Source organism: Pituophis catenifer, unplaced genomic scaffold (assembly GCF_029215685.1).
Source record: "Pituophis catenifer annectens isolate HBS135680 unplaced genomic scaffold, rPitCat1.0.hap2 SCAF_1, whole genome shotgun sequence".
NCBI classification, from domain to species: Eukaryota; Metazoa; Chordata; class Lepidosauria; order Squamata; family Colubridae; genus Pituophis; species Pituophis catenifer.
Window position 1 is genome coordinate 72,478,619 of NW_027256881.1, and position 275,263 is coordinate 72,753,881.

General features: G+C 37.7%; 5 protein-coding genes across 8 annotated transcripts; 3 read left to right on the forward strand and 2 right to left on the reverse strand.

Moving 5' to 3' along the window:
* Positions 1–42,653: 42,653 nt before the first annotated feature.
* Positions 42,654–64,927, reverse strand: ERMARD (ER membrane associated RNA degradation). Its single transcript, XM_070951120.1, has 15 exons — positions 64,874–64,927; positions 63,493–63,582; positions 63,092–63,189; positions 62,366–62,502; positions 60,531–60,645; positions 58,143–58,245; positions 56,004–56,033; positions 54,773–54,841; positions 53,633–53,803; positions 52,026–52,109; positions 51,146–51,219; positions 47,361–47,483; positions 46,484–46,693; positions 45,788–45,901; positions 42,654–43,217 (listed from the first exon to the last, which is right to left on the reverse strand). Exons 1-15 carry the CDS (start codon positions 64,910–64,912, stop codon positions 43,013–43,015), a joined length of 1,662 nt encoding a protein of 553 aa, XP_070807221.1. The 5' UTR covers positions 64,913–64,927; the 3' UTR covers positions 42,654–43,012.
* Positions 64,928–69,576: 4,649 nt separating this feature from the next.
* Positions 69,577–74,966, forward strand: DYNLT2 (dynein light chain Tctex-type 2). Its single transcript, XM_070951130.1, has 4 exons — positions 69,577–69,810; positions 71,558–71,767; positions 73,533–73,691; positions 74,792–74,966. The coding sequence occupies exons 1-4, from the start codon at positions 69,712–69,714 to the stop codon at positions 74,900–74,902; spliced, it is 579 nt and encodes a 192-aa protein (XP_070807231.1). The 5' UTR covers positions 69,577–69,711; the 3' UTR covers positions 74,903–74,966.
* Positions 74,967–77,180: 2,214 nt separating this feature from the next.
* On the forward strand, positions 77,181–92,609 carry PHF10 (PHD finger protein 10). 4 transcript variants are annotated; one of them, XM_070951143.1, is made up of 12 exons: positions 77,181–77,258; positions 80,437–80,543; positions 81,031–81,161; positions 82,188–82,271; positions 82,856–82,989; positions 83,092–83,241; positions 84,564–84,673; positions 85,016–85,178; positions 85,503–85,655; positions 91,460–91,568; positions 91,773–91,961; positions 92,409–92,609. In XM_070951143.1, the coding sequence occupies exons 1-12, from the start codon at positions 77,190–77,192 to the stop codon at positions 92,492–92,494; spliced, it is 1,485 nt and encodes a 494-aa protein (XP_070807244.1). In that variant the 5' UTR covers positions 77,181–77,189; the 3' UTR covers positions 92,495–92,609. The 4 variants fall into 4 exon arrangements, with proteins under 4 accessions (XP_070807244.1, XP_070807262.1, XP_070807253.1 ...); XM_070951161.1 differs by having other exon boundaries at positions 85,016–85,166; XM_070951152.1 differs by having other exon boundaries at positions 82,194–82,271.
* Positions 92,610–93,844: 1,235 nt separating this feature from the next.
* On the reverse strand, positions 93,845–96,800 carry CUNH6orf120 (chromosome unknown C6orf120 homolog). The gene is made up of 2 exons (XM_070951183.1): positions 96,719–96,800; positions 93,845–94,639 (listed from the first exon to the last, which is right to left on the reverse strand). Exon 2 carries the CDS (start codon positions 94,632–94,634, stop codon positions 94,074–94,076), a length of 561 nt encoding a protein of 186 aa, XP_070807284.1. The 5' UTR covers positions 94,635–94,639; positions 96,719–96,800; the 3' UTR covers positions 93,845–94,073.
* Positions 96,801–97,576: 776 nt separating this feature from the next.
* Positions 97,577–166,266, forward strand: WDR27 (WD repeat domain 27). The gene is made up of 25 exons (XM_070931418.1): positions 97,577–97,584; positions 100,597–100,798; positions 101,998–102,139; positions 102,477–102,601; positions 104,529–104,642; positions 105,310–105,361; positions 106,093–106,163; positions 106,800–106,911; positions 107,791–107,923; positions 114,717–114,820; positions 115,153–115,220; positions 116,488–116,621; positions 120,562–120,629; positions 122,555–122,633; positions 125,415–125,489; positions 125,734–125,837; positions 126,033–126,122; positions 128,069–128,190; positions 129,840–129,973; positions 131,947–132,044; positions 132,850–132,971; positions 140,549–140,646; positions 148,475–148,577; positions 153,193–153,291; positions 166,093–166,266. The coding sequence occupies exons 1-25, from the start codon at positions 97,577–97,579 to the stop codon at positions 166,264–166,266; spliced, it is 2,631 nt and encodes an 876-aa protein (XP_070787519.1).
* The last annotated feature ends 108,997 nt before the right edge of the window (positions 166,267–275,263 follow it).

Consider the following 275,263-nt stretch of genomic DNA (forward strand, 5'->3'; position numbering starts at 1 on the left):
CAAAAACTAACTTAACAACTGCAGTGATTCACTTAACAACTGTGGCAAGAAAGGACATAAAATGGGGCAAAATGCACTTAATAACTGTCTTGCTTAGCAATGGAAATTTGGGACTCAATTGCGGTTGTAAGTCAAGGACTACATGTATGGGTGGGAAAATTAATTTATTAATGTGAGAAAAATCCCCCATGTAGTATTAAAGTGTGTGCGTAGAGGGAAGATGCCACACATAACACATGTAATAGGATATAGTTGTTTGGTATTGTTGCAATATATCCCACACATCAATATCTTTATTTACAGAAACACTTTAAAGTAATCTGTCACAGTGGATCAGTTTTATCCCCACTAATATATATATTTGCTTCTCCGGAGACTCAGGGCAGCTTACAATGCGTTAAGCAATAGCCTTCATATTTTTGTATATTTATACAAAGTCAACTTATTGCCCCCACAATCTGGGTCCTCATTTCATCTACCTTTGAAAGGATGGAAGGCTGAGTCAACCTTGAGCCTGGTGAGATTCAAACTTACAGTAATTGCAAGCAGCAGATGTTAATAACAGAGCTTAGTCCACTGTACTACAAATATAATTATTACACAATAAACTTTTCTATATTCTATTCTATTCTATTCTATTCTATTCTATTCTATTCTATTCTATTCTATTCTATTCTATTCTATTCTATTCTATTCTATTCTATTCTATTGCAATCCCCACCAATTTCCATTTAAACCTCAACATGACCTTTTTAGCTTTTTGGAGAATAGGGGGGAAGCAGTTACTTACTATCATTGCTTTTTCTCAGGAAAAGACAACAGCATGCATCTAATCATAAATGCTCCATTGCTACATATGTTTATTAAATTGCTACATTTGTTAGGGAAATACTTGGCACTGTTTGTCTGGGATCTAAATATTTTAAGTGACTTTTGGTAACGAAGGCTTGTAATGTGTACCGAACTATCCAGCTTAAGAAGACAAACGGATGCAAATTGTCCAAACAATTTTCAGCTGATTTGATTGCTATTATTAATATCCTGCCCTCCTGTTTTCTCCTTTTGTAAATGTTCCCGGCTAAAACAGACTGCAGTGATACTGTACGTGAGGGTGTTGAACTGAGTTGCCCAAATTATGAAGCTGATTTGAGATGAGCTTCAAAAAATAAAATATCTTGAGAAATAGCCTACAATGGTAATAGGGGTAGATAAAGCTATATAATTGCACAAAGCACAGGTGCAAAATCATATATTTGAATGCTATTCTGCATAAAGAGAAAAAAAGGTGTAAGCAAGAGAAACAAACAAACAACAACACCAAAAACCAAAGCAAAGCAAAGCACCAGGTCTTTCTCCTGGAATTTGTAGAAAACTTTACTTATAAGATCTATGACTACTTGTAGTTTGAAGTAGCTCAGAATACAATCTAAGAATTCTGCTTGCATGTAGATAATCTATATGTTTTCATAGACAAACACCATCAGAAAGGAAGTGTTTGAAGATGGGATGAAGATTGCTGACCCGTAACAATAGATTAGCTCATAATTATAAAAGAGCAAGGGAATCAACAAAGAGTAATTTTCTACCCTCCTAGCTTCTTCTTGCTAGTTTTCCACATTAGGTTCCCCATTTATCTCTACTATTGTGGGGGATGATTCTTCTTCTTCTTGTGCCATAACTGTCATCGGACATTGGCAATCATGTTGGTGATCCTATTTTTATTGACAGCTGCACGAAAAAGTGCTGCTGAGTTTTGTCCAAACCAGTCCCTTAGATTTTGAAGCCATCATGTTCTTCTTCTACCTGGACCTCATTTGCCTTCAATCTTTCCCTGGAGGATTAAGTGGGGGGATGATACTGTACCATTTTATCAACATAACTCCCTTATTTCCTTGCTGAAATTACCTTCTCTTCCTTCTCTTCTCTTACCTCCTGGCTGGACTACTGTAATGCTCTCTACATGGGGCTCCCCTTGAAGAGCACTCGGAGGCTCCAACTGGTCCAGAATGCGGCCGCACGGGTGGTTATGGGTGCGACTCGTTGTGCCCATGTGACACCTCTCCTGTGCGAGCTGCACTGGCTCCCAGTGGTCTTCCGGGTGCGATTCAAGGTGTTGGTTACTACCTTTAAAGTGCTTTTTTTTTTTTTAATTTGATTTATATGCCGCCCTTCTCCGAAGACTCAGGGCGGCTTACAATGTGCTCAGCAATAGCCTTCATCCTTTTGTGTATTTATACAAAGTCAGCTTATTGCCCCCACAACTGGGTCCTCATTTCACCTACCTTAGAAAGGATGGAAGGCTGAGTCAACCTTAAGCCTTGGCGAGATTCGAACCCTGCAGTAATTGCAGGCAGCTGGTCTTAATAACCAGCTTAATAACAGGGTGCCTTAAACCCCTGTACTACCAAGGCTCATGGCTTAGGACCTGGGTACCTTCGAGACTGACTTCTGCCACCAGTAGCCTCCCACCGGCCAGTCCGCTCCCACAGAGAGGGGCTCCTCAGGGTACCATCGGCCAAGGTATGTCGGCTGGCGATACCCAGGGGGAGGGCCTTCTCTGTGGGAGCTCCTGCCCTGTGGAATGAACTGCCCCCGGAATTGCACAAGATCTCTGACCTCTGTGTATTTCGCTTTGCCCTCAAGACCTTGCTGTTCCGCCAGGCCAGGCTATCAAAGTAAATGATTTTAAATTGGGTGTTTTAAATTTTTGGGTTTTAATTTGGGCCGAAATTATTTAATAATTTTAATTATTTTTAATTGATGTCTGTATATTTTTGTGTTTTTAATAGGCTGTACACCGCTCTGAGTCCTTCGGGAGAAGGGCGGTATAGAAATAAAATAATAATAATAATAATAATAATAATAATAATAATAATAATAATAATAATAATAATTATTATTATTATTATTATTATTATTATTATTATTATTAAGAAGCAACCTCCAATGTTTGTTTTTTGTCAACAGCACTTCTAACAACTGAGAAAAGATTGACATGGTGACATACATGACAATTTCTTAAAATAAAATTTTAACATTTCTTTTCTCAGGTTGTAATAAGAGGATGGCATTTCGTCAGAATCCAGCTACCTGAATTCGTGGATATCCTGCCATAGGTTTTTGGATTTTGGAAATAGAATGATGGTAGGAGTGACTCACATAGCAAGTTGCATAAGACTGAAGTATCCTCAATCTTATGCTTGACTGAGTCTTTAAACCCCAATTGGATGCTATGTAGATTCTGGTCATCAGTTCAGCTGCAATGAATCATTGATATGTATGGGAGGTTGGGTTGAACTCTTTGATTTTCTTTTGGTTGAATTTCACACCATTCAGCTTCAATTGATCATACTGGATTCTAGTATTATAAAGGAAAATGGCAAAAATTACCCTGTCCAATTTCTGTAGGCTGTGCTTGATTTCATATACATTTATCAGTTGCCTGAGCACTTAGTTTTAACTTATGTCAAAAAAGAACTTGCCTTCAAATCTTGTACATTGTTTTCATGTTACATTGCCCTAGTCAACAAATCTCAGATTTTGGGGTGGGGTGGGACAACTGGTCCCTATTAGTATTTTTTAGAGCATATGCAGACTAATAGCCATGAAAAGGGACTTGGTCATGACACAGAATACTCATTATTATTATAAGAAAATAAGCTAATATCAGTTCTCCAGGGTACTACTTACAGCTTCCCATTTTGTATTTTTCTTTAAAAAGAACGGGGATTAATTAATTAATTAATTAACTAATTAATCTTGTCTAGGTTCTTTAATTTTTTTAAAAGCCCACATGTATGCCTGTAACAACACACTTATCATTTTTCCTACAATGATTGTGGGTCAGATCATCAATGCAACACAGGAATAATACAATCCTGGATCAATCAGTTCAGTTCAGTTTATTACAGGCATAGACCAGAGACCAGAACAAATAAAAACACTCAGTAAATATACAACTAAAAATTCTAGTATAAAATAATAAATAACAACTAAAATCTATGATAAAATCCAGTCTGTCAATTATATATGGTCTAACTATATTAAAATTACAATCCATTAACTGTGTGGCCTGTTGTCAGTTTAATACTAAAAGGGAAAGGAATAAGCAGAACTGAACTGAACTGAATCCTGAGTCAATACTACAGTTTGTTTTAATATCCATACCCCTAGTCTGCTGGGGTGGCGTGGTGGCTCAGAGGTTAAGATACTAGGCTTGTTGACTAGAAAGCTGGCAGCCCATGTTTGAGACCTGAGCGCTGTGTGATAGAGTGAGCTCCCGTCTTCATCCCAGCTCCTGCCAACCTACCAGTTCAAAAGTATGCAAATGCGAATACATAAATAGGTACCACTTCATTGAGAAGGTAGCGCTCCACAATGTCATGCTGGCCATATGACCACGGAAATGTCTTTGGACGGCATTGTCTCAATGGCCTTGAAAGGGAGATGAGCATCACTCCCTATAGTCAGCAATGCAACCCTCCTTATAGTATAATCTGCAGGGATTCCTTTGCCTTTACCTTACCCCGAATCTGCAGAAATATGTGAAACCTTTACTAGCCTCTTTTATCCTGGGCATCATAAATAATGTCATTTCAGTTCTCAGCCATAATTCCCATTCATTTATGGATATGTCTATATAATTTTCCTTTGGGTTTTTTTCCCCCTCCTGGCACACCAATGTAAATGAATGTCAAATTTGCAATCTTCTAAGTGACTGGAAGTAAGTAAGTATGGGAATGACCATAGAGACTTTCCCAGACAAATCAGATGTCTAATGCTTTGGGCGTTCCTGTGACTTCCTACTTCAGCAAGCCCGAAGGACCTCTTCAAACCTGGAGCCTTCCTTGCACACCCTTGGCCAAATGATTTTTGTCAGCTGCCCTGCTTTCATTCATAATGTCCTAATGCCTCTCTGCAGGCATTCAGTTTAACACCTGTCAGCTCAAAAATTCAGCCACCGGGAATGGTTGCAACACACAGGGACTCTCTGGCCAGGCCTGGGGAATTATATTTGGGGCATTCTTTAAAATAAGAGATAACCTGACAGCTGCCTTTGTTTTCATTTCACCATAGGAGCTTACTGAACAATCTTTATAACATAATCCACATGCAGCAAATAAATTAGCAAGGCTTTGTGCATAAAGATATCTCCAAGAAGCAGTAAATGTCAGCTCACAGGCTCATACAATATCTGTACACACATGTATATACTTTCTTGCTGACAGCCTAATCCTAAACCCATGCATTTAATAGGAAACGACCCAATTCTGCTCAGTTTCTGAGGGAAGAAAAGGATCAGCTTGAGCTGTCAGTTGTTTATTTCAGGGCAGTTCTGCAAAACAGGCGTAGTTTCTAAATGAAAGTTTCCAGGATTATTATTTACATTCTCCGCTTTGGCCCAAAATAACTTCGCCTTTCCAAACAGATTTTACATGCACAATCAGAGATATATACTGTGTATATTAGTTCAGGGGTGGTATTCACGGTTCGCAAATGTGTGTGCGTGCGTGCCTCACATGTGCCATCTCTGTGCATGCACAGAGCGTCAAAAACGGGACGTGATGTCTACAGCCGGGTGGGTAGAGCCTCCCGAAGCCCGAACCGCATAGAACCAGCTGAATATCACCACTGTATTAGTTGCATTGGGTTTTTACTTTTTTGAAAGAATACAAGTAGCCTTCTCTTGGGCAAAAAGCACAGAATAATTGATGGATTCTGTTTGGCTCCTTTTCTGGAAGATTTTTAAATAGAAGGATTCGTAGCTAAAGGTAAAAAAGGAGAGAGGAATGAGAGAGAAAGGAAGGGTCTCATTCCTAGCACCAACTTTCAAAGTTAAAACAATTGTCATTTGACATCACCAAGTGGCAAACTTATGGAAGCAATGGGTCATGAGAAAGGTCCCATTAGATCAGTGGGAGTACACACTAAACAAATACAGCCACATGAATCCCCCATTTGAATATTGCCCTGGGGAATATGTAGACATATGTTCAATGTAGCTGACAGAAGAAGGCATGGGGCCTCAAGAAAGTAGTTTCTGATGATGATGATCACGATGGCAATTTTAAAAAAATCTATCCATCAAACTCTGGGTTTTTGAAGTACCATGATGAAAACTGATAAAGAAACATGTGTTACACTCCCTTTAACTGCTCTCCCATTAAGTGTCACCATTTTGGGGATGCTGCTATTTCAATTCCAGAGCATTTAAGTGCACGAGGAAAGACAGTGGGGGAGACGTCCAGCAAGCACCATGATGAGCTGAAATCCTGCAAGTGGCAGGAATGTGTTTACGAGATGAATTGCTGTTGGATGCTGGATCAGCAAAATGTCTCTAGAGAAGGAGAGATCAGTGAGTCAATCTACAGTATGTGACTCTGGACAGTATTTGTGAATAGACTGCAGGAAATGTTGCTTTGTGGTCAGCTTATGAGACGAGTGGCTGGGAGTTCGAGGATTACATCAAGTTCATACCCTTTACTGACATAAAGTTTGACCAAACTTAATTTCTTAATCACATTTTGGATTTTTTAAAAAACTGTACTGTGACAATTAAGTTTCACTGAATACATTGGATGAGTTGTCTTCTGCTTGGAGAAAAATGGTTTGGAGGGCACCAGGTTAGGGGAAGCATTTCTAAGAGTAGAGCTGTGATTTTTTTGCTTATTCCTCAGTCCCAACATGCTATAAAAAGGCATTTTTGCTTCCCATCTAAACCTATGGTTAGTGCAAACACTGAGCTACGGCAAAACCCTGGCAGAGTTCATGCCAGATTTATTTGGGGCCTCAGTTTACCATGCTTTGTTACTACATCCTATGTCTTCTTTCGTAAACTGTCAGTTGGCAGCTGTATAAATGCTCCCGAACCTAAGGTGACCAACTTTTTTACATGAGAAAGAGGACACAAATAAATTGAAGAAAAAAATCATAAATAAGTAAACAAAGCCACTTGCGCATGGTGCATTCTTGCGCATGGCACACTCTCTCAAAACAATTCTGTGCAGAGCACATGCGTCTCATAATCGCATCTCGCCGCACTGTACTGAGCCTTGACGAATCGTCATGTCAAATACAAATACATCACATCACATGCAACGGATCGGATCGGCATCGATCGAATACGGAGATTTACAGATTAGTCTTCAACTATCGAAAAGGAGGACATGTAGGAGGACACTTTTCAAGAGAGGACAGAACTTACAAAAGAAGGACTGTCCTCCCTAAAGGAGGATGATTGGTCACCTTACAGAACCTGGAGTTCTTGTGCTGGTGTCTTGGTGGCTCCAGGTATAGTGTCTTGGTGGCTCCATCCAGCCAAGGCTCCTTACTCACCCTGAACTGCAGACCACAGCTGTCAGGAAGAAAGCAACCCTCCGCTGAGTAACTATAGAAACTCTCACCATAATTACAGAGGCAAGGCAGGGTGGTACAAAAATAGATGGCAAACCGCACTGAAGAGAACTTGATAATAAGCATCCCAGAATGGGATTTGAGGGAGGAACACACCACAAGCAGACAGCAAGAGGTGATAATCTCCTCCCTCCTTGGTAAGTGGGGTGTTTGTTGAAAACTACTGGCAGCTGCGGTTTTACTGGGTCCACCACAGAGGATAAAAATCACTGTGCTTAAATGGTCTCATTCATTCCTCTTATTCTTGCGCTATTCTTGCAGAAGATTGGGAGGAGAGAAGAGAAGAAAAGGAAGGAAGGAGAAGGTGTCCAAACACCTTTGGGAAACACTATATTTAAGAAGGGAACTTTTGTCTGTCCGTTTTACTCCTCTGTTTATCCTTACTTTTTCACAGATTTTTGCCAGTGAAGCTTCATCTCTCCCCTTTTCCCCCTCTTCCTTAATGATGGTTTCTTCAGCCACTATACATGTTTCATTCCTCCACCCCCCACCTCTTTAAATTCTAATTCTGCTTTTCTTCTATTGCTGTGGCAGCTGATTCATTCTTTTCTATCTGTTGCTCCTATTCTCCTTGGTTCTATTTATCAGTACCTTTCAATGCCTTTAAAAAAAAATGAACTGAAGTATATTGGAAACATTTTCAGATAAAGACTCATTGCCATTTCTTTCAGAAATTGCAGATACCCAAAAAGAGTGCATCTTTTGAAGAGCAAATCTGCTCACATCTTTACTCCAACTTGAGGATGGGCCTCTAACTCTTCCAAACATACATCTGCAAGCCTCTACCTGCATCTCAGTGTCCTCCTGCAACTGAGTCAGCCCAAGGATAGCTTAAGTTCTACATTCTGGAAGTGGTTCTTGCCTAACAGATGCTGTGTGCAGGTAACGTAAGGTGCATTGATGGGGATCTGGGAGGTGGCTTAAAATGGCAGTCTGTGTGCCAGCAAGCTTAAGGCCAACTGGTTCTTCTGGTTTTGTGTTGGACCATTGCCTTCACTCTGGTTTCAGAGTTTCCTGCTCTTCAGTCATTCTTTGACTGCAAGGGAGATTGGAACTCTGGCTTTCACAGCTATTCTCCTTTCTTAATGGGGGAAGTCATCTCTGCGAGAGCAAAACTTTAAATCTGATCAGGTTCTTCCTGGCTTAATGCAAATATCCAGTGTGTTGTAGACCAGACTAAGAAACCAACGCCCCAATAAAATGACTTTTATTAGAACATCTATTGTAAGAGGATCTTGCAAGTCTGAATGTGCTTCCCTTGTTTTATTTCATGTGGATTAGACAGGGCCCATTTGAGGCATTTTCTCAAGCCCTTTTCTTGGAATGGATTTAAGCCTCCCTTGTTTGATAGTTGCCTTAGTGATGAATCTTCCCACTGTCCTTCAAGGCCATTCCCTATGCTCTCTACAGCAAGTGCAGATAGTCCTCAACGTACAACCACAATTGAGCTCAAAAGCTCAATTGTGTTGAGCTTTCTGTTGCTAAATAAGATAGTTGTTAAGTGAGTTTTGCCCCGTTTTATGACCTTTCTTATCACGCTTGTTAAGTGAAACCCTGCAGTTGTAAGTTAATAACACAGTTGTTAAGCAAATCTGGCTTCCCCGTTGACTTTGCTTGTCAGAAGGTTGCAAAAGGGGATGACATGACCCTGGGACACGTCATAAATATGAGTCAGTTGCCAAGTACCTGAATTTTGATCCCATGACCATGGGGATGCTGCAATGGTCAAAAGTGTGAAAACTGGTCATGTCACTTTTTTCAGGGCTGAGTAATATCGAACGGTCACTAAATGAACTGTTGTAAGTCAAGGAGTACCTGTACTTAGTTTGGAAGTAAAATTTGAGAGAACGTGGCCCTTGAACTTTGTTGCTTTGTTGAGGGGGGAACTTCATTCCCAGTTGTTGCTGCTTCCAGGAAAAAGGCTTCCTACTTCCTGACGTCACATAATGTTCTAAGGGTAGTTTGCACTTTCGATGCTGACTGACATAGCAAGATCCATGTTTCAGACTCCTGAACTTCAACAACTCTTGTCCAAAGACAAACCTAGCTGACCACTAGATGACAGCCAAGGCAGTAAAAAAAAGAAAAAAGAACGTCTTTAACTCTTTGCTGCTACCTGGTGGTTGAACAATCATTCTATACCTAAAAGGAGTAAAAAAAAAAAGTTTTTTATGAGTAATAAGCTTTTGTCATATATTGGTATTTTGAAGATGGGATTATGCACAAAAGAATGTTAACCGATCGACACACTGTCTGTAATTGTTTGGAATGATGATGGTTTTATGTTTTGTTGTTGTTTTAAAATAAAAAAAAATTCAAAAAAAAAAGTAAATCATCGGAGTGCATATCCATTCCCAGTGCATGGTAAAGGGACACAATGATGCAGCCAGATTTTAGGACCACATCACTCCCTGCTGGGTTCAGGATGGGAGAACTCACCAGGTGTGTGGGTGTGGTGTGGGATGCAATTTTCTCAGCAACAATGCCAAAGTGTCTTCTTCCTGGATGCATTTTTGACTTCCAGCCTGGCTTAAACTTTGGAATTTTCTAGTGGTTTCTATTCAAGTGTTATCCGGGTCTAATTCTGCTTAGCTTGTTCAGTTCACCCAGGGGCAGTTAGCTGTTGCCACTTGTTATGACTTTTCTCCTATTTACTTTAATTCAGAGCTTCTGATTAAATTGATGCTTTAAAAAAAGAGGGGGACACGGTGGCTCAAGGCTAAAATGCTGAGCTTGTCGATTGAAAGGTCGGCAGTTCAGCGGTTCGAATCTCTAGGGCCACGTAACAGGGTGAGCTCCCGTTACTTGTCCCAGTTTCTGCCAACCTAGCAGTTCGAAAGCATGTAAAAAAAAATGCAAGTAGAAAAATAGGAACCACCTTTGGTGGGAAGGTAACAGCGTTCCGTGCGCCTTTGGTGTTTAGTCATGCCGGCCACATGACCACGGAGACGTCTTCAGACAGCGTTGGCTCTTTGGCTTTGAAATGGAGATGAGCACCGCCCCCTAGAGTCGGGAACGACTAGCACATATGTGCGAGGGGAACCTTTACCTTTACTGGCTTAAACTTTGGGATTTTCTAGTGGTTTCTATTCAAGTGTTAGCTGGTCTGACTCTGCTTAGTTTGTCTAGATCACCCAGGGACAGTTAGCTGTTGCCACTTGTTATGATATTTCCCCTATTTATTTAATTCAGAGCTTCTGATTAAATTGATCCTTACAGAATCCCATTAATGAAGGAACGTCTATGATTTCTCTTCTAAGGCAATTTGCAGAGGAGCGATTGAAGAGAAGTTAAACTGAAAGAAAAACAGATGGGACATTAGTAAGGGTGAGTCGAGGGCTGAAGCAACTACCTGCTTTTGTAAATTTGCCTTTGGCTGTCCTTTCCGTTTTAATGCCCCCTCCCCAAATGCAAGCACTTAAATATAAATGGAGGTGCATATTTTTCCAAGCTAACTATAATTTTCTTAGTGCCTCAATTTTCAATCTGAAAATCTCTTTTCAGTGTTTCAATATGATATGTGTCTTCAATTGCTTAATGACAGTGCCTACTTTAGGCCTTTTGACTAAATTCAAAACCTTTTTATATTCTTCTGCATTTTGGTCTTCCTTGCATCTCTTTATGAATGAGTCTATCTTCTCTTTCATAACCACCCCATTGTCATAATGGAAATCCATCACAATCAACTATACATATTCATTTTCTCTCTTTGCATTATCTTTTTATTTATTTGTGCTAGATTTATACTCTGCTTTTCTTTTAGGGTTAGGGTTAGGGTTAGGGAGTTGCATGAGACATACAAGTCGGGACAAGAAGAAATTTGGACTGTACAAGTTCTAGTGGGAAAAGACAAATGGGAGAAGTGACCCAGGTTGGCTTCAGTATTTAATTGCTAACAATGTTAATAGCTTGCCTTCAAATAATCTGAAAGCTCTGGGTACAGAATGATCAACAATTAAGTCTTAAAATAGTTAAGTCTGGAAATGAACCCCTCTGTGCATTTTCACCTTTGTGGTCCTCTATTCCTGACAGAAGGAAGGACTACTCCCAAGTATTTGAAACAGAAAACCTGCTCAATCTTGAGGCCATCTATGCTGCAGAAATGATTCTTGGCCCTATTGGCAAATCCCATGACTTCAATTTTCTAATACCGTGTTTCCCCGAAAATAAGACCCTGTCTTATATTTTTTTGAACTCTGAAATAAGCGCTTGGCCTTATTTTTGGGGAGGTCTTATTATTTTGGGGCACATGGAGCAAGATGAGGCTCCTCTTGCCATCTTACCTGATTTCCAGCTCTGCATTTAAATATTTTCAGGGAGGGCTTATTTTCGGGGGAAGGCTTATTTTAGCGTGTGTGCTCAAAAGCCCGATTGGGCTTATTATCAGGGGATGTCTTATTTTCGGGAAAACAGGGTATTTGAGCTCCAGACAGTCTTCCTTGCAATACTGGGCTAGGACTTTCTTTGTTGAAAATCTGTCAAAGTCATCTCTCCATAGAAGGTTGAAAACACCATGGTGTCAGCTGTGGCCACATGATCAAAGACCTTTTTTTTTTTACATGTGTATATAAAAAAAGGAGTGTGGTTTCAATTCCTTTGCCACAAAACCCATTTTGACTTTTTGACATTCCCTCTCACAGATGCTGGAGCAGATGTCCAGCTTTGCTAACAGTGACAAAGCACATCTGGACAGTTATATGAAGGTTCTTAAAGAAGATTCTGTTCTAAGTCATCTGTAAATAACAATTGCAAGTTCTTTGCTAAACAAGAATTGACTGGATACCAATACCCTGGACTGCTTTAACTAGTATTTTTTTAAAAAAAACAATATTTACTATAGTTTACTTTTGGTCTTCTCCAAAATAGTTGGGCAACTCTTAAGATTTACCTCTATTCTAATCTTTATTCAGATAACAGCAGCCTTGACTGCTATGCTGAGTGATTTGCAAAGTCAGAGGCTTAAACCATAATGCCCATGTCCATGGGGAGGAAAGTGGGGGAGACAAGGGGCAAAACATACATTGCAATGTTGTAACACAGGACACTGCCTCTTACATAATCTTGTGAGATGTTGTGATGCAAATAAGAAACAGGTCATGATGAAATCACACCACATGTTTCATCATCTTGGCATCATTATAGTAAGGACAAATGCCTATGGCTTAGATACTTTATTTAATTTCCCGCTAAAGCTTGTAAGAAAAGCATTGCATCTCCATTTGGTGATTTGCCACTGAATTTCACTGTGGGAGGAGGCATCTGGAATCAGGGAAAAGTAAAACAAAAAAACCTCACAGAAGTCCAGGTATGCTGTATAGTTTGTGAACTATACAAACTCAAACAATGAGAAGATATCAGCGAAGTAGCATTTTCTTCATCTCCTTCCTGCCACTTAGCAGTTGCCTAGATTTTTTTTTCACAGCCCAGGTTTAATAGCCCAGCCAAATTTCCCAAGTAGCATAAGAGCCATAGGTTGCTTCCCCCTGTTTTAAACATGCTTAAAATCTATCATTTTGTGGGATCTTGGATGGCCTCTGCTTGAGGAATGTTCATATTTTTATAGAATTGAATGTTTTGATTTAGCTTTTATTTTCTACTATTTAAAGAAAGAAACTAACTGCGTTACACTGAAGCTGCCAGTAGGCAGAAACAAGTAAGTCTCTGCAGCAGAACTTGGAGAAAGAAACGTGGGTTTAGCTGCATCAAACTTAAGACACGAATTGAGAACTGCTAGATACAAGAAGAATCCCAGGTACATATTCACCTTTACAGACAAACTGGAAAACATATTCCCCTTTCACAAAGCTATAAACTTACAGCTCTTTTGTCTCTGCTTTGTGTCTTGAGTTAGGCTGTCTTCATCACTCATATCAATCTCTGTGCAAATAGGCAAACAAACAGAAATTTGTCCTGTTGTAAATATCTCTGGCACTGGAGGGGAGCAGAAAAGAAGTCTCTGTGTATATCTGAGAAAACCGAGCTGGACAGACACCGCTCCCCCATCCCTCCCCCTCAAAAAAATCATCCTACCAACAACCCAAGTTTTGTCTTCAAATAGCAGCACTTAAATGCTAAGCTGCAACCATGGCAGGTGTTTGCAATCCTCAATGAGCAGGTGCAGTCCACAGGCCATGGGGGCTGGAGATGCCCTGCAGCCAGATTAGTGCCTTCATTCAGGGAAAGAAAAGGCATGTGCAAAGCCATTGGGGAGCTGGCCAAACACCGGTGACTCTTATGAAGAAGGCCAGTGCCTGTAATGAGCCCCAAGGCCAGAATAATTGGAGCCTCCACTTTGGGTCCCTGCTTTGCATCTGTCACACTATCTCTCACAAAGAGTCCGGGCATTCAAGCTGTGCACATGGAGAAGAAAAAGAAGAAGAAAGAAAGAAAGAAAAGACTGGGAAGTGCAGGGGGATGGGGATGGGGTGGGGGAGGCGAGGCAAGGCGAGGCAAAGCAAAGCATCCTTGCAGGGTACTCTAAGGGCTTTCCGTACAGCAGATCAGCATCCTCTAAACTGGTGTTTCTCAACCTTAGCAACATTAAGGTGGGTGGACTTCAACTCCCAGAATTCACCAGCCAGCAATTCTGAGAGTTGACATCCACTCATCTTAAAGTTGCTGAAGTTGAGAAACAACTAAACCTTATAAACACCCTTCTTCCCTTCTCGGCTTTGCTTGTCACCAGAAACAGGATGCAGGTATTTGGGATGGGGCCCAATGCAGGGTGCCAAGTATTCATCTCAGTCTGGTGGCTATGCTGCATGATGGATGGATACTAGCAGCTGACGATGCTTATGCTGTGCTTTGAAAAGCTTTGCCTGGCCATTTTGTTGCGGTTGGGCCAAATCAAGCACTGGGTTCTTCGCACGTATTAGTTTCCGATAGCATCTCAAGGGCTGCAACAAAATTCAGGCAAGGTTCAAAAACTCCTCAGAAATGTGACTTTCTGCCCAAATTCCCTCTTGCTTTGTGATCTCCTTAGGACCTCCTGCCCAGACGTAAACCTTTTAAGCTGAAGAGATTGTCACCTATTCCAGTGCTGGGCATTGTTTTTAAGACATTGCATCAAATTATATTTTGTGCATAGTGTCACTGGACTTAATTTTTTAAGGAGGCTTTCAAAGGCTAACTTTCTGTCTACAATTCCACCACATCATAGTGAAACAGACATGCAATTAAAAGGCTGCTTGAGTGCCAGCCTTATAGAAGCCAATTATAAGCTTTGGAAAAAATAGGGATATGGTACAGAATGTTCTTTTATTTCAATCCATAACTAGTGCACAAACTTAATTGACCATTTATAATATTAGTATAGTAATGGGTCGTATAGTAGTATGACTTCTCAGAAGCATAGGCACAGAGGATCAGTCACAAACCAAGACTCCTACAAAATGTCACTACAGGTAGTCTTCAACTTACAACCATTTGGTTAGTGATCATTCAAAGTTACGACGTCACTGAAAAAAATGACTTATGACCATTTTGCACGCTTACAACCATTGCAGCATCCCCGCGGTCACATGATCAGAATTTGGATGCTTAGCAACTAGTATGCATTTATGATGGTTGCAGTGTTCTGGAGTCATGTGATCACTTTTTTTGCAACCTTCTGACCAGCAAATGGGGAAGTCAGAGTCACTTAATAACTGTATTACTAATTTAACAACTGAGTGATTCGCTTAACAATTGTGGCAAGAAAGGGCATAAAACGGAGCAAAACTTGCTTAACAACTGTCTTGCTCAGCAGAGGAAATATTGGGCTCAATTGTGGTCGTAACTCGAGAAATACCCATACTTTACTCACCCTGCCCCCATATGTACTGTGTTATCCATTTTCAGTTTACAAACGCTGAGCTTGTCGATTGAAAGATCGGCAGTTCAGCAGTTTGAATCCCTAGTGCTGCGTAACGGGGTGAGCTCCTGTTACTTGTCCCAGCTTCTGCCAACCTAGCAGTTCGAAAGCACATAAAAAATGCAAGTAGAAAAATAGGGATCACTTTTGGTGGGAAGATAACAGTGTTCCGTGTGCCTTTGGCGTTTAGTCATGCCGCCCACATGACCACGGAGACGTCTTGAGACAGCGCTGGCTCTTCGGCTTTGAAACGGAGTTGAGCACCGCCCCCTAGAGTCAGGAACGACTAGCACATATGTGCGAAGGGAACCTTTACCTTTATGTGAAATTTAGAGTGGATGTAGGATATGATCAGGCTGAGCCCAAAGGAGGGGTCTAATACATCATAAATCCCGAGTCCCTGCACACCCCCAAAAGACCTAAGTCTAGCCCACCTTGAATGCTTCTCTTATCCCCCATTCATTTCCCTTGACCGCTAGTTGGTCAGATTCTTGTAGAGAATCTGCTTGCAATAAATCTTTATACTCATTTGAACTGCCTGGGTCTCCTGATTTCCCTAGAGCTTGACACTGAACAGCCCTTAAAAGAGAGAATGACTTCAGATAGAGGATTTCCTCCTACCCCAATCTTTTCAAAGAGATTTTTTTTTTCTGGCAAGAGTCCCAGTGGCATCCTTAACAAACCTTGATGATATGTAAAACAGGACAGATGTGCGTTTATATGCCATCATGCAAATGCCAGTCTTAGCATTTGCATCCTGACATTCAATACGAGTGTGCAAGTCATGGCATTTACAGATGATGTCACACACAGGTCAGCGTTTATAGACCGTCCCATAGCCATTCTCAGTGGTGATCCAGTGCCATCATCTGCTTCTGCAGCATACCAAAGGACAGACTCCATTCCCGAGCACCTCCAGAGCATCCCCAAAGATGACAGGATATGAATCCTTCGTTTAACCACCTTCCAGGAAAACTGGCTTTACCCCATCTCTTTCATGATACAGCAGCAGAACAATGATACAGAGGGCACCACGGTTGAAATCCCATTAAAAATAGTGAACCCACTGAAATAAGCAGTCAGTGCAGTAGTGATAAAAAGGCCATCTGGCCTGAGCATTCCAGAGCAGGATGTTTACTTCCCAGATCAAAGCAACAGTTGATATAGAACAGTTGATTCATCTCTTCCAGTGGTGAAATCCAAATTTTTCTTACTACCGGTTCTGTGGGTGTGGCTTGGTGGGGGTGGTGTAGCATGGTGGGCGTGGCAGGGGAAGGATACTGCGAAATCTCATTCCCACCCCACTCCAGGGGAAGGATACTGTAAAATCCCCATTCCCTCCCCACTCCTGGGGGAAGGATATTGCAAAATCTCCATTCCCACCCCATTCTGGGGCCAGCCAGAGGTGGTATTTGCCGGTTCTCTGAACTACTCAAAATTTCCATTACCGGTTCTCCGAACTGCTCAAACTTTCTGCTACCGGTTCTCCAGAACCTGTCAGAACCTGCTGGATTTCACCCCTGATCTCTTCCCTGTTCTACCTTCTTATTATGATTTATCTTATGCATCTTATTACAATTACAATACATTGCGGCGACCAAAACTTATTATCCAGTTTTGGTCACCACAATGTAAAAAAGATGTTGAGACTCTAGAAAGAGTGCAGAGAAGAACAACAAAGATGATTAGGGGACTGGAGGCTAAAACATATGAAGATGGGTTGCTGGAATTGGGTATGTCTAGTTTAGTGAAAAGAAGGACTAGAGGAGACAGTGTTGGCAGTGTTCCGATATCTCAGGGGCTGCCACAAAGAAGAGGGAGTCAGGCTATTCTCCAAAGTAATTGAGGGCAGGACAAGAAACAATGGGTGGAAACTAATCAAGCAACCTAGAACTAAGGAGAAATGTACTGACAGTTAGAACAATTAAACGGTGGAACAACTTGCCTTCAGAAGTTGTGAATGCTGCAACACTGGACATTTTAAAGAAGAGATTGGACAACCATTTGTCTGAAATGATATAGGCTTCCTGCCTGAGCAGGGAGTTGGACTAGAAGACCTCCAAGGTCCCTTCCAACTCTGTTACTCTTTACGATCAACCATCAGTGCCACCTTTCCATCTCTTCTCCATTATGTTCCTTGCAAAGAACTTGTACCGACCTTCCACTCGCCCCCCAAAAAGATTTTAAGGCAGCGGCTAATGTCATAGGCAAACTTTTTGTTTTGCTTTTGCTCTGCTTTTGGTCTGCATCCATCTAATTGTACAAATAGTGCTCTGAAAAAATAAATCCCTTGGCAAATGAATGGGAACTCTGCATGCTGGGCCTGCCACTGCCATTCAGGTTAATGGAGTAGACATCAACATTCACCCCCTTTGGTGAAGGTCAGAAAATCACGGGCAGAGAAGTAATAAACAGATGCCCTGTCGCTACATCAGGGTAGCACTGCTGCAAAATATTTTCTTCCAGTTTTATCTTAGCCTGATTTTAATAGCAAAGAAATTTATTTTCTTGGGCTTCTGGGCTCTGCCACTAATCACACCTGTTGCTCCTTTTCTATCTCTATCTATCATTTCCTAATTTGAGATAACCAAAAATATCCTGAATAGTTCCGAGGCAAATTTTCTGTAGAAGAAATATATCTGGATATTCAGATCTAAATCTCAGGCTATAACTCATGAATTCCAAGTTAGAGTATTCAAAAATAATTAATCGTGTACTCTCGGCATGTTGATTCGGTAACAAGAATCACAACCTCAATTAGACATTTCCCCATATATACCGTATGTGCCTAAGTTTTCCCACTACCTATATTAATAAAGTGCCAAAAACAACACAAAAAGACTGATTTCATATACAGGTGGTCCTCAATTTACAACAGTTTTTTTTTAGTGACCGTTCAAAGTTACAATGACACTGAAAAAAAAATGACTATTTTTCACACTTATGACCTTTGTAGCATCCCCATGATCATGTGATTAAAATTCAGGTGTTTGGCAACTGGTTCATACTTATGGCCGTTGCTGTGTCCCGAGGTCATGTGATCATCTTTTGCAAACTTTTGACAAGCAAAATCAGTGGGGAAGCCAGATTCACTTAATTACTGTGTTACTAACTTAACAACTGCAGTGATTCATTTAACAACAGTAGCAAGAAAGATTGTAAAATGGGGCAAAACTCACTGAACAAATGTCTCACTTAACAACAGAAATTTTGGGCTGAATTGTGGTCGTAAGTCAAGGGCTACCTATATTGTGTTAAGATTTGGATTATTCTACTGTGGTTTGTGGAATGTTAAACTTTTGTCATTTGCAAATTACTCTCTATAGCTTGGTGTATGTAATGTGTGAATGAGACTATCAGGACTCCTTTAGTCAATAAACTCTTATGTAATATCATTAGTTACCTCGATGATGGAGTATTCTGTACAGTTCTCATGCAGAAAATCCAGGCTGATTTTGAAGATGGGTAGAGAAAGAGTTCTGCCTGATAGTTTGGAAAAGCATTGCCTGTCAATTTAGACAATACCGTGTTAGATCAATTGTTGGTCTATGACTCAGGATAAGGCAGTTTCATATTGCAGCCTAAATATTTAATTTTTACAAATAATTTCAAAGAAGGTAAGGCAAATTAATGAAGGCTGGTTATGCAGTCACACATTGTACCAAGCAAGCACAAAGGTAATAGTAGCAACAAGAATTGGGCAATACTGTTTGCTCCTATCTAGTATTTATCAGAAGTTTTGCATCCATATTTGGTAGCCCTATTCTCAGGGGTGGGCTTCAAAAGTTTTAGCAAGGGGTTCTATGCCCGGTTGCTGGGTTGCTAGTCGGCCTCTTGTACCATGGTGGGAGGGGGTTTTTGCCCTCCCCAGGCTCCAGAGGCTTTCCTCGAGCTCCTGGGAGGGCAAAAATTGTCTCCCCAGGCTCCGGAGGCCCTCTGGAGGCTGTCGAGACCCCATGCTCGACAATCTGACGATGGGATCTTTCCTGTAGAAGCGGAAGTACCGAGCAGGGGGGGGGGTGGGGTGTGATTCGGGATGTCAGTTCTGAGCACGATCTGGTGACGGTGGGTGTGAGAAGGAGTAGGCGGGTGGTCACAATGCGGCCGAGATAGGATGCTGAACAGCTGCTGCGCGTTGCCGTTCCTAATTGCTGGGGCGCGCCGGCAGAGAGGAGCCCGGAAATACGGCTAATGGGCGTGCTTATTTAACCTGCGCTAAGTGGCGGTGACGCCCAACGCCGACTTTGTATTATCTTTACCTGAACTCAGCAAGCGTTTGCAGCACCTCCGGACGCTGAATAAACTGTTTCCTGCCTTAACGAGCCTTGACTGCAGCGTGGTTTATTACCGACCTCAGGTGTGAAGCGAGAGAGCTGAGAGAAAGTCGGCGTTTCCCCCCCTTTTTCACTGTGAGTAACGCCGAGAGCGAAGGGATGGCGGAGGGAGCGGATGCCGGGGCGGCGATTCCCGAGGGACTGGAGGACGACAACGCCGTGTTGCAGGCGGAGGAACCGAGCCCCAAAGACCTTCCAGTGGTTAGAGCGAAGGAGAGGAAGCTTCAACCCGCCGAAGGTGCCGTTGAGACCCAGGACTCGACCGAGACGCAGCGGCTGAAGAGCTCGGCAGGAGAGTGGTGGCAGAGCTCCGCTCTCGTGGGCTCTGGCACCTATAAAGCCCCAACCCCCGGGGGTTACTCGGGGGAGTCTTCCTTCCGTGGCTGGAGGGAGAGGAAATGGCTAGAAGACGAAGAATGGGATGAGAGTCAGTCTACTGGCCTTGGAGCATCCACTCTGGATATCTCAAGGGAAAAATTCGGGGAAGGGAGTTTCAGAGATGCAGCGTCCTGGCAGCCCTGGATGGGAACGGAAGTCCCTGACTCGTGGCAGAGAGGAGGAGGGGGTCGGGAGTCCCGCTTCCATTTAGCAAGCCCAAAGTTGCGGGTAGAGCGGAGGGAAGGCAGCAGAGGCCAGCCAATGGGACAGTCCCGACCCAGGGGTTCTTCAGTAAGCGAGCCGCCCCGCGACACTACCCACGAACGGCAGCCAAGGGTGGCAAGGAGGGGGATGGACCAGAGTGGTGCTGGAGGACAGCCTCGGTCAGGGGCACCGGTGCAGGACAGTGGAGCCAGCAGCCATCTCCCCCCCATGATGTTGCCACCCGGAATGTGGCCTCAGCAACTCCCCGCTGTGTGGGGTCCTCCCCCTATACAGGCTACGTTTGACGGGAGCCCTGATAGGGTCTCTATCTTCCTAAGCCAGGTGCTCAGTCACACGGATCTCTATGGCCATCTGTATCCCTCTCAGTGGGCTGTAATTATGGCCATAACCGCAGTTCTCCAGGGGGAGGCTGCTAATTGGGTTGCAGACTTACATAGCGAACATGCTAGGGAACTGGCCGACGTGGGGCTGTTTTTAGAGGCGCTGCGGGGACGTTTTGAAGACAGCGCCAGAGTCCAGGTCACCGAGGGGGAATTATTGGCGCTGCGACAGAGAGGCCGGCCAGCCAAAGAATACGTGAAGGACTTCCGGACGCTGGCAGGAAGACTTAGGTCTTGGCCCGAACGGTTACTAGTACACCAGTTTCGATCTGGCCTGGACAGGGAGGTGAAACAAGCCTGCGTATACCGTGGGTTACCCCCAAAACTGTCCGAATGGTTTAAGGCCGCAGTGGAGTTAGAGGTTGGACTACGGGAGTTTCGGGGGCGCGTGGGCCAACAACCCCAACGATTTGTACCAACCGGACCGAAACCAAAGGAGTGTGGGGTGAGCCCCGCGCCCGGCAGACCAACAGCAGGCGGAGGACGAGGGGCTTTCCGTTGCTTCCGGTGCAACCAACTAGGACACCGGGCTGCTGAGTGTCCCATACCCCCCTTGCAAGCTTCACCAGCACGCACCCCGCCGTCTGGAGCCAAGGTGCGGGAAAGGGCACGGTCAACATCAGAGCGAACATCCACGTCCACACCGATGCCCGCTAGCTGTTCCCGATCCACGTTAACCGGTGTGCATAGCCCTTCGGGGGAAGGGGCTTTGCCAACGGTAACGGATGGCAGCGATGACAGTGGACCAGAGGACCCTATGGTAAGCGGTCCTATACGTCCGTTTGTAATACCAGTGGTGCTACGCAATATACGCACTCTAAAGGGGGTTCCACAGGGAGCGCTCATAGATTCGGGGTGTACTCGTTGTCTTATCCGCAGTACAGTTGCGGATCGTTTGGGACTACAACGGGTGAAACTAAAGACCCCTATCCGTTTTGAACAGATGGATGGGTCATTGTTAGGAGGTTTACCGGCCTCTCACGTTACAGAGGCCGTCTACTTGGAGATCGGGGAACACACGGAGCGGATCCGGTTTATTGTAGTCGACCGGATGGTCGAGTCGATTATCCTGGGCCTTGCATGGTTGGATAAGTGGCGTCCCACTATATGGTGGGAGGGAGGTTACCGGAAGCTGCAGATCAGTTTAGGGCCAGACCCAATTCCCGAACCCCAATCACAGGTCCAGCAGTGTCATGGCTTAGGACATGCTGGGTCAGGATATCCGGATGTATATAAAGATTTAGCAGCTGTATTCGACGAATGTGAGTGTGAGACGCTGCCGCCTCACAGAGTGACAGACTGTGCCATAGAGCTGATACCGGGGGCGAAGTTTCCTAAACCGCGTATGTACGCCATGACAAAACCAGAGTTAGAAGAGCTGCGGCGTTACATTGATAAAAACCTAGCTAGGGGGTTTATCCAGCCCAGTCGGGCGCGTATGGCAGCCCCGGTTCTGTTTCGCGAAAAGAAAGACGGTGGTCTCCGTCTCTGTGTTGACTTCAGGGGCCTGAATGCTGTTTGTGTCGAACACCTTTACCCTTTGCCGTTGATGAAGGATTTATTAGCCACACTGGCGACTGGGAAGGTGTTCACGAAACTGGATTTACGGGAAGCTTACTACAGAATAAGAATAAGAGCAGGAGATGAGTGGAAAACAACTTTCAATTGCCCGTTAGGAAGCTATAAGTTCCGTGTCATGCCTTTTGGGTTGCAAGGCGCACCTGCCGTGTTTATGCAGGTTATAAACGAGGTGTTGCATGAGCATCTATATCGGGGCGTTCTTGTGTACCTGGACGACATTTTGATATACTCCGATACGATGGAGGAACATGTCCAGCTAGTGAGGAAAGTGCTGTCTAAATTACTGGACGCAAAACTCTTTGTCAAATTGTCGAAGTGCGAATTCCACTGCACTACGTTAGACTATCTTGGGTATCGTATTTCAGCACGAGGGGTGGAGATGGATCCGAAAAAAGTGTCAACAGTACTGGAGTGGCAAGCACCCAAAACTCGGAAGCAATTACAAAGCTTTCTTGGTTTTGCCAATTTCTATCGGCAATTTATCCCATCGTTCGCACAGGTAGCCCTCCCATTGACAAACTTGTTAAAGACGAAGCATCTAGGAGGGGGTAAGGTAAAACCAGGACAACTGTTACCATGGACCATGGAATGTCAACAATCGTTCGAGCGGTTGAAAAGTCTGTTCGCTAGGGAACCTGTATTAAAACATCCAGATCCCTCGTTGGAGTTTGTAGTACAGGCAGATGCTAGTGACGTAGCGGTGGGGGCTGTGCTGTTGCAGCGGACATTAGATGGAACCCTGTGTCCGTGTGCGTACACATCCCGCAAATTGACACCCACAGAGCGGGGTTGGGCTGTTTGGGAGAAGGAGGCCTTTGCGGTGCGATGGGCTTTAATGACCTGGCGACATTTGTTGGAAGGAACGGACAGAAGGTTCGAGGTCTGGACAGACCATAAGAACCTAGAGGCCTTGCAAACCCCTAGGAAACTGTCGCCAAAACAGGTTCGTTGGGCACAGTACTTTCAGCGATTTAATTTCGAGTTAAAATATGTCCCAGGGGGCAGGAACTTCCTAGCCGATGCATTGTCCCGGATGCCTCAATTCGATAGTAAACGGGAAGATGTGGTGCAAGCGATAATCCCACAACCCCAACCGATAGCAGGGGTGGGCGATAAATCAACCCGATTCGAGTGGAAGGTAGAATTGGAAAAGGCAGTGCAGTGCGACCCTTGGTTGGTTGAGCACAGAACAATGGTAACCATGCGTGAGGGCTTAGCGTGGATGGGATCCAAGATATATATACCACAATCCATGCGGACAACAGTGTTGAATAAATGTCATGATTCCAAAACCGCTGGACATTTTGGGTTTCTGAAAACACTCCATCTCGTTCGGCGACAGTTCTGGTGGCCTCGTATGCGGAAGGAGGTAGAAAAATATGTGAAAGAGTGTCACGTATGTGCTGTAATGAAAACAAAGCCCGGTAAACCACTCGGTTTGTTACAACCGGTCGCTAGGCCCAGTAGACCATGGGAAGAAATAGGGATGGATTTCGTGGTAGACCTGCCTGATAGTAAAGGCCACACGGTTATATGGACTGTGGTTGATCTTTTTTCTAAGCAGGCTCATTTCATCCCCTGTAAAGGCCTGCCAACTGCAAGACAATTGGCTCGGTTGTTCATACGACACATATACCGGTTGCATGGGACGCCCCAACGAATCATATCGGACAGGGGGGTACAATTTACAGCGCGCTTTTGGCGTGAGTTTATTGGTTTGATCGGTTCGTCCCAAGGGTTAAGCTCCGCTTACCACCCTAGTACCAATGGGGCTGCAGAAAGGGCGAACGCTATGATAGAGAGATATCTACGTTGTTATGTATCATATCAGCAGTCCGATTGGTCAGAGCTCATACCACTCGCTGAGGTAGCCTACAACAACGCGGTACACCGAAGTACTGGTGCTACTCCATTCCAAATCGTGTATGGACGAGACTTTATTGCAATCCCCGAACTTGACGTAGGTGAGCTGGAGAAGGTATCTCCTAAGGAGTGGGGAATACGGATTGGAGTCCAATGGCCGAAAATCAAAGAGGCGTTACAAAAAGCGGCACAAGAGTATAAAACATTCGCAGACAGGAAACGGAAAGACCACAAACCGTTTCAGGTTGGAGATCAAGTATATGTATCCACTAAATACATTAGGTTACAGATACCCAGTAAAAAGCTAGGTCCCAAATACCTCGGGCCTTTTACTGTTGTAAAGCTTATAAATCCAGTAACAGTTGAACTTCGGTTACCACCATTACTGGGAAAGATCCATCCGGTGTTTCATAGCAGCCTGTTAAAGCCCGCAACTGGTATGCGTAACCCTCCACAACGTCCAGGGCCTTTAGTCGGCTCCCATTACGAAATTATAGAAATCTTGGATTCCAAATTAAGTAGAGGGACATTAAAATATCTAGTGAGGTGGAAGGGCTATCCTCTGGAAGATGCCTCATGGGTACCAGTTGAAAATCTTCGGGCTGAAAAGTTGCTTAAACGGTATCACAAGAAATACCCCCACAAGCCTGGGAATAGTGTACAAGCAACTGCATAATTACATGTTAATCTCTTATCTTATCTCTTACAGGTGGACCCCTGGTAGGGGGAGCCGCCTGTCGAGACCCCATGCTCGACAATCTGACGATGGGATCTTTCCTGTAGAAGCGGAAGTACCGAGCAGGGGGGGTGGTGGGGTGTGATTCGGGATGTCAGTTCTGAGCACGATCTGGTGACGGTGGGTGTGAGAAGGAGTAGGCGGGCGGTCACAATGCGGCCGAGATAGGATGCTGAACAGCTGCTGCGCGTTGCCGTTCCTAATTGCTGGGGCGCGCCGGCAGAGAGGAGCCCGGAAATACGGCTAATGGGCGTGCTTATTTAACCTGCGCTGAGTGGCGGTGACGCCCAACGCCGACTTTGTATTATCTTTACCTGAACTCAGCAAGCGTTTGCAGCACCTCCGGACGCTGAATAAACTGTTTCCTGCCTTAACGAGCCTTGACTGCAGCGTGGTTTATTACCGACCTCAGGTGTGAAGCGAGAGAGCTGAGAGAGGCTGGAATGAGGCCCATTTCTGGCCTTCCCAAACTTCCAATAGGCCCATTTTTCACTCTCCCCGAGCCTCCACGCGCACCCTGCACTTACCTGCATCCAAAACGGGCCACGTGGGGACTCCTGGGAGGGGCGGGGCAGGGTGGGCAGGGCAAGCCAGGAGTGGGATTTGGGGGTTCTCCGAACTGCACAGAATCTTAGCTAGAGGTTCTCCAGAACCCCTGCAAACCCCCAGCAGCCCACCCCGCCTATTCTGCATATTGTTCAGGATTCAGGAAGACTCAAATTGAAGATATACTTCCCCTGAAATCTTGGTGAATCCTGACAGAAAACAAGTCCAGGTGTTCCTTTTGCTCTTTCTATGTGATGTATGGACAATGTATCTAATACTTCACTTGATTCTTCTTTGTAACCTCAGAAGTCGCACTGAGCATCATTTAGGGCAGTCAATGTCTTTCCCGTTTGGAAATTGTTTTTAATTTGCTATTTCAGAAGATGGTCAGAGCTTCTTCTTCTTATTTCCATGTTATGACTTAAAATTCTGCCTTCCCACTAATGTGGTTTGACTAGCAACTTATCCCTATGCCTCCTATTCATGTATAATACCTACATTCTTTGTTAATGATGCAGTGGGTGGAGAGTGGAACCAGAGATGTAAAGAGATCTTCTGACCTATTTTATGGCTGGCATGTTAGATTAGTCAGAAAAAAAGAAAGGAAGAGGAATCAACTGAGTCCAAGGTCAACTTTACTCAAAATATAACATTGTGCCTTTGTAGGGATCAAATATGCCCTAAATTTAGAAAACTACAGAAAAGCAGTTTCAGAGGTTGTCACCTTGCATTCTAATGTTTTGTTATTCAGAAAAATGTTCGAATTAAGAGTTGGTGTATTTCTAAGTTCTGTTATAGGATAAAGCTTTCTGCCAGGAAATAATTCATTTTTTCTTCCCTTATTTGTCTGGTTTCTTCAATCAAGTGGTGGAAACTGAACTAGCCCAAGCTGAAATGATGAAAAGGAACTAAAAATAGTTAGTAGTTGACAGGATTTCCATAAGAACACATATGGTTAATAATGCAACAGCAAATTACCAAAGGTGATAATTTGAAAATTATGTGTGCTTTGATGATGGAGAATAAACAATAAATTAGATTCTAAAGTACTTATTGTGCTTCGGTAAAGCTGACCATGTTTTATTTTCCCAGTTAAATCCACCTTGCCAGTATAAATCCTGTTAACTTGTAATTAATTTACAAGTCTTAAATTGCAAATTAACCAAGAGCGCCTCTTTAGGAGCAGAAATTGGATAAATTGCTGTATGTAGTGCCTTAAAATCTGTCTTTTGAGTCAAGCTCAACTCTTGATGATTTCATGGATGCATTCATATAACATTCTTGGCAGCAATATGCTAGTGGTTTACCACTGCTTTCTCCTGGGGCATTTTTTCAATTTACCAATCTAGCTTAAGGCCACAGGATTTCCTGTGGTCTCCCTCCCAAGTACTAATCAAATCTAGCCCTCCTTAGCATTTTGAAATAATCCAAAGTCACCAAGGCAGTGCCATCTAGTTGGACATCTATTGATTTACAACACACACACACACACACACTCACTCACACACACACACAGAGTCCACAAGACCCTCACTAAATTTCTTTTCCTTTCTTGCACAGATAGTTTTACTTTTACGATACTACTGGAAGTTGAGGATGATGCCATGAACAGGGCACAAACTTGATAACAGGTTATCTTTAATCTCTTTCTTTGCAAGATAGAGCTAAGTTCCTCTTGTGAACAATCACAAGTCCTTTCTTTAAAATACATCAAAACAAATTTTCATTTTTTTTTAAAGACAGGAAACAGTTATTTTTACATTTCACTGTCACAGGTTTATTAACAAGCAATAACTGAGCTTAAAAGAGAATTACACGGAATTGAAAAAGACAACAGTGTCATTATGAATGAGCTTCTGAAACCTAGGCTGACATATAGTATAAGTATGGCGTAATTTATATGGAGAATCTAGTTCCTATGGGATTCTCTTCAACATTCGACTTAACTTATTTTTAAAAATGTACTCTTGTATTATTCAGTCTCTATGCAACAGAAAGAAAAACATATCTCTAGCAGGGTTCAGAGAGTTCTGTAATTGACACTTTCTTATTTTTTTCAAGAAAAACATGGCCAGATACATTGATTTACTTTTTCCTGGCAAGTCTTGTATGGAATTGGTCACTAAAGAATTCTTTTTCCCAGCCTTAATTCCCTGAGTTTCTTGAGAAAGATCTGAGATAGATCTGAAACCCTCTTGGTTCCTCAGACACCTTTATTTATTTTTTCCTCGCAATGTCAAAGAATTTTAAATTTTTAAAAAATATGAATTTCTACTGAAAAGGTAGAGGAATTGAGCCAGTGGTGAAATCCAATTTTTTTTACTACCGGTTCTGTGGGCGTGGCTTGGTGGGTGTGGTGTAGTTTGGTGGGAGTGGCTTGGTGGGCGTGCCAGGGGAAGGATACTGCAAAATCTCCATTCCCACCCCACTCCAGGGGAAGGATACTGCAAAATTCCTATTCCCACCCCACTGTGGGGGGCCAGCCAGAGGTGATATTTGCTGGTTCTCCAAACTACTCAAAATTTCCACTACCGGTTCTCCAGAACCCGTCAGAACCTGCTGAATTTCACCCCTGAATTGAGCACAGGGTGAAAGACTGACAATTGCCTCATAGTAGTCCAACTGTGATGAAGTCGACATGCCTCCCAGTTCCTCATTCTCACGTTTTAAGATTGATGATTATTCTTCCACAAGAAGTAATTTCCTGACATAATACTGCGCTTAAAGAAGCAGGTAGGTTCATGAAAGAATTAGGATTGTTTATACATTCAGAACTGCTCCCTCAAAAGCTAAATGGAAATGTAAAATTGTTTGAATTGTCATTAATGCTCATTTCCTGTTGCTTCAGTGACTCAAAGGTAATGTTTTTAAGACAAGAAAATCTACGGGACACATTTCTGCTACTTGTCTTTTTGAACTGCATGATTATTATGCATGGCTGTAGCTTTAGTTGTAGCTTCTAATCATCTTTGAAAATCATTCTGTCGTTAGAGTTCTTCGTCCTCTCTGAGCTTGGCTGTTTTCTTGCAGACGTTTCATTACCCAACTAGGTAACATCATCAGTGCTAGAAGAGGGTGGGGTTTGCACTCTGTTTATTACCAGGTCAAGTAAGGGAATGTCTGCAAGCAAACAACCAATCTTAGAGAGCACCAAAGACTCCACAGTTCAACTCTGAGCTACATATATTCTCTTCTATTGGTACCACTCTGTTGTTATTGTTTTTACTATTATTCCATAGTTGGTGGTGTCGTTCTTGTTGTTATTAGTCCATAGGTGCTATTTCCTTAACATATACTGTCCACCCCCCAACTCCCCCCCCCCCATCTTTCAATTAGCCAGTTTCTGAGTTTGTAGTTGAAGATCTCCTCCCTTTTCTGTCTGCATCCTTAACAGGAAAAAGCATCCCATTAAATGATCGGTGTTCCCTGCTCTCCTGACCACATATTCCAAGATGTTTCCTGCTGAATTTCAGGAGCTGCCTTGAGTGCTACAAACTGTGCTTCCCCCCTTTCCCCTCCATAGGGGCCATTCTGTCATTTAATTAGCTAATTACAACCTGCTGACATGAATAAACCAAATATGGTGTTCAGCGACGATTTTTTTTTTTTTTTTTTTTTGGTAGTTCATTTATTATTAACCCCCCAGTAAACACCTGATATGCTCTCCCCTTAGGGGACAGAGTGGTAATTGGTCCTACGAACACTAAGTTCTCTTACTAATCTGCCTGAGCTGGAACAGAGTGTCACCATCTGTCCGTATTTACACATACACCCCCACTGTGCATGTCACATGCTGGAAAAGAAAGAGAGGAGAAAGAAGTCCCAAAGAAATCCCAAAGAAATATTCTTAATGCAGTTGGGACCAATTGCCTTTGTGTAGCACGTTTTGGGCATATGTGTGCCTGCTCGGGAAAGGAGATATAGCAGCCAGGGAAGAGCGGGAGGAGACAGGAGCCTGTTGCCGCACAATGACCTGGCTCTGATTCTTCTTCTTCTTCTTCTTCTTCTTCTTCTTCTTCTTCTTCTTCTTCTTCTTCTTCTTCTTCTTCTTCTTCTTCTTCTTCTTCTTCCTCTTCCTCTTCCTCTTCCTCTTCCTCCTCCTCCTCCTCCTCCTCCTCCTCCTCCTCCTCCTCCTCCTCCTCCTCCTCCTCCTCTTCTTCTTCTTCTTCTTCTTCTTCTTCTTCTTCTTCTTCTCTTTCTCCTCCTCCTCCTCCTCCTCCTCCTCCTCCTCCTCCTCCTCCTCCTCCTCCTCCTCCTCCTCCTCCTCCTCCTCCTCCTCCTCCTCCTCTTCTTCTTCTTCTTCTTCTTCTTCTTCTCTTCTTCTTCTTCTTCTTCTTCTTCTTCTTCTTCTTCTTCTTCTTCTTCTTCTTCTCTTTCTCCTCCTCCTCCTCCTCCTCCTCCTCCTCCTCCTCCTCCTCCTCCTCCTCCTCCTCCTCTCCCCTCCCAGTCTTTGAAACAAATCTGTATGGGCATTAGAGTTTGCTCAACTCCTTTAGAATGTGCTGCCATCTAGTAGTCATCCAGATTTTTTTGCAGACTAGATCCGGTAGTCCTACATCTTGCAAATTGGTAGGTGCTCACACTTCCATGGCCCACTTTCCCTTTTGAAAATAGGATCATAAAGTTAATTATTATCACAGCAGTTATACTTAAAATTTCTATGCATGGCAAGGCAAATTCATGAAGGATGAGGTACATTCATGAGGAATGTACTTCATACAGTACATTCTGCTGTGGTAGACATAAGGTATCCCGGCTATAAAACTCCAGATGCCTGCTAGACGGCAGCAGTCAGACACAGAGAAATCTCTTGCTCTCATCTCAATGGCTGTAGGAATTTTTGGAGCTCAGATCTGGTAATTGTCTTCTTTGCACATTTCAGGAGGACTCAGTCTTGGTGAACCTGGATACAACACAGGTCTGCATTAAAATTTTGCTCCCCCTCTGCTCTTCTCAAAGCTAAGTATTTCCTGTTCCTTCCATTTACATTCACCGTACTTCATTTCTAATCTCTTGACGATCCCTGTGGTATTTCTCAAACACTTATTTTTCTGGATTTAGACAAAGGCTTACAACGTGGCCAATGTTTACTCCTATTTCCACTTTTCCTTTTAGTGCAGGGGTGTCAAACTCGATTTCACTGAGGGCCACATCAGGATTGTGTTTGATCTTGGGGGGCCAGAGTGGCTGTGGTCAGGGTGGGCATGGGTGGCTCGACATCACTGGTGTCAGCGGTGCCTGTGGTGGCCTGAGTGATCTGCCAGCGAAAACGGGCTCCCAAGCTCTGTTTCAGCTGCAACAGCCTCCTGCAACCCTCTGCCAGTGAAAATGGAGCTTGGGAGGGCTGCCTGACACCCTTGTTTTAGTGGAACGTTGCTAGGAAGGAAGTAATGTTGCTTGAAGGTACACTCTTGAAGGATAGCAGAACTTGGATTCCTGAGGAAAATTGATCCAGACCACTCTCATGAAAAACAACTGATCTGAGGCATAGACTTCCCCAAAGGACTTCCCTGTACTGATAATGATCCCATGTGCACAGTAAACAGAAACCAGGCCTTACAAGTTCTAATCACTCCAGAACCATCAACAAAGCAATCAGATCATGTCTGGTACATCTTAGTGTTCCTTTTTAGAGAGGTAAATGCATTGGTTCTGCTGTTCCCTGAAATATGGTAATATGTTGGGGTATGACCTGAAAGGTAGCAGCTGGTTGCCAGTTTGGATACTGATTTTCCTCTGGCTGTCAGGTAATGTGCTGGACAAATATTAAAATAAAGCTTCAAAACTGTTAGTGTTGTGAGTTAGACCAGACACGAAGCATACCCAGAAGCACTAGCTCTAACTTTAATACATCTTCCTCCTGTCTCCCAATATCATTCCTACATACCTTTACAAAAACTCCACTTGGCAGCTGTATTAGGTGATGTGCCTGCACTGTGAGAGAAGTTATTCAGCCACCGCTAGTCTAATATAGGCAGATGACATCTGAACAAGACAAATGTGGTTGCACTTGAACACCTTTTCCCATCGGTGGTCTTGCCTACATGCTTCATTCCAGGCAGGGGTGGGCTTCAAAAATTTTAGCAAGGGGTTCTCTGCCTGATTGCTGAGTGGACGTGGCCATGGTGGGCGTGGCCTAGTTGGCCTCCTGCACCACAGCCGGGGGGGTGTTTTTGCCCTCCCCAGACTCTGGAGGCTTTCCTCGAGCCTCCAAGAGTGCGAAAATGGCCTCCCCAGGCTCCAGAGGCCCTCTGGAGGCCTTCCAAAACCTTTTGCCCTCCCCAAGCCTCTGCGTATGCGCCCTGCATCCAAAACGGGCCACGTGGGGACTCCTGGGAGTGGCGAGGTGGGATGGGCGGAGCCAGCCAGGAGTGGGATTTAGTGGTTCTCCGAACTTCACAGAATCTTAGCTAGAAGTTCTCCTAAACCCCTGCGAACCCCCAGCAGCCCACCTCTGACTCCAGGCATCATCTAGAGTGCATGAAATGTTCTTCCCGAAGCTTTGCATAATAATACAAACTGTAGGAGCAGAGAAGGACAGGCAGGATGTACGTATAGGCAACCCTCTACATGCCTTGGCGGGGACATCTTTTCAGTGGAAAAAGTTGAGGTTTTTGGTCTGCCTGGGGGGCATTAAAGGGAATACTGTATGCCTGGAACCCTTAGATCTCTGAAGTCCAAAGACAGTTGGGTCAATCTCTGATGGAAACATTTCAAAACAAGCATCCTCTTTCTTGTGCATTGCCTTTCTGTTACATTCAGGAAGGCCAATTTCTGAAAGCTGAGCTTAAGAGCAGGTTGTTTTTGATACTGTCCCCCTTTTAAGGCATGAATTAGTTATTTTCTGCCATGCTTGGCTGTATCAATTACCAAGCTTTCAAAGAGAAGGCAGATCCATCCCTTTTGCCATGTGCCTGATAAACAGCTTGCTGCTCCTGGTCTCTTTTGATCAAGTCCAGGTGGATGACAAGCCTTCTACTTGTCTGTTGAAATAGGTGCACATTGTTGTCAGGGTGATTATATCTAATTACACCCTGGTTAATTATCAAACACAATTAAATTATAACAAAGCTACTTCAGTTTTGAGGGCGGTGTATCTTCCAGATGTCATGTTTGCTGCTTGCCGCTGTCCCGTTTCTAAAGGGCTTGTGTTTGCAGGGAGCCCACCAGAGCCCACTATGATAAAACATCTAACCTGGGGTTGCTTGTTTGTTGGGTTATTTTGGGGTGGGGGGCTTCTCTTTATCTTTCCTATCTCTTCAGGCCCCAAGGAAGTATGTTTTCTAAGACTGAAGTTTTATTAAGATCTTTAGCTATCACTAAGCATTAGGATATGTAGAAGTTTCCTCTACACAGAAGGCTTGTGTATGTAGATAAATGCCACATGAAGAATTCCACATGATTCAGGTTTTTTTTACAAGTATATATTTCGCTCAGTACAATTATCTGCCTTGTTTTATCACCCAAATCACCACATTTTATTGCCCTCCAGAAGCACCAGATTATACCTTCTAGTCTTTATATCCACTCTGGCTATGGGCCTTGTAAAGTAAGATAATTAGGATCTGTAATCCAATGTATCTGGAAAGTATGAAGGTGGGGATGGCAGCTCCACTATAACATTTTTAGACTGTTTATTTCCCACAAGTGGGAAAGTCCTTTTAAAGTACAATTTATAATCTTCAATACATTACCACATAACCGTATTGTCTATATTAGCTACTTATGCACAATTAAGTCATATTTTTAACTAATTTTGGACAAACCATAGTGGTCTGTTTCACACATAACAATCTGAATCACAGCTTGGGACCCACAAACAATCCACATTACAGCTTAGTGCTGTCTGTTATGAACCAGGCCGGTGTTTTAGACCTCAAAGAACCATGAAACAGGCATGAGGAAGGTTTTGTAGTATTGGTGATTGCATGGGCATCACTTAATATGGTCGGTGTGTATGCTCACTTTTTAACAGAATAACAGAGTTGGAAGCAGGGGTGAAATCCAGCAGGTTCTGACAGATTCTGGAGAACTGGTAGTGGAATTTTTGAGCAGTTCAGAGAACCGGCAAATATCACCTCTGGCTGCCCCAGAGTGGGATGGGAATGGAGATTTTGCGATATCCTTCCCCCAGGAGTGGGGAGGGAATGGGGATTTTGCAGTATCCTTCCCCTGCCATGCCCACCAAGCCACGCCTACCAAGCCACACCACGTCCACCAAGCCTCACCCACAGAACCGATAGTAAAAAAATTTGGATTTCACCACTGGTTGGAAGGAACCTTTGAGGTCATCTAGTCCAACCCTGCTCAAGCAGGAGACCCTATACCATTTCAGACAAACCTCCAGTAATGGGGCACCCACAACTTCAGGAGGGAAGCCATTCCACTGTTTTCACTGTCAGGAAATTTCTCCTTAGTTAGTTCTTATTTCTACATATTAACTGTTATTTATTAGAAGGTTCCAGTTAACTCCAGGTAATTGTTTCCAGGTAATTAACAATAAAAACATGAAATAATCATAAATGTAAATCCAGTCTCCTTGCCCCCTGCATAACACAACTAAAACAGTTAGTCAATCACCATTTGGAAAGTAAATGCCCCCTTTAAAAAGCTGTCTTCACAACTCACTGGGATGTCAAGAGAAAAGGAGCCCACCCATCCCCTTCTCTCTAGGACTATCTTGCCAAGCATTCTGAGTTACCTTCCTTATCTCTCACAATGATGGGATTCTGTGCAAACTCACCATCCATGCTCCTACAAGGTAGACAATTGTTTGGGTATGGCAATGCTCATTCAACCAGTGCTAGGAGTCAACCAGCACTTCAAATAGACTCCAGATGCTTATTAACGAAAGGTGCAAAAGTTCTGCATTAGTTCTCCTGCAAAAATACCCCAGGCCAGGGTGTTCATCCAGGAAAGGAGGGGTCTGCAACAGTGGTGGGTTGCCCCTGGTTCGCACCAGTTCTATAGAACCGGTAGTAAAACCAGCGGGAGGCTCCGTCCACCGACCCTGACATCATCAAAACGCTTCTGCGCATGTGCGGCCCCGCTGCGACCTGGTAGTAAAGGTAAGTAGAACCCACCCCTGGTCTGCAACAACCAGGTGAGGACTGTACATTATGCTACCTGTGAAAATGGCAATGAACTGGCAGGAGCCAACATTGATTTTTCATTGGTTTTGTGGGACGAGAGAGACAGCTTGCCTTTGCCCTTCAGATTCAAAACAGGGCAAGATATTGAGCGATGGGAAAGATGCCAGGCTCACATTAGCCTTGCATTTGGTTGGAACACAGATGTGTGTGTGTGTATGTGTGTGTTGTGTAGGGGAAGGACATAAAGAGTCTAGCTAGTGATGATGCTACAGAATTAATTTTCCCTCAAACGAAAATGGTCACCATAGAGAAAAGCCAAGGCAAATTACCAACGCTAATCACAGTCTCTTGCCTTTGCTTTCTTCCTCTCTCTCTTGTATGATAATTATGATAATTAGCAAGCTAACGAGCTCTGAGTAAAAACAGTTCCTGGTTCTCAATGTATAATTAATATTTACATTCATAACAAGCTTTCATTTACAGTATACTTAGGAGAGAAATCTCCTCAGAGATTAACACATTACAAATGCAGTTCACATTCCTGCAACATTTATTATTTGGGAAGGAGAGAAATTCCCCTGACAGGCTGATTTCCAGGACTTCATGGAAATTTTGATACATGCATAAATAAAAACCTTTAATATTATCATCCTTGCATCATTATCATAAGCTAAAGAAAAGGAGAATGTTATAGTTACAGATAGCCCTTGACTTACAATCATTCATTTAGCCATCTTTTGAAGTTATAACATGGAAAAAATGTGACCTATAACTGGTCCTTGCACTTATGACCATCACAATATCTTCACAGTCAAGGGATCAAAATTCGAACACTTGTTAACTGACATATAAAACAGAAGCAAAGTCAATAGTGGAAGCCAGATTTGCTTAACAACTCTATACTTCCTTTAAGAACTGCAGTGATTTACTTAACAAGGAAGGCAAAATAAATGATAAAAAGGGGCACAAATTACTTAACAACTGCCTTGGTTAGCAATGGAAATTCTGGTCCCAATGGTGCTCTTAAATTGAGTACTACCTATATTTTCTCTTGTACTTACTAATGGAGGATGGTACACATTTGAAACTGGCTCACCCACCCCCATAAATGTACCTACTTTTGAACCTACTATAGGTTCAAAAAGGTAAGGTAAAGGTAAAGGTTCCCCTCGCACATATGTGCTAGTCGTTCCCGACTCTAGGGGGCAGTGCTCATCTCCGTTTCAAACCCGAAGAGCCAGTGCTGTCCAAAGACGTCTCCATGGTCATGTGGCCAGCATGACTAAATGCCAAGGGCACATGGAATGCTGTTACCTTCCCACCAAAGGTAGTCCCTATTTTTCTACTTACATTTTTTACATGCTTTTGAACTGCTAGGTTGGCAGAAGCTGGGACAAGTAACGGGAGCTCACCCCATTACTCAAATAAGGTATGTTCCTCATCAATATTTATGTTAATGTAGTAATTTTTATAAACATCTAAATTTTAAGATTTTTGAAAATAAGTGGGCTGTATTTACAAAAATATAAAAAATAATCATGATACCTTAGATATAAAGCTTGCATTAAAAAAAAGTGTTTATTTGTGGGATTTCTAGTTATTTTGCCTTTCTTGCCAACAGTTGGTAAAACATATCCTCGCTAGAATGGATGAGAATGGATAATCAGAAATCAATGACTTCCCGTTTTTCTTCATGAGGACTACTGCATTATCCTTTTGAGGATCAACATGTAAATTAGGATGGACAGTATAGTGCCTGCCAGTATAGTACCATAGCACACACAATCTTGCCTCCTATAGCATCAGTGGATCCCCAAATTAAATACATTTTTAAAAGATTAAATGACTGAAATCTTGCAGGATTATTAAAGCTTGTATTTTCAGTCAGAAACCTCCCAGGTTTGGAGGCAAGGATGATCACTGATTATTGCATATTGTATAATGTTATGGGTGCCATTTTAAATGGTGATCTCTAGAGGAAAGGGATTGGCAGAAATTCTACTGTGATGCAGAAGGTCCCTAATATGCCACATCTCAGACATCTAGCAATGATATTGCTTGAATAGCACTGAACTGTAATTGGGGGTGGGGGTGGGGTGGGGGTGGGGAATATCCCATGTAGTGATGATTTCTCTGTGTAATACCTTGCTCTCATGTCATTCGATCTGCTTAAACCAGTGGCCAGATCAAATGAAGAATCACAAGATTTGCTTGAGAAATAAAATCTTCCTGTGTGTGCGTGTCCATGTTCTTGAATGACCTTCATTCCTAGCTTAACCTTTAAGTATGGGCTCCTTAATTGATAACTAATTCTCTTATGGCTCCAGTGAGTCAGGGGATTGGAACAAAAATGACCAGAAACCACATTCAATTGCACCGATTGCAAAAAAACCAAACAAACATAAAAATGACAAAATAAACATTAAGAAGTCCTAGATAAGAAGGAAAATAAGTTCAAGATTTACAACGTTGAAGACTGACACGTGAGTAGTATAGAAAAGAGCAGGAACCATAAATAAACCTTGAAGGGATAGAATGGAAGAAAAACTGGTATAGCACAAGGACCAGCTCTAGCTGGTATACCAACCACAACCATTCCTCCAATTGAAATTGACTCGTGCCCTTGTTTACCTTATCATAGTGTTCTGTACATTCTCAGGTTAAATTAGAGTTGGCTGTAAAAGATCAGGTATTGTATATAATGCTACTGTTTTTCGAACTGGACTGGTAACCCAGTTACTTACATCTCCTGGCTCTCATGTCATTCTGCTCAGACTGTAAGAATAGAATAGAATAGAGCTGGAAGGGACCCTGGAGGACTTCTAGTCCAGCCCCTTGCTCAAGCAGGAGACCCTATACCAGCGATGGCTAACCTTTTTGCCATCGCGTGCCAGGAAGGAGGGGGTGGGTAAGGTTTGTGTGTGCTCGTGCCCACACCCATAATTCTATGCGCCCCGACCCCAGCATGCGCATACAAGCCCCCTCCCCCCCCCACTCCTGGCACGCGATGGCCCAGTAGGCCCGTTTTTCTTTCTCACCTGGCTCCAGATCCTCTCTATGCATCTGGGGAGGGTGAAAACAGCCTTCCACACCCCGCTCGGAGGCCCTCCGGAGGCCTGAAACGGCCTGTTTTCCAACTTTCGGTTGGACAGGAAGTGACATTTTTTGCTGTCCCCAGCCTCCAGAGACTCCGAGAGCTGAGCTGGCGTGCCAGGCGACATGGCTCAGCATGCCACCTGTGGCACGCGTGCCATAGATTCGCCATCATGGCCTTATACCATTTCAGACAAGTGGCTGTCCAGTCTTTTTTTAAAAACCTCCAGTGAATCCTCTGGCTGAGGATTTCTATGAGTTGAATACCTCAAGTTGCTGAGTTTGAGAAACACTGGTCTAACTGATGCTCAACCTTTGGATGGATCAATAATTTAAATTTATATATTATGTTTCAGTTTCCTTCATGCTAGCCTTTTAGGTTGCTTTTTGAACAGAAAAATGGGAGCATTTTTTAAAAATATAAATCAATTCCTCCATTCATTTGACAATAATAGGTGGCTTTGGAAAAACAGATCACAAGAAAAACAATGCTCGAAACTTAAGAGTAAACCAAGGTAAAATAAGGAATTGTGTGTTGCCATAAAAGTGACTAAGGAGTCAGTAAAGAGATGGTCCAAAAGGAGAAACCACTAATGTTAGTTGCAGAGAGGTATAAAGGTTGAGATGAGATATATGAAAGAAGAAAGACAGTTTGTATCTAGAACTTTTGTTAGGATTTTTGGGGTGCTTTTTCTTCAATTCAGTAGTCCTTGATATGACCAGAAATACCTCAAATGAATGTTTTCAGTCTTCTCTGGAACTCTTGTGATCCTACATTTTTTTGCTCTTGCCAGATGTGTATGTTTGATCCATTCAAAAGCTGCACGTTATTTCCCATCCTTTCAATGGATTTTAAAAATAGAAGCGCACGAGAGTATGTGTTTTGTTGGCCACCCTAGTTACTTTTCCTTATATGACTTTATGACTGGTTATTGCTTGTCTTAAAGATATGACTGAAAGAAATGGGAGCCAAAACCTCTTTCAATTTTTGTGCAATGATTAAAGAGATGTTTAATTAAAGGCACCAGGTGATGATAATATCATACAAAACAGCACCATGCACAGTGTCCTACTGTTGTAGACAGTTTATCCAGTACGCTTCTGTGTACACAGCAGGCTGAAGAGGGAAATATTAACTAAATCACAAGAATTAGATTGTTTAGTCTTATCAGCAGATGTGGAAACAGGTTATCTTTCCAAGCAAGCACACCTGCTGGCCTTTGTAACACTGAAGCCATGGCATTAGAAAGTATATTGTTGCTCCTTGTTTAAACATTCCAGTGAAGGAATTGGGATATATGGCATCATGTCAGCATAGGACAGGGCACATGCTATTAGAGATGGGATACAAAGAAGAAAATCCTTCCACATAAAGATTAAATAGGGAAATAAATAAATCTCTCTGATGACCGTATATAACAGTTAGCAACATATTTATGGGAGAAGGAAGAAAATGAGTATTGAAACAACAGAATGATGGAGTGTGAATCTCACTACAGCTCTTTTTTTAAATATATCCATTTTAGTTCTGCTGTACAATATATATTGAGATGATACATTACCCAGATTTTTGAACATCAGTTCACATCAGATTCTACCAGCATGATAAAAATGATAACTGAAGAGATAAAATTCTCGGAGAGAATCCACATTGGGAAAGGGTTCCAGAAAGCACTCTGCAATGCATAGTTCCTAGATACAGGCACCCAATTGTTAACAGATACTTTGTTAAGTGCATTGAAGGAAATAATAGTCAGATATTGCCTGTAGCATTCAGTGTAAGGTTAGATCTGTCTCAGCTCTCTCTCTCTCTCTCTCTCTATATATATATATAGGTAGATAGATAGTACAAAACTTATAGTTTATTATATTGTTTTTTTTTACTGTAATCATCTATCTATTATCCAGCTATCTCACTTATATATCTCACTTATATCTCACAAATATGAAAAAGCTCTTGGAAAGCAGGATGAGAATGAATTCTGTTTGAGAAACAGACTTTTAAACAGTTATTTTGGGATCAATCTCCCATTCACCCAAGAAAGAAGCTAGAAAAATGGAGGCCAAATGAACCAAATAACCAGATAAAAATACAAAGATCTGTTTCTGAATTCTCCTAAGCTAGGAATCCTTTTATCCAGAAATGACTATTAGGTTGAATGGAAATTAACCTCAAATGCAGAAGGCTCTTCATGAAATCCTAGGTCTAGAACAAGAGTGGGTTCTGCTTACCTTTACCACCGGTTCGCAGCGGGATCGCGCGTGCACACTTGCGCACTCTTCTGCGCATGTGCAGATGACCAATGATGTCGTGCCAGGTGGGCGGAGCCTCCTTCCGGTTTTACTACCAATTCTATAGAACCGGAAAGAACCGGGAGCAACCCACCACTGGTCTAGAAAGGCAATTCAGAGCCACATCTGCATACTGTGCAATATTTATTCTTCACCCCACAAGCCATTATTCATCACTCGAAAGATACCCTATTTTTACAGCATAAAACTCTAGGGATGCTAGACATGTCATCAATTTAATGGCTATTGTATCTGTAATTGTAACTGTAATCTGTATCTGTAATCTGGTGCCTCCCCAGAGCTATGTTTATCATGAGATTCATTTTTTTAAAAAAGACCCACAAGTATTTCTTCACTTGTTCCGTAGCACCTTCATGCCATTTCTTGTGGGCACACCTAACATTACCCAATGCTATAGCATGATCCAGCTTTTCCAAGGATATCAAATATTCTCCTTCATTTACTTGCAGTCCTCTCAAGAACACCCATACATTTAAAAATGTGACGTCTTATTTTAAATCCTTCCCATGGCAAAGGAGAAAAGGGTTAAAATAGAAGTATTCTAATAATACTGGTTCCAGTTAAATAACTATTTGATGGGTCATAGCTGTAGTGATCAGGTCTGATAAAAAAAAAAAATAACCCAACCCGATACCATCTTTCAATCTCATATAGATAGTCTTTGGGTTACGACAGCAACCAGGAACCGAACTTCCATTGCTAAGTGATGCAGTCATGAAGTACAATGTCACGTAACCATATTGCTTAATGATGGCAATCGTGGCAGCTGTATTAACCCCAGGACCATGCAGGTCATTAAGCAGGATGAAATGGGAGCCTCAGGCAAGAAGCATAGGGGCCAGGAGAGTGCTACAAGAGGATGCATCTACAGTGTGGGCAAGCAAGGGGGTGCTGCAAGTGCACACATGCTACAGAACGTGGGCAAGTGCTATGAAGTATGCAAGTCCTGAGATATCATATCCTAAAGCACAGCTCCTCGGGAGAGAGTGATGGGAGTGACCTGCAATTTTCCCTGCAGCTTCCCTATGGATTTTGCCTGTGGGAAACTGGCAGGGAAGGTTGCAGATGGCCATCACTATGCTGTGAGACAGTTTCCAAGCATCTGAATTGCAATCATGTGACTCTGGAGATGTTGCAATGAACATCTTTGTTCATCAAAGGACTAATCAAAGAACTGTGATTAGTCACAAGTACCACTTATGGTACTTAAGTACCATCATAACTTTGTATGGTCACAGAATGAGTTGTCATAACTTCATGACTACTACTGTAAGTATTTGATTAGTTCATCTTTGATTAGTTCGTTTCCATTTTATATTAGTAGCTTTCAAGCAGGTGAGAAATCTACATTATAATATCCTGGTGAGTACACTTATATAAAGTAGATATAGTTCCACAATAATTAGATGAAAGAATAATGTAATGCCACGTAAGCTGAGTCTAACTTTTTATACAGTACAAAAATCCAAATGAAAACATTTCATAGATTATGTTTCCCAAAGTGAGAATCTTATGGTAGTCTCCAGTTGTCTCACTCCAATTGGATGTAGCGCCATCAATGTTCTTAGAGTATGTCAATCAAACCAACTATGCCCCCTATCCAGCCTACACTTAACTTGCTAATCAAAGCATCATATCAAAAGCTTTGTTGAAGTCAAGATATATTATATCCACAGCATTCCCACTATTAAAAAGTTACCTGATTAATCAATAAGATTAGAATGAAAACACTTGCTCTTAAAAAAGCCATACAACCTTTAATAAAATATAACAGCATTATTATTGTTAAGGAACAAGTCTTTATGATTAAATAAGTGACTCTATGGTTTCAGTCTCCTAAAAAACTTTATTAGAGTAGAATAACTTAGAACACGAATCAAAGTCATGCTGTAAGGACTCAATTTCTCTAAATGCACATGGACATGAACTATGATAAATATGATTTCATTAAACTTGCTCTTTGAGATTTGACCTTTAAGAGATCAACCCTCGAAGCTCATCGATTCCATCAACATGTATCTCTTGCTCACTCAAGTAGGAAAAAATGACAACACAAGGAACAGCTACACCTGAATCATCCTTGGATTTTGAAACAATTGAAGAATTTGTGGGCTCAGGTATATTTTCTAAACCAGGGAGAAAAAATGAAGAGGGAAAAAAAATTGCTGCAACCAGTTTTGAGGGTTGATGGAACGATTAATGGGAATGATTTGGTTTTTCGCAGAGAAAGAGTCTGTATTATTTGAATGATGGATTCCCAGCATATTTAAGACTAAGAAGAATACATTTGATAGGAGAATGTTTAGTCCTGCACTTTTAATATTCCCTTACTTAAAAAGCTACATTTTTCCCTGAGTCCAATGGAGGTAATATGGTTTCTAACTTTTTACTTTTGTGCTTTTATTTTCCTTTATGTTGTCCATCAGGTTGTAAAAAGGGAGTACATGTTGTCCTACACTGCCACCTTGTGTTTAGTTTCCCAGTAAGAAGTTAACTGACATGCTACTGTAGGCTTTTTTGTTTTTAATGCAGTACAGCTAGTCCTCAACTTACAAGGACATTGAGACCAGAATTTCCATCACTAAGCAATGCAGTCATAAAAGAAGGCTGTGCAAGAGGCACCAGTCAGGAAAGGAATTCCAAAGACTGGTGTAAAAGAATTGTGAGGTGTACTATATTCTATGCACATGCATAGTACGATTCTGACTAGTCAAAATATAATTTATATATTATATAAATGACAATTATATAATATAATGATAATTAAATATTAATTTGAATTCAGAATGAGTTTTGAGAAATAGACAATAATATTTTCAATCTATAATTATAACTCATGTCTCCCAGTTTATTCACCTTAATTGGAGAAAACTTTAAAAAATAATTTACAAATCAGTATATTTTACTAAAACATTTCTATAGTACCATATTTAATATACTTTACTAAAAAATAAAATTATATTTAATAGCAGCTATAATATCGATCTTATTAATGTGATCAAACCTATTCATTTATCCATCAATCCATCCATCAACCAATATACCCATCCACAACAGATAACAGTGGCTTTGCCATAAATTTTATTTTTTTGCTCAGAAAATCTCTTTCATACTCACATCCACACATCATTACTTTGAAGGACATATGCACATAGTTTTTGCAAATGTTGATCTGTATAAATTGGGGAGAAAGGATAACTACCTGTTTAGGTTAAGCCTATAGAATTCTGATGAGGACTAACTACATTCTTTGTTTCAGCCAACTGTACAAGCATCAATTCCCTTCCTAGAAAGGTTCTGATTTTTATCAATGATTTGTGTGTAAGCACTATGGTTTCATCCCATTTATTTTTTTCTGGACTTGTGTAAGTCACCAAGTTCTCAATATACTGCAAAATCAGTTTGAGAAACCTAGGAGGAAAAGCAAAATAAAATTATGTCAATATATTTGATTAAAATTATTTCTAAAACTAAGTCATTTGTAAATCATTTGAGAATGCCCTACCATTATAAAACCTTTATATCATAATAAATTTTTTGCAAGCTTTTAACTCATCTTTGCTTTTGCTGATAGAGTAATGGACATACCCAATGCAATTATTTTAGATATTAAATCAGAAGTCACCCTGATTCATTATGTATTTGATATATAAACCAGCTTTCTATTGAAATGAGTACTACTTACAAAATTAAAACACAATTAAAGTTAAAAAAACAAATTAAATTACTGTACATTAATTGTTAAATACACTGCAGAAGAAATACATCCAAGTAGATTTTATAAACTAGAGAAGTCCAATGCTACTCCACACCTTGGGAGCCATTCAAGAGAATGCTTCTCCTTTGCCAGATAAACCCAAGTTTGACAGACTGAAGAGCATTGTCTGTACAACTTCATTGTCAGATTTATAATGAAGAACTGATCCTTACATAAATCCTAAGCTGTTTGAACACTGAAGGTCAATACCAAAATCTTAAAACTTGCCTGGTAAAGCGACTCATCATCAGTTCAGATCTTTCAATATATATGATGCTTATACCAGAGGTCCCCAACTTGTGGACTGCAGCCCATTACTGGGCTGTAATCTTTTGGCCACTGGATCATGTGAGTGGCTGGCCAGGGCACACACGCATACAGGCGTCTGCCCCTCCCCCCTCCAGGCTGCCAACCCAGAAAGGTTGAGGAACTTTGGCTTATACCACTGCTGCATTTTGTATCACTTGCAAATTTCATTTTCCCAAAATAGCCTCACATCATGAATGTTGCAGTTCTCAAGAGATGTGACTGACTAAAGAACATTGGTAGCTAGGATAATATGCATAACTGACAAATGCGTTCCTTACCACAGGTACAACCTACAGATTCAGCCACAAGAGAACCTAAAGAACGCTCCAAGACTGTTTCTCCTATTTCCCAGACATAGTACATCTACTCAAGACAATTTGTATTCCTAACCCTAAATCAGAGGTGAAATCCAGCAGGTTCTGACAGGTTCTGGAGAACTGGTAGCGGAAATTTTGAGCAGTTCGGAAAACCGGTAGCGAAAATTTTGACTAGTTTGGAGAACCAGCAAATACCACCTCTGGCTGGCCCCAGAGTGGGGTGGGAATGGAGGTTTTGCAATATCTTCCCCCCAGGAGCGGGGAGGGAATGAGGATTTTGCAGTATCCTTTCCCTGGAGTGGGGTGGGAATGGAGATTTTGCAGTATCCTTCCCCTGCCATGCCCACCAAGCCACACCCACAGAACCGATAGTAAAAAAAATTGGATTTCACCACTGCCCTAGATCCAGTTTTTTATTTACTAACAACTCTCCTCATCTGGATTTGTTATTTTTCTTTAAAAAGTTCTTATTAATAGACAAGGCTGTTAACTGATTCCTTGGAGCTGTATGATAAATAACAATAGATCTCGGCATAGTAATGGCATCGTAAACCTCCCATAGAAGCTACATGTGGGTGTTGAAGTCCATGGTGGCGTAAGACAAAACCCTATGGAACCACAGATCAAAAAAATAAGCAACCTGTACTACACAGGCTGTATGCAAACATGAGACCAGATGATTAATTATAATAGGACCTTGATCACTATACAGAATGTGAAATCCTTAGTTACCCCTAACTGAACAAACTTTACATGGACAATGAAATCCTGTGGGACAAAAACCCTAAGATACTCCACCAACATCATGTCTTAGATCAACTCTATTACTTCAGGTAAGCAAAATATTACATCACCAGTATTCTTACATTGTCCCAGGCACCCTAATTCAGTAGCCTACACACAACAGACGCCATATCTGGTTGGCAGGAATGAATTCCTACATAGCATTAACACTCTGCTCCACTTCCCTGCTGTCTAACGTAAGTCTGCAGTGAATGAATGTTCCCTCTTCTTTCTGTTATCCAATCCTAAAAAGGAACAAATATTGGATGTTTCTCAATCTGGGCAACCTTGTGATATATGGACTTCAGCTCCCAGAATTCCCCATTCAACATAGTCAATGCTAAGCATGATGGGTGCTAAAGTCCCCTTATCTTACTATTGGCTAGATTGGAAAATGCTGACATATCTTGTAAAATAATTGACTTGGCAGTACGTTTAGCTAAAAGAACTATCGCTGCTTTCTTAATCTGCAAATGGAAAATGTGATCAATTAGCAGTTTGCACTCCTCCCTTTCAAATAGTCAATTTGCAGTTTCTCACTGTATCTTCCCCTGCTGATTAAAATATATGTCGGACTGCAGTTTTAAATAATAAGTGCCAAGTTCAAATACTACATAAAAAACTGTGACAGCATTGCATTTTTACCATTTTGTAGTTTTAAAAATACCATGATTGATGTTCAGAGACATAATTCTTTTAAACTATAATGATATAAGAATGCAAAGAATTGTAAATTACTGGGAATTATAGTTTAGATGATTATTGATGAAAAAAATCTAACTCTAGACTATTCTGCAAAAAAAGAATATACTCACTTTAAGTACTGTTGACATTCAAAAGTATTTTTTCTGCAAATCATATGAATGTTCACTAGCTCCATGGTAATCAAGATTAAAACTAGTTGCAAAACTGGGGACAGAAGTTTGATACTGGAAGGGAAAAAAGCAAGTAATTAAATATACATCTAAAAACATACACTAAAATAATATTACATGGACCCAAAATAATAAAGTGAGGAAGGGCATCTGGAAAACATATAGTATAAAAGAGGGAGAAGTTCAATGAATACTAATTAACTGGAATATCCCCTTATTTTTTAATAATATTTTAATTAGCTTCTCTTATTAAGCTTACATTCTGTTCCAAATTATCACAAACTTTACCATTTATTAAACCTATATCCCATTTTTCCTCCTAAGAATTTAAGGCATTATTCCTAAGAAAATCAGATTGAAATTTGTTTACCAGCTGAAGACCAGTCAGCATCAGCTGAGTGAACCCAAATTTCCCTAGCTCTATGCTGATATTCTAGCTACATTAACATACTGCTAAATCTCACTCATTTCAATGAGAACCTTTCATGACAACTAATGATATTAACTTTGGAAGGATCAGATCAGTATTATAAATATATGGTTCTGTACAATATTGAAATTACTTTCTTAGATAGTTTATTTTAAAACCACCTTCTATTAAAATTCTCATTCTCTTAAAAGTAAGATACTTCCCACCTTCTTCTCATGCGTAGAAAGTTAAGTCGTTGGCGCGACCTCAGTGACTTATTTATCCACTGTTCGTATCTGGTTTCACAAACTGAAATGACTTGACGTGACACATAATGGCAATGGGTGCTTATCTGGCGAAGCACCACAATTGTTTCCAGGATAATTCGTGGAGAGAAAAGGGTATGAATGTGCTTGCTACAAAGTTCAGTCAGCAACCTGAACAGAACAAATGGTTGCACTAAAATTAGTTATTACTTATGGGAAATATCATGCTTTCTATTAATGTACACAAAGTTATGATTACTTCCATATTAAGTAAATATTTTTCCGTATGTCTCTAGTGTAACTATAAGGAATTTGGAAGTTTATTTCCATTTTTGTTAAATGCAGCTTCTAATGTCATTCAAATCCAAACTGCATTAATTCGATTACAGGTAAGCCAACTCCAGGCACAGAGCTGATGAGAAGCAAAATGTCTTCAAAGAAAAACCAGAAAGTCCACTTGCCTCTTGAAAAAGCACCTTTGGGACCTGGATGAATGAGAATCTCCATAGACAACTCCAGGCACACTTTATAAAAAAATGCATGCTAAACAACATGATGGCTGCATTCATATATCACATTAATTTATCCGTGGTTTATTGAATAAGCCAGAACCGACTCAATTTCCACAACAGAATACGAAAGTTGACATTATGATTTAAAAACAAAATGGTTGGAATCATCTATCATGCAGAACTAAAATGTTATTTGGTCCAGTAAATATCCGAATGTTATATTATGATTTTTAACATAAATGAATCTCCAAAGGATGGTAAAGCATCAATAGAATAAAATGTGTTCTCATATTTGAAAAAGGCCCAGAATATCTTATAAAACTTACTTCTCGGTTAGCAGATTGTTTACAGGATCACCTAATAGTGTAACATTCACAGACAAATAGGGCTGCAGTTGAGACAAAATATCACTGATCATAAGAATACAGGGGGCAGTATCTTTTCCTGACCTAAAAACAAAAATAAGTTGTTACAATACAAACTCACCCAAGACTTAGTTTTCTGTAAGACACACATAAGTATTCATTTTACTACGATAAACACTTTACATTCCAACAATCCCCATTTCTTATACTGAAAACTGAGCAGAAATATTGCACTGTGAAGGCTGCACTGAGCCTTTGAACTGTACATAAAATACTTGAATGAAACTGAACAAAATTTAAATTAGAATAGAATAGAATAGAATAGAATAGAATAGAATAGAATAGAATAGAATTCTTTATTGGCCAAGTGTGATTGGACACAGAAGGAATTTGTCTTGGTGCATACGCTCTCACTGTACATAAAAGAAAAGATACATTCGTCAAGAATCATAAGGTACAACACTTAATGATAGTCATAGGGAAACAGTCAATATAAATCTTAAGGATACCAGCAACAAGGTTAGATTTAAATTAGATTTAAGTTTTGATTTACATTGAAAGAAAGAAAGCTCATTAATATAATTCCTCTCCAAATTTGCATTTAATCTTATTTATCTTTGGTCACAATAAAATCTACAGTTTGATAATATTTTCTTTCATGTGCTGTGGAATGCAGCCAAGGGTTTCAGTGCCTTATACACACCTCAGACTGTTCACCTACAACATGATAAAGTACTGGTCAGTCCCCGCCTGGGACAGTGCGGCCGCCGGGGCCTTGGACCGCGTCATGCCTTTGCGGCCTCTGACCAGGCACCGAACTCACCTAGCTCCTTGGTTCTCTGAGGAGCTGAGGGAGATGAAGTGCTGGAAAAGACGCCTGGAGAGCGGTTGGAGGACCAGCCGTTCCGAATCTGACCGAACACTGGTGAGGTCTCATATTAAGACCTACCTAGTGACGATAAAAGCGGCAAAATCTAGCTATTTTTCCGCTCTTATTGCGTCATCAGATAATCGCACAGCTGCCCTGTTTATGGTGACCCGCTCCCTCCTCCATCTGGGAGCGTAGGATGACCCCTTGCAGGGTCGAGCTGAGGATTTTGTGCAGTATCTGTAGGATAAAATCGCTCAGATTCGGGAAGGTCTGGCCTCTGACTGGGTAAGTCTGGACGGGATGATTGAGGCAAGTCTTGAGAGTGTTATCTGGGAGGAGTTTGATCCTGTGGCTCCCGAGGACGTGGACAGGATTCTTGGACGGCTGAACGTGACCACATGTTTATTGGACCCGTGTCCCTCCTGGTTGGTGCTGGTTTCCCGGGAGGTTACACGAGGCTGGCTCCAGAGAATTATTAACGCTTCTTTGAGTGAGGGTGTCCTGCCGGCCGCTTTGAAAGAAGCGGTGGTGAGGCCCCTCCTCGAGAAGCCCTCTCTGGATCCGGCTGTTTTGGCTAACTATCGTCCAGTGTCCAACCTTCGTTTTATTGCGAAGGTTGTTGAGAGTGTGGTGGCGCGGCAGCTGCCACAGTACCTGGATGAAGCTGTCTATCTAGATCCGCTCCAGTCTGGCTTCAGGCCTGGGCACAGCACGGAAACGGCATTGGTTGCGTTGGTGGATGATCTCTGGAGATCTCGGGATATTGCTCCTCTATCCTGGTCCTATTAGATCTCTCAGCGGCTTTTGATACCATCGACCACGGTATCATGTTGCGCCGATTGGAGGGGTTGGGGGTGGGGGGCACCGTTTTGCGGTGGTTCTCCTCCTACCCCTCTGACTGCTCGCAATCTGTGTTGACAGGGGGATAGCGGTCGACCCTGAGGCGCCTTGTTTGTGGGGTGCCGCAAGGGTCGGTCCTCTCGCCCCTTCTGTTCAACATTTATGTAAAGCCGCTGGGTGAGATCATCCGTGGCTTTGGGGTGGAGTTCCATCAGTACGCTGATGACACCCAGCTGTACATCTCCACCCCAGACCACCCTAACGATGCCCTTGAAGTGATGTCCTGGTGCCTGGAGGCCGTGTGGGCCTGGATGGGGAGAAACAGGCTCCGACTCAACCCTTCCAAGACCGAGTGGCTGTGGCTTCCGGCGTCCCAATATAGCCAGCTGGTACCATTGCTGGTTACTGGGGGCGAATCACTGGCCCCCACGGAGAGGGCTCGCAACTTGGGCATCCTCCTGGATGCACGGCTGTCTTTAGAAGAGCATATGACGGCCGTGGCCAGGGGGCTTTTTATCAGGTCCGCCTGATACGTCAGTTGCGTCCCTTTCTGGATCGGGACTCCCTACGCACGGTCACTCAGGCACTCGTCACTTCCCGCCTGGACTACTGCAATGCTCTCTACATGGGGCTCCCCTTGGGGTGCACCCGGAGGCTCCAGCTGGTCCAGAATGCGGCCGCCCGGGGGATTATGGGAGCGACGGGGCACTCCCATGTGACACCTCTCCTGCGCGAGCTGCACTGGCTCCCGGTGGTCTTCCGGTCTTCAAGGTGTTGGGGACCACCTTTAAAGCGCTCCATGGCTTAGGGCCGGGGTATCTACGAGACCGCCTTCTGCCACCAATAGCCTCCCACCAGCCAGTACGCTCGCACAGAGAGGGCCTCCTCAGGATGCCGTCTGCCAGACAATGTCGGCTGACGACCCCCAGGGGGAGAGCCTTCTCTGTGGCAGCACCCACCCTCTGGAACGACCTACCCCCAGAGATACGCATGATACCAGACCTCCGGACTTTTCGTCGGGCCCTGAAAACCCATTTATTCCATCTAGCCGGGCTGGCTTGATCCCATCCCTTCGGTTTTAATTTGAAATTGGTTTTAACTGGGTTGTTTTAATTTGTGGGCCGAAATTATTTAATTACCTTTTAAACTGTTTTTTAAATTTTGTATGCTCTGTTTTATCTCGGCTGTTCACCGCCCTGAGTCCTGCTGGAGAAGGGCGGTATAAAAATCAAATCAAATAAATAAAATAAATAAATAAATAAAGAGAAGAATTGTTCCCTTAAAAATGTTATTTCCAGAGAATTTGTCTGACCATTGGTATGTATCCCTTACAAAATAAAAGGGATTTAGTCCTTTAGTCCTCTCTCCTTCTGTGTATGTGCATTGTGCTTGGCATCTAACTGAAACGTGTATTTCTCCCAGGGTGATATTTATTGATTTTAAAATAGCCTTCAACTCAGTTTCTAGAGAATGACTGTAGTCCAAATTGGAGTTATCTAGTGGCAGACGCTTATAGCATTGATATTAACACCTACATCTGACAAAAATGCTAGCAAATGCCATTGTTCTGAAAGGCTCAGAACACTAATTTGTCCTTTCTTGAGGGGCGGAAATACTGATACAGAGGTCAATATGCTAGGGGAATGGATCTCAAATCCAATGCTCTACCTGCAACCTTCCCTGCTGGCTTTCCCATTGATTTTCTGGGGAAGAAGGCTGAGAAGATTGCAAATGGTGATCACATGAGTGAAGGGCACTTTGCAACCAGTCATAAATTTCAACAGGTTGCCAAAGCCCTAAATGTGGTCATATCATGGGGAGGTGGGGACGAGGACGACCGATAGGCACCATTTTACAATGGATGGAAGTGTTTTACAGGCCATAAAGACCTGTTTTGAGGATGTTGAGTCCATTGTGACTAGTGATGATCATTAATGCAATTATCAAAAAAAATAATAATAAAAAAAAATCATCATCTATTTCTTTCAATCCCGTGATTATGACTCCAAGAAGGGAAGAAGGAAAAAGGTATTACCCTGAAATTTCTTGCTCTTCAGACCCCATAGGAAAATCTGGCCAAGTGGTAATACTTTTTATGCAGTTCAGTATCTAAAAAGAAAAACAAAAATTATAGAAAAATCTAACTATTCTACTTTCATTAAACCAAATGATTCAAGATACTCCCATGGTCTCAAACATGTTGTGTTGCAGGGCCTCAAAATCAGCAAAGATGTAACCAAAGCCATATTTAGAATAAACTAGAAGCTTTTGTAATTGCTTGTTCTAACTTCTGTCTTCTCTCACTAAGAGTGTTCTCTGAGTGCAGATCAATAACCACCACAGCATTTTTCAGTGCTGGGTTTTGTTGCGTTTAATAGGACATGTGGGAAGGTTTTCCCAATAGTTTCCTATCTTTCATCACTGCAATCAAAATATTTCCTCTTGAATGTTCAGGATCCATGCCACTGCACAGCTTTGCTAATAATTTTTTAACACATCTTCTGAAATGAAACTCACAAACAATATAAATCTACACCTGATTAATTTCTGTGGCTGTCTATAATTTTCAATAAAACCTCAGGTGCTGTCAAACATTCACTTAACATGCTGGACTAGTACTGATGATGTCAACCTAGTTTGGATAATGAAACGTCTGCAAGAAAACAACCAAGGTCAGAGAGCACTAAGGACCATTCATGCTGGGCTTTTTTATATTTGCAAATCTCACACTTTCATCGACATGATTTAAAGCCAATATTAATTAATATGGCTATTCAATTTAATAATATTAAATTTATTTTAATTGAATATTAAATTTAATTCAATTTATAAATTTTATTATTTTATTCAATTTAAAGCTGCTGGTATAAATTCAATATACAACAGCAACAATGGGAAAAATGACTACTACATACCTGTTTCTTAAGCTGAGTTATTGGATGAAACTTGGTACAGTAATTATTTGCACAGGTCATTAACGGTTTTAAGGATTCGTGTTCCTGGTTTAAAGACATGTTAAAGTAAATGATAAAATACAAAGAGATTTCAATCTTATTTCAAGCATTTTCGCAAATAAATTTCTGCTGAAATTAAGGGCAATGCACTGAAATGATTTTACCTGTTTATTGCAAAATAAAAGTACCAAAATACCCCCACCCACCCCAGTTGTGCAATTGTTTGTTGAAACAATCCTTGAAAAGATAGAGATGAGAATTTTAAAAAATAAAAGACAATGTATTATGAACTAGTGAATGAATGTGATGGAAGCTGTAATGATTTGCAAGAATAGAAAGGTGTTTATTTTTTTTTTTTTTTTTTTTTTTTAATTTGATTTATATGCCGCCCTTCTCCGGAGACTCAGGGCGGCTTACAATGCTTTAAGCAATAGCCTTCATTCTTTTGTATATTTTATACAAAGTCAGCTTATTGCCCCCACAAACTGGGTCCTCATTTCACCTACCTTAGAAAGGATGGAAGGCTGAGTCAACCTTGAGCCTTGGAGAGATTCGAACCAGCAGAAATTGCAGGCAGCTGTGTTAATAACAGGGTGCACTAAACCCTTGTACTATCAAGGCTCTTTATATAGTGAATAGTGTTGATTTAAACTAGCTATGTTTACTTTTTTTATTTTTTGCCTTAAATTTCTTTTGAGTATTACTTTCTACTCTTTCTCTGAACTTTACACATCATTGCTCATTCTCAAATGTAACAGCAGAGTGGTATATGCATATAAAATCTTTCCTTTTCTTTTTCTTTTTTTTGGCTTATTATGTCATACTCCTTTTCTCACTTTGCATAACACTGCTAACCTTGAAAGAGAATAGTGTGATGAATATTAAATATTACATACATATGCATACCTGATCTGAGAACATCTCTGAATTCTAAAAAAATAAATAAATAAGCTAATAAGGATAATAGAAAACTAGGAAGGGGAACAAAGGTAGTCTCGTTGCCTCCCTCTTTAAAAATCCATATACAAAGACAAATAACTGAATTTCCTTCTGGCTTTATTCCTCTATTTTACATTAAATGATATCCAGGAGAGAAATTTCCCCTTCAGAAATAACTTTTCAGGGAATGTGACAAACACGCGGCCATCTAAAAAGTAGGACTAACAGGTAGGCCACTTGGTTGCTCTGTCTCCATAAAGAGAGATTTACAATGCTATGCCATATGGAACAGGGAGACAATATACTCTAAATACAAAAACATTTGAATTTGAAAGCTACAACAGCATAATTTTAATGTACAAGTAGTCCTCAATTTACGACCACAATTGAGCCCAAAATTTATGTTGGTCAGTGAGAAATTTATTAAGTGAGTTTTGTCGACTTTTCTTGCCACATGTTAAGTGAATCCCAATGTAAATCACGGGACCATGGGGATGCTGCAATTGTCATAAGTGTAAAAAATGGTCATAAGTCACTGTTTTCAGTGTCGTTGTAACTTTGAACAGTCACTAAATGAACTGTTGTAAGATGAGGACTACCTGTATTTTAAAATTTGGCATGTTCCTTACCTTAATGAAAGACAAGCCATCCCATGAAAATCTGCAGAGGAGTGTAATAGAAAACGAAAGCATGGAATTTGCTATTTCTCTTGGGAAGCCATTTAAGTTGATTTCTCCATGGCTCAGATGGTCTCTAACACGTGGGCCTTCTTGATGGTTCAAAAAATCCCAAAGAAATTCCTGCCAAAATGTGCCAAGAAGATTATTATTTTTTCTTATCATCACTTGATCTACTGCAAATATTCTGGTTGTTTACAATCATGCATCAAAGAAAACTTTGGGAGAAGTCAAAACCCAACCCAAGAAAGCAACCCTTATTTGCCATTTTTTGCAATAGCTGGAAAGAAACTATTTAAATCATTTTTCTTCTTTGATAATGAAAACTGAATGCCAAATTCCGTATATGTGTAGCATTCTCACATGGCCATTACTGGACTTTTTAAAAAAATGGTAGCCTAATAAGGTAATATTTAAAAGCCTGAATACTGCATATGAATACAGAAATCTACCGTATTTTTCGGAGTATAAGACGCACCAGAGTATAACACGCAGCTTAGTTTTTGGGGAGGAAAATAGGAAAAAAAAAAATCTGCCTACCAGATACCAGGTATTCATCTGGCTAGTGTCCTTAGTCTGGTCAGCTTCAGCACATTAGTTTGCTGGTTTTTTATCCACTGCTTGGGGATAAAAAACAGCTTCTAAGGCACAGCTGAGAGGAAGCAGCAATGAGAAAAGCAGGCAAAGCACGGGGAGATCGCTTCACTCGGCTAGCGCCTCATTAAAGCACGAGAAGAAGCAGGCAAAGCTGGGAAGATCACTTTACTCGCTAGCACCTTGTTAGGGCTGAAAAAAAGCTTCGAAAAAGCTACATTTGGAGTATAAGACGCACCCAAATTTTCAGTCTCTTTTAGGGAGGGGAAAGGTGCGAATTATACTCTGAAAAATACGGTATGTAGCTTCCCGTCTTCCAAGTAAGACTGACCAAAGATAACACTACATTATACACTGAAATTATAAAAATGCCTTTTTAGATCTATAAAGCCAACTAGGCTTATTGTCAGAAACATGTATAGAGCATGAATCTGTGAACCTAGAAGCATTCAGCATTCCCAACTGAAACAAGAAAACCCCAAAACTTAATTACGTTACCATTGCTGATTCACCAAGGACTATGGGGAGCTGATTTATTTCTTCATTATTCAACTGTTTTGCTAATATCTACATAGGAAAAATAAGGGATGTGAAATATATTTAAAAATTAATGAAGCAGGTTTTGATTTAATAAGAGCAGAGGCTTGTAATGGAACTCTAGGAACTTATTTAAGGAAAATCAGGCAGAATTGACAATGTTCTTGCCATTGCAACATTTGCTCGTATTTTTGCCATATCTTTCTTGCAAACATTAGACTCTTCTAGGACTTGACAATGCAAAATCATACATCCAAGTCTCATCCTAACAAAATGGTCAAGGGACAATGTATATGTTGATATTTCACTTTATAGTTGGCTTCTGCTTAGAACAATATGGTTTATAACATTTCAAGAGGCATATTCCAACATATGGAACAATACATGGCATGCATCTCCTTCTTGGTGGAATGTAGGTTGGAGCATGTTGGTTAAATAAGAACCTAGATTACACTGAAGAGGTTGAACAGATTTGCAGATAATGTGGGATGGGCAGCACATAAATTTAATAAATATATAGAAATTGGTCAAATTAATAGACTCTAAAGAAAATAGTAATCTAGTACAGCCTTTATATGGGACTACAAAAATATACTTCTCCAGCAAGCACTGCATTTCCTTCCAAGTTAAGATGAGCAAGGAGTAACATACTGCATTCTAGACCATAAATATTCAGTATCCAATCTTTAATTGGATATTAAACCTGATTATTCTAACTACTGAATATTATTGATTAGGAACAGTGGTGGGTTGCCCCCGGTTCGCACCGGTTCTATAGAACCGGTAGTAAAACTGGCGGGAGGCTCCGCCCACTGACCCCAACATCATCAAAATGCTTCTGCACTTGCGCACGAGCGAAGCGAGTGCGTGCGGCCCCATTGCAAACCGGTAGTAAAGGTAAGTAGAACCCACCCCTGATTAGGAACTAATTTGGGCCTATCAAAGAAGGGACACATTATTGTAATTGTTGTATGATTTTTCTCTCAATTTATGGAATGGTTTCTACCTTTCCTCTTATAAGAAACACAGACTGTTGTAGTAATATAAAGCTTAATAATCCCAGGAATATATTTAAAAAGTCTTCACTGAACATTCCATACTGTAATTTTAGCTAATTTTAGCATGCCAAGTTTAAAAGAATAATTAACTAGCACTTTATCAAATAGTTCAAAGAATTTTATAAGGAACTTACTTCATCAAAAGTGGTATACAGAGAAGATGACTAGAATATAATGAAAGAAAAATATTACTATTTGTAACATTTCATTTCCAGAATAAAACATACTTTATATATAATTGGAAATAATATTTGTACAAAGGCTAGAATGTGGTCACGCATTTCTATACAGCTTTCTGACATTAAGTAATAAAAAGAGTTTTGTTCACTACCTTGACTTACTTGTAAAAGTAATAAAGGCGGGATAAAAAACTAAATAATAATAATATAAGAGCCGTGCTGCATAGAAATACTGTACCAATAACAAATAAGTTTTTTTCTGGGAACAACGCAACAGTCTGCATAATATTGAAAGTAGTTGCTAGCTTCTCCTTTCTCTCTAAGACGATGCAGAGAAACAGAATCTATATTCACCAGGTCACTACTCCATCTCAAATATGCTAAAGCTGCAATGCTGTGGGTTCTTTAGGACTGTAAAACTGTTTGAAAATTTCTTCACCAAAGACAAAACTCTAAATTGGAGAAAAATGAAGATTGAGATTCCAACTCCCAGTTCTTATGGAATCTTTTCAGCCCTATTACTCTAGAACAGTATTTCTGAATCTTGGCAACTTCCTGATATGCAAACTTCCTTACCTAAAAATCCCAAGTCAACATGGTGATTGTGAAGTCCATGCCCTGAAAGTTTTCAAAGCTGGAAAACACTGCTGTAGAGTAATACATGGGTAGATCTGGGAATATTCTGTTTGTACATTGTCAGAGGTTGGAATCCTATACATCTTGAGGTTCTAAGACAGGGGTGTCAAACTTGTCACGTGACATATCTCAACTTCCCCCCTCTTCGTTAAACTAGGGGTAGGCGTGGCCAGTATGATGCATCTGGCCTGTGAGTTTGACACCCCTGTTCTAAGATGTCTACAGGATGGGAAGAAAGAGAATCATGCCACTCCACATGGATTTCTTTCATCCTGTTACTGGAGAGATGGAAGCAGTAGCAGCAATTAAAAAAGAGAGGGGATGTTTTAAAAATGCCTCCTTTGTTTTTATTATGACTTTTGGGCTTTATACTGGCTGAGTTTTTAATTTATTGTGGGGTCCAAAATTGTTTTCTGGACTGCGCTTATCTGCAGTGATGATTCTCCACCTATATTCTACCCTGAGTATAATAAATAAATACCGGTTATAATAAATAAAAAACCTATTGTATTATGAGCTTGGAACAAACAACCACATTCATTTTTAATGGATTGTATTCCAATTGACCAAAACTTGAAATGTTTTCAGCATTCTGCCCTAAGGAACAATATGAATGTGAAATAGTCTATGGACCCTCTTTTATTTGTCCATGATGGATTTTATACAAATCTCAACTTGCAGCAAGAAAGCAGCAAAGTTGATAATAAACTGTTTTAGGTATAAAGGCAAGGTGCATAAAGTACCTATTTATTTATTTGTGCCTTTGAGATGGTGCTTATTTTTGGCAACTGCCTGGATATGTCCTTGTAGTTTTCTTGGTAAGATTTCTGAAGTGGCTTGCCATTGCCTGCTTCATAGGCTTGAGAGAGAATGACTGGCCCAAGGTTCAGCTTTCAGCAAAACTTATGTTAAAATAGGATACTAAAGCCCTGCAGGGAGGCAGAATAATGTACTATAAATTATGATTTAAGATATTTGTTTGTAAATGAAGAGTAACTCAAAATTATTTCTTTTGCACATTGTGAGGCACTACACTAGAATTAGTGAGCTCAGAAAGACTGCAAAAAGGGGGAAACATGCAATTTCAACATTAATTTCTGTATGTTAAAATGTGTCTCAGCAATGAGCCACATTTTACACTTGACTGAGCAGTTAAGAAGAACAATAATTGAACAGATTCAAATTACATTCATGTACAGATTGATGAGAGAAAATGTCTCAAGTGCCAGTAGGCATATTTTTACTGGGTAAAAACACAATGTGTTACATAAATTCCTTTGTCAAAGGGGATTACAGAGCAAAGACCTATAGATAACTTAAGCAGTTTAAATAATGGTATCAATATAAAAGCATTCACTATAAAATAAAGACTAATCTGAAATATAGTGTACATAATTTTCAACAAATTCCACTGTTTTTAAAAAAACATATGGATAACAATAGATAAAAATTGATTACCTCAGCTGTCATTAGTCTGCTTGGACATTTATTAACTGCTGTGAAGAGTACTCTAAGCCCACCTTCCAGCTGAGGAAGTAGCAAAATGACACTATCTGCATACCTGAAAGAAATATTATTGCAAGACTCAGCTACAGTATACTTTGCTCTTACTTTATGCAGAAAAATGGTTTTAACTATTCAGATGCTATAACCTGTGAAAATAGGGAATCTTACTATGCTTGGAGCATACTGTTAGTTAGTCAGGCAATGGGGAAGTCCTTAGATTCTAATGTAAATTAAGGGTCAACAGACTTGCTGGTCATTTTATGGGAAAAGAACCATCTTCTTCAGTTGTTTCTATGGGTTGATACTTATATCCTTTCATTGTTCCTTTCATTCCAAGGAACAATACATACATGCATACATACACAAACAACAGTAGCTTATGGAATGCGGAATGGGACAACTTACCAATTGGCCATGGCTGAGTTGCCGTGGCTGATTCACCAAGGGGCAACTTGCTGCAGGACAAGTTCTGGCCCACTTGCTGTGGCTGACTATCCCAGGAAAATGCTATAATGGGTCTCGTCCCAGCTGACTCGCTATGGTCAACTTGCCATGGGATAAGCCCCAGTCAACTTGCCACAGCTGACTCACCCCAGGATAAGGGTATAATGGGTCTCGGCCCAGTCAACACAATGTGGCCAGCTCAATGCAGGACAACTTACTGCAGCCAACTCGCCTCAGGACTACTTCCTGTGGGAAAAGCCCCAGCCAACTTGCTGCAGCCAACTCGCCCCGGGACAACGATATAATGGGTATGCAACTCTGAACAAAAGCTCCAGCAGGCATCTCTTCTGAAAATAACTATGAATCTCCAACATACACTAATCACAGATCATTCAAGCTGCAAAAAAAAGAAGGTGGTTTTTACACAGATCAAAATATAAACAAATAGCCAAATTATCTGAAAATTAATAATATTTGGACTGGGGGCTGTGGGCCATTATACAGCTCTCTTAATTTGGTTTTCTTTTTGAAAATAACACTAGTGAATGAACACTGCAGTTATCCTATAAAAAGGAAGACATTGCCACTTCTTTTTTGCCTAATTAACAGTGCTAGCCATGATTATGCCTTTCGTTTTGATGTTCCATGGAACATTTTAATTATATTGATACAAACACTTTCGTTGTGATTGGGATATATACATTATGAAGATAAAAGGGCTGAACTTAATGAAGATGGATTGCCAATAAAGACTGAAAACAAGGAGAGAGAGAGGGGGGGGGGAATGAAAATATGGCCTAATGGAATATTGGTAAGGAAAAGCATTCAATAAATATTGAATATTTATTAATATTGGAAGTTAAATATTTCCAAACTACTGTTGATCAAATGCAGATAGTAGTAGCATGTATCAAACTGGACGGATTTCAGCAGAAGCATTTGTGATCTGAAGGAGGTTTAGAAGAAAGAGCTATAGTAGTAGGTTAGAAACACCCTATCCATTTTTCCTAATAAAAGCATTTTTATGGTCAATTAAAATGTATGTCAAATAACCACTCCTGGAGTGAAACTCAACTGCCAACTTAATTGGATTCCATGCATGAGGATAAAGTTGAGAAATCATTTTGCCTATCCCAACCAGAAACTAATTAAAGGAGGCCCTGTCGTGACTTGATAATCTCTACTCTCTTAATATCCAATCACTTTTTCTTTCCTTAATTTGATAAGTATCTTGAAGTCTGCTGGCTTTCATTCCAAGGAACAATACATACATGCATGCATACACAATGCACCGCAACCCGTATTGGACTAGTTCCTGGTGATGCATTACTTTGTTGTGATCAGAACTTCCTTTGTAGATGGGCAGAGAATATCCTCCCACTTTCATAAGCAAATTAGAAAATTGAACATTTATATTGTTTTGATACAGCATATTTTCAGGGAAATGCTCTCTCTCGTCATCACACTGATCCTCTTGCTTGATTATGGTTGCCTTTGTTACTTGTTGATTCAAATATACCTAATAGTGTTTTTAATATTTAGGGGAATGAATGTATCATCTCCTCTGCTGATATTCAACAAAAGATGCAGGGATGGGGGAATAAAAGCTTCCTCCTGTTGTGTTAAATAGGTAGTTATTCCACACTGAATTGTCCCACGGCAAGTTATCCCATGTTGAATTGACCGTGGAAAGTTGTCCTGCATCAAGTCAGCTAAGGAAAATTGGTCAGGACAAGTTGTCCTAGACCATATGGAAACTTTTGCCAAAGATTGCAAGAAATGACAACTTATGGGCAATACTTAAATGACCTCTAATAAATTATGCCCTGTACTTTAATTGCATTAAACCACTTTTCAACTACTTAAAAAAAGATTAAAATACATTAATGTTGTTACCTTGCCTCTTGGAACGAAGTTATTGCAGCAATCCAAAAAGGTATCATAATCTTTAATATAATATTGGATTTTGTTACTAGTTCTTCAGCCAATGACAAGAGTTCTTGATTCAGCTCTATAAACCAGAAGAGAGGAACTTGCATTGAAATTGAACTTTTGTTGCATTATTAAAAAAAAATTATTGTAGAGAAAAATTATAATCAAAATCTATTAAGACAATCTTCAAATAATGCTCAAATAATGCTTGTAAGATTTAACTGCCAAGTCTAGTGCATCTTTATTGATTTTTTACATTTTCCGAGAAGATTTTGCAAAGCATTCTACATTGTGAAGCTTTTTATCCTTATTTTACCCCTCTTCCTCACAAAAGATGTTCTCAGAGGCTGAACAGTATCCATTTTCAGATTTACAATCTAAAAAATATGACTCAAAAGCAAAATGGGCTGAAAGCAAGGATAAAAAGAAAATTTAGATACCAGTTACCGATAAAGATCACAGATACCAATTCTATTGTACTGATCATGAATAGCAACAATGAAGTGGTATTTTAATTATTCTTTATGCAACAGATTTAGGCAAGAGAACTAAACAAACACATTTAAGCCTCTCACACCCATTGTTTGGAAAAGCCTGACCTAAGATTGGAGTTTTTATTTTTCTAGCTCTTTTAGATAAACTTGTGGCTTCAAAAAGTTTGGGAACCTACAATAATGTCATTCCTGTGTCTGAAATGTCACTTGTTTTATTCTTCTTTTATGCATTTTATGTTACATTGTATATTTTTAATAATTCAAACAATTCTGAATTCAAAACAGCTCAGTCCAACTTGAAAATCTTCCAAACTGACTAATGCAGCCAGCTTTGCATTTGAAGCAATTGATACACATTTGATAGGGGTTACTTCGAATGCAAATTGTTCAACTCCAAATGCTTTACGTGCTTCTAAAATCTATTACATTTAAACATACCTCTAAAAAATGCTCTGTGAATACAGGTAGTCCTTGACTTACAACCATGACTGAGCCCAAAATTTATGCAGCTAATTGAGAAATTTGTTAAGTGAGTTTTGCCCCATTTTATGACTTTTCGTGTCACATTTGTTAAGCAAATCACTGCAGTTGTTAAGTTAGTAACACGGTTGTTAAGTGAATCTGGCTTCCCCATTGACTTTGCTTGTCAGAAGATCGCAAAAAGGGATCACAAGACTCCAGAACACGGCAATCGTTACATATATGAATCAGTTGTCAAGTACCTAAATGTAAATCATATGACTGTAGAGATGCTGCAATGGTCATAGTCACTTTTTTCAGTATTGTTGTAACTTCAAATGGTCACTAAACAGGCTGTTGCTAGTTGAGGACTACCTGTATATCAGCCATTTATTTTCAAATGCACAGACTCAACAGGTGTTGTAGCTTTTCTTCACAATTTAGTGTTATCCAGTAATTTCCAACTGGCCTGATCTACATGAGAAAACATTTGAGAACTCTTCAGTCCCCATTTGGAAGCAGATTTGGTAAGATGGCTGGCTATCTTCCTGTTGTATCTGTAAGTCCGACAAACCCATTCCTCACCTGAAGAACGTATAGAATTGGCCATAGATGATATCTATATGCACATACTCACCAGAACTAAATAAATTAACGCACTTTTTAATGTTCTTTGTACCTAGAACATAAGCTTTAACTCCAGGAAACTACATTTGCATAAATGTTCCAATTTCTAAGCCTAGCTAAAATTGAAACCGAAATAACTTCAATAAGTATATATATATATATATATTTCAAGATGGTAGCTATGCATCATCTTCAACAGTAAACCATTAAAACAAATACCTGGAAATATATGTAGCTCTTTCATGTGAGTAAAAGATACATAGGGTCGATGAATTAAAGCAGAGTGAGCCTGAAGGCAGTAATTATTAAGCAGTTGCCCCAATCCAGCTGTTAAAAAAAGTAGCATGGAGAAATATCTATGGAAAATAAGATATACAATGCAGTAGAAAATATAATATACATCAATCTTTCTCAAAGAATAAAATTCAAATAAATATTCAAATTTGAATATTTATGAGTATAGAAGAAAGTACTCATAAAAAATATGCAAAAGTATGAAGGCTATTGCTTAACGCATTGTAAGCCGCCCTGAGTCTTCGGAGAAGGGCGGCATATAAATCAAATAAAAAAAAAAATTCCATGTTTCTCAGAAAAGAAGACCCTGTCTTATATTTTTTTGAACCCTGAAATAAGTGCTTGGCCTTATTGCCATGTGCTCAAAGCCCGATTGGGCTTATTATCAGGGGATGTCTTATTTTGGGGGAAACAGGGTAAATTACAATTGGCAAAGAATAAAATTCAAATAAATATGCAAACATCTTGAAACAGAAGAAAGTATTCATAAAAATATAAATTACAATAATTCACAGTTAATTCCTGGCATGTCATTTAGATGTGAATAGTCTATCCCTTTCTAAATGAATACATCTTCCTTCAATTTTTGTTCAATTATGTTTCTAACTCTGTTGCAACTGGAACAAAAGAATCATAATTAATTTTACTTACTTGACAGAAATCTCTTTAGCTGATACAAATCCGTGCCACAAAATATTACGAAGATTTAGACTATCTGGAGAGCCAATGAACACCTTCAGAACATCCATCTAATTTGAACAAAAAGTAAACAGTGCAAAACAATATATTGTTCATATACTTTTCCATAAACAAATGAACCAAACAAATTTCCTATCCTGTAAAACCTCTATAAAACCTGACTCACTAGATGCCAACTTCCAATCTTTGTTTAAATATCCCCTATCCCATTCTTATTCAATATTTACTAATAGCCCTGTTGTATTAATATTGTTCAAAGTAAGCCATTGAGTAAAAAATAGTTTATTTAAATAAATGTAAATATACTTAATATTTAAACATTTTTAATCTGAAATTAAAAATCTAACACTCACCACTGGTTGCCCAACGATAGAAACAAGTTCCTGAGATGCGAGCAAATCTCTTAGAAGAAAAGGACAATCTTTCCCAATTAGTAAGAATACCTAGAATACAATATATTTCACTCTGAATATTTGTCCTTTGCAGTCAATGTATTTGTTAAAAGCATCATATCAAATTCCTCTTTTATGTTTAAAACAATTTGAAACAAAGCAACACAGAAACATAATGACATTGAAACTTTAATTATTTCATCCAAGCAAAGAAGTATGAAGCAATTTCATATTAGTTCTTGGATCATCAAAGCATTACAAAGTGTGTCTGTTTGGATTTTTGAAAGAGGACACATCCAAAGATAGCCCAAATCAGGAATCCATAAGCATGGATATAAGCTAAGTGATACTATTAATAAGTCTTTTTGGCTGAAATGATTTGAAGCAATTGGGGAAGTTGTCCAACAATCTTTATGAATTCACTTGGTTTATTGTCTTATGAATTCTAAATGCTCACGCTCCGTTCAGTCACTCCGACTCCACACGGATGCAAGGGATTACTGTTACTGGATTGTTAAATGGAGGGGGAGGGAATTGTTTTATGAATGCTATGACTGTCTTGCTGTCTTTACTTCCAAATGTATGTGAACTGAAGGACTGTAGAAAACTCATTCAGTTCATATTATAGGACATTGGGTTTATCATACACCAGAAAACTAAAATGGATTCTTCATTGTTATTACTGATATTAAAAATGCTCTAGCTAAAAACTGCCGCAAAAACAAAATTTGACAAATACAAAAATGATAGCTAAGTTAGTTGTAGAAACCCAGCAGAGGTTTAATTAAAAGATTTCTCCTTTTTGATTTCCCTGCTTAATGGCCTAAAGCTTCCACAGACACTGTAATGAATGTGCACTGTAATGTAAAACACACCTAGCCTAGGATAAGTCCCACTGAGATTAATGCAATTAGGTTGTCAAGTAAATATGTCTATGAACTGTTATTTATTAAAACCTGGCTGACTTTGCTTAGCTTTTCCATAAATGTATTGTAGGAGTATTTATGGGTGAATGTTGTATTAGTCATACAGAATACAGTGCTTTGGATCAAAATGTTAATATTAGAAGATTTATGACTCCAAGAGAGGTTTCAAATTCTACATATCCAACAGAGTGAGAAAATTCTCTAAAGCAAGTAATCAGCCTTTTTCTCAAGTCCAGTCTATCAGCAAACATGTATAAAGCCAACCATTCTCAGTGCTTGGGCAGAGAAACCAGCTGGTAATTATACTGAATCTGTGACCTTTTAATTAGTAAAGGAAGTGAAACACTTATTTCTTGAGTGTAAAAAAGAATCTCATTGACTTCAGGTTTGACATATTCCAAAATTTTAGCACTTACATCACCCAAGGCTCGTTCCAAACATGATGTAAGCTTCATTAAACTGAGTGCAACTGCTGCACCATGTGGATTCTTTATGGTATCAAACATTTCCAGAAATATCTGTAGTTTATACAAGATGGAAAAATGAAGTGTAACCATGTTATTTTTATCTGTGCATTTATATTAGGAAGAAATGGAGCTTAATAAGATTACATACACAACTCAATTAGAATAATTAAGTTTTTTTTTTAAATCACTGTTTGACAGATTATAAAAAGAATATCTTTACTTTTCTTTAACAAGTACTTAAATGTGAAAAATTACAAATTTAAAATGTTGATCTTCTTTTTGGAAATGTTAAAGGAGACAAGGCAATGGTTATTACTTGGTCTATTACCAAATTAATTCTTGTCTTTTTCACCAGCTGGACAGTACACAAAATTTCATATCTTTCACTTATAATCACTTATGATATTGAGTCATAAAAGTATTTGCTGCCCAGCTAATTTAGCATTTATATGTTTCTGCCACAGAATTGGAAATGACCAAAAAGTTATCAAAAGAAATTCGATCATCCACCAAATCCTGTCAGCTAACTTATACAATCCACAAGGTAGCTGCAAAATAAATTGCCCTACATTTACTTTATATACATGGGAGAGAAATCCTGCATGATTTGCTGGCTTTCTTTTTTTCTAACTGATTTCCATTTGGATGGACAATTTTATCACAGCTCTAAATCTGGGGTAACCATCTCTACATTGGAGCACAATTCTTCTGTGGAAAACCCATAGATCTATCAGGACAAATATCCTAGGGCTAGGCTCACTAGTATTTTGGAAGGCAAAACACATTTTTGAGGGAATATTGCCTGTTTGGAGAACTCTGTGCTGTTGTATTCTCAAAACCTAATTTCTCCTACCAAATGTATTTGTAACTGGCTATAGATTTCTAAATAGTCATACCAAGTAATTGATATCCTTACTTTCTGTTCTTTTACTCCCCATTGTGAAACTTACAACTCCCACATTACTTTATTTTTATTATATACAGTGATCCCTATTTTAGTATGTGTGAATATGGCTCTTTTTAACATTAATCTTTTATTATGTTTTTTTAAGCTAGGTGAAATATTAATATATATTGCAAGTTCATGTATGATATGCCATGCTCTAGCGGCCCCCAACCTTTTGGACACCAGGGACCAATTCAGTAGAGAGGGGTTTTTCCGTGGACTGGAGGGTGCATGGTTTTGTGTGCTACCTGCATCCCGTGGATGGAGCTTTGCTTGTTTGTGCGGCACGGTTTCTGGCATGCCGAAGAGCGATGCCGGTCTATGGACCGGGGGTTGGGGACCACTGCCATACGCTAAAGAAATGTGTGTGTATGTATGTGTGTACCCATCCATCCATCCATCAATTTGGGATGGGGATCCAATCCAATCCAACATTTTCTTACCTCTGGGCAGTTTGTCCATTGAAGCCATCCCACAAACTGGTTTTCAAATTGCTCCACTGTAAGTGATTTCAAATGCAAATGAATAGATTCACATAAAGGACCTAAAGATTTCACACTGTTGATATAATCCAATGTCGAGTCTAAAAAACAAAAATAACCAGTCGGGTTCAAGAATACTGTCAAGTACTGCTAAATATAAAAAACTTCGAAACTATTTTCTCCTGAAAGGGTTCCCCTAAACTCATTAAGGATTTTCTTTTTTTGTAAAAAATATTAAATAATGACCATTTAGTCATTGAAGCTAAGTAACTAAAATTAGGAATTCTAATTCTATTATTTTTAACGAATAGATTCCACCAAACAAGTAAAAGATCTCCACTGAATATGCAAATTCAGAAACATGTCTTACTGTCCTAAGTATAGCAATACACTACATTTAAAAGCAATAGAGACCTTGCTCTCCATATTGTACGTGTTTTGTGATGAATTCCCAATTTATTTCACCACTGTCGCGTATAAAACTACTGAGAGCACAGCTTGATTTCCTTTCAAATCCGGCTTCACAAATCATATAATACACTGTAGGGGAAAGGCAGGTAGATGGTGGATCAGTTAAGAACATCTGAAATGAAATAAAAAGGCAAATGGTGATATAAAGTAAGGGAACTCTTGCAGCCTCACTTATTTTGTTTGTAAACAGAATTAGTACTGTCAGAATTACTTTTACACATTTTACCAGTATTTCATATTGCTACATCCTATGGTTAAACCAGCGGCGAAAATGAAAATAAAATTACAATGCTGACAGTTATATTACCTGGAGATTTGACATTTTGATATTTCATCCCTGTAGGATGAAAGTTAATGTAATCCAGAGTAAAGAGAAAAATCATGGATATTCGGTAGGCACTGCAACAGCATTTTTCCTCCCTAATTGTCAGCCTAAAGATACCATAAATAATTCCTGCTTATGTTTATTAACATTTACAATATTTTAAAAACAACTCTGTATATGTAAGCAGTGGGCCATTTATTCTCATGTTTCAGGAACTGAAAGTATCTTGAAAACAATCCTACAATGAACTTTTTTCACACCCTGTTGTTATGTCCACATTCTACAAATAGGATGATTGAATAAAATTGCTTGACAATCCTTTCGTGTAAATAAGTATCACTACTGTAGATGAGAGATGTGCTGGGTCTAAGAAAATGCTTTTTTTATTGTGTCATTTATCAAATATTAATCATTACACAGTAAATATGTAATTTAGTTTACAACCAAAAATCTTTCTCTGTATTTTAGAGGATGTCTTAATATTTAGTAGCTGATAATAATCACGGGTTGCAAAAATAGTGAAAATCTCAACTCTTCCTGGCCACGTAGAAATCATCTGGATCTGGAACTCTAGGCTTAACTGGATAGTCTCTGGGGAACCCTCCAGTTCAACCTGGGAAGCCACAGGTCATCCTTGCCCAACTCATTTCACCAATTATGGGCCTCAACATATTAACATTTGCTGACTTCACTATGGTTGTAATAAATAAATTTGGGAGAAAACAGCCAACACTTGTAAAGAAGCTGTGACAGAACTGCATAAATGCATTCTTCATTGGCTAAGGATGATGCTTCTAATTCCTCTGGATAAAGAGAAGAGGTGTTTTTTTCCTTGTTCACATTAGGGAATGGTAGCTTCTGAGTAGGAGAAACAAAAAAATGTTATTGCTGCCTTTTAATGGTCATTGATAGCTTTATAGCCCAGACTGGTAACCCTAATGCAGACATCACATCAGAATCTTTTTTTAATAAAGCACCAACCCACAATGCAATTACTCTGTAATCCCAGAACAATACAGTGAAACAAAATGAAGGTCACAATTAAGCAAACGGTTCAACATTAATACTAATTATGCCAGGCAGTCATAGAACCTCTGCATTTAAGATGCATTTCTGTCTAGCTGACCGGGTGATACACATACAGGTAGTCCTCCACTTACAACCACAATTGAGCCAATTTCCATTGCTAAGCAAGACATTTGTTAAGTGAGTTTTGCCCCATTTTGTGACATCTGTTGCCACAGTTGTTCAGTGAATCACTACAGTTGTTAAATTGGAAACATGCTAAGTGAATCTGCTTCCCCATTGACTTGGCTTGGCCACAAAAGGTGATGACCCCAGGACACTGCAACAGTCATAAATCCATGCTAGTTGCCAAGCATCTGAATTTTGATCACATGACCATGGGAATCAGTGGTGGGTTTCAAACATTTTTACTACCAGTTCTGTGGGCATGGTTTGGTGGGCATGGCAGGGAAAGAATACTGTAAAATCTCCATTCCCTCCCCACTCCAGGGGAAGGTTACTGCAAAATCCCCATTTCCTCCCAATCAGCTGGGACTTGGGAGGCAGAGAATAGATGGGGGCAGGGCCAATCAGCATTTTTACTACAGGTTCTCCAGAACCAGTCAGAACCTGCTGAAACCCACCTCTGATGGGAATGCTGCAATAATCCTAAGTATGAGAACTGGTCATAATTCATTTTTTTCAGTGCCATTTTAACTTTGAACGGTCATTAAACAAATGGTTGTAAGTCAAGCACTAACCTGTAACTTGCGAAAAGTTACAACTCACAAGTGTTGCCAGCAAAATTAGAACTTCCTACCACTGCTGTAAAATAATATTTAGTTTCCATTACAATCATGATTTGTGTTCCTTTTTGTCTCCTTTGGACTGGAGCTTTAACAGCAGCAAACACATCGGTGGCATGGAAGATGTATACTCATGTCTCCAGGGAATGTCTTCCAAACTCTTTCCCAACTCAAATCCCCTAAGCCAGGTTCCCCAAACGGTGAGATGTGCCTCCCTTGGGGCGGAGCAAAGTCCAGAGGACCTCTGAAGAACTTTTTAATTACATTTTTAATAAACCCACCTTTCCTGCAGCTTCATTGTTCTCCTGTGTTCATTTTGGTGTTTGTATTTTTAGGGGAGGTGTGTACATTAAGATTACAACGTAGGAAGGTGTGATGGCAAAAAGTTTAGGAACCTTGCCTTAACCTGGCGTTTAGCAAAAGAAGGAAATAGCAAGCCAGGCAAAAACAACAGCAAACAGTCGACCTGAACCGATATGAGGCGCTCTCGCTCCTAGAGCCGCAATCATTGAACTACAATTCCCAGAATCCTCCAACTCCTCTTAGGCGACCGACCAGATTGTGGGAAGACTGATCCGCCGCATTTACCTCTGCTCGGTTCTGGTTCTGGGGTTGCTTAGCTCGCGCTTGCTGACGTCATGGGTAGAGAGCCCAGCCTCGCGCCTTTCAAAGGCTGCTCCTAACGGGTCCGCGTGTGGACGGTTGCTGCGCCCCCCGCCCCAAGCAGTTGCCTAAAAAGGGAGGAGTTCCCAATGGATAAAGCCAAAAAAAAGCTGGGCGTCACTCCTTCCCACGCTGGGCAGGCATGGGGAAGAAAACACAGCGGTTTAGACAGAGATCAGCTCGGTCGGGTAAGAAAGAGAAGGAGCGGCGCCATCTGCGCGTGCGCGGAGCGACATTGGGGGGCGGGCTTCGGGTTAACAGGCTTTCCACCGAGTGGGCGGGGCCGAACGGCAGAGAAACTCCTTGCACCCGTTTTGCTGAGGTGGTGCGCTTTGGAAAGCAGCCAGAGCCTATTTTTTTCCTCCCTCAGTTAAAACGGCTGTGTAGATATGGGCTCGGTCCAAAGTTGCGTTAAGCTACACGAGGAGTGCTTGCTGTTAACAACACTAAAGTTGTCTTTACCAGTTTTTCCTCAACCTTGGCAGTTTTAAGACGTGTGGGACTTCAACACCCAGAATTCCCTAAGTCAGCATGCTGTAGAATTCGAAGTCCGTACCTCTTAAAAGTTGTCAAGGTTGAGAAATATTGGTTTATGTCAGAGGTCTTCAAACTTGGCAGCTTTAAGACTGGTGGACTTCAATCCCCAGAATTCTCCAGCCAACTGGGAGTTGAAGTCCACAAGTCTTAAAGCTGCCAAGTTTGGGGACCCCTGGTTTATGTCAAGCATGTTGCAGATCTAAGGGGACCCTGTTCAAGAGGGTTAATTTTGGTTTCTACTATATTCTCATTATGTACTGTAAAGAAGTACATTTTTATTGCTTGTAATAAATGTATACCATTCTAGTTTCTCTATACGTGTATTATCTTCGCTTCTGTTTATTACCTAACACGCTATCAAAATTCAAATTGGAATGTTTCTGTTTCACAAATTCTTCAAGTACCCTATGCATGAATCACATAATAGAAACCTGTATTTGACTTTCCCTTGGAGAACCATTAGCAACCCTATCTGAGTCTTTGGTCAAGTATGCTGTACTACTTTATAATGAACCCTTCATCCACTGCAAGTTGAGCAGACGAGAGACATGCAGTCATTTACCAGGATTAGATTTCAGTCTTTTGTTTAAATGTTTTTTAAAAAATATTTGACAACTTTTAAGATGTTAAAGATATTAAGCATCTTAAAGTTTGAAAAACACTGGTTTAAATGAACATATAAAATGTACTGAATTAGATAAGACACTTTATTTGGAAAGTATTCCTAGGATTGCTACTTTTGATGCGCCAAAAATAAAAGACAAAATGATTTCTACTTTGAGTCTGTAAATACTGTTGAATGTCTTTGTCTTTGGGAGAAGCAATGTTTGTCCAAACTTTTGGGGACTATATAAAGTGCTGACTGAAATTTGTTCAGAAAAGCAACTGCAAGATCAAGAAAATATCAATATGGTTTAAAGGCAATGTTTATGTCCCAAATGGAAGTTTTGATGAAACAAAAATGTGTAGAAAATAAAAGCAATTTTGTTTTCCCTCATAAAACTATAACTCTGGGGTTCCATGTTAAGCAAAATGGAATATACAGAATGCAGAATTAATTTATATGGCTGCAAATCAGAACATTCCGTTGCATTCAATTAAAGAGCCGCTTTGGTATAGTAATGCTGGTTTACAAACCAGGATACTGTGAATTTTAGTCCTGCCTTGGACATGAAAAACTGGCTAGGTGACTTGGGACCAGTCACTCTCTTAGTCCAACCAACCTCACAGGGTTGTTGTTGTGGGGAAAAGGAAGAAGTATTGGTATTTTAACCACCTTGAATTGAAAAAAAAGGGCAGGATGAAAAAAAAAGCTAACCCCCTCTTACTATGTTTAAGTTTTGTCATTTTAATTTTGTGAGTGAAATAAAGATGTCTTTATGTATTGGGGGGGTTTAGCTTTCACAATCAGGAAAACACAGAGCTTCAAGCTATGACATATCAGGTATGGACCCAGATGATGAATCCATCACAGATTTTACAAAAAATGAGCTCTTAGTATTCAAGACTAGCTTTGCAAGACCGAAATATGCTAACACTTACAGGATGGAACCTTATAGAAAATGTGAGTCTCATATAGTAAGGAAGAGAACTGAAGAGATTCTAAAGGTAAAATATTTTCTAATAAGAATTAGGTTCTAAACCATAAATTATATTACTTAAACCTTTTGTTATATCTCCTATTAACAGCATAGCTCATTTAAAATGTAGCTTATGACAAATAACTTATTAAACTACAGTTAGTTCTTGAGTTATGACCACAATTGAGCCCAAAATTTATGTTGCTAAGTGAAACATTTGTTAAGTGAGTTTTGCCCCATTTTATGTCTTTATGCAGCTGTTAAGTGAATAATTGCATTTGTTAGGTTAGTAACTTGGTTGTTAAGTGAATCTGGCTTCTCCATTGACTTTGCTTGTCAGAAGGTTGCAAAAGCTGATCATGTAAACCCAGGACATTACAACCATCATAAAGATGAACTAGTTGCCATGCATCTGAATTTTGATCATGTGACCATGGGGATGTTACAACAATCGTGTGAAAAATAATCGTGTCACTTTTTTCAGTGCGTTGTAACTTCGAATAGTCACTAAATGAACTGTTGTAAATAGAAGATTACCTGTAAATGGAGCCTATTCATCATCCTCATACACTTCAGTCCCATTTATGCTGGAAGCACCTTTTAAGGCGCTTCCAGGTTGAAAGGATTAGCCACTGATATCACTGTTGCCTGGGGGATTCCCATGGGGGCTCCATTCATGTTCCCGTTGAGCTGGAGTGAATGAGGGCAGCTACCCTGCAACGCAGCAGCACTTGGGCCTCAAATGCAGGCTTGCTAACCTTCAACCCAGAATCCTAACCCTGTGAGTCACTGTGCTCCATATTATCAAACACTAATAGAAATATCAGCAGTATTGGAGAAGTGTGTGTGTATAATTAACTGATTTTAATTAAAATTTAAATTCCCATGAGTTCATTTGTAAGTGCCCAAATTGGGCACTTCTGCCTTGGCCACTAATAGCCTGTAATGGAGGCTCTTTCCTGGCTGCCTTGAGTGTTTTCTAGAAGAAAAGTGATTGATGACTGAAATATTGACATCCTACTTTCATCATCATCATCTTCATTTAACGACCCCAAAATCCCTTGTGGGGTAGAATCTGGGCAACTGAATGGAGCCAGCAGAGTGTTTTAATGAATTGAAGAAACAAGAAGTGAAAAGTATTGCACGTCAATGGTGGGCTTTTGAAAGGGAAAGGGCCTTCCTTCACTAAGATCTATCACCTGACATAATTTAGCTTTTAACGTTTGGTAACAAGTCCTACAGTATGGGCAATTCCAGCCTCTATGGACAAGCCAGAGATCTTGCAATTGAATTCTGAATATACCTCACAAATTAGTTCCCAGAATTCCTTGGGGAATATAATCTCTAAAATTAAAGTGATCTAAAACTAAAATAATAATAAGCACCAATATATTCTAACATCCTGTGAAGTTATATTTAATTTGTCATATAAAATTGTTCCTAAAATGGGCTTATTTTTAATAAGTTGCAATAGTGCTCTACTGCAGTCAAAAAACAGTTTGACTTTTTTTTCTAAAATCAGTGGGATAGTGAATAGCCTATTTAAAATTGAAGTTCCATGAAGCAAACCTTCAAACTGAGTACAGTCCTATTATATAGATTTGGTTAAATATACATAGTTACAAACTCTATTGAATACTATAAACTATTGAATACTATATTTACAGAAAAACAACATACCTACAGGATGTATCAAACATAGAATAGCTTTAAATGTTAAATGAGTGCTGTACGGACCATTTATAGAAAAAGTATTATTACAATTATTGGCAATTTTGTTTGATCCTTAATAGCAGAAACTTCAAGATTTCAAATATATTGGAATCAATGGTGCCCCCACTTGTACAGCTATCTCAGAAGATATATTAGCAGGTGTCAAGGAACTGGGGTTTGATCGTTACAAGTATATAGTTCAGCTATTTCTTGTGGAAAAGACTGGTCAGTCAATACATGTAAGTACATAAACTACCCTATTCTGTTCTCTGAAAAATGCCCACATTTGCCTGTTGCAGTTGTGCAGAATATTACTTTTGAAATGGGACCTATCAGATTACTAAAGTGGAATGAACTACCTTGTTAAATCATACTCAAGGCCTTATGTTCCAGCATTTTCAAGAACAGTCAGCATATGGAAAAATGCAAGCAAAGCATGTAAGTAATGGCCATCATAGCTGAAACGTTTTTTTTTCATTGGGTTCAAATTCATCTGCTGAAAATTAGCTCTGGTTGAAATTGGTAAGATTTAATAAATTGTTTTACATATATTATCACCAACTAGATCTACTGTATTCACTTGATGAAATAAAGCACTTTATTTCCCTAAATTAGTATGACTAAAGTTGTTGCAACTTTACCGGTTACTTCTTGATGTTCCATCAAGTGTGACAGAAAAGGCATGTTATGGAGGTCATGGTAAAAAATATTTGATGTACAAGGAATTTGCCCTAACTTTGCTTTCTGTATAATGCTAAATCTAATTTTCTTTTTATCTCTTCTTTAGTTATGGGGTTGGATTTTAATTTGAGTCTTTTTTTATATTGTAGGCTATGTTCATGAAGATACACTTTTAAAAAAATAATCTGGTGAATTCTAATACTAGTTTGGTACCTCTCCAATGTCGTATAGACATTTTAGGTAGAATTTTTTATTTGTAGCAGACTACTGCATTGCATTTTCTTCCAGATTTTTTTCTTAATTTGCAATTATTTTGCCATATTGTAAACTGGGCAATGCTATTATCTTTTTCCATATATGTTTGCTCTTATATTAAAAGTTTTTTTTAACATTTTTATTAAATCGAGTTTAATTAGCCATCATGCCATCGTGTAATATATTATGTGCTGACATAATAGAGTGTAGAAATTACTTCAATTTATGTAGTTTGACTTTAATTTTTGGCAATTTGTAGATAATTCTGTTAAACTGAACAGACAATACTAATCCAACAGTCCCAGCATAAGATATTGTTGCAATAGATTTGTTATGTGATTATGAATTATAATTTTAAAATATTAGCTACTTTGTTGCTACTTTGTTCTTTTCTTTTTCCCAGATTGCCAGCAGATGGGTCTGGGATGTTGCAAGAGACACTTGGGTTCAAGCTCAATATGAAACTGAGAACTATGTTATGGTGGCTCTTGTAGTTGCTTCCTATTTTGAGTAATTAATAAATTAATTAATTTATGGTCATTTATATAGCTGCCTACTCACTCAGCAGTGACTCTGGATGGCTTACAAACAGTAACAAAGAAACATTGTAGCAACATATTGAGATTTTCTTGTTCAATTTGCTCAAATAAATGTATTTGCTTTTTTTCAATCACACTACCACTGTGACATTTTTTGTGCAAAACATTGATGACAGTGATACTCCTTGCTGCCTGTTGAGTATTGATAACCAAACAACTGTGCATGCCTGTTACTCGTTCAGTGACCATTCAATGTTATGATGGTGCTGAAACAGTGTCGATTACAACTAGTCTTGAAGTTCTTGGTTGTCCAGCATCCCTATGATCACAATTGCAATCTTTTCAATCCTGCAGCATCTGGCAGTTATGTAATCACAATTAGTGATCTTCCCCGCCAGCTGAGTCCAGTTTAGGACTTTATACATATCCATATATGACTAAAACTCTTATATCTGTTTGATAATTTGTAATCTTCAATTTGGGCAAAACAGTGCATCATAGAGCAACAAGTTTTGGATTGAAAGGGCTAATTTACAGAATGCAACCAAAATCTAGGACCCTTTGCTCCCATGGGATTGAAAATTGTTAAAGTTAATCATGGTCACTTCAACACCACATCTTCTGACTACACTTCCCTGAAACCCATAGGTTGCTTGATACAAATCAGCCGGTGGCAGGACCCAACAGCCAAGTGTTTTGGAATAGAGGCTGAAATTTGAAATCTCTTAACAGCAGTGACTGGTTTGGGGAAGAAACAAGGGAATATTTCAGATGTCTCCTGACAAGATAGAGTTGATTGGGAGGCACTGATGGTTCCTTCCTGGTTTGTCCCCCTTGGGGACAAATGAGAATGGGGAATAGAAGTGCAGTTTTCCCCATGGTTCACTACTCTGTTCCGCCCACCTGCCTCCCCCCCAAGTGGCAGGGAGTTCCTCAGATCACCTAAGGTGGAGGAGGAGGACACAACTTCACTGGCTCTCCTGAGGTTGGTGAAAGGAGAGAAAATGGTACAAGCCTATCTTATATCCGGAAAGAAAAATGTCTCAATGGGTCATGGGCTCCCTAGTTTGGACTTTAAAACTCTAGGTGACCACTGGATGGCAGAAAAAGTTTCTATATTTTCTATCATCTTGCAATGATTTGAATATTTGCAGCCCAGATAAGGTGGTAATATTTTATGCAATACTTACTGTATTTGTTAGACATGTGATATTTGGTATCTTACCTTTCTTCCAGGCTTGCTTCTTGGGTTCTTCTCCCAACCACCATGGCTGACTGATTAAGGCTTCAAAACATTTGCACCCATACCACATAATTGAAATAGCATCTGTTTTATGAGTGGGCTTAACTGAGTCTCAGAGTTTGATTCAATTCCTTGCCTCCACACACACATATACTTCAGCAAAAATCTGGGAGGACACAGGTTACCTAGAATAAAAATAAAAACCAGGAAACTCTTGAGTTCTAGACTCGCCTCAGTATAAAAGCCAGCTGGGCAACTTTGGGCCAGTCACTTCTCTCTCAGCCTAACTCACCTCACAGGGTTGTCGTTGTGGAGAAAATAGAAGGAGAGGAAATATATTAGATCACAGACTTGAGTTATTAATAAAAAGTAATAGGCAAGATAAAACAATCTTAAAAACATTTATTTTTAAATATTGACTCAATACACTTGCTGACTTCACTGAGCTCATCGACCGGGCCAACTGGCTGCAGGATAAGTTACACAAAGAAACCGTGGAATAATAAGCGTTAAAGAAAGGATGCAAAATAAGGGACAAAATGAAATATAAATGACAAAATGTTAATTAAATTAGAATATTTCTTAAATTATTTTAAATACTTAAAGTGAATCGTTGAATTGTCCCGCAGCGAGTTCGCTGTGGGGAGTTGGCCGCACCAAGTTGTCCCATCATCCGCCTCCAGATGGGTGACATAAACCTCTTAAGAAAACAGCTGCCGCTCGTAATGAAACCGCGATCTGCCCCAGTAAAGGCATGCATTTATAGCGCAGGCTCTAAAATCACACGTTTCACGGCCGACTTCTGGACCAGTAAATTCAAGGCTAGAAGCTGCTAGCGAAGGCAAAGCTCGAGCCCTCCGCAGACAAGAAGAAAAAAAAACGATCCGGCGCCTGCATTGCCATCCCCGGGCCTGCAGATGGCGCCGGGCCTGAAGCGGGTGGTGGTGGTGGTGCTGGGTGCCTGGCGCGTGGGAGGAGAGGGCGAAGCGGTCTGTAGCCCAGCCCATCCGTGGCCGGTGATGGCGGCGGTGCTGTCCCCGCGGGTGTGCGACAGCGACCCAGCCACGCCCGGAGCCCAGTCTTTAAAGGTGAGGCGACGCGCAGGTAGAGCTTGGGGAAGTTATCTCCTTTCCGGCCTCGTTAAGTCTTCTCGGTACTCCTTTCCTTCCGTCGGTGCCTGTCATCCGATGCTCCCGGCGGCTTAACGCCATTTTCCTCCCTTCCCGAAGGGCGCCGGTCGGCTAAGCCGTTCGTTTCTCGGTGGAGGGCGGCGGCGAGACCCCTCGCGGGCTGGGATTTTAATCTTTCCGTGAAGAGGAGGAGCCTCCCGGGAAGGTCTCTGCCGGCTCCGCCTCATCGCCTGCTGGGACGGGGCATCTCCCGGATGGTTTCTTCCCTGGCGAAAAACAGCCTTGTTTTTCTTTCCCCCCCTAGGCTTATCCCGGGCTGGAGGGATTGGCTCTTTTGGCTTTGATTCTCAGTGTCCCCTCCCGCTCTTAGTATCTGCTCTCTAGAAGGCACCTGGAGGTCAAACCGGGTTTTGTTTTGTTTTTTGCCACCAGGTTTTATACGCTGTTGTTGTTGTTGGATTTCCTTGGATCCTCCCCCACTTAACTCTCCTTTTTGAAGGACTGAACAGAAGTCGAAGAATTTTAGCACATCCAAAGTTAAAGGAAGTTCACTTAAAGCAGTGTTTCTCAACCTTGGCAACTTATCTATCTATCTACCTACCTACCTACCTACCTACCTACCTACCTACCTACCTACCTACCTACCTATCTATCAAATTTCTATACCGCCCTACTCCCGAAGGACTCAGGGCGGTGAACAGCCAAGATAAAATACAGATAATACAAATATTAAAAATCCCTTAAAATTATTAAATATTTTGGCCGAAACACAGATTAAAACACCCAATTTATAAAATCACGAATTAAAAAATTTAAAAGAGGAGAGTTAGGCCAGGCCAGCCTGCTGAAATAGAAAAGTTTTGAGAGCACGGCGAAACGTGCGCAGGTCCGGGATCCTCCGTATCTCTGGGGGGAGCTCGTTCCAGATGGTAGGTGCCCCCACAGAGAAGGCTGTCCCCCTGGGGGCTGCCAGTCGACACTGTTTGGCCGACGGCACCCTGAGGAGCCCCTCTCTATGGGAGCGTACTGGTCGGTGAGAGGCTATTGGTAGCAGAAGGCGATCTCGTAAATACCCCGGTCCGATGCCATGGAGCGCTCTAAAGGTGGTAACCAAAACCTTGAAGCGCACCCGGAAGACCACTGGAGCCAGTGCAGCTCACGCAGGAGGGGGGTCACATGGGAGCTCCACGTCGCTGGCTGGGAAATTCTGGGAGTTGAAGTCCACTCATCTTCAAGTTGCCAAGGTTGAGAAACACTGACTTAAAAGGAAATAAAGAACATAGGCGCTAAGCTGAACAACTCACCATAAAAAGCGGGGCACCTGGGTTGAAGGAGTGGTGTTTTTTGTTTTTTTAAAAGAAGTCGGTATCACTTTAGATTCTGGGGAGGTTGATTTTCTTTTTTCTTCTTGCGGGTTGAATCCAGTGGTGAAATCCAATTTTTTTTACTACCGGTTCTGTAGGAGTGGCTTGGTGGGTGTGGCAAAATCTCCATTCTCACCCCACTCCAGGGGAAGGATACTGCAAAATATTAGAGCCGAGGTGGCACAGTGGTTAGAGTGTAGTATTGCAGCTACTTCAGCTGACTGCTAGTTCAGCAGATCAGCGGATTAAATATCACGGGCTCAGGGTTGACTCAGCCTTCCATCCTCCCGAGATGGATAAAATGAGGACCCAGATTGTTGGAGGCAATATGCTATTTAGTATACTGTCTTTGGTGTAAGCCTCCCAGAGTCCTCAGAGTGGGCGGCATAGAAATATGAATAATAAAAAAATAAATAATAAAAAAAATCCCCATTCCCTCTCCACTCTGGGGCCAGCCAGAGATGGTAAATACCAGTTCTTGGAACTACTCAAAATTTTTGCTACGGGTTCTCCGATCTGCTCAATACTTCCGCTTCTCCAGAACCTGTCAGAACCTGCTGGATTTCACCCCTGGTTGAATCGCAAGAATGTAGATCTTTGAGGTTGATCAAAAGAGAGTTTGCTTTGCGCTGTGTTTTCCCCCCTGAAAAATGCAGAAGGCCCACTTAATCTAAGAAAAAAGAGAACCCTGTGGTACATTTATAGCCTGATTATGGGGATGGGGCTTTTGATGGCTAGCCAAATTGCTACCTTCTGGCTTCCCATTTCTTTAGTGTAATGCTGGGAAAGGTATTGTAGCTAGCAACCATTTGCCCTACAGAATATTAAGGTCCCATGCTGATTGATATAATAAGAAAATAATGCTGTCATCCCCTACCTGGCCATCTGCATTCAAGCATCAAACATGCTTATTAAGAAGTAAGTTACATTGATTTCAGAGTTTCCAAGTTTACATTGCTTTCACGGTGATGGTACTATTTTATTTTTTTAAAGTGTGATTCTTAAGTATGTGTGAGCCAAGAACTGTACAGGTAGTCCTCAACTTACAACAGTTCATTTAGTGACTGTTCAAAGTTACAGCGGCACTGAAAGAAGTGACTTGTGACTTTTTCACACAATTGTTGCAGCATCCCCATGACAGCCAGCTTGGCTGTCTCAGGAATTCTGGAAGTTAAGTCCACAGGTTGTAAAAGGGCCACAGTTGCCCACCCCTGCCCATGATCATGTGATCAAAATTCAGATCCTTGCCAACCGGTTTGTATTTATGATGGTTGCAGTGTCCTGGCTCACGTGACCCCTTTTGCGACCTTCTGACAAGTCAATGGGGAAGCCAAATTAACTTTACAGCTATATTGCTAACAATTGCAGTGATTCACTTAACAACTATGGCAAGAAAGATTGTAAAATGGGGCAAAACTCTCTTAACAACTGCCTCGCTTAGCAATAGAAATTTTGGGCTCAATTGTGGTTGTAAATTGAAGGTTACCTGTACCCAATTCCAACATGCTGTATGTAGTATTATCAGATATTCTAGAGTACGGTATCTATACCTATTAGCTTTGTTGATTTCCCTATAGATATCATTGTCCTGTGCAACTCCTTGACTTATTTTTTAATTAAATGGATAAAGAGCAGTGAAAATTCCCAGAATGAGGTATAGATGTTCACAGTTTCTTTAAGGTTTTCAAATCCAAATACTTCATATTCTTGATAAGTGTGTTCTTGGTCTTGGTATTTTGTGCTCAACACTTGACATTATGGTATCCTTTCAGGATGACATAGAAGAAAATTCAAATGATAGCAGCCAACCATGTAAAAGACGCCGCATGGGCTCAGGAGACAGCTCACGAAGTTGTGAGACTTCAAGTCAAGATCTTAGGTATTGCCATTTTTTAAAAGTTTTGATATATTATTGTTTTTTCAACAAAAATAAATGCATGGTCTTTGTTGTCTTATTTACTAGGGTATACAGAAACCTCATGAATTAGAACTCTGAAATGTGCTACCAATATATAAAGATAGCCAGCAGAAGAATTTGGAAAGAGGAGATTGATACTTCTTGATAGTTCAAAATGGGGAACAGAAAGCATATTTTAGAGTAATTAAATCATCCTTATGTTGGGGAAAATAGGAGTAAGGTGTATTGTGTATATTCACCACTTTGAGTTACCTGCAAAGTAATAAAGGCGAAATATCTAATAATAAATGTGTCACTAGTTTTCCACTTGAGTGAGCTCCAAAGTTATTAAGAATATAGATGTATAAAAGTGTTATTACAGACAGAGCACATGGCACTGAATGTGGGTTCTGTTTGGACTGTGGAGTTAAATCCTCATAATTTTAATAATTTGATTTTCTGTGTTTAGTTTTAGTTATTTTCCAGCTGAAAATCTGATAGAATACAAATGGCCACCCGATGAAACTGGAGAATATTATATGCTTCAAGAACAAGTTAGTGAATACTTGGGGGTAACCTCCTTTAAGCGAAAATATCCAGGTATTCATGTTACACATACTTACATGAAATGTTAAAATTTACACACAGTGCAGGCAGGCTTGTTCACGTGTCTTAAAAGTGCTTCCAAACGTATAGATGATCAAATGTCTTGGTAGTTTATTGCTTTTGTTTGGAAATGCTTATAGGTGGGCCTCTTATATGTACCCATTGACTGCTATCTCCATAAGCTTTGGAACCCTTTCTGACATTTCACAGATTTGAATTAAATGGCTGCAAATCTGTTACATCTGATTAAAACAAGCCATTAGCACTGAAACAGATAATGTTGAAATAACATATCAGAGTTTCATATCTGTTCTGTGCTCAGATGTGAGAGTTTAGCATATGTTTGGAAGTTATATGTTTTGTGATATGGATAATGTACGAGTCAGTTTTATGTTTCAGAGAAAATGCAGTCAGTGTTAAGCCCCTCAGACTTATGCTATTGTTTCTTTAATTCTTTGAAATTATCCCTGATCTGAAATTGGAGCTTTCGTGCAACTCATTCTTATATACATGGATTTGCCTTTGTGCTTTAGTTTGTGGAGAAGAGCACCAGGACAAACAGCATTGTTTTATTTATTCTGACACAAAATGTTTCTCAGATTTGGCAGTTGCAATAAGTATGCTATTTCTGGCACTAATTTTTGGAGTATGGTGTTCCAATCTTAAGTGATCTTTAAAAGCTAAATAGAGTTGGACCTGGTTAGGACTTCATCCTTCCAAAAGGAAAAGCAAGAATTGTAAGCTAGACTGGGAAGTTAAAAAAGAACTTGGAAAAAGGCACATCAAACAACTTCTGTATTGTAGTCAGGAAAACTATATACCTATATAGATATATTTATACAATATATTTATGAAGAACTAAGCTCAATTCAAATGAAACATTATCCTTTTCCCACAGAAGCAGCATTAGCTTTTTAATTCAAGTTTTTGATGGAAATGCAATTTTAATATTACATATTTTGAAGAAATTGCAAAAATCCTTTATGCTTTCTTACTATTTTTCCCATTGTTTTCTTGGAGATTTAGAAAGACGAGATCTTTCTCACAAAGAGAAACTTTACCTCAGAGAACTAAATGTCATTACGGAAACACAGTGTACTTTAGGTAAGGACAAAAGAAAGGCATATCTGTTTTATCTACCTTCATATCTATTCATCATATTTATATAACACTACCCCCACCCCTCCCAATATCAGAATAAGTGACTCTGGGCAATGGTATGCAAGTATATATATAATTTTGGAGGTTATTCTAATAAAATTGTGAAGATTTGAAAAGTATCCTTCAAAAGATTGTTAAATTTAATTTGTTCTATGATTTAAAGAAAATGCAATTTTCTAAGCTCACTAAGAAAATTAATGAGGGAATTAGAGCTCACTAAGCTCTAATTCCTAGAATATCATGTGTTTGCTAAGATATTTAGCATGTTGTAAGATAGAAATGGGTTGGGAGGAGTTGGAAAAGATTCAATTTAGAAATGTCTCTCAACTTAATTCTTACATTGCAAGTTGAATTTAATTTCTTGAGTTGACATGCAGTTGCCTATTATATTGTGTCTTATTGATTTGAAAACTTTAGGTTGTTATAAGCCTCTATAAAGGCTAAATATAAAAGCAAAGATTTTAATTTTACCATCCTGTTTTTTTTTTTTTTTACAAAATCATTTAATTGTTTTTTATATACTTTAGGTCTAACTGCCTTGCGAAGTGATGAAGTAATTGATCTGATGATTAAGGAATACCCTGCCAAACATGCAGAGTACTCGGTTATACTTCAAGAGAAAGAACGTCAACGAATAACTGACCACTATAAAGAGTATTCTGTAAGTAACTATGATGAATGATTTTACAAATACAGAGCAATATAAATACAGGATATCAAATTTCTACAGCTTTTGTAAACTAATGGAAATTAATTGTTTCAGCAATTGCAGCAGCAGAATACCCAAAAAGTTGAAGCAAGTAAAGTTCCAGAATATATTAAGAAAGCTGCCAAGAAAGCTGCAGAATTCAACAGCAACTTAAACCGTGAACGAATGGAAGAAAGACGGGCCTACTTTGATTTACAAACACATGTAAGATACTTGCATTTTCTTGTTTCAGTTGCTGTAAAAGCATAGGCTTGCTTGTAATCTGGTTTCCTGAGAAATCTATGGTAATGGCAGACTGCAAAGAAAAAATGTAAAAAGTGCAAACATTGCATACACACTAAAGGAACAAGTAACACTAGGAACAACTAGTAAAGTTGAATTGTGTTATTTATGAATATCTACCCTGTATTGTGGATGTAAAGTAACATTGGGTTTGATATTTGTGCAACGGTGAAAATTTTCTTGGGGCAGGAGAATGCAGGGCTGTAGAAATCTTAAAAACTGCTTCGCTTTGACAAATGTTTGAGCAAACACCATTCCATCAAAACTGCTATGCTAAACCATGTGACCTCCTTGCTTCTAATTGCAAAGCAAGCATCTTGTTTTGCTTTGTTCTGCTTTACAGTCACAGTTCAGAGTTAATTTGTAAGATTTTATTTAGGGAGTGAAACAGCTTTTTTCAAATCAAATATACTACTCTCTAGACTACTAGTGTTTTTCCCATTTATGTACAATAATGAAATATTGTTCTCAGATTAGAATCACTGTGAACTCACAGATTATGGTCTTGCTTTCAGCCTGATTGCTAGGTTTCCTTATTTCTGTATAGTTTCATTCCCAATCCAGTTGTTCATCTTTTGCTTTCAAATGAGATGAAATTAACAGTTATGATCCAGGTTGCTAATGCATTTTTAACTATGATTATAGTTTTAGTGTTTTATTTTGTAAGCAGCTATGACAAGATTAAAAAAAATACATTTAAACATAGAAGCTCATAAAAATACCACATTCTATTAATATATGGTTCTGAATTGTTTATATGAGGGGGATATGTCACAATCTCTTTTCTTTCGCCTTCAAGCAAAATGTAATGTTACAAAATTATTATTTTGATTGTCTCCTTTTGGTATGATTATTTTTATAGCTTGATAGACAAAAATTACTATCCATACTTGTCAACCAGAAATTTTAGATATACAGTAGGATAGAATTTTACATTTATTAACTATATATTGTCCTATATGACACCATGTGCATTTGCTATATTATTTGATCCAGAAAATAAATGTAGACATCTGTGTTACAGATACTTTTGAATATACAGTTTTAAATCAGTGTGATCTAATATTTGAGGCATAATAGGATCATTCAAACGTGTACCTTAAGTTAATGATGTATTGTTAAAGGATGTATGTATGGCAAATCCATGGATGTGATATGTAAGAAATATTTCTTGATTATTTAGAAAAGCTAATTCGTTCAGAAATATGGGCAATGAGCTTCTTATTTTTGTATTAACAATGCAGATTATCCAGGTGCCTCAAGGAAAATATAAAATCTTACCTACAGAAAGGACAAAAGTTAGTCCTTATCCAGTGGCTCTCATACCAGGCCAGTTTCAGGAGTACTATAAAAGGTACTAGAAATTTGCTGTGATTAAGCTAATGATTTTTCTAAAAATGTAGTTTGTAATATTCTGTGAAGATTTCTGCATGCATGGATCATATTACCTATTATGGGCTGGATGCTAGTTCAAGTGTAACATTTGATTCTTAAAGACTTGATTAATTTATGTATTGTGTATACATATAACATATACCCACATATATGTATTAACATCCTTTATGCACTTCTTTCTAGTATATAGTTAAATGATTTGTAAATGATTGCTAAAATACTAAATTTGGTTTTCTTTTTCTGTATCGCCTCATCTCTTTCAATTTGAAATGCAACTTTGAAACTTTTTACTTAACTTTAGATACTCTCCAGATGAACTTCGATATTTGCCACTAAATACAGCTCTTTATGAGCCCCCCTTAGATCCAGATCTGCCTGCACTGGATAGTGATGGAGATTCAGATGATGCAGAAGAGCGAGCAGATGAAAAGCGGAAAATCAAAGGCAATTCGGTAAACCAAAATGTGTGTGCGCCAGATATATTTTTTAATATCAGCAATGAATTCTCGGTTTTCTGCTTTATACAGCAGTTTATTGGATTTTTAAATTACATTTTAGATCCTATTATACTTTTTATGGAGTTTATCATAATGTTTTCTAAATATTTATTTGTATATGCTGGACAGAATCATTGGGCTTTGTCAGAATATACTAAGAATATATATCAATACACTAAACTAAGGTTTAGAATGTGTTATTTTGCGTTTGCTCTAGAAAGTGTTATTTTGTCTGCTTGTCCCATATAAAGAAGCAAAAAAACGTTTTGTTTTGTTTTTTGCTTGTTACAGGACAACTCATCTGGCAATGTGTCTGAAGGTGAATGCGCAGCAGAAAACCAGGAAGAACCTTTGCAGGGAAAACAAAAAACAAGAGAGAGAAATTCTACTCCAAGAAAAGAGGGTTCCAAACGATCTGTATCCAAATCGGTTCCTGGGTACAAGGTAGAAGAAAAAAGCCCCTGACTCAGCTTCTTTACTGATCAGCTTCTCTCCCTGAAATATTTAACTTTGTTTTTCAAAATATGGAACGTCTGCTTACTATACTTGCCTAGCTGCTCTCTTGTTGTGCATTCCTGTTTGCTTCCTTACTTCCTGTTGCTTTATTTTACTTGGGGCCTTACTGTTTGTTACCCTGGCTGTGGAGTGGCTTCTATTTTCTGTACCTAAATGGTTCCTGAGCAATTGCAGCATGAGATCTCATTATTAAGATGGGTTTTCTCCCTCCTTTTGCCAGGGTGGAGGAAAATTGCTTTGTTTTCCGGGCTTCAAAAGGTTGATAGTTGCATATCAAATATAACATTGTGTTTTAGTTTAAAATAGCTTGCTGACCAGTATGACTGGAGTAGCACTGTAAAATGTAGCTAGAATATTGTACATATATATTTATATTTTCTTAACTTTTTCCAGATGAAAAGTATGTAATCTGTTTATAATATAATTTGGTGTTGGCAATCTTAAAACAATTCCCCTTGTGTATGTGTAGGAAGTTGGGAGGATGAGCTTTGGCTTGAGTAGCGTTTGCTTTTTAGGAAGAAATATTCAGATCAATATTCACTGTTAGATCCAGTGAAGTTCATAAGTTGGCCTTGGACTAGGTTCTTTTCCCTATTGCTCTCCTCATTTTATGAAAAATACCAGAATGAGAAGATAGATAAACTTATTTGAATGAAGGTTGTGCTAACCTTGTAGAATAGAACCGTGCTACAGGCCATCATTTCGCAGTTTAAAAAATAGTTGGGGACAGAAGGTTTGGAGAGATGGTGGACTCCAAGTAAGATATTCTGGTATAGTTTTGGTTTTGTACTTCTAAACAAATGACATAGAGGAAGTGGTTTAAGCTTACTAGGACTTAAAGAGTTATATTTTAAACAGTGATCATTATATAACATCTTTTAATTATCAGTATTACTGGTGAATTTCAGTTTTGAATTAACTGATTTTTTAGATTGAAATTTATATTGATGATAAAGAAAATAAGTTGGAAGCTATTTGTTTACCAATAAAATTTGCTTACCAGTAAATTTTGCTTACACAGAATAAGGCATATGTTTATATGTTTGAAGGGTTGTAAGAAAGAAAGTTAAGGAAATAGTCCTGTGATCCAAAAAGTGATTAGGTAGTTTGAAGCCTGAGAAGTTACATAGTGCAAGTAACATGATTTTGAAATATTATAAACCATTTCCAACTACGTAACTTATATATTGAATGTATTACAGAATCATACAAAGTACAGGACTCCAATCACTTTTCAGTTAGTGTTGAGTAGCTTTCTTTGGGGAGAAAAAAAAGATTCCGAATACAATTTAACTGCATAAATGCATGATTTCAGACACTCGTGCAAAAATATTACCGTAAATGCTAGGAACCATTTCTTTTAAGGAGTAGTTTTTAAAAATGATACAGAAAATGTTTAATTTTTTGTAGACATGTCTATTTTTACATAACAGCCTTGCAAAATGTTTTATTTCATTGCAGCTTCAAGTGTGTGCTAGTAATTTATATGATTAACTTATGAAATCCAAAGATGAAGCTTAGGAAGGCATTATAAAATTTTGAACTTGAGGTATTATGTGAGAAAAATCCATGCATACAGCAATGCCTGGCTAGTTTCTTGTGAAGGCACTGTAACAAAAACCAATATACAAATTTTTGATTGCTAAAGGTATTTATTTTTTTATACATATTCTTCAAAATTTAGGCTTAAAAATGAATCCAAATGGTTACTAGTCACTGGTTCAAACCCATCCATATATAGTTGATCTATGGAGAAGGACTGGGAATTTTTTAAAGTGAATCTTAATGAGGTTAGAATATGAGAATTATCAGATGCATTTTGGTCCCCCCCCCCCCCCAAAAAAAAGACTGATTAGAAAATAAAACAGTGCATTTTTTTCACTTTAGAGTAACTAACTCTATATAAGAGCTAGTTTTAAATATCTAATACAATGTGTGTTATGGAACTAATATGATATGAACACCTTTATCAGTTATTGACTGCATTTGATACATCATGTGCCTAAATAAGCCTACAAATGGGGATTTAATTATTCCCAGGAACCATTAATAGTTACAATGATTTTATTGCATAGTGTTCACCACATATATTAGATTATTTCTCTATTTACATTTTAAAACTAAAATTTAACTGTAAGAACTTTTAGGAAAGCTTAATACATATATTGCAAGTATTACACATGGATTTCTTATATTTACTTTTTTTCCAAAGAGGCAGATTGATTTTTATTAATTTGTTAAACCATCTGTCTTTTTTAAATGGGGGCATCATTCCTATTACCCTTCCTCAATAACTATTGTTCTAAAAGATGAAGGACTGATGATTATAATTGTCATGGCAGTATTCTCAGAGTAAGGGAGAGATCCATGTCTGCATATTTCAGTAAAAAATAGAAGATTGAAGTACAAGTCTGTTAACTGATTATCCCACTTTTTCTTTGTATTCCATAACTCTCTGGTTTACATTAATTTGCTTAGAAAAGAAGAAAGGCTTGTTTCCAGGCAGTGTAATTTCTAGAAATACAACATGCTTATGTATTTGAGGATAAACTACAGATTCCATTGGTGTGGTTCAGACATACCATTTCATATTCAATACTCAAAGCACAAAGCTTTATTGAAGTATGAAGATGGAACATGTTCTTCTGTTTACTGTTTCTCTTGCTTCAGAGTAGCTTTCTCTCTTTGTCCACTCTTTGCTTCTCCAGCTTTGGAGAAGACTCCTTGGTTTACTCAAGTCAGTTTATTGAAAACAAAAACCTTGGCTGAACAAGTCCTGAAGTCACTAAAGCCAAGACTTTATTTAGAACTGACAAGTGAATATGATTTTGGCCTGTATACAGGATTGCAGTTTTAATCTAAAATGAATTTTTGAAGCAGTAGGATTGAAAATCTTACTATTCTTTTGCTTGTTAACTTGAAGAGGACCAGAACGTTACTAAATCAGGCAGGTAATGTTTTCCAGTGATCCCCCAATGTCATTTTAATTTCTTTTTAGAATCGTTCCTAAATATGAATAGACTTTCCTTTTTCTTCATTTCTATAGGAGAGGCATCCATTTTTGGATGTTCTTTTAAATTGGTATGTTGTGACTATTTTATTCCTAGATTTATAGAATTGAGATTTGGGGAAAGAATTATTGTTAAATGCCTCTTTGCTGGTGCAGGTACTTAGACTGCACAGAAATATTAACTGCACTTAACTCAGTACAGGTATAGCAACGGAAAGGTAGTTTTGCATTGGGTGATTGAGAGGTAGCTTGCTGCTACATACTGTAGCAGTAGGTATGCATACAATAAAAGAAATAGCAAGTGTATTTTCTAATTGTTAACTTGATATAGTTTAAAACACAATGAACTTTATAGAATGTAGCAGTACAAAAGGTGAATGCTGCAGAATTGGGTTTATTCTTTTCTTTGGGAGGAGCAGGGTATAAAAAGGTATGCAAGTAGGATTAGAATAGCAAATAAAAATATATGTCTGTTTCCACCATGGTTATTTATTATTTTGTAGAGATATTTGTGAATGTTAGACTCCTTTATCATTTCATTATATTTATGTATAAAACAGGTGGACTATGATTTTTTTAAAAAAAATAAATAAGCAAAAATATTGAATGCCTCTGTCATCTTTTTAAAAAGAGCTATTTATAAATGCCTTGTGGGTGTTTAAACAAAACTGTGGAGGCCGAGCATACTTCATAAATAATTTCTGAAATTAGGCTAATACATAATAAACACATACTAACTCCTTCAGATTTTATATTTATTTAGTTAATAGTTGCAATTTTCTAGAACTAAAGTTATTTTTAATCAGAATAATTCAAATTTACTCTGCTTCTTTCTGCATTATTAAAGTATTCCTGATAGATGTGTATAGCAGAGTGATGCCTGCACACACTTTTCATTCTTTCATCAATAAATGTTTTCGTTCTTACTTTGATACACCTTTTTTCTGTTAAGAGCAAAACTGTTGTTACAATTATTACCTTGTAATTTGTAGCCATTTAGGTAAAGTAAGCAACTATCTACCCATGTTTCCATGTTGTCAATATGAGAAGAAATTGGTATCAGTTAGAGGTTGTGTTGGATTCATTTAGTGTCTCTTCTTGCAGGAAATGTACTGTTATAGCATGAACAATAGATGATTATTTAAGGCCTAACTCAGCTTAAAAAAGTGGTCTAGAATCTCCTCATCAGCATTGTTTCCTTCATGTTCTGATTCATCAATGTCAAACTTAAACATTGGTGCCCTCTTCCTCAATATCACATAAAGGCAGGACCTGTTGTCCTTGAACATAAATGCAGGGAAAACAAAAATGTGCAAACTATATCCAAGGAATAAGATTAAAATTTGTCACATTAAAATATATATATTACTGCACCTATTTTAGTTTTGTTTATAGCATTATAGAGTTTAATAATTTGTGGCTTTTTACAAATTCAGATATTTAAAGGGGAAAGTAATCATTAGGGTAGCATACATGTGGTTCCAGCTACATAGTTCAAATGTTATACAAATTAAATGTATATTGTTTTCTGTTTTATATTAAAGTTTAATATGGAAATGTATCTAAATTTGAAAGAAAAATTCTTCAAATAATTTCATCAATCTGTTTGATAATTTTAACAATTCTTATTATTGTAACAATTCAAACAAATTGAGAGTTACATATTTAAGGTTAGGGAGGCAATTTATTGAAAGATAATTTACAAAATGCTTTCGTTACAAGCCACATTAAAATGATATATTAAGTATATGGAGTACTTTTGATTATCCAATGTTACTTGATCAAAGGAATTTATATTTTTCTCCCTCCAATATTAATCTCAAATCTACACTTTAAGATTCTCCAAAGATGTTGATCAGGTAGTGGTGGTGGCAAGAGGGTTTTGGAATTGAAATGACATGATACATTATTTTCAAATGATAGTAGTTCTCTTACATGCAGAAAAAGCACTTGTTGACATGAATGGTATAATATTATGCTTAGAGAAGATACTTGAAATTCTAATAATGTTATTACTAAGAGACACTCCTTATAATTTTCACATTTTGTCAGGCACAGAGTAAAACAATTTGTTTGTACAAATTGAAGATATAGGTTGTTTAGGATGACAGAGTATAATGGATGCAATCCATGGAACAAATGTAGATGTATAAAATTTGTTTTCTGTGCAGATGTAAAAATTGCTTGCAATTGATAGTTGTTGGTCCTTATTCTCACAAAGTACCAATTTCAGCTTGTTTGCTTACATCTACATAAAATTTTATTTTGTTTACTGATGAAATAAACAGGTTTTAATCAGCCTGTGCATTAGACAAAAATATATTTAGAATTTTCAATATATAATTTCAATACTATACTGCATGGAGAGTTAAAATGATTAGCTTAAATCTACATTTGAAGAATTACGTGTTAGTGATTTCATACACATTCATCTTACATAAAGAGATTAAAAATTCAATTATCCTTTTAAAAATTCATTGATTTAATTAGTTGTGATTTATTATACATTATTATATTTCAATTTGCATGTGTTTAAAAGTCTCTATTCCAGTGTTTTTCATATAATCAATACCTATCAATTTTTAATCATATCCTGTGTTCTACACCACCCAGAAGGTTTGTTAATTTATAGAAATTTAAATAACACACATTTTTTTGAAAAAAAAAAAAACCTGTATCAATTCTTCCGGAATGAATTTATAGCCCTCTTCTACCCTTCCAGCCAAAGGTCATTCCAAATGCTATATGTGGAATTTGTCTGAAGGGTAAGGAGTCCAACAAGAAAGGGAAGTCTGAAGCACTTATAAACTGCTCCCAATGTGAAAACAGTGGTAAGTAACAAATCTGCTTTAAATGTGTCTATATATTTAAATTGAATCAAAAATAACAATCAAACTACATTTTTTGCAGTTACTAAAGTTTAATTAGCACATTTGATTCACTGATTTAAAGTAAATTTTATAAAATAAAATCATTTTAGTCTTGTCAGGATCCTTCATATAACCATTCTAGTAATGATACTGGTTTTGATCTAGGACATCCTTCCTGTTTGGATATGTCTGCAGAGCTTGTTGCAATAATTAAGACCTATCCTTGGCAATGTATGGAGTGTAAAACATGCATTATATGCGGGCAGCCTCACCATGAGGAAGAAATGATGTTCTGTGATGTGTGTGATCGTGGCTATCATACATTTTGTGTGGGGCTTGGTGCTATCCCTTCAGGTAATTATATCAGTTACACTTGTTCAGAGGCTGAACTAAAATTCAAGATTTGGATTGTTTTTTTCTTTTGAAAAGATTGTACATCTATTATGTGAAGTGAATCTTGTGTTAACTATCCATTCTACTGACATTCTGAGTGTAGCTAAATCTTTTATTACTTTATGCTTACAGCATCTTTATTTAGGGCATATTTATTTAGGGGAGTGAATATGAATGTATTATCTTAAATATGAGTACACTCATTACTGGAATATGACTATTGAGTCAATTTAGTGTAGTGTCTTTTTTAATAGGAGGGGCATAAAAACCTAAAGTTACAAATGTAATTTTATAACGAACATATGCTACATACTCATTAATATCCTCACTTCCCACATACAGCTGCAGTAGCCTTTTTAGACTACTTGGCAATTGGTCGTCTTTTAATTGACAGCTCTAATTTTGTAGGTCGCTGGATTTGTGACTGTTGTGAAAGACAACCCCCAATTCCCAGGGGCAGAGGAAGAAGAGGGAAGAGCAGCAAAGAAGGATAACTGCATATTAACTTCACAAAAACTAGTGCTAAATATGGTGCTACTCTATTTACCACTGTACAAGAAAAAACACCACTCAAAAACAGTTTCACCAAATAAAACTTTTTAATTTTAACATGGTGAGGAAGGTTATTCAGTATCTTTTGTTGCATTAAAGACACAGGTGAACATATCTGTATTCTGTATTTTTATAATTTGTCTTATAGATTCTGTTCTGCATAATAATCATTTTTATAAAAAACAATTGCAGAGTAATTACTTTTGTCCTCCATCCTATTCAAGGAAAATATTAAATTCAAGAGTATTAGTAGAGTAACAATTCTCTCTAAATCACAAAATAAAACATTTCACTAAGTATACAGATTTCTTGCATAATCAATTAGCATCTTATTTGTTTGAATATGATGCTATGATTGTGAAATTAAAGACTGTATTGTAGGAACCAAGCTTAATTTAATTCAAATGAACTCAAGTCAAGTGAATTCTTGAATAATTCTCATTTCTTTCCGTCTACAAGGAAACTGGCCATTCCAGCTGTCTAGATAGCTGTTACACACTTTGGAACAAAAACGCAGAATTGTCATTCTACTAATTTCTTATTGATACTCTTCTAATCTTTTATTTCTTCTGTATGCTAAGACCAGAAAATGAGTACGAATGCATGCCAAGGTCTTAAGAGAGCAAGTCAGTTTTGGAAACGTACTAGTGTTCCATACAGTGATAAGTGATTTAGTTTCCATGCAACCATGCAATGCATGGTTTGCTAAACAGTTTCTTGAAATTAATGTAGATATGGCAAAAATTTCAACTCCCAGTTCTTTTTCTCCCTTATTCCTTTCCTGGTAGTGCAATATTACTTTTTTCTAGTATTTTTCCTCTTCAAGGCATTTATTCAGAACATATTGTATTCATTTTCAAAACATTTCAGCTTCTACCTTTCCAGTGATCTCATAGAACTTGGAGGAATTCTGGAACAAGGAAGCTCAGGTATTGTTCCCTGAAGCTGCTAGTACGATGGTACTTCCTAGTAGGTGATAACTATGAATCTATAATTACATGATTTTTAAGTAGATATAGATGGGCTTGCACTGTGGAAAATGATTTGAAATTAGTGGGCTAAAACTTCTAACATCAACATTTCATGTTTGAAATCTTCATGCTTGCTTATAAGTAATTCTGTATTCAGGTTGCTTCAATTTAAAACAGATTTTAGTGGTGGTTGGAAAAGCAGATGAAGTCTTTTCCAGAATTCATTCTTCATTCATTCTTCAAATCTTTCTCATGTAAGTGTGTGTGTGTGTGTGTGTATTGTGAATATATTAACAAATGTGATGAAATACTGAGCATGAGTTCATATTTCTACAATTTTGAAGTTTTATTGAAAATCACAGTGAATTGTAGCATCCATTAGTATTCACCCTGATCAGTTAAGAGAAAACCATACAAATACTGTGCCTGCTACAATATAGCACTGGGAAAAGTTTACATTATAAAAATAATTATGGCTTTATTTTCCGATCCACAGCTTAAAACAGCATTCAATCATTTGTACAGATTGCTCACACCCAAAGCTATAAAACTAAAAGAGAATTTCAAGTATTAATTTTAGTATTCCAATCAATATAGTCCAAAAGACAGATTCCTCATCTTGATACTCATCTTCTGCTGAATGAAATTTCTTCTGGTTCATTTTCACTTCTTCTGGATTGTATGAACCACCACCAAATGGAGATTCTACAACTGTTTGATCATAGTACACTTTCATTTCAAATTCACTTTCCAAATGAGAGGGATGACCATAAATTCCAATTCCCACTGGGCGACGAAAGTGTGCTGGCACATAAACCACATCTTGACCACAAGTTACAGACTGTAATTCATAATCGTCAAAACTGGGATGAAGAGTTACATCAGATATATACAAGTCTGCATCACCTTTTAAACTCTGCATCTGAAGCACTATTTTCCCTTCATGATTTAGTCTCAAGTAGCTGTAATTTCCAGCACCAATCTGACCTTGAACTACATGCAGGAGAATCCATTCTTCAGGTACATCCCCATCCTCATTAAAAGCACTTGTTATAAGAAGTCCTTGAAAAGTAAACAGTATTACTAGTATCCTCTTGTAGTAAGGGGCCATCACACCTGTATTGGATATAAAATAAACCTGTGACTGAAGTAACCTCCAGATACCATGTTCTATCACTCTTGTAAAAAAGTAACAAAAAAACTAATAGTTTAAACAAACTATTAATATTGAATAAATATAGAAAGGTTATCCGCCTTGAAAATCGGTCAGATACTCTTCTGAAAAAGTTTATACACTGAGATGTCAGGACCAAGTTGATACCACAGATCGAAAGCATTGTCATTAATATTTTAGTAGTAAATGTGACCTTTGATAGAAGTAGGCTATTTTGCATGAACATGGCCTCAGAAATAAGCATCTGTGATTTATTTAAATTTCAACAAGAGCATATAGATTTGTTTTTCTGTAGAACAGTTTTTTTCTCCTTTAAATAATTACACAGCGGTTCTATACCACTATAGGAATATATGAAAATTAGGACTATTCCATACATTTCCTGTCATGCTTCAAATATAATTTTATGAACACACTAAACATAGATTGGATCTTAAGCATACACAGAGGCAGCATGTTTTCATAGAAATACCACAATGACTGCATATCTTAACCTATCTTAATCTATAGATTCTGAAGGCAGAAAGAGTCCCAGAGTCTTACAATACCCTGGAACAGCAATTCTCCCTCTGGGTCCTGAAATCGCAGGACAAGAGAGGAATACACACTGCTTTTCATCACTCAGAAGCAGGCGACTACAACCTAAAAGGTAACATTACTTCCTCATAATAATTTGATAAGCAGGGATTTTTTGGGGGGAAGCAGGAAAATAGAGAACAGACATAAAAGTGAAACCATAGAAACGCATCCCAAGCACAGGGCATGAGATGCCACAAATAATAGGCAGCTTCCTTTCTTAAGTTAAATCCTAATGGACAATCACTTAAATATGAGTCAGCAGTGTGCTGCAGCTGTCAAAAAAGCCAACACAGTTCTAGGCTGCATTAACAGAGGGATAGAACCAAGATCATGTGAAGTATTAATGTCACTTTATAATGCCTTGGTAAGGCCACACTTAGAATACGGCATCCAGTTCTGGTCGCCAGGATGTAAATAATATGTTGAGGCTCTAGAAAGAATGCAAAGAAGAGCAACAAAGATGATTAGGGGACTGGAGGCTAAAACATATAAAGAACGGTTGCAGGAACTGGGTATGTCTAGTTTAATGAAAAGAAGGACTAGGGGTGACATGATAGCAATGTTCCGATATCTCAGGGGCTGCCATAAAGAAAAGGGAGTCAAGCTATTCTCTAAAGCACCTGAAGAAGCAATGGGTGGAAATCAAGAAGAGAAGCAACCTAGAACTAAGGAGAAATTTCCTGACAGAACAATCAGTGGAACAACTTGCCTCCAGAAGTTGTGAATGCTCCAACACTGGAAGTTTTTAAGAAGCGATTGGACAGCCAATTTGTCTGAAATGGTATAGGGTTTCCTGTCTGAGTAGGGGGTTGGACTAGAGAGATCTCCAAGGTCCCTTCCAACTCCGTTATTCTATACTTTAAACCGAATTTAGCCTCAACGTAGGACGTTACCAGAGCTATAAAGTCACTCCCTTGCAGAATCGGACCCCGGTGCTTGCTCGTTTATTTATACCAAATTGAATCCACCCCCGCGAGGAGATTTGCGATCCTGACAACAGGAAAAAGAGAGAGGCAGAGAGGAGGGTGAGCGCGGTCTGAGGGGATGTCAGAGAAGGCCCACCACAGGGCAGTGGGTAAAGAAACTTAAGAAACCCGATCCGGAAGGAAATCTCCGCCTTTTCGGGAGCCACCCGCTTTCACTTCAATTCTCCCGCTTCTTCAGGGCTTCGTGAAGAGTCTGAGGGGGGGGGGAGGGGGAGAAGAGTCCCGCGCGCGCACAAAGTAAACGGGATCTGTCGCTTAACGCCGCCCGAGTCTTTTAACTCTTCAGCAGCGCCCTATAGACCCGCCAGGCAAGAGACGGGCCACTCCCCCCCAGCCTCGCGCGAGGGCTCGCGCAGCTCTCCTCGACTTTCCCCCCCCCCCCGCCCCACTTTCCCTCCTTCGGCTTGCCCCGGGCCCAATTTGTCCCGTTCCCCCACCCCACTCCCCTCAACTCACCCTATCGCGGAGCCACTTCGCTTGTTTTCCTAGCCACCATCGAGGAGGCCGCCAGAATCTTTTGACAGAACGGCAATCTATCTCACTACGAGACTACTCTGTAGCTTCGCGAGATTTCGACTCGAGCTTGCTCTACTGATTTTTGTTCTGCGAAACAAAAAAAAAAAAAAAAAAAAGGGCGGAGCGATGACTGGGAGGGATTATTCGGAAAAAATGGTCTCGTTCTATCACCGTGGCAACAGAAAACAGGTCGTGAGCCGAGGCTGAAGAGCGGTCAACCATTGGCTGAAAGGAACTTTGCGGGTGGTGCTGATGGAATATTGCCAGCAGCCATTGGCTGCTTCTTGTCGTGGTTGTTATTATTAGAAAAGTTTGAAATACATACATGCCTTGCCCATCGTTCGCTTACTTTGCTCAGAGCGTGAAAGTAATTCATAAAAATGAGATGTTTTTAATGGCAAGATAAGGAGAGCCTACTATTAAAAAAAATCATCTGTCGCAGCTAACTAACAAGAGTGTAAAATAAGCAATAATGACAATTATATGTATAATTGAACTGATTTGTAGGTAATGCTGCCAGTATGATTGATTTCCTATTAGCAATAATCATGATCAATTTCTTTCCTAATTTCTAAGGAGCCAGAAACCTGTTAATTGAGTAGTTTTCCTTTCTTATTGCTGTCTGGCCACATACATGAAATGCTGCCTTAGCCAAAGGAGTTCACAAAGAAAGCTGGGGGTAGTGAAGGAGATAGACATATAAAAAAAGTGTGTTGTGATGTCATAATGCAAGCTCTTTAAGTACTTGGTCTGATATCAGCACACAACTAAAGGAGGCTGCATATGAAGTGACAACTCATGGACATGTAAGAAATGGCCTACAAAAAATTATGCCAGAATGTATGTGTGTGTGTGTGTGTATTTAAATTACTATAAACTTTAATTAAAATACTTCATTCGGTAATTTCTGTTCCCAAAACATACATATTTAAGATTTTTTTTAAAAAAGATATTTTGAAATGTGTTAGGACAATACAATCATAATCAACTAGCAGTGGAATACATAAAATAAGTTTAAATAAGTCTGAAGTCCATATCTATGTGTATGTCCATATGCACACCATAAATACATTTTTGTATGTGGTTTGTGTGTCTTTGTTGTGTGTGTCCTTGAATGTATATGAATATGAAGTTTTGCATATATAACAGTATAGAAAATCAGCAACTTAGATTGCAGGAATTGTGTACAATATATGTAACCTAGGTGTATAGTATAAAGGGGTCAGGATCACTAAATAGCAGCCTATACAAAACTATACAAAACTGGGCACTAATTATTCAGACAGAACTGTATTGCACTCATAGAGAAAAATATGTTTTAATCTACTGTAATTTTTTGCTATGTAAACATAGTACAGTAACCCCCTTGATTAGTGTATGTTTAGCAACAATCATTTTGCTCTTGATTATTTGTTCTTTAAGAAGACAGTTATTTTTCTGGAACCATTCTGGACTTGCAGGCAAACTTTCAAAGATACAATTCTCTCCAGGAAAATGAGATAGATAAATCGCCCACACATCGGTTTTGAACTTGGCGTATTACTCCTAAAGACTGGTTGGAAAAAGAAGGAGAAAAGAATCTCCATCACATACAGAACAGCGCAATTCTTCCCGGCTCTTCGGAACCGCTTGAACGAAACCTACAGGAAGACGAAAGCAACGTCTAGAATTGGCTCCGTGGCTTTGCCGTAAGCATCGTTGCTGCCTAGGAAACCAGGCGGCCGTCACCTTCCAGCTGGGAAAGATTTACCTTCACCTCCTAATCTTGCATAACAGGAGACGGCAACCAACACTCGTGGCAGTCGCGCACGGTAAAGACAATAACGAGGATCTTTTTCCCGAGCAGGAGGCTGCTTTGGGATTGACGTCCTCGCGGGTTGACTTGCCGCCACGCTGAAAAAAGTGCGGCGGGCTGCATATTGCAGCTTACTCCGCTTCAGGGATCTGTACTGTACTCGGTCGTGATTCCGTCCCATCCCCGTCCTCCACGGTCGTGGATATTTCACGCCCCACTGTTACCGCGGAATCCTCGCGGGAAAAAGTCTGGACGAAGTTCAGTTCTTCCCCAGGATTCTTTCTCTCGTGGACCTCTCTCTCTCGCTGAAAAAACAAGGGTTCAGTCCAACGACGGGCTGCACCGTGGTTGGTTTCTCCGAGTTAGCAAAGCAGAACTGTCTGAGCTCAAAGCAGCTTGCAAAACAAAAATAAATAAATAAATAAATAAATAAATAAATAAATAAATAAATAAATAAATAAATAAATAAATAAATAAATAAATAAATAAATAAATAAATAAATAAATAAATAAATAAATAAATAAATAAATAAATAAGAAAGAAAGAAAGAAAGAAAGAAAGAAAGAAAGAAAGAAAAAGTATTTTAAAGGTACCTGATCTGACCGACCAAAATCCAGAGAACTACTGGATTGGCAACAATGATACATAAAAACAAGGGAGCTCTTTGTTGTTGTCCAGTGGTTGATCAGAAATTTGCAAGATCTGGAAGCATTCTATAAACCAATCTGGCTGGGTTCTCATAAGATAGCAAGCTTTAAAATAAGCTTACTTCATGGTGCTTCAAGAAAACGTGATTTTGCGAGGACTATAAGAACTGTAGTTGCAAGGCAACATTGACCCTGTTGAACTATCTCCTTGCCTAGTTTTAAAAGATCCATATGAATCCCAGCTCTTTGCTGCAGCATTTTTTGGTTATGTTTTCTTTCTGACCAGGAACAAATTAAAATAAGTAATATATATTCGTTTTCTACATCATAACTGATAATATCTGAAATGTTCAAATGGTATCTAAAGGATTATTATAAGTCTAGGTTTCCATATATAATTTCATTTATACTTTTATACTGAAATCCCATGCTGTAATTTATTTATTAATTTTAATTAAGGCACAGAATTTTATTCTACAGATTGCATAGTTTGATGTGCATCCAAGCAAAACTTTTATTGAGTAACTGCAGCATGTCATTCACAGAACTTCATCAAATTCCTTATTGCTGTTACCATCATTCTTTTTTAAAAAATCCACTGATGAAGACAGTTAGGGTATCTATCTGTGCAGTCTTTTTGAATAGTAACACTAGGAATTCACTAGTCCAGTGTCGCCCAAATGGTTGGGCTCTGGGGACTGGTTCCCTGGAGAGAGGTTTTTCTGTGGACAAAGGGGGCATGGTTTTGCTTGCTTCCTGCATCCTGTGGATGGGGCTTCGCTTGTTTGCACAGCCCAGTTTCTGGCATGCAGTGGTGGCCCAGTGCTAGTCCATAGACCAGGGGTTGGGGACTCCTGTTCTAATCTGCAAATGCCCAGATGAAAAAAAGAAAGTAAATTCTCAGGATGCTTCCAGATAGAGGCTCTTAAGTGTTGAGTGTTTCAATGTAAACCGCAAAAATAATTGCAAGTGACAACCGATCTTCTGGAGAAGCCAACTTTATTTTAAAGCAGCAAAGATTGTTTGACAGCAATCCCTATCATTGCTTGTATTTAATAGAATTGTTGGAATTTAGAGTTCAGAAATTCTAACTCTTGCCTCTATCTGCAGTCCCTCATACTTATCCAATGGAATTGCACATTTTAGTGTAATATTATTAATATAAATTCATATTTTAAATAGATTGCATCAATCACTTTATCTTAAAATGATTTAAATGAGGATTATTCAATTATTTTTATAACTTTGGGAGACTAAACTTGACTACTTTCACTAAGGATAAAGTACTGTACACAATATTTTGAATGGTATGTAAATATAAAATACCTCTAAATATAATGAGTGATATAATTATATCCAATTTGTTATGTCTCAGGTACACTATGGAAAACATCATGGATCTCTGCTCCACTGAAGATGGATATAACAGCAGCAGCATTGTTCTTGAAAAACAAGTATTTAGATCGAAAGTGCCAGAATCACATGTTCAGCTGGCTTGTAGCCTCCATTACTGTGCTTTTCCCTTAAATGGAAATGAACTTTGTATTTGGAATATGAGTGATGAGCCCAACCATCAGGTTAAATACAAGTTTCTTTGTGGGCATTAATGCTGAAAATAACATTTTAGGGAAAGCAATCCACAAGCACCACTTGTGCCAATCCTTTTGAAATGAATATAGAAGTGGTTAAAAGCATATGTCCAGGAACAGCAAATATGATACCAGTGATGACGTAAAGCACTTTTCATATTTAAAGGGATACTCTATCATCTATTTATTATGGCAAACATGCAACATAGTTTTGTATTTGCCTAATGTCAGATTTCTTAGTGCAATTCCAGATGAAATTTTCATCCTATGACTGCCCTGCCACATTCACAGAACGGGTTCAGCCAATCATTATCTTTTATTTGTGATATTCTCTCCATATTTCATTTCCTCCCGTTTTTATTTTTTATAATTCCCCCCTCCCCCCCCCAAATACAGAATGTTATGGGAAAAATATTTCCTTATTTTTTTTTCCTCTCGTTTCGGAACTTTGCCTGCTAAAGCTTAATCTAGAACTAGACTGAAGGCTTAGGTTAGTGTACAAGTAGTCCTCGACTTACAACCATTCATTTAGTGACCGTTTGAAGTTACAATGGCACTGAAAAAAGTGACGTATACTGTTTGTCACACAACTGTTGCCGCATCCCCATGGTCACCTGGTCAAAATTCAGATGTTGGGTGATGGCATGAGGGTTGCAATGTCCCAGGATCATATGATCACTTTTTTGCGACCTTCTGACAAGCAAAATCAATGGGGAAACCAGATTCACTTAACAAGTGTGTTACTAATTTTAAGAACTACAGTGATTCGCTTGACAACTGTGACAAGAAAGGTCACAAAATGAGGCAAAACTCACTTAAGTTAACATTTAACTATCTTGCACAGCAATGAAAATTTGGGACTCGGTGATGGTCGTAAGTTGAGAACTACCTATAGTTGTTTTTTAATTGTGCGTTGAATTCAGTAACCGCCAGATGCCGGGTAGAATATGCTTGCCTATCACATGATCCCCAATCTGCTGTGAAGGATCCACATTTTTCAGGGCAGTCTTAGAAAACTAATGTGAGGGTGGAACAATAAAGCAAACTGCTGTATCTAATATGATTTTATCTATACTGTATATTTTACCTTAAGGCCTATGAAGAACATTTCAGAAGAAATTTACACTTTTTGATTTTGTGTACTGCATCTGCCTTAAAATAACCCAAATGTTTTTGTTGTTGTTCAGCCATTGCGTTTAATAGGTCATCATCACTCAATTACTGCCCTGGCATTTGGGACCCAAGTTGATCCTCTCCTTATTTGCTCTGCTTCACAAGATTATGTGATAGTTTGGAATCTGGATGAATGTACAAAGAAGGTGCTAGAAGGTCTGCTTTTGTGGATATATTCAATATGCTTTGGACTTCTTTACAATGGAAAATAGATTAATTTGTTTTTGCATTATAATTTGAACAGAACACTTTGGCTGCTTTAGCTGTACCCCTCAATCCACTTACCTGGATACAGTATAAATTTACTGACCTCAGTGGGCCATACTTTAAGAAGACACATAGGATGTTGCGAGAAGTTCTTTAAGATATAACTATGTTATCTATCTTTTCAGAACATTTGTATGATATTAGGATATTTATTTACTTATCATTGTTGACCCTGCAGTTGATGGAATAATTTTAATAATTTAATGATTTGTTTCAATTATGGCAGGGTTAATGCCACAAGGTATTGTGATAGGAACACTTCTGGGGATGGTGCTTTATGTTCGCTTTAGTCCAGATGATCAGACTGTGGCAGTATGTGCTGGTAATCGAATCTACATGCTAAATGCAAAGGTAAAACCATATTAGAAACAACTTCCACTGGAATTCCCACTAGTGTAGCTGTTAATGCACACAGAGCTTTCAAATAGCCTTTGCAAAAGTTACATCCATATCCTCCAGCGGATTCCACTGCTTTAATGTAGTGGAAAAGATTGCAGTGGCATAATTGACAAAGCTTCCATTCCAAAAGCTTTTTACAGCTCTATGTAGATTCATTTTAAAATGCTTTGCAGAGTTCTATTGCATACTTCATTTATAAAATAAATACTTATTTACATATACTGTTTCATAGAATAAGCAAAAGTTGAAAGCTGTTTTTATCATTTTGTAAAAGAAGAGTATTTTTTTGCAAAGTAACAGACAATGTGGTAATAGTAGGAGGTATTTCCAATAACCTTTGCAACCCCATAGAACAATAAAACTGCCTGCTTGAAAATGCAATATTTTCTCACCTTATGTATAAGCAGGATCAAAGTGCCAGCTTCACAATATAAGCCAGACCCACTTGGTTATGTAATAACCTTTCTCAGTTGAACTACAAGTCAAATTATCTCTGATTATTTTTGCTTTATTCAAGAATAAAGATAATAAACTCATTCAGACTTCCACATATAGAGAGAGCAAGAAGACTCACACTATAACAATAACATTGACAAGAGCCTGTAGTACAGTGGACTAAAGCACTGTTATTAACAACTGCTGCTTGCAATTACTGCAAGTTCAAATCTCACCAGGCTCAGGGTTGACTCAGCCTTCCATCCTTTCAAAGGCAGGTGAAATGAGGACCCAGATTGTGGGGGCAATAAGATGACTTTGTATAAATATACAAAAGTATGAAGGCTATTGCTTAACGCATTGTAAGCCGCCCTGAGTCTCTGGAAAAGGGTGGCATATAAATTAAAGCAAAAAAAAAAAAAAAAAAACCATTGAGTAGGTTACAGATCATCCATGCCTTTGATTAGTTAATGCCGGTGTGTAATTTGCTTGTTATTTGTGCCTATGGCAAACTAAAGACTAAGGGAAATAATGCAAGATGACACTCTCTTCATCCTCATTTTGATTATTGTAAAATATTATTTAATTAGCCTATATACTACTCAGAATGTGATATAAACTATATAAGATCAGTGTCATCTTGGTTTTTGTGCTCTTGATTTTGCTTGCTGGAAGTTCATTATCATTGATCAAAAGCTATCAAGGAGAATAGCACATCCCCACCAACACTGACAGACTAAGCCAGGGATCTCCAACCTTGACAAGTTTACGACTTGTGGACGTCAACTCCCAGAATTCCTCAGCCAGCATGAGCTGGCTGAGGAATTCTGAAAGTTGACGTCCACAAGTCATAAACTTACCAAGGTTGGAACCCCTGGACTAAGCTATTGTATATAAACAGGGGGCAAATCCAAACTTGCTAGCACTGGTGGTGTTACATCTAGTTGGTACATGAAACATCTGCAGTCCAACAACTAAGTGTGAATTATTTTGATTTAATGTAAATGTGAATGGTACAAAACTTTTGTAAGTAGTTTGAAATTAATTAGCTATATAATGAAATTAGATCTAATATTAAAATAGATGGTAAAAGTAACACAAAAATCATGGAGGATCAGCCTAAAAGCAGCTATCAAATTTCATTTCATATTTAATGGAAGTGATAACTAAAACAGAACTGTGGTTTAGTGGCTTTGCTTAAGAGATATACTATACTATTAAGAGATATACTTATACTATACATATAAGGGATTTCCCCCTCCCTTATATGTAAGGTGGCTTTGAAATGTAATTAAATTTGATCAAGTCAGTCAAGGTTGTTAAATTTTCTGTGACCATATTAGCATCAGAATCTTTCACATCTATTAAAATGTTATAAATAATCAAATGCTGTCAAATTTAACATTTTAAATGTCATTTACATTTCCTCCTGTATTGATGGTAGGATGAAGCAATAATTGCTGAACTAGAAGGCCATCTGGCACCAGTAACTGCTGCTGAATTTTGTACTTGGGAGAAAAATATACTTATATCGATTTCAGAAGATAGAAGTTTTAAGGTAAGGCCATTGTTTCTCTTTTTTAAAAAACCTGTTTGATTGCAGACTTATAAAAGTAAAAACACTTAAATATTATAAAATGGAGATTTTTAAATCAGAGGAATAAGCATTATGAAAAACAATTCATATTAGGAAGAGTATTACGAACCTGAACTATGTAATGTTAACAGATATCATTAACTTTTGGTCATTCTGTATTGCTTGTTTTCTGTATTTCTGTGAAATCAGTTGAAAACTTATTGGATTTTAGGAGTGTAGAGCAAATCTACCCTGTTTTCCCCCAAATAAGACATCCCCTGATAATAAGCCCAATCGGGCTTTTGAGCGCATGGCAATAAGGCCAAGCATTTATTTCAGGGTTCAAAAAAATATAAGACGGGGTCTTATTTTCGGGGAAACATGGTAACCTCCTCTGAAAAAAAAATGTTTTATATTTGGTTGAATGATAATGATATTTTACACTCCTGAGAATTTAAACCTTTTAAGTGATTTGTAGGTGTGATTGTCTCTAAAACACCAGAAGCTATCTTTAATTCTATAGATTAGAAGCACTAGAAGCATAGTGAATAATTTATTGGGAATTTTGGCTTGTATATTGTTTACAGGGCATCACATTGGTTGTTTTCATGGTGCTATAAACTATTTAATCTCATGTGTTTTTCAAAAGGTCTGGGATTACTGTATTGGATTGCTAATATATCAGTCAGCAGTAATAACAGGTAGGATTTATGATTCATTACCAACCTATGTTCCTTTTATAAAACAATGTATGCTAGTATTATTCTTGGCAGAATAATAGCCATAAGAAATTCATTGCAATGATATGAAGCATAAAGATTCATTGCATGGGAATGAAGAGTCTCTGGGAATCAGATATCATACATATATTTAATAAATAATAAAAATAAAATAATAAAATAAATGAAATGAAATAATGAAATAAAATAATAAAATAAAATAAACAAAATATTGAAGCAAAAGGCCTCTGAAAATTTTTGAGAGGCAACTTCTGGAGAGAGAGTTTGAAATGGAGAAGCTGTGAGGTGGGGGAAGGCAGAAAACATAAGAAATTATGTTGTTAACACATGCTTTTGTCTGCAGCACCATTTTGCAATACAAGTGAGTTGCTATTAATATGAGTTTGAATAGTGTGATATTCAAACCTCTGAAGTTGCACATTCTTAATATACAGCTATTTTCAGCAATTCATGAAAACATTGTGCAGCATCAGCAGTGTGTTCACTTGAGGAAGAATAGCACCATCTGCCATTTTTAGACATAGGCAGTCTATTTGTATGCAAATTCAGGTTAAAGACAAATTTAGGAATGGAACTGGTTCTTAATCCAAGGGACTGCTTGTATATTATAGAACAGTTTTAAATGAACTATAGGTGGTGCTAGAGTTTCTGTTATAATACATTAATAACAAGGAGGACTTTTTTTTTAACAGCATTTCCTCTTTTAAGTCTCTTTATTGATGAAGCAAATAAACAGATTATTACTGGATGTGCAGATGGACAGGTAACAAGCGTATGCACAGTGTGACTGTAATTAATTGTTCTAATATTAGGTAGAAAATTCATATTTGATTTCTGATGAACCGGTTTAGATCATAGTTCAATAGTACATACACACCTTCTAGTGAAGTCTCAGATTAATCTATTTCCAAATGACAAGGTAGTTGACCATTGTCTTCTTCCATGATTTTTTTTTAAAATTGTATAATGTATAGCTTGGAATTCCCAAAATATAATTAAATATGGAAAATAGTTCACTGTTTTTCTCTTTTCAGTTTTTAAATACTGACTTCCAGGATAAATATATTAACCTTTTGCATACATAGTGAGTGCTTATTTTATGCTGTAATTGTAAAAGGCAAGTTGCAATGTCAGGAAAAGTGAATTTAAGTTATTCTTACTGCAATTTGTGTAGCCTAAATTAAACTTTGACTAGAAAAAGTTGATTGACAAAACATTGGTGACATTTAAGAAACTGAGAATTTTAATTGTAATTATTTTACTGAAAAGATGTGGCATAGCATCTCAATTCAGCGGTCACATGCTTACTACTAAACTGAGATAATAAAATTAAAAACATTTTTACAGTGATTATTGTGGAAAAGTAAGCTACAGTGATCGTATTTTTTTTTTCTTTCAGCTATGGATCTTCAGCTTGATTAGTGGACATAAGTATCGCTGTGTAATTCATATTAATGTAAAGAAAGAGAGAAAAAAGTTTTACAACAAAATAACAAAATTTGAGCATTTGGGTAATATTGCACAAACATTTTACAATATTGTTGTTGTTGTTAGTTGCGAAGTCGTGTCTGACACATTGCGACCCCTTGGACAACTTTTTTCCAGGCCTTCCTGTCCTCTACCATCCCCTGGAGACCATTTAAGCTCAATTTACAATATTACTGGTTAGCAAATAATTTAATTGAATAGGTGCTGTTCTAATTTACACTTTTTGATTGGAAGATATTAATTCTGTTGGTAAAATATGTAGTGCATTAATAAAGGATGCAAAAAAATTAAGGACAACTCAGAAATTAAGAAAAAAAATTGAAATATCCCTGCTGTAAATTAATTAAATTTGTTATACCAATGTTACCAAAGCATGAAGACAGTGAAGACGGCATGATAGGTGATAATGTTGTGCTTTGAGCCATTTTTTAAAAAAAATTGATTTATATGCCGCCCTTCTCCGGAGACTCAGGGCGGCTTACAATGCGTTAAGCAATAGCCTTCATACTTTTGTATATTTATACAAAGTCAGCTTATTGCCCCCACAAACTGGGTCCTCAATTTACCCATCTTAGAAAGGATGGAAGGCTGAGTCGACTTTGAGCCTGGTGAGAATTGAACTCGCAGTAATTGCAGGCAGCTGGATGTTAAATGCTGCCTTAGCAGGAGGCATTAGCCTCCTATGCCACTCAGTTTTTTGCTCCAAAGCTGAAGCTAAACCACACAATGCTCCAAAACTACAAATGTATTGTATCTCACTGTAAAATAATTGAAAATCTCACCACAGAAATCGTCCAATGAATCCACACTTAATAAAATTTATTAAGCTACACTTTATTATAGTTTTCACTGAACATCTTAGTAATCTATTTCTGATATAATCACATCTCTGCATTTTCCAGATCAGATTCAGAATATTTCTCAGGCATGTACTATAAGCAATATAGAAGAAGATGATGCTGTTGAAACTACCTTTCCAATCCTGAGAATGGAACACTGTGATAACCCAGCAAATTTTGGTGATAAAGAATCTAGGTGAGTGGATTCTTTTTTTTTTTTTTATTGAAAAAGTTTTAAAAACAAACATATTTTCCCCACAACCCCCCCCAACCCCCCCCAACCCCCCTCCCCCTCCCCGACTTCCCAGAGCAGAACACAAGGTATTTCTATTGATCTTTAACAATAATCTAAATTGCATAACCAATCAATAAACTAACACCCCTATAAAAAAAAATTTCTTAACCCCCCATATGTAAAATCCTATTTCTTAAACATAATACATCTAATATCACTTATATAACACTTATACAAATAAGAAAAATCATTCATAAGCTATTTGATATTTTTTGGTCTGGTACTTATTTTGTATATAATCAATCCATCTTCTCCAGTCCTGTATGTACCTTTCTTGTGTGTGATCCTTCAAATATGCTGAAATTTTAGCCATTTCAGCTAAATTAGTTACTTTCAATATCCAATCTTCAATAGTAGGCAAAAAGTCCCTCTTCCAATGTTGTGCTACCAGCAATCTTGCTGCTGTTATCAAGTTCAAAATCAATTTAGTCTCTGCAACTGTACAATCCATAGTTATACCCAGTAAGAACAACTGTGGAGTAAATTTCAATCTCTTTTTAAGAATATTCTGCATCACCCACCAAATCTTTATCCAAAATGCTTTGATTTTTCTACAAGTCCACCATATATGATAATAAGTTGCATCATCACAGTCACATCTCCAACATTTAGCTTGCACATTAGAATACATACATGATAATTTTTTAGGATCTAAGTGCCATCTATAAAACATTTTATAAAAATTTTCTCTTAAATTTTGTGCTTGTGTAAATTTCACATTTCTAATCCAAATCTTTTCCCAAGTTTCCATCATTACTGGCTCTTGAAAATTTTGTGCCCATTTAATCATACAGTCTTTAACCAATTCAGTCTCAGAATCTATTTCCAGTAAAACACTATACAACCTTTTAATATGCATTTGTTTTTGATCTCTAATTTGTTTAACCAAATTCTCCTCATTTTGCACAAAGCCAGTTTTTTGATCTTCCTTCCATCTAGCTTGAAGTTGACCATACTGAAACCATGTATAAATTATACCTTCTTCTCTCAGTGTATCTAAAGATTTCAAATACATTACCCCCCTTTCCATAATAAGAAGCTCTTTATAAGTAATCACCTCCTGTTTTTGTTCTATACTTATATTTTCTATTGCATGTCTAGGATTTGCCCATAAAGGTATCTTATAATTTAGCTTATATTGATATTTTTTCCAAACCCTTAACAAAGCATTTCTTAATATATGAACCTTAAATACTTTATCCACTTTTTTATCATATAACAAATAGGCATGCCATCCATATAACAAGTCATAACCTTCTAAATTCAAAATTCTCCCCTCAGTTAAGTTAAACCAATCACTGATTTGTGATAAAACCGCTGCTTCATAATATAATCTTAAATTAGGCATTTTAAGACCCCCTCTTTCCTGTGTATCTTGTATAATTTTCATTTTTATTCTTGGTTTTTTCCCAGCCCAAATAAAAGTATTAACACCTTTCTGCCATTCTCTCAAATTTTCATCTTTCTTAAGCACAGGTATCATTTGGAACAGAAATAAAAATCTTGGTAAAACATTCATTTTAATTACTGCAATTCTTCCCAATAAAGACAACTGTAATTTTTTCCAATTTTCCATATCCTTCTGTACCTTCTGCCAAAGTACCTCATAGTTGTTTTTGTATAATTTTGTATTTGAAGCTGCTATGTATACCCCAAGATATTTAACCTTTTTAACTATTTCAAAATCTGTTAATCTTGCTAGTTTGTCTCTTTCAAATGTAGTCATATTTTTAACTATCATCTTTGTCTTATGTGAATTAACTTTAAATCCTGATACTTTCCCATATTGATCAATTATATCCAATATGTATGGAGCCGACTCTATAGGTTGAGATAAAGTAATAACCAAATCATCTGCAAAGGCTCTTAATCTATAATCTTGTTGTCTAATTACAATACCCTTCAATTTTTCTGAATCACGTATCTTATTCAATAGTACCTCCAAAGTCAAAATAAATAATAGTGGGGACAGAGGACACCCCTGTCTTGTTCCTTTCTCAATTTTAAAAGCCTCTGTTAAACCTCCATTAACTATGATTTGTGCTGTTTGCTGCTGGTTTATCGCTCTAATTGATTGTGTAAAATATTCCCCAAAGTGCATTTTCTCTATTATTTTAAACAAAAATTGCCAGTTCAAACGATCAAATGCCTTCTCTGCATCCAAAAATATAAACGCTGCAGGGACTTGATTATTTTTTTCCAAATATTCCAGTAAGTTTACAATTTGTCTAACATTATATCTCATTTGTCTACCTTTTATAAACCCTGATTGATCATTGTGAATTATTTGTTGCATAACTGGCATTAGTCTATTAGCTAATATTTTAGCAAAAATCTTATAATCAGTATTCAGAAGTGAAATTGGCCTGAAATTCTCCGGTTTAATGGAATTTTGATCCTCCTTTGGAATTAGTGAAACAAAGGCTGTTTTCCAAGAAGGTGGTACTCCTCCTCCTAATTGTATTTTATTAAATAAAATTTTTAGTGGTTCTAACATTTCGGATTGTAAATGTTTATAATAAACAGCTGTTAGTCCATCTGTTCCCGGAGCCTTACCTATTTTTAATTGTTTAATTGCCCCAACAATTTCCTCAGAAGTTATTGGCTGATTCAATCTCTCTCTCTGTTCCAACGTTAATTCAGGAATCTCCATCTTTAAATATCTATCAATATCAACATCTTGAATTGCATCTTTAGCATATAATTTTGTATAAAACTCCAAAAAAGCCTTTTTTATTAAATTCTGTTGATAAATCTCTTTACCTCTAAATTCTATCTTGTCTATAATACGTGATTTCTGTTTTTTCCTCATCATGTAAGCCAACCATCTCCCAGGTTTATTAGCATTACAAAATGTGTTATGTCTGGCATATTGTATGCTGGTTGCTACTTGCCCCGCCATTAACATATTAAATTGCTCTCTTAAAATATTAATCATATCTTTTGCCTTTTTATCTCCCGGGTTAGTTATAAGCAATTGTTCTTTCTTTTTAATTTCCTCCTCTATCTCTTTCCGTCTATTTTGTTGTTTTAATCTATATTTATTATTCAAAAAGATTAATGTTCCTCTCATATAAGCCTTACACGCATCCCATACCATCTCCATCGAAGTTCCTTTGTTCATATTATTAATAAAAAATTCTTTCATTTGTTTTTTAAGCTCACACAAATTATCTTCATATCTAAATAAATTCTCATTTAACCTCCAAGACCTCCTTTCCCCTCTCTCCTGCTCTAGTTCCACCCAAACCGGGCTATGATCAGTTAAAGTTCTTGGACATATCTTCGTACTCTTCACCCTAGAAAAAAGATCGTTTGTAGTTAATATAAAATCAATCCTCGAAAAAGATTGGTGCCTATCTGAGAAAAAAGTAAAATCGCTCTCCAATACGTTCCTTTCTCTCCAAATGTCTCTAAGCTCCATATCCTCCAAAATATCAAAAAAAGATTTAGGCAACTTGGCACGCATGGAGATCTTGGAAAGACTTTTTTTATCTTTCTGGGTATCTAATACCCCATTCCAATCACCCATTAAAAATAAGGATCTATAGTCCCATTGTAATATTTTGGTATATAAAAGTTTGTAAAATTTATCTTGTTGTTGATTAGGTGCGTATACTCCAATTACAAGCAGCTTCCCACTCTGTGTTGTTAATTCAATTGCAATATATCTACCTTGAGTGTCAGCCTCAATTAAATTGGCCACTAAGCCTCTTTTAACGTATATTACTAGGCCATTTTTCTTTTCTGGTGCTGATGCCACAAAATGTGTACCTAATTTCGAATTTATCAAGTACTTTTGATCTGAAGATTTGATATGCGTTTCTTGCAAACAAATAACATCGTTCTGAAATTGCTTCAAATAATGAAATATTTTCTTTCTTTTTTGTGGAGAATTTAAACCGTTAACATTCCAAGATAGAAATTTATTTGCCATCTCTGGGCGTTCCAAGCTTTGAGAGCATCAGCTGAACCTCCTCCGCCATTTTAGACTTCGGCCTAGCTCCTCCCACTGCTTGTGTTTTTTGGGCTTGTTGAGTTGGATCTTGAGGCTGTTGTGCCAAATGTTGTTTATAGGCAGCTCTTGTCAGTCGTTGATCTTTTGGCAGCTGAATCATTGTTAATGACTCAAGGGTTGGTGGTGGACCCCCACTCAGTAATGGATCTTCTTCCAGAATAGCTCCTCCAGCTAGTGCTTGAGCATAGGTTTGTGGTTGCCCTCCATCTTTCTCTTGTTGAGTAATTTCCAATTGCTTTCTAGCACCCCCTGGTGAGGGTGGCCTTCCAGCCTTTAAAACATTGGCATAAAAATCTTTTGCCTTTCCAACTGTGTTTAAACGATGTCTTTGCCCAGCGTATGTCACTATTATCCCAAATGGGACATCCCATCTGTACTGGAGTTGCTGGTTTCTTAGTTCATTCACCAAAAAGCCAAACTGCTTTCTGTCTCTTAACATTTTAGGAGGGAGCTCTTTCAGGACCACCAGCTCTTGTCCTTCCACTTTAATCTTATTTCTATAAGACGCTTGCAAAATGTCATTTCTAACTCTCCTTGTTGTAAAATAGATCACCACATCTCTTAGTAGCTGCTTTTGTTTTGCCAGCCAGGAATTGACCCTGTAAATTTTGTCCATTTGAATTGCCACATCTTCTGGCCTTTCTGGAATCAGCTCTGCTAAAGCGTTGGAGCAAACATCTTTTAAATTTTCACCACTCTTTTCTTTCAAATCTCTCAGCCTCAGGGCAAATTCCATTGACCTGTATTGTAACATAACCATCTCGTCATCCACTTTCTCTGTCTGTATCATAACCTCTCCCAGTTTAGTTGCAATCTCCAAGTTGGCATCATCAATTTCCCGCACTCTCTCCTCAATCTTTAACATGTGAGTAGCCAATCCTGAAACTGCATAAACAATGTCATCTCTTATTTCATCATGTTTTTCCTCCACCACACTTGTAAGTTTCTTTAACTCCTCTGAAAATTCTTTCATCATTTCTGTCTGATTATTCAGGGCACCCATTATAAATTCTTTAAGGTCTTGTGACTGTGTGTCAGCCGGAAGTTGTTGTTTTTGAGTCACTACAGGGGAACCTCCTCCCCCTTTAGAAGTTGGTGGCTTTAGTTGTTTAGCAGCCATTTTATTTTAAAAAAAGTTTTCCTTTTACAGCCAGAAAATCTTGTAAACAGTCTTAGAAAGTATATTTCAAAGTTTTTCCAAAATAAACAATCCTCTCTTCAAACTATACTCAATACCCAGCAGTTTTCTCTTCAGGCAGAGGGCTATTAACAAGCAGTTTCCTTTTAACTTTCACTTTCCCTTCCGCCCATAACAAAGGCTTCCTCCCAGCCTCCAGCTCCAGAGAGCTCCGTTTGCAACAATGTATTCACAGAGTTAAGTTCTGTTTCTCTTAAAAAGCTTGCACTCTTGCTTCCGCTCTGTCTGCCTTGTTGAAAATCATTAAAACTCACTGTTTGCCGGCAGAATTGGATGCAGACGTCTTGCTCTGAAGACAGAGGCACCAGCGATCCGGAGCGATGGGAGGGGTGAACTGGGGAGCTCTCACCCTCCGAGTCCCTGGAATTAATCCAGTGACTTTCGGGGAGCTCTACCCACCCCCTCCGACTCTCCTCTCCTTCTTTGCCCGAAGGAGAGTTTTTTCAAACCGCCGGACAGCTGTTTAGCGCTGTCAGGGCGGTTTTAACAGATCGGGTGGCTGGCGGTCTATGGAGACCGTCCTCGACGTCTGCGGAGCCACCGGAAGTCGGTGAGTGGATTCTTCAGCTAAAGTGCAGGCAATATAACAAAATAACAGAGTTGGAAGGGACCTTACAGGTCTTCTAGTCCAACTCCGTGCTGAAGCAGAAAATCCTATACCATTTCAGACAAATGGTTGTCCAATCTCTTCTTGAAAACTTCCACTGTTGGAGCACCCACAACTTCTGGAGGCAAGTTGTTCCACTGATTAATTGTTTTCAATGTCAGGAAATGTTTCCTTAGTTCTAGGTTGCTTCTCTCCTTGGTTAGTTTCCATCCATTGCTTCTTGTCCTGCCCTCAGGTGCTTTGGAGAATAGCTTGACTCCCTCTTCTTTGTGGCAGCCCCTCAAATATTGGAACATTGCTATCATGTCACCTCTAGTTCTTTTCATTAAACTAGACATACACAATTCCTGCAACTGTTTTTTATATTTTAAAATACACTGTTTCTTTGTTACATTATAATTTGTAAAAATAATCAGATAGATGTATATAATATTCGTACCATAGTAGTTTAAATGTTACCTTAACTATTAAAGGTTATTGTATAGCTGGGATATTGTGATAATTAAATAATATAGAATTTTAATAGAAATATGCACTTTCTAAATCAGACAAATCAAAACAGAAAAGTCTCATCTTGCATCTTGCAATAAAGTAATACCATTGTTTGAATTGTATCTCATTTAAGCTTACAGCCTTCCTTTTCTGACCCTGCTGTGAACATTAATTCTGGGTAATTCCCTTGCTATGTTGAGCAGTTGTTAAAAAAAAGATTTAGATGTTTTTTGGAAGAAGACTACAGATCTTAAGTGTTAGAAATTCTATCTGTGTGTAATTTCCAGTTCAAAAAGCCATAACATGTAAAAGTACATTATTATATATGAAATGAAGATACTTGAGGATTTTTTAAAAAGTATACTTTGTTTTAATGCAGATTTCCTGATGTGGGTACCCAGTATTTGTGGATTGGAAGCTCTACTGGTTTATTCATAATTAACAATGCAAACTTTGAGTTGGAAGCTGCTTTACATTACAAAGGTGGTATATATTTACTTATTAAACATAATCCATATTCTTTTTCCTCTTTTAATAAATAAATATTACTTTAATTTCATATATGGAAGACTTTGATTTCTGTTTGCAGTGAGCGATAAAAAGCAATAAACAGTTCATTAACATTTATTTGTTTCTTAATTTAATGATTATTGCACTAGAAAAAAATTAATTTGTTTCCCTTTACAAAGATTGAAATTAAAATAATTTGTGTATTATTTCAAAACATATAAGAAATGAAATGAACTCAGGATTTCATTATTGTTTTAGTGAATTTTTAATTTTTTTGTTTTATTTATATATGGTTGCATGTGAAGATTTCACTGGTCTTAGTATTCAGATTGCTGGATCCTGTGCTTTAACAAGGAAGGCAGTCAATGATAAGGTGAGAAATTGATTTTAAAATATTCAATAAAAGACAATCCCTTTTAATTTAAAAACTGCAGATTAACTTTCTTTTATTTATAGTGTGATATATATTGCTTCAAATTCAAATGGTTTAGAAGTACACATAATAAAAATAATATATATATAATAAAATACATATTTTTACAATAAATAGATCATCCAACAGTACAATCTTCAATACACCTAAAGTTCTATAGCATCAGTGTGAGTCCAAGACTCTCAGTAATTCCATTACCTTGTTTGAGTTTGGAGACTGGAGGGCTAAAAGTAGAAATTGGCTGCAGACCAGGGGTGAAATGCTACCAGTTTGCACCGGTTTGGGGGAATCTGTAGCGGCGGCGGTGGGTTGTTCAGAGAACTGGTAGTGGCGGCAGTGCGAGGCTCCGCCCACCCATCCGGACTCTGTTACTTCCTGGTTTTAACGAGGAAGTAACCTGTTTTTTATCCTCTGCGCATGTGCAGAAGGCTTTGCACATGCGCAGAGGGTCCAAAATCACACATGATGCACGTGCACGTGCGGTGCACACATTTCCGAACTGGTAGGGAAGGTAAGTAGATTTCACCCCTGCTGCAGACTTTCCAACCTCTCTTCTCCTGTATTAATAAATTCTTGCCTCCCATCATGATATCTCTGTCCATCAGTGCTGTAATTCTTCTCTCCCAAATATGGTCCCTCTTGGCTGCGCCAGCTGCCTCATCCAGTCAAGCTGCATTTGAGACTCTCCATTGAGATATATCATCAATAAAGGAGAATGTTCAGGGTTGAGATGCGGGGTCCTTGGTGTTCTCTGAGCTTGGTTGTTTTCTTGAGCTTGGGGTTTCATTACCCCAACTAAGTAACATCATCAGTGCTAGAAGAGAGTGGGGTTAGAGATATCATCCTCTGACCAAAGCAATAACATACACCTTTAAAATAATTCCATACCCCCAGCCTTCAATTAATGTACCCATTCCCCTAATATGTTCATCAGCAACAAGTTCTCACTCAGACCCCTTTTACACACCTTTCACCAAGACTGAGATTTAGTCCTCCTCCCTATTTTCTCAGTACAAGAAAAGCCCGTTCCTTTTTGATCTGTGTCTCATATTCTTGGACTAAAGTTGTACCTTTTTAACTTTCAACCCATCTTCCTAGGTGGATCTTCAGTGAGTAGAATTTCATTCCTTGAAACAAATCTCTTTATCAGGAGGGATTTATTTGCCTTAAAAGAAAAAAAAAAGCCTTTATGACTGTCTTTCTGCAGGTTTTCTGTTTGCTAAGTTCTATGCTGGAGAACAAAATTGTTTTACTGGAAGTTAACGTTGCTGCTTTCTTGAGATGCCAACAGAATAGTCTCCTTTTAAGTGGAAGAGAGGAAGGCTTTTCTGCTGTTGCAAGGTAAAGGATCATTTCACTTAACCCTATTTAAAGTTCACTCCTTTTGTTTATTTATGTTATTTATTTATTTATTTTTATTTTTTTATATACTTTCTTTGTTTGAAAATGTTTTTGACAATTTGTAAACGTTCCAGAGTCACTGGAAGTCAGGCTGCATATAATTTAATAAATAATGTAATAAATAAATAATGATTAGTAATAATCATATAAGAGATTATCATATTATTAGAACTATTAGAATTAGAAGAATAGAGATAAAAGAACGTGAAGATGAATTTAGTAACAATCAAATCAAACAGAAATAATAGCGGAAATGGTTAAAAAATGAGTGAAAAGGATTAAAAACTGGATATCTCCTGGAAAATTATCAATTGGTTTGTTTCCTTTATCATTATTGACCTTGTATACCATTACATATTTTGTTTTTCAGCTGTGAATAAATATTTGAAATGAGACTTTAGGCTTATCTCATCCATATTTATGAAAATATATTGCTAGCAGAGAAGTAATTGTGTATCTAGATAACAAATTTAATTTAAAATATTGCAATAGAAAAACATCTTTTTCACAACTGTAGGATTGACAAATATGTCTTTTTTTTAATTAAAAAGTTTTAGAAAGTTTTACAAATATTTTCCCATTCCCCCCTCCCCCTCCCTCCCCAACCCTCCCCCCCTACTTCCCAGAGCATAATACAGGGTATAGCATTTAACAATCATATGCTAACATATGCTAGCTATCTATAGACTCCTATCTCCCTCTTGTACTTTAACTCCCCTTTTACATAACTAAAGTTAAATACTTTTCTAAAATCTCTTTGTTCATTTGTAAGCTATTTGGAACTTTTTAATCCGATATTTGCTTTGAATATAATCAATCCATCTTCTCCATTCCAAAATATATCTTTCATTTGAGTGGTCCTTCAAATATGCTGAAATTTTGGCCATCTCTGCTAAATTTGCTACTTTTAGTGTCCATTCTTCAATAGTAGGCAAGTCTTCCTTCTTCCAATACTGAGCCACCAAAAGTCTTGCTGCGGTTATTAAATTTAAAATCAGATTAGTCTCTATAACCGTACAATCTGTAATTATACCCAGCAAGAGCAGCTGTGGAGTAAACCTTATCTTCTTTTTAAGAATATTTTGCATGATCCACCATATTTTTATTCAAAATGTTTTGATTTTTTTGCATGTCCACCATATATGATAATACCTGGCATCATCACTCTCACATCTCCAACACTTAGATTGCAAACTTGGATACATACCAACTAACTTTTTAGGATCTAGATGCCATCTATAAAACATTTTATAAAAATTTTCTCTCAAGTTTTGAGCTTGCGTAAATTTTACATTTCTAACCCATATTTTTTCCCACATTTCCATCATTATTGGTTCCTCAATATTTTGTGCCCATTTTATCATACAGTCTTTAACTAGCTCCGTTTCTGAATCTATTTCTATCAATGTATTATTCAACCTTTTTATATGCATTTGACTCTGATCTCTGATTTGTTTTACCAAGTTTTTCTCATTTTGTGTGATACCAATTTTCTGATCCTCTTTCCATCTAGCTTGTAGCTGTCCGTACTGAAACCAAGTTTGAATTATCCTTTCTTCTTTTAGTACATTCAAAGACTTTAACTGTAATGTACCTCTTTCCATATTAAGAAGCTCTTTATATGTAATCACATTTTGTTTTTTTTCTATACTTATATTCTCTATCACATGTCTGGGTATTGCCCATATAGGTATCTTATCGTTTAATTTATATTACTACTTTTTCCAGACACACAATAAAGCATTCCTTAATATATGATTTTTAAAAGTCTTGTCCAGCTTCTTGTCATATACTAAATAAGCGTGCCAACCATATATCAAGTCATATCCCTCAATATTCAATATTCTTTCTTCTGTTAAATTGATCCAATCACTGATTGCTGATAGGGCAGCTGCTTCATAATACAGTCTTAAATTGGGCATTTTGAGACCTCCTCTTTCACGTATATCTTGCATTATTTTTAATTTTATTCTCGGTCTTTTCTCTGCCCAAAAAAAGTTATTAATACCCTTCTGCCATTTCCCCAAATTTGCATCCTTTTTGAGTATTGGTATCATTTGAAAAAGTAATAAAAACTTCATTTTTACTACTGCTATTCTTCCCAACAAAGACAATTGTATTTTTTTCCAGTTGTCCATCTCTTTCTGTATTTTTTGCCATAACAGTTCATAATTATACTTATATAATTTCACATTTGAAGTTGTAATATAAACCCCTAAGTATTTAACCTTTTTTACTATTTCAAATCCTGTTTCTAGTTCTTCTTTTTGATTTATAGTCATGTTTTTAGTTGTTATCTTTGTTTTCCATGTATTTATTTTGAATCCAGATACTTGTCCATATTGATTAATTATATCTATTAAACCTATAGCTGATTGCACTGGCTGGGTTAAAGTTACAACCAAGTTATCTGCAAATGCTCATAATCTGTAATCATAATGCCTGATTTTAATTCCCTTTATTTTATCTGACTCACGTATTTTATTCAGCAAAAATTCCAAAGTCAAAATAAACAGTAATGGGGACAGGGGACACCCCTGTCTTGTTCCTTTTTCAATTTTAAAGGTTTCTGTTAAGCTACTATTAATTATTATTTGTGCTGTTTGTTTCTGGTATATTGCCTTAATAGATTGTGTGAAATACTCTCCAAACTGCATCTTTTGTATTATTTTCAGTAAAAAATGCCAATTCATTCGATCAAATGCTTTCTCCACATCCAAAAATATAAGCACTGCAGGGACTTGGTTATTCTTCCCCAAATACTCCAATATATTAACAATTTGCCTTACATTGCTTTTCATTTGTCTCCCATTTATAAATCCAGATTGATCATTGTGAATCATTTGTTGCATAACTGACATTAACCTATTTGCTAATATTTTAGCAAAAATCTTGTAGTCTGTGTTAAGTAGCGATATAGGCCTATAGTTTTTTGGCTGACTATGATCTTGGTCCTCCTTCGGGATCAAAGAAATAAAGGCTGTTCTCCAAGATGGGGGTACATCTCCTCCGAATTGTATTTTACTAAATAATTCCTTAAGTGGTTCCACCATTTCTAACTGCAAATTTTTATAATAAACGGCTGTCAATCCATCTGTTCCGGGAGCCTTACCAACTTTTAACTGCTTAATTGCCGACAAATATGTCTTTTTATGAATAATGGATAGGTAGTCTTCATTTAGTGACTGCCTTGTTTAGCGAGTGTTTGCAGCATCAACAGTGATGAAAACACCTTTGCGACCAATCCGTGCATTTACATCATTCATAAATCTGTAAAGCAAAGCTGAAGTAAGATCACTTAATAACACTTTGCTTAATAACCGAGTTGCCACCCCCAGTTGTGATCTCAAAATAAGTACTACGTGTAACAGTATTCTTAGTGTTTGGTAGAAAACAACAGGTGGCTATTTATACAGCATTTTAAATCACTGGATATATTTAATGTAGGTTATCTTCCATTTAGGTTTTTTAAATATACAATTGTATTATTTAGATTGCAATATCCAAATAAGGTGAGTAACTGGTGGACAGGGATCTGAAGCCAAAAAAAGTGGCTTGCTTAAGATCACCTTGTCAATTTATGGCAGAAAGATTTTGTAATTTCATTGCTTATTCCTCAGCAAATAACCTGCACCAGTTTAGTATAGTTCTATCAAGTAAGATGTGGTTGCAAACATGTATCAAATGGGAAAATCCTTTATTCTGACTGTATTTTGAGCTGTTCATAGATCAGTAATATAGATGATTGCAGTAGCAGGGATCTATTATTATCTATAGTGAATTAACCATTTATCCTAAAAGTAATATCTCTAGTAGTGCTCTTCTGTCAATTGTTCTGAGTGTTAAATATATAATTATATCTTTTGATTTGTGGTTTCAGGTGTCCTCTTCTTGTGACCTCTCCCTTGTACGCAAAGAAGGAAAAAGCCAAACTTGTAAATAAAACAGGTAAATTTGTTAAATTCTACAGTGATTAAATCCTTTGACTAATACATTGGAAAGTAACATCTCAAAGCAAAGATTGAGTAAAGGAAGAAACTAATTGAGGGCTATATGTCAGATATATTTACTTTATTTTATTCATTATTTCATATTCTGAAGTATTTACTCCTTATCCATCTCAAGTCACCATATGCCATGGTATTTACCAGATAGGTCCATAAATATTGACCCCTGCTGGCAAACATGTATTTGATGAGTCAAAGCTTTCGCATAACAACTGTTTCTTGTAAGAAAAGTTATTTATGTTAATAGCCATAGTTGGTCCTATGCAGCATCCCCTACTAATATCAGCCAATTTTGGCATTATACCACAAGTGCAACCAAAGCCTCAATTTGCTCCAAGCTTGCTCATGATGTTCTATCCAAACTAATTACAGGCTTCCCTGGAAACCAACTTACTGTTGTTCATATCTCATCACCTTAAGGGTACATGCAGTATACTGACATACTCAGTACACTATTAGTACAAATGCTATAGCTCAGGGGTGTCAAACTCAATTTCATTGAGGGCCGTGTGAAGGTTGTGTTTGATCTCGGGGGGGGGCATGGCCAGCTCGACATCACTCATGTCAAGGGCGCCTGTGGTGGCCTAAGCGCTCTGCCAGCAAAAACGGGCTCCTGAGCTCTGTTTTTGGCTGTGATGGCCTCCTGCAACCCTCAGCCAGCAAAAATGGAGTTTGAGAGGGCCACGGGCAGCCCTTTCAAGCTCCATTTTTGTTGGCAGAAGGTTGCAGGAAACTGTCACAGCTGAAAAAGGAGCTCAGGAGTGCTGCAGGCAGCCCTCACAAACTCTTTTTGCTGGCAGAGGGTTGCAGGAGACTGTTGCAGCCAAAAACAGAACTCAGGAACCCGTTTTTACTGGCAGAGGGCTTGGAGCACTAGAAGCGCCCCCGACACAAGTGACATCGAGCTGGCCATGCCCACCCTGGTCATGTCCACCTCGGCCCTCTGAGCTCAAACAGAACCCTAATGTGGCCCTCAATGAAATCAAGTTTGATACTCCTGCTCTAGGGGCTACACTTAATTGTGGGTGTCAAAGAAGTATTTTACCAAAAGACCTAATTCCTTCTGCATGCATCAATTTCTAAAATATAGCAGAAAACTCTCAAGGCATAAACTTTCTCCTGCCGAATTTCTAACCCAGAGAAATAAGCAGAAATATATTTCAGAGGAAGCCAGCATAGCATCCATTACTCTGTATTTTGTTATCCTTTGCAGATATGGAATCACAGTTACTCAGATTGAGACCCCGGTTTCCCATATGAAATTTCCCATTCTTTTCAATGAAAATATATAAATTCAAATAGATTTGAATGTATTTTCTCCATTGTAATCATTGGAAAATACACAAGAAGTCCATGTGCCAATCCCCATGCCTTAGAATCATACAGCTGAAATAGGTTTTTAAACTACCAAGTCCGGCCGGCCATGTCACTATAAGGATCCAGGTTAAAGTACCTCTGGTGAACTGAAAGGAAACTCAGCTCATTATCAGCCATTGGTGAACTGCTCTTACACTAGAAAATCAGTTCTATTGTGTCTGATGTCTTTTGATGTTACATATTGTTTGTTTCTAAAACTCCATGGAAATACTTTTTTTGAAATAATTTAAGATTAGTTTAAAATGATGATTTAAAAGCAGAATTATTTAGTCTAACAGATGTAGTGGGAAGAAAGTTACATATCTTTTTGTGTCCATGTAACACTGGAATGGACAATATTAACAGATTAGATGCTGTTTGTATTAGTTTGTATTACCTAATATATGTGGCTCAGGATATCCAAAGTATATCTTTAGTTTCTCTCTCTATATGTATTTCTTGATTCTTAGCTATGAAGTTTATATTAACTATAGATGTTTCTTAATTTAGGTACAAAAACCCATGTAAAAGACAAGCCATTGGTTTTTCATAACAAAATTAAATCATCAGGTTATACATCAGCACCACAGTGAGTGCAAATTACGCTGGTAAATTTAGTTTGTCGCTTTTAATAACAATTTATTGTTTTAATGTTTTATGTGGTATTTTTATTGAATGAATGTAAGCAACTCAGAGTCACCTCAGCAAGATGGGAGGCATAGAAGTTTAATAAATAAATAAAAACAATTGTCTCTTTTACACTCTTTTACACAAAGATTTGGTACAGTATATTTAATGTAAAATGGGCTTAAGGATAAGGAATAAAGAGTTTAAAATACTAGTTTAATTTAACATAATCATGCAGATGAGCCAAAAGTTTGTAATATTATGATTGCCTAAAATGATAAATTAATTTGTATAACCACTCATTAGTAAAATTATAAATTTATTCATTTTGCCCACTTTTAATCTTAGAAGCTGAATCCAACTACCTAATCTGAAGCAATGATTAATTATTTTTATAAAATTAAAGTTTGGACTCTGAGTTAAAGCCATCAAAATTTTAAATTCTGTTCTGCAAATAACAGACTATTAACTGATTTTTCCATTTTGCATATTTTATCTTGGTTTTTTTTAGTGGTGGAATAGAACCAAAAATGAAATGTTTTCTCAGCCACTTGATACCTTAATTCAGTGGTGAAATCTAAAATTTGTTACTACCGGTTCTGTGGGCGTGGCTTGGTGGTGGTGGGGTAATGTGACTGGGTGGGCATGGCCAATTTTTTTTTTTTTTTTTTTTTACTTTTAAAGCAATTTTTTCTACAACCTTTTTGGCGTAAAAAAAGCAGAGGCTTTTTTTCTTTTAAATGCCTCTGACGACCAAGCTGAGTTGCCTGATCATCAGAGGCATTTAAAAGAAAAAAAGCCTCTGCCGATCAGGCAACTCAGCTGGGATCGTCAGAGCCTTTTGAAAGCATTTTTTCTACAACCTCTGAAGAGGTTGTAGAAAAAATGCTTTTAAAAGCCTTTGACGATCCCAGCTGAGCTGCACAATCATCAGAGGCTCTTTTTTTTTTTACTTTTAAAAGCATTTTTTCGGCTGAAGAGGTTGTAGAAAAAATACTTTTAAAAGTAAAAAAAAAAGCCTCTGATGATTGTGTGGCTCAGCTGGGCATGGTGGTGGTGGGGGGGGGAGGCAGGGATTTTTGCTACCGGTTCTCCGAACCACCTGCCTCCATCACTACCAGATTGGGCGATCCGGTCCGAACCGGGAGCATTTCACCCCTGCCTTAATTAGATTTAAGATATCAAGGGGCATTGCTTTTATACTTAGAAGCATATTCTTAAATCCTAAAGGATAAATGTGTTAAAGATTCCGATTGTGATTCTGTTACTGCTAATCCTCCCTCCTTTGTTAAACAGCAGTAGTTGTGTCAGTCAAAACATATCGAAAATTCATCCCTACAGGGCATAAGGTATAGTTATGTCAGAGACTGCCCGTCTCTTACCAAGTTTGCCTTTCCTTCATGTTCTGACAGGGCTGGCTTGCTTCAGGTCCCATCAATTACAGTAGTGGCCAAAATTGTGGAAAGCTTTTCGGAAAAGTGTATTTTTGAGATTTGATGACTAATAACACCACTTTTTTTCCCTGGAGTTTCAAGATAATCATATTCCACTGCTGGAATGGCCTGGGAATAGCCCAGACCTTCACCCAATTGAAAATCTATGGAGCTAACTAAAGAAACATGTTAGTCAGAAGCGACCAACAATAAAACCCAGTTAATAGAAGCAACCATTCAATCTTGGTTTCACATTAAACAGCTGCAGAACTAAAAGACTTGGTTCACTCCATGGGAAGACGTTGTAAGGCCGTAATTCATGCTAAAGGTTACCCAACTATTAATTGATGTGATAATTTTTGTATATCTCGTTTTTTCTATGTGTTTCACTTTTCTTCTTTTTACTATAACTACTATTCTAATAGCAAATCTTTCATAAAAGTTATTGCATTACATTCTTGATTAAATTATCTTTCCATTGATATATAATTTTATGGTACTACTAAAAAAAAAGGGGGTTTATTAGCTAGTTTTAGAAAATAAACTTTTCCCAAAAGGTTTCTACAATTTTGGCCACTACTGTAAGTAACTTCATTTAATGGAACCCAAAAATGGCTTTCTTTGTCATTGCAACTGCCCTTTGGAATAACATCTCCTTCCTAAACCTTGGCCATCCTTAAGTGTTCCCTAAAAATTTGGGATTTTTTTCGTGCCTTGGTTTGAGATAGAAGAACAGAGTCCGGGAATTGCTAGCTATGTGGACAAATGTTTTTGTTCCCTGACAGTGGCTATTCTTCAGCTGCTTTCCTTTGTATTATGCTGTTATTTTTGATTCTGCTCAGAATCATTTGGAGTGAGGGCAGCCTAGATATGAGTGTGAGAGAGGGAGTTATTTAGAGTGGGGCAGCCCATGAATTTTATGTATGTATTGGCAGTACTGTTAAAATATTTATACTTTCTTTCAAATTTTTGTTATTGTAAAACATATACAATAACAGGACTGTAATTGTTGATATAGTTAGTAGTAGTTAACCAATTTTTAAAAAAATCTCCTAGTTTTATGCATGTAATTATGTCCAAGCTTCACATTGTATTGAATTCACCCATACAGTTAATGAGTGATTTTTTATAAAAATAAAATTGCCTTAGAAGAAAGAGTTGATCATTGATTAGAGGATGGAGCAAGTATTAATTCTTCCTTCTTTTATATGGGCTTGAGAATTATTTTTTTTTTCTGATAATGGGATTTTCTGGGTAATAGAGTGCTAAATATTATCATCTATATTAGAGCCTGTTTTTCCTTGTTGTAGCATGCTCATGTTCTCCCCAAATTCAAAAGTAAAGCACAGCAGGTTGACATCAGAATGCAAGAGGAGTTGGAGACGGTAAGTAGTACAATTGTTAAAAGAATACAAAAACATGTTTAATACCAAAAGCATTATCCTGTAATAATAGCGTAACACAACCAAGTAAAATATTAAATTTATTTCAACAATTTATCATTTGTGGTATATCTGCCACAATTTAAAATTGGTAGTATAGAAAGAAATGAGCCTTGCTAAAGCTGCTTTTTCTTGCTTCACTAATTGCTCTTTACCCTTTTTTAATTTTGCTTTATTATTGAAAAAGAAATAAGGAAGACTATCCACTTGGAAAATCTCCTCCAACCGAAAATGTGAGGCAAATTACTGTAACTGATAAACCAACCGCCATATGCTGTATTCAGTATTCAGGTATGGGGGGGGGGGGGAATGACAACTATCTATGGTTTATTAATATTAATAGTTACTTGATTTAGCACTTGGAAACCTTAAAGCTAACCAGTTCTATGTTTACACATGGCCAACTCTGGCCTGAGAATCTGTCTCTCTATATTTTTTGGCATTTTTTATTTATGCTAGATTAATTTGCTGTTCTTGTTGTTCTAGGAAATGGAGAATTATTGGCTTGTGGTTTAGCTGACAAAACATTGCTGGCATTCAAATCAAACCTTATAGGAGAACCAACTGTTTATTCAGGTACATTCATGTTAGATTTTTCTATTTTTAGCTATCCTTTTTTATTTGTCCTCTGTTCCAATATAATAAAAACAAAATCGAAGTTCCAAATAATAGGACAGAAATGGCCAGAAGATATTCAACAAATCTTCCTGCATTTATGAAAACAATAATAAAAATAGAAAACTCATTTAACAACTGGAACAGATCTGGTTAGGAGCTGGACAAGTGAGAATACCTAGCTAATCTTAACTTAATATGTATAAGAACCGGTAATGGAAACATATTATACAGGTCACAAAGATTGATAATTCCACTTTATTTTGTATTAATTAAAGGCATAGGGATAACATTACCCAGTCTTGGCTCCCTCATTTTAAGGACACATATTTCACTATTCAGTTCTGACAGCAGAATTGTATCCATGGCTGGCAGCATAGGAAATGTTTTTTTCCCTAGGGAAAGTAAATTTTCTCTTTATTCCAAAAAATATTAGAGTTTTTAAAAAGTGAGGCTTGTACCATTTATTCTTAGCTGGCAGAGGTTTCTTATGGTTAAAATGGATAATTTTTCTTATTAAAAATGGAATTAGTAAAATATCATTACTAGGCACTAGGGGACAGCCTAGGATCTTTAAGTATATTAACATTAGTAATTTCAACTAAACGCATGTGAAATTACAAATGTTGGATGTGCCACTAGGATTTTATTTATATTTTTTCTTATGATCTGTCCAATTCACCTGGAGCAGGAATGGGCAACATATGGGCTGCATAAGGACCATAACACCCTTTTTTGCAGCTCTTCATGTTCACTGAAATTGTGCCACTTAAGTTTATCAGAAAAGAACCTGTAAATGGAAATACAGGCTAGTCCTCAACTTATAGGATAAGGATAAGGACCGGAAATTACATTTTTAAGCAGTGCAGTCACTAAGTGAGGAATCGTGTGGACTGTACACAATTTTATAGTCTTTTTGCCATGGTTATTAAGCAAATCATCCACAATTATTATACAAGACACCATGTGACTATGATTTGTGACCTTCTGCTGGCTTTATCATTGACTTTGCTTGTCAGACACTGGCTGCAAAGGTCACATGACAATCATATGACTCCAGGATGCTGCAACTGTTATAAGTTACCAAGAATTGGATCATAGCAATGTGACTGTGGGTAACACTGCGAGAGTCATAAGTGAGAGAACCAGTTGCAAGTAACTTTTCTCAGGGCCATTGTAACTTGAATGGTCGCTAATTGAATGGTTGTTAAGTGAGTATTACCTGTACAGTTTTCCACTGACTTGTGTTGGTGAACAAAACAGACATCTGTAAATTCTAGGCTTCATACATAGAAAAGGAAAAAAACCCAAATAACTACCTAAACCCACTCCCATTCTCATTTTTGCAAAATAACATCATTTTTACTTGATCCACTGCATGTCCTGGCTGCCCATTCCCCCCCCCCCCAATGCATTACAAAATGCATGTCTCCTATCCTGGACACTGACAATTATCTGCCCTGAGTTAAATCCCCAGCTCTGTATATGTTTATTTTTCTTTATAAAAGTTTGCTTTTCAAGTCCTACTGTTTGAAATATGGTCTATGAAAAGAAAAGAAAAAAGCGCCAAATTGGATACTGATATTATTTGATCATCCTAGTTGCCCTCATTTGTCCTCATTTCCCCACAAGACTTCCCTTGTTAGGAAGTCTCTATATGAATTTATGAATATGCACAAGGGAACATCAATATTTCTGTATAAAAATACTTTGGATTGTATCCAGGAATGTAATTGCTAGATACTCTTTTGGTGCCTCAGAACATTCTGCAGTTTTAGAGAGAGGCAAGGAAAAGAATAGTGCAACATCCTGTTTTTCCAACAGAACTATAGCTGATTAATATGAGATTTTACTCTGTGATTTCTTAAGAATTTATGATCATTTTTAAATGTATTTATTTTTATTAGGACACGATGGTGCTATTACCTCAGTAGGTTGGAGCCATGACAACAACTGGCTTGTTTCATCTTCTGAAGACAGAACATTAAAGATCTGGTCAGTTAGCAGCGCAGAACCTGCTTTATGTCTGGTAATTAAGCTTTTTAAGTGAAATAGATTTGGGATACTTTGTATTCCCTTTGACTACCAAAATCATACTAATTGCATAGATTTGGAATATATGACACATTAATATCTTAATAATGAAGGGTTTGGTTTTTTGTTTTGTTTTTTTTGGGAAAAAATCAGTGACATTTTAGTTATGGTCATGATACCAATTTGTCTTTCTTGCAATTCTTGGGCAACTTAGGGTCACTCTAATGTTTACTGATTTTTAGAGTGAGTATGAATCTTCCATACCTCACTGGGACCACCTTGCAATGTGATTCCTGATAATCTTTCTAAGGTTCAAAACAGATTTTCTTTTCCAAGGCATTGTAACAATGGACATGTTTCTTCAAAGAGAGGCTCAGCAGAAGACTGGATGCTTATCTATTGCTATTGAGAAATGTAGATATTTATCAGTGTCCCAAAGCTGCTTTTTCAAGAGGCAACTGGACTTTCTTGTTTTTCTTTGAAGACATTTCATTTCTCATCCAAGAAGCTTCTTCAGCTCTAACTGGATAGTGGGTAATGGAAAGATTTATATTGACAGCTGGTCATTTGCATTCTTTTAGAGAGTCATTGAGGCCACTTGGGGGTTTGACTGTGTCCTCAGGGTCATGGGGTCACAGGAGAAAACCGAGGTGCAATCTTCAGGATTTCAACTCCATTCCCACAGCCTGCCAAACAGTTTCCCCTCCATGGAAGTCTGCAAACTTGTCCAGCTAACTGGAACATGGCGGAACATGGCTTTGTTTCATGCTCAGATGTTTCACATTTCATGTTATCAGATCATTGTATTTGGAATTTTTGGGTTCTTTTGGATTACAGGTCTAAGGTCTTATAAAATCAGAAAATGCCTAAATCCTATAAATAAATGCCTTCCCCTCAAACAAATCTTGGCATTATGAGGCTTTTTCAACAGAAATATATATTCATGTTCTTATAAGTTCAGATTTTGAGTTGAGGAAGTCACAGTTAAATTTTGGAAGGAGGAACTTGCCAGTCAATGCTGAGAATATTTTTGTTCATGTGGTCATTCTGTATTTCTACTATTAAAAGAAAATGAGAATAACAACCATCTAATGTGGACATGGAAACAATGCACATTTCCTAAGTCTTATACTCAAAAATTAACATGGCATTCTTTCCTGTGTTTGATTTGTTTACTCAACATTTTCAGTGCAAATTATTTAATGATTTCTGTTTCTCTGTCTCCTTAAATTACTATGGTATCTGCAAGGCAAAAGCAAGCAACAAGCAAACAAACAAAAAGGGGAAAAATATGTCTTGGTGGGAGTAAAAATATGTGACCAAATTCTTCCATCCCTCATCATGAGTTGAATTGATTGTGGTGGGATATAAATGCAGTAAATTATAAATAAACCAGAAAACAAAGCCAACAAAAAATAATTGTTGGTGTATTGGTTAAGTCTATTGGAGTTGGAATTTCATAATATTGATAAATGCTGCTTTAAACTGCATTGAAGAAAAATGTAAGATAAATTAAGATTGGTAATTAAAAATATATCAGTTTGAAAGATAAACTAAATGGCAATAGTCTATAAATAAACTACCTGTGTTTTCTCAATGAGAATTACAGGATGCATGATATGTATTTTGTACTTTTAATTTCAGGGAAAGGAAATATTTCACAAATCTGTCCGATCAGCCCAGTTCTATTATATAGATACGTTCATATTACTGTCCTGTGGAGCAGAATTTTATTTATTAAGATACTATCTTGACACCAGTAAAGATGAGATAAAACGGTATGTAAATGTGTAGGATTGTATTTAAAGTAGCATTAACAGTAAATGCAATACTGTGCTGTTTTGTTCACGTGTGCAAGCCTTACAATAGTTCTTTAAACAGTATAGAAACACCACTATTAGTGCAAAAAATCGTAAAATGTGAGATCTCTTATGCACTGGCTTTCAGAAACAGAAACATTGGTTGTATAGATTTGTTATAGCTGTTAAGGTTGTACTGATATTAGGTATTCATTATATATGCTGCAAAATATATAGATATTACCTTGTATAACAAATGAAAATTTTGCCACTAATAAAAATAATTATTAAAATGAAAAAATGTCCCTACTATTTTTTTAAAGTAAATAGTCATTCTTAAACATAAAAAAACTTTTAAGGCTAACTTGGTATGATGTTGGAACATACAGTAAATATCAGAAAAGAAGAAAAATTAAAGCTGGCACTGTCTTTTGGATAAAAATATGCTATTTCAAAATAGTTTTAGAAATCAGTGCAGTATGCGTACTTATGATGTGAGCATTACTAAACAGTATTAATCGATCGATAAATTTAAAAAGTCAAGTAAAGATATTTCTTTATTATTTTAATTGAAAAAGAGAAGAATCAGTAATGAAAGAAAATGGGAATGATTGATTTTATAAACTAAGCCATTTCCCATAATGGAATCATAGTACAGGGAAAACTAAGAAAGAAGTTATTACATTACATTATTAATCATTTATGTAACATCAATTTCCCTCATTTCTTCCACGTATGTATCACTGTGCTATTTCTGTCATTTGTTCTATCTGGTGAGTCAGATTTGAAAAAAAAAAGGAATGGAAAAAAATGTGGAACATAGACAGAAACATGACTAATGTATTAAATCTCTTATATTAAACTTGTACTTTGCGGGATGGTTTCAATTGTGATGGCTCATTCACACCATCATAGTTAGGTATGGACTAAATAGCATCGGACTGAACTTCATAGTTTTACTATTGACTTTTTTTCCCTATAAATTAGAATATGAGTGGACAGGTTAGCTAGCATGAAATCAGAGGAACTTGAACTTGTTTTGCTGCATTCCTGATCCAGACCAAGAAGTTTAGGCCGATAATTTCTATTACAGAATAAAATCAAAATAAATAGCAATTTTACTGTATTGCAGATTTCATAACACAGACTCCTGATTCAGGATTGGATCACTGATTTAAAAAGAGTTAAAATCTCCTCCTCCCACTTTCCCTTCTCTGCCAGGTTCAGAAGTCTTATGCAGGTAATTCATTGGAGGAAAAACCCACCCATTTATTTTGGCAACTCTATTGCTATTAAATAAAAATAAAAAAATGCTGCCTTAAAAGCAAGCTCTAGGAAAAATCATACTGTAGATGGGATGACAATCCCATTGCATAAACTGAGAGCCACTCACATTATGTTGGACAGGACCCAGCATATAATACAAGGCCGCAAAGTGGAACAGAAGAATTTGACATTTTAACTATCAAGCTGAGCTTGCATATATTGTACAGGATCAGCTGAAATTCTTTGTCAATTGTCCCAGTATAAGTCTAGGAAAACAATATTTTCCACTGTGCAGGGAAGGAACTTTAACTTTTGCTACTGAGATATATGCCTAATTCTTAAGTTTTGCAGATCTTTGTTAGATAGAACAGATGTATTATTTTCATAGGTTAAAGGAAAAATGTATATGTAACTTAGTGCAGTACCTGATGTGCATTAATGAAAATATGGAAAACAAAGATCTGCAGTTCTTTTTTAATGATAACAAAAAGTATATTTTAAGAAAATCCTTTTTTTTTTTTGGCAAAATATTCGGATCCTATATCTCCCCAAAGTAGAAAAGGTAAGAATAAAAAAATGATGCTAAAAAAAGGCTTTGAAATATGGGTTGGAGTAAATAAGGATTTTGTTTTCTCTTTTGCTTCATGACTCTACAAGATACATGTTTATATGATTTATTTCTGCAGATATAGAACAAAGAGTATTTGCAAATCAATACAGAAATTTCCAATGGCATCTACAGTGGAAATTACCAGCCTTTCAGCAGTGAATGATTTCTATTCCTGTATCCTATTATCATTATTATCGTTGTTTTGCAAAAGGCATTAGTTCTTTAATTATAATTCTTTATTGTAATATAAGTAGTCCTCGTTTTACGATCACAATTGAGCCCAAAATGTCCATTGCTAAGCGAGACAGTTAAGTGGATTTTACGACCACAATTGCTAAGTGAATCACTGCAGTTTTGAAGCTAGTGACATGGTTATTAAGTGAACATGGCTTCCCCATTGACTTTGCTTGTCAGAAGGTCACAAAAGGGGATCATTTGACCATGGGACACTGCAACCATCATAAATAGGAGTCAGTTGCCAAGTGTCTGATCACATGATCTTGGAGATGCTGCATCGGTCATAAGTGTGAAAAATGATCATAAGTTTTTTTCAGCACCACTGTAAATGAACTGCTATAAGTTGACGACTCGCTGTAATAAGCAAAAATAAATAAAAAAGATAATAAAAAGTATTATGAGCTTTCATATTCTGGTAACTATTGTCATGCCTTAGTGATTGAAACCTTAGATCACGTGGAATCTTCTACTTGTATGGTGCTGACTGTGGAACTCTATGTCACCATCTCTGCTTCCTGTTCTGTTAAAAATATGAAGGCTATTGCTTAACACATTGTAAGCTGCCCTGAGTCTCCGGAGAAGGGCGGCATATAAATCAAATTTTTTAAAAAAAGGTTGCTATCCCTATTCTAAGTTATTTAAATGCATATTTTTCCTGACAAATGAAAGCCTAGAAATGCTGACTGCCATACTTGTAACATATAATTTATCTAATAGAACTTTAACTTAACAGAAATTACAGATATTGTATTGGCAGCTGGGAGTAACCGAGCACTAGAAATATTTGACCTCAACGTGGGCTGTAGTGCAGCAGTGATAAGAGATGCTCATTCTAGATCAGTTCACCAAATTTGCCAAAATAAGGTAGGCACAATCCCTGTTTATATTTCCAATATTTCCCAAAGCACAAATGAATAGAGTAAGTACACATATGAACAAACTAATGATTAAATAATTTTAAACTTTGCAAAGGTTAACTTGATTTATATTTTGAATGCTTTTATCTTGGTTGGGAAAATGTCTGCTACATTGAATGGAAGATCTGGGCAAATAATTCGTGTTAGTTTTGCTCTTCTGGATCTGCTTGTGAAGCAATTATAGCTATTCAAGGTTCTGCAACTTCTTTGAGGGTAACTTGTGCTGTGGGATGGAGAACTGAAGCCGGCTTCTATTTTCAATTTGAATATATGGCATCTCCAACAAAACCTTGCAATACGAAGAGTTCCTATGTAGATGTTCATATAGCTCAATTGTGTTCTTCCCACCCCAAGATACTACTTTTAACTTCCCTCAAGTTCTCATTTTAACTTTCCTTGAAAATCAGTTAGTATTCCATGGGTAATGTATGTATGTATGTATGTATGTATGTATGTATTTATTTATTTATTTATTTATAAATTTTATTAGCCACCCATCTTACCACAGGGTAACTCTGAGCAGCTTACAGTAATAAGGAACCAACAATCCCTACTCACTGTCACTCATGCCCTAGTCACTTCCCGGCTTGACTATTGCAACAGGCTCTACATGGGGCTTCCCCTGAAAAGCATCTGGAAGCTCCAGTTGGTGTAAAATGCAGCGGCCTGCATGGTTTTGTGCAGACCTCGGTGTGTTAACCTCTCCTGCGAGAACTGCATTGGTTGCCGATTTGCTTCCAGGTGCAATTCAATGTGTTGGTTTTCACCTTTAAAGCCCTTCATGGCTTGGGACCAGGTTATCTGAGAGACCATCTCTTGCCAGTCACATCTATCCAACCCACTAGAGCAGGGAGGAAAGGAATGTTGTAGAGTCTGTTCCCTAAGGAGATACATCTGGTGGGACTCAGAAGAAGGGCCTTCAACATGGTGGCTCCCTCTCTGGAACATTATCCCCCCAGAGATTAAACTGGCCCCCACTCTAACACTCTTTCAGAAAGCCCTGCAGATGTGGTTCTGCCAGCGGGTCTGGGTGTTGTGACTCTGGCTCCCGAGCCTGTCCTCACGGAGGAAGGTGACTCTGAAAGTGATGAGGAGGAACTGACAAGGCCTCCCTCTCCAGGACCCTCCTTTCTGGCAACGCCTCAGGTTCCAGCTGAAGGCCAGGAGGAAAGCATGTCGGGGCACCCACTAATAGGGAGTGATGAAGATCAATCTTGGATTGATCCCAGGCAGCGTCGGAGGGGGAGGCGTGCGCAGCAAAGGAAGAGGTGGGGAAGGGCCAGAGATTGCTGAGTCACTGAGCCATGCCCCACAGGGGATAAAAGAGGGTGGGGTTGCTCCGCAGGCTCTGTGACGGACAAAAACTGCATATCGTGAGCTTCGGATGGGATATTTTTCGGAATTAAGGCTTGGACTTTGTGAATGACTTCTGACTACTCTTTGAACTCTTGGTTGCCCCAGCAACGGACTACAGATACGCTGACTCCTGTTTCTAGAGGTGATAAGAAACTTGGCAGCATTTGGAAAGTAGCTGCCAGAATTTTTATCTGCCAAAGGGATTCAGGTCGGCTTGTAAAAATAAATTACTGTAGACGTCTTTTGCTCGTGTGTCTGCCTATGTGAGGTGGGGGGACAGAACACCAGGGAACCCACAGCAGGTTGGAGCCCATTAAATGGCTAGTATGAATTTGTGTTGTCACAGAGTGTGAGGGGGGGTTATTGTTTTATTATGTTATTATTTTTCTTTTTATTTCTTTTATATGGTGTTTTTATATCCTTGTAAGCCACCTTGAGTCACCATGTGTGAGTAGGCGGCAATAGAAATTTTCTAAATAAATAAATACAAATGTATTTATACATGTACGTTAAAACATAAATAAATGAAAACCAAATATTAAAATCTAATCACATGTGGGGAGGGTGGGGAAGAGTGGAAAGGGATGAGATCTGTTGTTACATGATCAGCCACTTCCATCATGCTGGATATATTGATTGTTCACTGAAATTACTATATTGTCCTATTCTCCCTCCTTATTTTCCTTTTCTTTTGTAAATGCATGTTTGTTTTGTGCTTATGGAAATCATAAGGTCTCTGGAGTTTTTTCAGTATGGTTGTTTGGGGCTGTTTGGTTACATGGAATGTAGATATGCATTCAATATTATTGCCTAAAGTTCAGTCTGAATATTGCAATCCTACCAAATGCTGTTCAGTGTTGCTCAACTCAGTTATTTGACATCTGTTTTGTCAAATGTTTCATCTTCATGAATACTCCAAAGCAAAAGATGTACACAATGTTGTGGTATGTTTGACACATGGCATGTTTTTTTTAATTTGTTTTGGAGTATTATGAATTAAATCAGGAAAGTTTCAATAGATGCTCTATTTTGGATCCAGAGAGTCTGTTGCTTCATGCTGAGGTACCATAAGTTTGTGCACCATTACTTTTCATTAAAAAAACACCCATAAAGCATGTTTGAAATTCCAGTGAGTTGCAAAAGCTACTGCCTGCTGTTGTATTAGCATACTAGGGATTTTAGAAAGAAGCTCTGTTGCACAGATGTAACTAGAAAACTGCAGATCCACCAGTGAGTTCCATCCTCTGTCTTTAGTTTTCTGAAATATTAGATAAATTATTTTATGCTCCATTGGTAAATGTATTCCTTTAGTATGTTTCTTACAATTAATTTGCTCACTGATTTGCACACCAGTCTTCAACACTATTGTTAGGAGGCAGGTGCTCTTGGTTTCAATTATATATCTAATTCCTAGAATTCAAGCTTAGTTCAATTATTAAGAATATTAAGAAAAAAAAGTAAATAATTTTTTTTCTGATTGCTTTATAATTTAGACTTGTTTTTTATTTTTAAACTATAAACTACATCGTAATCTTAGATACTTGTGAATATTATGTGAAGGGAAGTAAGTCTAAACAATACTTTCAATACCTCCTTCCTATGTGCTAATTTATTCCATGTTAGTACAATGCATGTTTAGACAGTATGACATTGTACATAAAGTATGAATTGGCAAGATGTGTAACAGAACCACTGATTTCCCTTGTGGTAAAACTTTATTAGGAGACATTCATTTTTATAGATTTGGACTGATTGTTCTTCTTAAGTTTTTCATCTCATGAATAATGCTTTACTTAAGGAAACATTAGTATCCTGCAGAGTTTTATGTTCAGTAATTGTATGCTTCCTTTTCTAATATATGCATATATATTTTAATCACTGTTCCAGATTATTTATTGACATGACAAGTTTCCTGCTGTCAACTAGTAAATTGTAAATATGTACACACACATCATGTTTATATACTTGTAGTAACATTTCATATATTTATGGAGTCACACTAACTATGATCAATACTTAAATAGTGCAATGGTGTTGAGTTCCAGTAAGTACATGGGTCAATCAACATTGGATCAGATCTAGGGTCGTTGGCATTTATGCAGAAGACTGCCTTTAAAATCTTAATTATGGTTTCAGGGTTCTGTGAATTTCTATGATCTAAGGAAACCTAAAAGTAATTATTTTCATGACTTAACCTCAAATCATGATTTGTGACTCCACAATATAAATCTGAATTTCTGCCCTAATCTGCTACTTTACAAGAGATTACTAACAGAAGCTTGGAAGATAAGAATTTATGAATCACTGATACTGTTCCCATTTAAAATATTTGTACTCCAGAAATGTGCTGACTTGGATACTTTTGAAGCTGAGTAGTAAATAAATAAAAACAAAAGCAATGTTTTTGCTTCTAATGATTTTAATTTTTGTAGAGTAGATGTAATGTGACTTCTTAAATATATTAGCAAAACATATATGGTTTGATATATATGTTGTCTAAATTAGCCTTTGATTGTTGAGAGGCTAGGTTGCAATGTTTGCAAGTACCTTTTTCTTTACTATGATCTAATTAAAAAGCTCTCTAATCCTTGTGTAATATAGTCAGAGCAACATCAATTAAATAATTCAAAAATCTGGTGTTCACTTTAGCTGGTTTTCTAGAATTCTTTGAGAGCTTCATGTATATATAAAGTTAAGGTCTGCTATCTGATATTGGTGGTGTATCCATGCTCCAGAATGTCTTTGTTTTGCAGACAAAGTCTTAAACTATATGGATCTTGTCATTTTAGACACTACCCTTTTCCTTATTCTTCATCTCAGTCTTTAAAATTAGCTCAACATACCTTTCCTCTACCATCTTTTAGTTTAGTCAGTGGCAATTCTGTAAGTGATAAAATTTTATATTTTTTCCTTTGGGATTTTAACTGTAAGATGATTGTTTGGACAGACTTTACATGCAGCTATTTAAAAACATATTCTAAACTAGGGCTTCTTTTTGTAAAATATAGTACTCTGCAAACTAGGCTACAGTTATTTAATTAATTCCATTTCTGCAATGGAAATAAATACATGGTACTGACTCAATTGATTCAATCTACAAAAAACTCTCAAATCAGAAGGAGATTGAGTAGCAAATAGCATAATACTGCCGGCTACTTCTGCTGGCAAATTGCTGCCAGCAATTTGGCAGTTTGAGTCTCACCGGCTCAAGGTTGACTCAGATTTCCAACCTTCCAAAGTCAGTAAAATGAGGACTCAGATTGTTGGGGGACAATATGCTGACTCTTTAAACCACTTAGAATGGGCTGTGAAGCAGTATATAAGTCTAAGTACTATTGCTATTGCTATAATATGAATTAAGTGTACTCTTCCAAGTAAGCCATAGAATATGGAAGATTCTATTAGAAGGTGGAAGAGACTGCTCTATTAACTATTTTTTTTAAAAAAAGCTTTATGCGTCTATAACATGAACCAAACTTTGGACTAGAAGTTGTACGGGTGAAATTTTGTATTTGGTTGCTTATCAACCAAATCTTTTAATTTTAGGCTAAAGACATTTAACACTGAGTTGCTTTGGCAGTATGTGCCAATAATTTAAGGAATACAGACACACTGGGATATTATCTAACTTATCCCTTACTATGCTGTTAAGCTCATTAGTCAGGCTGCAGACAGCCATCCGTCTTGAATGTCTTTTTTGTTGTAGCATTGAAACAGTTCCTTAAAATGACTTTAGCATAGTTTTTTTTATGTTGTTTTATGAGACTGGTCTGTTACAACACTTAACTGTACTAAACTCTACAAGTATCATTTGTTATATGTTGGCCCTTTCCTCTGTTTTATTTCCCAATGTCAGCAAAATGACTTCAAGTTAGTTAAGCGGAGCTCACTTTGAAATTTGTGGACATATATCTCCATGGGGAATGAAATTGGTCTTATTTTCACAAAAAATGGAAGATTACAATCCTAAATTAACCTTTTCAACATATATTCAACCCAGGGGTGGATTCTACTTACCTTTACTACTGGTTCGCAACGGGATCGCGCTCCCTGAAGGGTATTGTAATCTTCTGAAGAAGATCATGATATGGGATTGAATAACTAGTTCCTCTGGCAGAATAGTACCAGAATAATGCCAATGGATTCCTGTTTAATAAAAATAAGAAATATCCTTTACTTACATTCAATTTACATTTGAAATGCTACTTTTGTAAATCTCTGGTCTAGAGAGATAGTGTTCATGATGCCAGAACTTTCAGAAAGAATCACCACTTAGATTCCTGTGCCTGGCTCTTTGACTAATAAAGTTAATGAGGTATCCTATTGTCTACTGGACTACACACTGACCTTTGAATCAGAGCTTTGGATGAGATACAATGACATTTTTAATACAATCCAGCAAGCCTAAACAGGATTATAAATCCACTGTTCCATTTCTTAGCCTCGCATTAGCCACAAGGTACTCTGTGTAAAGTTCCGTAATAAATATAGTTATAAAACTATGTTTCTTGGATGCTTTTTGATCATCCCCAGACCTCAAAAATGTTCCAGTTTCTTTTGAATGCAAGGGATTATTGTCAATTTATCTCAGAGCTCTGCTGTAATTATATTGTTTAAAGCACGTTTAACCTTAATCTCATTTTAACAAGGGATTGGCAAACTTTGTAGATGCCATGTGCCCTTATATAATCTCACATGATGACCCAGAAACCTGAACATTTTTTTTTAAAAAAGGGAAACTCGGTTCTTAGGAAATCATTAAATCTTACCTTCCATGATTTCATGCAAACGAGGAAAGCCCTGAGATGTCAAACAAATGTCAAAATCTGTTGACAAATTTGGCTTTCTTGTACAAGAATTTGTGAGATTTCATAGAATTATGGAAATGTCGTAAAATTGGGTGTGGTCACCTGTTAATCTGCTTAATGACCATCCCAGCTTATAAACGTAATTGCAAGTTCAATTATGGTTGTAAGTCCATTAAATTAAAGTAATTTAATTTGTCTTTCTGCCTTTCTTTCAACATAGTACCATCAGCATTCCCCGTTTTGGACTTATTTTAAATGATAAAAAAAAAATGAAATGTTATAAATAAGCAAATAATAACCTGGTCTTTTGGGTCTTTCAATGGTTGTTTAATGCTTCAAATATTTATATGATTCCTTTTAATCAGAAAAGGATTAGAAAAGCAATTAATTCCTAATAAAGATTTATCTTAATGAAAAAAGATTGCAAAACAGTTTGAAATATACTTAGAAAAAAGTTGATTTTCATTCAACTGCAAAGTAAAATTGTCTCCAAAGAAGAGACATAGATGCCTATAAATGAATTTTCTATAATTCCAGAACCATAGTTGACTCATGTTGCTGATGAAAACCTGTTTCAATTCTCAAAAATGGCTGCCAAAAGGCAAATTCAAAAAAACTTAAAGCCTTAAGATGGTGATTGATCTAGGACAGGGGTCTGCAACCTTAAACACTTAAAGAGCCATTTGGACCCGTTTCCCACAGAAAAGAAACACCGGGAGCCACAAAAACCCTTCCCATGCCTGACTATTTCTTGAGCAGCCACAAAACTAGCATATGTAGTTGAATAAAAGGTTCTGTTTTCTTCTGAAACTTTTCTTTTCTTGGATTTATCCATGGTTGGCCTACCGGGGGTTGAAAAGCTCAATAAATTGCATGCCGGCGGGTGTTGCACATTGGCAGTTGCGACGCATATTTTGAATGACAGGAGCCACAGCAGAGGGGTGAAAAAGCCACATGTGGCTCCAGAGCCACAGGTTGCTGACCTCTGATCTAGGAAAAGAAGCTGTTTTATAAAGTGATTTCCTTTGGCTCCAAAATAGTTTTTTTACTAGAGTTGCACTTTGAATAAAATCAAGAGGAATTCATATGATTTATAAATCGTTTATAAATCGTGCATTTTAAACCGTAGTAACAAGATAAGCATCAATGAGCAGAAACAGAGTACCGTGAAAGTTACATTTAACAATTCTCTGAATTGCTGTATGACATTTGCATTAAGAAAAATCTGAACCTTTGTCAGTGTTGTTTTTTATTATTTTATTTATTATTACATGTTCTTGTGTAGAGTTCCAACAGTGGAAATGTTTTCTAAACTATACCTGCTACTATAATTTTAAACTGATGTTTGTTTTTCTTGCAGGGATCATCTTTTAGCTGTCAACCACATGAAGCTTACAATCTCTTTTTAACAGCAGCCATTGGTGATGGCATCAAACTTTGGGATTTGAGAACACTGAGGTAACAGTCAGTCATTTTGCTGTTTGCCATGTTTCTTTTATTACACTTTACAAGTGCTTTTTAATATATATTTTTTTTGCAAGAGTTCACACTTTGAAGTTTGCAAAGTCATGGAACTTAAGCACAATTTGATGAAGTTTGGTTAGTCCATCTTGGAAACAGCTGCTTAGATCGCCTCAAAAATAAGGCAACATATACATATTTCTGAATAAATAAGTGTTTGCCTGCTTAATTTATCCCCAGGCATAAATTATCTTATGATTTCTGTTAGATATCATATAATTTAGGGAGTACAAAATTGCAAGAATGATTGTGGGGTCATATAAAAGTCAGAATGTTTACTCTGTGGCATTTTGTCTTCCTCAAATGCAGTTGTGCTTTGGAGACACAGCGTCCTGAATGTTTCACACAAACAACCAATAAAGATTTTGTAGTTATTTAGGAACATGATGAAAAATAGACAGTCTGCATTTGTCCTTGCATGAGATTAAACTGGGAAAAAACATGCAGAATATTGCATAGGTTTCTTAGTTTAAACACATTCTCACCAATAAAATCTAAATATTGCTGTATTAAAACATAACTTAGTCATGTGATGAACTGCCAATGACTGGAAAAAAACTGTTATAAAAGCTTGCAGAAAGACAAATATAAAAGAAGAAATTTCATAAGGAGGAATGATTGGGGAGCATGGGTATGTGCCACATAAGTCAGACAAATATAAGTACAGGGAAAAACTGATGTATCCCAATTGGCAAAATTCCATGACTATCTGATGAGGTAAATTGTAATCTACAAAAACATATGTGTAATGCATTTCTTCCTCTGAGACACCACAGGATTTTTGTTGATTATAACTGAATATGCAAGTTTATATTATTTATGATATAACTACTTATAAATTGATTCTTGACTCTAGTTTTTGTTGTTATGAATGAAATGACATTATGTTACCCCCCCTCACAAATTTAAGTGACATATTTTTTAAAAAAATTGCAATGAACTTAACAAACTGGAATGCACTTTTTTTATCCTTAAAAAGTGTTCAATTGTCTGAACTGAAAAACATTTCAATATAAGGTTACAAACTACAGAAGCAGTACAGGAAAGTACACATGGGAGATCTTTGTAAATCATTAAATGTCCAAGTCAAATGTTTTGGAAAAAAATTAGTCTGGAAGAAGTTGGAGACAACTCTTAAAAAAAAAACCCAACAGAATCTTACCTTTTAAATAGGAATTAGCACATTTTTTGAAACAATAATGGCTTATTACTCCTAGCAAATGTCTAAATATAGTAAAATGAAATATGTGGGATAAAAGGTTAACTGTATTATATCCTTATGTTTTTTCTATCAGTTGGTTTAACTACTATTCATGAATAGTAAAAAGTTAATTTTTTTAACAGGTTACTTACTTGCTATCTCTTTTTAAAATATTAATTTAAGATTTGAGGGGGTATGGTAAAATAGTTAAAATACTATCTGTGTAATTTATATTGTAATTCTAAATTATATAGTATAATATGCTATACTGTTGGTTACTTCTAGAGTATTTTATTTCCCCCTCCTTTTTCTCCCTTCTATTTATATTTCCTCTAGTTTATATTGTCTCTGTCAGTACTGTTGACTGGTTTAATTTAACATCATGGTAGTGTGCTATGATCTCAGTGGCAGTTGACTTTGTGGGGCTAATACCATAGATGGTCTTGTCCATTTTGGCTCCTAATACTAAGGCTAGTAAAACAAATTAGTGGAAATTTTAAAATCTGACTTCCAAATTATGTAAGCGTTCTTTATATAAAAAATAGTGTTCACTAGCACTTTGGTTCAAATGTTCTAGTAATGAAGCTGTAGAAGTGTTTCAAAATATTCTATCAGAGGCAACAGCCATTGCTTGGGTGTAAATTTAGGAAGCTTTTATATAGAAAGAGAAATAATAATAATAATAATAATAATAATAATAATAATAATAATAATAATAATAATAATAATAATAATAATAATAATAATAATGTGACGACATGGGGTTGAGGGGTACCCCGGACCGTGAACCAGCTCATGAGTAAACACACTGAGACTGAAAATGATTCTGACAGAGGCGTCTTGTGTAAAAATATAATTTACTTTAAAACATTTAAAAAGCACTATGTCTTTAAGAAAACACATTAAAAACAAAGTCTTATCTGGGTATGTGAAGCAAGGCTATCTCCCTAGATCCCTCTCCACAATACCGAAACACTTCACAAAAGAATAAAGCTAGCATGAAGGTAAGCAGCTTCGGCGTCGATACATCATCAAGGCCATCATGGTGGGAGCAGCACGAGCTTCACAGCTGAAAGTCACCTGAAATAAAATCAGTTCAAAAGCAAACATTGCTTGAAGCTTGTGGGAGGAAGAAGATCCAGCAACAGCAGTCCCGATGATAGCTTGCGTGCTACAAAACAGCAAAAGGCAAGCATCCATGGGAGTCTCTCTCTAATGTCTGGAGTCCTTATCTGCATTCTTCTCCCATCTGCGGCGTTGCACCAAGCTTCCTGCAGGAGCTGTGCATTTAGGCCTAGAAGACTAGGCCCGAGTAGCAAGCAAAAGGTCCTTGCTTATATAGGGAGTTAACCTGCAATTAACTAGGGCGGGGAAGGCTTGCAGGTAATTGCCAACAGCAGATGGCTTGATTAAAACCATACTGTTTGTGAGTAGGCAGATAGCCACAGCAATCCTGGAAACACTCGTGACAAATAATAATAATAATAATAATAATAATAATAATAATAATAATAATAATAATAATAATAATAATAATAACAACTTTATTTCTATACCGCCCTTCTCCCGAAGGACTCAGGGTGGTGTACAGCCTATTTAAAAACAGAATAGACATCAATTTAAAATAATTTAAAAATATTAAATAAATTTGGCTTAATGTAAAACCCCAAAAATTTAAAACATCCAATTTAAAATTATGTTGCTAACCCAGCCTGGCGGAACAACAGGGTCTTGAGTGCACAGCGAAACACCCGGAAATAAGAATGTAGAAATGGTTGGATCATGCCAAAATCCAAACTACACATTTTTTGGCTTACCAAATTCTCCCAGAAATGAGACGCTTGCACATTGAAGTAGTTCTCTCTTTTTCTCATCCATGGTAGTCAGGTGTATGGTCCCTTGGATCTTCATGCCTAGTTTCGTATCTGCACTAAAAGCACAGTTGTCTCACAAATTACTAGAATTATATGAAGAAGATAACAGTCTTTAATACCAATCACTTTTAAGTTATGATGGTAATGAAAAAATAACTTTATAACCAATACTCACATTTATCACTTTCGCAGGTCTATAATCATAAACACGGTCTCAATTTCAGTTAGTCACCATTTTGGTTGCTAAATAAAAAATACCTATACAGCAGAGGTGGGTTTCAGCAAGTTCTGACCAGTTCTGGAGAACCGGTAGCGGAAATTTTGAGTAGTTCAGAGAACCAGTAGTAAAAATTCTGACTGGCCCAACCCCCATCTATTATCTGCCTTCCAAGTCCCAGCTGATCAGGAGGAAATGGGGATTTTGCAGTAACCTTCCCCTGGATTGGGGAGGGAATGGAGATTTTACAGTATCCTTCCCCTGCCATGCCCACCATGCCACACCCACAAAGCCACACCCACAGAACCAGTAGTAAAAAAATTTGAAACCCACCACTGCTATACAGTACAAGCTTATGGACTGAGCAAAGTAGTGAGACACCAGTTCTTGGAGTGAGGATTCAGAAGGTTATGATGGGAGAAACATAGGCAGGATGATACATAGATGCTTCAAGCTGCGCTGGATGGGGTAATTTTATCTGTGAAAACTCAGAGCCTGTGGGTCCTTTTGGATTCGCTTATGAACCTGGATATCTAGGTTTTTGGGGTGTTCAGAAATGCGTTGGCACAGTTAAGGATGGCGATTAATTCTGTGCATTCCTGGAGATGTCAGATTTGGCCATGATGACACATGCTATTGCAAAATGCCCTTTGAACTACCATAACATAGTCTGAGAAAAGTACTCAGAAACAGAAAAGAGCTAGTCCAAAATGCTGCAGCCAGACTGATGTCTAGAACTGATTAAAAGGAATATGCAATTCCATTCTTAATACCCTTCCACTGCTGGCAGTCTGTTCCTGGAGCCATATCAAAATGTTGGTTATGATCTATAGTTATATATAACTTGGACCCAATTTATTTGAAAGATCCTATTCTCCCTTATGAGCCAATTCATACTTTTAAAATTGTAAAAGAAGTCATTCTCTCTGTGTTGCCACAGTTAGGGGTACCTTCTGCTGCTACTGGAATTACTTCTGTGTTTACATTTTACAAATGTACTCTTTCTCTAATGAGCCACAGGGAGGACAATTCTTTGATGGAATGTTGGAATAAAAATGCAATAAACAAGTAATAATAAATTTTTCAGAAGCATAATTTTTGTAAAGAAAAATCAGGCAAGTCATTAAAGAAATTATTAGTGAAATAAAGTTTGTCATCTATTTCTAAACTTATTTTGGAGCAATTTGTAATGTAAAGAGCATAGAAATATTGACAAGCTGGTTTGCTTTAGACTCCCCAGATATTATTTTGGGCATTTTCTGCCCATATCCTGCTCATAGACTGCATGTGAAGCATATTAACTACGTGCCAGTTATCCTAGTCTTTCTTATAGCACCTAAAAGTTATGTGACAAGGATTTAATTGCATAGAATACTACCAGTACCCTGATTTCTTTGAAACATTTGTAAGTATTTCTGCTTTCAGCAGTACATGGCATTTGAATTATTGATTGCTTCTACGTTAAGTCAGAAGGGAGGAAAAGATACAGTACATGTCCTTCATGATCTATGAACATCTTGATCCATGAATGTTTATCCACAGAGATATATGAGTCTGGATTTCATAATTGTATATTATGAGAACTATTAGCTTGAATTTCATAATTGTGTATTATATTATGCTTCCACTGTAAAAAGTTGATTGATGTGTAAAGGTTTTTAATTGTTTTCCAACCAAATTTTAAAAGCAGCTTAGATAAACTATTTCTTCACAAATAAGATCTACAAGCCTTGGGACTTTATGCCTTTGGAACATACGAAATGGGTTTATATTTCCATAAACCAGGAGCCACCATCCTCATATATAAAGAGTTAACAAATTAGCTGTTACTACAATGTAACAAATTCTCATCTATTAATCAAAGAGACAATATGTGAGTGAGGTTTTGCTTAGAGTTCCATCTCAGACAAAAAAGAAAGAAGATATTGTACTCAGTTATGGAATGCCTAACTGTTTAGTAGTAGGAACATTTATTTCCTTTATTTTATCCGGATGATTTGTTGAATATGTTCTGTAGCATATAATAACCACTGTGAATTAGATACCCAGCGGAAAGCCTCTTACAAATTTCTTTTGAGATAAACAATTTTTTATTGAAATAGATGGGGGCATTGTTTTTCTTGGTTAATCTCAAAAAACTAAGCAGGATGGAAAGTGATTAGCTGTTGGTTGGGGAGCCACTGGAAAATCCCAGGACTATAGGGTAGACCGGAAAGCCTTGGAAAAAGATTGTGGCAAATGGCTTCCATATTATTGCCAGAAGGACTAGTCAAACTGGTCTCAAGAATGTTTCCTATATTAAATTACTGTTATTAAAGACCGTTTTCTAAGTTATTTAGTCATATTATGCTATTGTGTCAGGTTTCAACCAAGAACAACAATCCAGCCAAAGTTCAGTTGTTTATTTGCTTAGGCCATATAGACAGAATCTTGCCAGACAAAACCTATACTCCCCTAACCTATGAACATACCCTGGGAGATTCTAGGGAATAGCTATGCTCAATCTCTTTCTCCCTCCATGAGCCATCTCCAAACTCTCTTGTTTCTTGTCTCGCCCCCTCCACTCTTCCGTGGAATGTGTTCCCTCCTTCTTGGGAAACTGCTGCATTACTGAAATCCATCACACCACCTCCCCCTTCATAGATACATTCCATTGCATAGTGGCTATTAATTAAAGTTTCTTAAATTTATGTCTTAAAGATGTCATATAGAACAGTGTTAAAAAATTTCTGAACCTGTATAAGAAACTAAAAATGATATTGGAAAATAAACTGATGCAGGTATTCAATGAAAGATAACAAATCCTTACAACTCATTCATCAAATTTGGGAAAGGAAAATCATAATCTTCATGTCAATTGTCTGTTTTTAGCTAAATTAGGAACAGTGCCCTTATTCCAATTTACATTTCTTGAATGCACTCATGTACATATATGACTAAGCATACACATATTCTCTCATGCATCACTATCCTTATGTGTACTAAAAATAAATTTTAAAAAATATACAAGGCTAAATAAATCAACACCACAAAATATTTGGAAACATAAGCTGATTAAACATAAGCTGTATTGAATTTCTTTTCCTAACCACAACAGATGTAATTCTCAGAGAACAGAAAATTGAACTTATAGAAATAGTGGAATAGTCCTAATAGTCCTAATAACGTAAAAAAGTCAATTCTGCATCTAACACTGTAAGTCCTAATTAAATCTCAGGCAGATACTATTTCCTTGAGATACCTAACATAAATGCAACTTTTTCTGCTTATATATGTCTTCCAATAGTTATATACTTTATATATTTATTATATTATAGTTTTATAGTTTATAATATATATATAGTTGCATTTTATAGTTTATATATTTATTATATTATAGTTTTATAGTTTAATACACACACACACACACACACACACACTGTATATATAAACTATAAAATAATAAATATATAAACTATAAAACTATTGGAAGACATATATAACAGAAAAAGTTGCATTCATGTTAAGAATCTCAGGGAAATAGTATATATATATATATACCTGCTGGCTGCCAGAAGAAAAAAGCCCAGAATTGAGTGGATGTGACTCCACTGAGCTAGGGCTGTAGAAAGAAAAATCTTGGTTACGTAGGAGAAACCTGGCTAAAAGAAAAACACACATAAAACCTACGAAAGAAAAAAGTAAGAAAACAGATATTGTACCTTTATAGGGAGGATACATGAGATGTGGGTGTGGCTTACTGATGATGGCTAACGAGCCAGAAATAGATTTATATAAGTCTCTCACTAGGCAGCATAGGGCAGCATAGGGCCTGCTGGCTGCCAGAAGAAAAAAGCCCAGAATCGAGTGGATGTGACTTCACTGAGCTAGGGCTGTAGAAAGAAAAATCTTGGTTACATAGGAGAAACCTGACTAAAAGAAATACACACACACACACACACACACACACACACACACACACACACATATATATATATATATTGCACGTGACGTGCATGTGCTTCCGAACCAATAAGGAAAGTAAGTAGATTTCACCCCTGATATATATATATATATATATATATATATATATATATATATATATATATATATATATATATATATATATATAGTTATATATATAGTTATATAGTTATATGTACATAATACCTTCATAAAATTCAATAATATTTTAATTTAAAAAATCTATTTAAATAAGAGATTTTAAGTATTTTGTAATACACAAAATACTTACATTCTCTTATTTTTTTAAGCAACCGGAGCATGTTACAGTATATCGTATTCAATTCATTCATTCATTCATTCATTCATTCATTCATTCATTCATTCAATTTATTGGCTGCCCATCTTACCTGTTGGATGTTGATTGTAAGGCAGAGATAAATAGAACATGCACTTCATTGAAAAGAATGAGTAAATTTAGAAGCAATTATTTTAAAATTCATAGTACTTAAATTTATTGAATTTCTGCAGGTGCGAGCGTCGTTTTGAAGGTCATATTAGCCGCTGTCATCCATGTGGAATTAGTGTTTCTCCTTGTGGCCAGTTCATCGCTTGTGGATCTGAAGATAAATGTGTATGTATAGTACTTTACTTCTGACCTTATGTGATATTCTAAGAGTTAACAACTTTCATTTAACCACCAATACAATCTGGTGTACAGACATCTTTCCAGGAGTTTATTTATTAGATTTTTTATCCCACCTGTATATTTTTTTATAAATAGCTCAAAGTGGGAAACATACCTAATACTCCTTCTTCTTTCTAGTTTCCCCATAACAATTCTATGAGATACGTTGGACTGAGAAAGAATCACTGGCCCAAAATTACCTAGCTGGCTTTTGTGCCTATAATCAGCTTATTCACAATAGTACAGATAGTCCTCAATTTAGGACCACAATTGAGCCCAAAATTTATGTTGCTAAGTGAGAAATTTGTTAAGTGAGTTTTGCCCCATTTTATGACTTTTCTTGCCACATTTGTTAAGTGAATCATTGTAATTGTTAAAGTAGTAACACGGTTGTTAAGTGAATCTGGTTTCCTCATTGACTTTGCTTGTCAGAAGGTTGCAAAAGAGGATCACATGACCCCAGAACTGTCTGCAACCGTCATAAATGTGAGTCAGTTGCCAAGCATCTGAATGTAAATCATATGACAATGGGGATGCTGCAAAGGTCATAAGTGTGAAAAATGGTCATAAGTCACTTTTTTCAGTGCAGTTGTAACTTTGAAAGGTCACTAAAAGAATTTTTGTAACTTGAGCACTACCTGTATGGGCACTGCTTATACAAAGTTCTCCATAAATTGAAATTCCAAATTTGTGGAATAGCAACACATTGATGACTCTAAACCTTAAACTTCCTTCCAAGAACAATAGTAATACTATTGAATAAATAAGTAACTAATTGCATACAAAAGAATGCCTTAAAACTGTCTACATCTCCAATATAAAAATGGTAATAAATTAGCCTTTTATAATCATCCACTAGTTTTTGCAGTTTTAAATAGTATAAAATACACTTCACATTTCTTAAAACCTGAAGACATGTATTTTACAGAGTAGACCAGTGATGGCTAACCTTTTCCGGACTGAGTGCCCAAAGCGCGTATGTGCGAATGCATGCACACGTGCCCAAATCCCCAAAATGCAATGCGCACACGCCCCAGTGCATGCACGCACAGCCCCCTGCATGCCTCTGCGCATGCGCATGCGGCCTCCCAGCATGCGCCGCACCCCACAGCATGCGCCCCACTCCAGTGCATGTGCGGCAGAGACCTGACGACCAGCTGGCTGGCGGGAGGCGCGCATGCATGCGCGGCGGAGCTGAACTGGGGCGACGGCTCACATGCCCACAGAGAGGGCGCTGTGTGCCACCTGTGGGACGCTGCCATAGGTTTGCCATCATGGGAGTGGACTATTCCAATTCTTTATTCTATATTTGTTATGTATAATTGAAATTGATTTTTGTAATGTTCAAATATTCATGATAGTAAATTGCTGATCGATGTTTATCAAACTTTCTTCAATACACAAGTGTTTCCCAGGTTCTGGAAGCCATGAAGGCCCCTGTAGACAGTAAGAAAGATAATCTTGACAGAAATATATAAAACTGTTGCTAATAAAGGAGAATATTTGAAATGAGTGTACATTGAGGATGTTACCTTGTATGGATAATGAAAAGTCTGCAAGAAAACAACCAAGCTCAGAGAGCACCAAAACCCCCTCAAGAACTGTTGACAGAAGAGGCTGCACTATTTAAGATAATATTTGGCAGCTGCTCAAGCAGACACCTTTTTGATTCACTGGAATATAAAGAGGAGGGGGGGCAAGATTCTGTTATTAAAGCCAGTCCCAGTCAAAATAATCCTAGTCTTCCCATGGAATTGATTTCTTGGTCTCGTCTACCCATATAATGTAACTAATAAGTATTTTAACTTATTGCCATTCATTTGTCTCATCAAAGTTATTTTCCTTTTGTTGTGCTTTAAAGGTTTTAAAGATACCATTATATATATTACCTGACAGTGAGCACTAAACCATCATGGCAAAATCTGCCCAAAAAGATTTTCCCAGCCATTTTTAAATGGGGATTACTCTGCAGCCTCACTTTGTTATGAGAGTTGGACTCAGATTTTAAGATTCTTCCCAATGGAATGAATTGTTTTATTTGTATTGTAGTTATTTCATAACAAATTAAAATTACAGAGTAGTAAAATAAAAAAACAACGAATAGGGCAATAAATAAAATAACAGCAGATATACCAAGTTAAATAAAACAAAAATGGCAGCAAGTACAATATGTACTTTCTTATGGTCCTAGTTATAGGTGCCAGTATGAACCAATTTATCTCACTATTTGGTACAGACCAGACAAAACTAGTAAAAGCCTTTTCTGTTTTTTTTCCTTTGATTTATGATAACAGAAACAGGACATTAGCAACATTCTTATGTATCTTCTTTTTAAGAAGACAAGGTTTTTCTGCGGTTGAATAGTTTACATAGTTTGAGGATCCCTTTCCTAAAACAAGGCTACATATTTTCAGTTAAAATATTTACTAATGTTTAAACATAGAATGTTATAGAAGTAACACAGGAGACTTACATATAAATAGGGTAAATAGATTGTGCTGATATATTTTTGAAACATGATAGGAATTATTGAAAATAATATGGAAATACTTGAGTAGAAAAATGGCTGTTCCAAAAAAAAGATACACCCAATACTTTTTTTTTTTTTGCATATTTTTAAATGATACCTTATTGAAATGAATACATAATGGAGATATATAATAGAAATGTACATGTAGTATGAAGCAAGAATAAAATCATAGGATTGGGAGAGATCTTGGAGGTCTCCTAAACCAATGTCTTGCCTGTGCAAGAATACTCATAGCATGCCACAAAATGACTGTCCAATCCTTTCTTGAAAGATGCCAATGATGGACCGTCCATGACTTCAGGAGGCAGGATGTTCAAGTTCTCATTGCCCTTTTTATATTTGTGGTGACCAAAACTGGTCACAATTATTTATTTATTTAGTGTATGTCACCAAGTCACAGTATTTCAAGTGCAGTCTGGCCAGGATGAAAAAATAGTACTAGCACTCCCTGTGATCTTGACCTTTCTCGGTGAAGACTGCATTGACTCTTTTGGCAATTGCAACATATTGCTAGCTCATGTTTAAATCTGTGGTCTTTAAGATACTTCTCACAAGTACAATGGCTAAGTCAGGTATCACCTAACTAGATGAGTGCATGTCTCAAAGGTGTTTTTTCAAAAGACAACTGGACTTTTTTGTTTCTTTGAAGACATTTCGCTTCTCATCCAAGAAGCTTCTTCAGTTCTGAGTGAATACTAGGGAATGGAAGGATTTATATTCGTTGCAGTTATCTAGTCATTAGCACTCTTTGTGAGAGTTGTTGAGGCCATTTGGAGGTTTATCTGTGCCCTCAGAGTCACATGAATAGTGCGGATGGATGTGGAAACTTCTTCGAACTGCTGAAAGGACTGTGTTGTGATCATGTACATTGGAGAAACAAAACAACCACTTCACAAACACATGGCACAACATAGAAGAATAAACCAATAAGGGCAAGATTCAGAACTCTCTCAGCATTTGAAAGACAAAGGTCACGCTTTTGAAAACAGCAAAGTCCACATTCTGGACAGAGAGGACCCTCTGGTTTGAAAGAGGGCTCAAAGAGGTCATCTACATTAAGATTGAACAGCCCTCTCTCAATAGAGGGGGAGAGATATGACAGCACTTATCTCCTGTTTACCACTCAGTTCTTTCAGCAGTTCCAAGAAGGTTCCACACCCATTTGCACCATTTAGGTGACCCTGAGGGCACAGATAAGTCCAAAATATACACTTGTCTAGCAGCTAACATACAGACAGCTTTTCATTTGCCAATTGTTCATATAATATGGATGCAAACAAAGAGTTTATTTTCACATTTAGTCAAAAATATTTTATAGATAAGTAGATAATTTCAGTTATTTAGAAGTATTTTGATATTATTTGATATAAGTATTTGGAATCCTTAAGACGGAAATGGCAAAAAAGAAGAAATACTTGACAGTGCATATAATAACAGCAGCAAGAATCGCTTTCGCTCAACAATGGAAAGAGAAAAATATACCAACTAAGGGACAAGTAATCAGCAAAATAATGGAATGTGCCGAGATGAATAAATTAACATTAGAAATTAATGACAGAGAAGACTCGGATTATTACAGCGTATGGGATAAGTGGTACGGGTGGTTAGAGAAGAGGAAATTGAAATAAAAAGGAAAGAGACCAGAGCAAGTACAAGAAATAGAAAAATGAAATAGTAAGAGAAGATGTACTGTGGATGGTAGGAAATATAATAAGGCAAGGAAAGGTTACATGGGTAAGCAAAAGACATAACTTATGTATTTACTAATTTATTGTTAAAGATTATCATATATACATGCACTAAAAATGATATGTGAACACAATTTTTTTTTGTTTGTTTTTTACCATGTAACTGGTTTGCAAAGATTACCTACTTATGTATAATATGTACAATTTGTATTTATTTCTTTTTCCATACTATGTAACCGGATGGATAAAATTGTATTATTATAATTTCTTACAATAAAACATTTAAAAAAAAAAAAAGAAGTATTTTGATATTATTTGTAACATTATTTGTGTTCTTTTTCAGGCTTATATATATGAGAAGCATTCCAGCACCTATTCTTATAAACTGACAGGACACACTGAATCTGTAATCAATGTGGCTTTTAATCCATCATCTCCCCAGGTATTTTTAACTTTTTCCTTTTCCTTACAGATTTTAATTTCTGAATGTTTCTTAATCAAATATTGCATTGCCTTCATTTCTCAGCATTTATTTTTAAATTTCCCATTATAATTCCATTAAGGATCAATTATTTTTGCTGTTATGGTTAGGTCAAGTTGGCAGTATAACACTTGGTATCTGAAAAAAATGCATATAATTTCTGATTATCTGGAGGAGCAGGGCATGATCATTGTGACTTCGGGCTTTTTTTAAAATTTAGAATTGAAAAAAATCCAGACTACTTAAAGTCTATATAGCAGAGCTGTCAAACTTGGGTTGTTATGGCAGTGTCACGTGATATATTGTGATTTTTTTTTTCCCCTTTGCTAAACCAGGCTTGGTCACTGTGTGATGCATCTGGCCCGTGGGTCGCAAGTTTGACATCCCTGGTCTATAGTGATTAGTGACTTGGAGATAGGTGTCCATTGGTTGTAGGGAAAAGTTGTAAGGTTGTGCTTACAATTAAGATTTTTATTCATTAGTGTTTATTTAGGGGTGGCTGAAAATAATTGTTTGTTCAAATTTTAGGGACAAATAAGAAATATCTGTAATTTCTTGTGACACATATAAAAAACTTCATTAAGAAGAAAGGTAAATACAAAACCTCTCTTTTCTCTGATTTTTATTTCACTTCATTTATTCATTTAATAATCAGAAACACATAATTTCTCACAATTAAGTTGCATTTTGTAATGTTTCAGGAAATATTTTCTTTAAAAAAAAGTTTACCAAGTTTGGCCTTGTTTTCACATTGGTATTAAGTAATTTTACTCCTATACTGTATATTTTCGATCATATGAAACATTGAAGCTTTTTTTTAATTAAAAGACCTTGACCCACATAGTTCTAACTGCAGTAATTAGAGGTAGAAAACTTTGATATCTGATACGATAATAATAGGAATATTTCCTCCTAATTGAATACTGATTAAAACATTAGCTCAATGTTGGTTTCCCAATATTCCCAAATTGAAACTACTAAATTTATTTGTAAATTATTGACCTATCATCCATCTTATTAATGACAATATAGTTAGCAGAAAGAACAATAATAATAAAAAGACAAGGTTAAAGTTTCAAAAACCTCTATTAAACTGTTATCGTAATCAACTTGTAGAAAATTTACCATGGCATCTTACCTATCCCAAATCACCCCAAGAATTAAGTGTAATTTGTTCTGCATCAAATATACACATTTGTTTCTTAATACCATCTCTTATCAATTGTTGTCTATTTAAATATAATAATTCAGTCTCCACAATCGGGCTATTTTCCCAACAAAGTCCATATGAAAGTAGTTTTCAGTTAATTGTGACAAATCCATTCCCCAATGTCCTTCAGTCCTCCTAGGAACTTCTCTGAATGTTTATCACTTCTCCATTCAGACAGACTTCTGTTATCGTAAAAGAATGCAGCCTTGAACTTCAGAAAGGTATATGGAATCAGTTGATTCTACCTCTGTACAATCCATATCTCTTTCCAGACTTTCCAAGAGGTCTGCAGCTTTCAAATCACATTCCTTTTGTGAATTTAGTTTATCAAGAGCAACATGCATTTTAATATTTTCCACTGCTATTATCATTTCATCAAACCTTTTAAAAAAGCTTTCAACTGAAGGCTGCATGTAATCAAAAGGTCTTTTCTGCAAATTAGCCATCCTTGCTTGTCAGTAATCTGAATACTTCGCTGTTCTATGTAACATTGCCAGGAAACAAAGAATGCTAAGGAAATATATTCTCTGGATATTTCTATTCAAAATTAAAAGAAAATTTAAAAAATAATGAAGTATTTTTCAAATTAAAAATGCAAAAAGTCTGTGGTAAGAGTCCAATATTAATGTAAATCAAATGAAAGCACTTTCACCATCCAAGGACTCACCATGTTTTTCCTTTTTTAACTTGTTTTCAAAACAGCATTCGGGAAGCCAGTACAGTTGCTCATTTGCCAATTTGCGTGAAAAAGAAAGCACAGTATCTACAGAAAATAGCAGTGATAACTGTGTTAATTACATGAATCTTGCTTCCATACACCAGGCAGGAAGTAGCTTAGCTTTCATGTGTCCCAAATGATTCTCAAGGACATGTGCTTCACCCATCACTTCCTACCCTCTATGGACTCCTGCCAATAAATCTTTAGTTACTTATCTACTGAGATGCCATCAAGTTGCTCTGACATCTGGTGATGACTGCTATTTTATTGGCTAATTAATTTTCAAATCTCCATGATTGGAAGAATTTAAAAAAAAACTATGCTACAGCGGGATATCAGAACACTCCAATATTCTGCGAATGAAACACTAATGTCAAAAATGACAGAAGTCATTTTGTCAGTAAAGTACAAGATAAAAGTATTTAAAAAATCTTTTCTTTTTGGACAGGAGAAAAAAATATGCCCAATTTAATTTAAATTGACAGATCTGTATGTATTTATATCTAAGCATCTGTTTATACATGAATATACCGGTAAATAAACCACAGTGTTTCCATTTATAGTGCAAGTTTTATTTCAGCTGACACTGAATGATGTTTAGTTATTGAAGTTTAGTTTTCTACATTTAGCATTTTGCATCAGTAGTTTTCAGCATGCCAAGATGTCAGAACTAATAACTAAGGTATAATAAACATGCCTATTTTCTGTGGACAGCATCTGCCATGAAATAATTTAAAACATAGTATTCACTGAAGGAAGTATGATTTATTGAATAAGTGAGGCAGAAGTTGGGGTAGCTTCATTCAGAAATAACAGCTTATGAATAAGGGTATCATCACTGCAGCCACCACATTTTTGTTTGACGGTGCAGCATTTCTTGAGGATTTTTAAAAAATTCAGACAAACTATTTATTTTATTAATTAAATTTAGATGCCACCTAGCACCAAGTGATACTAGATGCTAATCAAGTATAATAAAAATTAATGGAATGAAATGAATTATATCAAGGGTAATAGGACATCCCCAATGAGTATCTGTTGTTATCTTCCAACCATATACATATTGTGAATGTATAGTTATCAGTACTGGATATTTTGTTTATTCCTTCTTATCTTAATAACAAAATTTTGGAATATTATTTAAGCTAGTTCTTTGACTATGTGGAGTTGTAGTTACATTTATTATTCCTAGTACTACCTTTTCTGCTTCAGGAATCATGAAATTGTACCAGCATCGCTTTTATATACTAAACAATTGAGATCAATTTCACTGTAATCAGTTCTATGGCTCAGTAATTGGGGAGGTCTGAAAGCTTTAACTCAAACATTTTGTAAAATGATTTCCTTTATATGCTTTTTATTTGTTCCCTGTTTTAGGATAAGGAGGCTTGTTATCTCACTGCCAAAGAAAAGTTTAGTAACAGATGCTTATTTATTTATTTGTATGTGTATAAAACAATAATCCAGCATTACCTTCTAGGAACTACCACTATCTCTCATGCTCACTACAGCATGGGAGAAGCAGGTGAATTTTTGTGCAGGCGAATCAGAGAGGCAAGGTTTGGGTAGAAAAGATGGACTGAGAGGCCAGAGCTGCCCAGGAGATTAAAAGAGAAGGCTGCTGAAAATGAGATCTGGTCAACAAGATGATAGATGGGAAGGGAGGAAAGAAGGGAGGGAGGAAGGAAGGACTCTACCATGAAGGGAGAAAGAAGAGAAGGGCAAACCAAGAGAAAAAAGGCCAAAGGAAAGAAAGAACTCTTACATTTGTCACAACAAAGCAAATGCATCAGATAATGGACCAAGATCCAGAATGAATTGAAATAAATCTGTATCTGCTATTTTCTTGACTTTATCTCTAAGTTATGTTTCTCTCAGAAACAATATGAGATCCCTGACAGCAGGATACCATATGAGGAGTCCTTAAAAAGAAAGGGCATTTTAAACTGAGCGCACAGCTGGTTGCTGTTGCTTCCTCACTATGCATCACTCTAGTCCAGGGGTGTCAAACTCGCGGCCCGTGGACCAGATACGTCACGCGCTGACTATACCCAGCCCTGGTTTAGCGAAAAAAGTCATGATACGTCACGTGACGACGCGAGTTTGACACCCCTGCTCTAGTCAGTGGTCAGAAGGAGGGTTGCTGTTGACTCTAAGAGGGAGCAATATGTTCTTTGCATTAGATGACCATTGCCCCTGGCAAACACTGGCATAACAGACAGACAGTTGAAGAAATGAAAGAGGAGCTATTTTGAGATGGAGGGCTCCTGAGAGTTAAGGATAGTAGAATGGAAATATAATAATTAACCTCCAGCTCCAATTAAAAAAACATGCCTTTTGTTTGAAATGGACTAAAAGACTTCAGGATTCATGTCAGTAGCTATTGGATAGAATAAACTCACTTCAGGGTTGATAGAGTAAGTGCTCAAAATAACAAGGAGAAAAAAAATCAAATAAGGAAATAGATTTTTTTTAAAAAAAAAAACAGTTCCAATGTCTAAAATATCTAAGTGCCGATTGTTGGCAGCACATATCAACCCTTCTAAAAACCTGCAATGACTGAGTGCAATATTCCACCTTGAAAGGAAACATCAGGAAGCGGTTTCCTGTGCAAATCTTATAAAAATGAAATCATTCAACTTCAAACTATTGATGGCAAACCTTGTGGAGGTTTTTTAATGGCAATGTAAATGACTGTTTTCTCTTAAGATTGATTACATGTAGGTTGGAGAGAATACATGTATTGAAATCTTGTTTTCCTTTCTGCCAGATGTTCTAGCTTTCCATGTCAGCTTTAACATAACAGCCAATAAGAGATACATAGGGTTTGTTTTCAAATTACTCATTGACACCTCATATATGACAAAGGACCAAAATTATTAGTCATGCTGTACACAAGAGTTGCTTATATTATAGGTGCATGAGTTCAAGCTCCAATGATTAAATGTGCACTTTCAGGAGAAATTCATCAATAGCCACTTTATCTGGGATGTTCAAACTAGTTTATCTAGCTAATCCAAAATATGCTTTATCTGATTATTTCTCTCATACTACCATAATGAGCTAATGGCAGATATATGTGGCAGGGTAAGGGAAAGATTAGACTAGGGAAATGGCAAAAAAAAAACAAAAAAAAAACCAACCTGTAGTGTGATATCTTCAGTGACATATATTTTAAAGTTAAACTTATGAGAAAGTTTGTTCACTGTTATCATCTCTGATTAATCTTTAAAGGTTTAGAAATGGAACTCAATAGCCTTGAATCCAATTTTAAGATATTGCAAAATAGGTAAAGATTCCATTTTGGGCTGTGAAGAATATTTTACAGAATAACTGAGAACTGGTAGAAAAAAATATATAGAATGGTTTCATTAAACACAGGTCTGAGCCTACTTAATGTGTAGGTCATCGATTTCATGGACAAGTAGCTTTCCAAATAAGAGTCAATGCAAATGCTTGAGATCAAAGGTATGAACTATATCAATAGTTATTACAGGTAATTCTCAACTTACAGTCACAATTGAGCCCAAAATTTCTGTTGCTAAGCAAGCAACAGTTATTCAGTGAGTTCTGCCCAATTTAATGATCTTTTTTTTTGCCATAGTTGTTCAAGTGAATCACTGCAGTTGTTAAGTGATTCATGCAGTTGTTAAATGAATCTGGCTTACTCTATTGACTTTGCTTCTCAGAAGCTGGCTGGGAAGGTTACAAATCGTGATTGTGTGACTCCAAGATAGTGCAACAGTCATATAAATACAAGCCAGTTGCCAAGTGCCCAATTCTGATCACATGACCATGGGGATGCTGCAACAGTTATAAGTATGAAAACTAGCCATAAGTCACTTTTCCCAGTGCTGATGTAACTTCGAACAGTCACTAAATGAATGGTTGCAAATCAAGGATTATCAGTATTCAAAAGTGGTTCTATAATTAAGAAGCTCAGACCAGTGCTAAACATTCTGTATTTTTTTCCTACCACTTCCCAGTCATTCTGATGAAAAAAAAAAGCTTTAGAAATTATTTCACAAAATAGATTATTTTATAACTGGATTACAGTATTTATCCACTTAACTGCAAGCTGACCTGGGAGATTCTGGTATGATTGAAGTACATACATCTGAAAGTTGCCAAGTTTGAAACAACTGAATTATAGTGACAAGTACCCAAAGTCAATACATCAATTAAATTTAAAGGGAGAGATTCCTCTGAGCTTTATGAATAGTGGTGCTGCTCTCATTAATAAGACAATCCTGTACTTTTCCTTGCTAGAGAGAAATGTGAATAAATCATTCACTCAGTTTCTCTGCCCATTTAATCAAGACTTCCAAAGTTGCCATGTCAAAACTAAACAGATCTTGATATCACAGCATTTCAACATGATCACATGTGATCTGAAATTTCATCTGTCTTCTAAAACCAAACTCATGCAACATTTCAACAAATCTAATTTTGTGGAGCTGGGGAAGGCATTCTTTTGTTACACATGTATACTTTTTATTTTGATAAGATACAATAAAGAGGCTTACTTCTATGTGAAGAGGTGTAGTAATGCAACATGGGAAGGCTATTAAAGGATTTGGGTAGATTGATTGCCTTTCTGATATTATTCATCAAAATATGTTTGCAAACTATTCAAATTGCAATGCAATCGCAATTTTTCATACTGAAAACAGATTTCACCTTTGCTACTTAACAAGCAAAAACCATCAATATATTACAAGGAAGAAAATCATTCCTAATACCGGTATGTTTTTTTTAAAAAAATCATTCTTTTGTACCATATCCAAAATTTTGAAGTTACTTCCTTCTTAGAGAAACTATTTGATTTAATCTTCCACATGCAAGAAGTTGCCCAAAATAGATCTTTATCAAAACAAATTTTCAAAGTCAGCGTTCCAGATATTTTGTTCTTTTGTTTCATTCTTCTGCTTAGCAGAGTTATTTTCCTAAGATTAAGCAAGCCTTGGCTAAACCAAGAAATCTCTTTTGCATATTAATGCAGTTCAATGTAGGACTTTCTGCATTAATCCAAAAGTCTTTATGTATTTTTCAATATGTACTTTCAACAACCTGCCATTTCAAAATCCACAAGTCTGTCATCATAACCTAAGGAAAGTTTCAGTTTTCATACATGTTAAAAAAGGCAGCTGCTGAATATCACAAGTACTTCCAAAAGCATCCAGGGTAGTGGTATAATGTCTGACAAAGAAACTATTTTCATTCAGCAAGAATATTATTTTTTCCCCCGGATGGCACTGTCCCAAATTTATCAAAGATGAAGGATCACGGGGATTCTGTCAAAAATTTGGAGGTTTGAAAAAAAAACCTTGAAAATCCAGTGAACTGAAATAATAATATGAATAGCGGCATGGCAGTTTTCCAACTGTGGTTTGGAAAAATAGTGAAAGATTCAATTCCATCTTAGTTTCCCATTAAGTGAAAGATGCTGGATGGTAAAATCATTTGACTAGCAGTAGCTTTCTCTTTGGAAAATGCATGGTATGTGCCAGGAATGGGGAATCTATTTTAGCCCAGGGCTGAATTAGCTCCAGGCAAATTCATTGGGGCTATAGGCAAGAGGCCTTAATGTGCTTTTCCAGAGCTATCTACACATTCTCAGTCACTCTCTTCTTTCCCTCCACTGATATTCATTTTATTCACACCTAGCTTGTTTTTATAAACTACTTGTCTTCTTCTGAAAAGTCCCCCTTCCACAAAGAATAGGCCTAGTGAGGGCATTTCAAAACATCACTGCAGAGCAAGATTGGCTCTCTGAAAAGAACTTCAGTATTCATTTTTATTTTATTTTAGCGTCAAACAGAGAACCATCCTTACCTGTTAACAGGTCTAATTGGTGCTATACCATCTTAGGTTCTGAAAAGCGAGCCAGAGGTTGAGCAAACAACTTGCAAGCCTGAGAATATTTTGCTCATTATCTGCCACTTCACTGGTATAATAACTTCTTTCATCTCTGTTCCCGTCAATTTCCCGTCAATTTCCATCTAGGAAATTGATGTTTCCTAGAATTTGCACTTAGTTACAGCTTTTGAAATTGAAGTAATCGCACCACCTTGTCATTCTTTCTCACAACTATATTTAAGTCTGTGATATAGGACTGCAGCCTAAAGATTTAGCTTTTAATAGTTAAGAATTAGGCTTTTAAAAAGTGAGTCCTAAAAAGTTGCCCTTTTCAAGCATGAAGGAAAGCTATTTGAAAGCTTGCCATTGAAGAAATTGCCTCTTATTAATGATTAGAACAAAGGGACATCTTTAAATTTGTCATTCAATTTTTCAGTCTAGAATTTCTATATTATAATAATACAGAAGAACAAAATTAGCTTAGGGGAAAAAAAAATAAGCCAATATATAAACTACCACAATTGTGAAACATCTGGGTTCAGTTTGCATTTTTATTATTGTTTGGAAGCCAGAATGATTTTTCAATGAAATGTAAATTACTTGCATTTCTAAAATGTAATTTATCAATTTGGTACTAGATGGTATATATACGGTTGACACAAAGTTATGAATATTTTAAGAATCTGATTGCAATTTGCAATTAAAACTTTGTTTACAAGAATTCAGACTTGAAATATTAATACCATTCAACTTAAAAATGAACCAAACCCCAGAAGATGCTATATTCAGTTATGTAAAACCACAGTGTACTTGCAGTCTCCTTTATCATGCCATTCTCTTTTTTTCAAATGAGAAATTAAGACCTAGGAAATTGAATATGATATGAATTGAGTTTGTAACTAAAAGGGTCTAAAGTCTACTCACAATTGATTAGGAATATTTATAATCTGTATGTCAGCATTCCGACAGATGCCCTAATTAATCTTGATTATTCGCCAATCCTTCTCAGATGCTGAGGAAAGAATTATCAGGATTAGATTAATGTATGTTGGGCAATGTATCGTAGCAAAAAAAGGAACATGTAAAAATCCAAAAGATACTTGGGTTACATAAGATAAGTGCTTACCTTTTTACTCACAGCTGCACAATCACTTTAGTACTAAATTACTGCTATAAATGTATCTGCTTTCCTTCTATCATTTTGTTCACAATTTAAAAAAACAGTATCAGTTATTCTGCATAATAGTGAAAGCTGTAACACAATTGATATAATACTGAGAATAAGGCAATAATTCCAAAATCAAGTCTGATATTGTCTGACGGTAGGGAAAAGGAAGGGAAGTAAGATGGAAATGCTGCTCTAATTTAGGAAAATTCTAATTGAAATCACAAAAAACTGCTAGGTCACCCCTCCCCCCCCAATTTTTCTATAAACTGTAGAACTAGAGATGGGTTTCGTTGGAGGATCAGATTGAAAAGTGGACACTAAATAACTCTTGACTTACATCTTTTCCCACTGTTGCAATAGAGACAGAGCAATCTACCTGAGGCAGGAAATTGTCTCTGGGTGGAAAAAGTTTGTAAAGAAGTAACTTGATTCCCAAGTTTAATAGTAGCAAATTGGTAGGTAATATACTATGGTATTAAACAGGATTTGAACCCAATGTACGAAGATGAACAGGAACTGTATTCAAAGGCATCCTCAGAATCCAAGGCTTTCATCAAAATGATAAAACTATTGTTACACTGTAAGCTCCATCCCTCTGTTATTTATCCCCCTGTGGATGCAATAGAACAGGATCCCCAATCCATGAACTGGCACAGGGTCGTGGCATGCCTTGAACTGGTCCACGCAAACTGGTCCATGCCCCATCCGCGGGATGTAGGGAGCGCACAAAATCATGCCCCCTCCAATCTGCGGAAAAACCTCTGTCCATGGAATCAATCACTGGTGCCCAAAAGGTTGGGGGCCACTGCAATAGAAGACTCACTGTGGGAAGTATTAAACAATGACCAAGATTCCTATTGAGATTTGGCTTCTTCTCACCAGTCCTTGCTCTGAGCAGAGGTAGTTATGTTTAACTTGCTACTACTTTATAGGTAATCATGGAAAAGGAGAAAAGGCCTAAACTTTTTTTATGTTTTTGGGTAGGATTGTTTAGGGTAGTAGGGTTGGTTGCATCCCTGCTATTCCTTCATTTTTGATCAAACTACAAAGAATGTAACCCCATTACAAATACATCAGAGAGGTTGGAACAACAGTGTGTGATATATTAATTAAGGTATCTAAACTTTCTCCTCTGCCTTATCTTTAAACTTCAGCTATTCTTGGAAAGTGTCTTTGATATTATTTGTGTGAAGGTTTTTCCATCCTCATTGTATCAACTTTTGGCCAGCAGTGTTTTCTGTTGATGAAAAGACTCCTAGGATTAAGCAATTTGGTCCTTAAAGAGACATTGTAACCATATTGCCAGTTTTTTTTCCAGGTTTGATGCTATTATTTTGATAGGATTAAAATTGGACAAGATTCATGGTGTCTTTGGTCACGTTACTATGAACTTTGCAGTTGTTGCAGTATGAAAAATAAACTGTTCATTGTTTGTGATTCATTGTGTGTTCATTGCACTTCTCTCATGCTCTTTTGTGAAATTAACCAGGGTGGACTGGACTTGAAGTCTTGAGAAAAGCTGAGTTCCTTTGAAGAAATCCAGTTTAAACCAAATTATTTAATATAAAAGGACTTATCGTAATATAAAATCTGCCTTTGTGAGTCAACAAAGCTAATTCATGTTGTCACGTGCTCATGCCATTGAGCTTATTTTTGCCTTATAATAATACAAATAATTACTTATTTATTTTATAAATATTAAAATGAATCCTTGCTTGATTTTAACCATATATAGAGAAACAATACATACTGATGCAGTTGCACAGACAAGCAGCCATTCCAAACATGAAGAAAAACCACATATTTTAAAAGCTAACCTATTAAAAGTTTGCTTTGTAAAAGTGTGCCACATAGGTCATTGTAGTGTAAGCAAATTTGTATTATGAAAATTAGAGTAGGAAAAATACCGAATTAAAAAGGAAGTACTTTTTCTATTTAGCATCCCAAAGAAACCTGACATATTTTCTTTGGACTTCAAACTGGATTTTCAGCAGAGGGCACTCTGCTGTAAAGAAAGTTATTCAGCATCGTAACAGCAGTTTAGTGATTAATCAAACACCCTCTTATCTGGGACTATCAAAGATTTGAAATTTCCTTATTTTAGTAATGGTGATAGACTAAGAGAAGTAGAAAAAGGTAATGTTGGCCTTAAGTCAAGATTGCTTGATGATTGCATCAGTGTAATTTTTATGGTTTACCTTTTATGGTTTACCTGGCAACAATAGTATGTTGTAGCAAGGTTGGTATCTGAAAGCAGCAGGGAGGTGTACAATTTATTTATTTATTTTATTTTATTTAATCAATTGCCCTGGGAAGTGCTTTATAATTAACAGGATCACCCTTATTCCCTAGGTGTTAATGCAGGTAAAGAATGAGGCCAGATTGGAGGCTCAGAAGTCCAAGTTGATTTTAATGGCCTCTGGAGATATTAGCTCTACCCCATAGCAGTGGTGAAATCCAATTTTTTTTATTACCGGTTCTGTGGGCGTGGCTTGGTGGGCATGGCTTGGTGGGTGTGGCAGGGGAAGGATACTGCAAAATCTCCATTCCCTCCCCACTCTGGGGCCAGCCAGAGGTGGTATTTGCCAGTTCTGCGAACTACTCAAAATTTCCACTACCAGTTCTCCAAAATGCTCAAAATTTCCGCTACCGGTTCTCCAAAACTGTCAGAACTTGCCGGATTTCACCCCTGCCCATAGTCTTCCCTGCTCTTAGTTGAGCAACAGAGTTCTTGATTTCTATCACTGTCAGTCATGCCCACATTGTCAGATTTTCAATACTTTAGCCTGGATACCTATTTTCAACAGAGATGTCGGTGAAGAGATACTGAAAGTATATTTCCCATATCATGGGGATTGGAGGTGGGGAATGTGACAGTCAAACCTGGATGGAACATTGCTTTGAGAGCTTGGTGTGATATGGCAGAATGAGGCTGAGTCATTGGATTTGACTTCCTGAACAAGTCGTGCTCAGTTGCTTTTCATGGCTTCCTTTTCCTTGCACGCCAGCAGCTGTTTGTAGCTTTTCTGCTGGAGATGGTCCATGCAGCTATCGTTGTGGTATCAGATACACAAGCCTGTTAGTAGTATGAAGTGCTTTTTTTTTTTGGCAGCAACACAGGTTTTTTTTTTTTTGCTTTAATTTATATGCAGCCCTTCTCCGGAGACTCGGGGCAGCTTACAATGCATTAAGCAATAGCCTTCATACTTTTGTATATTTATACAAAGTCAGCTTATTGCCCCCACAATCTGGGTCCTCATTTTACCTACCTTTGAAAGGATGGAAGGCTGGACTTCCGGTTGGTGATGCGTGGTGTCATGGCGTGGTGAGAGTGCTTGCTCTCTCCCACTGCCACCTAACGCACCGTTTTGGAGACCGTTCGAGGCGTGGAAGCTTGGAGGGCTTCGCGGACTATAGTGGGGCTTCGGTGAGTCGAGTGGCGGTGTGCAAACCCACCCGGCGCGACCGATTCCCGCTGTCAAACCAACGGGGCGCGTCTGCCCTTTAATGGCAGACCCGAAGCCACGATAGCCAACAAGAGGGGAAGCAAAGATTCCGGGAAGTGAGACAAGAACATCGGTAACCACCTACCCCAGAGCGCGCTAGACATCGGAGGAGCGAATAAAGCACTGCTGGCTGGATCGGAGCGGAAGGGCTCAAAGAGGGAAAAAGCGGCGATTGAAAGAGAGGAGGAGGAGTGACAGCGAGATCGCAGATAGGCCGGCAAGAAGGCAAGAAGGAAGGAAGGGAGATCGGCAAGCTGACCAGCGGCACTAGCCTTTTTTTTGGATTTAATTTGCTGCACAGATCGAGCTTGGAGGACGTGGGGAAGAGATTTTGCTGATTGAGGAGAGCGACCGGAAATTTAGGACCGGAAGTGCAACCATACTTGATACCAACGAGAAGAACAGCGAAAAGCTAGAGAGGAAAGAAGAAGCACCAGGAAGAGAATTAACAGAACTAACTTTTACAAGGAGTTGAAGATTCTGAAGAAGTAAGAAGTAGAAGGGTGCAGTAATTAACGTACTTTCCAATAATAAGCTTTAATAAAGGTGGCACTCGAAGGGACTAAGAGGACTAGAATTTAAATTTATATTAATACATTTTGTTATTATTTTAAAAATAGTCTAAAACCACAATATATATATACTTGTTCCTCTTTTTTTTTTTTCTTTCTTTTCTCTTCTTCTTTTTCTCTTTATGCATTTAAAGTATGTATAATATTTATATAAGTATTTTAAGGATTCAAAGTATTTAAAGCATATTGAAGTTTAGGGTATCAGAAGTAGTAATATAAAAAAAAACGAATTAATTAATACATATAATATATTCTATTAATATATATAAATATTAGTATAGCTATATTAGAACGCACTATTTTTTATTTCTTACTTATTTATCTATTGACTCATTTATATATATACCTATCTAATCATTTACCTATTTACCTATTTATATATCTATTACTTAGTTATTAGCTATTTTTTTTTTCTTCTATGGTTATTGATTGATTATGGTGTCTAAGATTACTAATATTCTTAAGGACAAATTTTTTATAAAACAGTGATTTAATTTATAACACCAATTAATTAAGTGCTTAATGACTGGATATTAAGTATTATTCTAACGATCATATGTATTGGTATTGAAAGGCCTTTAAGATTCGAGAACCCAATTAATTGCTAATTAAGAATTGAGCCAAACTAGAAACGCTGCTTCCAAATAAGGAATAGTTAATAAAGCCAAGTTGTGGGTAGCATAGCGGAGGAAAGGTCAAAACCTCATCTCTACCTGTCTGGTGAATTGGGAATAGCCTCAAAAACTCTTTCCTCCTCAGTATTGTTAACCAAACAAGGGAAGGTAACTAGTGGATGACAGTGTGGAGGAATATAGAAAGGATAGTCAAAGAACAGGCGAAGGTCCTTAGGGAGATGACAAGTTTTGCATCCACTGTGGCGAAAACAGGAAAGAAAATAACTCCTAGCGTTTCAAGCCCTACAATTACAATGTCGTCTCCTGCAACTCAGAAATCGATGGAAGGGCTATCAAAAACGGAGAAGGCATCAGTGATTCCAACAATGCAAGCGATGCAGGCATCACTAGTAACGATTCAAGAAACAATGCTTCTAATGCAAGAAAAAATGACCAACAACCACCAGGAAATCAAAATAGACATACAAGGCATTGACCAGAAAATAGGTGACATACAACAAGCCATTTCAAATAACGAACAGAGAATAGGTAAGATAGAATCTAAAGTCGAACAACAAGAGAAAGACCTAGAAACAGTGGATCAAAAATTAATGGCCCAGAATAGGGATCTGGAGGAAGCGATTATACAATTGGAAATGGACAAGGCCTCTTTCTACTTGCGCTTCCAAAACGTGATAGAGGACAAGGACGAAAATCTAGGCCAAGTAATGGCCGAAATAATAGCGGAGGTGCTCCAACAGGATTCAAATGACATAATAAAAGAGCTAGACGAGGCGTATAGAATACAAACTAACTATGCTAGACGGAACAATCTACCCAGAGAGGTGCATATAAGGTTCGCACGTAAGAAAGTGAGGGATATCTTTTATAAAATGGTAAAAGAAGAACCGATTAACTACAAGGAAAAAGAGGTGATTGTCTTGAAGCAAGTGCCGAGGAGGGTGAGAGAACAAAGGAGAGACTACAGATTTCTGGCCTCACAGCTAAATAAAAGGAATATACTTTTTAGATGGACCTTGCCGGAGGGGATGTTGATCACCTGGCAAGGAAGGAGGATTAAAATAAACAGCTTGGTGGAGGCACAAGAATTCCTTGACTATCTGAGAGGGTCAGAAGACGAACAAAGTAGTAAAGAGGAACTGGAAGCTGGCACTACAGAAGAAGAACTCACCCAGAAAAGCTCCCAAGAAGAGGCTTTGACGGGGAAAGAGAGCTTAGGCGAGAAAGAAAGGGAAGAGAAAGAAAGAAGAGAAGCAGGAAAGAAACAAAGGCCCCAAAGAGCAGTTCGAGCTAATACTAACATCAAATTTAAGTAAATCAACAGAAAGTAAAAAGAATGGACGACTGGAAAACTATATCAATTAATGTAAACGGACTTAACGATCATAAAAAAAGAAAAATTTTCTTTAACAAATTAGTTATACAAAATGCTGATATTGTATGCCTCCAGGAGGTACATATTAAACAAGAACACATAAAATATTTGGATAATAAAAAACTGGGAAATCTGTATACCTCTTTAGCTACGAAGAAAAAGAGAGGGGTGGTACTATATATTAGAAAGGAGATGAAGACGAAATTGAAGTATGCAGACCCCAAAGGGAGATTACTAATTGTCGAAATCGAAAGAGGCAATACAACAATTTTAATAGTAGCGATCTATGCCCCAAATAAAAATTTGAAAGAGTTTTATAGTAAAACAAGAGATATAATAAGAGGATTGGACAATAATAATGTTTGCATCATTGGAGATTTTAATGGAGTGGTCGATGCGCATAAAGATCACAAAAGACCCAGAGGTCAAAAGAAAATGAGGAAAAACCTACCAAAAACCTTTTTTGACTTAGTCGATGAATTAAACCTCGTGGATATTTGGCGAACACTACACCCCAACAAGAGACAGTATACCTTCTACTCTAATCCCAACAAATCATGGTCCAGAATAGACATGATGTGGGCAAGCAGGAACTTGGGTATGGACATTGAGTCAGTGGAAATTTTACCTAACACCTGGGCAGATCATAATCCACTGGAAATTAGATGGAAGAGTACATATAAGAGAAAAAACACAAGGTGGAGAATGAACACACAATTTTTACGAGACAAAAAAAATATCGACAAAGTCAAGAGGGAATTAGAAATCTTTTTTGAAGAAAATGAAAAAGAACCAACGAACCCGGGGATAATCTGGGATACGATGAAGGCCTATTTAAGAGGCCTAATGATATCTTATGGAGCGTTCAGAAATAAAGAGAGGAGAGAATCTCTAAGAATATTACTAGAAGAACTGGCAAAGGCAGAGAAAGAGGCCCAAATAAACCCTGACAATGAAGTAATAAAAGCAAATTGGATGAATATTCGTCATAAATTAAATATAATGGATCAAGAAAAACTTGCATTTAACATTAAGAGAACAAAACAATATTACTTCGAGAATGCCAACAAGCCAGGAAGGTGGTTATCTTACAGAATTAAAAAGGAGAAAGAGAAAGGAATCATTTTTCAACTTGAAGACACCGAAGGTCATACCACAACTAAGGAAGAAAAAAATTGGAGATAGCATACAATTTTTATGCGTCTTTATATAAGGAAGAGGATATATCCAAAGAGAAAGTAAAACAATATTTATTGGAGGAGGGAATGCCACAGATTGGAGAGGAGGAAAAAGAAATATTAAATAAAGAGATTACACTAACAGAGGTAAAGACTGCAATTGCCAAATTGAAAAAGAACAAATCCACGGGCCCGGATGGATTCCCAGGGGAACTATACAAAAATTTAGAATTAGAAGATATCCTACTCCCAAGAATGCTACAAATTTTTAATGAGGCCCTAATGAAAAACAAAATACCAGAATCCTGGAGAGAGGCCTATATTATACTTTTACCAAAAGAGGGATCGAACACCAAATTGATACAGAATTACCGGCCAATTTCACTTCTTAACACGGATTATAAAATATATATGAACATACTAGCGGAAAGACTAAAAAAAATTCTAAATAAGATAATACATAGTGATCAGAATGGATTCCTCCCAGGGAGGCATATAAGGAATAACACTAGGACGATCCTGGATGTGCTAGAATATTATGAGGAACATCCGGAAAAAGAGGTAGCACTAGTCTTTTTAGATGCACAGAAGGCCTTCGACAATTTGAATTGGGAGTTTATAAAGCAACAATTGAACATAATGGGATTTGGACAAAATTTTACAAATACAATAAAGACGATCTATGAGAAACAAAGGGCCAACATTCTAGTAAATGGGGAACTCACCAAAACATTTCAGATCAGTAAAGGAGTAAGACAGGGATGCCCAATGTCACCACTTTTGTACATACTGGCATTAGAAGTGCTATTGAAAAAGATTAGAGAGAGCGGTCAAATTAAAGGGCTCAAAATAAGGAAGGAAATATATAAAGTTCAAGCGTTTGCGGATGACGTCGTCCTAATCATGGAAGAACCGGTTGAAACAGGTACACATATATTGGAAACACTTGATAAATATGGAGAAGTAGCAGGACTTAAATTAAACAAATCTAAAACTAAAATGCTCACTAAAAATATGACGAAAAATCAAAAAGAAGTCCTGGAGGAATCTATGGGAATCCAAATTGCGAAAAAAGTAAAATATTTGGGAGTATGGATCTCAACAAAGTATTCGGCCCTTAAAGAAGACAATTATATACCCCTGGTAAAAAGTATAAAACAAGATTTGGAGAAGTGGGGGAAGTTGCAAATTTCCTTCCTCGGGAGGATAGCGACCATTAAAATGAGTATCCTACCCAAATTGCTGTTCTTGTTTCAAACAGCGCCAATCAAATTGGATAAAAAATTTTTCAATGAACTCAATGCCATTATCAGGAAGTTTATATGGGGAGGGAAAAAACCAAGAATAGCAATCAGGAGTTTACAAGATAAAAAAAATAGGGGAGGGCTAGGATTACCTATTTGGGAAACATATCACAAGGCAGCAATCCTTGTATGGTTAAAAGAATGGGCGACGTTAGCGAATAAAAGAATTCTAACATTAGAAGGGCATGAGCTTCAGATGGGTTGGCATGCCTATCTATGGGAAACCGGGAAAAAAACCAAAACATATTTCAATAAACATAAACTGAGGGACATACTAAAATCTACGTGGGACGAAATAAGACGGAAACATTACACTAAAATTCCCAGCTGGCTCTCAACCATGGAGGCGATAATCTACCCAAACGTTCTGGACTATGGCAAAACTGTAAAATACAAAGAAATTCTAGATGAGGCAGGGAACCTCAAAACATTAGAACAATTAAAAGAACAAGGCATTTGTATTGAATGGTGGACATATGCGCAGATAAAATCAAGACACAAAAAAGATAAAGTACAATATGGCATAGAAATGGGGAGCAAAGATTTTGACAAAATCTGGATGGGTACAGATAAAAAATTATTAGCTAAAATATATAACTACTTAGTAGAATATGATTTGATGGAAGAAGTAGTTAAAGGCCCAATGTTAGCATGGGCAAAAAATATTGGGAAAAATATAAATTTGGAAGAATGGGATCAATTATGGAACATTAACATAAAACTCACCAAGGCAACCACTTATAAGGAAAACCAGTACAAGATGATTTATAGGTGGCATCTAGCACCGGCTAGAATTGCTAAGATCTTCCCTAACTCTAACCCAAGGTGTTGGAAGTGTGCACACCAGCAAGGTTCCTTTTACCATTGCTGGTGGACGTGCTCCCAAGCAAAAAAGTACTGGAAGACGATTTGTAATTGGCTCTCAGAAATAATAGGTGAAACTTTCGAATTAGATCCTAAAATACTTCTCCTGGGAATTCTTCAGAAGGAAATGACAAAAAAGAAGAAATATTTGGCATTGCATATAATAACAGCAGCAAGAATTGCCTTCGCCCAACAATGGAAAGAGAAAAAAATCCCGAATGAGGAACAAGTAATCGGCAAAATAATGGAGTGTGCCGAGATGAACAAATTAACATTAGAAATTAATGACAGAGATGATTCGGATTATTACAGCGTATGGGACAAGTGGTACGGGTGGCTAGAGAAGAGGAAATTGAAATAAAAAGGGAAGAGACCAGAACAAGAAATAGTAAAACGGAATAGTAAGAGAAGATGTAGAGAGGATGATAGGAAAGATAAGATGGCAAGGAGAGGATACTCGGATAAGTAGGAGACAAAATTTATGTATTCATTAATGTATAGTAGAAGATTATTATAGATATATAATATACGACCTAAATGATATGAGAACACAATTCTCCACTTTTTCTGTATTTACTGCTATGCACTACTATGTATCTGGGCTGAAAAAATCACTCATTTATGTTCAATATGTAATTTGCATTTATTTCTTTTTCCATACTATGTAACCGGATGGAGAAAAAATTGTATTATTATAACTTCTTACAATAAAAAAAAATAATAAAAAAAATAAAAAAAAAAAATGAAAGGATGGAAGGCTGTATCAACCTTGAGCCTGGTGAGATTTGAATTTGCAGAAATTGCAAGTAATTGCAGTAATTGCAAGCAGCAGATGTTAATAACAGTGCTTTAGTCCACTGTGCTAGCAAGGCTCTTGGTCCTTTTCAAACTATGGCTTGGAGTAGTGCTGTTGTTGTCTCAAAGGTGCACTGTTAAGATGAATTAGATCCTGGTGAAGTTCTCTAGTAAGGGTGCTACCGTTCTGCAAGAGTACATTAGGAGACCAGGAAAACCAAAGATACTATAGGTAATCTGAGGTCAGTAGCTCAGTTATCTTTTTATTTTGATGGGGATCCACTTAACTTGGCAGTAGATTCTTCCTGTTGGCATCAGAAACGGGTTGTTGGCAGTCTTCAGTATGCATTTCTTGAGTGAAGACATTTAACTGGAGCAGGATGGGGAAATGATTGCTGGCAAACTCAGACATACCTTCTAGGGCCTTAGCAAAAGGGAAAAGGTCCCTAGAGGCAATTATATAGTCAACAGTCATCATTCTGGAGGCAGATAGATAAGTGAATTTAGCTGGATGGTCACTTTCAAAAGCACCATTAAAAATGTGGAGATTTAGCCCAAAGGGGCTTTGACCCAATCCGAGACCTGCAAAGTTTGATTTCTGATCTTTTGAACAATGGATGATGAGGAATCCATCAGATTCAGGGTTGGGAAGGGGACATTTGTACTATGTATAGTGAGTGTGGTCACTGGGCCAAATCTAGCATTGGGGCCCAGAGGTGGGTTTCAGCAGGTTCTGATCAGTTCTGGAGAACCAGTAGCGGAAATTTTGAGTAGTTCAGAGAACTGATAGTAAAAATTCTGACTGGCCCCACCCCCATCTATTCTCTGCCTCCCAAGTCCCAGCTGATTGGGAGGAAATGGGGATTTTGCAGTAACCTTCCCCTGGATTGGGGTGGGAATGGAGATTTTACAGTATCTTTCCCCTGTCATGGCCACCAAGCCATGCCCACCAAGCCATGCCAGGCCCACCAAGCCACGCCCACAGAACCAGTAGTAAAAAAAATTGAAAACCACCACTGTTGGGGCCCCTCCCATGACTATAGTATAAGGTCAGCAGCAGCAGCACCACAAGGCTCTGATGTGGGGTATCTGCTTTATTGAGGACATATAAGCATTTATTATCAACAGACATGGTGGTTTAATTAACATTGGTATGCATATGGTTTGAAGGGGCAGAAGAGCCTTGATATGGCATGCACCAAATGCTAATCAGATCTTCAGTGCTTTCCATTTTTTGAGTAGAAATGTTCAAATCTATAGTCATTTCCCCCTTCTCTTCCTGCTTCAAAATGGACTCTGAAAACAGACTGAAAATATCTTGAGCATTCATCAGCAAAAGAATGTGTATATCTGATATATTGAATGAAGTAGTCCTGAAATTGGTCATAAACTTTTAGTTGACCTTTATTTTTACAGACTATCATTAAATTTGGAAGTTTGAGTTTCTAGTATTTGTTGTATTGAGAGTTGCATCGCTGTATTGCATTGTTCATCCAGCCTCTAGATAAATTAATAATTAATTTAATTTAATTAACCGGACGGCTTCCGGTTTGCGAGCCTCGGCGACGGCGGTGTTTCTTTAAAGACCGCCAGCCCCGCCGCCTGTAGAGCCGCCCCGCGATCGAGGAGCGGCTCGAAAACTCCAAAATCTTGAAGATTGAAGGAGAAGAGATAGCAGGGTACAGGTTGAGCCCCTGTAACCCCCCAGGGAACTGTTTCTGGGGAGGAAACAGGTGTGGCTCCCTTCCAACCTGCTGAAACTCCGGGCGGCGTGGGACGTTTCTGCTAATTAGCAGAACAAGCCGGCAGCAGCAAACTCTTAAAGCGAAAGGAACTAATTTTAACAAACAACGGAAATATCAACTTGAATCCAGAAACTTGAAAACTGCAAGTATCAGTGCTTTGTTGACTTTCTAATTTAAAAGAGAAAGTGAGTGAGTGAAAGTGATTTGAAAAAAAATGGCGCCCAGCATTTGAGTTAACGAGCTAATGAAAGTGGATTTGTGAAGCCTTCCTGCTTTGTTACAAAGTTATAAAGCTGCTACAAAGTTGCTCTATCTAAAGAAAAAATTTCTTTTTCTAAAATTTGACTTTGTTTTACTTCAGCTTCACTTGATTAAATCTGGGGGACTTTTTTAGAAGCTTTTGTGGAAGAGGGAAAGGAAAAAGAACTTCCCTCTTTAGAAAAATTAGCTTACGTGGCACAATGGCTTCAAAGAAGCAGGAAGGGAAGGCATCAGGGGGGGGATCCCCCACACATAAACATCAAACGCAACTTCCCCCTGCTCAACAGTTACAAACTCAGAAAAAAGAAATTGATGTGGGAGATTTAAAAGACTTTATTTCTAAAACTTTGGATGAAAAATTTCAAGAATCTCAACAGGAAATAGATCATAAACTTCAAAAATCACATGAGGAATTTCTGCAGGAAATTAATGAAGTTAAAGATATGGTGAAGCAGAATCAAAATATGGTGACCAAAAAAATATCAGAAGTGGCGTCTGGCCTGGCAAATTTTATTGGGAAAGTTGATTTTAAAGTTGAAGAACTCAAATTAGAAGTTAATGTTAGGATGAAAGATAATGACTATAAAATTGAAGAAGCTGATAATAAAATGCAGAGAATTGAAGATGAGATTGTCATGATACAATTCCGTGCGATGGAATTTGCCATACGGCTTCGGGGAATTCGAGAGGAGGAGAGACAGGACTTGAGACAAGTTTGCTCTGAAGCCCTGGCTAAGATCTTACAAGTTAACTCTGATCTGGTATTTCACAAAATAGATAAAATTTACAGAGTGAACTCTTGGGTGGCCAGACAAAGACAACTGCCTAGAGATGTGGTCATATATTTTACTGAGAGAGAAATTAGAAATGAAATCCTCCAAAAATCTTTTCACACCTCTGTACAAGTGGGGGGCTCACGACTTGTAATTTTTAAAGAATTACCTCCTAAAATGCTGAAAGCTAGAAAAGAATTTGGTTTTCTTGTTAAGGAATTGAAAGACTTACAGATACCCTTCCGGTGGGATGCGCCAGCTGGGATAATTTTTAGATATAAGGGAGAAGGATATCGATTGAATACTGTGGAGAAGGCACAACATTTTTATAGTACTATTCTTAAGGAAAGAACACCATCTCCACGTACATCTACAGTTTTGGAGATTAAGGAGAGTGAAGAGAGGCAATTGGAAGAACAGCCTAAGCAGGAATTAGAAAATGTGCAAGGTGCAGAAGGAGGTTTTCTGAGTGAGCCCTTGCTGGATTCTTCTCCAATTTTGGATTTGATTCAGTTGACTGAAGTTAAAGATCAACGTATAACTAGAGCTCAATCCAAATTACTTAAACAAAAGCAACAACAACAACAGGAAAGACAAGACAAGAAGGCAGCAAAGAGTACCCCACAAGAGAGTGGAGCTATGGGAGGAGCAAGATCGAAGCTCTTGGATGAACTTCAAATATTTTGCTCTGCGCTCCAGAAACAGGCCGATGACCCTTAAGTGTTTATCTTGGAATGTTAATGGGTTGAATTCAGCACAGAAAAGGAAGAAACTATTTACATATTTGAAACAATTTAATAATGATATAATATGTTTACAAGAAACGCATATTACAACTCAAGATCAGAAATATCTGATAAATTCAAAATTAGGAGTACATTATATATCTTCAACTTCGCAGAAAAAGAATGGTGTGGTTATTTATGTAAATAAAAAATTAACAGCAAAAGTTATAGAAGTAGATCAAGATGGTAGGTTTGTAGCAATTGAATTGCTTACAGCAAATGGTCAAATTCTTTTGATTGGAATTTATGCTCCCAACCAACAACAGGATTGTTTTTACAAGATGTTACATACTAAAATAGTGCAATGGGACTATAGATCTATTTTATTTATGGGAGATTGGAATGGAGTAATTGATTCTAAATTAGACAAAAAGAGCTTGGCAAAGTCTAGAATTAGACTACCGCAGACTTTTTTTGATTTGAAAGAAGATATGGAACTAAAAGATGTTTGGAGAATACATAATCCAAATGAATTGGATTACACTTTCTTTTCCGATAGACATAGATCCTTTTCTAGGATTGATTTTATCCTGTTGTCAAATGATCTACTTATTAAGACAAAAAGAACAAAGATTTTTCCAAGAACTTTGACTGACCATAGCCCTGTATGGATAGAAATTGAGATGGATAAGGTTGAGAGACGTTCTTGGAGATTAAATGAGAATTTGTTTAGATATGAAAAAAATACAATAGAACTTAAAAAGCATTTGAAAGAATTTTTTGAGATAAATTTGAATAAAGGTACCCCAATTGAAACAACTTAGAGATTTATTTTGCAATATTCAACAAGGGGGTAAAATACCCCCATCTTGGACAACTGCTTATATATCTCTGATACCAAAGGAACAAGTTGGTCCTAAAAAACCAGAGAACTACAGACCAATATCTCTTTTGAACACAGACTATAAAATTTATGCGAAGGTATTAGCCAACAGGTTGATGCCAGTAATCCAAAAAGTAATTCATGAGGACCAAGCGGGATTTATTGAGGGCAGATATATGAAGGATAATGTAAGGCAAGTAATAGACTTATTGGAATATCTTGATAAGAATAAACAGATTTCTGCAGTGCTGGTTTTTTTGGATGCGGAGAAAGCCTTTGATAGAGTGGATTGGAACTTTCTACTAAAGACTTTAAAAAAGATGGGCTTTGGGGACCAATTTATACAGTCGATCTCAGCAATTTATCAAGAGCAAAAAGCACAGATTATTATTAATGGAAGTTTGACGACAGAGTTTAAAATTGAAAAAGGAACAAGACAGGGATGTCCGTTGTCCCCACTTTTATTTATATTAACATTGGAAGTCTTGCTAAATACAATACGGGACTCAAAAATTTTGAAAGGTATAGTGATAAGGCAAGAGGATTATAGAATAAAGGCATTTGCAGATGATCTGGTTGTTACCCTATCACAACCAATGGAATCAATAATCCTGATGAACGACATTATACAAGACTATGGTAGAGTTTCAGGTTTTAAACTGAACTCAAAAAAGACTAAAATGATAGTTAAGAATATGACACAAGATCGTAAACACGAGCTTGAAAGGAGGGCAGGTTTTGAAATTGTACCTAAGGTAAAATATCTTGGAATTCAGGTTGCAGAATCAAATATGAAATTGTTTCAAAATAATTATGAGGTGTTGTGGCGAGAGGTTCAGAAAGACATGGAGACTTGGAAAAAGCTGCAACTGTCTTTACTTGGAAGAATAGCAGCAGTTAAGATGAATATTTTGCCAAGATTTCTGTTTTTGTTCCAAATGATTCCGGTGCTTAAAAGTGATAAACAACTGAAAGTCTGGCAGTCTGGTGTGAATAAGTTTGTCTGGAACGAGAAAAAGCCGAGAGTGAAATTGAAAATTATGCAAGATGTTCCAGAAAGAGGAGGCCTTAAACTCCCAAACCTACAGTTATATTATGATGCAGCAGCTTTAACTTTAACAAGTGACTGGTTTGGAAATAAAAAGGCTGGAATATTGAATGCAGAAAGTTTTGATCTTGAATTTGGATGGCATGCTTACTTATTCTATGAAAATAAAGTGGATAAAGTATTTAAAAGTCATATACTTAGAGACTCCCTGATGAAAGTTTGGAAGAAGCACCGACTCAAATGGGATTATAAAATACCGCTATGGCTGGATCTTGGTCATACCTTGTGGAATACAAATATAATGTCACTCGGGGGGTTTTTATATAAAGAGGTTCTTTTTACAGATGCGGGCAGATGGCAGCTGAAGACATTGCAGACACTGTTGGACGAAGGGATTAATTTAACCTGGTTACAATATAATCAATTACAAATGAGATGGAAAGAGGACCAAAAAACTGGTATTATGTTGCATGAGGAAGAATTGGTTAGACATATAAGAGAGAAAGGTCCAATGCATATTAAAAGGCTTTATAATGTTTTGTTAGAAAGAGATTCAGAAACGGAATTAGTTAAAGATTGTATGATTAAGTGGGCACAGAATTTTGAAGAACCAGTGATGCTGGAAACTTGGGAAAAAATTTGGGTTCAGAATGTTAAATTTACACAGTCGCAAAACCTGAGAGAAAATTTTTATAAAATGTTTTATAGATGGCATTTAGATCCTAAAAAGTTGTCATGTATGTACCCTAATGTTCAGCCAAAATGTTGGAGATGCGAATGTTTGGATGCTACGTATTATCATGTATGGTGGACCTGTAGGAAAGTTAAGGCTTTTTGGATAAAAATTTGGTGGGTCATGCAGAATGTTTTGAAGAAAAAAATTCAATTTTCTCCACAATTGTTTTTATTGGGTATAGTTAAGGGTTTTACACGGGGTGAAATAAAACTAATATTGTATATGATAACAGCAGCAAGATTGTTGATAGGTAAATACTGGAAGAATGAAGCTTTGCCTACTATCGAGGAATGGACTTTGAAGATGGCCAGTTTTGCAGAGATGGCGAAGATTTCAGCGTATTTAAAAGATTGTTCACAAGAGACTTATGAATGGGAATGGAAAAGGTGGATAGAATATGTTCAGAACAAATACCAAACTAGAAAGTATCAAATAGCTTTTATTTGAAAATAATGTATTAGAAATATTTTAATGTAAAGAGACAAAGAGGAAAAATTATATAGGGGGATGGATGGGTTCAGGTTTATTTATTAGTGTTATTAGTTATGAGTATGTAATAGGGAAGTCTGGGGGGGGAGGGTTAGGGAGGGTTAGGGAGGATGGGAAGTTTGGGGAGGGTGGTGGGGGGGTGAAAAAAGGGGTGAAAATGTAATTGTAAAACTTTTGCAATAAAAAAAAAAAAAGTATGTACACTGACCACAAGATAACATTTTGAACCTTCTGTGATGGTTTGGAAAACAGATATCTAGATTTGACTCACTTCAGAATCATTTCTTTAACTTGAATTTGACCGATAGCTTTGCTTCAGGAACATTCAGATTAGCTTTCATCTTAACCATTAATTGCGGGGAGGAAAATGAAACTAGTTTTGCTTAAATTTGAGACATAGACATAAAATGTATAGGCATAATTCATCTCATTTCTGGGGGGACTGAACATTTCTAGTTGAAGATAAAAATGTGGGAAGAAGGTTCTCTATCTTTCTTATTTTTGGTACAGGCTACTTTTAAATTGGGATTTGTAGACTAATTTTTCTGAGTGTTGAAGTGTGTCACAATATCAGCAGGTAATGCACAGAGATTTATACAAGAGCAACACCTAAATTTTGTTGGGGCTAATTTTAGCAATTTGTCTTGGGAGTCAGAAATACAGAAAAAATAAAAATACAACAAAAATCTTGTAAATATTTAACACTTTAATGACCCTGGTTAGAAGAGGGACTTGTAGAGAACACAGAAGCATAAGTATCATGTCAGTGAAGCTCACTCTACATTATGGTTATATGTTATATGTATATGTATAGGTTATAGGTATCTGGTTACCTATAGTACAAAAAGCCTCTTTGACTAAGAAGACAGATTTGTTCATCAGTCACAAAAGAATATCTCCAATTCTTTCTTCTTCATTTCTTCTCACTGATGTTTCCTTTATATTAAGAGGAATGTATTATATCTGAGAAAATAATACTAGAAGTTATGAAGACACAATAGTTCTGCTTGCCTTTGATTTTCCTAATTCTTCACAAAATATCAGAATGATCCAGATTCACAGTAGGACAATGTAGAGTTCTTTTTTTTTTTTTTTTTGCTTCACTTTGGCAGAATCCTGGTCTGTCCAAAGCCTAATGAAGGACTAGCCTAATTCCAGTGTATTTCCATAAGTAAGAGTCAGCTGTATTATCTGATTTAGATCAAAGTATAAAGCAAGGTCAAGTTTTGTTCTAATCAGATTTGACACCTGATGATTAAATAAATGATTTGCCCTTATATTCTTCTGAAATGTGTTTTCAAATAGTCTACAGCTCTGCCTATTTCTAATTTCTGGATGGTCTGTTATTCGAATATTACCTAGTTTTGATCCTGGATTCAAATCCCAGATGAATACCAATGTACATTGGGTGACTTTGGGACAAATAGGATATCATAATAAAACCTGCTCAACAAGGCTGCTATGAATGGAGAAGTGAATAATAAGGAGACATATATGCTACTCAGCAGAAAAAAGGCATGAGATATACAGTATATTCAATGAGAATACTTAATATGCCGCTATACAGTATAACTATACAAGGCCAAACTATACAGTATAACTATACAATGAAGAGGCTTACAAAAAATTGGTATCCATATGGCACCATATGGCAACATAATTAATTTACAGCAGTGTAATGAGTTCCAATCCAGTCTAATCTCAACTGTGAAAGGAGATCCCTGCTGCCTTGTGAGAGCTTTTCAATTCTGCAGCTGTGAGAAGAAGAAAAAAATGTTTCAGTAAGCCGTAATCTGTGTTTCATAGGACGTGTTTCATAGGACGTAGGCTACTTTTATAGAGAATCTTTGTTGCTGTTGAACATATGTTGAAATGGATATAAAGTGTTTCATTTTCATGTGGATGTTCCATAACGCAGCTTTTCCATGGTGTTTTGGCCCATTGATACATAAGCTAATCGTGGCTCTTTTCTTTTAAATTACAGCTCGTTTCAGCTACCTTGGATGGCAAATTGCAATTGTTTCTACCCCAATAACAATCAGCCCTGACATCTTTGGTGTTTCTACATTGAGAATTAAACTTCTTGAAAGAAAAAAAAGAATGGTAGCTGAGCATGGTAACTGGGCAAACTGTAGCAAATTTTAGTTAAATAGAGTCTTCCAGATTTGTTCTACTATTTGTCAACCAACTGGGATTTGCTTTTAAAAAAAATCATACTGCTGGAAAAGCAGCTTCACAGCTGATACCAAATGATAGATTTTTAATATTTTGTGGGGTTAGGTTATTTTTAGCTCAAGAGTTAAGTTTCCGTAGTATATAAATTTTTAATGATATTTTGGATGGTTGTTTTATAACCACCCAATTTTTTATTATTACACAAATTAAATAAAACTTTTGTTATTCGGTTGCTTGCTAACACCTAATCCTCAATAATAAAGGAACAGTCTACTCATTCCTGTTGCATCTTGATTTAATTACAGAGACTGTCTGAGATGCTAAGTATTTCCTCTGCATTTGGATATGCTAGCAATATTTTAATATATTTCATGTACCTTTGATTTTATGTGGTCAATAGACACTATTATGCAATGGATTTCTCCTTTTTCTCTTAAAAATTATTTAGTTGACTAATGGAAGTAGATGTAACATATGGTTCTTTTTTTTAAAAGAATCATAGAAAATGCAACTTTCTCAACAGACTGTTAAAATATCAATAAAGACGGGTATTTTTTGCAGGATTTTAAAAAATTAATTTTTAACTATGCTTAATGTTCTTTCACACAACTGTAAATCTCCTGGAAGAAAGTAAAATAAGTTAATAAGGTAAACTAAGTAAAAAATAATAGTTTCACCATTCTCAGACCCTTAACAATGGAAGCTCAATCAAAATAACAATCACTACCATTTAAGACACATTTATTTAACTAGTTGTGCTTTCCATAATATGGAAACAAGTGATCATCTGAATACAAATTCTTCAGTAAACTAGTCAGAAGAGTTTTAAACAATAGGGTATAGGTGCTCAAAATGTGTTTAATTAATTGGGGGTAGTTCAGGGGTAAAATTTACTTACCTTCCCTACTGGTTCGCCAATGTGTGCGGGCCATCGTCTGTGCAAAGCCTTCTTCGCATGCACAGAGTCTTAAAATGTCGCAAAAAAGCAACATCATGACGTCCGTGCGAGTGGGCGGAGCCTCCCGCAGCCGCTGCTACAGGTTCGCCCAAGCCGGTTAGAACCGGCTGGATTTCACCCCTGGGATAGTTATAATACTTACGGAATATTCAATTAGATGTAAATATATAGTAAAATAAATCCTGATAATGAAAAAAGCTCAATATAGCCAATATATTATTTTCACAATGGCAAGCACCAATTTGTTATGCTTACACTATGAATCCTTGTAGATTATGGGTTTAAAAGAAATATTTTGCCATAAAAGAAGGAATATAATCTAATGTTTGACATTTAGTAACAAAATTGTTTCAATCTTCAAAGGTATCTATACTTTTAGGAGTAAGATTGCTGAAAACACAGGTGCCTCTGAAAGACTAGATCACCAGTAGAGTATTGTTTGATAGGAATTCTCCTGTTCTTTATAGTGAATTTAAACCCTTTATACAATATTTGAATTCCCCCCCCCCCCATTTATACAGAATAAGGGTCTGCAGTGACATAGGAGAAGGGTTGAAGCTACTGTAATAATTTCCACTTCTTCAACTATGGACACACTCCCATTTTTCTAGAACTCTTGTTTCTCCTTTTCAATATTATCTGCCTCTTTGTCTCTATTCTATCTCTCTCATAGGATATAGGATAACTGTCTATCTGAAAAGTAACATAAAATACATGTTTGTATTCCATAAATACAGTACCAGTGGAAATGTAAAAGAAGCATTGTAGGTTGCAAAAAGTCATTAAGTTTGTTGTAATGAACTATGTATCAAAGACAAATATCTGATTATTTTTTTTTGCTCCAAACAATGAGTGTATTAATTGCTGCATTTGATAGGCTATTCAAGTTGAACTGTCTTATTATTGAGTTAAAAGACAAGGCTCCTGCAGTTTTTTATTCAAATTCTTTATGTCATGTTTGTACATTACTGAGAAGGGAGAATTTGATTCCATTAAAGCTGCGAGTGATTGATCTTATTCAGCGCATAGACTACTATATACCATCTTTTGGGTGTATTTAATTTTTCTTTGCTGACTGATCAATATGGCAAAGATTCAATGCAAATTAGCACTTCACAAAATCCTGTATTGATGATTTTCATAGAGATTCTCTAGGCAGTCCAACAATCAAACCATCCAACGCTGACACAACAGAAAACCATTTCAAAACAAAAATGACCAACAGATGAGTCGCTGTTAGTTGAAAGCTAGGCAATCAGATCACAGTCACGTACAATCTAGGCATTTCTCATGGCTCATGTATATTTTTGGCTGTATTCGGACAATCTTACAAGGCTTATTACAAGACTAATTGCTGCCTCTGTGTTGATCATTTTTGTTTTGAAATGGTTTTCCTGTTGTGTCAGTGTTGGATGTTTCGATTGTTGGATAGTTCTGAAATATCCTATTAAATATACTCTGCAAAAAGCACAGACAAAGATGCAGGCAAATTGATCAGATCAATAGTTTATTTCTGCAGTTGTTTAGACCCCAGATGTTTTGTAATTTGTAACAAATCCTCAATTGTAGCTTTGAAGAAAATTAATTTAAAAAAACACCCTGTACCAAACTGCTAGATTTCTTTGCCAATGATCCCTTCACTACAATAAATTGTTGTTTCTGATTATTCTACTTTGAGGCTCTTGTGTCATCATTGCTAATTCTCCACTTCCAAGTTTTCCATTTTAGCTCTACTACTTATTCCATACCTAGAAATGTCAACTTGTGCTGCTGTACATGTAATGCAAAATCACTTGTATGTATAATGTGTACTATGAAGCAAAACTACTGCTATGTCATCATTGCTAATTCTCCACTTCCAAGTTTTCCATTTTAGCTCTACTACTTATTCCATACCTAGAAATGTCAACTTGTGCTGCTGTACATGTAATGCAAAATCACTTGTATGTATAATGTGTACTATGAAGCAAAACTACTGCTATGTCCAACCTTAAGTCAACAAACTTTATTACAGGTCACTGACCTGTTTTTTCATTTAGAAAAAACACAATGCCCTTATGTAATACCAGGTACAATGGGACATGATATCAAATCATGATAGAAAGGCCTTTAGTCATCCATAGCCTACTTTGCTGTCAACAAATTCTACAGACCACAAATATAAAATTTGGAATCTTTATCTGCCTAAAGAAGCTGCATTTCTGTCTGAGATGCACAAGCTGGTCAAAGCTACTTAGTAACAATAGAAAAGTACTATGCATTATTGAACCCATTTTTGAACCTTATAAATCCAATGGCAAAATCAAGGGAAAGTATTTGGTCATCACAAGTCAACTCAATATGTTGCATAACTTATAATTAACTGACAGCAGTTTATTTTTCAGAGTCCTGGAATGCTTATTTCTAGCAATGGGTGGCTTGCAGTAAGCACTGTGGTTCTGTAATGAAAGGGATTACAAGGAACGATTTGAGATAATTTGCATGCTCCTCTAATAAATTATTTGTTTTGTGTTTTGTTCCTTTCCCAGAATTTATTCAGCGCCACCACTGGTATGTTCTTGACTGATTTTTTTTTAAGCATTTAAACAGAAGGCTTCCACCACTGGAATTTTGTTTTTTTCCTAAAGTCCTCTTTTTTGATTCCATCTTTACTGAAAGCCATTGTACTGTTTGAAGACCAACCAAGCTAGATGTGAGAGTAGCAGAATGTAGATGTGAGCTACCCAGATATAAAATTGAGAGCAAGGTGCAATTGTAATTAACTATGCCACCCCTTTTTTTAGCCCACATAAGATAGGGTTATTTTATCACAAAGGTTGATGCATAAGTGCCAATACATCTTTCAAGAGTCAACAAAGTTCTTATGGTCTTTCCTCTAAGCATTCTTCTTCTGTCTTTGATTAATGGAGTGATAATGGAGAAGAACCAGAAGCCCCCATCGTTGGAGAGAAAATGCTTCTGCCTATATAGTATTTTTGTTCTTAAACCAAATCCTTGTCCCATTACACCTGAACAGTTTACATGTGATTGGGACAGTCAGAATTATACCAAAAGAGAGGGGTATGTCGTTTTCATTATGAAAAGGTTATTGAAACTTTTCATTTCAGTTCATTCCATTCACTGAAAAGTTCTGTCCCAGTCCTAAATTTAGAAATGGCTGTTATGACTCCTTACATCTATTCTAGAGCTATTATGGAGAAAGTTGGTTGGTTCTGGTTCTTCCTGAAACCTATTTTCACTGTGTCCATTTCCTGTTCCGTGTTGCTCCGGCCTGTATTTAGACTGATAAGCAAAGGTCTATAGTTCCCATCATCTAGCATCATTGTACATACTTTAGCTTGCTAGGCAAGTGAGTGCGAACATGGTAATTCCGTCTGAAAGCATGGGGGGTTTTATGGATTGTAGTTATCTGTGGGCAGCTTAACTTTTGAAAGCAGCTTGTCCACAGGGGGAAAAAATCAGTTAAAACATGTTTTTTGAAACATGTTTCCATTGCAACACTTGTACAGTATCTTCACCTCTGATCAAAGTCATGGTAAATAGTTCAGCATAGGAATGTTGTGACTTTGCTCTCTCAAAGGACAGCAGTTTGGAAGTATTTTCTCCATTTGATATTGGTGACAACATCAACAATAATAAAAGCAGCAATTGGAACCTAGCAAGATGCTTTATGGCCAAACCTGGAATTGTGGGACGGAGTTTCCCCAGTTCAGAAATTGCACTCTCCCAATATAAATGTAGCTCACTTTCTTCTAAATTAATGCCACAACACACCCTTCCAATAAATTTTTCTATATAATAACTTGGAAAAAAATGGCTAAAGACAGGAGGATCTTTGGTGGTGCCATTTTTATCGGTCTTCCACTTCCTGGAAACAGGAAGTGTAATAATCTGTAAAGTCCATGCATCTGCTGTGATCCCAAATAAGTTATCCTTTAGAACGGCCTTGAACCCTCCATAAGTTCTTTTTGTCTTCCCTTCTACATTACTGGCAGGATGAGGAAAGATCGACAGTGAAAGCTGAGACAAACACCCTAAGGCTTGGTTTTATTAGCCTTTCTCACAACCAGCTGGAAAGTCTTGGCTTTTCTTTTTTCTTTTTTTCTTGAGGGATTTCTGGTAAATGTGAGGAAGAAACCCACATTAATTATGAAACGTCTTGCACAATGCATTTCAGAACAATTGGATGGGGGGGGGAGTGCAGATTTTTAAGAAAATGGAATGCTTAATTCCTGTGTATGGCAATGTATAAAGGCCAAATGGTTTCAAGTTGTTTCAAAGACACCTAATAATACTAACAAAGAAGTGTGAAAGAATCAGCCTTGTTTTAATTTTGAAATGGCACTGAACTGTCATGTTCCGAACATAATTTGGATTCCAATCCAAATTAAGTTTTTTTCTTTGTCAGTCTGCCTTTTTAAAAAAAAAAAATAAAAAAAAATAATGGTGAACACTAGTAGTCTGGTCTCATAAATGTATGGTGGGAAAGAACTTTTAAAGAGTTTTATTTTTAGTTGGCAAGATCATAACATCCCCACAGTTAATCTTGAAAGTTTGTATAAGGTCAAGAATAATGCTATAGCCAAATACATTTGGAATTCTTTGGGAACCTAGTTAAAGTGTCCATGGGAGAATTTCAAAAATTGACAGAAGAGCAGGGCTTAAGTGATAAGCTTGAACCCCACAATATTTTAATTAGTCTTGATTTAGAAAAAACATAAACACTGAAATATTACCAGTTTTAAAACATGCTTCTCAGAAGGCTTATCTAGAATAGCAAAAGGCTATTATCCTCTTAACATTTGTCATGCAAATTTGATAACTATTTATTTTGAAGAGGAAAGGCTGCTGACAAGATTGTGTCTTATAAATGGTAGGAATTGCCTCCCTGCAAGAAAAGCCACACTCAGACTGGGTTAAAGTCTGTAAATTCCCCCTCAAATCAGACTTCAGAATTTTTTTCTTGTTATACAGACTTCTCTGCTTTCGCTCCCCTTTCTCATTATTCATTTCTTATCAAGCCCCCTTAATGGTTGATGAATATGTTGACATTACATATTTCAAGGTTTCAGTTGACTCTGATGCAAATTTTGTTGGGTTCTCAAATGAGAGTTAAGTTCCCATGGAATCCCAACCTCTTGTAATCTCCTCAGCAGTTTGTAATGCTGACATTTGAAGGCCAAACTGTGGAATTTAGCAAAGTATGCTATTTTTTTAGTTTCCCAAAAAGCAAGGCACAAAAAGATTGCCCCTGGGTCATAACCAGGGGTGAAATCCAATTTTTTTTACTACTGGTACTATGGGCGTGGCTTGGTGGGTGTGGCTTGGTATGCATGGCAGGGGAAAGATACTGCAAAATCTCCATTCCCACCCCACTCCAGGGGAAGGATACTGCAAAATCCCCATTCCCTCCCCACTCTGGGGCCAGCCAGAGATGGTATATGCCAGTTCTCCGAACTACTCAAAATTTCCGCTACCGGTTCTCCAAACTGCTCAAATTTTCTGCTTCCAGTTCTCCAGAACCTGTCAGAACCTGCTGGATTTCACCCCTGGTTATAACACTACAAAAGTAAATCAAATTGCTATTATTAATTGGTAGTCAACTTGAAATGAACCTTACGAATTTCCTATCATATTCTATGCGGTCTCTCTGCCACTGTCGATACTGACTTGATGGCTAATCAGTGGAATTATGATTGTAACATATAGAGCGATAAAGATCTTGCAGAAATATTATCCTAAAAATGCTGCCATATCTGATGGTAACAGATTTCACAGTTTGTGTGAAGTATCAAATAGCAAGGGGAGGAAGTGGTGAACTGTTTCAATGCAATGTTAATATGATGGTGGAGATTTCCCTCTTTCCCTCTGCAGTTTCAGTATTGTTCATTGTTTGTTAACAGCCCTAACCACAAAAAGAAATTGACATTTTCATTCAAACAAAGTCTTAACCCCCATTACAACACAAAAGTTGTGACAAATTAAATATTTTCCCAGCGCAGCCCATGCTTTAATTTTTGCTCAATCTTTAAATAGTATGCATTTTCTCTTCCAGTGGCTGGGGTAGGGGTGGGGTCATTTCTTCCTTTCATGTTTCCCTTGCTGTAATTAGATAGATAGATAGATAGATAGATAGATAGATAGATAGATAGATAGACAGACAGACAGACAGACAGATGTCAAGCATATGATGTATCAAGTGTTTAAGTACTCTATATCCTAAAGAATAAATGAGAAAGACAATGTTTCTTTTAGAAGATGTAAAAAATGAAAAAGACAATATTTCTTTTGGAAGATAAATAGGTTATGAGACTGCTCTTTAGAAAGCCAGATCCTGAAGATGAAACTCAAATATTTTGGCCACCTAATGAGAAGGATGGACTCACTGGAGAAGAGCCTAATGCTGGGAATTATTGAGGGCAAAAGAAAAAGGGGACGACAGAGAATGAGATGGCTGGATGGAGTCACTGAAGCAGTAGGTGTGAGCTTAAATTGACTCCAGAGGATGGTAGACTACAGGAAGGCCTGGAGGAATGTTGCCCATGGGGTCGCGATGGGCAGGACACAACTTCGCAACTAAGAACAACAACAACAACAACAACCTAGTAAAGAAAGGAGAGTCAAATTCTCACAACCGTGTCCATCAACACTAGGGCTGGAGGAGAGGGAAGAGGCATGTCTAGTCTGTAGGAACTCTTAGCTCACTGACAAGATGCTTCATCTGGACCAAAAAAAGCAAAGTGGGGTTCCCTTTCTGGCACATTTGAATTCGTCCTTGGTGGCAGGGGGTGCATTGAAGAAGTCTTCACTGCCTCTGTACAGAGCAGGTCAATGAAGCACTTCTGTTCTGTGCAGCATCCCCATTAAAGGGTGGGGAGGGATGCTCAAATAGGCAGAAGCTCGCTATGGGCAATGTTCAAACAATTGTTTACCAGCAGTGTTGATTCACAATGATTCACCTCATTGTGGACTTCAGTGTTGGGCACATCATAGGCAAATAAACTAGCCAACTGCTTGTTCCTGTAGATTCTTTTCAGCTGATATTGAGTGCATAAGCATATTAGGGCCGCTAGGTTTTTTTTTTATGACCCTTTGCTCTGCTGCTGATTTAATCAACCAGGTAATTGCTAGCCTGTAATTAAGGAAGATAACCAGGGTCTCCCTGAATGTGGGATGTGCCCCTACATGCTTACTGGAGGCGATTAGTTTAGTTTAGTTTAGTTTAGTTTAGTTTAGTTTAGTTTAGTTTAGTTTAGTTTAGTTTAGTTTATTTGTATACCGCCCTACTCCCGAAGGACTCAGGGCGGTGAACAGCCACAGGATAAAAACACATAAATACAAAATTTAAAACTGAATAAAACCGAATTAAACAAATTTAAAACACCCCAATAAATTATGAGACCTTAAATGAAAAACCTGGGACTTGTTCTTTGTGAGACAGTTCCAAATTTCAGTTTGTGGGGAAAATGATTTAAAGTAATCCAAGTTTATTTACAGTTCAAGACCAAGCATAAGGAAAAAAAAAACAAAACCCAGTGATATTACTGTATAAATATAGTAAAAGGATAAAAATTGCAGGAAAATTGGGGATAGTTAATAGTTAATGATTAAATAGCACAAGGAGAAACCAGACAATTTCTAGGAGCTACACCTTTTGTTAAAAAATTGTAACCTTCTTAGAGATTTCTTCAGTAGCTTAGGGAATGGCCATGAAAGATGGAAGAGCCACTATGGTTAAACTAGTGCTGCTTGGATTTGTAAGATTTTGTTTACTGTAGCTATTACAATAAAAGCAGCCCTGATCTCTATGGAATTGGTTTTTTAGTCTGGTCTATCTTGTAAAGATTCTGAAGAGTGGTCACTCAAAAGAAGAAGAATGATCTTCCAATGGCAATTAAAGTTGTTAACAACTGGAAATGCTAAGCTCTATTTTAGTATACCACAGACAATTTAATAATTAATAGCACATGAGACAGATTCTGCTCTATGTCTGAACAGAAACAAATACAGCTTTCGTATGGGAGTCATATATGTACAGTATTAGTGATTGGACTAATAGGTAACATAGTGTGGATTGGGGTAAACTCCTATGAAAGATAATTAGCATATTTAGGGATAGCATATCTAAGGGCATATAGAAAAAAATATTTAGGGCCTGACCAGGAGGGGAGGCAATTCACCGTAAGAGAGATGGGAAACATTGGCTCTATCATTTTGGATATCTAAATCCCAATTATTATTTTTTTTGTCCACATAAATAACTACATCTGTAAAGCCTCTCCTTTTTCACTTCTTAAAAAGGAAATTATGGGAAACATTTAAAAGAAAAAAGCAAAATTAGCCTGTAGAGCAGAGATGTCAAACTTGCGTTGTCATGGCAGCATCACGTGACATATTGGGACTTTTTCCCCCCTTTGCTAAACTCGGCATGGGCATGGCCAGTATGTAACGCATCCAGCCCACAGGCCGTGAGTTTGACAGCTCTGCTCTAGAGTTAACTTCTCCATACTGGAGTCCTAGCTTCTAGAATTCGCCTCTAGAATCAGCCTCTCCATTCTAGAATCCAGCAGACTCTAGCTAACAACGGCAATTGTCTCTTTTCGCATCTTCTCAATCTTTATCCAAAGTAAACATTGATAACTATAACAACCCAATCCCCCTTGAGTTTATGGAGTTTTCTGGAGCTTATAAACCATACCTGTTAATTTTCTGCTCAGCTATTTGATGAGCCTCTGAATTTGAGGAGACTCTGAATTCTAGTCCCAGCCAGGTCACTTTGGCCCAGTCACTCTCTCTCAGCCCCAGAAAGAAGGCAATGGCAAACCATTTCTGAAATCCTTGCCAAGAAAACTGGAAGGGCTTGTCCAGGCACTCGCCAGTAGACAACACTGACTCAAAGCCATAAAATAAATAAATAATAATTGCAACCCAATTAGCTTATGATCTGTAATTAGCAAATGATATGCTGGATTCCTATATTATAAACTCTTGGATTGGATGTCCTCCAAAACATATTGGTCATAGAACAAGATAGCTTCAGTTCTGAACATTTGACTATAGACCAATGTATTAAATTACACCGCTTGGCTAAGAAATACATAACCAACCTAATGATGACCCCTACATGGCCTTTTTAGATTTGAGGGCAGCATTTGAGTCCATACCACAAAAAAGGATTCTGGAAGAAATTAGCTACTTCATTGGTAAACCACTGTCTTCTATTATATCATGGCATTGCTATTCAAGTTAAGGGTAAAATTCTGTCAGCCCTTTGGGATAGTCCTGTTGGGAAATCAATGAATACTAATGTTCTTTTTATTATGAGGTTACAATAACAGAAAACTGCAGGTCTGAATGGGCCTCCCCCCCCTCTTTATGTTCCAGAGAACTAGGCAGTATCAATACTGCAATACTGCAGTATTGCAATACTGCAATACTGCAGCACTTCTTTCTATCTCTCAAAGTTATTCTCAGTCTATTACATATCCTTGGCAACCTAATTAAATGTATTTCCACAGTCATAGGTGTTAAACAAGGTGGGCTCCAGTGCAGGTGTATCCAACCTTGGCAACTTTAAGGCTTGTGGACTTCAACTCCCAGAATTCCCCAGTCAGCATTAACAATATGGTTGAGATGTTTGCTAAGCCAAAATTCTATCCTCTCTCTCACCCATTATTCTGTCACCGTTTTTCTTTATACAGCTATACTGTAACCCAAGTAGACCTTTGAAGATCTCTCAAAACTCTATTGTTTTTCTGCTCCTGAGAAAACCTAGAAATAAACTGATCTAAAAGTAAAGCATGGCATACTCTAAGAAACACTTTAAGTCCTCAATAATTATGATTAGCTGCAAATTTACTGAACAAATTAAATACTTTAAATATCTGAGTGTCCATTTTCAGTCCTCTACCTCTGATCTATTCAAGCAAGAAAGCTACTAATAACAGCTCCAAAAGCATTCCTTTCAATTGCTAAATATGCAAATCAATCTGGAAATAATTATGTCCCAAGCAGCTATTAAATTATTTAAAGCTAAAGTTCTGGATATGTTGCCATACCATGTGATGTTCAATTGTATAAGGAGTCTTCTAACTGAGAAACAACTCAATCAAAGTTTTAAAAACTTTTATTGCAAATCCTTTATTCAACTTCTAATGTTCTAATATACAATAGTTAGAACTGGACTTCCATTTCTCTAAGGCTCAATTAAGACATTGTCATCTCACACCTGACTCTACTCATCCCTGCTTTCTAATACACAGTGCCCTTGAACACCATCTAATCTTAAAAATACATTGAATGAGGAAGAGCAAGAAAAATATTAAATCCAAGTACAAGGTGGTACAATTGGAGATAGACTATGGGATTGAGATGAAGCCTGTTTTAGAGGATGTTGCATTCCTCCAAAGAGCACACCTTTACAGTTTGAGATTGCTTCTTGAACCCCAGCTGTCACTGAACAAGTAACAGCTGTAATAAGGAGCATCTTTGCAAAATTTTAGCTAGCATACCAACTGTGGTCCTACAGAGCAATAATATCTTAGTTAGAACCCATCATGACTGTTACATGGACTACTCTTGAAAAAATTCTAAAATTGCAACTCAGATCAAATGCGACAGGCAAGTGGCTGACCAGAGCAAGGGACATCATATAGTGCTGCTCTGGCTTCCAATTGCATACAAGGTACATGTATGTATCAAGGGCATTGGTGTTGACTTTTAAGGCACAAAACAACTGCTGTGATTATTTGCAAGACTCATCAGTTATGAATGTGCTCCATTGCTTAGATCAACTGGAGGGTCCTTCTAAAGATGCTCTGTTGCCAGAAAAGTGGCTATCCGATATTCAGAAACAGGTCTTCTTCTATGTGATACCCAGTGTCAGCCATGCAAGATAATTTGGAGAGGAAACATACCCAGATGAATGTCCCAAAGGTACTTTTTCAGGAGGCAACTGGACATTTCTGTTTGAAAACGTTTCGCTTTTCATCCAAGAAGCTTCTTCAGCTCTGACTGGATGGTGGGAAATGGAAGGATTTATATTCCTTGCAGACAGCTGGTTGTTTGCATTCTTTTAGAGGGTTGTGGAACACTTGGAGGGTTATCTATGTCCTCAGGGTCACCTGAGTAGTGCTCCTGGTTCCTGGAGTCTGCATTTTTTTTCTCTGGAAATCCATTCCTACTCCCATTCAAAGGGTGTTCATCCCAAATTTTATAGCTAAAAGTCTGTAGAGGTTCTCAGTCATGCAGGTCATGGTTGACCCAAAGATGCCCTTTCAGGGGGCAACTGGACTTTCCTGTTTTTTTCTTTGAAGACATTTCGTTTCTAGAAGCTTCTTGGATGAGAAGTGAAATGTCTTCAAAGAAAAAACAGGAAAGTCCAGCTGCCTCCTGAAAAAGCACCTTTGGGACTACCATGACCTGCATGACTGAGAATCTCTGTAGACTTTTGCACCCAGATGAACTAATTCTACCTTATTGTAAGGTTGCATTAACAGAATCTTAGCAATTCTCACCTTTTCAGCCCAAGAAACTATGAAGGGTCCCTTCTGAGATTTTTGCATCATCCACATTTCTTCTGCTGGCTAAGTTGCCTCTTATCTGACTGTTCCCTTGGTTGTGTCTTGTTTCCTTGTTTCCTTGTAAGTTAATTCTTACATATCATTACATCCAGGCTATGGAATTTGCTTCTTAAAGAGATCTGTCTCATTCTTATTCTCTCAGCATTTAAGAAAAACAAATCTTTTGCCAACCTTTTAATTGTGAAATATTTTAATGATTGATTTTAATTGTATTCATTTTCTTATATTTCATACTTGTGTATTTTTTAAAATTGCTGTAAGATATCTTGAGTGTTAGAATAAGTTTACAAGAAATTAGAAAAATTATGGTTATGTATACTTAAATTGTAATATTATTATCAGCATTGTATGGAATAAGTTTATAGCTGGGGTGTAAATTTAGGCAATCACTCGATCATCTGAAGAACTAAAGAACTAAAGAACAAAACTTCAGATTCAGTTGTTGTCTTGCAAATCTGATCAATTTACCTCAGAATATACTTGCACAATCTGTGAACATGAATAAAGCTCCTTATGGTGTGTGTTTTCTATCACAGGTGAGCCATTTTATCAAGGGGCAGGGCTTAAGGGAGATAACAAAAGCAACAAGAAAATGCTAAAATAGTTACATGTTTTTTTTTCTGGTAAGAATTTCCCTGAAAATTGAATTTGTGATGCAATGTTTGATAGCCCCAATACACTGAATTAATATGTGAGAAATATGCAATAATGAGGCAAGTACATAGCTGCACTTTTTTTAAAAAAAAATCAGGAATGTTACATGGATGCCATGCCAGCATATCTGACCTACCACATTAAACATAGTTCATGGCCTGTAACTTGCTTGAGAATCCCAAGGCAGCAAAAAAGGAAGCTTACCATACATGGAGGATCAGATTTCCAAGTCTGACCTATGAGAAACCTGGCCTCATTTCTTTTCATGAGAAAGGGAATGAATTTTCAATCATTTCTGTCCAATGTGAGACTTAAAGCCTTTCTAACCATTTTCCACTCTCTTAAAAAATCATTGACTGTGCACTGTAATTAGAAACAGAATAGATGATTATATATGCATTCCAATGATGTGTCATGAGAACATACATTTTGGGTGGAGGCAGCTCTGTGAAGTGAAGAATCTATGTAATAAGAAAAAAAAACCCAAGGGGAATAAATCAAATGAAACTTGTACTGTGTATAAAAGCAGCTGAACTTGGAACAGCTTATATCCTGTGATGATACCTTTAACACCGTCAAACATCAACATCTGCCTATTCTAGGTTCTTGGAAAGGACTCGATAGATGTCTAGAAATGCCAGTCTAAACATCTGGCTGATAGTGCAACCAACAACAACAACAACAACAATAATAACAATTGTCAATAAGAAAGACAAAAAAAGTCTGGATAGTGGATGTGGCAGTGCCTGGAGACAGCAGAAGAGAAGAGAAAGAACTGGAGAAGGTAACAAAATACGAAGACCTATAAATAGAAATAGAATGACTGTGACAAAGGCAAGCAAGGGTAGTACCAATAGTAATGGGCACCTTGCGTGCAATCCCAAAACAACTGGAACATCATTTGAACACCATAAGCATTGATAAATTTGCCATCAGTCAATTGCAAAAGGCAATTACTGGGGACAGCTTCCAACCTGCGACAATGTCTGTAACATTGTCAAACATCCAGATTTACAGTACCTATCCCAGGTCCTTGGTAAGGACGCAATAGATAGACAAAAATGCCAAACCCAATCTGTGTGATGATTAATAATAACAATAACAATACTGAATTAGATATTGGAATACATGTAAAAAGTTAGCTTTATTGTTGAAAAAAAACCTACTGGGAGGTCACATCAGAAAAAAATATATTAGAAAATGAAGAGGCCAACATTTCTGGAGTTTTTAAATACAGGCTGAGATTCACCCGAAACACGACACATCAGATCCTACTATTCTTTTTTTTTTAACTGTCGTTTTATAGATGTTGCATATCTGGAGAAAATCAGATTGTCAAAAAATAAATTTAGAAAATTTACAAAACATCACGACTCGTAAATTGAAGTTGAAAATTTTGGAAGAAAAAGTCAACTATCATGCCAATTGGAGTTTTTGAAACTATCAACTTTGCAAAAACACAAGCCAACAATTTCCTTGAAATTGACTCCCCCCCCCCAATAATTTATCTTGAAAAGTTCCTCTGAGTTGGCTTTGTCTTGCCCAGATATGGTAGCTTTATAATCTTTGAAATCTGTTGTTTGAATTCCCATATTTTCTTAGCTTAGAGAAGTGGAAAATAATCAAGAGACCTTATGGAATTCATCATTGCAAAGAATATTCCCACACTGATTCACTATTCCTGCTGGTTCTTGCTTGATTATGGATATAGAATTAATTGTAAATTATGTAAATTAATTTTAACTTATGTCATTACTAGATTTGGATTTGTCAGTCATTCATCCATTCTTTTGACTGGCAGTTATTTTTATGATTTTGTTGTGGTCCGCCAACAGCCTGCGGAGCTGGCAGAGGAGTCGGATAGTGAGGAGGCTGGGGAGGGACATGGACCAGTCCTGGAGTCTGGGGAAGTCTCAGATGAGGGCTCTGCATCAGAGGCAGAGATGGGGCCAGGGCCATCTGGGAGTTATGCACGGACTCCGGAGCCTCCAGAGTCAAACAGCAGAGAGGCAGAGGAACAGGAGGAGCTTGTTCCTACTACGCATATGTGCAGAGCTGCCAGAAGGCAAGAACAATTAAAACAAAAGGGATGACTCGGGAGTAAGGCCAGAGATGATTGGCCCCTCCCATAAGGCTTAAAAGAGGAGCAAAGGCACGTGGGCTCTTTGCAGGAAAGCAACATTGTTAATTCTGTTCCCAGTTGGCATCTCTCTTTGATTCTGGACTCCGTGTGGCTTTGCTAAGTAGGTCTTTGGCAGCGTGTCAAGGGAGATAAAGGTTGGTGATAATCCCAAAGGACTTCTCCTGAAGGACTTTTTGCAACTAATTGGGGCTCAGCTGTGAATAAACATAATTCACAGCTGTCGCAATAAAAGAGGTTTTTGGGACTACTCATGTGTTTTAATGACTCAGGAAGCCTAGATCACAACAGATTTGATAATGCTTGATATACTGTCCAACACTTTAGCTTTATTTAAAAGCTTTATTTTCTTATTTCTACTGCTATTCAATTTTGTTGGCCTTTTCACCATCATGGAAAAAAATAAGACTTATTTATGTTTCCTAGATTCCTTCAGGCTTCTTCCAGCTTTGAGAAAAGAAGTACTATAGAAATCAAGTCAAAGAAAGAGGCCAGGAGGCAGCAGTTTCACAAATAGACCAAAAAACACCTCAGAAATTACAAATAACCCTTACCTGACATTAACAGTTGAACACATTTGTTCAATTATCAAAGCTGGGGCTGTAATTTGTCAAGTGAAACATCTTACTCTGAAGGAAGAAACCAACAGACAGCAAAAACGATTAAAGAAATATGTGTCCTCGGGATTAATTAAATTAAAATAATGCCACGGGAAAAGGCACTAAAACTGTTTTTACAGTGGACAGTAACTTGGTGGGTGGTTGAAAGTAGCAGGCTGGTGCCCTCCAAATAAGGCTGGGTTTGATTATACACTTTTTTGCTTCTGATTCAACCAGTTTTGTTTCTGGGACAGAGACCAAATGTTTTAGCCATTAGAGCAATCAAACACCAAAGCAGCACATCCTTAGCCATGCATTCATTAAAAAGTTGCAGTTTATTTCCTTTCACTCTGCTTTCCCAAATCATGCTTCCTGCAAAATAATCTGCAGACTTGACTGAGCCTCTAACTTCTACCCTTTCTAAATTCCTTTCTCTTGCACTGTAGGAGAGAGAAATCTGAATTGTTAACCTTTTGGTGGGAAGAGGATAGAAGTGCTGTGCCTGCCACCTTGTTCTTTTACTTCTTTTTTTTAAAGAAACTGAAGCACCAGAAGTGGCAGGAAGTGAAGGAAGCCAAGCTCTCATCTTTCATCCTGAAAATAGAGGAGACCCTGGCCCTTGCTTCTCCTAAGAACTTGGAACAAGGACTTGGAATGAGCTGGGTTATTTCCCTTTAAACAATTCTAGACAGAGTCCCACTTATTCCAAGCTAGTCCAAAGTTAATTTCATCCTGTCATGCCTTCATTTTAAATTTCAGAAAAGCTTTGAATCAACATTCTTTAACATCTCCATTTTAAAGTCTCTAGTAAGGAGTGTCAACAGCTGAAATCTGTTTAGCCGATTTACTACCTGTTGTCTTTTCCCAACTACCCAGGCTGATGCAAAGAACTTCTTCCAGAAATTGTATGATTGATGTTTCGATTACAGATTCAGATCTGGTTGGTCTTTGTGTGGGAGATCTTATATGGGCTACAGAATGCACTGAGAGATGTTTAACAAATTCACAACCATCAGTGCCTGGAGATTTTGACTGCAAGAACTTTGTATTATATTCTTATCAGTCTCTTCTATGAATTACAGATGTATGATTATATATTTATGTTCAACATCGCATCCATTATCAACTTTAGAATGGGTACATCACGTGAAAAGTATAGCAGAGGTGGGAGGAAAAAGAACCTCTGGGAGGTTACAAGTTGAGGGGAAAAGAGATGGTGGGACATGGCAGGGGCCATTGTATATTGGATATAAACTATTCTTTTAAAAAATCTTTATATGTGTATTTGCTAGGGTTTGTTTTGGAGAGTAGGATGTGACTCTATAGATATTTGGATACAAAGAATAAACCTAGCACAACATTGGAAAAGAGATACAGGTAAATTGTGATGAAGTTTGAATAATTCAATATTTAAATTAGTTCAAACTGTAAATTGATACTAGGTGCATTTAATGCAATTCAAAATTCAGTTCATGTGAGGTTAACGCATGTGCCATTGAGGCTAGTGCATGCAGTGTTGTGGTACACTGCTAATCACATATGCAAAATGAAGTAAAGGACATTTTTTTTTTTTTGTAATGGAGACTAGAGTGTCTCTAGGCCTAATGCAAGCACTGTTGTTGTTGTTTTTTTTTACACAAACACACACACAAACATACAATGTATTTTTGCTAAACAGAGTATTCGGCCGGTTAACAAATTTAAACAATTTTTAGTCCTTTCAACTAAAATTACAATTTCTATACCTCCTTTTTTGCCATAACATTTATTTTCATCTATTTTGTACCAATATTACCCTTCATTTTCATCTCTAATTTTGACCAAATTCCATTTTCCCTTCTATTCTATATTAAACCCCTTCCCATTATCATCTAATTTTTATATCCATAATCAAATTAATTAATTATTTGGTGTTAGTTATTTAATTCTTATAATTAATAATAAACCCACTTATTTTATAACAGATATTTCCTTAATTAATACAATCCAACATTTTAATATAAATCAATTGATTATATAGATATCTTTTTCATTTATATATGAATCAGAAGGGAAAAAAACCTTAGTTGAATTTAAAAATATTTTAATTATTATCCTCTAATCATATAACTTTCCCCCTCTATTATTCCAAATCATCACTTAATCATTTGTACACACACCACCGTGAACCATTAAAAACATTTCAATTATTATTCCAATTATTTTTCAATTCATTTTCACCATCATATGATTTAATATTATTTCTTACTACAATTCATATTTCAATTCTAGTCATATATATTATATTCCTCTCTCATTTCTTTCCTTTTTTCCCTTTCCCTTTTTATTTTTCCCTTTTTCTTTCTCCTGTTTTCCTTTTGTGCCTTAAATTGTAATTTTAATTAATTGTAATTAATTAAATTTATATGCTGTCCCTCTCCAAAGACTCAGGGCGGCATATAAAATCCTGATCTCTCCTGTTTTGCCCTATATTTCCCGTTTTTCCCCCTCTCTTTTCCCTTTTTTTGTTTCACCACTGTTTATCCCACTATTTATCCCAGTATTATCATTTTGTATTTCAAAGTCCCTATATTTCCTGTTATTTTCCACCCTTTTCTTCTCTTTTTTATCTTTTCACTGTAAATCCCAGTGTAATCATTTAAGTTCTTTATATTCTTTCTGTTCCATCCTCCCTTCCTTATTTGTCTCTTACCATCCTCTTTATTTTTTTCATTATTAATTCCAATGTAATCTTTAAAAACCTCATTTTTATTATTACTATCCACCTGTTCAGTTACTTCTTCATGTTTAATCACATTGTCTTTATCTTCTTTATTTTCAGCCTCTATGTCTTGCTTCTCCATCTTCATTTCCTTATCTGCTTGCATATGCTCCATCTCAGTTTTTGTGTCCTCGGATTTTAATCCTCTGTGTAACATTGTAGTTATTTCTCTTATTTCCATTTTCCATGACAAGTACATCGATTTAATCATTTCTCTACTTTCCTGTGCCATTTTATTCTTTTTGAGTTAATATTATTCCTATTTTAAAAGTTCCGTTGTATTCCTTTTTTTCCCCCAAAGTCAAGCCACTTGCAGACAAAGAAATCCTCCCCAAAAGTTCTCACGGCTATTATCTGTAAAGTTCACAATTTTCCAAAACAAAGACCATGTCGCAATATTCCTTTTTACTCCTGAAGGTGTCTCTCTGCAATCCATAATTTCCGATTGTCTAACAAATATCCATTTTGTTTCAATCTACATTAACAATCTTATTTAGCTTCTCTTTTTCTTTATAGCTTTAAAAATATCAAATCAGTTTTATAGTCCAGTCTGAATTTAAACAGCTCTTCTCACTTCATTTCCTTCTTTTCTTTTATTTATACAACACTTCTGTTAGAGGGCTTATTGTCCATTCTCTTTTGTTTTTCTTGAAATTCAAAAAAGAAAGAAAAAAAAGGATCTATTTATTTCTTTCCGATCATTTAACCAATCTTGGGGCAATTTCTCTTTATTTAAAATTTTCCAAATTATTTCCAAATAATTTTGTTCAAAAGTCAATTTTCCATCAGGTTTTTGTCCCTTTAAGATTATGTTTCAAAATCTTCTTTTCTCCCCCCCCATGCTCATTAGCCGCTGTTTTATCGCTAGGGGTCTTAAAGTTTTAAAAAAAATTCTTTATTGTTGTTTCAACCATGGGTTGGCTGTCACTCACCCAGCTTCAAAAAACTCTGTTCCATTCACCACTCCTGCTGAATGCTTAGTCCAGTTGCCCCAGCTTCATGACAGCCACAATGGCTGCCGTCCCCCGCCGCCGAGTCATAGAGATTTCCTCTGACCTTTGAGGAATTTGCCTGTTCCTTTTGGTCTTCCGAGGTGCCTCTCCTTCTTCCCCATCCCTACACGATGATTCTGGTCTGAAGACTCCTTGGCAGTGGTTCGTCAGTCTGGGTTTTCATGGAGCTCATCAGAGCCCGCTAATTCCCTGACTGTCTCGCTGCAATGCTTCCAGTTGAATCCCGAAGTAAAGGGCAATTGTATGACATCCAAACATGGCAATAACTCTAAAACATTCGGAGAAATTGGGGCATTATATAAATTCCGTCACACAATAGCATGAACCCCTTGCCTACTACCATTACTATAATTCACATGATACAGCAACTATCTACAAAAGGTTTACCATTCTCTTCTTGTCTCCCTAGGTTATAAGATTTAGATATTGGTTAACCTGACTTGGCCTAACGTTTAGTTTTTCTCATGCAGTAAGACTGACTATAATAGGTACATACTACCCCTATCTTCAAGAAATTGGAGTTATTGTAGTGATGGTGTCCTGAGTATTTTCTAAATATTATTAATAAATGTATAATCGAAATCGCTTTTTGAAACATTGTTGTTAAGGTACTGATTTTAATATTTACAGATGCTTTCTATAAGTTGGCTTATAGTGTAAATATGAACCTTATTAAGATGTGCTCATGGAAAAAATCACCAATATGCTAACAGGAAAACCATCTGTGAACAGATACCTCTCCCAGGAACCTTTATTTAGGCAGATGTATTTTAAAGAGCTAGACCTGTTTTTAAGAAGTGAAATGATTCCAAGCTACTAAAAAAAAAAAAAAGTATATTAAGCACAATAATAATAGTCTCTGACAAGAGGGAATGTTTATTGCTTGCCCTAGAAAATAAATGTGGAATTATTTATTAATTATTTCAGTGCTGAGGCCACCCAACTCCATAACGACTCTAGGCTACTCATGGATAAAAATAAACATTAAAAAGCATATCAAGAAAAAATGAAGACCACTGACCATTGACAAAACTCAAAAAGTAAAACAGTAACACACACACACACACACACACACACACACACACACACAAGATAATAAAGGAGTTCAAACTACTATCCTGGTCCAGGGCCTGGAAAAGTATAATAAAATATAAATTCAGTGATGAACCAGATGCAAAAGTTAATAGATTTATTTCAATGTATTAAAAAGGACACATATCTGAACTAAAAATCCCAAAGCTATTTATGGGTTTTATATTCACTGATTGCTTAGAAGTGGGTCCCATAATATCATTGATGGCGTCTTTGGAATTGCTCCCTTTCCAGCCAGCCATGCTGTATTTTTTAGGAAGTAAATTGCTATGATACTGGCATCCAGTTGAGAATATTTCTGTTTGTCCATGGAATTTGAACTTTTCTTTCCATTCGGAGCTGATTTTCACTGAAATGCCACTTTGCTGAGACAGAGAGAGGGGGGGAGAGATTGGGGGGAGAGAGAGGGGAAAGAGAGAGAGATGAGGGGAGAGAGAGAGGGGAGAGAAAGAGAGAGTTATTCTGTCATGATTTAAGTCACATGCTGATTTAGTCAGCTAGGGATGTCATCTGAAGTTATCTGTGAAACCATCTGAGTTATAGTCCAGTCCAAATGAAAAAAATTCTGTTAAAATAAAATCTCTCTGTTAAAAATGAAAGCCAGGAGAGTGTTGATCCATATATTCACACCAGTAAGATAATATTTTAGCTTCTTGCATAGCAGATGTAGAAATGGGTACGACAGTGTTTCTCAATCTCCTGGTGCATAGGGTTCAGCCAAGATTGATATGTAGTCAAGATGGTGCAGAATTTCATTCAATCTCAAAAGTCTCAAAATATGCCAAAAATTCGGTCCCATCATAAATTCTGGACATTGCATCAAAGACTTCTTTGGATTATTACTAGAGGGAGATAAATCAGCTATTCCTCTCTTTCCTTATTTAGGGGAAATGTTGGAAGAGGTAGTGTCTTGACATAAAGATGGAACTACCAAATACATAGCACTCATGAGCCATATAAACTGGACATTTACTTAAAAAGGGAAATTTTTGTTATGTCTTAGATTAATCAAGGGAATGACTAAATCTGCCATGTGCTTACTGTAAAGCCTTTGCGACACATCCAAATTCACTTTTTTTAATCTGTCATTTTCCAAAATGTTCTTCTTTATTTGCTCATGTTTTGGGCTTGTCCCACTTAAAAGGAAGATACAGTTTTTATTCAGCTATTCATCTTATTTGTGTTTATGGTTAGGTACTTTCAAATGGATCCAGAAACCTCTTTCTTTGTCTTTCAGCCAAGCACACATCTTCCTCCTTCTCTTTTTAGTTGAAAGTTGATCAGCTCAAGACTCAATATTTTTCCAATGTCAAACACAGTGGAAAGGGAACAATATTTTTCAAAAATTTGCTGCAAATGTGTCATCCTGATGCAGTTGTTTGCCTGCCGTGACTGAACAGAGCATATGGACTATAATGCAGAGCAATAAACTGAGTGTCTTTCAGGGAACATTTTTGGCTCCAAGTATGGGATGACAGATGTGTTTAAATCATTGTAAATAAATCTACCACAGGTTAGTTTTTAGATAGCTCAAAACTTATTAGTAAATTATATTTTAAAAATGACTTAAGGAACATCTGTATAATTCTTCTATCAGATTCCGCCCTGAATTAATGAATTCAAGTAATGAATTATCTGATTTTTAAAATACGGAGAACACCCATGGTATCTGCCGACAGAATAACTGAAATATAAAACAAGTTAAAGCGTAACGAAATATGTTTCATTCACTCGGTCAAGGTTCTGACTAATGAACCAAGCAATACAGAACTCTAAGGCCAGGTACTCCCTCAAAGAACTTCTTTATTGGGTAAATCATATTGGCACACTTGGTTGAAAACCAACTTTGAATCTTTCCTGCGGTTTCAATATAATTAAAACCAATAATTACCCCTTCTCTTCAGTGTCACTGGTCACGTTGGCCCATTATATTCATTGGTGGGTTCCTCAGGCACTCTTGTCCTTTTTCCTCCATTGTCAAGAGACAACCTTGGTTCCCACAAGAAAGTTCAATGTTGTGTCTAGCAATGCATTCCTCGCATATGGTGTGGCAACGATGAACCAGGAAAATGACCTCTACCAGGTTCAGTTCAGCATTGATACACTTTCTTTCCTTCCCTGAACTATGGCAGATTCTCAGGCTGAATAAATGGGAAATAATTACTCTTTTATATTTATTCTTCATGTTCATATGAGGGTAAATAATGAATAATAAAAAGCCATATTTGAGGGCTGTCTTGACTTTAGAGACTTTTGAGTCAGGCAGCAGTGCTCCTCATGCTACGATCCAATCTTCCTTTAAAAATGGACAATAGGACTAGAATCTTATAAACAAGAGACCCACACAACAATTGTGTGCCATGTGATCTATCAGACCCTTTTAATAATATAGATAGAACTTGAACCTGAGATCATTCACCACCTTCGAAGCACCATCTCATAAATAGAATTGAATCTATGGGCCTGACATGGAACTTGCCCTAAAGGGATGGCAACTGCCTTGGAGCAGGAGACCAAGATTATTTGGTCTAAAAGTGGCAGATGGCATGGTGCTAAAGCTCTGCTGCTCGAAGACAATTTGCATGGTTGCACTGCCAACATATGTTTAGAAGTGGGCTTCAGGTCAGCCAACAAGAATGACATCCTTTTATGCTAGAAAAGCAACATCCAACGCCAGCATAATACTTTCCGGATTGAGAAAGTACTTTTCAACAAGGATGCAGCAAACCCCAGTAAACAAACTTATCAAAGAAATCAGATTTTCCAAACATCAGATCAGAACAAGAGGAGGGGGCCAGGTCTCCCTTGTAAGATCCAGTGTATTGTGGTCTGCCAGTGAGTCCCTCCAGTAGAGATAGCTGCAGAGCTTGTTCCAGTTCCGCTACTGATCAAATGGGTACCAGTGTGATTTTGTTCCTGATGGAGAGTACAGAAAGAAATTCAGTCCTCATTTGTCTTTTTCTTCATAGATATCCTGGCTTGCTGCCAAAACCTTTTTGGAAAGGTCCTACAGAAATTGGACTGATAGATGTCTATTAGCAATCTGGTTAGACTTTTTCTTGGTTTTAATCATACTGATTTCCAAGACTGCAATTTAAGAAGGAGGATTAAATGGTGAATTTGATTTAGGTTAAAAACAAACTTAACTGACAAACAAATCCACCAGATACTGTATAATGTGCTATGTGCATACGCAGAGTGAATCCCATTGCATTCAGCGTTATAACAATAAATATATTTTAAGATTTCAGTCTACATTTTGAGGACTGCACTGGAAGACTATTCAAAGGCTTCAATTGGTGCAAAATATGGGAGAGTGTAACTATAGGTACTGGTCACTTGGTACAAGTACTAACCAAGTTGAAAAAAAAGAATATATATATATTTAATGTGAACACCAATATTAAGATATTAGGCTGTTAGTGGAGATGAAAGATTTTCAAAATTTTTAAAATAATGGGAAAAATGGGTGGAAGGGAGAAAAAGTAAAGAAGGGCACTGGGGGGAAAACTTAAATATTTTGTTTAAGAGACAATGAAAAAGCAGACATGGAGATAAATAAATAAATTAATTAAAACATCCAACAGATTAGTAAAGTAAGTAAAGTAAAATTAAGTATTTGAATGTTGCTTTCCAATATCACTCCAATATCATTTTCAGATAAAGGCGAGTGGGAAAAGCGTGTATGTTTTAAGCAATAAGACAAGCAGTTTATCTTTAGACAATCTCTAAAATCTCATCATTTGCTTATCGGAGTTGGGGTAAGATCACCATAATTTTGGTAGAATTGGTAATTTTGTGACATTTCAGACAAATGTTTGGAATGGGGTGTCACGGGTTTACAGAAAGTGAATGTAGCAGAGAGATTAGTCTTGTTTTGTGACTGTGGCCTTATTTTGTCATAAAGAGTTTAAGAACTGTAATGTAAATGATAGTATTTCTTTAAAAGCAATTATAATTAACTAGGACATTATGTTTTGATAGGGAAGCAATCCCAAAATTGATGAATTTATGTGAATTGAATATTGTTCTTCCTTTCAGGTATGCCATTTCCTCTTTTAATTCAATTTTTGAGAGAAAAAAATGAAGAGCAAGAAGAGGTAGCCTTAGACAATTATTGTCAGGTGCAAAAGATCAGAACCACATGTGAAGTTCCAATTAAACTAATTAATTACTAAATGCACTATGCACAAGAATCTACTCAACTACTAGTTAGCACTATCTTGGCTTTAAATAAGGGTAAACAGAATTCAAGAGGGGTTGGACTGGGTCCGTTTATGGCTACATACAGACTCTAGGCTGATTCCTCTTTTGACTCTGTCCCTAGGTTCTGCCACTCCTTCTCCTAAAATTATTGACCTGTCTGAGTTTCTCAAAATGTATTTATAACAGGATAGTTTATTGATCTCTAGCAAATTTGAAGTCTTCGTGATCAGAAATTCTAGTGTAATTATGTTATTTTAGTTGGCCTGAGAACATTTAGTTGGCCTGAGAACCCACCCCTGAAAGAGGGGTGGGTTCTACTTACCTTTACTACCGCTTCGCAATGGGAGAGCGTGCATGCTTCTGTGTATGCGCAGATCGTCAATTATGACATCCGGGCAGGTGGGCGGAGCTTCCTTTTTACTACTGGTTCTATAGAACCGGACAGAACCAGGAGCAACCCACCACTGAATTGGAATCTAATTTTTTCCCAGTTGCTTCAATGTTAAACTGTAAAATATTTCTTCTAGAAGCTAAGCTGTGAGTAAAAAAGAAGTTGCTGTTATTAAATATTTTATCTAGTTACCATGTGGGCATCTTTTTTAAAGGTATCAGCTGGCATAAAATGTTGGTAATATCCTGGTGCTTTTCTACAGTTTATTTTCTACCTCAGTTGTAATATTAACAAATTTTCTTTCTTATAAAAGTGATCTTAAATTATTTTATTCCAGGAGTCTCTGTGTTTACATGTGTTTAATATGGTCCAATTATAGAAGCCAACATTAGTGGCTTCTATTAATGAATATTTTTCTGTTTTTTTTTAAATGAACATTTTTTTTATCTTTAAAAGAAGAAACACCATTGAAACAGCATCATATGAGGTAAATATTACTAATAAATAATGTTTACTATGCTCCCACTAAAATTGCTAAATCTTTTAAAGTGTCTTTATTAGTACAGTAGTATTAGAGGAAGCTAGAGCAAGGCAAAATCATCATCATCATCAAAAATCCAGTTGTCCAAGATAAGATAATATAAATGTAAAGACTTCTAAGAAGGTAAGCAATGTTTATTTTCATAATATTGTGGAAAGTAGTTTTTGATCACTTACCGTATGTGCCATCATAGCAACTACATAGATAATAATACATAGATAATAATATATAAAATATATAATATCTTATATATAATAGATAATAATATATAGCTAATAAGAAAATAGATACATAGATTCCCAAGAGGTCTGTAAGGGGCGTGCATAAGCGCAGCAATGTGCCTACCGTCCCTGTCCTAATGTCTTTGAGGCTTTTCAGTGATAGGAAGCATAGCATCTTGGTATTTTGAATATCCAAATGATTGGAAATTTTACCAGTCTTAGCCAATTAGAGATTTCAGTTGCTGATTTATTGCATGGTTTCCAAAGAGATCAGGTTAATGTGTTGTTGTTGTTTTAATGAAAAGTGCTTGAATTTCCACAAAAGTAGGACATCACCAATTGTTTCACAAATTTCCACCTTCCATGCATATTAAAAATATAGATGACAAATATCACTTTGGAATAATTCCTACTGGGCAAAATCTTAGAGGATACTTGGCTATTAAATTACAAGCATTCTCCCTGCTGTAATGGATGCCAATTATTTTGGTATAGATGTATAAGTTTACTTCTTAGTACAATGTATCTTTCTTTCCCTCCCTCTCCTTCCCCCAGCATACCTCCCATCTCTCAAAAGCAAATTTGGAGGATTTAGAGAAAGATTTTATGGAGAGTACAAATTTGTTCTTCTGGCAGAATAAATTGAATAGAAATGCTGCAACTGCTTCAGTACAACAATTATAAATGAATTTGGAATCCAGTTTCAAAATAATGTTGGAAATATTAATATAGATGACTGGTAGGGATTTTTGTTTTATTAACTATGCCTGATTCCATAGGCTCTTCTGAGAAACTTGCTTGAAACATATTATACAGCTGACACAATTGCAGGATGCAATCCAGTAGAATCAGTAGTAGCTTTCAATTTAGTTTGCTACTGGTTTGCTCGTGTGTGCGCGCTTGTGCAACGCTTCTGCGCATGCACAGAAGCGTCCGGGCAGGTGGATGGAGCCTCCCGCAGCCGCTACCAGTTTGCCTGATTCGAGGCAAACTGGTAGCAACCCAACACTGAGTAGAATCCAACAAGCCTAACTTGGTATAATATTATCAAAATCCTAGAAGGATTAATTTTGATCATGCTCTAAGAAAGGTCTGTTGAAGTATATCTGTAACAACAGCAAGCTTTCAGCTCAGATTTTGGAAAAAACCCAAAACCAGCTTATGGCTATATTTGCTGAGGTCCTGATATAGATCCATTGGCTGTTATGCTGTGCAAATGAAATATACTCTAAATTAGACTGAAACTCAACAAAAATTTTAGAGGAAAGATTGCATCCACAGATAACATACAATATTCAAAATGTCAAAAGTGATTGGAAAAAAAAACCCTAAGTTTAAATAAATCAAACCAACTTTGATTTGGTTTGACTCTGCAACCAAACAAAACAGACACAGACTTCAGCAGATAATTAGAACTTCAGAAAAAACAATTGCTACCAATCTGCCTTCCATTGAGGACCTGTATACTGCACGAATCAAAAAGAGGGCTGTGAAAATATCTACAGACCCCTCGCATTCTGGACATAAATTGTTTCAACTTTTACCCTCAAAACGATGCTATAGGGCACTGCACACCAGAACAATTAGACACAAGGACAGTTTTTTTCCCGAATGCCATCACTCTGCTAAACAACTAATTCCCACAGCACCGTCAAACTATTTACTAAGACTGTATTACTATTATTCTTCTCATCCTTCCTATTACCTATCTCCTCCCACTTATGACTATAACCATGTTGCTTGTATTTTTACAATTTATATTGTTCTGTTTGTTTCCTATTATGATTTGATTGCTTATTAGTAACCCATGACTATCACTAAGTGTTGTATCTTATGATTCTTGATGAATGTATTTTTTTCTTTTTTCTTTTTTTCCTTTTATGTACTCTGAGAGCATATGCACCAAAGACAAATTCCTTTTGTGTCCAATCACACTTGCCCAATAAAGAATTCTGTTTTGTTCTGTCCTGTCCTGTCCTATTCTACTCTACTCTACTCTACTCTACTCTACTCTACTCTACTCTACTCTACTCTACTCTACTCTACTCTACTAATTTTATTCTATTCAATAGCTTACAAATATATATGCATTTGCAGTTTCAAAAAAAAGTTTTTTCTGAACCAAAGTTTTACTAAAGATATGCCATAAGTATAATAATGTACCATAACTATAATATTAGAAAGACAATTATCTATGGACAGTACACATATTGAAACATGTGTTTTCCATATGAGCTTCACAGGGCTAACCATCCAGATCAGATATTTTTTAGGATTATGTTTCCTTCAAACCTACTGTGAACTGTTGAGTAGGAGGACCTGGTTTCATTAGAACTTGTTCAAACATTGTTTGTGTTACTTAAAGAAGCTGTCAAAGCATCAAGAGAAAAATAGCAGCAACAAGGTTACAATGTTAGTTCCCAACTTATTATTACAATAGCTTTTCTTTGCTTCTGCCAGCCTCTATTTCAAGAATATTTGGCATGTAATGTTCACAGAACATGGGCTGCATTCATATCTTCTCCAGTCCCATGGGGTACCTCATTATAATCCTTCATTTCACAGATAAGGCTGAGAGAAAATTACAGTTGAACCAAGATATGGTGGCATATTTTTCTGGTGCACATATTAGGCAGGCTAGTAAAATATTTAGTGTTTTCCCAAAGCTGGCAACTTGGATATGATCCATTCTTATCATGTTATGAAGGAACTGCCTGCTTGTTCTACACTCTTTGGCAGCCTGGAGCTATTTAGCATGGGAAACAGACTTTCTATGGTCTTCGCACTGGGGATCTCTCTGAGAACTGAACTGTAATGGGAGCTCCAGTTTGGCTTGGGCCTCCTGTTGGAGCATACTTAGCCTAATGACAATTCCAGGATTGGACTCAAGCGCATTGACTATTTTGGACCAACCATTTGCTTTCCCCAGAAGTTGGCTCAGTGCAACAATTTCCTGTGAGCAATTTATCATTTCAAATTCTTTTCAAATGTCACCATCACCCTCAAACCAAAACTATCCAATTACCTTAGCAAACAAGTTAGCTTAACCATACCCATCTATGGAAATCCAGCAAAATGCTCCCTGCAATATGATGGGTCACACGTGCCTTTGGTGGGCAGACTTCTGTGTTATTATTTCAAATGACTGGGGCCAGCATTCACTTTGGTCCACTTGAAGTTTGCCTACAGTAAAACACGGTAATTCTAGTAACTGTATATTATGTAGGATGACTACTGAATTGTCAACCACGCAGGATGGAAAATACCTCTTGAGTTTATTGTGGTTTTTCTTCATCTACATTATTTTTCTTTAGTTCTTATATGTGCACTCAGTTCCTATCCTTGGAGGGAATATATTGCGTTTTCTTTTGTTGGTAAAAATAGATTAGACTTTTGAGATGGAGACAGAATTGCCTGTTTTAATTTAGGATTGTCTGATTTAATTCAGGATTGGGTTATTCCAATCAACCCCCACTCCACCCCCAAGGAATAAAGGCTACTTCAAGTTGGATTTGCTTCCAGGTGATTTTATGGACATGCACATATTATTGGCCGTGACAACAATATGAAAATGACTTTGCTACTTCTTTTTTCTGGAATGTTTTCCCAATTTTTAAGTCTTAGATTACAGTTCTGGCTATCTCTTAGCTGAGCATTAATTGAGACTGGTTCTTCTTTTCTAGAATGGTCATGATTGATTAGGCTTCTCCACCTAGGTGGACTCAAAATTTGATGGAACCATGTTTGCTTCCATTTTTTTCATCGAAATAAGAACGAAAATAGGTGTCTTAAAGTTACAATAGTCTTAACATACAAATATTATTCAACCTCCACAAAGTCTCCAAATCAGATTGAAAAACGTAGCCTTACATCCTTTCATGACATCATTGCTGTAGTACTATATTCCCCATAGGCTGACTTTTTATATTCTAAAAAATTGTCCCTAGCCATAAAAAGATTGTCCACTCTTATTCTAGACAATGAAGACAAAAACAAAAATCCAATTTATTGAGTGACATCCCACCTGAAATATCTGGAAGGCAAGATGGAGAAATAAATTTCAGATTTTAGCTTTGTTCCTACTTCATTATGGGTCATACGGGCCCCTGGGACACTGGAATGGAGCATAAACCACAAAGGAAATTGAAGATTAAAGTAAATTCAGAAGATCAGGAAGATAGAAGGTGGATATTAGAAAAAGAAAATATTGATCTTGCTCATTATATACTGAATATGGAAATATCCATCTTTGGGGAACATCAATAATGCTTTGCCTCAATATTATCGAGGACAGGTCAGGATGGGAAGCATTTGTTTATAGAGCCCCCAGAAGTTAATTTCTACTCACTAACTTCTAGCTTTTTGCTATCTTACCCACTATCATATTTCTAGCCCTCTGGGTAGAATCCACCCTTCTGGATTTGTTCTGTGCTCTGAGTTTTACAAAATATACATTTCATTTCTGCTGTTTATGAGTTTCACTGTGACTCCATATGTCACAGATGCTTTACTGTTATTTAAATAGCTTTACTTTTTCAACTTGATCAAAGGTAATTTCTTCGGACATGGGAAGAGATATTGGCCAGAATTGTGAAAATAATAAAATCAGTTCTATGTTTTTATTAGTTGATGACAGTAGCTCCCATTCAATCATCCTCTGTAACAACCTGTTTTTGAAATTGAGGGTATCTCCAGAGGAAACTGTGATAAAGATCAGAGTTTCTTTGTCTGTTGTTCTTGTAAGAAAAAGGAAAAAGAAACAATTATTAAACACTCCATGTTGAGCGCTTCCAAACTTTTGAGAATACCTAAACTGGATCCAGGCTATTTGGTTGAACTCCAATTAATATTGATTTATATTGATATTGTTTCCTGATTGCTTATTTGTAACATATGACTATCATTAAGTGTTATGATTCTTGATGAACGTATCTTTTATTTTATGTACACTGAGAGCATATGCACCAAGACAAATTCCTTGTGTGTCCAATCACATTTGGCCAATAAAAATTCTATTCTATTCTATTCTATTCTATTCTATTCTATTCTATTCTATTCTATTCTATTCTATTCTATTCTATTCTATTCTATTCTATTCTATTCTATTCTGTAACAATAGTAAGAGTAAATAATACTATTAATCAGGGGTGAAATGTAAAATTTGTTACTACCGGTTCTGTGGGCATGGCTTGGTGGTGGTGGTAATGTGACTGGGTGGGCGTGGTCAACTTTTTTTTAAAAAAAAAACTTTTCAAAACATTTTTTCTAATGTTTTGAAAAGCCTCTGCCGATCAGGCAACTCAGCTGGGATCGTCAGAGAGGCTTTTTAAAAAATGCTTTGAAAGCCTCTTTGACAATCAGGCAACTTAGCTAGGATCGTCAGAGACTTTTCAAAGCATTTTTTTACCACCTCTTCGGCCAAGAGGTTGCAGAAAAAAATACTTTGAAAAGCCTCTGACGATCCCAGCTGAGCCGCGCGATCATCAGAGGCCTTTTTTTAAACTTTTAAAAGCATTTTAAAATGCTTTTAAAAGTAAAAAAAAAAAGCCTCTGATGATCGTGCAGCTCAGCTGGGCATGGTGTGGGGGGGCACAGGGATTTTTGCTACCGGTTCTCTGAACCACCCGCGATCCGGTCTGAACTGGGAGCATTTCACCCCTGCTATTAATACTAAAGAGATTACTATTAGTAGTAGTAGTTTAAAAATAAGAGTTAAAATGTCCATGCTTTTTACTCAGAATTTATTCTTGATTAATCAGATTTCTTTAAGATTCAAAGTTTCTGTTCATAGTGGATGACAAAAGAATTGAATTAACTGTTTCTTCAGTAGATCTACTGTGTTTGTTTGATTGAATAACCATCCAGAACAGAATTACAAGGGGGCAGATGGGACAGGAGAAACATTCCTTTTTCATCTGTTAGAATTAGTTCAGTTGAGAGAATAATAATGAATTCATGCTAAGATTCATGTTTCAGATACATCCTTTTTTTAACCTTGATAAATGTTGAAGGTAAATAATTATCTACAGTAAGTCATCTCCCATACTACTTTTTGTTTTGTACATCATTCCTTTATTTTTATGCTCCAGTTTATTCCCCAGTTTTAATTGCATTTTGCCTTTCTCTTGTCTTCCAGTGGATTGTTGAAAATATTTCATTTCTTATTTCCACGAGAATCTATAGTTGTATCTGATTCTCCATCCTGAATGTATTACAAAGCTCAATTTAGAACTGGAGTTGATTTGATGATCTGAAAAAGAATTCAAAGTCTGCAGATTTCCATACTTATGCAATGGTGGAAAAGAATTCAAGCACCCCTAATAGTCTATCTTTAAAACTTACTTATATAGACATTCATTAACTGCTATGAAGTGAGGTATAAAAATACAATATCTTCTCAAATGTAAGGAAATAAATTTGTTCATGAAAATGCCCCAAGCACTTCCTTTTCCTTTTTTTTTATTTATGCACTATCTATCCAAATAGTTTTTCTTTATTCCTGCTTGTGTTGGCTCATGTCCTTAACATACAGTGTTCTATCTTTTTTTAGGAACACGACTAGTAGAGATGGGCCTGCTGGAAAGACCATGGAAACTATTTTTGTACAATGGAAAATGATTGTGTGAAAAGTTCATAGTCAATGATCTATAAATTTTGTCTTGCCAGCTCAGCTAGTGACTTACTCAAGACAAGCAGGGAGGAAAGGAGATGGAATCACATCAATTGTTAAAAGATTTTTTTACTGTCCATCAAGTTCAAGAAAGCAAACACTCATGGGAAAAAAAAGTTTGCCTCAACAGAATCATCAAGGAATGCAAAAGCATAAATATGGAGAAAATAAATCAGACTTGTTAAAAAGCTATTAGACAGTTTTGACTTTTTTTTTTTCAGAAGAATATGCTGGCGGTAGTTGATTACTTCTAGGGACAATGATATCAGAAACTGATTGTTCAGAGAATTTCAAGATCTCCTCCAGCTTTTCTACTTGCTACATAACATGGCCAGACCCACCTTGCCAATACGTTTTGCCAATCCTCTTGTTGCCCCACAAACCTCAATGATTAGAGGCCACAAAGTTACCTCATTCTATGAAGACAAATCAAAATGTTTATTCTTCCTAGGCCTGCCAAAAAGAGATCAAGTTTGCCAATGTGCTCTTTCTCTAGCCTGAAACAGTGGTGGGTTTCAAAAATTTTTACTACCAGTTCTGTGGGTGTGGCTTGGTGGGTGTGGCATGGCTTGGTGGGCGTGGCAGGGGAAGGATACTGTAAAATCTCCATTCCCATCCCACTCCAGGGGAAAGTTACTGCAAAATCCCCATTTCCTCAACATCAGCTGGGACTTGGGAGGCAGAGAATAGATGTGGGTGGGGCCAGTCAGAATTTTTACTACCGGTTCTCTGAACTACTGAAAATTTCTACTACCGGATCTCTGAACTACTCAAAATTTCCACTACCGGTTCTCCAGAACTAGTCAGAACCTGCTGAAACCCATCTCTGGTCTGGAACATACAAAACTAGCAATGAGGGGGGCATTATAGGAAAAGTTAAGTTTGCAGTGATCAGAGATAATGAAGGACCCATCCAAGAGCAAATCAACTATCATTCTTCAATATCACACCAGGCTGACATCACAGAAGAGTGCATGAAAAAACAAACCTCACTTTTTCAAGTGTTCTTGAAAATTGTAAAGTTGGAGCAGAAGAGTTTGTGTGTTAACTTGGCAGCACTGGACAATTTGGAAATTGTTTTATCCTTTCCTCATCCCTGCTATCTTTGCCTTAAAGAGGTGCAGAAGGGGAAACGTTTCAAAAATGTATTGCAGTCAAACCCTTGGAGGTATCCAGCTAAAACTAGGCAGTTAATGTTCTGTAAGAAGTTTACCATCCATGCTATTTTCATTGTATTCCGCCAAAATTGGAAGTAGTTGCAGGTGTTTTTGATGCATGACTTTAAAGGCTGAAGATGATTTTTAAAAATGTGAATCTTGAAGCAGCTTTAACTAAGCCACTTTATTTTCAACTCAAACTTTCTGTCCTCAGAAATTTGATCTAAATCATGGCTTTGAATCTTGTACGCTTTAGATTAAGGTGGGTCTTATTTGCACAGAGAGTTTTGTTTTTTTTCTTCCTTACTGGGAAGTTTTGTTCAAATATATCTCTCACTTTTCACTAGATGGCAGTATATGATGTCTGGGACATGGATTATATTACTGTACCGAAATGAATTTTGTTATTTTATATGCCATCTGCCTCTTAAGTTGACCATTAATATATGTGGGGCAGAAGAAATGAGTAGATAGCCATAGAAAACAGTATTCCTTGGGCGATGTCCTTGAGGCAAAAATTCCCAGAATTCTGTGAGTTGAAATCCCAACACATTTGGATAACATAAGATTGAGGAAAGATGGCATGAAAATCATGTCAATATTCATATTATACTAATTGCTATGGGCTCTGATCAGCTAGTATTTGAATTGTTAGACTTTCATGTTTTTGAAAGAGCTTAAGTTAGGACAACTGCAACAGGGTGGGTTTCTACCAGTAGGCGAATCGGTAGTGGCGATGGCGGGAGGCTCCGCCCACCTGCCCAGACGTCATCATGGATGCTCTGCGCATGTACTGAAGCACTGTGCGTGAGCGAAGCACACTACCGCAGAAGGTAAGTGGAACCCACTACTGAACTGCAATCTGGATGCCCACTTGTTAAATGGTCTTCTATTTGCCTTAAATTACTTCTAGCTATTGTTCAAATAAATAATAGTCTAGCAAATAATTTAAGTCATACCCAGCACATAAACTTTTATAAGACATAAAATGTCAAAGAGAATGGACATAAGATCTTATGATTATAAAGTGTGATTGCAGAGAATAACAGTGGTGCATCTCTTCATTGCTTTCCCTCAGTGACTGAACAATTGTACAGTAATTAGTTTTACACAAAGTTGGTACCCAGTGCAATTTAAATAAGATAAGACTTCTTTAATAAGTCGCCAAAAATGAATCAACAAGTATATAATTTAGTGGTCAAAATTGCAGAATACACTCCCCAATGGATACTATCCCAGGATAGTGCCTTCTTAGACGTCTTGATTATTAACTTCCATAATTTTTCAGCTACTTTGAATGCCTTTGAATGCCTTTGAATGCCCTTTTTAAATAACCTGAAATAAGAACATAACTTGAATAACAAGCATTATAAGTTGTTTGCATTAGATCATATTCAATTACTCAGTCAAATTTAGAATCCTAAATTTGTTTTCCTTCTCTTACTTTAAAAAAATTTTTTTTACACACACACACACACACACACACACACACACACACACAGAGAGAGAGAGAGAGAGAGAGAGAGAGAGAGAGAGAGAGAGAGAGATACACATACATGAAGGTAAAGGTAAAGATTCCCCTCGAACATATGTGCTAGTTGTTCCCAACTCTAGGGGGCAGTGCTCAAAGCCAAAGAACCAACGCTGTCCAAAGACGTCCCCTTGGTCATGTGGCCGGCATGACTAAATGCCAAAGGCGCACAGAACACATACATATATTGTAGGAAATTAGGTGACTGGCATGAATTGGTGTTTGTCTCAGAATATTGAAGAATTGCGAGTAAACTGGTAATAATAGTCTCTTTTCAAGTCACTTGAACCTAAAAATGCCCTCCCGACCCCCATCCTGGTTGGTGGCAGCCTGCTTACTTACTATGCCTATATAGAGAAAGTCTTGTTAGAGGAGAAGCTGGGGGTGGAGGAAAGAAAATGGAAAATGGGTTCACAAAAATAAATCTAAGCATATATACAGAGCCCTTCATTTTACGTTGAGAATGGGAAGCCAAGACAGTGAGATACCTTTGTATGAAAGGAATTTAGAATTAGCCAATGATCTTTAAAATACAGTTTGTGACTCATCTTCCCCCATTCCCTACCTCCCAAGAGATGATTTGGGGCTTTAGAAAAATCTTTGAGGATCCACCCCTGTGGAATGCAATGTCTTTCGGTAGGTCGTTGTTGACATAACTGATGAATATATAATTTCATACCCCATTCTTTCTTTTCCTGGTGCTTTTCTTGGCTGTGGAATCTATCAGGCTGCAAAATCTCTATATATACAAGAGTAAGATGTTGTATACATTTACTAATACATAATCAGTTGTATACTCTACTATATACAGTAACATATATATTTCCTAGAGATTTATTTTCATGTTTTATTATTTTATTTTCCAACAGCATGAAGTAATCAGAATAAATATGCTCTAAAAGCCAGACTCTTAAATTAATCAAATGGTTTCTCTTCCTATAGCTTGAGGAAGTGGTTTTTCAACCTAAAAGAAATTCTTCTTAAGTCATTCTTTTTTTCATCCATTGATTTCTGTCACCCAGAATCTCTTTTAGTCTTTCCAAGGCTCATAAAAACTGAGATTCCTTCAAACTTAGCAACTTGCATGTCAGAAAGTCTACCTAGGAAGAAGATACACATAAAATGTAGTACATGATTAAGTAATCAGCTGTTGAATTTTTTGCCCACCTTCAAAGGTATGAAATCAGGGGTGAAATCCAGCAGGTTCTGACAGGTTCTGGAGAACTGGTAGCAGAAAGTTTGAGTAGTTTGGAGAACCGGCAAATACCACCTCTGGCTAGTCCCAGAGTGGGGTGGGAATGGAGATTTTGCAATATCCTTCCCCCAGGAGTGGGGAGGGAATGGGGATTTTGCAGTATCCTTCCCCTGCCATGCCCACCAAGCCATACCCACAGAACCAGTAGTAAAATTTTTGAATCCCACCACTGGACAGGACCTGTTACTTATGTATAATAGAGGTGGATTTTGCTAACCAATTTGCTTTCTCTCATGTCAGGTATTGCATTTAAATTAGCAGATTTAGATAGATTCCTTTCTAGGGGATACAATAATTGAAAGAATATCTTTTTGTGCTATGGGAGGAAAGAATGAATTTAAACATGACATGCAACTATTTGGCAACGATAAAATATCCTCATCTGCCAAGTATCCTGAATGAAGGTGAGGTTATTACAAGATAAAACTTTATTTGAATTTGGTGTCAGATTTGAATTTTTGTGTATCAGAATAAACAATTTCTGAAGCATGTATGTGTATGTGTGCACATGTGTGCATGCGCGCACACAAATATATACACTTATATACACATCCGTAGCCACATCTGCATATATATATGCATCTATCTATCTATCTATCTATCTATCTATCTATCTATCTATCATCTATCTATCTATTTATCTATCTATCACAACACTGGAACTCAGGATGTTAACACACAGCCCATTACCCAGGTCGTTTTATTTTTATTTTATTTTATTTTATTTCAAATTTATATACCGCACCTTCTCCCGAGGGACTCAGGGCGGTGTACAGCCAGATAAAAACATACAATACAAACATTAAAAACAATTAAAAAGATATATATTAATTTGGCCCCAATTTAAAATAACAAACCAATTAAAAATATTTAAAAAATATATTAAGCCAGCCCGGCTTGCTGAAAAAAGAAAGTTTTAAGTTAAAACACAAAAGACTAATGGGCACACATCAAGGACCTCACCCACACAGATGTTACGAAACAGCTGACTAATCTGCAAACATCAACTCCATCAACTAATCAAGATGTAACAACACAGGCAACCAACCCGCTCACAGCAACAAAGCCAGCACCCCACACCTCCCCACCAGTATTTATAGAGAGACAGCAGCTCCAATCACGCTTTCCTTGCACAAGTACAAAGCCGAAGACACCAGCCTGAAGATGACGAGTGGGACCTCATCGAAACATCTCCAAGATACTCTCAATCTTACACGGGAAAAGATCCGAATACACCAAAACTTGCACACACACACACACACACTTATTTTCTGAGGTTTTTGTGGGTGTTTGTATGTAGGTCTTTGGTTATTCGGGTTTTCTCCCATGTAAAATTGGAAGTGTCTTGGCGACGTTGAAGTCTCATTCGTCATCTTCAGGCTGGTGTTTTCGGCTTTGTGCTTCTAGGAGCAGTGCTCCTAGAAGATGACAAATGAGACTTTGTCGAAACATCGCCAAGACACTTCCAATTTTACGCGGGAGAAAACCCGAATAACCAAAGACATATATATATATATGTTTTTCTTTCTTTTTTGTAGGTTTTATGTGTATGTCTCTAGCCAGATTCTACCTACGTAAACCAAGATATTATGCAGCCCTAGTTCAGTGAAATCACAATTTCACTGAACTAGGGCATATGTGTGTGTGTGTGTATAGTTCCCTGGGATGACTGTGCACAGAACTTTCCATAAGACATATATTTAAAATTCATCATTGTTTTGTAGCAGGAAAACTGGTAACAGCCCCTTTAATGTTGAATAGCTCCTGATTTCAGCAGTTGAGTGGAAGAAAGCGAAAGGGAGGGGGAGGATGAATTGAAAACTGCTTTATATTTTTCCTGTGAGATCACTGTGTCAGCAAGACAGAGAGGAAACTAAAGGCCAGACAAAATCTCTACCATGGGAATCTTATCACTTAGCTCATAGACGAATTGGACTCCCCCCCCCACCTCCCTCGCCCTTCCACCCTCAGGGATAGTAGCAGCTCTGCTGGCAGAACAAATGCCTCTGTTCTTCCTAACACGCTGCCTTTGCCTTTAAGTAAAGTGCAGGAGGGGACGGAAAACAGGATCGCGTTCCGATTCCCAGCTTTGGAGAGAGTGAATGTCTCCATGTATTGAATGCAGAAGAAATGGTATATCCAGCATCGTCTATTGAACTGTAGCACTTTCAAACAGCGCTAGTAAAAAATCACCCTTTGTACCCAGGGACCCCAAGCTCCTCCTCCACAGCTCTACTAAGGAAAGAACTGAAAAACTTGTCTGCCTGGCTGAGGGAAGACAGCAGCAGCAGCAGCAGCTGAGAAACTTCTTCTGAAAGAGGAAAAATAACTTGAGAATTCTGGAATCTGGACTCACATTGGTTTGCCTTCTTATTTTACACCCCCCCACGCACACAAATTCCAAAATAGGAAAGGAACTTAGATAAATGTGCAATTCTGTTCCCAAATAAAACCTCACCTTATGGGAAGCCATCATTCCAAGGTGTGTTAAAGGGTTAAAAAGCGGTCGTTTGGTTGAATCAAATGCGATGCTCTTCTATGTAAGCGTCCCACACTCTGGTCCAGTTACATCTAGCATGCTGATCAACTGGCAAATGACAAACACCTTTAGACGTGATTCAGCTGCTACACATGACCTATATCACATCGCTTTGAGACCCATATGGAGGGAATTGCACCTGGCAAGCTATTGATTGAAACAGTTCTGAAAACTAATCCAGTGACTTTTAATCATTGGAGTGCAAAATAACCCTCGCTGCTGTTTTTATGGTTAAAATCACACAAAGTTTGCTGTTCAAAATCGCTTCACTTGATTGGCGGCTATGGAAAGATACTATTAGCTTGGAAAAAATAGCATTTTGTCTGGGTTTTAAAGTAGGTGATATGTTTGATGTAATGTTTGAGAATGTATTATATAGCTTTCTTACAAGTTGCCCTATGCTCACACCTATGCAAGAAAACAGGTTAAAAAGCTTTAGAGAAAAGAACAATACTAATAACCATGGGAGGAGAAAAAAAGAAGAAGAAAAAAGAAAAATGGTTGTGTGCAAAGAGGAAAGAGCCTATTGGACCAGCTAAGCAGAACAGACTAAATCCAGAGCTAATTTTTCATATACCTGCTTGTTTCAAAGTTTCAAAAATAATAGAATAGAATAGAATTTTTATTGGCCAAGTGTGATTGGACACACAAGGAATTTGTCTTGGTGCATTTCCTCTCAGTGTACATAAAATAAAAGATAAGTTCATCAAGAATCATAAGGTACAACACTTAATGGTAGTCATAGGTTACAAATAAGCAATCAGGAAATCAAAAATAATCCATACCTTATTTAAACTGCTGTCCTTATTTGACGTATTGGTGAGATCATCCAATTTTTTTCCAGTGGAATTCACATGATTTGGCATACATGGCACTAATGTGAAGCAATATTGATATTCAGAGAACTCAAAAGACCCCACCCTTACTCACTCTATTCCTCTAGAGTTTTGGTGAGTCAGCAACTCCTTGGATGGGACTGACTGTTAACAAAGTATGCTTGGATTTTCAAAAATCCTTTGACAAAGTTCCTCATCAAAAGTTTTTGTGTATACTTTGATGCCAGGGGATAAGAGGATGTGTCCTTTTATGAACTTCTAACAGTTTTTTTTTTTTAAAGATGGATAAATATGAATGGATAAATAGGGAGTTTTCTGAATGGAGAGCTGTAAGCAGCTCTTAACATTTACCAGTTTGAGAGTGGTTCTGCACTTTGCTCTGTGTTAAAATTGGAGTCACTATGGTTAACCTATGCCTGGTTCAGTTTGATTAAGCCACCTTGGAAATTTAGTAAAACAGGAGCAAGAGGAGGCATATATGCCCATAAGCACACACATTTATTTTATTAATTTAATTTAATTTATTGAATTTGTATACCACCCTACTCCCGAAGGACTCAGGGCGGTGAACAGCCAAATAAAATACATATAACACAAATGTTAAAAAACCATTAAAATACAATTAAATAATTGGCCCGAAAAGCAAAATTTAAAACACCCCAAATTCATAAGACAAATTTAAAATTTTAAAATTTTAAAATTTTTTAAATTTTTAAAAAAGTTTAAAAGAGAGGTTAGGCCAGGCCGGCCTGCTGGAAAAGAAATGTTTTGATGGCACGGTAGAAAGCACGCAGGTCCGGGATCCTCCGTATCTCCGGGGGGAGCTCATTCCAGATGGCGGGTGCCCCCACAGAGAAGGCTCTCCACCTGGGGGCCGCCAGTCGACATTGTTTGGCCGATGGCACCCTGAAGAGCCCCTCTCTATGGGAGCGTACTGGTCAGTGAGAGGCCACTGGTGGCAGAAGGCGGTCTCGTAGATACCCCGGTCCTAATGAACAGAGCAACCTATTTTCTCTGTATCACACGAGATATAGTTTTTGTAGTATCTTACAGAAATGTAATGCTTACTTCTAGTAGAGCATTCCAGCAGAATAGCCTCAGAGGCCAAAAAACATCCCCCAACCCTAATGTATTTTGCCATGAACTTCTTCTAGACTCTAGTTTGATAGCTAAACAAAGCTATCATATACCATAAACAATGGTGGGTGGAGGAAGGAATTTTTCTAAAAGTCAGAAGGCAGCTATGGCTGTGTGAAACCATTATATCCCTTATTTCTTTTGTTTTGGAAAAGGTGAAAACAAAGAATCAAGAGAAGTGATATCAGATGTCATATTAAATTATAAATTCCAAGCTTTCCTCTGGCCCAATCCACTTCTGCTTCAAAATACAACAAAGTAAACTTGCAATTCATAGTCTTATAAGTAAAGGGTTTCTGAATGAGTGTGTATGCGGCTGTGGGTCTGAGTATATTTTAAACCTATGAGGCCAATCCAATGTTTTACCCTGATTTTACCTTATTTGAACAGAGTGCAAATTGGCAGGTTTTTTTTTTTTTTAAATTTAGAGCCTTGCCATCTTTTGGGTAGTCACTGAAGTCATGCCAACCTTTCCATTATAAAGTGGCCACCCTCCCTCACTTTCAAAGAATTGTAAGCCAGTTTGCTTGTTTTTTTTTTTATTTTATTTTTCTTCAGATTAAAAAACTGGCACAGGAATATCCCAGTTTGTGATTTTGAGTGAGCGAGCAAGAAAATAAGCAAGCTTCTGATATTATTTTGAAAAGTAGGCAGATAATTAGTCAAATCACTGGTACTCCTCCTAAAGCTATAAAATCAACTTGTACATGTAATTACAGCACCAACCTTTTCCTATCCTTTATTTGGCAGGACACTCATGCCTTAAAGGTCTACAGAAAACCATAAACTCAGTAGGCAAAGTTTTCCTGGCATAGAGCCATACCTATTGAATTGCTGCCTGCGAGGCATGGAATTCTTCTACTTAAAAAAGTAAGGCAACCCCATGGACTTCACTGTAGAATGATTGTTGTGTCAGTTAAGTCACAAAAGTAGTTTCATAAAATATGCACCGGCCCCTTTAATTTCAGCTTGAGGAATCCTTATTAATTATGATCCTATGTAAGTAGTGGAATATACTTCTACATCTGCTTGTGATAGTTTCAGCAAGATAAAAATGCACTATTTTGGTTTGGGCTTCAGAGAAGAAGCTGTACACTACTGTACAAAAACCTTTCTTCTCAAGCAAAAAAAAAAAAATGTTTTCCTAAGTTGTCTGTCTTATCACTCCTGACCTCTTATTATTGGCTCTGTGTCATTGTCTTGGTTGATATTAAAAAGCTGGAGTCTCCAATGCCCATCAAGCCCAAGCTCTTGGCCATGATTTGGTGGATTGCGGTTCTCATTTCATTACAACCACTGATGTGACTTTTCTAGATGAGTTCAAGAGAGGATGGGTTTTTTTTGCTTTTATTCTCATGGCTGAAAGAAGGGGGGGGCGGGGCAAATCTGTGCAGCTTCTTCCAAGGTCATGTGGGAATTGCTGGATATTTTTAGCTGAAAATATAAGAACAGGAGTTGTGTGTACACATACTTTCACATACATACATTCATATACATTTTTATATATGCACACACGTAAACTAACGGGCAGTGGTTGTTAACAATTTTGGAGTTATATTCCATAGCAGTGTTTATCAACCTTAGCAAATTTAAGAGGGGTAGACTTCAATTCCCAGAATTCTATAGAGAGCCATGCTCTATTCTATATATTGTGCTATAGCCGTGATGGCGAACTTATCACACATGTGCCCAAAGTGGCACGTGAAGCCATGTCACCCGGCACGCACAGCCTTGCCTGTTTGTCTTCTGGGTTTCTGGCATGCATGCGTGCACAACAATCAACTGTCCTTCGTGTGCACGGCAGTGCCGAAAACCGATGTGCACATGTGTGCCAGCCAGCTAATTGTTGGGTGTATATGCATGCCAGAACCCAGAAGTTCAGCTTTTCCAGAGCATGATCCCTTTGCATACGTGGCAGTGCTGAAAACTGGCTGGCACATGCGTACCGGCCAGCTGATCATCGGGCATGCATGTGCTCTAAAACCTTGGCTTTTTCGGAGCGCGGCCCTGACGCGCACACACACAATGTTTCCATGTGACCTTTTTGGCACTCAGTGCCACAAACGTTCACCATCACTGTGCTATAGCATATATACAATTCGGCTAGTTCTAAAGAAATCTGCTACTGGTTTCCCTGCAAATTCAACATTTCCATCATCTTCTGATTTGTGATTTGAAGCTCTTCTTCCACTCACAGCATCAAAGAGGTGCTGAATGCCATTAAAAGCAAACCTTCTAATGTAGCATGCAGCAAGAAATGTTGTTCTACATTACTATAAGATATGAAATGAAGTATGAAAATACCTGCACCCCTCTCCTTTTTCTTTGATTTTATTCAAATCTAATTATTTTTCACATGAAGTACATTTTTCTGAGCTAATAAAGAGAATGCATGGCAATGACTTTTAAAAGAGGAAGCAGAAAGGCTGGTCTTTGTTAGACACATACAGCACATAGAATAGTTAAGCATATTGTGGATGTGCAGAGAATGTTCTGGAAAGACTGAATATATCATCTCACAATTAAAAGCCACAGAAGCGTAATACTAAAACAGAATGTTTATTAAGGATCTTTACATTCCTCCTCTCTCCATAGAATGCATCACAAACTTTCTTACAAAACAGCAATATGATTCCTTTGGAATTCTTTGTGTGATATTTGTGCCCACTGATGGAGCTGTGGAACTTTCTGTATTTTCCCGAATAGTCATAGAAGCAGGGGTGGGCTGCTGGGGGTTTGCAGGGGTTCAGAAGAACCTCTAGCTAAGATTCTGTGCAGTTCAGAGAACCCCCAAATCCCACTCCTGGCTGGCCCTGCCCACCCTGCCCTGTCCCTCCCAGGAGTCCCCACACGGCCCATGTTGGATGCAGGTAAGTGAAGGGTGCACACGGAAGTGCAGGGAGGGTGAAAAACGAGCCTACCGGATGTTTGGGAAGGCTGTTTTCGCCCTCCTGGAGGCTCTAGGAAAGCCTCTGGAGCCTGGGGAGGGCAAAATCGCCCCCCCCACCATGGTGCAGGAGGCTGACTAGGCCACGCCCACCATGGCCATGCCCATCCAGCAACTGGGCAGAGAACCCCTTGCTAAAATTTTTGAAGTCCACCCCTGCATAGAAGATCCAGAAACTCAAAACAATAATATTGGATTCATCTCTTAACTGTTTCCCCAGCAATGCCACTCATAAAAATAGCACTTCTTGGAGAGACTATAAACCATGGCAGACTTGTACTGTTCACTTTAAATAGGAGAAATAATTATTTTGTTTTGCTTTGCCATTGTTTTCCATCTCTTCACTTCTGTATTCAATATCATGGTGGAAACAACTGAGATCTGTATACCCTTTTTTATCAGTATCCTAAGTTCCACCTTAATTTGCAATAATAATTATTATTTCTTCAGTGATAAGGTGCAACTCATGGTGAAATCTGAACTGGTTTACTACCAGTTCGCTGGCTGCGCATGCGCAGTGCACACCACACACCAAATGCAAGGTGCGTGCGTGCAGTGCAGTGCACGCCAAAAGGAGGCATGCGGTAAGTAGAACAGCGTGTGAAGGGGCAGTGATCAGCTGTGGCATGCAAAAAAAAAGTTGAAAAAAAGCCTCTGACGATCACGCTGCTCAGAGCTCGCGCTGTGATCGTCAGAGGCTTTTTTTAACCTTTTAAAAGCATTTGTTTTACAACCCCTTCAGCTGCAGAAGTTGTAAAAAAATGCTTTTAAAAGGCTCTGATGATCCCAGCTGAATTGTCTGATCCTCAGAGGCTTTTTTCTTTTTACTTTTAAAAGCATTTTTTTTACAACCTCTTCGGCCAAAGAGGTTGTAGAAAAAATGCTTTTAAAAGTAAAAAAAAAAGCCTCTGATGATCGCGTGGCTCAGCTGGGCATGGGGGGGGCGCAGGGATTTTTGCTACCGGTTCTCCGAACCACCCGCCGCCATTTCTACTAGATCAGGCAATCCGGTCTGGACCGGGAGCATTTCACCCCTGGTACAACTGTGTTTTAACTGAAAATGAGATTGACTTTCTATGGCAGAAAGATAGAATTAAAATCTATTCTCAGGTAAGTTTGCATATAGTTGTAGTCATTATTCAACTAAGCTGAATCAGGTGGAATCTTTATCATTATTAGGAGCAAAACTTAAGAACCCATCTTTCTGTTAGTAACATTGTGTTTGTTTGTGTGTATGTATGTTAAAAGTAATGATGGCCCTTTTTAATATCTGCTGACAGTAGATAAACGTAGGGAGGGTCAAGTATTATTTTCTGTCTAGTCTAGAGCCTAGTTTTTGGTATATGCAACACTTTTTAAAATATGATAATGCATTAATTTCTCATGACTGCATTTTGAACAGTTGTACTCTACACGAAGAACCATCTGGTATTCTGGAGACTATAATTTCATTTTTCCCCAATATTTTTATGCCATCCCAAATGTTCTCTGTCAGTAAACTAACAAAATAAGGCAATGATTCTATGGCATCTAAAAGAGGATCAAAGCATTAGGCTATTGCAATGCTCCAATACTAGAAAACATTGTATGAGGTTTGTTATGCTCAAATATGAATGACAAGAAAACAAAAAGAATAGGAAAATGCTATAATCTCTCTCTCTCCCTCTCCCTCTCCCCATCTCTTCAGTAAGATCATTGCTCTCTGCCAATATTGAGCTGCCAAAACACCATTAGGAATGTTAGAGTATCATGATAGGAAATAATTTTGAAGGTTAATATTAACTCAATGGTGTCATGTATAGATGCAGGAAAATAAGTGATAGAAATTTGCTGGAACATATCTCAGACTAAACTGTTCTCTCTCACGAAATGTTTCATTTCGTTTCTTTTTTTTTTTTAAGTAAAGTGCTGAGTCTAAAAATTTCTGGTGTGTATGCATTCTAGATTTTAAGTAGAATGTTGTGATTCCAAAACAACAGATTAAAAGTAAAAGTGCACTTTGATGGATTGAAATAGAAATATTTTTTTGAATTTTTGAATTCTGAATCGAAATGAATCCCATGTTCAGAACTTTTTGGAGAGAAGAAAACAAATAAAAGTACTGAGAGGTCTTTTAATGAGAGTAGGGAGACATAGTTAAATTATAATTTGCATTTTTCAGTTTCTTGTATTTAAAGCAATTCATGGCATAGCTCATTTATTACAATATGAACCATTGTTCCTACCGTACTTTAATTTTGTGACAGCATCTTATACACAAATTTGATCAGTTACATATTGTAGAATTGATCACCAATTTGGATTTGAATTGGTTTTGCTATTATGGGGACAAGAATAAGATCTTTTTACATTCTTGGTTAGTATTCTGTGTCATGAAGTCCAGGGAAGGGAAGTAGCACTCTTCTAGTCCTCAAGCCCATCTTTTTTTGGACTTTTATTGCCAGGTTTCCTGGAACTATCTGCTAAGAAAATAAGCCAGAGACTATTACAAATGCCTGGACCGCAGTACTGCATTTGTTCATCTATATTCTTCTTAGGCCAGATTTCTTCTCAGATTTTGGCAGCCTTTCCTTTGGTATTTTAAAACTATCCTCCTGTGTCTAACACATTACTTATGGCTTCTGCAGCTTTTGTCAGTAGGTTACCTTGTAGAATTTCAGACTGAGCTTTAGTTTCTAAGAAGAGATAGCTGGGTCCCAGCCTAGATGAGATCAGCACCTTCTCCTCAACAAACTTTCTATTTTATCTGACTAGTAGAAACATTCAGCAGCTTAAAAATGAATATACCATAAGTTAAACTCAGTTCTATGGAATTACATGGACATAAGTATGTCATGTTCCTGGCAACACTATTGAACAGTATGGAACTGGTTTGTCATTGTTTTATTTGTTTTGTTTTTTTAACTTCCCAGTTTAGTCTATACTACTGGTATTCCTTGGTGATTTCCCAACCAGAATTGAAGAAGCTTCTTGGATAAGAAGCAAAATGTTTTCAAGGAAAAAATCCAAGAAAGTCCAGTTGCTTTTTGGAAAAGCATCTTTGGGACAATCATGACCTGGATGATTGAGAATCTCCATAGACATCTTCCTAACTAAATATTAGACTTAGACTTAGAATAACTTTATTGCCACTTTGAATGTACGCTAAGTGGCATACATTAAAATGAAATTTCATTGCATACAGCTCTCAAAGGGCCACCACCTACAATATACATTACATAAACATGACTGACTAACTAACTAACTAAATACTAAATATTAACCACTCTATTCTGCTTAATTTTCAAACCCAGACAAGTACAGCCATAATATGTTTAAAAAGGAAATCAACTGTGCATCTACTTGTGGGTCTTTAATCTTACTTTTCTTATATTATGAGGTCTTAAAATTGACAAGCCAATCTACAAGAAGATGATGAAGAATAAGTTCAACATTATTGGCTTATTGGCTGGCGAATTGAAGTCTACCATCTTCAAGTTGCCATGTTTGTCCTAGAATTATCAACATACCAGAGAAGTTTCAAATACTTCTCATAGAATTTTCACATAACTGTGTTAACACCATTAGGAACAAGAAACAATCCTGTGGGACCACTGTAAGCCTACAATCTAGGTGTCAGACAATAGTCCCTCCAGGCTATCTTCTGGAAACTGCTTGATAGGAAGCATTGGAACACTGTTGAGCAATGTTCTCAAAGGCCAATCTTATGAAATGATCTGGAAGATTGGTCTTTGAGATCATCTGATATTATTATTTAATTCATAATATCGAAAGCTACTGAGACGCTTGGGGAAACTCACATGGTTGCATTATCACCCAGATATTTTCTGAAATAATTGGCATAAACACAACAGTGTGGTCCTTCAAGGGACTCTACAGATTTCATATACTTTCTAATGATATAGTAATAGTATTATGGTAATTTCTTTTCTTGAGTTTTTCTGGCAGGTTCCTCAGTTTTCTGTATCCTTCCTTTTTTCCCCTCTCCTTTTCTTTCATATCGTTTGTCTAAGTGGCAGTGAACCTTCTGACAGGATCTTAGATGAACCTATTTTAATTGGTTATTTCTTGATATTAGAGAGCTCTCAGCTTGCAGGACAATGGTGGCATTTGATGTAGCTGATAGTGAAATGGAAAGCAGATGAATCGAGTCTCAACTCTGAAAAGGATCTAGAGAATGAGACACAAGATCTCTTTTCTAGTCTGGTGCCTTAACCACTGCACCAAATTGGCTCCATCACCTACTGCATTTTATTTTATTTTATTTAGGCAGCTGTGAAATTAAAAGTACAATGAAATGAGTTTTTACTGGCTAGCATTGAAACTATGAATCTTCAAGATTGTATCTGCTAACTCTAGATGAATAGTATATTTTTAGCATGAAACGGTAGTAAAGTTTCCAGGATTTTATTTTATTTTTTAAATGAGCATCCAAAAATATCTTGGATACCATAAGAGAGAAGATAATGGAAATCCAGATTTCCTGACTCTTTCAGGGACAATTTCTTTCTATACTTTCATCCCACATTTCAAGACACCATCAAATCACAGAGGATTAAGTGTTCCTACTGTCACTGATGTAATATAGAAAGAAAAGTATGTTAGTGTTGCAATACATGTCCCAGAATTTTATAGCCACTATTAAAACAATGACCTATGAAAATATTCCAGTTACGTATTAACAAAAGTTTAAGCAATGTGTCTAAAAGGATGCCCATATCTGTCCTAATTAAAATAAAATGAGCCAGGTCAAATAGACCCCCCCAATAGTTTCTCTAAGAAAAATCTTCTGCTAGTGGTGGTAGAGGGGTCTGTTGCTATAGCTATATTTACTGTTAGACCTTCTTGACTGTTTAAATTTCCTCACACCTAAAAGTCCATGGCAATGTCTATTGATCTCTTCCTTTTTTTATTAACTGAAATATCTAAAGTACACAAAACTGAAGACCATTACACACAATTCTACAGTGCAAGATTATATGTTGTACATCAGGGGTGTAAAACTCAAGGCCCGTGGGCTATATCTGGCCCATGGGGTGCTTAGATCTGGTGGGGCTGCCTTGGAAACAGCGAAGGACAAGCCTACAGTGCCTCTGCCAGCAAAATTGGAGCTCGAGAGTGCTGTGTGTGGTCCTCCTGAGCTCCATTTTCACTGGAAGAGGGTTGCAGGAATCCGTCACAGCCGAAAATGGAGCTTGGGAGCCCATTTTTGCTGGCAGAGCACTCAGGCCACCACAGGTGCCCCCGACACTAGTGATGTCGAGCTGGCCATGCCCACCCTGGCCACATCTACCCTGGCCCCCCAAGGACAAACACAACCCTGATGCAGTCTTCAATGAAATCGAGTTTGACATCCCTGTTGTACATCCATATACATTCCATAACTATCTCATCACTAAATGCAAAGAAGAATATGTACATATAGAAATGTGCACACACACACACACACACACACACACACACACACACAGTATATACATATCTGTGATATGTATTTTATATGATTATGTACCTACCTTGTTTCCCCCAAAATAAGATATCCCATGATGATAAGCCCAATCGGGCTTTTGAGCGCATGGCAATAAGGCCAAGCGCTTATTTCAGGGTTCAAATAAATATAAGGCAGGGTCTTATTTTCGGGAAAATATGGTATGTAGCCACTGGAATTCAGGCAGTGTAAAAATGAAATGAATGAATTAATAAAAATAAATATATGTGCACATAGAAATACATATAAGAATTCTACTCATAAAATTTCACCAAATTCTCATCTCCTTTGAAAGAAATCTCAAAAGTGAATTCTCATTCATCAAACTGGATGAAAACTGGCAGAAGAAAAAAAATGTGGTAAGATTTTAATTTTAATTTTATTTATCACTTTTCTACCATCAAACCTCTCCCCCCCATCTCACCTAAGTCTCTCTGGGTGGTTTACAATAAACATATAAAAAGTAGAATAAAACTATAAATAAAAAACAAAGATAAAACATAATTATGAACAAAAGTGAGATTAAAATTAAAATATTGCCCATTAAAAAGGTGCCTTCACTTCACTAACCACCCCCAGGGTTTCGTATCACTAAATTGCACAGTTTGAATAAATACAGATCCATAGCATTTAGGATCCTGCCAATCAGTCCATTTTCAAGGCTTTGGGAGGGTAGCATCCCCCTTTCCTCCCCATATTTTCCTATCACTAACTTTTGTGAGCATTTAGAAGCATAGACATGACACTTGAGAAGAATTTGTGAGAAGAAGCGGTACCTGATGGAGTTAAGCTTTGCAAGCTAAATATGTTTGTTCTAAGTTCATGTTCCTGCTCAGTTTTGTTTTGTTTTTTTACAAAGAGAACTTTATAAAAATCCATTTCCTTAAGGGAAAATTGCCTGAAAGTTGAGCTTAATAGAAAACCTTCAAACCAAATATAGTATTTAAAGTGTCACATTCATTTTTATACTATGTTTTTTCTGAGAATTCATAAATAACTACCTAAATACTGCTTCTGGTTGGCAAGATGAGGAATGTAGTGAAATGTGATTGATAGAATTTTCCATTCTTAATGGTCTATGCCTACCTACTGTAAAATATACATACAGTGCAATGTAATTAAAGGAAACTCTGCTTGATCCAAAAGAAAGTGTTAAAATCCAATATAGACATTTCAGTTCCAAGAAATTGAGCAGAGTTTATGATATGCATAATCTTCCTCTACTCCAGTGGGAAAAAATATGCGTATCTTCCTGCATGTCATCTTCTCAAATGAAAATAAACTACAGAAAATAAATAAATAAAATACGCTATTTTACTAGCTGGAAGGAAAAAGAGGCAGAGGGCAACCAGCAGCAAGGTAGATGAACTTAATTAATGTGGCAACACATAAGACGTTGGAAGATCTGAAGGAACAGGCTGGGGACAGATTGTCATGGAGAAAATCCAATCAATCAATCAATTCATCAACCTTTCTAGCAGGTACATATGAACTTCACATATATTCTTGGCAGATAAACAAACCTGTTTCACATGACAATGACTGAGTAAGTAGGACTTACTTTCAGGAATTATGTTTTAAATACTTTCCGATTTTTGGTGGCTATCCTAGGTTGCCATCTGCAATCTTGCTGGTTGAACTTACACGCAATAAAGCTTGTCTGCCATTACTAAACTTGAATGATTCTTTAAAGATTCTTAGGGGCCAAAGTCACCTTTACATTAGCAAAGCTAGCATTGCTCATTTATAGAACAGTTGAATATAATGGTTAAAAGTGACCTTGGAGAGCAACTCTCTGCCCTCTTAAAACCTCTTTTCTTTAGCCATTAAAAAAATCCAGTTAAGGAGAGTCTACTACTTCCTGAGTAGACTGCTTCCACTCTTTCAGATATCCAATCTTTTTGTGTGTGCATGTGTATGCCTTTGAGTTTTATCCTTGACTCCTGGTGATGGCCTTGAAAAGTCTATCTAGTTTTTCTGGCAACATTTTTGGCTAGTGCCTTCTTCCTAAGACTTGGAGAGAATGACTGGTCTGAAGTCACCCTCATGGCTTTGAACTTAAGACAGGACTAGATCTCACAAATCTCCTGGTTTTCTGTCCAATACCTTTAATCATTACACTGAACTGGGTCTCAATCCAAATGGATTTCTTTATAATTTAAACTCTCTTCTTTCAGCACGAGGAAGAACCCTGAACAATTCTTCCTTGTCTTCTAAATTTCAGTTCTTCTGGTTATGCCTCCTCTAACCAGAGGCATAAAGAAAACTAAATATGTTGCTCCAGATATTTGGTCTGGTTGAAGTAACATCTGGAAATAGGCTTCCTACATCTGATGAAAAATACATCCAAAAAAGTCTTCCATTATGTAATGCTTCATCCTTATTTTCAGCACTTTTACAGCAGTTCAGAGATTGATATCTTTAATCTGTATCTTCCCATGCTTACTCTCTGCTTCTTCCATCCTATTTCTTACCATAATATCTGTTAAGGAAAACAGCAGAATAGTACCAGAATGACTTTTGATTGGTAGCAAAGAAGTTGTTCCATTGAAAACACCCCAAAGACAGATAATGTTATCACAAATGGCATACATCTAGAGAGAAGGAATAAGAGGGATATTTACAGCTGGAAAAATAGAGCTGGAAGCAGACAAGGGCAGCGAAGGAAAGAAAAAAGCCTTGAACAGCTGTGAGGTGAACCAATCTATGATGTATCACTTTCTAATGTGGCTTGCAGGGTTTTAAAATGGATTTTATCTTCAAAAACCAGTGGCAAGACTTAAAGGAAATGAACATAGGTAGCTATAAGGCATTCCAAGATAAAAACGTCTTGATTTAGAACTTATTCCTTCCTCTAGAAATGGTGACTAATTATGAAAACATATGTTTAAAGTTCAGTATTTCTTGAGAGTTTTACTTCTGTTGCCAAGGATATGTATATAACACCATAGACGATCTATAGGCCCCAATGCTGAAATTCCACAAACATTTCCAACTTCTGCTGTGTTACACAAATCCTACCACCTGTAAAGTTTCAGTGATCCAAATGCAGAAAGGAGTAAAATACAGATGTTGCAAATCCTGGAGCAGCGATCATTTGGAAGAAGGTGCAGACACTGGCCTCAATTTAAAGATATCCTCAAAATCTGGGATCTTTATTTTCCAGAAAGGATGTGTACAAGCTCTAGGCATCAATGAAAAGACATGAATGGGAGAAAAGAAGTGGGAAGAGGATGACAATCTAATTTGGCTTCTCTTCCATTATGCAAACATGCCAAATATCTATATTGTAATTACGGGGTGATGGAATAGCCGCTTCCATTGAAAAGAATACAGAAATGCAATCAACAATACATCAGACAATCAGAAAAAGGGTGTCCCAGTTTTATATGCAATACGAAAGCTACCTCAGATCCATAATTTAGGCCTGGTTGGGAAAGTTTAGATTCAGCTCCTTTGCTCCTACAGATATGAGCATCTTACTGCAAACGGGCATGAATTGGAATTAGGTTATAGCTGACATGAAAAATCACTGCCAGTTCTAGCCATAGACAAAAATGATGAAGCCTGGTTTAAACAGATAGTCTGCTTTAAGAAATTAGCATGTGTTCTTCTTTCTTTCTATCTCCTATAACTGAGTTGACCTTATGTCACAGTGGATTAAGAGAGCCAGAGGGGCTTTGCCTGCCATTGGCTCAACTACTTTGCTTCTAAACAAAGGCAGAGCAGAGATGGAGATCAGAAAAACCAACTGATTCAAAATGGGCCAACTTGCCATGGCTAACTCTCCATGGCCAACTCACCATAGGACAACTTGCTGCAGGAGAAATCAACAATTCAATTTAAGTATTCAAAATAATTAAAAAATAATTTTAATTTTTGTCATTCACATTTCATTTTGTCCCTCCTTTTGCATCCTTTCCTTAATGATTCTATTCCATCTTTTCTTTGATATTAGTGTGTAACTCTTCTGCAGCAAGTTGTCCCATGGCAAGTTGGCCGTGGCAAGTTGCCATGGTGAGTTGGCCGTGCCAAGTTGGCATGCCTAGTTGTCCTAGACCCCCTGCTCTTTTGACCACAGGTCTCAGACCTGTACTACAGGACTATAGGCCTTGAGCATAATCAAGAATGAAACCTTTCGTCTGGTTTTGCATAATTAATAACATTTGTTTTTAAACTGTTTTGAAGATTAGTCCTTATATATCTTTTGCTACTCACTGGACTACAAATAACTGTGATTTATGATAAAAAGTATTACTGGACAAACATCCTAACCTTGAAAAGGGTACATCATTTACAAAGAAAGCCATAAGCCATAATATTTGAAAGGTCATTGTGAGTTTCAATTTGACCTCCAAATTGTGGTCAAAGTGTTGAGGGAGGATTTTCTTCCTAAATGCTTTCTGCTACTTGATCCTGGAGTTAAAAGCATTGGTCTCTCAACAAAATAAAAATTAAATATTTCTATTAATCTCTTCCACTAAAAATACAGCAAGAATTAATCCTATGATTATGAACAGATTGCAGAACTAGAGGAGAGACCTAGTGTATTTGTTCTTTGTTTTACATAGTAATTGTAACTGTTTACCTAGTAAAAACAAGCTCTGTATAGAATATAAAATAATCACAATATAAGTGGATTCTAGATGTCAGCCTGAATGGATCTTCACAGTCATCAAAACATATTCCCAAAGAAGACATGCAGAAGGCTGCAGATTGTAAAATCCATGAATCTTTTGGTGTATATATATTTAAATCCTCAAATGACCTTTGAAAAAGAAGTCTTCAAGCATTTGCCCATTTTATTATCAGGAGTACCAGGAAAGGAAAGCAACATTTAACCATTTACAGTAACTACTCACTGAAGCAAGAGAGGAATAGCACTGATCAAACTTTTGGGTTCCAACCTGGAAAACAAACAAATGGCTCATCAATAAATCAACTCAGAGTTCTCACTCAAGATACAAATGACCAGGCTGAGATTATACTGCTTTGGACACATTATGCAAAGACCCAATTCTTTGGAGAAAGCTCTAATGCTGGAGAAGGTGGAAGGAAAATGAAGAAAAGGTGACCAGCAACAAGGTAGATATTCATTTAGAATAGTGATGAGTGCACCATTGGAGGAGCTGAAGGACCTGGTTAGGGGTAGATCACTATGAAGAAAATCTATCTATGTGGTCACAGTCAACATGGCTTGTTGGCATGTAATCATTCAATACTGAAATATGTCAGGCAGGAGTCACACCATGCCAACTGAGCTTACCTTACCTTACCTTACCTTACCTGAGATGAGATGAGATGAGATGAGATGAGATGAGTTGAGATGAGATGAGTTGAGATGAGATAACTTTGTCATTTTTTTTTACTGCGAGCACACCAGCCCACATTAAAAATGAAATTCTGTTGCCTGCTTTCAAGAGAAAGTATATATCTACCCAAACACATACATAACACATATATATGTTTTTCGTTTCATGAAAAAACCTTTACCATTTGAATGAGGGACGAGATCTCTGTATTATTTCACATAATTTAGAAAGTTAGTATAACCCACTCCCATCATGGATTTATTCCTCTACAGAAGGACAAACAGCAGCCAGATTGTATTCTAATTATCTTTCAACCTATTCAGGATCCACCACACATCTGCTGCAGCGAAGTACTAAATTAGTTCCCACCAGGAACCATAGTGGAATTGTTCTTAAATCTATATTATATTCGAAAAATAAAATCACAATAATTTATCACCCTCAAAAAGGTTAGACTACAACATCCACAACTGTGTTGGCTGGGAGCTGATACTTGAAGAGTTGAAGAGCAAAAACATCTGGACATTGGGTTGTCTAACTCTAATTATAACTCTATAAAAGATATCGTTGATGATGATAATGCATACTGCAGGAGACTGAAAACTGAAAAACAGACTCATGAGCATTTAAAAAAACCAATGATCTGTAAGGAATTAATACGGTTCAGCATAATCTGCACTACAATTACATGACTGCACAACAGTTATCCCAACTAGGCCTATAAAATCTGGGCTGCAAAATTCCAGCAGAGCATCAGGGGAGAGCCAATAGAGTGTTTGTTTCTGTCCAGGTTTGATAACTCTGTTTTAATATAATTTCTTATTGTGTTCCACTAAATGATGGATACTTTTTAAAATATGGCTTCATTGAGCTCTATTTCATATAACAAAGTGTGCCTGGCACACATGGAATGAAGAGTTAGTGTTTTCAGATTTGTTTGATTTTTGGTTTGGAATATGTCTTCAATGATCAAAGGGAATAGATAATCTAAAGCAGCGGCCCCCCAATCCTTTGGGCACCAGGAACCGGTTCCGTGGAGAGAGTTTTTTCCTTAGACCTGAGGGGGTGTGGTTTCAAATGCTACCTGCATCCTGTGGATGGGGCTTTGCTTGTTTGTGCAGCCCTGTTTCTGGCATGCCACAGCCCAGTGCCAGTCCACTTGGGGACCCCTGATCTAAAGGAAGAATTGTATTTTTCTAATGCTACTCTAGTTTTTTCTACTAAAGGAGAAAACAGCAGATTCCCACTCAAGGTATTCTGCCTGGTAGGTTATTAAATCATTCAGCAACTACCATAAACAAATCATGGTAATATTGTTAAAATAGTTGCAGTGTTTTATGATGGTATAATGAACAGTTTTACATTAGGTATTTACTGAATTTAATTTAAACTGAGTTTAGTATAAGCCAATGGCAGAGTCAGTGAAATATGTTGAATCAAATATAAGTAAGTTAAAAAAAATCATTGGTTGGTGTGTTATATATTTGTATTTTAACCAATATATAATATAAAATAATAGTTCATTATAGTGAATGAAGGAAAAAATAACAACACTGCTTTTGAGTATTGCTTTTTGTGATTTGTTGCTGATTTCCATAAGGGAAAGAAAAAAAAAAAAGAAAAGAAGTAAAGAAAAGGAAAGGAAAGGAAAAAAAAAAGAAAAAAAAACCCCACCCCATCTTAAGTTTTTCAAAAACGTTCCTAAAATATTCATTAAAATAGCCAGTACCACAAAGAATCTAATGAATCAGTCATGATTGCTCAATTCAGAGAGTGACACATGTGCAATAATTCACAGTTATGGATTGGGCTTTACAGGTAGTCAACACTTCCTTCTTTCTGAGTCTGGATGAAACATCATGTCCCTGATCAGAAATTTTGCATTACTTCAATAAATTTGTTTTGGGTTTGTAAGCAGACTTGGCAAGAATCTACTCATTTTTCTGGGAACTTTCCAGTTGAGTTTCAGGCTGTGTTTTTTGTGGAAAGCTTGGCTATTTATTCCTTTTGATTCCTTAATGGCATACGATATCAATTGACCGTCCTATTCTACTGAGCCACAATTGGTCATCTCAAAGTTTCAGCTGCTGTGGTAGTCTTAAAACAGAAGGTGAAGGGGAATTGTTATACAGTACAAGCTTTTTAAAACCTCAATTTCTGCTCAAGGTTGCCTACTTTAAATAGCTGCAAACCTTTAGGCTCTTCATTAATGTTTTTCTCAAAATGTTTCTGAGATATCTTTATTTAAAGATATCAAAGCTTTAACCTGTGCTTTTCTACTTTCAACACAGTGAGATATGCATTGTTGGTCACCTTTGTCTTTCTTTTAATATGGATATATTTAAATACCAAGGAATATTCCTCATGGGCTATCAGGCATACATTTGACTTCATTGCCCCCAACAAATCTAGAAATCAAAATTAAAATTAGCTATTAAATAAAAACTGATTTTATATGAAGTGAAGTGAATGATATATGATGGTCCACTTGATTTTGGGGGAAATGCAGAGGTGGTATTCAGCAGGTTCTGACCAGTTCTGGAGAACCGGTAGCGGAAATTTTGAATAGTTCAGAGAACCGGTAAATACCACCTCTGACTGGCCCCGCCTCCATCTATTCTCTGCCTCCCAAGTCCTAGCTGATTGGGAGGAAGTGGGGATTTTGCAGTAACCTTCCCCTGGAGTGGAGAGGGAATGGAGATTTTACAATATCCTTCCCCTGCCACACCCACCAAACCACGCCCACCAAGCCACATCCACAGAACCAGTAGTAAAAAATTTTGAATCCCACCTCTGGGGAAATGTGTTCATTTGTCCTTGATGGGAATCACCTTTTTTCTGGCCAAACAGAGTTTCTTCTCCAAGGTTGAGCTTGGCTCCAACTCTTCTTGGAAGAACAAGTAGAAATGGTAGCCTGGGATCAATTTCATGATTACATCACAGTTATTTCTAAATAACTAAAGAAAAGGAATCTAGCTATCTTCATCCATGATCTTTGATAAGGTTGATTAGAGATGTTAAAAATGGACCTGTCCTTGGAAACAGTTAAGAAGCTGCAACTACCATTTGAAAAGTTCTATATTCTTTATACTTTATTGGCCGCGTGTGAGTGGACACACAAAGAAATTGTCTCCGGTGCATAAACTCTCACTGTACATACAAACAGCAATGTAATAGAATCATAAGGTATCAATAGGAGAAGGTAGTAGAAAATATGAGAAGAATAATAGTACTAATGCAGCCATACTACCTGGTAAATATCCTTAGAAAAATTCAAATTATATTTGTATAATTTCTTATTTGTTTATTTATTTATTTTATTTATTTTATTTATTTTATTTAATTTATATACCGCCCTTCTCCCGAAGGACTCAGGGCGGTGAACAGCCATAATAAAAACAATATACAAAAATAAAATTTAAGAGCAGATTAAAATAATTAAATCATGGGCCGAATTTAAAACTCTCATTTTAAAACCAATTTTAAAACCCCATTAAAACCAAATTAAAATCATTTATCCCATCAGAGCGGCTTGCTGGAATAACAGGGTCTTCACTGCACGACGGAAGGCGTGGAGGTCAGGGATCCTTCGTATGTCCGGGGGTAATTTATTCCAGAGGGCAGGGGCCCCCACAGAGAAGGCTCTCCCCCTGGGGGTCGCCAGTCTACATTGTTTGGCTGACGGCACCCTGAGGAGGCCCTCTCTCTGTGAGCGTACTAGTCGGTGGGAGGCAATCGGTGGCAGAATGCGGTCTTGTAGATAGCCAGGTCCTAAGCCATGGAGCGCTTTAAAGATGGTAACCAACACCTTGAAGTTTGGGCAGTATTTTAACCCTGTGACTGAAACAGAAAAGCTACGTAAAGCTGTCCAAAGGAGGTACTTTGCAAAGCATGTTAATTAGCATGAGCGAAGCAGCTCTCCTTGAAGCTTGAAATAAGTTGTGCTCCTGGAGATTTTCTGCAAATGGTTGGAATGCTGTCCCCAGTAATCCATATGTATGCACAGCCTTTTTGCCTCTCTGGTGGCCACTGTTGATGAATTCTATTTGCTGTGTGTGTGTTCACATATGCAGAAAGCCAAGAAAAGCAGTTAGAGCAGCTGTGCATCTTTCTCAAAGTCACTTTTGCTTCTCTGCTTCAATCCCTCAAGGAAAAGTCCTTTGCTCATCAAGCACTTCTTTTGAATGCTTGGCTGAGACCCACAAAATGGTAAACGAGTCAGTGAGGAAAATCCACAGCTTTTTTTTAAAAAATAGTACCTTATTATTCAAAGCAGTTATGTAATAAGTTCATATCATTTGTATATTCTATTGTGTACCTCTGTCAGTTTATTGGGAATTTTTAAATGACACCTCTATGAATCAATAGGATCTGCTAATAAATGGAAATAGTGCAGGGGTGGGTTTCAGCAGATTCTGACCAGTTCTGGAGAACCGGTAGCGGAAATTTTGAGTAGTTTGGAGAACTGGTAAATACCACCTCTGACTGGCCCCGCCCCCATCTATTCTCTGCCTCCCGAGTCCCAGCTGATTGGGAGGAAATGGGGATTTTGTAGTATCCTTCCCCTGCCATGCCTGCCATGCCACGCCCATCATGCCACACCCACCAAACCATGCCACACCCACCAAGCCACGCCCACAGAACCGGTAGTAAAATAATTTGATACCCACCACTGAAATAGTCGGTATGTGAAATAGGAAAATATATTGTATGTTTCATTAAAATCTTCTGAGGAAAGTTTCTTCACAATCAAGAATGTCCCAACGATTGCAATTAAGCACTACAATCTAAAATGCAGCCCACAAAACAATTCTCCTATTAAAATGAACCCATTTGATATTTCTCAGACCTACTTCCCACCCCAACAAATCATAGTTATGTAGTTATTTCCAAGGCAATGTAGCTTTTCTGAAAGATCTTATGCGCGCCATTTAAACTCCACATTTGCATAATATGATTGTTCACAAGCATTATTCTGATGTGCTATGAAACGTTGTAATTATATCTTTTAAAAAATGAGTCAAATAAGATTTTAGAATTGTTTTTTAAAAGGTATTCTGATCAGTTGTTCAGAGCCATTACAAGAAATCTCTGCGTTAAACCCTGTGAATTAATGAAACACAGCAAGGTAATTATTGCTTTCTTTTAGACTATATATACAGTACGACAGTAAATAATATGTATAATGATTTCATTGTCACTTTCTGCTGCAACATCAAATCTCATGGCTGGGAAAGCTTGTGTTCTGGGTGTCATGTTCTACCACATTTATTATGAAAAACGATCGCATGATAAGCAATGTACAAAATGATTCAGAACAAACTGTTTTTAAAAAGAATATATAAAAATATATTCCTTCCTCAGGCTAGACTCCCCAATAGCCTGTTCTGAACTTTCATATTATAGCTTCGAATGCATGATAGCTCATAAATATTTTTTTTTAGCATTGTTTTCTATTTACTACATAAAATGTGTCTCCCTGCCACAAACTCACATTTTAACTAAAGTTTGTTAGTCTTGCCTAGCTCATTCTTTTGGACATTGTTTTATTATTATTAATGCATCTGTACACAATATTTCTGCCAAGGCACTTAAGACAGTGTGGAATCTTAAACAGACTGTTTAAAACAAACCAGCAGATGTTATCACAAACATAAGAATAAGTGTATATCACACTGTTCTACTTGTACAAGCAACAACATTACTCTTTCCCCATCATACCCAAGAATCTCCCAGATGTCTTTCAGAAGATCTTCTAATCTTCTGAGCCTCTTAAAATAAATATCCAGTAATGGAAGTAACCCTAAATTTTACAAAATTCCCATTGTCACAAGCCTAAGTGGCCCAGCTAGAATGTGTGTGTATGTGTACTGCTTTCTGTTGTCGTAACTCCATACTATCCAAAGAGGCAATTCTCTGAACATTTTGGAGAAATACTCCAGTTTCTTGCCCAAAGTGCAAAATTCTTGCCAAATGTGTTGTATTCTTCACCAGAAGTCATTTCTTGACTCTAATATATGGAATCTGTTTAGGTTAGACTCTCCAAAATATTCCTGATTTAGCTGATCACCACTTTGCAATTACAGACGTGATAAAAATCCGAGGAATTAAAAGGTTCCTTTTTTTTTCAGATAAAATTCTGATTTCCATAAAGATCCCTCTACTTTCCCCAACAGATGTGCTTAAATTGGGATTTAAATGGTACTGTTGGGAGCCAATTGTTTGTCTAGGGCTGAATTCAGAAATATATGGAAACATTGGAGTCTTCTGACATTTGAAAATGGAAACTTAAGAAGAAACATTTTGCCATTAAAATTCCTCTCATTAAAGGTTTCTTCCTAGCTTACTGGCAGATAGGAGATATATTTGGCAATGGTATAAATGTTTTCTTCCTTAGGAAATTTAAAGCAGTTTTCGCATTTTTGATAGATCAGTGTTTCTCAACCTTGGAAGCTTGAAGATGGGTGGACTTCAACTCCCAGAATTCCCCAGCCAGCGCTGCTGGCTGGGGGATTCTGGGAGTTGAAATCCACCCATCTTCAAGCTACCAAGGTTGGGAAACACTGTGATAGATGAAACGCAGTAATAATAAATATATCTCACAGCCCGGTCATAGGAACAATTATGTGATGAACAACGATTGGTGTAAGAATGCATGTCAGCTAGGGGCATCCACAGAGCTTTGGGCCAATGTGTCAAAAAAGTCAAGATGGTACCTGAAACCAGGAAATAGAAGTCCTGCTCCTTTTCCACACAACTGTCAGATCTTCAAAGGAGGCTTAGCCAGGAAACAGATGCAACAGAGGGTTTCAGAAATACTCTCCACTGTAGTATGGTAGAGAACACAATCTTGAAAGTCTGTCCAAATTTCTCTCTGCCCCATCTTATTCTTATACTAAACAAAACCAAAGTGAGATTCCTTTGAGTTTCATTCTTACGTGTATCTTTCTTCCAGGATTGAGTAATTTTTTATCTAAAACTCTCCCTTAAAAGCTCACTTATTCCTTTCCTGTTCCCATGGTCAGATTGTCATTCCTTTACCACACGCACACATAAAAGTTGGGTGGTGCTTCAAAAGTGTGGTGGCAGCTGCCATCTTACTCCACACACACACACACACACACGGACACCAGGGGTGGGTTCTACTTACCTTTACTACCGGTTCGCAACAGGGCCACACGTGTGCGCACTCTTCTGCGCATGTGCAGAAGTGTTCTGATGACGTCGGGGTCAGTGAGCGGAGCCTCCCACTGGTTTTACTACCAGTTCTATAGAACCAGTGCAAACCGGGGGCAACCCACCACTGACGCACACCTGATAAGGCAATATCAGAAAATTCATTAGGCTGCTGGCAGTCACAGCATCGTTGTGGTCACTTGATCGTGATCCGGGTGTTTGGTTGCCCAGCTTGCGACTACGAAGTTGCAGCAATCCATGTAATGTGATGGCCATTTGCAACCTTCTGTTTTGGCTTCCTACAAGCAAAGTCAATGAAGAAGCCAGCAGGGAAAGTTATGAGTCAGGGATGGGCAAATATGGCCCCTTTATGACCTGTGGATTTCAACTCCCAGAATTCCTGAGCCACAGGTTGTAAAAGGGCTGCAGTTGCCCACCCCTGTTATAAGTCATTCCACTAAGTCACTTCACCACTTTTCCACCCAAGGAGCCCACTACCTGTATTCCATAGCATTATCTACCTGCCCATCCTCTGAAGTGCACCCGGGTCCAAAGCAGAGGTGGGTTTCAGCAGGTTCTGACCAGTTCTGGAGAACCGGTAGCGAAGTTTTTGAGTAGTTCGGAGAACCGGTAGTAAAAATTCTGACTGGCCCCACCCCCATCTATTCTCTGCCTCCCGAGTCCCAGCTGATTGGGGGGAAATGGGGATTTTGCAGTAACCTTCCACTGGATTGGAGAGGGAATGGAGATTTTACAGTATCCTTCCCCTGCCATGCCCACCAAGCCACGCCCACAAGCCATGCCACGCCCACCAAGCCACAGCCACAGAACCGGTAGTAAAAATTTTTAAAACCCACCACTGGTTCAAAGGACCTCTCCTGCCCTTCTATAGCCTCTGCCAATCTATCCAAGGCCTCCTGTGCCTCTCCTCAACATTCCTTACCTGGAACTCCTGCCTCTTCCTCGATCCATGCATCCTGGGGTTATGAGAGTAATGGTGACCTCCAGGATCACCATTACTAAGCAATACAGTCACATGATTTTGTACTTTATTACTGCATCCCAATTGCCATTAAGAACCCAAGGATTACTTCTCCATAAAAAGGCAAAAGGCCCCTCTTGTCTAGCTCAGTGATAGTAACTGCATGCATAAAAGTCTGTGTACTTTTCCTGGCAACGATACAGAAATGATTTGCCACTGTCTTCTTTGTGGATTTTTAAAAATCTCAGTCTAATAATCCCTGGGAAGTTCTAGTGGTTTCCACTGAGGTGCAATCTTGTTGATTTTTTTTTAATGTCAGCTCACCTGTCAGGACAGGTGGTGGGATCAATATGATGGTGTGTATATCATTATGATATTTTTAGTACCACTGATCAAGCTCAACAGTACACAATTTGTTCATTAGAGTTAATGTTGGCTGGCTGATTCACTCATTCAGATATAAACCCCAAAACTAGGAAAGCTTTTCCATTGTCTCAAATCTGATACTATTTTAGGGGTGGGCAATCAAGGACCACAGGGTGAATGCAGCCACACACCCCTTCTTTATGAACTCAACCCCTCCCCCTTCAAAATACCACGTTGCATTTCTCTTTCCTGTCTTTTTCAAGCAGGAAGTACACATAGATATAATCATTATAGTACAAAGCTAAAATAATTAAATTTAATTTATTAAACTTATATGCCCCCCAAACCTCCATTGACTCTGTGCAGTTTAAATTAAAAAAAAAAACATTTAAAAACAAGAAAATAACACAAAACTAAAAGGAACAAAGTTGGCAGAGATAAGAAACCCAGATGGGAACAAAGAAAAAGAAGAAAAGGGGGCTTCAAACAGGCTTGCCAAAAGCTTTGGCAGAGAGCCAGGTCTTCAGGGCCCTTCAAAACACTAGTAGGGTGGAGGTTGTTTGAATCGTGGGTGGGTGGGGAACCTCATTCCAGAGGGCATAAGCTTGTATGTATCTATGTGTGTGTTAAGCTTAAAGTAGTTAAAACAAAAGGAAGAAAATAACTTAATACCCCCCATGGGAAAGAGATAAAAAGACAGAGGGAGGGAGAGGGAGGGAGAGGGGAGAGGGAGGGAGGGAGGGAAGGAGATATTAAAATTGAAAAACACAGGGAAGGAGAATAGAGAAGGCAACCTTCTGTTCATCTCTCAGTTGTCATCTAGTAGCTGTATCATAATAATATGATATCATAATAATCTCAGATTCAGTGACTGAATCCTACAGCTGTTTCCAAGCAAGGCCTATAAAGTTAGAGAAGGTTTTTTTTAAGAATCCTGTGCCACTCAGTTATTGAATTCCAACCTTTCTCCCTCTTTTGTTGATTAGAGACTTCAATTTTCATTTCTCTGAATATAGCTTTTATTATTATTTTTTTTGCTTGCGCCCTGTCCCTCTCCCTGTTAAATAAATCCTAGTTATTATTTTTATATCCAATAATTTGTTTCCCCTGATTTGGGAGACAGTGGCCTGGAAAGCACATTTATATGTTTATACATATAACACACACACATAATGTAACTCATATGATGGAATACAGCAACTGTTTTTGAAAAAAATGTAAAAAAAAAGGGGAGAAGGAGAGAGGAAGGGAGAGAGGGAGGTTAAAATTCTGTGTAGTTCAGTAACTGGCCCCATTACCTTCCCATTGAGATGAGAATGTAGGTGATATTGTTCCTGCCACAAAACAGAGTCGCTGTTTGGCAAAATAGAACAATGTGTAATTTTTTATATGAACGGTAGCACTCAAGAAAAATGGGGAGGAATCAAAACACGGATAAAATTATATTTCTTTTCAACACGTGCCTTTTCATCACATGTCTTCCAAGAGAGGCATTTTGCCCAAGATTGAGTTTCCGAATACAGTGGAAAGTTACAATAAAAAAAAGGGGAGAAAAACATTTTTAGCAACCTCTGAAGTTGCTTTACCTCATCTATACTCACATACAGGACCTAGGTATGAGCAAAAGGTTAGAGGAAACCTTTTAGGAGGAAAACAAAACGACAAGAATAAAAATGAGTGGTAGAGAAAAATTAGAGACTTAGCTTTGTCTCAATTCTCCCCATACAATTCTTCAAATGTGACATGCATAATTACTGTTATTATGACAAACTTCTGTCTGAGTTGCACCCAGCACTGTATGCCCTGTGTGGCTTAGTATAGGTAGAATCCAGCATGCTGGCTGGGCAATTCTGGGATTCCACACATCTTGAAACTGTTGAGGTTGAGACATACTGACCTAGCGACTCATACGCTCCCCCAATTAAAGGAATTGATCACTTGGACAATGGGAGTTCCAATATGCTTGCACTCTTTCAAAGGACTTGCATCACTGCTGATTACATACTTTTTCTCAAGGTGTGTGCAAATACCCTCTCTCCAGAGGTGAAATTCAGCAGGTTCTGACGGGTTCTGGAGAACCGGTAGTGGAAATTATGAGTAGTTTGGAGAACCGGCAAATACCACCTCTGGCTGGCCCCAGAGTGGGGTGGGAATGGGGATTTTGAAGTATCCTTCCCCTGGAGTGGGGTGGGAATGGAGATTTTGTAGTATCCTTCCCCTGCCATGCCCACCAAGCCACACCACGCCCACCAAGCCACGCCCACAGAACCGGTAGTAAAAAAAAATTGAATTCCACCACTGCCTCTCTCCCTTGGGAAGTTCCCTTCTTTGAGGCCAAAGGTTTCATTTCAAGTCTGAGAGATTATGGACTAATTCTTATTTAGGCCACTAAGTTGAAAAAAGATTCATAAAAAGGCAGACATGGATCACATCAGTTTCCAAGATGTAGGAATTTTCCACCCCCTTTTTTTGTTAGAGAGTAAGGATTCTATTCAGGATATAAGTGCTCAAAGGCAATGTTGGCAGCTGTCTCCTTCCCACAGCTGGTACTAATGTTGGAAGAAGTCTCAATTCTGTATATGCTTTCCTACAATTTGGTGAAGAAAAGGAAACCATTTATCGTGACATTTTATGTTTAAGATAATAATAGCAGTTTTCCTTCTCTCTTGTGAGTCTTAGAGAGATATTTTTACCTGCTTGCAGTGTTTCATACCCAAGAGATCTTTCCAAGCACAATATTGACAAAGTTCAGACATTTTCTGAGCTGGGGAGAAAATCCAGAATATTTATCTGGATCTCCCAAACTGGACTTTGTTTTTCCTGGAAGATGTTTCACTTCTCATCCAAGATGCTTCTTCAGTTGTGACTCAGAACTCAGTCTTCAAGGGAAAAACAAAGTCCAGTTACTTTTTGAAAACCTTTGGGACAACCATGATCTGAATAACTGAAAATCTCCATATACATTTACCTGGATCAAGGATAGAAGCAACCTGGAATTAAGGAGAAACTTCCTAACAGTGAGGACAATTAACCAGAGGGATAGCTTGCCTTCACAACTTGTGGGTGCTTCATCACTGGAAGTTTTTAAAAAGAGACTAGACAATCACTTGTCTGAAATGGTATAGGATCTCCTCCTTGAGCAGTGGGCTGGACTAGAAGACCTCCAAGGTCCCCTCCAGCTCTATTCTGAGTCTGATTGGATCCTAAATTGGTCAAAGGAGTATCAGATGCTGCAAACTAAAAGAATGGAAAAGAAGGATAGGGATGAAAATGATGAGTTGCACTCAGAGAAAAGCTGCACACTTTTTTTTCCAAATGAAAGAATGCAAAGCAATAAATGTCTGAGTGGGAAGGTGTGGTTTTTTTTTATTTTTTATTTTAAAGCATTTTCTCCAAAATCCGTATTAAAGAAAATGAAAAACCAATTGTCTATTTTGGCTCTTGATTATTTTCCTTAGTGAGTCAAAAGCAATTTATGTCAGGGTCACTCGTTTCCACATTTTCATTTTACTGATTACCTTAAATGGTATTTCGGATTGCTGGTTGAAGAATTTTTATTGTAACTAATTTTCTATCCACAGGAAATGAACAGTTAAAATCAAACAGGGAGTAGTTAGCAAATATGGTACATCGTGCCATTCATGATTACTTAGCTATGCTCCATAGAAAACTGTTTTTCCTTCAAGCATGTGGATTTTACCTGTAAAATAAAAATCATTGCCAATTAAACAATCCATTACTAAGTAAATAGGAAAGCACTTTTGAGCTTCTTGACAGATTAGAAAATTAGGAAATTCAGTATTTTTTTTACAACCCAGACCTTCAGCGTATAGAAGACTATTCTGGTTGCCACCATTTTTTTTTTCATTGACACAAAAGCTATTCCCCAAATTTTGAGAGGAGCTTTAGCACCCATTCACTCAAATTAAAAATCTTCAGTCTGCTAAAGAGAAGGGGGATGACTTGATCAGTTCCTCCCTCTAGTTTCTTTCTTGCTTCTGAATAACATAGTGAACATTTCAGGTCTTTCATCAGATAGATTCCAATGGGATACCAGTATGGATTCTTTTGAAGGGGTCAGATTATAGTCATAGGACCCCGTGCATGGACCATAGAATTGTAAAATTGGAAGGGATCACAAGGATAATCTGGTCCAGGAAAACCAATCAAACCATCAATGAGAGATGGATGTTTATCCTTTCCTTAAAATTCTCCAATGATGAACCCACAACTTCTAAAAGTAGACTGTTCCACTGATGTACAGATCTTACTGTCAAGAAAGTTTTCCTTATATTTAAATGAAGCCTACATTGGTTTGACTTGTCCAAAAGGTGCTTTTTCTAAAAAATGTTATTATCCTATTCTACTTCACTAGAAAGAGTCAGAAGTCAATCCTTTTCTTTCTTTTTCCCTTTTCCCCCTATACTTTTTCCTCTTCCTTTTTTCCTCTCCCTTAACTTTCCCATTATTTTCATTTTTCTTTGCATTTTATATTTTAATCAACAGTCCGGATTGGACTGAAGGGGTTTTTTAAAGGGGATTTTATTGGTTTTTATATTTGAATACTGAATTTTATATGTTTTTTCTATTGTTGTGAGCCGCCCTGAGTCCTTTGGGAGAGAGGGCGGCATACAAGTTTAATAAAATAAATAAATAAATAAAAAATTAAAGGAAGAAAAAAAAAGGAGATGTTTATTAGATCTGGCCACTTATTCTTGTCCTGTGCCCTCTTCATGCCATCTCATTTTATGACACCATGGAAAGGTAGTTGTAACATAGTTCCTATTGTTTCAGGTAGAGTAATAGTGTGTGGGAATGACCTTGGGACACAGAAGGAAAAGCTGCAGACTGAACAAGTGGGATGTAAAAAGTATCTCAATCCACAGAAAGCCAAGAGAGGCATGGGAAGCATTTCATAAGAGACCCTCCCAAGTTTTCTGGAGAATAAGTGGAAAGTAGGGAAGATGTTCTTTCAGACTTGCAAGACTCTGTACATAACCTATCAACAAAACAGAGTTAGTACTTATGGTTGAATGTTTTGTCTGGACTACCTTGAAGACCTAACAATCTTTCCTTTCACTCCTTTTCACTTATTCTCTGGAAAACTAAGGTCCCTTCTGAACCCCCCCTCCACATACATGCTCCTTCTGTGGATTGAGATACCTTTTATATGATATGTCTCTGTTCTACAGTTCTTCTGCCTGTGTCCCAAGGTCATTCTCAAATGACCATTACAGGTGGCTTCAAGATAGATGCCATAATCCACCTTAAAAGAAAAGAGGTGGGCAGGCAAATCCACGATGAATGTGATTAATGAACTTGCTTTATCTCTTCAGTCTTCTCTTAGGGATAAAGGGAAGGAGCTGTAACAAAGAGCACAGTCTTTATAAACATGAGATTGTATTTACAATCTCTGAAATCTCCAATTTAGAGGTCTTCATGAACAGGCAAAAAAAAAAAAAAAAAAAAAGATGCCCGTTGGATGAAGTAGACAGAAATGGTCTACTGCTATCTCAGCATATAGCTCATTTATAAGAAAGGATATAATGATTTATCATTTTTCACACTGGTGCTTTTAATCTCCTTGTATATGATGTATGGTTCAACAGATGTCTCGTGGGAACAAGGACCACAAACTGGGATGTGTTAACTAAAACCTGTGCCTTACAAGAGGAAAATATTTACATTCAATCAATGTACATATTTTTGATAGTAACACAGGAGAGAAATTCAACAATACTTTTCAGTGTCAATGGAAAGAACAATATGGGTCATTTCCAAGTCCACACAAGTGAAGCCTATGAGCTTTGATATATTACACAGGATATTGCTCCAAAACTTGGAGAAATATTTGTTGAGATTATAATACATACCAAATAGGATGAGGTGGACTATCAGAATCATCCAAAAAATTATGTTGATTTTTTTCCCTCTCATGAGCCAGAAAGTTATCTTCCAGGAATGATACATGACAGAAGCAAATGAAATAAAATGTAATGAAAAATCTAATCAAATCTGACAACAGTAATTTATTTCCTTGCAACAAGCTGCTAATTTTTTAAAGTCTGTTTTCCTTTTTTCTTTCCTTTTACTTTATTAATTTTATAGCATCCGTGTCCTTTTACAACTGATTGTCCAGCTCTCAGCTTTCTGAGTCATTTCTAATGCTCCTGAAAGATTAACACTTTTGGAAGTGGGCATAACATGTAGCATCCTCATTCTCTTCTATCAGTAGGGCCAATTGAGGCCTGCAGTACCTTCCTCTGTCTCCTTTTCCATGCAATGTGGAACATTCTCACAAAAGAGGGTTTCTTTGATTTTCTAATGAAGAAGATGTGTTTTCTGCCATGTCAATGTGACCCAGATTCAGCCTGCCTTAGCTGAACAATGGCCTTGAGATGGCCCCTCCAGTGAAGACATGTCCTTAAAATTATAAGCAGACCAACTGTGTGTCAAAGAAGGGTTTTCCCTGCTTGAAAAACGATTTTCAATTAAGTTAAGATTGTTCATGTAACAATCATCTACAATAAACTAGACTGCAATAACTGATGGCTTAAGATAGACTGATGTTTCTCAAGTTCACTTTTTCTACTGTAGAGGCTCCATAAAACAAAAGGAAACCAAAGCCATCAAGATATGTGGGCTTTAAATAAACCATGATTTTTGTCTATGCATTTATCATATTAGTAAAGCCGTCCATCTCATAAGATAAGGTGGTTACTGCTGAAGACTGGATTGCTTTGTGCTTCCAGGGGATAGGCAAGATAAGGACTGACCTAAGATCTGTTAAGCACACAGAGCAATCTTAGTAAGTGCCAGACAAATTTTAAAAACAAAGCTCTGGCTACTTTCTGTGTTGTGGAAGCTCTGGAAAGCATTTTTGGCATGACAGCACCCTTACACAAGCTTCTGTAATGCAGAAGTTGGATGAGGCATTACGATAAAATTTCCAAGAAAAGAGGTCTTCTAAGCCATCCAAAGATCTTTCTAACGCCACAATTCATCTTTCTTCTCTGTGACTATGATTGCATGGCCATGATTTGTGCATACCAAATATCTGATTTATCAGTAAGCTACTGGCTTTCTTGAAAGCAGCTACTGGGGATGGTATTTTGATCACCATGAGGTCTGATGAGATCTAGCGTTTACTCACAGAAGAGAAGGGGCTAACTCACCATACATCTGGCAGCAGCTCTAACTCAGAGTGACTCTAAAAATACTTCTGACTTTTGTTTTGCTGTGTCCGTGGATCTTTCCATAGTTCACCTCAGGTCGAACTGTGTTTATGCCCCAGTGCCAACTGATTCAAAGTTCAGTGTGTCGTTTGGTATATATGACTCAGCCATTGCTTCAGATCTACAGAGTGACTATTTGCCCCTGACATCATTTGAGCGTTTTCAGCCTCCCAGATAGAGTGGAGTTGTGCCATTGTGAGAGATTCTGGGAAAGGCTGGAGTGAGTCAGTTGAATGTTTATCACAAAAATGAGAACCCGGACTAGGTGGCTGAAATTTAGGAAAGAGGAAAAAAATTCAAAGCAACTTCTCCTTAATTATCTCACTATAATTAAGGTTGAGAAATTGCTATAGCAGTTTTCAAGATTCTGTATTTACTGCAGACTAGCATGAAAATTGGTGCTCTTTTGGTTTCTTTGGTCTTGCTAGCTTTGTGGGCCTTGACATCAAGTTACCATCTGCTAAGAACATGTTCTCATGGCGTCACCTCTCTATCATTGCCAGCACCTTAAGGCACCTTGAAGATGGATTTAGGTATTTTGGTGTGGAAATGGTATTTCCCATGTAATCCCAACACAAAATGTTCCATGGAGTTGGAGCAGAAGGTTTGAAATGATACTGTGGGGTTGCCAATCTGTCCAGCTTCAAGTGATCTGGCACCACTGTTATGGGACCACCTCCCTTCCTCCCTGGTCACTGGGCCAGTGATGGGTTGCCCCTGGTTCGGACCGGTAGTAGAACCGGAGGGAGACTCCGCCCACTGACACTGACGTCATCCGGAAGCTTCTGCACATGCGCAGAAGCAAGCGTGTGCGGCCCCATTACAAACCGGTAGTAAAGGTAAGTAGAACCCACCCCTGCACTGGGCCCTGTGTCTCCTCAACTTTGCTATTTTAGCTGCAAGGGAGACCAGAATTCCAATTCTATAGCCATTTTTTCCCCCATGTAACTAGGTCACCTGATTATCCTAAAACAGTTGCTTGTACAGAGAAACCGGCCAGTCCTAAGTAACAAACAGATGACTCCTGTCAACACAGCATTTCTGCTCTAAAATACAAAATAGACATTCCAGAAGTGTTGTATTGTTGTGTCTGAGGGGAACCAGACAGGAAATACATGATGAATTAAGTCTACTTCATCGTAAAGCTACATTAGCGGAATTTTACAAGTCTGAAGGCATAAACCTCCTGCCTCCACTTTTATTTATTTCTTTGCTTATTAAATTTATATGCTGCTCATCTCCCTGACAAGCGACCTTTAGCTGATTGATCCATTAGGGTTAGTCCTTCCTAAGTTTCTTCCTCTGATCATTAAGCCACTGGAAGCTCCTGCCTCTCTTATTTGACTGTTTCCTTAGATTAGTGTTAAGACATCTTAGTGAAGCCCATGTAATGCTTGCTGCCTTGGCTCAGCTGTTTGAGGCTTGACACTACTCTCATACACACACCAAATTCTCGGTGCAGTGGTGATATCTAAATAGCACATATGAAGGCTTCTATGTGGCAAGCAAGAGAGATGAACTTTTTGCTGCCATCTGCTGGTCATTAGTTTGATACATTGTTAGCCCTTTGGCCCTTAGAACCTTGATGGCTCACAGTGTTAGGATGCTGGGCTTATGATCAGCAGCAGTGGCGGGATTCAATTTTTTTTACTACTGGTTCTGTGGGTGTAGCTTGGTGGGCATGGCAGGGGAAGGATACTGCAAAATCCCCATTTCCTCCCGATCATCTGGGACTTGGGAGGCAGAGAATAGATGGGGGCGGGGCCAGTTAGAATTTTTACTACAGGTTCTCCGAACTACTCAAAATTTCTTCTACCGGTTCTCCAGAACTGGTCAGAACCTGCTGAATACCATCTCTGATCAGCAGGCCTGCATTTGAGACTCAGTTGCTGCTACAGGACAGGGTGAGCTCCTGTCACATGCTCCAGCGCCTGCTGACCCAGCAGTGACTTCAAGTAGATAAATGGGTATTATTTTGATTAACAAGGATGTGAAACATCACATTGTGAGACATCACATTGCCCAGAGATGCCCCCCAATTGGGCATCTCTGGGCAGTGTGATGTCACTGTTCAATTCTTTCAACCCTGAAGTGCTTTGCGTCTCCCAACACGACTGTAGTAGTAGTAGGCCCTTAGAAAAACATTTAATTCCAATAGATGATAATTATTTGTAGCTCAGAGTTGAAGTGTGGGGTCCTGTCAGAGTTGGTGGGAATTGTGGTGCCAATCTCTGCTCATTTGGGGACTGATTTTCAGTGAGGAGGTGTTTTTTTGTTTTTTGTTTTGGTATTGGCATTAGACCAACAATCAAGAGGCAGACACTGCCCAATTAGGGAACTACCAAATCAAGACAAATGGGCTAACAGCAAACAATTACCCAATCAAGGAATCACTAAAATCACTCCCACCAACTCTGACAGGGCACGTCAATAGAGCACATGCCACTCCCTACTAGCACAGATGATGTTATCTAGTTTAGTAACAAAATGTTTGCAAGAAAACAACCAAGCTCAGAGAGGACCACAGACATTTGATTGGATGATGGGCCAAGCCCCATTCCAGCACACATTCTATGGGTGTGTGTGTGGAGAACAGAATACAATATTTGTACAGAATAATAATAAAAAAAATCTAGTCCAACCTATTGCTCAAGCAGGAGACCTTGTATCATTCCAGAAAAATGGCTGCCTAATCTTTTCTTAAAAGCCTCTAGTAATGGAGCACTCACAACTTTCGGAGGCAAGCTCTTTCAGTGATTAATTGTCCTTACTGTCAGGAAATTTCTGTTTAGTTCTAGTTTGAATCTCTCTTTGATAAGCTTCCATTTATTACTTCTTGTTCTGCCTTCAGGTGGAGAATAGGTCAACCCCCTTTTTGTGTGACAATCCCTCAAATATTAGAAGACTTTCCTGTCCTTCCCTTCATTAGACTAGACATACCCGGTTTCTGTAACTGTTCATTGTATGTTTTACCCTCCAGTTCCCTAATCTTCTTTGTTGCTCTTCTCTGCTATCTTTCTAGAGTCTCAACATATTTTTTATATCGTGGTGACCAAAACTGAATGCAGCATTCCAAATGTGGTCTTACAAATGCAGTATAAAGTGGTACTAACACTTCACATGATATTGATACTATCCCTCTGCTCTGTTGATGCAGGCTAAGACTGCATTAGGGTTGGGTTTTTTTTGGTAGATTCAGCACACTGCTGTCTCATATTTAAGTGGTTGTCCACTAGGACTCCTAGATCCCTCTCACAGCTACTGCTGTTGAGCCAGGTACCTCCAATTTTATACCTATGCGTTTGGTTTTTCTAACTAAGTGTAAAAGCTTACACTGATAGTTTTTCCCTTGTTAGTGATGACAGAACTTCATCTTGGGGAAACTGTAATCACAGCTCGTAGTTTCTTGAATATTTTGTTATTCTTAAACCTGGGAATCTGCAGTTTATGTACAGTACTGTCATCTACTCATTGCAAAGTCCGAGTTAGCCAAGAGCTGAGTGCAAGCAGTCCTCCCTAAAAAGAAAAAGAAAAAGAAAAAAAAAAAACAGAAAAGCAAACAAGGAAAATAATCTCCAGCCTCTCCCCAGCAGGAATCTGTGTGCTTTTCCTGGTGTGTGTTAATGTGATGCTTTGTTAAACAATGGCAAGTGTTGTGCGGCTATTCTCTGCCATGGGATGCTTTCAAGGAAGAATCCATTGTGAAGCAATTAGCAAATCTGTTGAAACGTCAGCAAAGGTTCCTCTCAACCCAATGCCAGATTAACTTTGCTGGCAGGGTTTGTTTCCCATAAGTAAAAGCCCAGTGACAGTTCCATGCTAGGAAAGCAGCATTCCGGTGGTGGAGGTCCAAAACAGAGCCAAGAGGTAGGGAACACAGCTTGCACATCATCCAATAAGAAAACACACAGACATAGCACCAGAATCAGGGGTGAAATGCTCCTGGTTCGGACCGGATCACCCGATCCGGTAGCAATGGTGGCGGCTGGTTCGGAGAACCGGTAGCAAAAATCCCTGCCCCCCCCATGCCCAGCTGAGCCACGCGATCGTTGGAGGCTTTTTTTTTTTTTTTTTTACTTTTAAAAACATTTTTTCTTTGGCCGAAAAGGTTGTAGAAAAAATGCTTTTAAAAGTAAAAAAAAAAAAAGTAGGCCATGCCCACCCAGTCACATTACCCCCCTCCAAGCCACACCCACAGAACCCATAGTAACAAATTTTACATTTCATCACTGACCAGAATGTTTGCATATGACTTGCATCCTTCACTAAGGTGAGGGGGAAATGAAAAGAATGGATTTTGCAAGAGTGAAAAACAAGTGAGCCAAATCATTTACAACAGAGCCCCCCCCCCACCTTCTGGGTACCAGATTGGAGTGGGTGTGGTTCTGCATGCTACCTGCATCCCACGAATGGGGCTTTGCTTGTTTGCGTGGCCTGGTTACTGGTATGCCACTGACCAGTGCAGGTCCACAGACCGGGAGTTGGAGACCCCTGATCTCCAACCAAGGACATATGATACGGAATGCAGTGCATATATGATCGGTTGTCTTCAAGCAGGAGAAAAATATACCATTAATTTAGTTAGTTAGAATGATTATTTAGGGATTTTTTTCTTAATCCCCTCTCTCTATTTTCCCCTGTTGTCTCCTATTCTCAATCAATTCCTATTTGCATCTTGAGATTTTTTTTATTTCATTGGTTGAAAAGACAATTTCTCATTAAAACCATCATGAGATGCAAAACTGCACGATTGCATAGCTATTTCAGAGGCTACCAAAAAGTTCATAGGAGTTTGCACAAGAAGATATTTCTTTTTCTTCTAAAGAGAGAAAAAAAAACCTTATATGAGGGACAAGAACTCCAAAGTAGGATAAACTAGAGCAGGGGTCTCCAACCTTGGCAACTTTAAGCCTGGCGGACTTCAACTCCCGGAATTCCCCAGCCAACTTTGCTTTAAGCCAGGCTTAAAGTTGCCAAGGTTGGAGACCCCTGAACTAGAGTATGTCAGGAGGTTTAGCTTGATTGAGGTGAGCCTCCTGTAATTAACTTCCACTGGGAACCCTTGAAGGAAGGAATTCACCAATTAGATTTCAGTTACTGCTTTCACTTTTAGATGAAAGCTATATAAATTTGATTAATAAATAAATTGCCCTCCCAATTAAAAAGAAATCAATGTTAAGTTGGACTTAGTTCTGGACAGTGTATCAGAGCCCAAAAGAAATGATCTTGGATGAAATTTATGAAAATCCCAACTTTTGGTTCTTCACTCATTCCCATCAATGATTTCCTGTCTGGAGAAAATGGAAAGCAGGAGCATTATGTATGCTGTCTGAAGGTATACAAAAATAAACGTATATACCCATGTTTTCCCGAAAATAAGACCCTGTTTTATATTTTTTTGAACCCCAAAATAAGCGCTTGGCCTTATTTTCAAGGAGGTCTTATTATTTTGGGCTCCTCTTGCCATCTTACCTGATTTCCAGCTCTGTCTCCCTAACTGTAACCAGAGGAAATGGTGGGGACCGGTTGCGCATGCATTTAAATATTTTCGGGGAGGGGTTATTATCCGGGGCGGTCTTATTTTCAGAGAAACAGGGTATTTTTTTTTTAATGTTAGCAAACATTTTTGGAGTCTAGAAGCCATAATTATTTTATTGCCTACATTCATTATTGAATGAAAAGCCAAATTCTGTAAGTGGAAAATAAAGTGGTAATTATTCTCCTATCCAAGCGAATACATTCTCTGAAATTATCTCCCACCCAACCCACTCCCTATTCCAAACTTCCAACTTCTGTCCTAGACTAACTGTTGCCTTGGGCAAGGTTTAAGATATGATTCCATTACAAATGTTGAAGTAAGTTTCAAAATGAGGATTATGTACCCTTTTTTTGGATGACTGGATGGCTCAGGAAGTAAAATGCCAGTGCCAATAGGATAGAGCAGGGGTCCCCAAACTTGACAGCTTTAAGACTTGTGGATTTCAACTCCCAGAATTCTCCAGCTAGCTATGCTCCAGCCAGCTATGCTGGCTGGAGAATTCTGGGAGTTGAAGTCCACAAGTCTTAAAGCTGCCAAGTTTGAAGACCTCTGGGATAGAGCATCACAAGCTTATACACCTCCCTGTTGCGGTGTTCCAATAGCTGGGATAGCAGTGTTCCAATATCTAAGGAATTGCCACAAAGAAGATGGGAGCCAACCGATTTTTGAAAGCTCTTAGAGGCAGAACAAGAAGCAATGGATGAAAACTAATCAAGGAGAGAACCAAACTAGAACTAAGGAGAAATTTCCTGACAGAACAATTAATCAGTGGAATGATTTGCCTCCAGAATTGTGGGTGTTTCATCACTAGAAGGTTTTAAGAAGAAATTAGACGACGACTTGTCTGAAATGGTATAGGGTCTCCTGCTTCAGCTGTGGGTTGGACTAGAAGACCTCCATGGTCCCTTCCATCTCTGTCATTCTGTTGTTACAGTTTCTAATCCTTGCCTAACAGTTTACCTGCTATGAATTCCAGGAAAAAGAAAGGAAAACATTTGTTCCCTAACCTAGGCCTGGTGTGGCTCTGATCCACTGACAGTGTCTCCATACTCGCTACAGCCCTTGACTCTCATGAAAACAGTCTTTGACCTTTACATGCAACTATCCTTGTTAAATTTATGTTTTACCGACAAAGAAATACAGGGAGACTAGTATAGATCTATTTCAAGCTATTTAGCTCTCATCAGCTAGTCATACTTTGGTAGCTTGAGATAGATCTATACTAGTCTCCCTGGTTTTTTTTTTGTCGGTAAAACATAAATTTAACACAAAAATAGTTTGTCACAAAAGCGACTGCCTGCGAAGACCCCTGGATTGGGGCTGAAAGGCCAAAATGGAAGCAGTATGCTCCATCCCATAATTGGGTAGACTAGGTTGCCCTGATAGACTGGTCCCACCAGAGAAAAAAAACACTTGCTATAGAAGGTAACTGAACTTGGCATGCCCCCTTCGCACATTATCATTTTTATAATGTGTCTTGGATCGCTCATTCCAGTTAAAAGATTTTTACTTTTGTAGACATGACAGATAGGGCAGAATTTCTATCCCCTGAGATTAGAAAGTGATGCGACTGCAGAAAAAGTAAACCTACTTTCTGCTAAGTTATGGTGGAAGAAGTTATTGTAACTGAATACAGCCTGTTGTCTCAACATAGCAGAGGAAAAATCATGTAACAAAGGCATTGTGAACATAAGGTCTTGAATGATGAAAATGCTCCAGTTGAAACTTAAAATATAGCTTGGAACTTTCAGTTACAATACAAATTCCATTCTAGCATTTTCCATGCTCACATGCAGTGCAAGCTTTCATAGCAGGAGAGCATTTTTTATGATGTTCTAAATGTTTTGAAATACTTAGGTTTTTGAACTATTCAGTGGAACATATTTGGGGGGAAAAGTCTGACAGAGTCCCCAAATATGGTAAACAGGTGCCGAAGAAAATGGTGTTGGATGATGCAAAACACCTTAATTTTTGAGATCCAAGCCAAATGCAATTATCGCACAACATTTCATTTGGAATGTAAAATTAAGCTTGCTGGGCAGTGTAAGCTTGTGTGTGTGTGTGTGTGTGTGTGTGTGTGTGTGTGTGTGTCTGAGAAAGTTCACATTTGTTGAAATATACCACCTTTTCATTATCCACACTACAATGTACAAGCAACATCAATAAACATTATTTTGCTTTAGTCAATAATTTAGCTACACAAGGTTTCATAACCATTGTCATTGTACTCTTCCTCATTGTCTTATCTCTGGTCTTAGATTAACCACAGATATGGAATGGATTGGTCCTCCTCCAGCTTCTTCTTGGCAGGGCTGGGATAGTCAAATATTCTGTCTCCCCCCCCTCCCTTCTCTCCCTCCCTCCTTCCTTCCCTCCTTCCCTGGTCCAAAAGTTCCTTGATATTTCAACAGAGTTTAAAATGACATCTGGCAATATTACATATATTGTTATTCCAATTAGGAATGCACCATACATTGCCATGTCTATTCTTAAGCCTCAGCCAGTAGATGATAGGGATGTAGCAAAGACAGATTCCTTCCAGCTCTTTCTGTTTGTTTTCTCTACTGAAAATATAGAAACATAGATGCTTCACAACCTGGTTAGTGTCCTCCTGGACCAGATCACAGAATATTTAGGGAGAAGAAAAGGAGTTCCTGTGGATTTTACTCCACTAGTCATTGCTGACTAGAGGGGGCAGCATTCATCTCGATTTTGAGGCCATGAGCTAGTGATGTCTAAAGACGTTTCTGCAGTCTTGTGACCAGCATGACATCATGGAGCACTGTTTCCACCCCACTGAAGTGGTACATATTTATCTAGTCGCATCTGCCTGCTTTTGAACTGTTAGGCATGCAGGAGCTAGGTAAAGATGGACGTCCAGGTTCTCGAAATCTTCATATCGAATGGAGTGCATTCGATTGGGAACTTTTGAAAAATAAAATACTGGAAGTACAATCATATACCATTTTGACAGTTGGGGTCATCTTAGGAAACCATTGGCATGCTTAGCTAATTTTGATTGTGCTAAAAGCTACTTGTATAAGAAGTGGTAGACAGCTGACAACAAGGCAGACAACAAGGAGATGTTTCAACATGTAGCTGATATTTGTAAAAAGATAATTAGAAAGGCTAAAGCAGAAAAGAAATTTAGATTGCAAGGCTAACACAACCTTTTGACTTTTGCCCAAAGGAGAATTGTTCAAAAAGATTTCAATGTAACAAATGACAAACCAGAGAATAGCAATTTAAAGTAAGTAAAGAGATAGTTAGGAAACACCTGGCTACCATGCATAAGCATAAGCCTCCAGAACTATGCCAGTCATACCTGAGAGTTGTGATGAAGCTTGAGGATGTCATCTCAAAGCTTCTTTCTTTGAAAAAAAATCATGAAGGATTGAGCTTTGAAAAATCATGAAGGATTGGTGCCAGAGGATTGAGGAAAGGCAAATATTCCTGTCTTTAAAAATGGGGGGGGGAGGTTTAGGAGAGAGGATCCTGTTAATTAGTAGTCAGCTTGACGTTAATATCAGGCAAAACTCTGTAAGAGATGATCATGCAGTCACTCTGTGAGCATACTAAAAAAAATGCACTGCTTGGCAGGAGTCAGCATGGATTTATCAAGCATAAATTATGCCAAACCAAAGTGATCCCTTTTTTTGATTGAGTGACCAGATTAGAGACCGCAGGAATGTGGTAGTCATAGTGTATCTTGACATCAGGAAAGTATTTTGGTAGAGAAGATGACAAAATGTGGTCTGGACTATGCTATCATTTGATACATGTAAAGTTACTTGAATAATTGTGTTCCCACAAGTGTACATCAATGTCTTCACGTGAAGCAGGAAATAAGTGTCGAGTGACATACTGCATGGTTCCACTCTAGAGACTATATATATAAATTGGATGATGGGTAAAATGTTTTTTTTGTTAACAATAAGATTGAGAGCTTGTAAACACATTGGAGGACAGTATAGAGGTTCAGGAGGATCTGGAATAACAGGAAGTAATGGAGCAAAGTTAATTTCATAGGAAGAACTGCAATGTCCAACATTTGGATATGAAAAATCAAAGTGATGAATAACAGGTCGAGATTATATTGTGTAGCATTACATAATAAAAAGAATCTGTATGCCAATTATTTTAGAATGGGCATTGATAGCATGGTCATTTTAGTAGGAGACCGGCCAAGATGGTAACTGGAAAGGGTGAATATGTTGGGTATGTTTAAGACTGGAGAAGGGAAGACTGTAGGTAGGCATGACAGATGTCTTCAAGTACCCAAAGGATTATTTTGTAGAGCAGAATTATTCAGAGTTGTTCCAGAACATAGGACAATAAGCAATGGATTTAAATTATATTGGTTAGCTATCAAGAACAATTTTCAAATTGTAGGAGCTATTCAACATTGCACCAGGAAAGAGTTCACCAGAGGTGTATAAACAGAGGCTGGTTCTCCAGCTGTCAGGGATGCTCTAGTAATTCCTCTCTTGGACAAGGGTTCAATTAAAGGCTCTCCAAGTTTCTTTCCAATCCATACATTCTATCGTTTTATGGGAAACATATCCAGAAGAGAAAAATGAAAAATTCTTGCCCCATCCAGCAATCTTGCCATTTTGATTATATAATGGCCCTCCTAAAAACACTGTCCCTGTTGGCCATTAAAAGTCTACCACATTTGTTACAGAAACTAACTTGACATGGTAATAGTTATGCTAACCATTGCTAATGCTTAGCATTTTGCTACTATTTCTGATCTCCAGAATTCCAGCTGAGAGTCACTCCTTCAAGACTTTATCATGTGGAAATAGCAGAAGGTATTTGTTTTTATGGTGCCGTTACTGGGTGATGAGCTAACATTTTCTAACTATGTTGAGATTCGGGAATCAGAGGCTTTACAAGAATTCAGATTAGCGTCTGACAAGTTGCATGAAACTCCTAAGAATGTTAGAAATAGAATGTTACTTTTCCTATATCAGAAAAAGAAAAATATTTTTATTAGGAATACTCCCAGGGGCTTATGAAAAAAAATACAATATTTAATTATACATATCATAACAGCAGCAAGAATAATATACGCACGAAATTGGAAAAATAACAATATACCAGTGGAAGATAATTTGATTAGAAAAGTTTTGGAATGTGCAGAAATGGACAAACTTACAAAGGAAATACAAGAAAAAGAGGAAACAGAATATTATATAGTGTGGGAGAAATGGTATGAATGGTTAGAGGAGAGAGATAAAAGGTAAGGAAAGAGCAAATGAGGAAGATATAGGAGTGGAAATGCAATAATAAATAAGAAGAAACAGAAAAGATGCAGATTGTAGAAACGAAACTGTATACTGTTATTTATATGTATATATGTAAATAAATCAATATTAGAAATTATTTGTATAAAGGCTAAATTGAAATAAGGGAGAAAAAATGGATAAGTAAGAAATGTCTAAAGATGCAAAACTATTGAAAAGAAAAAATTGTAAAAGATTATTTTTTGTTTTCAAAAAAATAAAACTGTTTAATAAAAATTATTTTTAAAAAAGGAAAGGAAAAAAAAAACTTGTGATAGTTCTATTTTCTTTCCTCTGATTACAAGAGAAATTCAATGTCCATAGTACCCTAGTAAGTCTACTTTACACTCCTCCATGACCAAGTCAACATTTAATATATTTTGTTTATTTGAAATGTATCTATTCTAGGCTTTTCCACATATATGTCTGAGTTTGTTCATATCAGTTCTTGAGAAATATTGTGAAATAAAACTCAGAGTAGCAAAGTTCGTTAATAATTAGGCAGCTGAGAAAAGTTTTTAAAAGATCAAGCATGATTCAGAAATGGACTCTGACAACCGGATGATGTTCCTGAAGCACCAAATGTTATAGAATGGTACTGAACTGCACTCTCTTTCTTCTATCCTTTAAGTCAGCCTGTTGCTCTAATTTGTAAGAAAAGTTGAACTGCCAGCAAAGTTTTTAAAAAAATTAATCTATATTGGCCTACAAGATCTTGACTGGCATCTATAAGAAAAGGATATGTGGGGAAATGAAGTTTGGCTTCTGAAACAGGAAGCCTGAAAGAGAGAGAGAGAGAGAGAGAATGAGACAATGAGAATAAAGTTAATGTAGGGAAAGTCACTCACTCCCAAGACTCTAAGGCAGGGCTGGGCAACTATAGATCTTTTACAACCTGTGGACTTCAACTCCCAGAATTCCTGAGCCAGCAAGAGCCATAGTTGTCCACCCCTTCTCTAAGGGCTTTAAAAATCAAACCTAGTTCTTTGAACTGGCCTCAGAAACCAATGTAAAGGATAATCAAAGCAGAACTATTAATACCGATTAGCCTTAGTCATGCAATGAGTGTTACATGGAGTTATTTATTAAATTTGTTAATATTCCATCAACTTCTGTGTCATATTCAATTCAATAAAAAAAAAAAACCTTAAATTCCAGCTCATCATCTACGTTCCAAACTAGCACAGAACAACATATTCTTTAGAGAATTTCAAAATCAGTTTTAGACTCAAGAATTTAAAAAACTCACAGGAAATGTGATAGTGGTCGTAAATTAATATAGAAATGTTAAAACACATAAAATACCCAATTGACATTTGTCTAGCACTGAAAGCTTCCTTAGAGGGAAGTCAAATTTCTTGAGGGAGACACTTCAAAGTGAAATAGCATAATCCCAGAAAACCATTAATCTTGCCATCACTGTCTAAACTTCAGAAGTCCTTACTGAAAAAAGATTTGGGTTGACATTTTAAGCTCTGATTACATCATTGGAAATAGGATACCATCTACAGTTGCTAAGCTCACTTTGAAATCCATATGACAATAATAATTCACTCCTAATTTCTAAAACCTAGTTGATTCTGGAATGTATGATTTCAGGTTGCAATGTTCTGTGTGTCCATGTGTCTCTGTGCTGTGAAACTCCTAGGAAACCATTTCTCAGCTTAGTGACCAATAGTGTCTTCATAGCACCTTCCAAACATTGTAGAAGCCTGGCCTTGTTGCTGTTATTTGGGCACAACAGTGATTGGCTAACTGAAGTGGCTCTGCTATATGGTGGAGAATGATAGTAAGTCATAACATTATGGGACAAGGAATGACCACAAAATGTTTGACACGTGACCTATCTTGAACCACTAAATTCATCTCCTTTTCTCAGGAGGGTAGAGAATGTGGTCCTTTCACCAGTACAGAAATAAACTCTGCCCTAGTTGTCAATTGCTGGTGGGAAGGAGACAGCATCATTCTTCCCAATCATCCCAAAGCCTTGGTCCTGTTCTGCTTGTTATCTGTTCAAAGACAAACAAGTATCTCCCTGCATATTATAACAAAAACGGTACTGCAGGGAACACTATTCTATAAACCTCCTCATTATATTTTTAGTTTTGTGTTCAGGGATCGTGTGTTTTAAATCGAAAAGATCAGGTAATGTCTTGATTCATCAGCCACTATTGAAGGTTTGCTCCACTTTGCTCCCTTCTGTGGGTTGTCCTTCCAATCTTCAGGTTGGAGATGACTGTTGTACTTTCATAAAAATTCATCTCTACCCTGAGATCAGGACAAGGTGAGGAACACCAATGTCTGGAGCTCTAAGGTTATCATGCTGGCACAAGGTTATGTGAATATATATATATATATATATATATATATATATATATATATATATATATGTAGGTCTTTGGTTATTTGGGTCTTCTCCCACGTAAAATTGGAAGTGTCTTGGCGACGTTTCGACGAAGTCTCATTCGTCATCTTCAGGCTGGTGTTCTCTCCTGGAAGCACGAAGCCGAGAACACCAGCCTGAAGATGACGAATGAGACTTCATCGAAACGTCGCCAAGACACTTCCAATTTTACGTGGGAGAAGACCCGAATAACCAAAGACCTACATACAAACACCCGTGAAAACCTGAGAAAACATATATATGTATGTATGTATGTATGTATGTATGTATGTATGTATGTATATATTTCTTGTATTTTTTGCTGGGTAGCCTGATGCCTCCTGAATGCTCAGCTAGACTTTGTCCTCCTATTGCTGTGTAGGTTGACCCAGCCATCTTGCATTTCCATACGTGAACTTTCCAGTCTTTGACTCTCATGCTGTCTTCCAAAATCTGTTGCTCCATGCTCTCTATTGCTTCCTCCCCAAAGGCAGCGTCACCAGAAGGAAAATATGCAGCCCCTCTCCTCCAATTCTGTCTCCGCGCCTCCCATTTCTATATTCTGACGCTGGAGTTGGAGAGGCAGAGAAGTCGGCAGCGGCTGCTGCTATCTGGCCTGAAGCCTTGAACCGACCCACTAATGAGGGCCAGGTTTATTTCCAAGCCTACAGCAGTTGCCAAGAAGACATCCTTACTACAAGACGGGAAAAGAAATCCACGTCAGGCACGACTTCCCCTGCCTTTTAAGTTCAGCAAGTAATGGGAGGGAAGAATGTGAATTACGTTCATTTGCACCCATTTCTCTGCATCATCTGCTGCCTTTTAAAAAACAGATCTCCAAGATTGGTCATAATTTGCCGTGAAACTGAGTTTTAGGCTTAATGCACACTAGCCTGGCTGTAGGGACCATTCAAATGTTTGCCAGTCTTAGTCACTATAAGAAAAGGTTAGGAAGCAGCCCAGGGCTGGCTCCCCTGCCTCCCTCCCTCCCCCCCCTCTCATGGAATATTTGAATTTTTCCCAGTTCAGGGAAATTGTGGAGGATTGGGAGCACTTTTTAATGAAAATCTTTCCAAAAGGATTAACCAAAGTAAAAAGGCTCTTGTGCACTTTAAGAATAGATTTCTTACTGCATAAACTTTGGAAGATGAAGACCAACATCTGGTAGAAAGACATTTAGAGACAAGGAAACTGCTCGGCAGAGGTCAGAGATAACAGATGAGCCAATTCTGTGAGCCAATAGGGGGTTGCTGTTGGGCTTTAGAAAACTTAGTGACACGGGTTTAAGGAATTCCTGCTCAGTGGCCTTTGCAGCTCACCAATCCCCAGCACTACTTCCCTCATGGAATTATTCTCCAAGGCCAAATGAAAATTATTCAACACATAATATGAGCAACTCCAATGTGTTGCCATTATGAAGGAAACCAGTTTGGTCTAGTGGTTAAGGGACCAGGCTGCAAAGTGGAAGACTCTGAGTTCAAGTCTCACCTTAGCCATGAAAGCCAGCTGGGTGACTTTGAGCCAGCCTAACCCACCTCACAGAGTTGTTGTTGTGGAGAAAGTAGTAGTTAGTAGTAATAAATTGTTTTGGATATATTCGCTGCCTTACTTGTAAGAATAATAAAAGTGGGATACAAACAAACAAAAGCATGTACATTTTTAAATATATATATATATATTTAAATGTATATATACTCCTTTCTCCCCCTAATTTTTCCTTGGATGATTGAGCAGGATTGAGGATGATGATTTTGTTTCTATTTTCCTTAGCAAACTTCCAACTGCCAGTCCCTGCTCCAATTCAAACCCAAGAGATGCATCTGGAAGGAACTGGGAAGTAAGAGATTATTGGCCTTTGAACTTTTTACTTGAGTGTTCCTTCTCTGAAATGAATATTGGTCAGAGATATCAGTTTCTTTCATACTTCCTTGATTATGTTGTCACATTTCCTTGGTGTGAAAAGAATCACGAATGCCTTGTGAAACCAAAATATCTCTCTGTGTGTGTGAGAGAGAAAAACCCAGGATAGGATTGGCATTATTCAGTTTAACACTTCTTAGTCTAACTAACTTAACCTACAAGATTGCTGGGAAGATTAATGGGCAAACAGAGCCAGGTTATTCAGCAAGTGTTATTTTGAAAAAGACTAGTATAATATAAATATAAACCATGATGTGTTACTGGGCTTATTTCAAGGTATTGATAACATTGGTGTCCTAATAGAATTCCACATGGGGCACGATGGCTCAGCTGTTAAAGACACCGAGCTTTTGTCAGCTGGAAGGCTGACAGCCCATTTCAAAAGTGTGGCATGAGTGAGCTCTCCTTACTTGCCTCAGCTCCTGTCCACCTAGCAGTTCAAAAGAATGCAAATGTAAGTAGATAAATAGGTACCACTTCGGTGAGAAGGTACAGTAACAACATTCCATGAGCTTCAGTGTGTAGTTGTGCTGGCCACATAATAATGGAAAAGTCTTCAGTGCTGGCTCCTTTAGCTAAGAAATGGCTATGAGCATTGCCGCCCTAGAGTCAGACATGACTGGCAGGGGAAACATTTACCTTTACCTTTAAAAGAATTCCAGCCAAAATGTTTATATGAGTTTCCTCCAATACACATGAGCTTTTGAGGAGATTCAAGAGATCTTCTCACTTTGAACATGGAACACTTCTCACATTAACAACATGCCTGTTTGGTAGGGCTTTCACAATGGTGTATAGGTTTATGTTGGATTATAGCTGTCAGTGGTTGTTATACCACTGACCTCTTTCCTCTTTTAGCTTTCTAAGAAAGGTTTAATTCTTATCCACAATTGATATCTGTCTGTCTGTCTATCTTGTGGAGCACTTTAGACATTTTTCCCCAATAGAAAGCAGAAAACAGTGATGACAATAATACCTCCTCTATTTTTCTCCCTTTCATTTGTAGAAGGGTTTGTGGAAATGCTGCATAAACCAAGAGATTTAGAAACTATGCTGAAGTTCCTCAATTTTTTGTGGGAACATTTCTCTAGGGACTATAGTTTCTCAGCAAGTGATAGCATCTAGCTCAAAGCTAAGTAGAGATAAACCTGGTTAGTACTTGGATAGCAGACATCAAGAAACCCAAGGGCTGTAAATAACATGGGAAATTCAAATCAACATCTTGAAAGCAGCCATGGGACAGCACTTTCCTATTGTTGCCAAGGATAAAAATAACCCAGTGTGAGTCACACAGCCTCAGACAGACTTAGCATCAGCCTTGTGTGATAAACTAAGCATGGTCAGTTCTGTCTAGTTCATACTTGGATGGGAGACCACTTGGAAATCTGTAGATTAAACTGAGAAGTTGAATGAAATTCTGGAACCTCTGTGGAACAGTGACAAGAAAACTAATGGACAGCCCAAATTTGGCAGGAGAGGTTATCTTTTAATGCAGGATTCAGTACACACCACCATTGCTCTGCAAAGTCTTGGGATCCAAGGCCCAGTAAACTTCCCCTTTCTCTCCTTTCAGAACAGAACAGAATAACAGAGGGACCTTGGAGGTTTTCTAGTCCAACCCTCTGCTCAGGCAGGAAACCCCTATATCAGTGGTGGCGAACCTATGGCACGGGTGCTAGCCCTGTCTGTGGGCATACACGCTGTTGCTCCAGCTCTGTTTCAGGTTTCTGCCGTGCATGTGCGTACACCTTCCACTGGCCAGTTGATCTTTGGGTCTCTGCTGCGTATGTGCAGGGCATGCGTGGGGGCGGGCGAGCATGCATGCACGGGGGGCAGATGCGTGCCTGCGCTTTGCAGTTTGGATGGGGCGCGGGTGCATGCACGGGGTGCTCACACATGCATGGTGTATGTGCGCACATGCGCCCGCACCTTGCAGTTTGGGTGCACGCGCACACTTTGGGCACTTGGTACCTAAAAGGTTCCCCATTACTGCTCTATATCTATAAATGGTTGTCCAATTTCTTCTTAAAAACTTCCAGTGTTGGAGCATTCGCAACTTCTGGAGGCAAGTTATTCCCCTAACTGTTCTGTTGGAATTTTCTCCTTAGTTCTAGGTTGGTTATTAGTTTCCATCCATAGCTTCCTGTCCTGCCTTCAGGTGCTTTGGAAAATAAGTTGACCTCCCCTCTTCTTTGTGGCAGCCTTTCAAATATCAGAACACTGCCATCATGTCACCCCTGTCCTAATGAAAATTAAACTAGACATACCCAATTCCAACAACCATTCTTTGTATGTTTTAGCCTCCAGTCCCCTAATCATCTTTGTTGCTCTTCTCTGCACTCGTATTATTATTATTATTATTATTATTATTATTATTATTATTATTATTATTATTATTTCTTTAGTGAGATTCACAGCCTTTGAGGCTGGTTAATAGCTCAGCAGCTCGAGTTCTAACCAAGGACCTAGGAACTGTTAAGGTATCATCGGAGGATGTAAGCTGTTCCGAGTAGGTGGTTTTTTGTAGAGTCAAAATGTTCAAGTCCGGCAAATTTAGAATTTCTAAATAGCGGGGTAGCCCTTGGGTATTGGGTATTGCTCCAAGGGCTCCAATTATTATTATTATTATTATTATTATTATTATTATTATTATTATTATTATTATTATTATTATTATTATTATTATTATTATTTCAATTTATATGCCGCCTTTCTCCGGAGACTCAGGGCGGCTTACAACACATTTAAAAAAAACCATTATAAAAACATTAAAACATTAAAACCAATTCACACCATTCATGGCCGGATCTCACAAGATCGCAACAGCTAGATCAATGGCTCCAGGCCTGCCGGAAAAGCCAGGTCTTCACCGCTTTTCAGAAGGCCAATAAGGTGGGAGTGGTCCGGACCTCAGGAGATAACCGGTTCCAGAGAGCTGGGGCAGCCACAGAGAAGGCCCTCCCCCGCGGGCCCGCCAGCCGGCATTGTTTAGCTGACGGGGACCCGGAGGAGACCAACTCTGTGGGATCTTACCGGTCGCTGGGAGCTATGTGGTAGAAGGAGGTCTTGAAGATAACCTGGCCCTGAGCCATGTAGGATTTGAAAGGTAATAACCAACACCTCGAATTGTGCCCGGAGACCAATAGGGAGCCAGTGCAGCTCGCGGAGAATTGGTGTAATGTGGGTGCATCTAGGTGCACCCACGATAGCTCACGCAGCTGCATTCTGGACCAACTGTAGTCTCCGAACACTCTTCAAGGGTAGCCCCATGTAGAGCACGTTGCAATAATCTAACCGTGAGGTGAAAAGGGCATGAGTGACATGAGGAGAGCCTCACATCTTTTAGAGTTTTAGAGTCTCCACATCTTTTTTTTTTTTTTTTTACATTGTGGCGACCAAAGTTGGATGCCCTGCCTATTCCAATCCTTTCCATCCATATCGGGTAGCTTCCGTCTGATCCAGCGGAACAGTCAACCGGCTCCCTGGCTTTCCCAGAATTAAGTTGTAGGGACTTTAATGCAACCCGTGTGCGACTGGAGCAACGGCTGGGAACGGGTCTCTCCTTTTCCCGCCTGGCTCCCCCCCTCCCCCCCCGAAGGAAGGGCTGCCAATGCGCGGGGAGGGGGCCGGGAGGAGGCGTGTTTGCGGTTCAGCGTGTGGCTGGACTGGGGGATCGCCTTCCAGGTAGACGGCTACAAATTGTCTGCTTGCAATTGTAGGTCTCGGCCGCGTTTCCTCCGTTGGCTGATTGACAGCCCGCGCCGGGCTATATAAAGCGGGCGAGGGAAAGGCTGGGGAGTCACTTCAAAAGGCATCCCAGTGCCGCTTGTTCTATCTAAGAGCCCCAGGCCGAAGGACAACGCTTGGAGGGAGCCCGGGCTTCGCGCTTCTGTGCAACGGTCGGACACTGGTCTCCTGGGCTTGGATTTGGCAGCAATTAACCCCGCAGGTTCGTGGGAACGCTCCTGGCAGGTAGGACAATTTGCTGCCCATTGCTTCTCGGAGAGGCGCACAGGAGGGAGGGAGGGAGGAGAGAGAGAGAAAAAAAAAAACTTCAGAAAGTTTCCCTCGTCGGGAAACGCCGACACGTGGCTTATAGAGGAGTTCTCTTCCTTCCTCTGTCTCCAACGAAACTCCCGGAACGGAATTGAGGTGGTAACGCGGTTTGTAGGAGGACAAAGAGTTCTTGGGTTCCGACGTGCATCTCGTGCATCTCATTCACGGAGCATCTGTTTTCCTGTCTAGTCCGATTGCAATTCTTCGGGACCTGTCCCAGTGATATGGGGCCAGAATTAAAGCTTCAGTCGGCGTCCAAGAATCCCTTTTCCCCTCCCACCTTTAGTACGCCGACTTTCTAATGTTATTAGCTCAGACACTTGGCTTGTTAGTAAGAATTCATGCTTTTCCTTAGCACCCTCTTGTAAAAACGAGCGAGCTTTTCAATGGAGATTTTTTTTTAAAAAAAAATCTATCCTTTTTTTTTTTTTTTAACTATATTTAGAAAGCACATAAAAAAGCACAATCCAGCTCTGGGGCGTTTTTCTTGCCCCAAGTCCTTTTAGATGGGAGGAAATGGGAGCTATATGCCGGGGGGGGGTAGTCACTCCTACCCCAAACTGACGCACTAAATCTTTGGTCAGAACTGTCCAGTATCTAGTGCTGTGTGTGCAGAAGTACGCAAGGCAAGTAGGCAAAGCTATACGTGTCTCTCTCGACTCTTCGGAGTGTTTATGAAAGGAAGAAAGCTGCGTTCTCCACCCAAAACAAGCCACAAGAGCATCTTCGGGTCACAGTCTCTTTAACAAAACAAAAAAAAAAAAATCCACTTGGACAAGTTCGGTATAAGAATGTCCATTTATTTGATGGAGTTTAGCGCTGGGGACCGTGGTTTCTACCCGGGAAGGGGGACTTGATTGTTTTCCAATTCAGGAATTGCTGCTGAAACGTTAGCAAAGTTGATAGCATTCAGATGGATTTTTCAGCACAACCTTTCTACTTACTGCTGGGTTCCTAAGGACAGATCCAGGGTCCATAAACCTTCCTCTCAAAGTATAATCCGGGTACAATGTAAAGTGTAGCCTTTGCAAGAACATGTCTCTGTGCTGTACTGCATATAGATGTAAAAAAATCTTAAATCTCTCAGTGGGTTGAAATAGTGCTGTTCTTGTAGTGAATGTGTGTATGTTAATATGCAGTTTTCTCTGTTTGTCAATGACTATTTTGGGCAGCTTTGCATGTTTGTCATATCAACATTTTTGACTTGGGAATTTTTTTCTACTGGCTATGAATTCTCCTGCTTTGATGTGGAATAAATACCCAGTTATGAGATCTATAGTACAATGTAAATAGAAGTAGTAAATTTATGTTCTACTTAAAAAAAAAAAAACTGCAGATCTTATTAAATTTTCAACACTGGAGTTAACAGTTCAGTAGTGAAACATTCTGTTAGCAATTAATTATTCAATGAGACTTCCACGAACTCCATACAGGACTGCGGTTGGAAACTTATATTTATTGTTAGAACATGAACTCTAAATATTTTTAGGAGTGAAGAAGGAAGGTTGTGAACATAGAATAGATCAAAATGAAGTGTCGTTTTATGCCGATACAACAATAGATACAGAGAAATAAGCTGCCTGCTATTTCTCCAGTGGTCAGTGTGTGTGTGTGTGTGTGTGTGTGTGTGTACATAAGTGTTTGTTGTAGGTGAGAAAAATGAGGATTTGTTGCTGAAGCATTAGCACCTATATATTGTGCTAATGCTTCAGCAACAAATCCTCATTTCTCTCACCTACAACAAACACTTATGTACACACATACAATGTGTGTGTGTGTGTGTGTGTGTGTGTGTGTGTGTGTGTGTGTGTAACCCTGCTGGAAATATCATTATCTTCTAAGAATGTAACTCTGCAGCTGGCCAATAATGGCTTTAAGAGATTCAATAGCTAATAGACAATCCAGCACCCAGACGTCTCACAGAAAACTTTTGAAGGAATTCTGTCCGTATCATATATCTGCTTCCTTGAATATGTTTGGGAGGGTTTTTTCCTGACTGCTTTCCCTGCATTTCAAATGAGCCTTTTTACTAATGTCATAATCAACCTCAGATCAAGTGATTAATTGTGCATGCATGGCCAAAGTAAACATATTGATCCCGTGCAGTAGCATAGTATTATATATTCCCTATATTACAAAAATGAGAAATGTTATATTCTGCCACACAGAGGAATTTTCTTAGCTGGTTTTTAAGAAGCCTCAATAATGGATGCATCTTGGTTTGTTCCTAGGCATGATGTTACAGAGGAGTTGGTTACTGGGGCTAATGGTCTGCCTAGCTTTGTGGCTTTCATCACAGGCTCAAGGTAGGTCTTTGAATTTCCATATTCTGTACTGAATTTCTCCATTGTCTGAACAATTTAAAGCTGGCAGAAACTTTAGTAACTATAAAGATATCTAATGAAATGGAGGCTGCAGTTGTGTGCACATGACTCTGGCTTGCCCTTAAGAATTCTTACTTAAGTATGTCTTTCCACTGCATGCCTAAAATATGAAATTGGAATAAGCCTGTCTCAAAAGCTGTGGAGGCAGAGGAGGAGGGGGTCAAAGAGATGGAGACTTGGACATAAGGAAGCTTTCTTCACTCTTACTTAAGCAAAGTACAGGCACGATGTCATTCAAAGGAAAAATCTGCCATGTCCCCATGACAATGCCTTCATCTGATAAACAAAGCAGAGTAATTATAACTATAAACAATAACACATTTTTGTGTATACAGTAATAATAATAAACAATATCTGCTTATTCCAGGTCGTTGGGAAAGATTCAATAGGAGGGCAAAAATGCCAAATCCAGTCTAAACAACTGGCTGACTGGGTGACCATACCATAATAATAACACAGTCCTCGATTTATGACCCCAGCTGAGCCCAAACTTTCTGTTGCTAAGTTGTTAAGTGAGATTTGCCCCATTTTATGATCTCTCTCGCCCAGAGGTGAAATCTATTTACCTTCCTTACCGGTTTGGAAGTGCACGCACCGCCCCCATGCATGTACCACATGCGCGCCCAGACCTTCTACGCATGTGTAAAGCCTTCTGCACATGTGTAAAACCTTCTGCGCATGCACAGAATGTAAAAAACACATTTAAAACCAGGAAGTAACAACACCCGGGCGAGCGGGTGGGCGGAGCTTCGCTCCACAATCGCTACCAGATCGCCGAACCACCCGCCATGATTGCTACCGGATCATCCGATCCGGTCCAAACTGGGAGCATTTCACCCCTGCTCTCACCCCAGTTATGAAGTGAATTGCAGCAGCTGTTCAGTTAGTAAGGTGGTTGTTAAGTGAATCTGGCTTCTCCATTGACTTTGCTTGTTAGAGGGTCGCAAAAGATGATGACAGGACCACAGGACACGGCAACTGTCATAAATACATGCCAGTTGCCAAGCGCCTGAATTTTATTCACATTATCCTTTGGATGCTGCAACGGTCCCAAATGTGAAAAACGGTCATACGTGACTTTTTTCAGTGACATTGCAACTTCAAACGGTCACTAAATGAATGGTTATAACTCGAGGATTATCTATAATTCACCAGACTTGTATGGCACACGCTGCCTTAGCTAAACTGGTGTCGAATTTGGGGTTTCCCTCTTCTTCCAACACCACCCAAGACCAGTCTCAAAATCTATAAAATCTGCTATGCTTCTCTTCCTAACTTTGGAGGGAAATCAGGTTGCTTGCAGTGGCTTGAAAAGAGTCCATAGAGGCAGAATAGAGACTGATTGATGTCAGGCTGATGCATTTTTCTGCCAGCTGAAAAACTGATAAGAGGGCACTTCAACTCAGCAGTGGGCAAAGGCCCAATGTTTAAAACAGGCAACAAACTTAGGTCAAAGAGGTACCTCAAGGCAAGGCTTTAGACATCACATTAATTTGTGATTAAAAGATTGCAACTCTTCTTCTTCCTCTTGAATTATTTTGGCTAGTACATGTAT

What these genes read in the sequence shown, in the direction of transcription:
- WDR27 (XM_070931418.1), top strand. An exon ending in GGCTTTTCTGCTGTTGCAAG is followed by an intron (nt 116,622 to 120,561) that starts GTAAAGGATCAT and finishes TTGTGGTTTCAG; the next exon opens with GTGTCCTCTTCTTGTGACCT. An exon ending in GGTTATACATCAGCACCACA is followed by an intron (nt 122,634 to 125,414) that starts GTGAGTGCAAAT and finishes TCCTTGTTGTAG; the next exon opens with CATGCTCATGTTCTCCCCAA.
- ERMARD (XM_070951120.1), bottom strand. Translation starts at nt 64,912, where the DNA reads ATGAAGCTTACATCATGTTTGGAACGAGCCTTGGGTGAT. An exon ending in GCAGACTAATGACAGCTGAG is followed by an intron (nt 56,034 to 58,142) that starts GTAATCAATTTT and finishes ATTATATTCTAG; the next exon opens with TCATCTTCTCTGTATACCAC. An exon ending in ATGGCTTGTCTTTCATTAAG is followed by an intron (nt 52,110 to 53,632) that starts GTAAGGAACATG and finishes TCTTTAAACCAG; the next exon opens with GAACACGAATCCTTAAAACC.
- DYNLT2 (XM_070951130.1), top strand. Translation starts at nt 69,712, where the DNA reads ATGGATAAAGCCAAAAAAAAGCTGGGCGTCACTCCTTCCCACGCTGGG. An exon ending in ACAGAGATCAGCTCGGTCGG is followed by an intron (nt 69,811 to 71,557) that starts GTAAGAAAGAGA and finishes GGGGGGGTTTAG; the next exon opens with CTTTCACAATCAGGAAAACA. An exon ending in GAACTGAAGAGATTCTAAAG is followed by an intron (nt 71,768 to 73,532) that starts GTAAAATATTTT and finishes GATCCTTAATAG; the next exon opens with CAGAAACTTCAAGATTTCAA.
- CUNH6orf120 (XM_070951183.1), bottom strand. Translation starts at nt 94,634, where the DNA reads ATGGCCCCTTACTACAAGAGGATACTAGTAATACTGTTTACTTTTCAA.
- PHF10 (XM_070951143.1), top strand. Translation starts at nt 77,190, where the DNA reads ATGGCGGCGGTGCTGTCCCCGCGGGTGTGCGACAGCGACCCAGCCACG. An exon ending in GGAAACACAGTGTACTTTAG is followed by an intron (nt 82,272 to 82,855) that starts GTAAGGACAAAA and finishes TATATACTTTAG; the next exon opens with GTCTAACTGCCTTGCGAAGT. An exon ending in AATCGGTTCCTGGGTACAAG is followed by an intron (nt 85,656 to 91,459) that starts GTAGAAGAAAAA and finishes CTACCCTTCCAG; the next exon opens with CCAAAGGTCATTCCAAATGC.